At 39.1% G+C, this 276,762-nt stretch overlaps 3 protein-coding genes across 6 annotated transcripts; 1 reads left to right on the top strand and 2 right to left on the bottom strand.

Annotated features, from left to right (window-relative positions):
* Positions 1-8,741: 8,741 nt before the first annotated feature.
* On the bottom strand, positions 8,742-36,082 carry GPD1L (glycerol-3-phosphate dehydrogenase 1 like). 2 transcript variants are annotated; one of them, XM_075053127.1, is made up of 8 exons: positions 35,982-36,082; positions 30,211-30,388; positions 28,693-28,833; positions 24,678-24,816; positions 23,413-23,525; positions 15,513-15,746; positions 14,988-15,094; positions 8,742-11,715 (listed from the first exon to the last, which is right to left on the bottom strand). In XM_075053127.1, exons 2-8 carry the CDS (start codon positions 30,316-30,318, stop codon positions 11,619-11,621), a joined length of 939 nt encoding a protein of 312 aa, XP_074909228.1. In that variant the 5' UTR covers positions 30,319-30,388; positions 35,982-36,082; the 3' UTR covers positions 8,742-11,618. The 2 variants fall into 2 exon arrangements, with proteins under 2 accessions (XP_074909228.1, XP_074909219.1); XM_075053118.1 differs by lacking the exon at positions 35,982-36,082 and adding an exon at positions 35,842-35,979.
* Positions 36,083-63,348: 27,266 nt separating this feature from the next.
* OSBPL10 (oxysterol binding protein like 10) lies at positions 63,349-190,461 on the top strand. 2 transcript variants are annotated; one of them, XM_075053105.1, is made up of 12 exons: positions 63,349-63,991; positions 100,281-100,456; positions 102,210-102,289; positions 115,030-115,221; positions 136,225-136,435; positions 146,814-146,968; positions 166,356-166,502; positions 173,201-173,684; positions 183,013-183,199; positions 184,655-184,837; positions 186,367-186,520; positions 187,291-190,461. In XM_075053105.1, exons 1-12 carry the CDS (start codon positions 63,678-63,680, stop codon positions 187,333-187,335), a joined length of 2,328 nt encoding a protein of 775 aa, XP_074909206.1. In that variant the 5' UTR covers positions 63,349-63,677; the 3' UTR covers positions 187,336-190,461. The 2 variants fall into 2 exon arrangements, with proteins under 2 accessions (XP_074909206.1, XP_074909199.1); XM_075053098.1 differs by having other exon boundaries at positions 63,495-63,991; positions 146,817-146,968.
* Positions 190,462-192,596: 2,135 nt separating this feature from the next.
* On the bottom strand, positions 192,597-245,836 carry STT3B (STT3 oligosaccharyltransferase complex catalytic subunit B). Of its 2 annotated transcripts, XM_075053075.1 has the most exons (16): positions 245,350-245,836; positions 223,209-223,317; positions 221,148-221,435; positions 219,362-219,427; positions 215,794-215,893; positions 211,088-211,186; positions 209,428-209,574; positions 206,703-206,751; positions 204,915-205,069; positions 202,937-203,148; positions 201,968-202,155; positions 201,288-201,459; positions 198,689-198,862; positions 197,550-197,663; positions 196,278-196,490; positions 192,597-194,260 (listed from the first exon to the last, which is right to left on the bottom strand). In XM_075053075.1, exons 1-16 carry the CDS (start codon positions 245,628-245,630, stop codon positions 194,180-194,182), a joined length of 2,448 nt encoding a protein of 815 aa, XP_074909176.1. In that variant the 5' UTR covers positions 245,631-245,836; the 3' UTR covers positions 192,597-194,179. The 2 variants fall into 2 exon arrangements, with proteins under 2 accessions (XP_074909176.1, XP_074909186.1); XM_075053085.1 differs by lacking the exon at positions 221,148-221,435 and having other exon boundaries at positions 245,350-245,835.
* Positions 245,837-276,762: the final 30,926 nt, after the last annotated feature.

Below are 276,762 nucleotides of genomic sequence, written 5' to 3'. Positions count from 1 at the left end.
GGCTGTGTGAGAACGGTGCATGGTATCAGACTACAGAGCAGTCAGAGGATGGATGATGGGCTGAATTCTGAAGGGACTGGAATTTCCTCAGAACAAAGGTTTATCCTATTTATGACATGTCTTGAGAAAGCTTATCCTGTCAAGTCATTTATCACCCTCCTAACTAGCTACTGAGCACGTATAATGCTTCTTTGCTAGATCAGTGAGGGAAAAAAGAATTTCAGAAGAAAGGAAGGTTTTCATTTAGGGATTTTAGGAGATTTAAAGAAGAGCTGATAGGAGTTAGGCTAAGCTCTTTGAACCATGAGAAAAAAACATATCAAGAAGGATTTTACTAACTGCTCATAGTGCAGCTAAAATACAGCCTTTCTACTGAGGGCATCCTCATTACCTAGGTATTTAAATTATGTGAATTGGCACAGCCCTGTGGTTTACAGTATTAGATTTGGAGTAAGTAGAGGATGCTCTGATGTGGTTCTAATTACTAATATCGAGGTGAATTAAGTCCATCATATATTTATGAATGTCTAGCTTAATGCTAACTATGAGACAATTCTGACATGACATTTGTTATAACACAGATGTCCCCATAAGCCCCACAATTAAAAAGCTGCGTTTCCTATGAAATTTGAGGTTGGCTCACCTTAATGTTCAAGAAAGTTCAGACTCCATTGGAAGTACTTGCTGCAGTGGGGGTATTTGTAAGATCAATCTACTCCATGTAGCTTTTTTCTACTAAGAGGGTATCCTCAGTTAGCACATTTTCTTGGCATTTACAAGAATTTCACATCTTTTAGTACTCTTCTACTCTGTCATGTTCAGGTGGAATTGACCAATAGTTTAAAAGACTATGAAGGAAGATGAGGACAGGTAGTGCAATAGCTTAACCTTCATCTCAGCACATCAGAAAACTGGTTTTATATATATATATATATATATATATACACACACACACACACACACACACAGACATACCTATATAATTGAAAGAATGTCTCCTAGACTCAGACAATTGTTTTAAAAAAAAAAAAAAGTAGTCACTAAATATATAAAATATATGATCTTACAAAAGCAGTATGGTTCTCCAAGTATGCCAATCAAATAATTTCTTACTTGCGTTCCTCGCAAGGATTCAATCAGGAAACAAGCTGTATCAGTGTGTGCAAATGAAGGTCATGCATCAAACTGCTGTGCTTTCTTTTTAAGTGATATTATGATTACTATTTCAGTGAAGTACTAATACGGGATGTCATATTTTCATGATTCATTGTTCAAGCAGGCAGTAAAAGGAAAAACATCAAAGTTAGCAAGGATATATTCAAACCAGGTGTTACTTTGTTGAAATCTGAGATTATTTCTTGCATACAAGCGTCCCTCTTGTGCTAGAAGCTGACTTTTATGGGCTGTCTGAATTCACTAGTGAAGGATTTCTTGGTGTAATACACAAGTAAGAGAAAGATGAGTAAGGGGATTACTTAAGTTCATCAGTGCTGAAGTGCACGATTTAATAAATTATCTTAATAAATAGCAATGAATGACACAGATATTTTAAGGGGTATTTCAAGGTATCTATCTAACTGGAAGATGAGTTATAGGTGACATCCTGCAGCCCGCAAAATTACTCCCACGTGTAAGGCAACCAGCAAGAAGAAAAAAACACACACAGAAAAGGGGAAAAAAAAAGATGCTGGTGAAAGCATCTCTACTACAAAGACAAGTATTAAATCGTGTCTTCTTACAAAAGCACAGAAAGCGAGCCATGAAGATGCATGACAAATGCCTCTCTAGGAGAGGGGAATGGAGGAGTTGCAGATCCACAGTCTACCTCATCTGAGTGCGAGAGATACAGTTCAAGTTCACCTCCAAATATGGGGAAGTGAAGAAGTGGCAGGTCTAGAAGGACTACATCCCCCACATACTTGCTCTATATGTATCCCTGCCTTGAAAAAGAAACCATTATTTCACAGTATTCCATTAATGTGATTGAAAATAACTTTTAGCAAGCATCAGCTGTAAGATGAGGGACAGAGAGAGGCATAGTCTCTCCATTCGCACTACACAGAGAAGCTGTGTGTGTGTGGTAGTGAATTCCCTGACATAAGTTGTGCCAAAAAAAGCCACCAACGCAATATAATCAGTCAGCAATACTGGACTAAAGCAGATGCAGTAAGCTGTGTTTGCTCAAAGGCAGTATAGAAAATACAAAAAATTTGCCAACCCAAATCACCACCAACCCCAAACACTCCAAATCCATATCAAAATGCATATGAAGGTCAGCTGTTTCTTGAGATCTGCCTACTGGACTTCAATATATTTTACGAATCATCTCAAGCCAGATAATGCTTTTGAAAGCAAAATAATCTTTCCAAAACTCTATCTAGCTACATAAAGACTTGTGACTAGGTAAACCCAAGAAAACTGCATTGAACAGAGAGAAATTGTATGTTAACACTAATACTTCGCAACTGAAAGCAGACTTGGAAATCAAACATTTTCCCTGTTCAAGTGTTGTTTGTGTGCGTGCATGCATTTCCTTTTTTAAAATGTGAATTTAACACACAGAGGCAGGTAGGCAGCAAGCAGTCCTGGGGAATGAAGTCACCAATTCCTTAGGACATGTTCAGCACAGTCAGCAATCCCAGAAACTACCTTGTAACAGCCCAGCTGAAATGCTTTCATCCTGACTCAAGCAGGCTGCCTCAAATAGTTTAGGTTCCCTGCTTATTTACCCTATAACTTCCGTGACAATAAACCGCATTGTCATTTCTAGTGATGCATTCAAGAGGGAGTCATCCGAGGCTTGATTACCTGGTGCAGAGTTCCCAGTCACTGTAACATAGTGAGTTTTAAATCAGTCTAGTCCAACTCAGTAATTAAAACAAAGTACCTGGAGCTGTGCGTCTCAAATTTTCCCATACCAAGCCTTTCCACTCACTCTGCTTCCTAACATCCAGTCTGGGCCTAATTACTGTCCCAACATTAGAAGAACAGAGATGTTCAAACCTCCCAGTACCTGCTTACCACTTCTTGGATGCTCCTCTGACTCAGCCCGCGTGCTGACATGACAGGTTCTATCTAAATGCGATCAGTTCACAGAAGTGCTTCTTGTGCCCCCATCACCATAATATGGGATAATTCACAAATCATGTAACCAAGTCCCCTACTCTTCACTTTAGAATTGATTGCAGTAGCAAGGAGAAAACCAGTGATGCTGGCTTTGTGCTGGGGAGAGCTTGTATACAACACACAATTTCTCAGGTGGAAGGAACCAGCAAGAATTCCAGCTCATTTGTGGATAAGGACCTATTTTAGATGGACAAAAATGCACCAGGAGTCAGGAATGTCCCTGGAGTGTTCTTGCTCAATTTCTATCATTTAACCTCAACCTCTGGTAACACCAGGCCACAGCTGCTGGTAGCGTTATAATATTTGGTTGTTAAGATCACACAAAAACCTTAATAATAGGTTATGGGTACCTTGCTGTTACTAGGGCTCCCACTTCTAGCTCTGAATCTGCATTCACAAGAGAGAAGGAAGAAAATTCCCGCAGAATTTCAGGAAGAACATTTTGAGGAGCTTTGCTTTGAAGGCTTATCTCCGAGTACTTAGTCAGACCTAATCCTGCTTAGTTTAGCTCTGAGAAAAATCACGAACTCATGAAGAGGTAGCCAACGCTTCTCATTATTCCTCACTTGTTAAATGCAGCATGTGCAAGAAAGAATGGGGGTCTTTACCCCAAGGAGGTTACAGTTATTTCCCTTGCCAGCCTTTCTCATGACTATCTGCATTTTTCTGAACTCTTATAATCCTACTGCAAAGTGAGTAAACTGCATATTTCCTCTGTGTAAGCTGTCTAGAGTACATGAACAACATATTTTTCTCATCTGAAGAGTTTTCCATCTCTTGCTTGGAGAGTGATACATGGAAGGGAGGGGGAACTTCAACAGCAATTGATATATCTCAGTGCAATTTGATAATACCAAGTGTGCTTGTGAAATCTCTCTTCCACTTGAGCAACTGCTTAGTTCTCTGAGGAGACATTTCCCAGGTTTTTGTTTTGAAGAGAACATTGCTGCACTAAGCTGTTACTGTGAAGCTGTGCCTGGTACAGAATGACAGGCCAAAAGGGGCTCGAATCACTCCTCAACAGCTTTGACTTCACTCGTCCTGCATTTTAGTGCATGTTCTTGCATTACCAGCTCTCGCACTGGTTAAAACTGACTTGGTCTCACTCCCTATTTTCCAACAACTGCAATATTTTGAATTCTGTTCCCTCTCTTCTCCACACATAGTACATACAAGTCACACTTAAAACAATTTACCTGTAGGGTAGGCAGTCCAACCCCATTCCACTCTCTTCTCACATTTCTAATCTGATTGCTTTCAGAAAGCTAATTGTGCCTGCTAGGAAACACCTCTGCTGCTTGAGAATGCCCAGCACTGTCAAGAAAATCACATTGTATTTTGCAAGAAAAGCTACACCTAGAAATTGTCATACTGGGTAACTGCACATTCCTCTGCCAGATGGTTACAAGCACCCAAATTACAAGTTTCAGAATATATCTGTGAATAATGTATAGTCATGGATAAGTTGGAGACAAAATTTCTGAGGGGAAAAAAAAAAAGATTATTTAAATGAGTATTGTAACTAGGTACACTAAAGGTTAAGTGTAGGATACTATGGCTCTAGAGTAGGAATACATTAGAATCTACTTAAGCAGCTTTTGTTATAAAGTTTAAGCACTCTGGCTGGGTGAAGAAGATCATTGCTAGGTACCAAGATTGTGGTGTGATCACATATTCTAGAGACTTAAAGTGGCCTGAGCAACTGCACCAGGCAGTATCACTAAGAAAAAACTTGAGCTTCTGCTGTTTTAAAACAGTGAATAGATGAATAAAGACGTAAGTGGCAGAATGATTAAACCCAACAGCATGAAAGTTTGGAAGTCCTTATTCCACCCTTAACCTCTCTAATGGGCAACAAACATAAGACAGGGCTAAACACAGATGGCAATATGCTGATCTTTTTTTGCCATGCTGGCTAAAATTCTGGGAATAACAAAAGGTATTCCTTCTCTGTAGTAGCCTACAACCTGAAAAAAAGTGCAGATGAAGAAAACTGGAGGATAAGACTAAACACGGACAAGGGTAGACTGTCATGACTAAGTGCTACTGCAATTATGACCTAACTTAAAGCTTGGAGAAAATCATGCTGATGAAGGCTACATAAAAAAAAAAACAAAAAACAAAAACAACAAAAAAACCCACCCCACACCCCCCCCAATGAAGCATCTTTGTCACATTCAAATGCAACTCTGCACAGTAAGTTAAAATTAGAAAAATCCCCAAACTGGGTTTAAATACACCACTAAAAACATTTGTACAAAACCTGGGCTTTAATCCAAAGCACAGGCACAGCTGAGGCTGTTTCTGCTCAGCTATCACGATACAGAGCAGCTTGTTTTGAGCTCACTTTGCTAAAATGCTTTCAAGTCAGTATTTTGAGCCTTCAAAATCATGTATCACAATACATTTTGGTTTATCCTTGATGCAACAATAAAAAGTAGGTACCACAAAAAAGAATAGCATGTTAAAAATAAGGCTTACAGAAACTGGGATGTGATGCAAGTATTTTGTGTTTGAAGTTTGCATTTTAAATACTAACTAATGCTTCATAAATATCTCTATGTTACTATTTACATAGATCAGGAACCCAGCCAGTGCTTGCTAGCAGATTTGGCTCGCTTTCCAGTTCTCTGCAGCCTTCAAAAAGCAAAAAAGCAAACTAAAAATCCCCAAGGCTGTACTTCCTGAGCCCACCACATGCCTGTGCTCAGTAATCATCAAACTGAAAGATATTCACTAAGTCCTCAAAAGAAACTATTCAGAAAGAATCTATCACACTGAGAGCTGAAGCATGTTTCAGTGACAAGAATGTGATGCAGTAGTTTGCAATTTTTAAAATGGGGTTTATAATGAACCTGGATTTGGAGAAAGAAAGGGCAAACTAGTTCAATTAATGTCATTATTATTTTTACCTAAACATGGAATATACACTGTTTTTTACAAATGTGGCATTTCAGAGCTTCAGTGGCCAGTGGCATAGATGTGATAATATTCCCCTAAAATAGTAGCAATGTTTTCAATTAATCCAAGCTGACTTACTGCCATTCCAGAGATTGTAGGATGGTCTGGAAGAGATCTATGCCCTAGCTTCATAGCAAAACAGTTTTAAATGAATGGATGGACACAGCTGGTGCAAAGGCACCTGAACATCAGTCCTCCTGTCATCCTTGCTAAAAGCCTGTGCAAAATTCCCAGCCCCTTACAAGGCTTACTTGTGCACACAAACATTCAACAGAAGGTAGGTAAGGGTTTACCTGTATAGATGAGCATATGCATGTGCATATACACACAGCCACCTTTTGATATGAAGAACGCTTCTTAAGGTTCGCTACAAGATAGCACATACAGGTGCAGCTCCATAAAGAGGACAGGGAAGCTGGAATAGATACAAAGAAAAGCTGTAAGGTGAAAGACACTTAAATGACTCCCATCCAGGTAAGAAAATGAAACACAGTGTAGTGACAACAAGCAGCACTAACATCACAGAGTGCAATGTGGATTATACTGACCAGACTTTGGCAGTCGCCCCTACCTAAACAATTAAGACTGCTCACAGGTCAGAGCTGTGCTTTATTTATTACTCACTAATTTCTTCAGCATGAGTTACAAGAAGGACATGCATTTAAAAGCAGTAATTCATGCTGTTTCTAGTAACTTACTGAAATAATCAACATATGGTTCCCAGTGCTCCCTACAATTACCCTTCACAACATCTCTCTAAAACAGATACTGTAGGTAATGGGTAAATATAACAAATAGGTAAATTCAATTTATGCATGGGGAACTCTGACAGAAATACCATTCTGCTGGGCATCACCCTATTGTTCTCCTCCTAAAACCCAGTTCTGCAATTGCTTTCAATAAGAGCAGGACTAGGCTGATAGACTGAGAGTATCTGAAAGTCCCTACCCAAAGCATATGGACAGGAATCAGAAAGCAAGTCAGAACAGACTGATTAAGAGAACTAGGTTTCATTTAATCTGAATGCCAAACACCTCTCCTTTGCACGTGCTGGGACTGAAGGCAGATGCTCTTCTCATCCATTATTCAAAATAGAAGTGTTACCTTTTAGTGCTCAGATTTCTATCAGCTCATGGCAAATCACAAGAGAAAACTCCGTGCAGCCAGGAGGCAGGCAGAAGAGAAATAGTTTTACACTTTCTAATAATATGAAGTGCTACGTGTTCTGGGACAACATTTTATTTCAACATTAACCAGCCCCTGTGATATCTATGCACTTCATTCATACGACTCCAGCCTTACAATGAAGTCCCAGGTGGGAGCATTATGAAGCAGCATCAGCACAGGTCATTGGAAACTGCGTTCTTGTCTGCCGTGTTTCCTGTACCTCAGGGCCAGCCTGGGTGATATTTACAGTCAGACTATCAAAGACACCCAGCCTGTAAGCACTGATTTAGTGAGAAAGCACTACCCCTTCAGAAGATAATGCCCATATGAAAGAAATGTATCCATCCTAATTCTCTTGTGATGTTTTTTACTTCCCTGTTGACTCAGACTTACTAGAATTAAAGGCCCTTTGGATGCTATGTTTTAGATACCTACATATTTATTCTACTAGTTGTGTTCATGCACTCTTAAAATAAATACAATTTTGAGCTAAAAGTACAATGAGAAATGACCTAATGGCTGAAACTCTGGCTTAAAATTAGGAATAAAATGCACCCAGTCACAGGTTGGCTAGGCAATGACCTCCACCTGTTTCAGTATCCCTGTCCGTAAATGGGAAATTAGGACATTGCTCTCATTTTGTGAAAGGCTTTGAGGCTTTCAGGCAGACAGTGCGTTATTCTGTTCATCAAAACCCCGATACTTCTTTTACAATATGGTGCCCCACAACTAAATAGTAGACCTTCCTTTCCCTGGTTAAACACTTGTGACACCTCCCACCCCTCTAGCTGACGTAAAAACTGACAAAACTGAACACAATGTGCTCTTATCATTTTCCAGGCTCTTGCAGCTTCAAGACGCAACACCAACGAGCATTGCTGGACACACATTGCAGGAACCCAAGTGGTGCTGAAAGATCTCCCAGACCAGATCGTTCAAGAGCTGAGGTAGTGGCTGTTGCCCTGTACTGGGAGGGTGTTAGATGACAGGCAAGACATGGCCTTGGGCAGAGGTAGTAAGGTGCTGGGTGTTTTATAGCAAGCTCCTTCTCTCACTTCCAGTGGGTCTACAACACATGCATCTGGTGCTGAACTATAAGCATTTCCAAATACAAGGAACACAGTGTAAGACAGCTGCAGTCATACAGGAACCTAAGGAAATTCAGAAATAAATGGGAAGAAAAGTAACTGCGGGCAGGGGGAACTGGTCACTTACCCACCAGTGCCCTCCAGTGGCTCACACAGCAACTCAAGGAACTGAAGACGAGAACCTGTTTTCAGAGGTCAGACACCATAATTGTTTCACTAATGGACAGAAATGAAAAAGCTGACATCTGGATGCCAGATAGCTCTTTTTAAAATTTAAGGTCTTGCATGGCAATCTCATATCTGCTATCATTACATACGATATCCATATAAACCTGCATTCCATCAAGTGGGTAAAATACTAATGACAAGCCATGTAAAATGAGACAACAGAAACCAAAGTGATTCCAAAGACAAAAATGTTTATTTGTACTAACTCTTCAAATGGGTATACATTCACAATCTTTAAAGAAAATCAGTACACATCTAGGGCAAGTTGAGTATGTATCATTAGAAGATAATGCCTTCCTTAGTAATTAATGTTCATAAATCAAGAACTAGTTACACATTTATGACCCCTTTACACAGGGGATAATGTTTTCAGTAAGACTATCCCAGTACTAGGCAAAACAGAGTGTTTGTAGAACAGAATTCTAATCATTCAGTTCCAGTATCATATCACAGTCTTTTAACGAGCAGCAAATATTAGTGGGGGAAAAATATCTAGTGCCAAGCTGAATGTTCTCAAGCGCTGAAAAGCAAATACAAATGGTGAAGTATCTATAGAAATTTAAATAATTTATTTTAGTTACTGAAACTTCACTTTTTGTCTGAAAAGAACAAGAATATCATTACAGAGTGGAGGAAAGAATTCCATAAAAACCTTTTTTCTAGATTTGCCTTAGAATAGGCTTCCGTACAAAACAAGAACAATTAAGATTTTGGGGTTTCAGTGGTAGAAGTAGTATTGGAATAATAATCATCTTAAAATATATATTAATTTACCACATTTAGCTCATATAGCCCTTTATGTATCTTACAAAATGCTACTGTTCTACATACTGCATGTAAAAAAAAGTTTATTTTTATATATATATGTATATATACACATATAAAGGCAAAGCCAGTCAGCTTGGTATTAAAAAAAACAACACAAAGCATAAGCAGACACACTGAAAGTTATGCAGTAATGAGGAGTGTATGCTCCACGTGTGCGTTAGTGTAACAGTGCTTCCAATCTTAACACATCCTTTTGTCTAAGCAGAGTGCTTGCTCCAAGTCAGCTCTACCAGTGATTTCCTCAATTGACACAAACACCTGATGCTACTTAACTTCTAGCCATCTGTTATATTTAGCACTAAATCAGAAATAAGGCAAAATAACTTTTCTCATTGATGAATGTCTCGCGACATTCACAAGATCTTCCAAAAATTAATACAAAGCATTATAGGAGCACAAGAAATGGTACCTCTGAACTGAAGTGTCTTCCTGTCTATACAAAGCTGGCCCAATGCTCGCCTATTTCAGAGTAATCCAGGCTACTTAACTAAATACGACAATTATTCCCATGCATACCCTTTGTTTTAGTAAGTTTTGAATGACAACTTAAATCTTCAGGATGGGTTTGTGCTCATGATTTCTGGTCTAAAAACATCACTGAGAACAGTGAACAACAGTTCTGATACTGCTCGGAGGTTTGGAGTGGATATTCAGAGCGGATGGCCATTCTTGTTGAGCTCTGTAAATCTCAGTGCTAACCCTTGTCTCCAGCTGCAAGAATGAGTCCACTCTTTATGTACCCAGCATATATTTTACCAAAAAAATTACAGTTTAGTATACAAGAAAAGCAAGACAGATTTATCTATCTTCTCTTGCATCAACCTTCTTAAAAGAAGTCCCAAAGAACCCAACCAAGCCAACCCCACCCCCAAACTCCATAAAATCACAAATTTTCCAATAATAAATAAAATTAACCTCCTTGATAAAGGAAAGGTGCCTGAAAAAAAACAAGTTCAGATACCTGGGGAACAGAAGAGACAGATGCCTTTGAGAAGCTTTCTGGGAGCTTGGTCATAAAGGACTTGCTCCAGCACCCATTAAAGTTTTGTCCAGTGAAAAGAATAACTTCAGAATTCATCATTTCTCTGGAGAGGCTGGTTCAGGACTACAGTCCAGTTGACATGTCAGTCACTGGCAGGCACTGAAATGAATATGGTCAGTGTACTGGCACATAACACTTTTGACAACACAAGCATGATCTACCAGGGAATTCCCCAAACATTCCTTGAAGTCTTGCGTGGAGTGCAACACTTTGTAGCTGATGGTTAAGCTAGAAACACAGCATGACAATTTTGAGCAGTGGATACCCAAGAATATCCTTCCCCACCCACCAAACAATACCAGTGAAGAATGACCACAGGTACAACACTAAAATGAACCCTAGGCTCCAGGGTTCAGAATCCCCAGGTCAACATCTCCCACTTGTTTTGGGGAATGGGATTTTAGAAGAGCCTAGCACCTGGGAACAGCAAGAGAGAAACAGAGAAATACAAAAATGCAAGGATTAAAAAACAGAAGGGGAGGTAATGATCCTCCTCTAGCATATTCCCTTTAAAACAGTGTAATTAAAAACTTTAAATTCACTTAGAAATTGGTTTCAAAATAGTCTGACAGTTTTAAAGACTTTCAAAAATCAAAATATTTTTCACCAGAGTTCATTAAAATATCCCTGTAGCCCCCTGAATAACTGCTACCACTCATTTTGCATTAATATTGCTTAAATTAATATAATGTTAAGCATGCAAAATGTTAAAATATCATTGTGTATACGGAATAAAACCAAGTTCTAATAGAAAGACTCCTAATATTTCAAGGTTACAGGCTTGATTCAGTCTCCATCAAAACCAGTGGGATTCTTCCCACAGTGTCTGGTGGATTTTGGACTAGGCCTTAATAAGAGACAACCACACATTGTGTTTAATGGTGTAGGAACACACACAAAGTACACTTGTGTATATACACTAGGTATGTAGGACAACTTTTGCATTGCGTGTCTTAAACCAGCTATATTTTAGCCAGTAAAACAACAATCACCAAACCAACACTACATGCTATGTCAAACTAGGCTGTATAACAAAAAACAATACCCATTCAGAGACATTCATCTTGTTACTGTTGCCTAGTGAGCAGCTTTGAATGAAGCTTAATGATACATCCACTTGAACTCAGATATAAATTTGAAAGCCAGAAAGCTGCATTAGTAAGATGGCCTGATTGATTTTATATGTGCTCTGGATGACTTTGAAGGCAGGATATCATCTCTCTGACAGGCTTCCCTTCATAGCAGATTTGATACACAGCAGTGAATAGTGGAAACCTGAGGAAACAAGGTGGGGAAAGCAAACGCAGCATAAGTTTATTCTGTAACATTTTCTTAAATGAAAGAAATAAAGTGGGGTGAGGAGAGGGAGGGAAAAGAGAGAGACTGAAAAATCAATTTCTTTTAGTATTTGTCAAGTGCAAAAGCTGGGTTGAAAAGCACTGGATAAATACAGAACCTACACACATCTCTAAAATGAGTCACTCTCAGAAGCCTAGCTAGCTATAATGGAGCCTGCAACATTCATTATGTATGGCACAACCATTAAGTTATCTAAAATATTAAAAAATTAAAAATACTTGCATCTTTCCTTGACATTCTTATAGCAGTACTCATCTATGATTAAAAGGGATGACTGGCACATCTGTTATACATTATCTCTGAGCAATAATTTGATAATACAATTGCAGAACATGACACAAAGAGACTCAAGAAAAAACTGAAGGTCAAGTTTTTAATAAGAGACCAAAATCAAATGTGGATTTTGAAACACTAAATTCTATCTCTTCTTTTTTTCTTTTTTAAATTGGTCATGTTTCCAACAACCCCTAAATTATTCAGGCTTCTCTGATAATCTGCAGGCTTGTTACAGCCAAGACACTTTACGCAAATTCATATTTGCCTTCTGTCCATCCTGGACAGCAACAGCCAGACAAGTCCCATTTTCATACAGAGCCTAGTGAATTTTAGGGATTAATTGTCTGTTCACTAAAATAAATATTCCATTTCAGTGTGGCCTTTTATATTGATAAAATTTGACCAAACACACTACGTTATTTTGACTGAAATAAAAAATAAGGAGCATTGGAGATGTTGAAATAGTTAATTTCTGAGTGATTCAGAATACATCTGGACTAGGACTTTCTGCTCAGGAAAGTGGTCCCATCAGTCACTCTAAAGCTGTATCTGTAATGCACAAATGCAGCATTGAGCAGAACCCCCAACCAGTACTGAGCACCGTATGTGCTTGCCCATACACTCTGCTATAATGCGTTATACTGAAGTTATTCTGGTGTCGCCATGTAGCTCTGAACTAGACTCCTCAAAGTGAACCAGAGGTCACAAGAGAAGCCATGAGCCATTCAGGAGTACCATTACAGCATGGTGACTACTGCATTCTCAGGGGCAGATACAGGATTCGTACCTGGCTGAATGGAATACTTTGTGTTACTGGGGAAAAAAAGTGGGGGAACGGACATGCTTGTGAATTCACACCATTGTTTCTATGGCTTTTATTAGAAGTGCTTAATTCAAAATGTAGAATTTCATTTTTATCATCCGAAGCATTTTAATGTCTTGCTATGTAACGCATGTCCATTTCTTTTGATTTATTTCTGTGGACAACAAGAAAAAAATAGCAGCAATAACAAAATAGCTGCTCTTTTAAATCCAGTGCTACACTGTTTACGTTGCAAAATTCCTTACCAGGAAATATGCAGGAAAAAAAATTACACAAAGACTTTTGCATCTATTAACAAGCCTCAATTATCACTCACTTTGTAGAATATATTGGGCTGGGTGGGCTGAATTTGCTTTTACCATAAAAATTTAAACGTACGCACTAAAATAAAAACTGTAATGCCTATGTGAGATTTTATCAGAGGCAGCCACAAAACGTGAACCTTCTGAAGCAAAAGCAAGTTTCACACAGCTTTAGATACAGTACTGGCAGTTACTTCTCAGTGAAGAGTACCACGACTACAAACCACATCTTGATACATAAGTCTTGCTGTTTATCACAGAGAACATTACTCTGCTGTGCACAGGTCTGCTACGCTTCACATGGGGAAAGCAGAATCAAGGCTAACTGCAGGCTCAGGGCCAGCAAACTCCAAATGCATCTTATGTCTGAGCACATTAATAGGGGTAGTTCTACAACTGTTGAAATGAAAAAACGAATTGCACTGTAAATATCAATAGGCATCAACCCTGCCACCAAGGCTTTTCTACTGAACTTTGACTTTTGCATCTTTCTGTGTAGCCTTGGGACTCTTTTTGTAGGATAAGAGTATGAAATTTTACTCTTACTAGAGTCTTACCTCTTCACTTTGAAACCATGGCTGTTTTACTGTGTTTTGTGTTTTAAAGCAGTAGCAGGAGAGTTTTTGAAAAACACTTTGAAAGTTGCTTTCAAAAGTCTTGTTGAATGAGACCTTTTACGAAGAACTGACACATGTATGTTGGTATACCAAACAAATTAGCAACTCTCTGTTTTCACATTTTTCATTAAAAACACAACCAAAAGTCTTCTATAACATGCTCTATTTGTTGTAACATAGAACAGGGAAAAAAGCAGCCAACCAACCAACCAACAAAAAACCCCAAACACAGCATCCTGTCTCATTTAAGGAATCATAAACAGCAAAGACTGAAGCCAACATTTTAATTAATTTTTTTTCTGCAGTTAGCTGAATTACTGCACGCTGCAGAGATAGACTTAGGTGCCTTACATCCGAAGATAATGTTAAAAAATAAGTAATTTAATGCAGCTGATCCATTAAAACTAGACTTTTAAAACTGCTTTGGAAAAAAAGTAACAATGCTTGGTCTTCTGACTGGCAGTCATTTATTTCTGATTTTGCCCCCTCTACAAACAGGAACAGATAAATGCAATATCCTTAATCTCATAAGGAGACAATTGTGTGTGTGGCTTTAGGAATCATACATGTTCTGACTTGAATACAAATGAACAAGCCAGGACAACCTGCTTAATTTCATACCACAAAAAAACCCTGACCTACACAAACAAATGGCAGGTTTTATCCTCGACCAAACTGGAATTCACATTAGGAAACAGAGCTGCGGTATCTAAGCTAGAATCCATGTGGATAGAAGCAGCGACTCTATTCAGATGATCACCTATACAGATCCTTAATAACAAAGCTCCTCTCCTTGAAGATAAGTAATGAAGTTACTACCATGAAATGAGCTGTAGAACCTCTTCACAAGTCTCTATAGGAAGCTCAGCTTCTATTTTCACATATTTTATTCTTTTCACATGCTTTTCTGTGATAGCAGAAGGCAATAATATATTCTGCAAACAGAAGCGCATTCACAAATTTAACGTCACACTATTAGCTCTGTCTACAGCAGTAGCATTTTGAGGTTCTATTCACTTCTCTCTGTGATTTTAACTGGGGATTAAGCTACTCTCATTACAGTGATTTTCTTTTTGTCCATTACCTTCATGAAGATATCAAGACCAAATATGCAGAAAGAATTATGGAGATAAAAAAGGGGTATGCGGAACATGCTTCATCTGTTCTTACTTTTCCAGCATTCCTTTCTGCTTGAGGATGCGATACACTTCTGCAGAAGTCTGTGGCCCTTGCAGTTTCTGGCCATTCAACATCTCTTGCTCCAATTCTTCAATAGACTAAACAACAGAGGGGAAAAAAAATAAAGGAAGAAAAGCAGAGCTATGATAAAGTTTTCATAAGCCTGACAACACCATCTGGATGGAAAAAAAAAAGATGTTACCGAGGGTTTTTCCTTTCTCAAAAGCAACCTTGAGTGAGCATATATAATATTTTCCTATATTCTTGTTTGTAAATATTCTCCTTCTTAAATCTGCATCTCCCAACACCTTATCTCTCCAGTTTGTTTTTTTTAATCAGCCTTCCTTCTTAACACCTTTACACTCATTGTAGCCTTGCAACACTCTCAAAAATGAGAGGAAAGAGAAGGGTACTCACTCAGTACAGCTAGCATGTCTCAGATAACTGTACTATTACTCCAACCAACCAGGAGTGCTAGTACTTACAACAATGGATTTCACCCAGGGAATAAGGTACCTTTCCAGTTTTAACGAACGCTTCTGCTACACGTCGATTCCGGCCACCGTAACATGTTGTGATGAGATCAGCAACTCCACAGCTCTCCAGGAAAGTGGCAGTAGACACCTGTCCTTTGCAAAAAATTCTGGCAAATGCAATCATCTCCATTAGGCCAAGGCGAATAACAGCAGCTTTGGTATTGTCACCGCAGCAAAGGCCATCACAGAACCCAGCTCCTACTGCTACTATATTCTAATGAGAAGAGAAAAAACAAATGGGAAATGAGTCAATTATTGCTTACAGAATCCTAGGAGACACCAAAAGACAGAGTGTAGATGCCCTTAAGAACTGCAAACACTTTACTAGTGTAAGACTAGGTTGTTTTTTTGGGTTTTTTGGGTTTTTTTGGTTTTGGGATTTTGAGGTCTATGGGATAACCTTTAAAAAAGAAAAAAAAAAAAGATGACAGGCCTTACGTTACTAAGTATTTCCAATGACAAAAACATAGTTAAAACTCTGGAACAAGTTGCCCCAGAGGCTGTGAGGCTATTATTATTGACTATCTTTAAGAACAAATGGGTTACACTACACCCAAACAAGGTTTTATCTAGATTGAGCTGTTCCTGCCCTGAGGTAGGGGTAAAGTTAGACTGACATCCCACAGCCCCTTTATCCATTTATTTTCTTTATGATTAAATACTGAATGTAAGAAACATTTATTGACTTCAATGCTGATATGCTAAGGGACCAAATTCAGCCAAGCTAGTAGTATTCAGCCCTTTCAAGTATGCAGAGTTCCTATAACAGTAATAGTTAATCAAGGATTCCCAGAAGGTTCATTACACTGAAAGACCTTTCCTAAGCAAAAAATGTTGCGTTTTTTTTTTTTTCCTTAGACCTGGTGAGAGCCTTCTACAAAGAGTGTGCTGTTTCTTCACGAACAATCAGCCATACAGTCCCTTCTTTGGTTTACAAACATAGAGATTAGTTGAGAGACGACTGAGTGATGTGAGTATAAAAGCTATTTTCTGGCCTGGGACTCAGCGACTAGCCATGGTTAGTTTGCCCCTACCAAAAAAAACCCAATCCCTACCAAAACCCAAAACACTCCAAAAAAGTTAGCATTCTGATGTACTGATAAAGCAAACAAGGAAGCAATAGATGTAGTAATACTTTTCTGCATGCAACAATAGCAGCAGTGACCGCAACAGAAACCACAGGAGAACCAACATTATGGCACCTAATGTAGCACCCAATGCAGGGGAAAAAACCAAACAACCAAACCAACTTTAACTGTTGGTTAAGAAACAGCAACAGTCAGAAGCTGCTAGTTAAAGCAAGCTGATTAACTGCCAGTTTTGTTTTGCTTTTTGGACTGTAAGAACCAAAAACTGCAGGCAGCTCCAGTGCTATGTGGCCAGTCATGGCTACATGACTCTGAATCAAATGAGGTCAAAGGATGACTCATTGCTTTTTGAGCAGCTAGCTGAGGTCTAAAGGTGACCTTAAAAATTGCAGACAGATATCTCAACATCAGACCTGAAGCAGCAAAAGATGATCAGACTTTTAAAGCTGGTACTTTAGAGCACTTTGGCTTAAATCTTGGCTGTGGTGATTCAGTCAAGGTATGTTTTTATCAGATGCCTCTCCCAGAGCAACCTCCAATATTTATTCATTTGGTGGCAAAACAAGAGGAAGTCAAATAGGTGTTTAAGAAGTTTTCAGATGGGATAATCCATTTAAATGGAATTTACACATACATGAAGTCTGCAAGTGTTTAGTGCTCAGCTGAAAACTAAAACGTTTTTGAACAACCTCCGGGCTTTTTCCATATACTTCTTGAACACTCCAATACTAAAGCTTCCCCTTCCCTCCAACTTTGCCTGCTTTGACTTCCCACTTTGAAGCAGCTTACCTGATCATAATTTACAGTACAATTTGGCCTATGGTATTCTGTTGTCTACTGCTACCTTTTGCAATGTTTCTCTTCGGAGCAACAGAAATAATGTTTTAAGCAAGTCATACCAAGACTAGTTACTTCTGAGGAAATGTGGTAGGGAAGAAGGGAAGTTGTGAGTCTAACTCTGAAAGAGTAAGCTCCTCGTTTGTACAATGTCCCCATTGTATGTTCCTACACATAGTTTGCAAATAATGAGGAAACAAGACAACTGATTATGCTCTAGAACACACAGCCACGCCTAGGAGACTGTTATATCCTGGTCTGCATAACCCTCAGGCCACAACTATGAATTTACAAGGTCTACCATCTGGTTTCATTTAAGTCCGTGAAGAATCTATGACAACTTTCTCATCTCTAATACACTGCAGAGAACTGAATTATACCACACTGAAAGTTACACCTTACTGAAAGACGAGCCACTCCTTTTTAAAACAAAATAACAAAAAAATCTCACAAAACTTGAGACTGAGTCATCTTTCAGTCCAAAACAAGACCAAAACAGGCAGCTTTGTACTTGAAATCTCTGGGTGCAGGCACTAACTGAGCTGAGTTTGTTTCAGGAAGATGCATAAGCAAAACACGAATTAGCACACAAGAGCCTAACAGCACTAGCAGTATAGCAATCCTCTGAGAAGCAGACTGGGGGGTGAGAATCATGTATCTATCTGGCAAAAACATCTTTCTGTATCTGATATGGTTGATCCTGAACACTGCCACTGCCAAAGCCTACACCTGAAGTTACATGAGTTCCTGCAAATGCAATGGGCATACATTTGTGCAACAGGAGAGAGCCCATGTTTCCATGAGCTCAAAGACTGACTGTACTTGCATACACAACATGGGGGTCTGAGAGCCCAATAAGCAAGGACAACTTTAGCCTACAGACAAACCTGTTGTTCCAAATGTTCAAAAATACTGTCACAACAACCCCAAAATGACTGCAACACAATGGTCCTCTTGGCCTGAGGGATTCAGAGCTCTCAAAACCACTTCACACTTGAGCAAACACATTTCCCCCATCTTGGCATTAACAACTTTTTACATTAAAGCACGCATCCTGTAAGCAAGATGCACAGGGCGTTTTTATATTGCATACAGTTTTAAGCTACTAAAATACTTTGCACTAACAGGTGAATCTTTAGCTGGTCTGGTATCCAGAAGCTGGCGTTACTCCTAGTCCTAGTTATTCTAGAACATGAAGAAGGACTGGATTCAGTTATTTTATCACTGGGATAGTGAAGCTATGCTCCAGAAAAGAAATGTTGATGCCAGGCAGTGCTTACAGTATGTGTCAGAACAAATGAGAAAAAGTGTCTTTTACTTGCACATGACCTGCTGCAAACATTCCAGAGGTCACAAATGCAAGGTCAATAGATGACCAAGAAACCAAGGCTAACAAGTCTGCAGACTTTGCTGACAGATTGTTTTCTTACACAGTCAGTGCTCAGAAATATCCAATTTACAGTCCTACTCTGTTTACAGTAAGTTTGTGGAATGCTCATGAAGACAGCTTCAGAGGTCATTTCTGAGGCAACCATTACCTCTCCATAATTAAATGGATCATTAGAGAACTAAGCAGAAATGTTAATTTACCTGGGATGTCCAGACTTCCTTGAGGTACTGTCACAGCTCAGCACAGCCTGCTTTCCCTCCTGCTTACACATGAACTTGGAGAAGCTCCTTGCTTCACATCATGGCTGAGAGAGGTCAAATGAAGACTCAACAAATCAAAGACAGTATCAGCAGGACTGTCAGAGAGGTTAAGCATAAACTGCTTGCTTGCTTCTGGCAAACTTGAATGTAAATAATGGATTTCATTTCCACTTAATCTCAGGAAAGAGTAATTACCACAATCAACTTCTACAATACCTAGACTGACTATCCAACAGTGACTGCCATAAACACACTTTGCAAGACCACCTTTGTAAGTAATAATGCTGGGTTACATAACCTGGTAAACAATAAATCATCATTATACTTCTTACTTCTTTGCTTAAGGCTAAGCTGGAGCCATAAGATTTAGAGATGGGCCTGAAGCAACCTGAAAGGCAACCACAGCTGCTGCTCCTTCTCCTTCCTACAGTAACTGTCACATCTGTCTTGATCCTTGGCTGCTGCCACTTGAAGGTTTTTAACTCTCCAGATCCCTGAACATATACATCAGACAGCTGGAGCATGGCCATTTTGCCATATCCAGAGATTAGATTCTCACTTCCCCCGCCCGCCCCGCCCCTGCACTGGGTAAGTCATTCCAGTACAGTTTACATGCCAGAATGCAGCTACCAATGTCTATCTATATTGCCTCTCAAGTATGCTGCTAGGTTCATACACCAGCTCAACCCTGCCTCACATCTGTGCTGCTTGATTGTAAGACCACACACTGGCACAGGCACTAAGGTCTCTAAGGACACCTCAGAGGTGATAACCTTGGGTCTGTGCTACTCTGCAGTATCACATCCATCAGCAACTAGGAGCACATCCATATGTATGCATCGCTGCACGTACTACTCTGACCGTGGTGTCATAACCTTTAAGTGCTTCCTAGGAAGGCCCCTTCATCATCTGGCAAATGGCAGCTGGAACTTGTAGGTGGCCTTGGGTCAGGCTGCCTGTAAAGCCAACTGGACACCTTGAAACTGAACTATCTAAATTTGAAGTTTGTTTATTTCTGACCTCTAGCCTTAGAAAAGGTCAACAAATAAATGTGAAATGTGCTTCAGTCCTCAAAAGAAAAAAATCCTGATTGAGAAGAACAAGCCAAGCACTTTTTGTTCCTACAGCCAACAAGTTACTGTAGACAGCTGTTCTTCCTCAGTATCATCAGATTTTGTAAACTGACTGCCATTGCCTATTCAGCCAGTCTTCAAGCTGACACAAGACTGCAGTTTCACTGTGCTGATTTCTATACTTCAGTACATCTCCATCAGCCCATTGTCACAAAAAATAAATAGAGTAAATGAAGTGGATATTCAATATATATGCATATATATATGTATATGTACATAAATAGCAATCAAGCACATGTTCTTTCATGATCACCCAGCTGCAATACCTATTATTACAGTCTGAATGCAAATATGTATCAAAAAACAGATTTCAAACCTAAAATTATCATTATTGTAAGTGAAAGCTGTGCTCAGAGCACTCTCTGTTACCCTTCTGTGTTTTTTCCCAACCTTTAGGCAAGCATCCACATTGAAAATCCTCCCTCCTTACAAAGGCTTGCAGAAATAAAGTGCAAGGTTAAGTATAGACTTTTAACAAGATCTAGTCTGTTATGCCAGAAATACCAGAAAAGTCTCCTTTTCCCAAGCTGGTATTTATAGAAAAATGCAGAAACTGGGAGAATATACTACTTCTCATAGTGTACTATTTCTCATCCTTTAAATGCCAATACAGGAGTTGCTTTTACTATTTCCACATCCAAAAAGATAGTCTGGACTAGCATGTGTGCCTGCTTACTTCTGTCCTCTAAGCCATACTTCGCAGCGACGCTGCTGACATTTTGAATTGGCACTGCTATAGAAAGACAGTAGAACCTCTCTTTTTATACCTGTCTCTCCACACAACACGACACTGTCATCTTCTGAAATAGGAATTTCCTCCTTCCAGAAGGTTAAATAATGCTAATTTTTACTATTTTTTCATGAAGTAACTTTCCAAGTTTAATAAAGTAACTGTCAGCTGACAGAAGCTACACTTTAGGTCTTTCCCTAAAAACAATCACATGAAAAGATGCTTATTTTTCATACTTTTATTACAAAGATTATCAGATTAATCATAAAAAAGGAAAGTGCTTGTTGTTACCCTCAGCAAACAATTCTCCTAATAATAAGAATGTACAACTTCTAAGAAAAAAAGCTCAGGTTTACATTTCACTATTCACATCTGAACTTTGCATTTTGCTTTGCACAGGCAATAAAAACATACCCATCTGTTTAATTTTAGCTTCTTCATTTTCTTTCAGAGGCATACATGTTCCCAATGCATTAATAAAATTTTGCAATGTTTGAGTTAAAAACAGCTCAGGAAATTATTTACATGCTGTCAGTACAAATTTAGGATTAAACTAGAAAGGGTTTTATATCAAAAATTACTTCTAAAAATATTATTTTAATTAAATTTTCATTGAGATTAAGGAAGAGTTATATGTTTAAAAACCATCATCTGTATTAGTATGACTGATCTATGCCACTTTATACCAGTTCATGCCTTTTAATCAGGCAAGAAATCCATAGTAATTTTAAACAAGTTAATCTATCCTTAATTTGCTTTTTGTTTAGAGCTCATACCATGCATTTCTTTGGAAGTCTCAACTCAGTTAACAAATTATACTGCAATCAAAACCAAATGACCAGAGCACACAGAATATATATAGCTTTTTAGAAATGCAACTATAGAGTTCAGTCTGCAGGATATATGATGAATAATGAAGCAGGAGGGAAGAACAAAACAGAACTACAAAGAAAATAAGGAAGTTTCACGTCAGCATCTTTCCAGGTCAAGAACAACAATTTATTTAAATTCTTCTGCATTTCCAAAGAGATACTGGTATCTTGCCTGACGTGGACCTTTACAGTGGAGTTTGAGTGTCTGCTGACTAGCTGCTCAGTTTAATGGGTACACTCATCTCTAGTGCCCTTTCATGAGATTTATCTGGAATAAAAATTACCTGGGACAGAACTCGTCTATCAAGCAAGAATTTAAGCTAGCTAGAAAACTTCAGGCTGAGCAGAGTTCAAAGACAAAATAAATCTGTAAAACTTTTTGACTAATTTCATGGGTCTATACACAGGGATTTTTCTCCTGCTAACCTCCCACATCACCACAGCATTTTAAAGCAATGGTTGTGGAGCAAAATTATGAGCTCCACAATCTTGAGAAACTGCTATAAATACAGTAACTCCAAAGCATGTTACACCAAAGCGTGTCCCATTAGCCCAATGCACAGAACATGGCCTCCACCTTCTCAGGACTTCCAGTATGACAGCTCAAGACAAAATTATCAAGAAAACCAGTGTGCCAAAAATTATGTTATTATAGCTATCAATCTACTTCCCGCTGAGCAGGAATCAGAACTCCTTAGCTTAAAGGCATCATTCATTAGCATGGTAGCTTTGCAAGTGAATGGTGTAGTTTACAAATAATTTCAACAGAAAAAACAAAGCAATACAAAATAATTATCCAAAACATAAAAAATAAAAAAGCAAGCCAAATTACCTACTAAACCACTACACCCATCAGATCACCTATCTTCCATGACAGACATCAGATAACTAAAGTACTATTGGCCAAGGTGCCAAGCGACTAATGCCTTCCTTTCACAAATGGCCTGTAAATTAACCTGAAAAAAACAGCATTAAGAGTATGTTTAAGCTAGCCTTTGCTTCCTGTCAACATCAATTTTGTTACCAAAAAAAATTCCAGATGAGTAACTGTCCAAAATAACTTTTTTCTTATTCAGGTCATTTCTGTATGTGGTTATCCACATGAATCTTATGCAGCATATGTCCACAAAATACAAAACATAAGAATGCTCACATTGTGTAAGTCAATGAAGAAGGGAATAGTTTTGCCAACAGACACAAAGGATTAATGCCAACTTCTTTCTCCCTTTCTTTTTGTGAACACACTGTTGCAAAAAGAAAAAGGGATCTAAGATGGATTTAGAAATATGCTGACCAGTTAGATGAAATCAACACTTGTTTCATGACTGTGTGTAAGCTACATGAAAGGTGTAGAAAGAGAACTTGGGAGATGGTGAGACAAGAGTCTAAAAGCCAACTCTCAGAACATGCTGCTCCCTAAGTTCCCATCTGGTTCTTCCAGAAATGTTATGTAGCAGTTTTATATACTACATAAAGCACAGTAAACTTAATTCTTTAAACGAAAATACCCTCTTTCTTCTACAAGGATCACTGTTCCATCTGTGTACCAACTGCAGCCTGTTAATTTTACCTTCAGAGCACCACAAAGCTCAACCGTATCTGCATCATCTACTACAGTTATTCGGAAGTTTGGAGTCTGCAGGAGTTCTTTGAAAAGAAGGCCATTTTCCAAGATTTTGCTGCCTGTTGAGAGACAGAAAGGAAGGCTAAAAAATTAATAAATTATTTGGGTGTTATTTAGCCTTTTCTGTGCAAGCCAAAATACGTAAAAGCAGAGATACGGTTGTTCTATATTCATCCTAAACAGAGTCCTGTTTTAAGCGACTATGGACATGTCTTCATTGCACTTAAAAAGCTCTGCACTGAGTTACTCTAGACTTCTTCATAATTCATTGTCTGCTCAGCAACAGATTCTAAATAACGATTCCATTAATTCTCCACATTCTTTTTTTGATTATTCTCTTTAAAAAGAACAGTTTATAATAAAACAAAGGTGAATTAAAAATACAGCAGGTGCAATTCTACCAATTATTTTAAGGCCTGCGTTCCAGAAGAATACCCACTGATAAATGCATGTCAAGGAAGTTTTATTAATTGAGCATGCTGCCACTGACAGATGTTTCTAAGCACTAAGAGGCAATTCAGCCATTCAAAAATAAGTTCAATGCAAAAGCTGTTAATGAGAGTTTACAAAGCTAAAAATGCACAAAACTGTAAAAATTAACACTGAAAAAATAACATGAACTCTGTGCTATTACGTGTGCTATACACACACACGCCTATCTAGACACTGAAATCCAAGACTAGGCACATTTTTGTGCTGCAAAGGTATGCAGAGATCAACACAGAACTATGGCCATGTCTGGCTTTTGGGGGAACTAATTATTTTGAGAAATTAAAATAGGATATTGATACCTTAAAAAAACCCACAACCCAAACATGCATAAAGGTACTGTCTGTGACCATAACACCTGAGCTGGAGTACAGAATATATAATCATTTATCCATATAAAATCATGCAGACCCAAGAAAAATCTTAAGCACAGTAATAAAATAAAGCAGTTTGTCATGTGGAGGGTGACAGAAAGCATCCTTAGTATTTCACCTGCTAAGGTCACAACCCTAGTGAGACTAGGTAAAATCGCACTCCTCCCTCTCCCCCTATTCCTGGTATTGTCCTAGTACTTTTGGAAGTATAAACATTCTAGGAAATTGAACATTAGAATAAATAGAACCCAACAGTTTCTGATAAAAAATGATAAAATTTGAGCTATTTGGGATGCAACTGTGAGGACAGGAGCATGTTTTAAACATTATTATTACTTGGAACAGTACCTATTGTGGTTTCACAGAATTTCTCTGCTGCCACCTCATTGGCAATGTTAGCTCCCATCAGCACACTGATGTCTATTCCCATCTTCTCTCGAATAATGTCAGAGATCAGTTTGAGTCCCTCCGGGCCTTCATCTATTCCCTGCAGCCAACATTAAACAGAATTACTAAAAAGTCATTCATTAGATACAGTAGAGAAGCACATCACAATTAGTCTTGTTCACGGGTGAGAAGTGCAAGAAGGCCTATTCAGATAGAGACTAGAGATGACAGACTTGCTACTGGTGAAACTTCTGCTGTTGCTGTGACCTCTCCAAGCACTCGTCTTTTCATAGAAGGTAGCACCTAAAGAATTAGGACTAAACTCTAGGTGATGGTAACAGTTTTCATTCCATGCTCAAAGACCTGATTCTAAGAAGTGCTGAATATTCAGCTTTGTTAGTTCAGAATCTCAGCTGCTTATTATCAGTGTATCCTTGCTAAAACCAGTGAAGCATCACCAATCCATCAGTTGTGAATCAGGCCTGCACTTGGATTTGAAATTGCACCAAAACTCACAAAATGGCATCCCAATAACTTGTTTTGTGAAGAGGTATCTGAACTGAAATACCAGAGACAGATCCCCTTGTGTATAATACCAACAACAGTTTACTAGTAGAAACCCAGTTTAATCATTTTGAATACTGCTACAAATGGAACAGCTGTTCACAGATATGTAGAAAGCTGAACAACTGAGAATAATTTAACTTCTAAGGATATTTTTAATCTGTATTTATAACGCTCTCTTTACAAAGCGTGAAAGTAGGGGCAGAAATAGGACTTTAGAAAAGATCACCCCAGAGATTAATGCTGCAATGGAGAAGAGAGTCTGGTACCTGGAATTGCCTGAACCAAGAACTCCAAATGAAAGCACTTTCTTCTCACAAAACCCTTTTCTTCTCGCCTGCTAAATGCAGACTCCCTTTGAGTTTTTAGAACAGGGACATGGCAGACAAGCTACCGAAATGGTCTTTCTTTCCCACAGTATACCACCTTTTATACAGTACTACTTTTTAATGTTGGGGATTTGGTACTTTTGGGGATTGGTAATTTTGAATTATGACTTAAAGGCAAAAGGGCAGTGTGATCCTCTACTACTTCCAGATACACATACACACACACACACACACACACTTGTACGTTGCCAGTAGTGACATTTCAGGCAGGCAGTAATTTGCATTTCCACACATCAGAGGTGCTATTCCTTAAATAACATGGTGCAATCAAGAGACATGCAGAAATGCCTGTATAAAACCAGCCAATTAAACTAGTGCTTGTATTTCTGCATTATTTTTTCAATCTGTATCACTTAATGCACAGCTCTGCTTTCTCATCTTTAATGAGCCATACAGAAAGAATCTGAAAGCAAGCACACATGTACATGTTGTATTTTTCCCTCACAGTGTTAATAATGTCCCCACAAAATGACTGTAAGGCCCCTCCTCCTAAGTAAGCAATTAATAAACAGAAAAGCATGCACAGATTGCGAACAACTCCAAAAATGTGAACACAACAATTATTCATCCCAGTGAAAGGCGATCAGAGAGGTGTAGGTGCCGAATTCAGCTCCGCTATGAAACAGATGCAACTTCTGACAAAGTCAAGGAGAACTGCACCTGTTTCTTGTAGAGTTAAATCCGATACTGAATGATAGATGACAGGAGAAAAAACAAACACATCTCCCTCCCTCCAAAACCAAGGCTCCAACATATGGGAATTTCCACTGGGTAGCAATGATCCCCAGGCAATGCAAGTCCAATTTGGTGGTCTTACTGCTTACATCCTAACATGCCTGCCAGAGCAGTCCCTGGGGCCCATATATAGGTAGATGAAAATGAGATTGATGTTGAGGCTGCCTGAAGACTATTTTGAATGACCTCCACCTACTCTGCTTCCTGTGCTTGCTGCTGTACTACATCGTAAGTTGTATACAGTTCCTCCCCCACATCTACACAATGATTTGTTAGGTTTTCATAGACACCAGTGATCAGAACTTAGGTAAAGCAACACAGCGGCAAATGTTTCAATGGGAATGCAGATTTATCAGCAGAAAAATGTCTTCATTTCCCAAAGACTCAGTTTTATTATCAGACATAGGCTCTGCTTGAAGATTAGACTGGCAAAAAAAAAAAGAAAAAAAAAGACTAAAAGATAACAGAAACAAGACGTCCCACTAATGATATTTTGCAGAGCAGAACTGCACTTTTAACTGCCAAAGTTAACACAAGCCACTTTAATAGCATTAGTGTTGAGCATAATGAGACCACTAAAGATATGACTTTGATGAAAACAGCATGCATAAAGAAGCTGCAGAAGTAAAGAATGCATTCCTGCCTCTAGTACTTAGTTTCATTGTGGTGTTAAATCTCTGCCCTTTCTTCTTAAATGATAATTTTAATGATGCACAGTTACACTTTTTCATAAAAGCTAACATACACTTTGCATTCTGCTGCAAAAAAATTAAGAGGCCTCACACTATTTCTTTTGAAAGACTGCTTACTGAAGCAGTGTCACAATGTGACAGTGGGAAGCTGCCTAGTAATCAACACTGCTTTGCATGGCAAGTGTCACTATTTTACTTACACTACACTAAGGATGGGCTTTTTGCTTTCTTGGGGGTTTTTTTTGTTTATTCAGGGTTTGGATTTTTTTTTTTTTAAAGCTAAGTGTCAGTGTCCCCCCCCCCCTTTTTTTTTTAAACATATCCATTAATCAACACTCCATTAAAGCACTGGTAATCAATACCCAGAGCAGTAATCCCACAGCAATGTAGGCCCAGATTCTGACTTCAGATATGCTGACATAAATCTTCATTTACTGCACCGATTTCATTGGAGTTATTCCTATCACTAAGGACATAAAACACATTTAGCAAATTAAATGAGAATAAAGTTTATCTTGAGCTTACAGAAGAAAGAAGCATAAATGGACAACTTCAAAGCAATAAACTTACCGGCATCTAGGACAGTTGTGTGGTTTTGATGCTATGCATTCAGCTCTTTTAACACTGCCTTATTTTATCCTTCTACAATATGAAAAGTTTTTCTACAAAATGCAGCAAGTACACTTGCAAGCATTACTTTTTCATACATCTCAGCAATACATCAGGTCAGCACTGACAAAACAATACAGATTTGATGGGCTTAGTTAGCCAAACTAAAGAGACAAGCTCGCAGTAAGTAGTGATGGGGGGGGGTTTGTTCTTTTTGAGCACAGATCCATAAATGTATCATTTTCTAGAAATGACAGTGAACAAGGGAATGTGTGCTGAGAAAATGGCCTGCTTTCAACTAAGTACAAAGCAACGACAAACCAGAATCTTCCAAACCTTGTGGCAATAGCTTATTCTTGCAGCTAAACACACGGGGCAGGGGGCGGCAGGAAGAAGCTCATTCACATTTAAAAATTCTCCTGCCACCAAAACTACAAACACACCATGAAAACACTTCCTGCACCTCTGGCCTCTCCTATTTCCTATGCTCAAACTGTCCTTTTGGACCATGCTGAACAGACTCTCTTCTTGCAATGTAATACTTGACATGAACAAGAGCACTATCCTCTCAGTCACATGAAATTCTCTCAGCAGTTCTTAAAATGATCAACTCGGCGTGTGGGATGTGCGTTAACAATCAAAGCATTATGCTTGTGCTCTGTTCTTCATCTAATGATGCGTTTGGAAACAACAAATAAAAGATTGGAAAGCTCGGTGGTGCAAAACATATTCACTCCCTCTTTCTTTTTAAAAGTCTTATGAAAAGCCTCATTTTGCTCTTCCTGCAAGCGCTAGCCTAAAATAAAACACTTCATAACAATCCACTAATGACCAAGACAAATTCCAGTCTTACATCTAGAAAGGTTTAATGGAACAATCAAGTGAATAATGCAAAGAGACCTTTCATATCAAAATATCAAGCCATCTTGTTTTAGAAGATTCCATGACACATTCCTGGTTATTATTAATGCATAGTATTTATTATACCTTTATGAGAGTTATACCAAGCGCTTTCTTGGGTACTCGTCCTGTGATTTCATCGCAGACTTTATGAATGAACTGATGAGGAATGACAAAAACCAGCAAGTCTGCATCCTGTACAGCTTCATTAAGGTTTGGGACAGCAACCTGTGTAGTTACGGGAGAGAAAAGCCACATAACTTCTTAAAATTAACACTACACACAAGTGTTATCTGATAAGTAAAAGCACATTTTGGTCTTATACTGAATGCTACAGACTACTGTGCTTCATCATGGAAAATAAGCAGTAACAAACTTCCCAGAAAAGCAGAAGAATTTAAGCTTTCAAACAAGTTGGTTTATGTCTTGAAAGGGACATCTTCACAGCCACCAGCATGGTTAGTGCCACAAAAATTCAAAATGTTCCATAACATTCAAACAAGTACTTCGAGTAAGAAAACATAAAATAAGAAGCTGCCTTCTCTTTGACAAAATAATATCATTTTTATAAATTATTATAATTTAATAATATTATTTTATATAATATGTAATATGATAATAATATTATCATATTATTATCAAGGAGAGGATCCTCCTGGAGACTGCAAAGGCACATGGAAAATAACAAGGTGACTGGTGACAGCCAACATGGCTTCCCTAATGACAAATCGTGCCTGACAAATATGGTGGCCTACAATAGGGTTACAGCATTAGTGGATAAAGGAAGAGCAACAGACGCCATCTACCTGGACTTGTACAAAGCATTTGACTTGAATGAGCAGGTAGTGGACAGCAGAAATGCCACACTTGCTGAAGGCTAGGGAAATGGGATTTCAGTGTCATTGTTAAAGAGAAAACTGCAATGCATGGCGATTCATGTTTTTCCTAGACAAAAACTCGACTGAACTGTCAGCTTCTGCAGCCTCTTCCTATAATGTTTTTGGGGCCAGAGTCACAACCTGCGCACCCACCATCATGTTACTCTAACACAGAATAGATGTGGAGTCCCACTGTTTTGCCCTGGCAATGCCACATCTAATATGCTGATCTGACTGCACATAGTTGAAACACAACTGAGAACCAGATAAACTGCCAACGGCTTGCAGTTTGCTTGAGAAATACTCTAGTTCTCATCCTGTAATACTTTCTAAGAGTTTCAGAGTACTTAAAATCCCTTCAATTCTCACTGACCAGGCAGCTCCCTTCCAAAGTTGAGGCCAAATTCTTTTTTTAATGGGTATGGTCAGAGCTGTTAATCTAGCCCTCACTTTCACATTTGCTTCCTTATACAGAAGCTGAAGTAACATACGGACAATAATGAGACTGGGAAAAAAAAAAAAAAAGGGTACAGTGCGTTGGATTTACCTACCTGCATAACTGCATAATTTTACTTGTTCAAATCTCTGATCTCTCATCAGTAAAATAGCATGCAGTCTGAAATATTATAAACCCTAAAGGTGTTAACAAAACAAATTTCTACCTCCATTCACAGCATGAGCAATATTCCCTCTGCTCCATAACTAGAATTTAGCTTCTGAGCCTTACCACATTATCTGGCAGCTTGTATCCGGGGAGATATTTTACATTTTCATGTTCATTATTTATTATATCTGTCAGTTTTCTTCCATTAATATTCTCCTCGAAGACCCACATCTTCACTGTGGAAGCAAACTTCTGCAATTTTTTTACATTATTGCCTATTATTTTGGCAACCGCAGAACCCCTGCAGGAAAGAAAACAAATATTCTAAAAAAACGATGATTTTGCTCTAAAAGAAAGAGATTGTCTTTAAAATAAACAGTAATTCACAGGTTATTGGACCAGTTACTACGTAGCATTTTTGATCTACTAAAACAAGTGGAAAAATACACCAGTTATTCACACCTGCTGTTTTCTCTCAAATACATCTAGAGTAGGTTGGACTGAAGCATTTACTGAAAACATGACTGCTTATTGCCTATCCAGTGAGAGTTTAGGTTACCGTGTTTCCACAAATCAAATAGATTATATCTTCAAAGCAGTGGTAAAAGTGACATACTCAATTTTAAAAAATGGATCATTTTCACCTTTAAGAAACAGGAAGCTTTCTTTGCTAAGATGACTGACCCATCAACTACTGTACAATACGGATATGCATTTAAAGCCAAGAAGCATTTATATCTTGCTTAAGTTATAAGCTTTATGGTTATGCTGCCAACCTCACAGAATTTAACTGTTTCAACAGCATCCTCTGAATTTGCAGGCAGACAATTCCATTAGTTAGCCTCATTTTCTCCCCAGGAACAGCACACAGTGAAACCTGTAGGATGGTGATGAATTTTACTACTCAAATCTCTAAGCAACAATGAAATTAATCAGAATTACTGAAGCTACATACAAGAAGAGGAACAAATGTAACTTTCCCTTCCATTCCTAGCCTGAATGCTATATGGAAGAAAAAGATGCAATTTTATAAAAGCTGTTAACCTAACTTCCTTTCCTGGGACAAGAAGGCAGCTTCATAATTACTGATAACTTAGAAAACAGACAAAAAAGAAATTTAGAAAGATGTGATAAAAATATACAGAGTCACCGCTCTGAGGCTTACATGTGTGCGTGTGTGGAAACTGCACACTTTATTAGCAGGTAAGAACACTTGAACTTTTCAAATCTAGTTATACTCACATACTCCCCTAAATTTATTATGGACATTGCTTGTAATAAACTCACAGCTGGCAACTAAATCAGGTAGATTCGTTCTGCTTCAAGAGCTTTTAATATGGCACAACTCATTGTGCTATATTAAAGATGTGTGCTATCACAAGGCTAAAGTCACTTTCTACATAGTAGCAGAAAAAAATATAGTATCCTAAGTAAACCTTCTTCAGTTAAACCATTAAACTGTATATCTTAAAAGACTGGAATTTGTTTCTCTAACAGCACTTCACACACTACAAATTCCCCTGGGTTCAGGAGGTGATACAGAAGCCACAGTTGTCAGGCATCTCTTATAAAGTTCATATTCTAGATCTGCATGCACACAGAGTGTTTTCCGCTGCAATGGTAGACAATTCACCAGCTCAACCCCCAAATTTCAGATCCACAGAAACAGTATGAATCACATTCAACACAACACAGGTATGTGTTCCTCAGAAAGTGCTTTGAGTTCCTTGAACAAAAGCACATTTACTACTGCGGATTTACATACAAAGTCTGGATCCTGGCAAATCACTGTCTTCAGTTTTGAACTTCACTACACATTCTGTGTGCTTAGGGTTGATAGAGAAAGACAGAAATAACTGATTCAGCAACTGACCGACTGGGATTTTCAAACAGTTTGCCAGCATAAAGTTTGGCAGCATGTACTACTTGAGTGAGACATTAATTCCATTACTATTTAACACTTAAATGCTTTAGCTGTCTTTTTCTCAGCCTTTGAATGTTGTATGAAAAAAGTGAAGATTTGCTTAGTCTTAGTTCCTGAATTTAGGAAGATTCTCCTGACTGGCTTCTCTGGTTCCTCATTTCTGGTCATGTCGCAACAACTGTTGCAGGACTGAATTAAGCAAGGTCAAACAACCGACACTGAGTCTAGGACTGCTCTATGCAAGGTGAAATATCAGCTCCCCACACCTGTTAATCCAACAAGTAAGCTTATATTCTCTTCCGTGCCCTAATACTCCTCAGTGTGTACTCTGAAATAATTTACTGGAATGTCTGGCTTGTCTTGTATGCTCCTGACACATCACAACGCAAAGGAATGGGAATTCTTTCCAATTTATTCCTAGCCATAACAGTTCTGGTGCGAGGAAGGTTGCAAGACTTGGTGCCTGCAGCAGCTCAGTTACACAAGAAAAAACATAGTGAAAGATCCCCTCATAAACCTTAACCCTGACATGCGCCGAGGGATGGTTAATGCTATTCAAGTAATACAAGGTAGTTGCACGCTAAACAGCAGTTCTCTTCCTTGCAACGAATATCAAAGGTACACCCAAGTACAATCACATACACTTATTTAACACCTCTGAAAAACTGTATCTGATGGTCACTGAGCAAGACCACCCACTTTGTCTCCTGCCCTTTACTGTTACAGTATATCACAGTTGGTCTGCTTTCCCCTCATCACTTTAAAAGTAAAGCACAAAACCCAGAAACTGCTAAACTTGCCCTGATACCAGCATCAGTGGAGGTCACAACATGCAAGTGCAAACAATATCATTAACTCTAGCTCTACCACCTGTCCCTATAAAATCACCTCAGTTAAGCCACAAGTTTTACCTCCTATTTTTCTACAGCAAGTTCACAGCCATATAAACCCCTCTGTTCTGGTAACTTCCCATCTCTTACTGAACTCTACAGTTTCTGTTCAAGTTGGGCAATCAGATTAATTAACAACTGGTTCTAGCAAAACAGACAGGGATAAATTCCAGCCATGCACACCTTGTTCACCTGCCCTGCAAGTGTTATCAGAAGACCAGGCTATAGTACATGTCCAAGACAGCATTTGCAGTGCTTTCACTGAATCTGGGCACTGTCTTTGAATCCTGAGGCTCCAAAGCATATTCCCAAGGTATACGCTCTTCACATTCAAGAAAGCTTATTTTATCCCCTATCTTAAAGATCCTAATACAATCACTTATCCAGCAGCTGAGCAACCCTAAATGGGCAAGGCCAGCAAAAAGCACAGCTCCTGCTCTTCAGTGCCTTGCTAGCCATCTGTCCTGTCCCATGATCTTCCATCAGGTGTTGAGTGACCACTGCCAAGTCAACTTCATTGTTAGGGTGACCTTCCCCCTAGCAAACCGACCAAACAAGTCTGACTGGAAGTAGTTTATCATCCAAGGTGATTGGCTCAACCCTTCTAAACAGTCACTGTTGTGCCAAGCTCCTTTAGTGTTTTTTTTTACCCCAGATATAGGTGAAAGGGCTGTGAGAAGGCAAAGATGTCCATACAGTTACTGGGCACTTGTGGGACAGAATCATCTCGCACAGAACCCCAAAACCCCACAGTCTCCAAACTGCTAAAGATGTTAAACCCCACTCAGTTCAACTACTCACATGCTTACAATTCAGGCAACACCAGTCACACACTCCAGTAATCCAGGCTTCAAAAATATATAACCCCAAAATATCAATGACAAGATGTATATAAATGCTTCAATTTCTTTCTATTTACCTGCTTTTGAGCATTAAATGCTTCCATTTTAGGACCACAGGCCCCAGTTCAAAAAGGCACTTAAATGCACATAGGTACACAATTCAAATTAAGTCCTATTTAGTTCAGTGGTTGCATGTATTAGAACCACAGTGCTCTTTGTGGTCAGGATTTGGTGTTTGTCATCCCTTGGACTCTGAGGAAGAAATCATCTACCTCTCTAAGAATTATTGTTTTCAGAAACACTCAGGGTGGTGGGGGAGAGAGGGTTGGGGATGGGAGAACTGTTGCACATCAAATAATTTGCAATTTAATATTTTTTATTGCTTTGGTTTCTGCTTTCCTGCTACAAAAAAAATTGCCACACTGCTACTAAATATGAAATAAGCTACCAGTTATTTGAATACATTTATCCCCAAAAGAAAGAAAAAAAGCTGATGTCCGATAATAGCATTATCTGTTTCTCTCAGCATCACAGATATGGGCATTTTGCCACCCAAATATCCACCCTGTTAGGCAGGAGCTTTTCTTATTATTAAACTGATCCAATGAGGTGAAAACAAAATATATATGCATGTGGTTATTGCTAGTAGGTAATATCTACGTATCTTTTTGCTTCTGCAAGTGTGTTTCACAGTGAATCAAGTATAAATGCAGTCAAACTTCCTGCAAAACTTTTTGCTAGATTTCAAGCATGGAAGAATGGCAACAATACTCCTAAAAGATTGATATGTCTAACTACATCATTTCCGACATATTGCAAGGCACAGAATCTCCCGGTTCGTCTTACAAGCTAGTGCAAGGAAAGCAAGAGATGCTGCACTGAAATGTCAGCCATTCCCTGAACAAGCCATCACAAAGAAAAACACAACTTAGCAGCTGCTGATATTTTTAACTATGCAAAACAGCACCAAAAGCTAATTGCACAGAGGGGGCAGGGCGTGAGCAACAAGTATAAGATCACCTTGACAAAAGCCTGTTAAGTTTTGTTTAATAAACTGCGGTACCTTGCTCTACACCAAAGTCCTCTGAATTTAGATTTAGTCTTAAAAAACAAATAATCTATGCTTAGCATTAGTAATTAAAGTGACAAACTGTGAAGATACATTTATATAACACATTGTACTTAGCTTATTCATGGCAAATAGGGATCCAGGGTAAAAACAGTGATCAGGAATGGCAGAGAAATTGAACAAGCAAGCCAAAGGATTATTAACATGATGCTCCTCTTAGAGAAATTTTTAGTAAATCTATTGCTTTCAGTGGACACAACAGTAAGTTTATTATTTAAGTCTAATTATAAGTTAGTGATAGATGCAGCAATAAAACCTTGTCTCAAGCCTTCAGTATGCCTCAGCAGAATCAATTTGAAAAAGAGAAGGTATTTCAAATAACCTAGCGTCTTGCAACTCTTCTTTGAACTACCTTGGAAAACAGCTAACACGAACAACACTTTTGGAGAGAAGTGGACTTGTTACAGAAGCCCTACAGGCAGCGCTTAATTAGCAATGACCTCCTGAAAAAAAAGATAAAATGTTCAGTATCTTTAACGTCTATGCCACCTGACATCGGACACACCACACAACAAATACCAGGTTAAAAATAATCCCAAAATAACTTCTTCACAGAACAGACGGGTGCCTACAAGCACGCCAAAACGGGGTGCTCGACTCTGCCGCTTCCCCTCCGTTTACTTCAGGGCAGTACCTCTGCCTCCGAGGGAGACCGAGGGCTAGAGAAGCCCACCCGTACGGCACAAGCGCGCCCACAAGTCCCCCCCAGACCGAGCCCTGCTAGCAGCTGCCGGCGACACCGTGGTTCACCACCGGCACCGGGGCCGTCGCCTCCGGGGCACGGCTGCCCTCACCGCCGCCACCCCGAGGGGAGCGCGGCCACGGCGCGAAACCCTCCGGCTGCGGGCCGGGGGAAGGACAGCGCTGCGCGGGAAGCGACAGCAAGGCCCGGGCAGGAACAGCCTCAGGGAAGGTCAGGCCGCGGCCGCACTAGATGTCAGCCCTCTCAGGGGCTGCCGCCCCACTCACCAGTTCCCCGAGCCCACGATGCAGACCCTGAGGGGCGCCGCGGAGAGCGCCATGGCAGCGCCACCCGCGCCCTGCCAATGGCCGCGGCGAGGAGACCGCCTCACGCTCCCCCGCCTCCGCCGTCAGGGGATCGCTCTCACCTCCCTCCGCCCCTGCGGCTTGCCGGGAAGTGTAGTTCTGCACGGCGTCGCTCGTTCCCTCACCCTTGCCGGCTCTGTGGGGGGGTCGAGGGCTCCCGCCATGGAGGGCGAGGCTAACTGCAACGGCGCGTTGCCGTTAGCCTCGCCCTCCATGGCGGGAGCCCTCGACCAAAAGTGGCAGTGCTGCTGGCACTGTGCCATATCCTTACTGTCACTGTTTTCTACTCGACTAATACCACACATTTCAGTCATATATGTCACAACAAAACTCTTTTGCTCTCTTCTAGCGCCGGAGCAGCGCTGAATAGCTTTGGAGTAAGTCTGTGAAGCGCCCAGATGTGGAGGAACCGACGTATCAAGTAGTAAAGCAGGCCAGGCCTGGGGGGATCTTAACGAGAGAAATATGAGTGTTTTCAGATACTCCTTTCACCTCAGCCTTTAGCCAATATTATGTTGTTCTCCTTCCCCCATGCTTCTCCAGGGGAAAAAAAATGCAGATGAGCTGTTGGTTTGGTAAGATGGTTTTAAGTCATCTGTAATAAACTTTTTCATCAATGGTGTATTTCTACTGACACCTTTAGCTGTATTTAATAATAACCTGGAAGCACTCAAATACAATGCTCTTGTCTCTGCACAAAGATGGTGCTCCCCTTTCTTTATTATAAACCGTGTATCAAGACAATACCCTTTTGAGCTTTTCATTACGGGGAGCTGTGGCAGACTTCTTCTCTTGTACCTTTTCCAAGTGGCTTGCTAGGGACCTGATGGTGTTGGCTGTTCCTGAAATGCTCCTTCAGTGAGAGGCTACATGAAAGGAAAAGTTGGACCAGCTCAGTTGCCTTTTGGGTCATTGGAGCTGAAGCAGTGTGAACTGCTACCTGTTTTTCTCCTTTCTGTTTAAAGCGGGGTTTTCATTTACCTCAGTGCCGGTTTGCTATCAAATGAAATTAAACCACAAGGGAAAAAAAAAAAAAAAAACCAAACATGCCTAAATCCAATCTGCTTGCACTAGTATCTTCATTTCCACTGGCAGCATTTCCTAATGTGGAGAAAACCCTCATCTCATTATTATTTGAGTTCTGTGAGGGAGTGTTTTGCTTGCACTTGCCTTAAGCATCCAGAGACCAGAGTTGATAATATTCAGCCTAGCTTTTGAGGGATTGGGGAAGGGATAGTCCTATAAAATTGAACAACAAGCGACTGGAGTCTACATACTTAATGAAATGGGGGAATAAAAATGATGCAAAAAGTACATCCTTAATGTAAGCACTTCAGGATCATTTTGATGATCTGGACAGAAAAGATGAAAGTATTAAGCTAAGTGGGAAATATAAAAAATACAGACAAATTATAACTTCTATAGATTTTCTCATAAAGCTAACAATTATTCAGCAGTCTAGAAGGCTATGGTCCATCAGTCTGCAGCATTTTATGAGGTTGTGTGTACTTCTGTGTTTTACACAGAATTGTCATTGTCTTACTGGCAGCCTGCAACCTGAACTTTAACATACATCTTCACCATGAACTAAACTGCAGTCTAGTTAAACAGTTCAAGTTTATGAAAACTCTGTTAACAGCCAAAATATAGTGTAAACACATATTCATCTTGAAGAATCCTCAGATGCATTGCAGAAGTACGTTGCAGAGACCTACCCATACCATTCCAAATAGAGACTTTAGCCTATTAGAATAGGATAGAATAGACTGTTTCAGCTGGAATGAACCTACAGTGATCATCTAGTTCAACTGCCTGACCAATTCAGGGCTGACCAAATTAAAGCATGTTACTAAGGGCATTGTCCAAATGCTCTTAAAAGCTGACAAGCATGGGCCATCAACCACCTCTCTAGGAAGCCTGTTCCAGTGTTTAACCATCCTCTTAGGGAAATGCTTCCTAATGCCCAGTCTAAACCTCCCCTGGTGCAGCTTTGAGCCATTCCCATGCATCCTATCACTGGATACCAGGGAGAAGAGATCAGCACCTCCCTCTCCACTTCCCCTCCTCAGGAAGCTGTCAAGAGCAGTGACGTCGCCCCTCAGCCTCCTTCTCTCCAAACTAGACAAACCCAAAGTCCTGAGCTGCTCCTCGGAGGACATTCCTTCCAGCCCTTTCACCAGCTTTGTTGCTTTCCTCTGGATGCATTCAAGGACCTTCACATCCTTCTTAAACTGTGGGGCCCAGAACCGCACACAGTACTCCAGGTAAGGCCACACCAACACTGAATACAGCAGGATAATCACCTCTTTTGACTGGCTGGTTATACTGTGTTTAATGCACCCCAGGATGCGGTTTGCCCTCTTGGCTGCCAGGACAATTAATAGAGTATTGATTAATTCAAGCTGCATCTGAGGTAAGAAGTGGCAATCCTTTAAATAAAAACATTGCAGACAATGGAGATGAAAGAGCAAGAAAGAACCTTTCTACTGTTGAAACAAGTGCTACCAGATCATTAATGGTAGCAAGAACACAAAGACACTCTTATGCCCTGTCTGCAGACTCAGACAGATATGTTCAGGCAATCTAACTGTACTGATTGAAGATACTGGCCTCCCATCCTAGTGGGCTATACCGACCTCAGCTGGAGATTTTAATCTTTTTCTCAAGGTTGGCAGAAGAAATGACTTTTTGCATGTTAGTGGCTTGAGTTCAGAGTCTGGCATCTTACCTTTAATTGCTAATGAGATGGGTTAAGAGCAAAGGCAATCTGAAAGGTAATCTCAGGGAAATCAGAACAGCAGCCTCTTTCATAAAAGAGCACATTTTCATGGTGTAGCCATGAGAGTCCAGGTATAACCAATGAATTTAAGTCACAGATACTCAAGTGCATATTCCATTCTCCTGAACCTTATACAGCAAACAGCCAAAGGGAAGTGACAGACAGCTATGGGTCATAATAGATCAAGCTAAGCGACTGTTTGCCTGAATTATAGGTGTTAAGTCCTTCAGATTCTGGGGTTTGTATGGAAGCAGCTGAGGAAGAAGCACATGTTCCCTTATGCCAGCTTTGCTATGGCAGCAGTATGAGCTCCTCTGACAGGTGAAGCAGGCATCTGGGTTTATTAAACCACCACTAAGATTTGACAGATTTCATCTCCAACACCCCAAAAGACTAAGTCAATATGAAATTTATCTAGTGCATGTCAGAAAGCAGATAGTTTGGTACCTATAGTTCCATTACAGAAAAAAAAAAAAAAAAGAGGAAGATTGATAAAGAAAATAAAGATACAGTTTGGATGGGGGAGCAAGTAATACACAATGAGATCACTGTTCTTGTTTTCCAGTTTTCCTCTGTAGTTAAGTGCTTTGTTGATCCAATGTCAGTAGAGATAGATCCATATTTTTCTTCAGTGCTTCATTTGACTTTACATGTGCTGGTAAAAAAGACAGCATGGATTAAGCATCCATTAAGAAGAACAAAACCAACTTCTGTAAGGGCAGTATAAAGCTCTGAGATTCTTTAGTTGCATGTTCTAGACTACTTATATGCAGTCACTGCACTTACAGCTTAATCTAGTGATCTATTTTAGCTATTCTAGATATTGCTAGGATGCCTGTTCCTCTTTTTCTAGGAAGTTCTCTATTTGTCTGACATCCAAACATTTATCAAAACCTGACAAGCTCCTTTCAAAACTCAGTACCCAGAGATAATATGATATGTCAGTGCTAATCTACAACTGCAAAGAGTCCTGTACAAAGCAGAAACATCTGGCAACTAGAAAATACAGGCAAGCTACAATAGTATAAATATTTATCTTTAATTGCAAATTTCTGAAAACAGTCCTGATTACCTGCTTGGAAAATTTCCAGTTAATATGCTAATTTTCTCATTGAATAGATTATTATAAAAAATAGTTTTCTTAGGATACATTTGAAAGCATTACATTGCAGTTTCATTTTATTCTTACTGTTCTGTACAAAAGATAGGAATCTGATTTATATATAATTAGGTAATTATTGCACTGGAACACATTAGGGTCTTGAAACACATCTTTAGACATTCTAAATTCTGCTGATTTTGTAGGGATTTCTTTTACGTACATTCTGTTGTGTGAGTGTGGGGCTGGCAAAACTGTGTGACTTCTTTAGTAGAGTAAACTCTTTAGCCTAACTATGGGTAGGGATTAGGTAGCAGAGCTCAGCCTCTCTGAGTAGATGATGTCAAAGGGAAGACTAAGATATAATAATTAATAGTTTCATAAGACACCTCAGTTTCTAAAGCATCATAAAGACATATGAAGATGAGGTCCTCCCTAAATTAAACAAATGTAGATGTAACTGAATAATAGAATTAAGAAAGCGCTCTTCATGTCCCACTGTCTTTGACTTTTTTGAAGGTGTACAGAATGGGAAGGAGTTAGGTTTGGCTTTTAGTTTTTGGTTTTTTTATTCCCAGTGACCCCTGGGTAGCTTTAAAGTCCCCCAAAAACAAATGCGCATGAAGGCCAGGAAATGCTAAAAGGCACAAACATTTCACCTTCCTCTCACTCAGACTTCCTCCCCTTCAACTACACTCCCTATTCCTCCTCATCCTTTCTTCACATAACCTGTTTTCCTACCACTTATCTGTGCTTATTTTGTCAGCTCTCCACACCTTTATTGAAATGTTTCTTTTTTATGCCCATTCTCACCTCAGACTTCCCAGTCCTGCTCTATTTTGGCTGACTATTCTGCATTTTTGAGGATAAAAAGTTAATGAGGAATGGAAGGTGTTTTGAGGGTTTGTGCTGATTTTGGCTGGGATAGAGTTGATTTTCTTCACAGTAGCTAGTATGGGGCTGTGTTTTGGATGTGTGCTGAAAACAGTGTTGATAACACAGGGATGTTTTCATTAGTGCTGAGCAGGGCTCACACAGAGCCAAGGCCTTTTCTGCTCCTCACCCCACCCCACCAGCGAGGAGGCTGGGGGGGCACAAGGAGTTGGGAGGGGACACAGCCGGGACAGCTGACCCCCACTGACCATAGGGATGTTCCAGACCATATGACGTCATGCTCAGCAATAAAAAGCTGGGGGGAAGAAGAAGGAAGGGGGGACGTTCGGAGTGATGGCGTTTGTCTTCCCAAGTCACCGTTAGGTGTGATGGAGCCCTGCTTTCCTGGAGATGGCTGAACACCTGCCTGCTGGTGGGCAATAGTGAATGGATTCCTTGTTCTGCTTTGCTTGCACACTCAGCTTTTGCTTTGCCTATTAAACTGTCTTTACCTCAGCCCACGAGTTTTTTCACTTTTACCCTTCTGATTCTCTCTCCCAAACAAACCGGGGGGTAAGTGAGCGAACAGCTGTGTGGGGCTTAGTTGCTGGCTGGGGCTAAACTATGACAGTCCCTTTTGGTGCCTAACATGGGGCTCGAAGGATTTGAGATAACCACAGGTTTGACTGGAATGTGCTAGATCGAATTTATAGCTGTTATTGCTGTTTAGCTATTAATGGGCAGGATTCTGTGCTTGCCATGGGGCTTGCTTGCCTTACTGTATCTTAGAGTCTAGTGAAATATCTCAACCCATGAGTTTTCTCACTTTTACTCTTTTGTTTCTCTCCCCAGGGGAGTGAGCAGGTGGCTGTGTGGGGCTTAGTTGCTCAATGGGGTTAAACCACAACAGGGTTAAAAGCAATTTTACTCTTTCTTACATTGAAGCAAATGTACTTACTTTGTTTGTAGAGAACTTCCCACCTCACGCACAGTTGACAGGCTCCTTCAGAATAAGTCAGTCTTCCAAATAGATCACTTCTCTATTCTCAAAGAAGAAAGAATGTTTGCAGCTTTTCTTGGAGATCATGTTGCAGGCCTTACAAGATAAATACATTTTTAATCTAGCTGGGAACCTAGGTCAAGCACAAATTATGAAGCTTAATAGATAAGGAGAAATCTGGAAAATAAATGTTTCATTTTAACTTCATAAAGATTTTCTCTCTGTATCTTACAGATTCTGCTGGTACTGTTTTTTCCTCTGCCTGCCCAACACGGTGCACTTCTTTCAGGTAACCTATTACTGATGGTAATTTGTTACAAATTATTCCTTTAAGCTTTTGTGCTGCATCATTATTATTTAAGGTCATAGCATGATAAATCTTTTGGGTCAGTAAAAAGGCCATCCTCTCCCAGTTTCTCATTCCCCTTTCTGCACTTTCTTCCCCCACCTGGTGTTGACACACAAGTTTTTGTACGTGCAGTCCATGCAGACAATCAAATAGGAGAATTAGCTGTGTTTATCTGCTTTTTCTATGGTGAAGTGTTTGTTGAATGACTGTCTCGGTCCATAGCGTATGAAGTAAAATATCTGACTAAGCAATTTACTGCTATTAGATTTGTATTATGGAATACAGAGTGTGAATATAAAAGAGACAGAATTATGGGGGCTGAGGGCAATACACAAAACTGATTTTGGGCAATACACAAAACTGATTTGGGGCAATACAGGTGCCTGCCAGGTAAGCCTTTCTTGCCTACAATCTGTCATGATTTAACCCCAGCTGGCAACTAAGCACCATGCAGCTGCTCACTCACTCTTCCCCCATCCCACTGGGATGGGGAGGAGAATCAGAAAAAAAAGTAAAACTTGTGGGTTGAGATAAGAACGCTTAATAACTAAAGTAAAATAAAATATAATACTAACAATAATAATGATGATGATGATGATGATGATGATGGAAAGGAATATAAGAAAAAAAAAAACCAACAACCCCCAAACAAAGAAAAGACAAGTTATGCACAATGCAATTGCTCACCATCCACTGACAGATGCCCAAGCAGCAATCTGCCCCTCCTGGCCAACTCCCCCTGGTTTATATACTGAGCACGATGTTCTATGGTATGGAATATCCCTTTGGCTAGTTCAGGTCAGCTGTCCTGGCTATGCTCCCTCCCAGCTTCTTGTACACCTGCTCGCTGGCAGACCATGGGAGACTGAAAAATCCTTGACTTAGGGTAAGCACTACTTAGCAACAACTGAAAACATCAGTGTGCTATCAGCATTATTCTCATACTAAATCCAAAACACACTGTACCAGATACTAAGAAGAAAATTAACTCTATCCCAGCCAAAACCAGGACAAATCTTTAGGCAGTGGAGAACTATTTTTAGAATTGCTTGTCATTGCTCTGTCCTATATATAAACAGTATCCCTTACAAAAGAAAAAATAAAGGCAAGCTTTGCTCTACATATGTGGAATTTTTTTTGGTTTTTTTTTTGAAGTGCAGATGGCATCAAATCATTCCTTTCTTTTCTATCTTCCATTCTTATCTTCTTGAAATTGAACTAGTCTTCATCTCACCTTACTCACTGAACTGTTTTGATAGCATGCAGGGAATGCTTTCTTTCTAACCTTTCCTCCTCAGAGCAAACAATAACAAAGACCTTTGTCTTTGGAAGCTAGGAGAATGGTGATGGTGTAAGAATGTAGGCCTGGTTCCCTGCTGTTTAACAGTCAGCTTTGATAAAGTGTTCAATTTGCAAAGCATAGATCAGTATCTCTGATGTGACCCTTACAGCTGCTAGACACTAACTAGTGCCTCCACTCTGGTGCTTATTGCAGCTATGTCCTGCCCTCCTCACTGAATTCTGCTCTGTGGATTAACTCTTGCTTGCATGGTTGCTCTGCCTTCCAGACAGTGCAGTGACCAGATCTCTTACAAAACCCTAACGTGAACCTCCCACTACTGTGCAGCCCCAATCCCTGCAACTGTGTTCCTATAGCTACACAGGGCTATTGCCAAGCACATAGAGAGTATAACTGAGGTTTAGGAAGAGTGAATTGAAATTATTTACTGTTTATCCCTATTTCAGTGGAATGCTACATAAAATTTTGGCAAAGTTATTAGTCAAAAAAGGTTTGGATCATGTATCAACTTTTTCCTGCAGTCTGTTGACTGTAAGGGCATTATTGGGGGGGGGGGAAGTGCAATGAAATTAAAGTCTGGATCTTTAGATAAACTGCACTGGCTAGTGTCCATGTGACATAACTGTTCTCAGCTAGGAACAAAAAGAATACCAGGTCTCTCTCTGCATGTACCGTTATCCCATGGAATGCTGCAATTAGGAAAACTCTGCTTTAACTGGAGTGGAATGGTTTGTGCCTCTTTGTTTATGACTGTGATGCCACAGATGACTGCAGATCTGCTGCACATTCATTGGCATACTTGCCTCCACATTTTAACGTAAGAGAGTTTTGAGTGGTCTTGCAAGCTCTTGACAAGCAATAGTCAGGATTTTCTTAGTGTTGCTGTTTGCTATTACTGGTTTCTTGGATTGTTAGGTACAGTGCTGTGTGCTAGCATCATGCTGACACTGGGCAACTCTGAAGGGGTACTTGGCACTAATACAGCATTGTAGTGAAGGATCTGATAGTAAAGTGTCTGGACTTGAAGTGAAAATTATTTCTAGCTGGTCAAGATATAAAATGACTGACTGGTCAGTTGAATTCACATGATGAGAAGCTAAGTGACCACACAGTTCTCTCATCCATAATGGAATCTGATGTGCTGTCCAATGATCTGGAATCAAGATAGATCACTTATAGTCTCCCTCTGCTGCGCTCTGGTGACTTTTACTACATCTAGAATGAATTTTAACTGGCACACAGCTACAATTCCAGATGATTGAAAGTTTCTGGAAAGGCAGTCCCAGTGCTTTCACAAGTTTTCAGTAACACAAGATGTGCAGTTTGGGATTTCCAGAATAAGGATTGAGACAGTGAAGGCAGTTCCATTAACATAGTGAATGTTGACCTAGTTATGTATGTGTCTTCATTCCTCTCCATATATCAAGTGTTCAGTCTTATGCAGTCTGAAGAAAACATTCAGATAAAATTATTGTAGGAAAATGTATTGACTGATTTTTAGAAATAATTGTGCCCAGCAATTCCTGCTAGATCAATGATATGCTTAGCTGATGCTCTCAATAGTTGTGTTTGAAAGTCAGTTTGTTACTGTTTAATAGCTTTTATTGACATAGACTATGTGAAATTGTATGCAGTTCCATAATTGATTTTTTTGTTGCATTCAAATTTGATTATATGTCATTGTCATTTTTTTGGAACAAATTAGTGAACTGTCTTGTCTATCAAGAGAAACTGAACTGAGAACCATGGAACATGTTTTTCATAATGTAAACATTGTGAAACAATAAGCAATATAAATTCACTGTGAAACAATCAATCAGAAAGTAACTGTTGGTTCATTTTAAGCAAAATGAGAGCCTCGGTGTGTATGGGCTTGTGAACATTTGGTGTACCAAGGAGAGTAAGAAATATGAGAAGGCTACTCTGTTTTTAAATGGAAATGGATAGCTAAAAAGCTTTTACAAAACATTTTAACTTAGCTGCTATCAGGGTTCTCAGTGAGCCCACAGGCTACAGTTGCCTTGACCAGCCTGTAACTATCTTTTTCTGTAAGCCTCCTCTGGAACTCCTTCCCCATCTCCTAGGCTTTGGCTGCCTCTCTTCACAGGCAACTATGGTGTGGTGCAACTGTGTAAGGTTGGATCAGACTGCTCTAAGGACAGCTGGGTTGTGAGAAAGAGCTGTGAGAAGCCTCAGATGGGACCAGGATGCACATTTCCATCCATGCACACTCCACCCATTTGCTCAGGAGCTGCATTTCAGCTTAGGCATTGCTGTCCACTCCTGCCTGAACTGTGTTGCATGTGTGCAATGCCTGGCCTTGTACCTTGCCAGCCCTGATCCTGCCTTGCTGACTTGTCTCCCTGGGTTGACCTTGGACCTGCCAGGTGTCTGCAGAGCTGTCTGGCCATCAGTGGACTTTTGGCTGAACCTGGTTACTGTCACTGGACCTGCTTTGCCCTTCTTGCTCAGGTAGTGTGGGACTACACCCTTGTTAGGAAGGGCATTGCTCCCATCTGCTTGCCATCCTGGCTTATCCTCTTGGCTCACCTTCCTTTGCCGAGCAGATCATTCTTGCTCTTTCCTGACAGGTAAACCTAGAAATATTTTTCTACACTAGCTTTAAAAGCTATAATGATGCAGCCTTATCTAAGATTCACTTTTAGCACAGCAAATATGTAACCGTTTTCTTAGTTATGCACATGGACCTGTATCGATCCTTCATCGCTGAAAGTATGAGAAAGACTAACAACAGGACAAAGATCAGCTGCAGAGAAAGGCAATTTACTTGTGTTCGTGTCTGACTTCACTCATTTAGCAGCTGCAGAGCCAGTTTATTTGAGTAAAGTTATGCAGGATTAGGGACTAGGGCCATAAGAAGTAACAATCAATACATGACTCACTCATACAAGGAAGGTATAGACAAAAGCCAAATTATTCCAGATTACAAAACTAGTTAAGACTGGAAGTGGAAACATCTTCTTATTCCCTTGTTGTAGAACTGGAGCAAATCATTCTATTATGTGAGATCATATTAAAAATAAATCAGGTAGGATAAATTAAATCTTTATCTACATAGTATGTTATATCTTAAAAATACACTCTACGTGCCAAGCAAAATGAATATGGTATTTAGTAAAACGCAGCTTACTAACTCTTCATGCAAATTGTAAAAACTCCAGCAGCTATGCCAGCCAATGCTTCATTAGCCACAAAATACATAATTGACACAGAAACACTGCCTTAATAGATTTTTGGGAGACTTAAGAGAATCATGTTATCCCATTGCTCCACCTGGGCAGTCAGGCTGGTTACTTAGTTAAACGTCAGGTGACATTCTCATAATGGGTGGTTCTTTCTAGCAGGAAGGAAGTTTGCAAGCCTTTGAGCTGAGTACCAAGCCAAGCTGGTTGTTGATGAAGACCAGGTTGTGGGGTATCAGTTGTTTAAAGCCATACAATCTGCAGGAGTTCTACTATGTGGGACTCACAGGGTGTCAGTGATCCCAGGAAGAAAAAAAGTATAGGTTGCAGGAATAAGAAAGCCAAATTGTACTTGGTAGTTGCACTGGGATAGACATATCATTTCTTGGCCCCACTGTCTTCTCCCCTTCTATCTGCAGTGTAGAGATCCTAATTCTCTGTATGCTGACTTTGTGCTGTTTTAGCTTGTGCACTGTACAGAAGTCTGCCACGTTGCAACATACAGAGCCAAATCTTGCTGCTATGGATCTGCACAGGGCATGTATATGGCCCTGTGCTTGTCTGCTTTGTAAGTGGCCACCACATACACTACAGGAGGGGCAGCTTGTACCTCAGCTTCTGAACTTAAAACAGCAGAGCAGCTGGTTGTTTCCCGTGTTCATCCTTTTTCTAGATAGTAGGTCATAATAAGTGATCCTATAAAGGTTTAAAAACACATATTATTGGACATCAGATCATCATCTAAGTTTTAGAGCATTGTAACAGGAGTTTCTAGAGAAATCTTTTCTATAAACCCCATTTCCTATTCCTTTCCACCCATAGTGCTTAGTGTATCTGAAGGATGGAGGACAGGTCTAGCATTGCAGGCTAGTCGCCTCTCTGTGATGGAGGTAGGACAGCTTTCCTGCTGCCTCTGGTCACCTTTAATGAGATGCAATCTTACTTCTCACCAGCAGCGGGCTGGTTTTTTGCCTTTACCTCCGTGCTTTTCAATTGCTCTGCATCAGAAAACAATGCAAGCTGTGCAACCCTAATGTGTGCAAAGCGTCTCTACATCGAGTGTGACAATCTCAGTAACATTTGTGTACAGTATATGCAGTCCAACAGTACCAGCACATCCAAACCCTGTTATCAGCATACCAAGCCGGCATGCAATGTCCCTCGTGGAACTGATCTGCCGTAACTAGTTTGTAACTCAAGGGCGTAGGGCTTTATTTATCTTATCTGCAGAGCATAAAAACTCCCATGAGGGTGTTCCAACTTTCTGTTTTGTTATTCCATGGTAGAGCCTATGCATATTAACCTACTGAATATCGACACCTAGGACAAATATAGCATCCAGAGTAACTGTGACTGCTTTCAATGTTTTTGTTTAGTTGGAAATCATACACTTGCCATAGATTGTGAAAGGCCAGGGGGTTCTGAAACAGCTTTCAAAGATGGCATCTAGCCAGTTGATAGGTCCTGAGTATGTACACCAAAGCTTTTCAGTGTGCTTATGTTGTGGTTTAACCCCAGCCAGCAACTAAGCACCACACAGCCACCCACTCACTCCCCCCCCCACCCAGTGGGATGGTGGAGAAAATCAGGAAAAGAAGTAAAACTCGTGGGTTGAGATAAGAACGGTTTAATAGAACAGAAAAGAAGAAACTAATAATGATAATGATAATGATAACACTAATAAAATGATAACAGCAGTAATAAAAGGATTGGAATGTACAAATGATGTGCAGGGCAATTGCTCACCACCCACCGACCGACACCCAGCCAGTCCCGAGCAGCGATTCCCCGCCCCCACTTCCCAGTTCCTGTACTGAATGGGACGTCCCATGGTATGGAATACACCGTTGGCCAGTTTGGGTCAGCTGTCCTGGCTGTGTCCTGTGCCAACTTCTTGTGCCCCTCTAGCTTTCTCGCTGGCTGGGCATGAGCAGCTGAAATGAAAAATCCTTGACTTTAGTCTAAACACTACTTAGCAACAACTGAAAACATCAGTGTTATCAACATTCTTCTCATACTGAACTCAAAACATAGCACTGTACCAGCTACTAGGAAGACAGTTAACTCTATCCCAGCTGAAACCAAGACAGCTTAACATCATTTGTTTCAAAGAAAAAATCATCAATGACCAATAGCATCCTGATTTGCTAGCACAGAAATGTTTTTTTTCTATTAAATTTTAGTGCCTGTTAACACTTGTATTAGCAGGTACAACAAAGCCTGGTAACGGAAGAAAAGGCTCCTGAATGCAACTTTATAACAAGAACATGATATCCATCAGCAAAGAATGGCTTTCACTGGAGATAATTTAGTGTGCTGTGAAGGAGGAAGCTCCTTTGGCACTAGAGGGAGTTGCTGTTTCCCAACAATAAATCCTGTCCCATGCAGCTAAGGTTCAAACATAGGGGTACTTCATTGGTTTTAGAGAGTTTGTATGCAAGCTGACTGAGCAAAAGACCAAGACGGAGACAAAGCAGGCATTAGACTGAACATTTCTGAACAAGATATGGCACAAAGCAAAGTTTACAGCCAATTAACATGTCAATTTCTATTGTGATTCTTAAAATTAGTAAATTATTTGAATTAATCTCCCAGTTTGGACCTAATTTGAGTCTCCACCCTTTATGTTTAAGAATGACAGGGATGTTCTTCACAGCAAACCTAAAAATCTGTAGTTTATGGGTAGCTTCATTGGTTTTAGCAGCTAGCTTAGGTCCCTGCTCACAGAGGCATTTCCAAAAGAAGTCTGAGTTCCAAATTCCGGAGTGATGCCTCAGTTGGTAACTTGGGTGTGGGAGAAGGAACAGGAAAAAAAATAATCCCTGCAAGTTCTTAGAAAAATAATGTTGAACTGTGGTGATGTTAACAATTTCATCACTAGTTTTGATTTTCTTTAATTTTGGATAGAAAAACTTCATTGTTTGTAATGCTTATGTGTTTTAATGTGGTATTCAGACCCAAAATAATGTTCTAGAGCCTGAAGTATTCATCCCCAAAGCTCAACCACTTGGTTGCCGTGGATAGGGTTGTGGAGGCGTAAATGATGGGAGTGCAAGATGCAATCATGTTGATTAAGAAACAGGCTGAAGAAGGGTTGAGTTTTCGTCACTACTGACAGGAAAAAAATCCACTAAATATCAGTAGATAGATATCAATAGATATCACCAGATATCAGTAAATATCAGCAGATATCTCTAAGTAGTAGAGTTTTAGTTTTGAATATGCACAAGGGATAAATCCACTTTCATTTACATAAACCCACTCTGAGAGTCATCAGCATGCCACAAACTACTGTCTCAAAACAATATCTGTCTTTTTATGTAGAGAAGAGGCTCTGGCACTGTTTCACAGTGTCATAGTTTAAGCCCAGCAGGCAGCAAAGCACCATGAAGCCGCTTGCTCACTCCTCCCCTGCAGTGGGATGAGGAGGAGAAAATATAAAGAAAAGCTCCTGGGTCGAGACATGGACAGGGAGGGATCACTCACCACTTATGGTCACGGGCAAAAGACAGGCTCAACTTGGGGAAAAAACAAAATCAATTTAATTTACTACAAATCAAATCAAAACAAGGATAATGAGAAGTAAAACCCAAACCTTAGAACACCTTCCCTCCACCCCTCTTTCCTTCCTGGGCACAGCTTCGCTCCTGATTTTCTCTCCCTCCTCCCCCCGGCAGCGCAGGTGACAGGGAATGGGGGTTGGGGTCAGTTGCTCTGCCGCTTCTTCTTCCTCAGGGGCAGGACTCCTCACTCTTCCCCTGCTCCAGCGCGGGGTCCCTCCCCACAGTTCTCCATGAACTTCTCCGGCATGAGTCCTTCCCACGGGCTGCAGTTCTTCAGGCACAGACTGCTCCAGCGCAGGCTCTCCCACGGAGTCACGGCCATCCTGGGGGGCACCCCCTGCTCTGGCGTGGGGTCCTGCCTGGGCTGCAGGTGGGCATCTGCTCCCCCGCTCCCCTCCACGGGCTGCAGGGGCATCTCCTCCTCCGGCGCACCTCCTCCCTCTCCTTCTTCACTGACTTTGCTGTCTGCGCAGGGGTTTCTCTCACATTCCAATCTCCTCCCCTGCTGCAGCTTTCCCTTCTTAAATCTGTTCTCCCAGAGGCATCACCACTGTCGCTGATGGGCTCAGCCTTGGCCAGAGGGGGTCTGACTTGGAGCTGGGGAAGCTTCTAGCAGCTTCTCACAGGAGCCACCCCTGCAGCCCCTCCCCTGCTACCAGAACCCCACCAATCAAACCCAAAACAGATAGTCTAATTTGTATTCATTTGGTTAAAGAGGAAAATTCTTTACAGTTACTAGCACAAGGAGACTATCCTCCCTATAGTTATCCCCATATCTGCAAACTTGTCTCCTCTGCTCTGATATTCTAGTTTTTACCTAATATGTAAGAATGGATACCAGGATGGTGTAAAAAACATTTGGATTGAAGAATAAATTAACATAGTAGATAATGAAGCCGCTTCTCAACTGCTATAAAATTTGCTGCATCTTTTAGAAGAAATATTATCAGTTCTCTTGGAGATTCAGATCTTCATATTTGCTGCTAGTAGAGATGATGCATTGTCTTTCTTTGTGCACCCATAAACTCTACTGCATGACTAAATGATCTGCTGTAATAACAGTGAACTTAGTAATGTAGTTTATGGCTTAGCTTTCAAGTTTGCAAGAGGATTTATTTGGAAGTTTTTAATTGTTTAGTGTGTTGGCCTTGAAGGCACTAAAATGTGCGCAAACATGCATGCTCTGACCATTCAAAATTCATCATCAGTAATGTAATTAGAAGTCTTCTGAAGTGTGTGAGCTGTCCAAATTATAATGAAATGGAAAATTGACTTTGTAGTCATTAATTACAACATTAACTGGGCACTTTCTTGCACCTTTAAACCTTGGAGATTTTATTAGAATATTGGATTAAAGAAAAATATGATTTAGTCTTTTCTCAAAGGAAAAGTGAAATACATAGGCTTTTCAGGATAGGCTATTGCAGATGTGTCTGGAAGATTTTGAGAATGCATTCAGTGAAGAAAAATCCTTGGCATCAGACATGTTCCCTGAGTGTTCCTTCCCTTTGAGGAAATGGAACACGTTCCTTTTTTAAATATTTGCTGAATTCTTTGGAATCCATGCCTAAGTGGAATGTTTTTTCTATGATGTTTAAATGTGTTTGCTCTTTTGATTCTTCTGTTTGCTCTGTGAATCCCAAAATAATGCATTCAGGGTCTCTTCTTATGCTGTGTTAGGCCAAGGGGAACTTCAGTAGAGGCATGAAATGTGAAGTGCTTGAACTTCTGAAGTTCTTTTCTATACTCTGTGAGGAATTCTATATTCTGTAGGAAGATGTCTTCATAATAACCTGAATTATTTTGCTTTCCATTTGCCTCTGAGTGTGGCCTCCTTAGTAAGACCAAGGTCGTTAGTTACTTTTAATCCAAAAGTTGGGGCTTTTTTTCCTTTGACACTGTCATAATTTATAGAAATATAGCCTAATTAATATATTATGTCTGTGGGAAAAGCTAACCACTGTGAGATCTAAGTCCTATTGCTTGTCTTCTATTATTAGTGGCATTATATTAGAAACTGCAGTTCTGGCAATACATTAGTTTTAAGCTGGACACTGGTGCACAAAGCAATACATTTCCCATTTGCTTTCTAGCTGACAGTCCATTCATCTCCTGGTACAACTCCTGTGAGGAATTAATCGGACTTAATGAGGCCCTCATCATCTCCTTTTTGATGTTGTGCACTCTGCTGGTACACTCTTGCAAAATGACATCATGTTTTAGATTTTTTTGCTTCTCTTTATACATACATTTTGTGACATGTTTTCCTAGGTGGTTCTGGCTATACAGAATGTAAGGCTTCTTGTGTTATTTTGCTTGACTTTGATTTTGAGCTTTGTATGTTTATTCCTTATTACCATGTGGATGTGAACTTCATACTGAGTCGTCCTTTTTACTGGCATTTTGAATTTTCAGCCGTGTCTGCTGAATTAGACTGCCATTCATCTGCTACAAGCCTTGTTCTGGATCTAGCAGATCTTGAGCTAACTCTAAATAATGTGCCCAGATTTAATTCTAAATCTGCCAGTCTTTTAAGCGTTTTCTGAAGTTTTTTATTTGTGTCCTAGATTTCTATATTCTTTTTTCTTCATGAGAAAATAAATTTGATTCTTTAGTTTTCATTCAGCCACAGATACTTCTAATGTAATCTTGTACCCTAGATAAAACCACATTTTTGTGTTTCATTTTATGGCACAGCTATTGTACTTCTTACATTTCTGTGCTGCAGTTGCACTGCCTCCTTTGACCTATATTAATAGGAGATGCCTGAATGTACCATGTATTTCAGCACCAGCCACCATAAAAAGGCAACCTTCTCAATGTCATTTTTTCTTTTAATGATACCTATTGCTTTTGTGTATACCGTATAACAGCATTTGAACTTCCTTCCATTGTCTGCTGTATTTCTAGAGAGTTAGAGCTGTGATTGAGCCTTTAGGATATGTAGTTTAATTTTATTTCTGATGTTATGTGACATTAAGTAGACTCTGGGACACAGGATGCATAGCAGAGATCAACTACATTAAGTGCTTTGATTCCAGTTGGGCTTGAATTTCTTGATCTTCTCTATTCTATAGCACAAATTTCTCAGAGGCGTAGCTCTTCACAAAAGGTGCCACTAACGGTACAGAGAATGTAGGGGAAGTTCAGAAGCCAGTGAAACAGGAAGGTACACGCTTCCTGGTCAGTCCTTCCACGTGTGCATTCCTGGGTAGCTAAGAGCAGCATTAGTGCATGAGAAGAAAATAACTTTATTCTCCAAGGAAGAAACATCAATTGCATTGTGTTACAGATTGTAAATGAAAAATGTGCTGCCTTGGTTCTATGTTACAAATTGATATTAATTCCTTTTTTTGTAAACTGATAGTGTATACTGCTTGCTGTTTATTTCTACCTCCACAGTCCAGGTTGAAGCAAACTGCTCTTGGTCAAAGAAAAAGAAGGTCATAACCTTAGCTTTCTTGACTTGAACTAAAGTGGACAATTCTCCTGAGAAAGAGGGTGATGCAAGATTATTTTTCTACCTTTCCCTCACTTTTATTTTTTTCTTTTAGCAAGACTCAAGCCTGAGGACCTCTACTGCATTTAAACAACTTCATAGAATTTCTACTTTTGAGAACTGTGCTAATTATACAGTAGGGAAATGTTAGGAAAAAACTAAGTGGAAAGAAATTGCTTTATATATTTATTCCCATATTTATTAATTAATAAGCCTAATAGTACCTCTGAGTACATAAACACAGTTCCTCTATTAGTACCTCTGAATACATAAACACAGTTCCTATTGTCTGTGAAGAAAATTACTTGAGTGCAAGGAATGTGTCAGAAGTGTTATGCATAAAATTTGTGTAGATAGGAGCGGTATTTTCCCTCAAAACTACTAAGCTCAACAAAAATAATCTTAACACCTATGGCATCAGGGCATCAGTTTACTTTCATGCAAAGAAACCTTTTTTTTTCCCTTAAACCTTTCTCTTTTCTTGTGCATTGGCTTGGGTTGGCTTGCTTAGATCTGTTTCCCTTTGTAAAATTTTCCTAAGTTTCAAATTACCCTGAAATGCTTGGTTATCTCTGTCTGTGGTCGATAACCTCCGAATTATTTCTGGTGCACTGCATCATCAAACAACATCAGTTTTCCTTCTGAAGCTCCATGAGAGTGAGAAAACCCTGCGGTTATGTCAGGAGACTTGTCTTCTGTTTCTCCCTGGTTTTTAAACTTCCTGGCAGTTAACTGCCAGGATTTTGACACATGTGGTTTATGTGCAGCCTGTGAAGACTGCATCTAACCTAGCCTTTTTTGGCAAACTCTCCATTACACTCAGGCTGACACTGGAGCAGCTCCACCTCCACTGGGAATTCTAAAGTAGACCAGCCACTTGTGTTGCTATCAAAGTGTTGTCTAAACTTGGTTAGAACAGATCTCGCTGCCAAAATAAGGCGATAGCAACTGCCAAAGACCTTGCTGGTGCTCCGAATGTGGTGTCACAGTCCTCATTGTTAGCAAAGAAAAAATCTAAAACTCTTTCAAACTGACTGATTCTTGTCTTTGTTTCTGCCTATAAGCCCTATTTTTCCCTGTCAGCAATAGAATTCTATGCCCTTCTCTGCTAAAAGCATTATGAATTTGATTTCTGACATGAAGGAATCTGGCATCAGATTACATTAGTATATGGGCTTTGTTTTCCCATAATAAGACCCTATTCCAGTTTATGAAGCACATGCTATGTATGAGTTTATTTATAGCTTTTAGATGATGATTTTGTTCAAGCACTCTTCTAAAAAAACGAGGAGGTTCATGATCTTTTGAAGACCTTTCCTGTTCCATTTGATATTTATATTAAAACCTCAGCTCCTTTCTATTTGTTTTTCATGATGTGTTTTGAAAATTACGTGGAGAACTTACAGAACTTCTAAATCTGACACCAAATTAAGTTAAGCCTGATTTAGATGGGGACAGTTCTTATTGAGACACTTCAAAGCTTTGTAATATTGTTTAAACTTTTATTTCTGATGACAGTTTCAAATATCTGTGAGAAGTTTTTCTTTTTAGAGATCCAATGCCTGTCTTGTCAATTAGGGGTTGACCTCTCCTGATCAGGGTTTCAAGGTCCCCCAGAATTGGTACCTATTTTTCCCCAATAGGATAGTAAGATTAGACATTCCTTCTTCATTTCACACAAAGAGGATGTCAGAAAAATGAAAACAAATTTCTCCAGTCTCCTGTGTATCTTATAAAGAAGGAAGAAAATTCTGTGTGTGTGCAAACCCCTGGATTCTTCCTCTTATTGTCATTTCAAGTTGTTTGTGTCTGGAAACTGTTTTATCAACTTTCATAACTTTAATGCTATCTCAATTGCTGAAAGCATAGCCCTATTTTAGGCTGTAACACAGTATCACCATAGTAGGGGAAGTTTATGATTGATTGAAGTTGGCAGAGCTCAGAGTTTAGAATGTCTGGAATTGTGAACTGCAGCTAAGGAGTGCCAGTTCCAGGCATCCTCTATGGAAATGACCAAGGTTAGGAAAAGTTAAACTGAAAAATGGCAGCTTCCGGAATTTGTAGTTTGCTTATTCTAAAAAATTAACATTTGTTTCTACCTTTGAAATCATGGCAAATACTCTCATATCAAGCCATGTATGAATGCACATTCAATTTTGCAGAATAGGCTCTCAAAAGACAAAGATCAAAGCTGACAGCTGAGTTTCAGAAACCAGAGAGACGGAATCATAACTCAGCTCTTTGCATATTTGAGGTTATCTCCACTGGATACTCCTGTCAAGGCTGAGTGTGATATGAGAGAGCAAGCATTACAAGCAAATTCACTGGAGAAGAGGGAGAAAAAAATGTGGCTGTCTTCTTCTGTCCTGCAACCAGCAGAGGATTAGATAAATGACCTTGTCAGGCTTTTATAAACCTCAGTTTCTACTATTCTTCAGAATCAGTGAAGATAATAGTCAATTCTGTGCTGTGGGGTCCTGCTGAACATAATGTTGTCTATCTGTTATATCAGCATTAAACCTGCAGACCACAAAAGAATTAGCCCAGCATTTGCATGCATGAGGCAATATGCAGCACACTCCTGTTATTTTTTTTTTTTAAAAACCCTAATCTTATTTATTGTAATATGTAAGAAATTTTGGTTCACGCATTTTTCACAAGCTATTATAATTTGTCTGTTATCAGCCAAATTATAATCACTCAGTGGTGAACCCTGGCAAACAAAATGTCATCCCTAGCTTGGGATAATTGTACACATCACACATTCTAAAGTTAATCAAAGTATAACTCCCAAGACTATAAACACCCAAACTGTAAAAAAACCCCAAGTTTTACTGCCTTTTACACGCTTATTGATTGGTTTTATTGGTGAGAGCTAAAATTTAGAACTGAATGGCAAAATATATTTCAGTAGTTTATTGAATTTTCAAGAGATTTATTTTGATAGTAAAAACCAGTTAAAATATAGGTATCACAATTTGCTCTAAGTTTCTTGCATTTTGTGTTAACATTACTCATAAAAAACTAGGAAATTTCTATAATCTGCCCAGCTTCTAAAACATTGTCATGAAAAAGGGAGTGAACATTATGCTTGTTTTAATATGAGGTTCTGCAGTTTCAGAAAGTTTCAAATATACTCTGTCTTTTGTCACGTCTGTATATTTCAATCACACATATTGAAAGACCTACCAGTATTTTTTATGCAGATTTGTAGGTAAAAAAGGAGTCAGTCATGTTGCATTAGAAACTTGTATTTGTTTCAGTTAGGTTTCTGTAGATGAAACTGCTTGCAGAATGGAGTCTGAAATTAGTATCTGAAGTACTTTCTGCATAAGTAGTTGTTAGAAAGTTTTATTAACTGAATTTTTCTCCCTTTTGCAGTGCCAAAAAATCTTAAATGTTTGTGTTTTGTTTTTAATTTCTAGCGCATAGTTCTTTCCTTTTTTCTTAAACTGTCATCCCATTGTGTGGTGGATTCCCAAACTACCTAAATAGTATTTTTAAAGCTGATGTGAGTAAACTACACCTGTGCTGTGGGTGAATAAGCGTATTAGAGACTGGTCCAATTTGAATGAGACTAATTCTTAAGCTATAAGATACTGCATGCTATTATCAAACAACTATACAAATTGCTGTTGGTGGAGTATGAGGTCAGAGCTTAAGTGGCGTAAGCTAGCACTATATTATCAATAAATACACACTCTGCAGTATAAGTGCTCTATAGCAATACTTTTAGGATGTAAAAATGATTTTGCAAATTAGGCATAAGATTACAGGTGCGTAGATATTTAATTTAGAAAGTGGATGGACACTAAGCTGGGTGTTTTCACAGTGATACACAGCCTCATGCCTTATGAATAATAAATGTTGAAATCTGGCAGATTCCAGTAGAACCACTCAGCTCTCCAAAAAAGGGGGATAAAAGACAGCTTAAGCACTGGTTTGAGATATGATATAAGAGACTGGCACTGAGTAAACTCAGCCTGGTCTTGAATCTGAATTTCAGCCTTAGTGGGCTAGTGTACTTTTCAAATCTCTAAATGTTTAACTATGGAGCTAGAAAAACAGTGGGTAAAAATGCCTGCATGCTGTTAAGATTTGGTATATCGACATTTATCTGTAATTCCACATCAGACCAAAAAGGGTTACTGTTATCCAGCAGGTTATGCTAGATAATCTCAGTGTTTTCTTCTGGCCTCAGTGTACGAATGAATCTATTTTAAAGAACTGTATTTGTGACTACCTATAACAACTGTTCAAACATTATCTGGCACATAATAAGGCTGTTCCCACTAGCTAAAATACACAATATGTAGTGTTAGTGATATTTATGCTCACTTAGTTTCTTTATGCACTGGTTTCCTATTTGTTCCTAGTTGCAGTTCAAAGGGTTGATTGTAGCTATGTAGAAAATACCTTTCATCATGGTTGTCATACACATCACTTTCTCAGGCACATTTAATGACATCCAATGCAAATATATATCATACGCATAATATAAACTAGTATTCTCTCCAGCTAACCATCCCAAAGTTTGTATTCCAGAGGCTCAGACATTTTGATCAAGTTTTGTTTCAACTGGTCTAACCTGCAAATTACAGAGCAGTGCACTGCAGCAGAGTAAACAAGCTATGAGAGTCTAGCTGTGGCAGCACAAACCTCAGTCCAAATGAATTTGTAACGCCTCATGGTAGAGTAAATTACCCTGCATGCAAGTCTCTGTTTCCTTGGCTCATTTTCTTCTAGCAGCAAAGGTAGTTTGGGTACTTCTGCCATATGCTGCGTCTCTCTTGACTGTTTCCCTCTCACCAGCTTTAAGTTAAGTGAGGTTTAGAAGGATGGTTATGCTGGTGGAAGAGAAACCTGGATGAGAAGTTGCTGACAACAGGATTAAGTGTGGTGAAGAAGCATGTTTAGCATACATTGCAGGCTTACAGGAACCACAGAGGAAGAATAAGATGCATACTGATTCAGCAAAGCCAATGTTAAAGTTGGCAGACTGCAAAGTTAATGGTAGCTTCAACAAGTTCTTGAAATCCTCAGGTCAGAAGTGTTTTACTCATGGATGACATGCTGGTTAAATCTAAGTGAAACCATTATATGAGATAGAACATAGTATTGCAATCCTTGGACAGTGTTATGAAAAAGACCAGATTAGAGGGGTCACTGCTTCTTTTAGACCCTTCAAGTCCAGGAATCTGTGGAACTTGATCTGAGGAAGGACTGGAGGACATGCTGCTGTGCACTGTTCTGCCTGCTGCATTCACTCTCTGGCAGTAGACAATTGGGGAAGCATTAGTGAGAGCAGGCTTGGTGCAGGTGTGACTGTGGCATGAACTGAACGTTAGGGATCGTGTCTGAGTCATTACAGTGCTGATGTCTATAGACAGTGGTGATAGAGGCGCACAGTGGTATGTTTTTGCCCTAAGTACTTCCTGCAGTTTAGCGACAGATGGCTTTAGTTTCCAAAGCTCATGTGAAATGAGGCAGTGTCTCAGGAGAACTCTGTAGGGCAAGGAGGAGACAGTAAAACTTAGCAAGCCTTGGGGCATTTCCGTGGAATAGAGTCAATGCCTGAATGTTGACAGGGCAGAAGTAGTTTCTGTAGACCATATAGTTAAATTCCTCCATATGATTATGATGGTAAGAAGTTGTGTGGAAATCTGGTGGTGGGAGGAGGTGAAGAAAGAAACTGGAAAGCAATTCTAGAAAACTGTTTGCTATGGGAGCATTAAAAAGGTATAGAAACCCAAACCAAGATAACCAGGAAACAGAAATTGGACAAAGGATTATGAGCTGACCTTGTTCTAGAAGCTAAAACTGTGTAGCTTAGCAAAGGATGGAGAATCATTTCTGTTTCCTGATAAGGGCAAACAATATCGAATTTGTTACCTTACCGGATGTTTTGCTTTCTAAAAGGTGCGATAAACAATAAGTTACTTTGATTCTTTTGGGTACTTAAGGAAAGAGGCAAAATTTTGGTTTGATCAGAGAGTGAAAGTAACGTTCTAAAGGAGGACTGTAATGTAGTAGCTGTGTTACCTTGGGAACAGTGAGAACCTTCATTAGGCAGGTTGCTGTTAATAAATAGCTAATTAAGAATACTTGTAACAAAGCATACATCATGCAATACTGCATCAGACTAAGTCGGTGGGTATTACCCTGAAGTCTAGCTCTACTGGGACAGACCATTAGCTAGTAAAAGAAGATAAATACAGGTTCAGTCATTTTGAAGAACATTAATAACTTAAAATAAATGAGGGTAGGGGCTCACTGATATCAAGATTGCTATGAAAGGTTGTCCAGCTCTGTTAGATTGCAACAGTATGTACATACTAGGAAGGGAAAAGGGATGAGAAGAGTTACATACTCTTTCGCTTAAATACAATCTAAAAGCTGCATAGAATGCCAATGTCTGACTCAAAGGACCTTTGGTTAACCAAGGGGGAGGAATCCTTAGTATATGAAAAGCTGCACTATAGGTTAAACCAAAGGTCTATTTAGTCCAGTACTTTATTCCTTCCACTAGTAGGTGCTTAGAGAAAGACTCACGAACAGGGCAGGCATTATTTCATCAATAAAGTAAACAGTCTTCAAAGAGAAGTTTAGGGCCTTTCTGAACTTTGAATATGTCCAAAACACTTTGGTCAACCTTGTTTAAAGGTTCTTCAAAACCATCTGCTGTTTTAATCTTTCTAGACATTTGGCATCCAAACGCATCTCATAACAAGGAGTTTTACAAGTACAAATCATGAGAAAAAGTGTTGTGCGTGTTTTAAACCAGCTGCCGCACAGTTCTTGTTTCATGAGAGTGAAGAATCATTCCCATTAACCTGAATACCGTCTTGTACACTGGTTGTCTCTTCCAACTGAAAACCATGTTCGGTTAGCTCTCTCCTCATAGAAAAGCTGGGGTTTATGCCTCTTCTCTTTTTACTCTGTCCTTTTTGAAGGCATATTATAAATGCAGACTATACAGACACTGGCTGTACTATAGATTTATATAGCAGCATGCTGTTACTTCTGTTTTCCTTATGAGCTCATCACAGGTGTTTGCTTGATTACCCTTGAACAATGGAGATGGGGTTTTCAGAGGACTACTTAAAATGACTCGAAGATCTCTTTCCTAAGAAGCTATAGCTAATTTATAGATCATCTTTATGTGTACATAGTAAATGCTATTTTCTCTCCATGTGCTTTACTTTGGTTTTTAGCAACATTAAATTTCAGTTGCCATTTTTTCAGTGATTTAGTCACTACTGTGAGATCCTTCTACTATTTTTTGCACTTGATTCTAGTTTTAACTATGAGCAAATGAAGGGATTCTGATTTAAGTAGACACTGAATAACATAGATCCCAACTCAGAGTAGTGGTTTCCCTCTATTTGAAAAATAGCCATTTATTCCTATGTTTTGCTTCCTATCTACTCACTATTTTATAACCTGTAAGAGGACTTCCTATGTTATCACATCACAGTGATCCTTCTAGCAGCAGTGAAGAACGTTTTGGGATTTTGCAAAATTCTCCTGGAGACATAATGTCCTTACAGCCTGTTGTCCTTTTAATTTCAGAAACACCCTGATGAGCACACCACTTACTTGAGTTTTATTGTATAGAATGGTATGGAGAAGCTTCTCTATACCTGTGTAAGGCGGCTTCTTTCCTGACATAATTCTCTTCCAATAAACTCTGTGGAAGGCAGAAAAAATTACATTCATTACCTATAATGTAGAACATACATAGATAATGTGTTGCAGTGGCTGATGTGATTACACTCATTTCATTAAAGCATTTTATTCCACTGTTCTGGAATTGTAACTGATTATGAGGAGAAATGAAAGGGTCTTATCCTTATCACCAGCGAGCAGGGTCTGAGCTTCCTGAAGGAGCATGCCTTGTTCATTCCAATGCCTTCTGAAAACTGTGGTCATCAGAAGTAGTGGAGTTGAGCCTAAGAATGAGGATTTTCGGGTTGTAGTCACAGAGTTTCTTTCCACAGTAAACAATGATTGGGGAATTTTACAGGAACATCTTAAGAAATAGCTCTGACTTGGAAAAGTAGTTACTCTAAAATATTTTGTCTTAACAAATAACTGAGTTCATAATCTTCGTCTGTACCGCAAGAGATGTGCATTAAATGTTCCACCAATGAAATACTAAATTAAAATTCAATTTTCCAGACTGCAGTGCCTCAGTATTTAGCTACAACATGAGAAGTTTAACCACCCAAAATTCAGGATCAGGTTGCCCAACATTTCAGCTACCCAACCACAACACATATGGTAGGATTTTCCAGAGAGAAAACTGGGAGAATCTAAGTTAGGAGCTCTCCTCTCTATGCTGATTTATATGGGGAATGGAGACCTCTAACTGCAGATGGATTCAGATGGTTTGAGTATCTTCTGAGGTGCAGAACGCAGGGGGCACAGGACACTCGGTACACTCAAAAAATCTCTGGTAGACAGGACTGTAAAACTTTCCACAGGGTTGAAAGCACAGGAGCTAAGCTCAGTTCGTATTTTGTCATGGACTCTCTGAGCATCTCTGTATTTCAGGTCTCCAGTTAGAAAATGACAAGAATAACCACATCTCTGGTATGCTGTGAAGACACGTACTGTAACAAAACTGGGGCGCTTCACTAACGCAGCAAGGATGGCCACAGAAGTGATCTGAGGGTATGTAACCGCACAGCTTTGTACCGAGTTGACTGTACAAGGATCTGCTTAGTTTTTTACAGTGATCTTGAGGTTGGGTCAGGGTGGGTGACGTAACCCAGAATCATCCTATTTTTTGCAAAGTCTGGATGAATGACATGACCGATACGGTATGCCGGTACACGGAATGTTTTCAGGGTGGGTGACATAACCCAGAATCCTATTTTTTGCAAAGTCTGGATGAATGACATGACCGATACGGTATGCCGGTACACGGAATGTTTTCAGGGTGGGTGACATAACCCAGAATCCTATTTTTTGCAAAGTCTGGATGAATGACATGACCGATACGGTATGCCGGTACACGGAATGTTTTCAGGGTGGGTGACATAACCCAGAATCCTATTTTTTGCAAAGTCTGGATGAATGACATGACCGATACGGTATGCCGGTACACATTCCGTGCAGCAGCACGTGCTGTGTGTTGGGCACGACTGTTGTGCTCCTGACTGCTGGGCACGCCACCCACCCACCTCTTGATTCTTACCGAGCGCAGGCACCGCTCTGTGCTGCCGGTGTACCGTGTCACGGACAGTCGTCTCCTTGGTGTCACGCTCTGTGGTAACGGGCAGTGGAGTGCATCAGCCTGTGCCGAGAAACCCCCTCCCCGGCGCTACGCTTTGCGCTCTGGTGGGCACAGCTTTTGCGAGCACCACTCATACGCTTCGTAGCCCGGGCATCCTCCTCTCCGGTGGCGTTTCTGCGAGCACACCCTGCACGCAGCCGCTGCGTTCCTTGCTCCCCACGCGTGTGCGTGCCAGGCCTGCCGGGGGTGGGGGCGGGTGCCTGCCGGGCCCCGCGTGCCGGGCTCCCCCCTCTCCCTGCCCCAGGCAGGAGGGCCTGGCACTGCGGACGCGGGGCACCCTCCCCGCCCCATCAGCCCGGGCGCCTGTGTGGCTCCGCACCTCCGCCCCGCGCGCCGGGCCCCGTTTCCTCCGGGGTCACCCCTCTGCCTCGCACGGCACGCGCGGGCGTGTCTCAGGCCCGTGGGCCGCCTCGCCGCGCCGGCCGCTCCGCCTGCGGGTCGCGCCTTTCCCCCCTCGCCGCCCGTGTGCGTGGCACCCGCCCGCGCGCAGGGGCCTGCCGCCCGGCTCCCGCCGCCGCCGCGGCAGCGCCCCGGCCCCCGGCTCGGGCAGGCCCAGGGGGCGGCCCAGGGGCCGGCGGGAGGGAGCCCGGCGGACCGCGGGGCACCGAGCGCCGCCAACTCCCCTCGGCGCCTCGCGGGGAGGCGGCGCGGCGGTTCCCTCGCCCGGCGCGGCCCGGCCCCTTCTCCTGCGGGCGCCGCCCCCTCTCCGCGCCGCCTGTGAGTCAGGGCTTTGCCGGGCACGGGCGGCAGCCGCGGCCGGAGCGGGCTCGCAGCCTGCGCCGCGGGGCCCCCATGGAGAAGGCGGCAGCGGCGGCGAGCGAGGGCGGCGGCAGCAACAGCAGCAGCCGCAGCAGCAGCCGCCCCACGTCGGCGGGCTCGTCGCCCTCGTCCTCCTCCGCCAGCCGCGGGCTGCCGGGCCGGGCGGCGGCCGCGGGGAGGCTGGACGGAGGCGGGGGGGGGGCCGGCGGCGGCGGCAGCAGCCCCGGCTCGGCGGCGGCCAGCCCGGGGGGCGCGCAGGCGCCCGGTGGCAGCGGCAGGCGGCGGGAGCCGGTGCTGGAAGGGACGCTCAGCAAATACACCAACCTTCTGCAAGGCTGGCAGAGCAGGTAAACCGCCGGGCCGGCCCCCGGCGGCGCTGCGGGGCCGCGTCCTCCCCCAGCGGGCGCCGCTCCTCGCCCCCGGCCGCCCCCAAGATGGTGTCCGGGCAGCTGGCGCCGCCGCCCCGACACGACCCCTCCCCGGCCGCCGCGGGCAGGTAGGCCGGGCTGTGCCGCCGGCCCTGCCCGAGGCCAGGCTCCCTTCGCCCCCGCGCCCGCTTCCCTTCGTTTTGCGTTGCTTGTCCGTTTTCCCAAGCGAAGGAGCAGTCGGGCGTAAGGACGGGGCGGGCGGCCCGGTGTCGAGCCGGGGGGCGCAGGGCAGGGCGGCCGGAGCGGCGGCCCCCAGCGCCCCCGCCGCAGGTGCGGGCGGGGGCAGGGGAGGACTCGGGCTGCACATGCAGTTCTCCCGGCAGCCTTCCGTCTTTAGGCTGCGTTTCTGTCGGGCTAGTCTCCTTCTTCTGTGAAGTTACCTTGGATGACTGAAGAATGAAGAACTGGGTGAGATGCTCCCAAAAGAAATGGGGAGAACGCCATGCGTGTGATTATCATGGCTATTATTTTCTTGCTGCGGGGTGGGACAGCGGAAACAGTTACCTGTGTGTTCAGTAAGATCTCCTCTGCTGCTATGTCCTTCCTGTTAGACAAGTCGTAATTTGTGTTGATACGGTGACAGGCCCCGGTCCTGCAATTTGTTGGGTGTGGACCGGCTGACGTGCATCTGTGGGAGTCCCAAGGAAGGTCTGGTTTTGAATCTAGTGTCTCAGGGCAAAATTTCTTACAGAGTCGAAGCCAGACTGTGGAATTAATAATGCTGTATTGGGATCTTTTGAAATCAAGAGAGAAGATTTCTTATTAGTGTTTTACTTTCCGTTATTAAACTTTGTTCTCTCAGTGGATGGATGAAGATGAGTATCTATCTGAAGCTTGACTTTTAAATGTAAGGCATCACAGTGATGGTTTTGAAGAGGAGGACATTTACAGGACTAGTTACAAACCTCTGCATGAACCTTTAAAAACCAAAAAAACCCCAAACCTACCAAAACCTGCTGTTGCTTATATTAAGCGAGCCCAAGCAGTAAGGACATGGGAATGGCTGGGACCTTGATGTTCTGACAGTAATTTTAAAGCATTTATAAGTGACAGAGTTAAATTGCACAAATGCCAATGATGCTATGATGCTGACTGGTGTGGGGCTAAATCAGTGGTAGGAGTACTGTAGCAGTACTTCCTGAAAAGTTTCAGGAGCTGGTCTAATTCCATACACTGGAAGGCATACATAGGTGCACCAGCTGTGAGTGATAATGTCTGGTATGATTTGGATACACACTCATCTCCATAAAACTAGACTGCTTCAACGTAGACGTAGGGAAGGCCCTGTACTGTCACTTGGTGACTGCAGTTCTGTGCTAGATTCACATTAGACTTGTATATGTTGATCTATGCAGTCCTCCCGTAGTTTTGTTTAAAAACCAAATAAACACATTTTGATACCTAAAATGTAGGACTAAAATGCATGACTGAAAATTAAGAGCCCACCCTACCCCATTTTTTTCCCCCTGACACCTCCATCTCTTTTTGTAGAAATGGTAACTCTTTTTACTCTGAGTGATTTTAAGGGTCGTTTTCATGTAATCTGATGAAATTACAAAATACAGGTCATTGCTTATAAATCTTTGGGTCTAGAAGTGCCCGTTTGTTGTATTTGGGATCAGATTAAATCTTTGATAAGGCTGACAGCTTGAAATAGCATGTATAATCTGTGTATGTCCAAGAAACTTTTATCTGAAAACATCATGGGAAAAAGATAAATGTCAATTAAATAATTCTACTATAACACGTGGAAATTAATGTCTGTTTATTTTTAGCAGTCTTTTTTTAATGCTGCTTTATCATGCTTTGTCAATTACCAGTTTTATTTTCCATAAATTTGGCTGTTGAGCAAGCGGTTTATGATGACACTGAGCTTTTAGGCCAAGTAACTTTTTTAGTTTGTTTGCTTATTCTGTTCTGTCCATGTATGTATCTGTTTTTTGGGGTGGGGAATCTGATACAATTTCTAAACAGAAGAGTTGAAACTTGAGGCTTACAAAAGTTGGTCTTCTTACATAACGTCGAATAAATGAGTAGTGATCCATGGGTTCAAGTGTGGTTGTCTGTCTAGCCTTCTGAATATTTGTTATGGAGTGTGTTTTCTGTGAATTAGAGCTCAGTCTATAAGAGTTGGTAAGTGACTTCATAGCTGGCACCTGCAAATTAACCAAGAGTGTATGTGTTGCTGAACAATCATACAAATTAGTTTTGAATTTACTTTATCTGAAAAAACACAAGATTGTTTAACTGCATAATCAATACAGCCAGATGGCGTGAATATAAATAAAATGGAAAAATAAAGCAAAAACTGGCAGAGTTCAGTGATCATGGATTTGGAATGTTCTTCTTTAAAGCTCCTTATCCATTAGCCTAAATAATTTAAATGTATTTAATGTTAGCTATGCCACGTGGTGTTGAAGTTGAAAGGGTTTCCTAGGTTATCCAACACTTACTGTGCAGGGTAGCCTCTACAAGTCTAAAGAAATTATTGTAATTTGAATTATAATAAACTAGTGTCACTTTTTTTATCAGTTGTCCTTTAACAGGTGTATGTAAGGTAGTCTTATTTTGGTTAAGGCAACTGAGTATGAATACTGAAGCATAACACTGCATTTATAAGCATTAACTGAAGTAATTGAAGGCCTCAAATTCAGTCAATCTGGAGAGCTGCATTAGTCCTTAGTTTAAGAATTTCTGAGAGTTTGTTGTTTATTACTGAAGAAATCTGTTTGTTCTGCTCTAGCAGGTCAAGCACGACCTGATCTGGAAATGAGTGAGGTGGTTCTTCACCTTTATAACAAGCAGAAAGAAATGCTGTTTATTGTTTGGTTGCTTTGAGGCAGTTTGTTGTGTGATAAAGGTATCAAGGGGCCTGGGCATCTAGAGTGTCTCCACTGAAGTCTGTAACTTTCTGTGGAGTTACACAGGTATGAATGCAGAGAACAGAACTTAATCTAACACACAGACGCTTTGACACGAGAACACTTGTGTTTGGCCTGAGACATTGGGGCATCTGACTGTCTTTACTATGAAATTACAAGTAATTATGTTCTCAGAATTGAAGTACTGTTACAAAGCATTTCTGTTGGGATTTACTTGTTCTTGTGTGTATGGGAGGGTAGTAGCTTGTATTTTAAATGGGAGTTGTATGGGTTTGATGGACAAATATATCTCTGTAGAATCATCTCATGTCATGCAAAACCTATTTTGCATGAATTAAATTGATATTAATGAAATACTTATTGCCTGTGGCATTATCATCCTGTTTTTGAATAGATTGGTAAAACGTTGTAAAAAGTCTTAAAACTCCATTTGCCCAAGGTAGTGTGAAATTCACATGTGGTTGCCTCCCCCTCCTCACTTTTCCCTTTGAAGTGTTTTTAATACTTGTACTTGCAGGGTTTTGTCCTGCAAGCATGTATAAGCCCCTGGATCAGCTGCATTTGGGCTGGGGCTTAAATTTGGATTTGTAACAACAACAAATGGAGCCCCAGCTGATGGACGTTGTTGTTGCTTTTCTGAGCTGAACTGCTCTGTGTAAATTGTTTTGTAGCCCAGGTGTTTTCTAAAGCATTACTTTGGCCTGTTCCTGTTTACTCTCTCAGTTGAGAAATACATTGTGTTACCAGTCTGCATGAATCATGCCCGATGTACTTCTTGTGCTTGGGCACCGCTAGACTTCTTTTGGGGATTAGCTGCCTTCCTTGTATGTCAACAAAAAGTGTACTTTGGGGCAATTTGGGGATTTTTTTGCACTCAGTCTCTTTACTGGGCTTCACAATGCTGTGGTGTGGTCCCTTTACTTGTCTAGTTGCAGAGGACAGTTGCAGTCTGACTGCTGCCACCACAGAAAGACCCTTCCTTGCTTCCAGTGTCCCAAACAGCAGCTAGGATACCGCCAGAGGTTGTGCTGCTCTGACCGTAGGTGTTACAGGAGGGTCGTTTTCTCAGTATGTTGACAAATTATGTCAATGCTGTTTTGTGCTATAGCACCTACAAAAATCTGCATGTAACTTTTTTTTGTATTTTATTTTATATATATTCTGGAGAAAGCGATTGTGACCTCTTGCTAGTCCATCTTTTGCAGAATTTTGGGATCGACATATCTGCTTGGGGAGCTTTGGGGTAGTTAACACCTCTAGTAGTTGCATAATTCTTCAATGGTACCAGTCAAGTTGTTCTAGCAATGAATTGTGGTCGTCTTCCAGTGTAAAAAATGAGTAGATGGTTACTGAACAAACTATATGACTGTAGTTCTGTAAGTATACCAATATAGCTGCTGGGAGGGAAGTCTGTCCTAGAGAAATAAACTGTGTTTTTTAATACAGAATAAACCATACTGTCAGGATTCTAACAGTAGATGGTATCTGAGAAGGAGAAAATAACCATGTGCTTATTTAATGTTTGTGACGTTTGCCGAAATGGGAATTTGTTGTGTTCTTACTAGAATCAGATAAATGCCAACTCCTCCACTGCCTATCTTTTTTTGTCTTAGTGTGTTTCTGGCATATCTATACAGGGCTTTGTGTAGTGTTTTAATACCTTCCAGGACTTATTTGCAGTGGTTGGGAAGGGGGCAACTCCATTTTAAGGAGCTGGAGATGCAACCCTCTCTCTTTCTCCTGTTGTTGGAAATCTGCTCCTTAAATTTTGGAACCTTGATTATAATTTGTTAGGAGTTGTGGAAACTTTAAATTTTCAAGGCATTTTGATAATATTGGGCTAACATTCTACTAAAGATTTTAGTTGCAAAAGAGATTTTACTAGAAACTGTTGTCCCTTCACATGTAGATTCTGTTTGTAGTAGATCCAATGTGGAAAGGGAGAAAACTACTTAAAACCAACATGTTTTATTTCTGTTGAACAAATGAATAGGATATTTTCTGTGCTGAACACTCAGGAGTCGCATATATTACATTACTGAAATTAAGATGTCTGTCATCAGTTTAAAATAAACTTGGAATTTAAAATGTCAAAAAATCAGTTATTAATAAGTTCTGTTTTGGATTAAGGCACTAATCTTTTTTTCTTAATCCTGAAATCTATGTAGCAGAAATAATTACATGCAAATGTAAGCTTTCTTTTTTTTTTTCCTCTCCTTCTTTCACTTTTTGTGTTGAAACTTTCCCTGTAGTGTCATTAATGCTCACTTAAAAAAAAGTAAACAAAACAAAAAAGTGAAAAAAAAAAAAAGGTAATATCTTTAAAAGTATATCCCTAATTTCTTTGTGGAAAAATTAGAACTTTCACTTAACATGCACTTTGTCTTTGTTTCATTAATGGTTGATTAAACTTAACCGGTTTAATCATGAACTGGTTGATTTACTTTCAATAGCTTTTGCTGTTGCCTCTAAACTAGCTCTGTTGGGATAATGGAGAAGGCCGTTCAAACAGTGGAGTCAGAGAGAGAATTTTTACAGGGTAAGAGGGAGGCTGAGAAATCCATCATTCTCTGCCCTTCAGTGATGCTTACAAGAAACATTTGGAAAAAGACAACTTTGAATCTCAGGCTGAAATTGAAAAGATGGTCTTGTGGTTAAGGAATTGGTTTGCAGTGTGGAGATGTGCATTCTGGTTGGAGAACTGCTGTGGATATTTCTCTTGTCCCCAGGCAGGTAACCAAAGTTCTTTGTTCCTCAGCTGCTTGTGTCCCATGGTGTCAGGGCTGCTTATGCCTATGCAGAGGATAAATGCATATGATGCGTAACAATCTAATGCATAAGATGCTTGATGGTAAGGTAGAAAAAATCTGTTTAAAACAAATGAGACTCGGGCGTTTTCACTCAGGGCGTATATTTGGGATTTGCAAGTGCAATTCAGAGCTGAGCAGCAGTCTTGTACCAGAGGGAATGAAGTGACAGGCAAAATAGAGCGTGGTCTTCCTTTCACCCAGATGTCACACTTTCAGACAGTGAAAAGAAGTGGCAGTTGGCACTAACACTGAAGCACTTACCCTTATCTGGGTTTTGTTATTACTAGCTCGTTTTGCTGCTAGCTTTTTGAATGGTGATTTCTGTGCTTGGCATCACGATGATAAATGTGGTTCAAGGGAGCACACATGCACTTGCTGGCTCATTTAAAAAAACCCACCAGTTCATGAATATGGATTTTGTTCACGTAGGAGAAGTGACAGTAGGTTGTTAAACTAAGTAATGTGCCTGGAGTCTTTTTATGAGTGTGTAAGAAAAGTATTCAAAAGATTTCCCCAGTCATTTTATATTTAAAAACAGTTGTTTAATAAGAAGAATGTATTTGGGCTTTAGCTTCTCCTAATACTCTTGCTTTGTTCTTTATGATGTATTTAAAAGGCTGAACCTTCTAAGTGAAAAGGATGCTAAAATTGCCATAACTAGTGGTTTTTAATGTAAAATTGTATTTGTTAAATATATATTATAATGAATGATGAAACCAAAAAGTATTAAATTTGGATCAACTGAAAATGCTGAGTTTGTTTCTTTGGTCCTAATACACTTCCACAACTTTATTTTCAAGTATCTCGGTATTGTGCTTTAGATCTTGTAGGCTTTTGTGGATATCTTACTGAGATGTTTGATTACTTTTTGGAACCTAATCCAGGGAGGCAAAGTTTGCTTAGTATTTAACTGTTGCATATAAAAATGTTTCAGTAAACGCTGTCTAAATGCTACTGCATTCTCTTTTGAAGATGGTATTTAATTAGTAGGTAATTTAAAGTTGAAGAACGTAGGTCCTTAACTACCCAGTTGTGTAGCACAAGGCATAGAATTTGTCATGGTTTCTGTTACATCTAGACTTGTGTTTCTCTTTGGGTATCTATCTGAGAATTTATCTTCCAGCGATAGAGGATTCTTTACCATAGCTATGGGAACAATTTGCCCACCTTTAATCACTACTTAAAAAATTGCCTGTTGTTCTGAATACATGTCAGCCTTTGACTTTTCACTGAATCTGGTTATGTTGCTTGTGCATGAGACTGAAGATACCTCGTATCAAATTTAATTTCTGTGTGCAGTCTTTCTGGGCAGGCTAGGTTATCTTTTGTCTGTATTTGGAGTATCTAGAACAATGGAGTTTTCTTGCTGCAAGTCAGATCTCTGAGTAATTTTAATAATTTATGATAGTTCTGATTATTATTTGGTATTTCAATGTTTTTCTTCACATGTGGACACCAGAACTGTGTACAGTTTCAGTTGTGGTTGCACTGGGGGTCAAATACAGGGGTAATGCATCCCATTTTCTCCAACTCAACATTGCCTGCTTAAAAAGTTCAGAGACCATTAGCTTTTCAGGTCTTCATCATTATTTTTTGAAAGCTAGGTTGTTCATCTTGTCTTGTAAGTTTAACTGTTAGTCTAATTACACAAAACACTGAGACCTCATGTTCCCTGCTGCTGCCTGGGTTCTCCAGACAGGTATCTTCATACCCAGGCTCTTGTTATTTCCTACTTGCTTTGCTTAAGCTGTCAGTGGCGCAACACCCTGGTGCTTGTCACGCCGTTTTCTCCTGATATCCGGTATACTTCTTGATCCAGTGGCATATGGCATAGTACTACCAAAATGAGTGCCAGAAGTGTTGAAATGAAGAGTACCACTTAACTATCCTTTTTTGGATGGCAAGGTGATGAAAAGGAGTGCTGTGGGAGCTGTCTCCTCGCAGTATGCTCTCTCCATGGTTAGCATGTTTTTGCATATCCCCAGTGATACTTCTTGGGCTTTCTCGTGGTGTGTGCATGCCCTGGTTTTGAGGGGGTAAAAATAGTAGTTAATTATTTGTTTACAGAAGACAATAATTTTAAAATATAGTTGAGGAAACTGATTATTAGCTGGAAGAATTACTCGGACAAAATAATCAGTAGATTTTTCCTTACTCTGAATTTTTATGAGTCAGTGCTTTTCCAGGTAAATTCTCTATCTTGTAATTATGACTTTTTGTCACGAGATGTATGATTTTATTTTGACAGTATTGGAATGCGTGTTGTTTGCTGATGATAGCTTACTTTCATGTCATCAGCAATCTCTATGGAAATTTTTTTCCCCATCTAGGTCATTGCTAAACACTCCAAAGCCAAGAACTGATTGCCGAGGAACCCTATTAGAAATACATTCACTCAAAGATCCTCATTTAGTTATATTTTGAGGCTGGCTCCATCTCTTAACTGTTTTTCAATGCATTTAATGTGATTGTACTTAAAACTCAGCACTGCCTGCATTAGAACATTGCTTCAGTGCTGTTAGTATTATGAAGCAAACTTGTGATATCAGAAACCTAGCAGGTGTTCTGGAGGAAATTTGTTTTTAGTAAATGCATACTTGTTACTGTTAATTATCTTGCTTTAAATATCTTTTGTTTGTTTAAAAATGTACTGTATCAGCTGTTGCATTACTTTATTGAGCATTGGATTGGCTGAGAGGCATATGCAATTACCTAGGCTGTTGCATTTATACTTTTTAAAATATTTGCATAGTGTAGTTTCCTTCAGTTTGGGAACTTTCCCATTGGTTTTGGTGGAAAGGAGCTGGATGCACCAAGTATTGATGAACCTTAGCATTTTGAATCATTCACTACATGCTTGGTGAAACCTAACAATTTTGTTAGTAGTATCTTTCCGATAAAATTACAGTTTAAAATTTGGAGTATTATTCTTCAAAATAAAAGACAGGGCTACACTGATACGTAGTATTAATTGCTGTATACTTGGTGTTTGTTTCAGGACCCTTCTACAGGCTAAACGCAGTTGCTGTTGTGTATCTCTCAGTCCAGTGCACCCACTCAAGAGTGTTGTACAGTATTTGCAGGTGCCTTAAGGTATTTGACTGAAAAGACCTTAGGCTATCAGTTGGATGGTTGTAAGTTGAAATCCCTAACGTAATATTTTTCTGTGGTTTTGAATAAGTTACTACTACAAGTTCATTTATCAAGTACCTATTTCTCAGTGACCTAGGAAGTGGCTTTTCTTCAGTTACACAGCATTTTAGAGATTAACTGTTGCAGTATTAAGAGTTGCGCCTTATATGGTCTGCCTTTCATCAGGTTCCCAAGATTTTTTATAAAATAAGTCGATGATTATTTGATTTGGTTGAGAATGGACTTGGAGCACAGTTAAGAAGTGTGATGGGACAACTTGTCTTGGGTCATTCAACAGTATATTTGAAAGTTAGAGGAAGTGCGTAAATGTAAGTTGAGCGTCTGTGTCGATAAAGCTTCTGCATTTACCTTATATACAGAATTGTGAACCACGCTGCCACTTGCAGCTATATTGGTAGCTACATCTTCAATCAAGATAGGATGATGCTTTCATGTAAGGGACACATACGTGCTGTTGGAAAATCTACGCACTGGAGTCAGACTAGTATGTTTAACCTCACTAGGAGAGGGCTGTGTGTGTTTTTCTAGGTTTGGAATATGGAGAAAACCTTCCTGGTAAAAGGAGAATGGCTTAAGCTACTGCAGGCAAGACCAGGCATTCTGCTGCTATTCTCCTTAAATTTATAAAATTAAAAAAAATGGGGGAAGAGGGGAAATGGCCAACTTGTCTGTTCCCATTATTTGGAGGTGGCAGGGAATTGATTGGGTTTCTCCATACTGCTTTTATCATGATGATAAGAGGAAGATAATGAACTTGATCATGAAAAAGATACTGAAGTGTAGGCACAATGGAGAAGCAAAACGTGTTATTCATTGCTGCAAGCATTTGGGTATTTTGCAATGGCACAAAAACCTCTCTTGAAGGTGAGTGGGGTTTTTTTGGGGTGGGGTGGTGGTGTCTTACCACAGTAAGCTTTTTATAGAAGCTCCTGCTCTTGAAAATGGAATAAAGAGATTTCTTTTTTTATTTTTTTTATTTTTTTTTTTTTGCTGGACGGTTTGCTTTCTACACAGTAAGGTGTAGTGTGGGTTTTGTGTTTCCCATCTTTTTTTTCCCGTCTTTTTTCCCCTGGTTAGTAGGCTTTGATTTTTGTGACTGTTGGGTTCATGTATCAAACTTTATCTTATTTTTATTAATGCAAGTGCAAGGAAAGAGTAGTTTGGTAATAGAACATAGAACAAGGGAGGAATGAAGAGATCTAGAATGGTGGGAGAGATTTAGAAAAGGAGTTAAAGCCTCTGGAGGACGATGGAGGGAAAGGGAAGAAACAGAGGAGGGTAGGAAGTAGATACTGAACTGAAGACAGCAGAAGGATAGACCTTTACCACTTTTTAAAAAAATAAAAAAGAATGTCTGGAAATCATGTAACATGAATTCAGAATGAAGTCTTGGAAACCCAAGTGAGATAATTTACTCTTGTTTATTTTAATTCTGCCATTAAGAATGGCACACGAGAACTAGAGAGGAACTTAGTATTTTCTGAATTGCAGAATGTGTAACGCAGTGACAATTTTTCTGGTTTTGCTTTCTTTCCTCTGCCACCTTCTGTAGCAGAGCTCATTTCAAGCTAGTAGATGACTGATGTGAATAGCAGCCAGAGGTAGCTACTGACAGTGTCCACCTGGATATATATTAATGTGCCAGACTTACCTTTGCCCTTTTAAACACAGTATTTTGTTTATGTGGGAATTCAAGCATATGTGATGATGAAACTGTTTTCCTGTTAAAGACTATAAGTATTGTTTCTTTATTTTTAATTAAAACAATGAGGATCTGGATTTTTGTAGAACAACGTTTTTAGAAATATATATATAATGAAGCAGCAATCTAATGCTTAAAGGTCTTTGGAAGTAATTGTTGCTTGCAAATCTAAATATGCTTTCTTCAGAAGGATCGTGGGTAATACACTGCATATCTCACAACATATTGATGAAACCACCCTCTCATGGACTCTGTGGACTCTATACATATGTTTCTAAGAAACAGTGTTGACAAGATACTCTGTTGTGAAGATGGCTGCATATCAACTGTCAGGATAAAGACCAAACATAGAAACTTCTCATTTCTGTCAATGAATTGATAGACCTAAGAGTAAAGGCAAGGCAAACCCTATTGGACTGCAAAGTATTGGCATAGAAAGCTGATAAGTTCCAACTATTCCAAGATGATGTAGCATGTGAGAAAGGTCTGGTTTCTGCAGAGCTTTGTTTGAACTAGCTGGGGTGGAGAAGAGATGGAAATGAGCCAGCACGCTGATCTTGCAAGCAAGATCCTTACTTTGTATATCGTATTTTCTTCCATATGATGCGTGAAGAAAATACTGCATGGTCTTGGACATGTTCATTCTTTCCAACCAGGAACTTTTAGACTATGGATTAAAGAAAAAAATAATTTCAAAAGCTAGGAAGAACAAGCAGAAAGGAAGACATAAAATTGAGAATTCCAAAAATTCCCAAAGCAAGACCTTAACTTGCCTTTTGCATTTTTTTCTTCTATGTAAATATATATTAAAAATATATGCAGTTCACAAAAAATGGCATTAGTGGAACATAGCTGAGTTCTTAGCCCCCTGTATACGAGTGGAATGAATATTACTTGTCGAACAGGTTCTGTCAGTGAAATAATATTTTAGATGAAACTTGCAGTTGGGAGAAATGCCAACATTCATGTGGTTCAGTTTTGAGGACCTAGATGATAAATTATCTGCATTTTGAAAGTGAAAAAACACAGAACAAATTTAAAAACAGATGTTTTATTCTATCAACTTGCACAAAAATTACTGTCCAAACAGGTGTGTTCAGAAAGCATTTGCCTACTAGAAGGTATCTGGTAGTCCATGTATTCACTTAGAATATGTCATAATAATTTGTGTCTAGAACAGCTATAGAGAATATACCCTCAGTGAATTATATAAGTAGTACACAGTGTGGAATGAGGGAGGAATGAAGAATGAGTTTGAGGACAGCTGTCTCCTGGCATCATGTATATGTCTTTTTCTACCTGGAAATTACCTTTAAATTTTTGTTTTGTTTTTGCAGGTGGTAGTCAGCTCTTGTTATTATGTGTTTCTTCCACATAAATTGTATGAGTAATGTACATATATCCACAAGCCAAAAATAGCTAGATGAATGTGAGGCAGTTAGCAGAAAAAATTGGGAAGCCAGATTCTTGAATACAGAAGCTTTGTACTGGCATTCTGATGACCTAGATTGATGAAGATATGCACACTTCAGATGAAAAGGTGTTTTCAAACTGTTCTACTTGTCTGTTTTCTTAGAAATGTTATTAATACTTCAAACACACCATAATATATTAAAGAAAAAAAGTCATCAGTATTGCTTGCATCTTTGCCAGTATTGCAATACATTACTCAGTAAAAATAAAATACTTACTAAAACTAAGTTGTAGCACAACTGTTCTCCTTTTTAAACTTTTAATACCATATTTTATGGTGATAGTGTTTTCTTAAAAAAAAAAAAAAGCTTTATTTTTAATCTGAGAATACCATAGGTACTTCACAAAATTTGAACAAGCTGCAAATGTGATGCTTACACTACTGAGGTTAGAGGAAGAAGTGCTTGATCTCTAACTAAGCAAGTCTTTCCTCATTAAATCATTGCCAGGTGTAATGTATATGTTTTTCTTTTTTTGGTGTAAAACTGAGATCCACAAGTGTCTTTCATTGATTACAAGGTAGGTTTCAAATCTAAACGTTAATCTTTCAGTTTATAGGAAGGCTATTATATCTTGAGGTCCCTTACTCCTTGATGTTTTTAGCTGCAGACTAGAAAGTAAAACTGAAGAGTTGCTGGCTCCTGGCAATGATTCTTGCAGAGGACAGGGCATCGCAAACCAAGGATGAGCAAAGAAGTCAGTGAACTCTGATACAACCTCTATAAAACTTTGCTGACTCAAGGCAGCTAATTGAAAATTTATGCTATAATATCTATTGATGGGATGTGGTTATGCTTTGAACCTTATTGGATTGCATTATTGTAATACAGTACAGTCAGTACCTTTCTCTTGATATGTTCTTGTTATTAAAAAGTTGGCTTCAACAAAATAGCTTCTGAATATTGAAAAGATGTCAACTTGAAATCTAGTTGATCTAAAAATAAACTAGGAATAGTTTTGGATATGCTTGAAACTTTTTCTGCCATTTTTTAAACATACAATGATAATATGACCTACTTGTATTTGCCAGTCCTTAACATAATGTGTGCTGAGAAGAAAAACCCTCTTATGTAGTACGGTAACCTTTATTAATACAGTTACTTCCTATTATAGAAGATCTCTCTGTAAAAATTCCATGGATTTATTTTTAACTGACTGTGCAATCATGCTGTACTTCCCTTCCATCTCCACCCCTCCATTGTCAGTGCCTCTGTTCTCTTTGGTTTGTTCAAGATTTTTTGGACATCCTAAGGTATTTCTGTAATTCCATATTCTGTTTGTAAGAGCTACAGCTATAATTGATGCAAGTCCTGTCCAGTTAAGTGTTTGTATACGTTTTATTTAATGCTTACCAGGCTTCATACAGTATGCCTGCAATGGTTCCACACCCAGTAAGGAATGCCGTTTAGTGTGCCAAGTAAATTCATCATCAGGGAGATCGTGAAATGCAAGGGACCTGGAGGTTGCTGATAAAATATGTGGTTCATATTTTTGTTTTCCTTTTCTTCTTGTCTCTCTCTCTGTTTCTCTCTGGGAGGGCACTTTAATCTAAACATGCTTTTGAGGCTTATTTCAGAATATCCTCTTCTCCTCCCAAGCCCCAAATTGCACTGGTTAGGGGAAGGTTGGTAATTTGCCCCAGAAGTGAAAGCTGGGACACCTGATGTGGGGGTCATTCTGTCTAGCTGGGTCTCTTTGCTCCGGGATGAGAAAAACACAACCAGAGACTGGAATACCAGAAGCTTCTAATTCCTTGGTTTTCTTCTGTCATTAAATAACTTGCTAACAGGACTGCTAGTTTCCCCCCCAGTTGTTATATTTTAATAGTAGAAACCCTAGCGAAAATGTAATTATGCTGGAAAATAATGACTTCACTGGTACTCTTATCCTTCTTTTTTAATTAAGATACTAATTTAGACTTGATAGTCATAAGGATCTATGAGAACAGCCAGTATCTTGAAGCAAAGCTTTCAGGTGTCAGTACAAACATGAGAATCAGTTGCAGACAGTAAGCAATTGATAACCTGTCGATTATGACAGCCTTGTTCATCCCCTCTGTCCTTCCCAGGGAGTCAGAGGTTCAAATTGCAAGTTTCATTCTGCAGCTTTCTGGTAATCCAGTGCTTTTCCAGCCTTTATGTCCTCGTGCGCCCTGCGCTGCTTACAAGGCGTAGGCGGGTGATACCCGTGCTTTTGGGACACTCTAGGGTGTTGTGGTGGTTTCTGATGGCTGGCGTTGGCAGCTGCCCACAGCCCTGCTTTGGTGTGCTCAGCACTTCGTGGCTTGGAGTTCATCTGTGCCTGTGAGCTCAGACTGGTGTTAGTTTTTGAGCTATACTGAATTAATTCACAGGCCCTGGGCTCAACGGCAAAGGGTAGGTTGCAAGTATAGAATAGCTTGCTTCATTCAGTGCGGTGGTTTATATTTTGGCCAAAAGAAATCCTTAAGACGTACTGTGTTTTTGCTGTGCTGTGGTCTAAAGGCTGGCAGATCATTCAAACCTAGACAGAGCTCAGAGCTCCCCGTAGCACACATTGTGCTCCTCTCAAGTGTGGGAAGAATATTGGAAGTGTCTCCCTGTGCATTACCTTTTGTAGAGGGGTCAGATGGTGAGTGCTTCTTGGGCACGGGGCTTGTGGTGGGAGTACCTGAGTTGATGGATGAGCCGCGGGAAATAGCTGGGCCTTCTAAGCAGACTGTAGCAGCTTACGACTGTTAGCCTCATAACTTGGGTTCTTACTTTTTTTCTGTGCTAGTTTTTAAATGGAAGAATTAAAGCCTTGAGGAAGAGGGCTGAACAGATGCCAGATATAGTCGTGCTCCTTCTTGTGCTGAACAAACAGGTTGGCAGTTGAATATGAAGGTTTTCTGTAGGGTCAGGTGAATGGTATGAATCCACCTGTCCTCTTTCCCATGTTCTAAGGATCTCTGTCCTTTCCCATTTATTTGATCTTGCTTTTGATACTGTGACAGCACGTGTAGGGGGAGTAGTGCTGTAGGAGATGGACTGAAGAGAAGAAAACACTTGAAAGTAAGGAGGTCAGATACGAAAATGTTACATGTGCTAAAAATTAGAGATGGATGACTTGTGACCTCAGGTTCCGGAGAAGAGGCTAATGACATGAAGCCTTTTTGGGTTTTGTTCCCTTTGAGGTTAAAAATTGATTTTTCAAAAGTGGCATTTGAACAGATTGAACACAAGAGGTGTGGAATAGGTGTCTCAACTGAGGGAGCTGGAAAGCTTAACGGAACTGTCAGTAGTAATAGAGAAAGCAGCTGGTATAGGAAAAGATATAGTGCAGTTTCTCACAGATTGCTTATTGGAGATGGTGTCAGGACATCAGGAACAGATGTCTGAGAGGCTGAAAATACCTACTCTACTCATGTTGAGTTTTAACTTTAATTAAATAATTCCCTCAACTGGATTTAATTCTTGGAACACTGAATTACATGCTGTTTTAAAGGAAAATATCAGAATTATGAAACTGTAACTTAGTTATTGAAATGTGAAAACTACTGGATCTCTGCTCTCACAATTTATTATTATCTCCACTTGTTCTGTGCTTACATTTTTCATTTGTTTTTTTTTGGTCCTAATAGCATTGTCATCTATTAGGTGCTTGGATGAATTGTAATGGGTGTCTTCTGTTTTAAAGAGTATTTTACATTTATGAGTTGCTTTATTCTGCCCCCTTTCTGCATGCATTTGCCAACACTGGGTTCAGAGGTTCAGTTAAGTTGTGGCATGTTTATACTGCTGAAGGAAAAAATGACCACCTTATGTCTTTCCCTTCAGGGGAAAGAAGTTCTCTTTCTTGAAATCCCTGCCACTGAATTTCTTCCTGAAATTCTTCTCCTGCATTGTTTCCTGCTCTGTCATTGTTTCAGGGAATGCATAGTAGGCAAGCTGGCTATTGCAGTTCTAACAGCAAGCATGGTGTTTACTAGAGTTGTCTAAGGAAACACTTAAAATTATTGCTTGTGTTTTAGTCTGTTATTAAGGAGTTTTTCCTCCAAGTGTATTTAGGTTGTGTGTTTGGGTGGTTTTTTTTGTTGTTTTTTTTTTTTTTCCCGGTCCTTTTATCATACTGTCTGCTTGTCATTGCTCAGAATGAAATGAAATGCAGAGAGGGTGCCTTATCAAATGCTGCAGTGCAGGACCAGTGTGAGTACTGAGGAGTGTGGTGAAGGCAGGTAGTAGGGTACCAAAGAGCACTGCAGAGCAGGAGTGACCTTCAAATGTCAAATCTCTGTTAGAAAACAGGACTTAACAGTTTGTGTTCCCTAAAGTGAAGGAGAAATACTTCTTTATAATGTTTTCTTTTGAGAAACAGTAAGTTTTTAGGAATGGCTGTTAGAAAAAAATATGCATCTCTCTGTAGTTCCAGTTTTCAGTTGGGACTAATATTTCTTTTGGCATACCCGCCCCCCCGTTTTTTTTTTGCTTAAGCATTTCTGATTATAATTTGAGTGTCTCAGATACAATGAGTGAGGGGAGTTATTTTGTTGGGGAAGAGGGGGAATAATGGTATACATTCTGAAGCCCTCAAATCATATCTTGTCTGTTGGAGGTGCCAGGTAACAGCTAAGGAGCAGCATCTGTTAAGAGTGTTTGCAAAGAGTTGATAACATTTGGGACTAAAGTAAAAGAAAGCTACAAAAAAGTGGATAAATAGAGAAGTACTTAACACAGCATTGATTTTTATCATAATTAGGGACAAGGAGAAAAGCTAGAAGAAAGATTTTTTTTTTTTGAACTGCGCTTGAAGGAAAGACATTAAAATAAATTCTAAGTCATTACTGAAGAAAACTTAGTGCAGTAGAGTAATTTTGCTTGCTTCTGATTTATAAAGCTGAAGACTTCTGGTAACTGAAGGAAAACATATTGCTTATAACTGCTAATTGAGGAAATGGTTAAGCTGTAACAACTCAATCTTTCCTTTTCCCAAATCTCCCTGTAGCATTTAATTATTATGACTATGGATGTTCATGAGGATATTTATAATGTAGCCTAAATGTTGAGGCACTAAAAATAAGATTTGGGATTCTAGCTGGTGCTAGAACCATTACACTTCAAGTGTAACAGAAATCTCACAACTTGATGTTATCTCCCATCGTATGGAAAAAAGCCTGCTGTTTTGCTATAATATATTTAATGCTGGTTTTACCAAAGGGAGGAGAACGCAAACCTGACCTGAGTGAAACTATAAGAACCTGAAGTTGAACTAGAAGCAGACTCTACAAGATGTTTTATTTGTCTCATTAAGTTAATTCATTGTTCCATGGCTTGATCTTCTATAGCCAGGTGATTCTGCTTTATACCATTGATAAACAGTGACATTGTCAGCACCTGTGTACTAGTTTATTGCAAAAGTGAAGAACTTAAACTTCTATTTTGAAGCGGTTGGTTCATAGTTGTTCATAGCTCATAAGTTCATAATTTCAGTTATGGCAAAGGAGCTCTTTTTATTTGTGTGGGAGGGTAGATTAGATCAGCAATTTCTGAATTGCTTTTATAACTAGTGTGATTGTAACTGTAGAAATGACAACAGAAATTATGTTAAGCTTTTAAAAAGTTACTAGTGAGTTTGTGCCTTTTTGTAGAGCAGACTGATTGCTTTTGTATTAAGAATGATGCCAAATTTTATTTACAATTACCTACTTGCTAGCTGATCAGCCAATAAGACTCTTCTCGATAATTCAGTAAGATATAGCAAGGGATTTGACAGAAATGTATATAATGTAGGAGGCTCCTGAAAAATACCATTTTTCATAATTTTAAAATGGAAATTGATGTAGTACTGAGTGCAGTGGAAACTAATATGGCAGGACTGCTGGTGCTGAGTGGTGTGAATTGTTTGTACTGTTTTCGTTGACCATCCATCTAAGGTTTGTATTAGTAAAGTAGTTGTTAGCATGGGAGAGGCTGTGTTTTCAGCCTGGGAGAAGGTTTTTGCACGTAATTACACAAAAGCTTACTTTCCAGGAGTTCGGAGTAGTTGAAAGTTGATAATGGGGCAGCGAGTGAGCTTCTCTTTGCTGGACAAGCTGTCAGGTCAGGACTGCTATGTACGATGACTAATGAATGTGACCTTGTCATGGATGAATGGAATGCACCTCGCTCAAAGAGAGAAGCAGCAATATGTTTTATTGAGGCAAATAATAATTTGACAGAGTTCAATAAATTCGATGGAATTTAACAAAGTTTAACAATGGTTTAACAAGGTTCATAAGTTTGATGGCAAGGTTCACCTTATTAATTACTGCATGGAAGAAACATACAAAGGAAAATTGAGTTGGAATTGAGTTAGAATGATTGACGCACAGACTGGAGACGCAAAAAGTGAGGCAGACCCTCCTGTTGAGTCATGAGGTTCAGAGTGGACCCCTTGCTTTCTAAACACCTTATGGACCCTAGGTGCGGCTAGGTCCAATCTTAGACTTGGACAATGGTTTATGTCTAATGGAATTATCTATACAGTGTTTCTAAAAATATTGAGCGGCTACGTGGATTAGTAATGTTTCATTGGTATTAATTCAGCATGCTATCAGTCACTTACTGAGGATCTGTCACGGGTAAGGGATCTCCCCGCCTTGGGCAAGGAAGGATCTCTGAGTCTCAGGTAGGGGATGTCAGACCTTGAGAGGCGTCCCTGCTCAAGGGGAGATCACCTGGCATGCAGGCCAGCTGCGGCTGGGGAAGAGCTCCAGCTGGGCCCCTCCTGCTTGTAGTATTTGTAGAGTGAAGTAGTTGTCTGCTAGTCGATAGCACAGACAAGATAGGTGTCTTCATTTTAGCTGTGGTATCTTGTTCTGTACTTTGGTTATCTTGCATTTTTGGGTTTCAAAACCACCTTTCGAAATATTTTTCCGAGGCACCTTCACTCCTTGTATGTGAGCCAGGAGCTTTCCAGCTCACAGGTTCACCACGGGGTGTGAGGCTTGTTGCTCCTCAGCCAGCCTGAACCAAAGTATGGCTAGGGGTCAGGTGTATCCGTTGCAGACCTACGGCGGAAAATATTGGCCAGTGGTTTCCATACAACACTCACAGGTGCAGAGGAGATGGCTCTCTTTCCCGCTGGATGGATGACTCTGCAAAGTTCCTCTCCTGCCCAAAGACTGAGCTGGCTGCATTATTCTTTAGCTAGCTACCACTCTTATTATTGTATAGGCTATACTGGGATGCGGTGCTGACTACTGCTATTGGCCAGCGATGGGAACAAAGAAATGAAGATGGCAGAGCAGTAGTTCTGACGTGACACTGAATAGGGGAAGGCTAGTTCAGCTGAACTAGGTTTTTAGAGTCCAAATCAGCAATTTTTCCTTGCGGAGGGAAAGTGAGAAATTACAACTGATTTTCACTTGCACTTTCTAAGGGCAGTTTTTTTCACTTTGCCCAATTATGTTGATGTAACAATTACTGAGGTTTTGGGGGAACAATTCCTGTTTATTTTACACCATTGCTGTGGACTGTGGTGTAAATGTGCAAGACATTGTATTTCTATCTAAAAGTAAGTGATTTAGAGATTAAAGAACTCGTATCTGATGTTTAACTTTTTTTTTTTCATTTTAATTTACTGATCATAAATGAATTGTATGTATTGAGAAACACCAGAGCTACTTGACGTATTTTCTTCAAAAAAGTAGTTCTGGAATGGAATTGTTCACATAGAATGCAAACAATTATAAGAGGATGTCGGTCCTGATTTCCTATGTCTTCATCCATGGAAATACATAAAATGTAAATCAGGTTAAATATAATTTTTGGAAGGGTTTTAGCTTCCAGAGGAATGTCATGTTCTTTAGAGTCTCATATCAGTAACTTGCACAGAATTAAAATTTCTGACTTTCTTCCAAATAACAATGTTGGAAAAGCAGATTAGGAGAAGAAAATGTAAAAGTTATTTCATAGTTAAGAGGAAAAAATGAACATGGCTTATGTATCTTTGTAGGCTTTTATAATGATTTAGTAGTTATAAATTATTTTGCATATTCTGGTTGTTGTTTGCTGATATAATTAGCATGAATTTATTTTGTGGTTTGGGTTGAGCTGGTAAATGGTGTCTGAAACAACCTCCTTTGCTTTCATGGTAGCTTGTACCAACTGCTTTCATGAGACCAGAAGATGAGCCACTGTTTCACATTCTTGCTGCTGAATGGTAGAGACCCTCTCCCAACTGTCTGTTCCTTCTATATTTTTTTTTCCCCTGGTTTAGCAAATTGAGTTAGTTCCCACTGAGTTTGATGAGCACTAGAGAGGACCCAAGGGATGTGTTGTGACCGTGCAGCAGGGGAGGAAGGAGGGAAGAGGAGCGGTGGTGAGCCCTAAGTTTGGATGAGGTTTTACAACCAGCTGAGCTGTAGTCATGAGGTGAGGTGAGGTTAACTGCGCTGTGTTTTGTGAAGAAAATCTAAGATACGTAAGCGTAACCCACACTTAGCAGTAAGCCTAGCACACCAGTTTCTGAAGGAGAGGGAAGTGATCATTTGTCTCGGTTAATACTTACCTGAGGCCTGTTTCTGATCACTAGTTTACCACTCGCGCTTCTTCCTCACTCATTTAACCATTGTAGTAGAGGTTGTGACTCAGTGCCAACAGCACTGCTGTTCATAATGTGGCATAGTGATACATTATCATCTGCCATCAGTCTGTCAGTTTTAGTTTCACCGAGCACAGGACTTTGGTAGGGTTGGTTGTTTGCTGCTCTGCCGGGGTGATCATCTATGGCAGTGAAGTGGAGGGGAGCAGACAATGGGGAGACGTAATGGCTTCTCCTGCCACAGCATGCATTAATGGCACTTGTGATTTGGAGCCTGCAGGTATTCAGTAATAAATGTGACTTTTAATATTTTTAAATGGTACCTGTTGTAAGTTTTCCAAGATTTGGAATGCAGAAATATGTTCTGAGAAAGCATGCACAGATGATGGAATGCCTTTACAGACTCATTTAGATTCCTGTATACTTGAATATTTCCCTGCTTGCTCTACATGAATGATTTTTTGTTTATTTTTATTTATTTATTATCTTGTGGTAGTGTTTCTGGCACATTACTCTTCCACGTAGGCTAGGGAAAGCTGGAACTAATATCTTGAGGCTGATATGACCAGAGGAGAGCATCCTAGGTGTCTCTCATACAAATTGGAGGAACAAAGAGGGTGCTTTTTCTGCCTGCTGGTCACCCTTAAGCATAGCAGAAGTGATATAACTAGATCTGTACACAGCATGCCTGAGAGTGTTGAATGTACAAAATATGGTAGATTTGCATTTTCATTTGTAGGTGTTTATATTAGCAGGTGGTAAGATGGAAGTCAAGAATATGGTATAAGAGAGAAGTGAATGGAAAAAAAAAATAGTACCAAGGTTATTCCTCTGTAATTGAAAAATAAACCCCCAAACGTCAGACCATACACCATCACTTATGATACTTAGTAGTGTTGGAAATAGAAAAGACCAAATGAGAATAATGGAAGCAACAGAATTATTCTCTACAGCTTTATCCCTTCTGATAAATACAATAAAGCGCTATGCCATTGCAGTAGTCCTCAGAGGGTATGGTTTAATGGGTTTTCTTGAACTGAATTAAGAGCACGTTGTTAACGAAAGGGGCACAATTTCCTTGCATGCTGCTCACTGCTCCTCACTCCCTCTTACTTTGCTATGACTCTGATGCCCTGTTGATTGGATGGTAATGGAATTCAGCTCACTAAAATGGCAGAAAATTAACCTGGCCAAAAAAGATGAAAAAATCTTTAAGTAATATGGGGTCTTGGTATCTTTCTTGTTAAGTACTCCAGCTTCAAAGTACTCCAGTTACATCTTTGCTGCTTCCAGTATGTGCTTGCTTAGTCTATTGAAACTACGCAGCTATCAGGAGAAAGTGTAATACTCTATATAGCTCAAGAGAACGATATGAATGTACTGTCGAAGTGTGGTCTGGTGTTGGCTTTTCTGTCGGTCACCTAATAAGCCTTGGAAGAAGTAACCAACTAATTCTTTTCTTTAAGGGTATGTTCAAGAGGTTGGCAAACTAGTTTCGGTGAGAAGTAGGAAAAAACCCAGTCTTCACTAACCTAATAATTAACCTGTAGTACATATAGTCCAGTGCAGGAGAGTGTTTTGCTCTGGATGGTGATTGGAAGTCTAGCTAGTGGAGTGCTTTATTCTTGACTGTAGTGTCAAATGATTCTTCAGATTTCTGTTTACTTAGTTTTAGGTAAATTTGCTGAAAACCTTTTGGCATGCCCTGTTGCCAAACTGTTCTGCTTGTCTACTCCTTCATTCCTCCATTTCCTCTGTAAATTGTCCCTCACTTGTTGGCAGCAGAGTGGTCATAATAAAACTGAGGTTCTGTCTCCATAAACCATGACATGTGTGACTGCCCTAATTAATTTTCAGTAACATCTTTCTATTGAAAACTTCTAGGTTGGTGACATCTTTTTATTAAGAGAGTTTATGAATCCTATCTAACCTTTTATATTTCATGTTTAATAATTAAAAATGAGAGAAGACCTAAGTGATGGTGAAGACAGTTCAGTGATTTAGCTATTTTGTTCAACAATTACGATATACAAAATAGTGCAGATTTTATAGCATAGAATTTACAATTCAGTTGCATGACTTAAGATACCTTTCCTGTGACTTTGGGGTTTTTACAGTCTGTCTTAAAGCAACCTTGGTTTCCAGTAAGCAGTAAAAATGAATTGGAAAGAACTCCGATGGCCAGTTTGCTTGCATTGACATTTAGTCCTTTTTATTTATATTCAGGTCAACTCCCTGAAGTTCCCTGACTTACCACTACAGGCTGTTACTGTTGTGCATGGAATCATATTCACCTGTGAGGAGCAGACTCATTAGGGTTCACCTACATAGATAATTTCCCTGGCCTTTAACTTGGAAACATGCAGCCCAAATACTTCAGGCTGAGATAAGACTCCTTTTGTCTGTGTAATTGACTCAAGATATGACTTGAATGATATTCCTAACTTCGGTTCTCTCATTCTTAAATTGAGCAAAAAGCAGCACTTAAGGTAGCTGAACTACTCTACAGCTACTCTAATTGAAGCTAGAGCAGTCTTGTAATTTGAGCTACTTCTATTTGCGGTCTGTTTTGTGGTCTGATTACCTGAATAGTTTGCCTGATATTCCGACCTGGAGGTGTTTGGGCCATCCCTTGGTTTGTCATCCAGCAATTGTCTCTTCCTCGGCTTCCGCGTTCATGCTGTTGTTCAGGGTCACTCTCTGTGCCTTTGTTATTTGTTTCATTAATATTTCAGTCCCTGTAAGTATCTTATCTCCAGGTGAAATCCTAACTAACATCAGGTCTGGCATAAAAACTCAGGGTCATATTGGTTTTCTCATGGCTGAGTGCTTTTTCTGTATACAGTCGTAATTCTTGGCAGCAAAAGAGAGTTCTAAAAATTTGCTGTATGAAGTTGCCTCCCCTAGATGGGACATAATATCCAGTAACAGCAGTGCTGGGTTGAGTTAGGGTTAGTTCTTACTAGTGAGGAATACAAGTTGTTGGAGAAGAGAGAGGAAGAGTTTGGAGGCACAAGTTGGAGAAACATAAGCCAACTTTACTTCTGCAAATAAGGGTTTGATTCATCCTTGGTACACTGTAAGAGGGTTTAGGATGGGGCCAGTGGAAGATGCTGTGTAGTAGATGTGGGGGGTGTGTGTGCATGGGTTTACTGCTTTCTTCTTACGTTTTCTGTCCTTCTAGTAATAGTATCCATCTCTCTTAATGTAGTTCAGAGGGCAGGCTCTAGTTGCTGAAGGTGAAGGAGATGAGTGTGGGGATATTTCAATTGAATAGATGTGTTTCGTTCAGCGGCCTCTTTCGCGGGTATGTATGTTTGGGATTGCCAGAATTTCGTAGCTGTAAATGGTAGAGAATTTGGATTATGGATTATAGTATTTTGAGATAAAATTGTGATTTAGACCTGGCTGGCTCACGCAAATTCAATGGAATGTGGTTTTCTTTAAACTCTGTTGTGTAGTAGTACTGATACAAAACCAGCAATTCCAGGCTCCCTGTGAATGTGTGTTGTGGGAGCATTATATTACGTGACTGAATTTGCTACTTTCTCATTACGTTGCATGAGAACCAGGCCATCGAATGGATTTATTTGATTCATTTATGGATGTTGTAATAGCAAGTACCAGAAAGACCAAGCTAAGGTCACATTTTCCCTTTTCAGTCTGTGAGTCTCCTGCAGAATGTGGCAAGTAGCAGACAGAAATCTCTGTAAAATACTGCCCTTGGTCAAATCTCACTTCATTATTGATGTGTCTTCATATATGACCTTCCTGGAAATGTGTGTGTGTACATGTCCCTACTTAAAGCAGAGACTGTCGAAAGAATAATGTATAATAGTGTCAGTCACTGTTGGACTCATTAGCGCTCTGAGCAGCTGTGTTCACAGTGGCTGCATTCAGTGCTGCCTTCTTTTTAATTACTTTCCTTCAAATAGGTCTGTGGGATACTTATATTTTCTTAGTGTGTTTAATGTACATGGTAGAGCCTTTGGTTCAGCATTTCAGGCTTCCAGCTTGTTGGAGAGTTATATTTTTAGTATGTTAGGCCATCTTCTAAACTGTTTATTTCATACTGTATTTTTAAGTACTTTGTGGAAGATGAGTTGATGCTATGCACTAGGCAATTTTTGATGTGAAGTGTGCTTGCCAAACCTGTCAAATCTTATGGAATTTGTTGCAGAAAGTGTCAAGCAAAAAAGTACACATGTTTTTATGGAAGGTCAAATATTTCTATATCACAGTTATGGTGTGGTTTTTGTTACAGAAAAGAATAGGCAATAAGATTCCTGGTATGGCTGGCATAGTTTTGGGAGATGTTTAAAACTTTGTGGTGATGCAGCTGTTTGCTCAGCAGCAGTTTTGACAACTGCTAATGTGAGTAGAAAGAATTACAAATACTAATGTGGAAAAGCTGCTTTCACAAGCTAGATGTAATTGAATATCTCATTTTATATATATATATATATATTTTCTTTATTTTGGGGAAGGAACTTAGATTTTTTTTCCAATTTTTACTTGTATTCCTCCCCCACCAATGTTTAGGGGTTCTTTTGTAGGTGATTTGTTATAGTAATGAAAGCAAATGAGTCAGTTTTTTGCATTTATTTACTGCTTCTCACCTAGTTTGCTTATAGGTCCTCCTAGTGGTTGTTTCTCTGGATAGACTTAAGGTACTTTCCAACTAGGGTATTGCTTGACTAAGCAAAGTACATGCATTCTGCTTTACATCCTCTTGGGATGACTAGGTGAAATCTAAACATCTTAATGTAAAACCCACTTTAGCTAGATTTTGGGAAAACAGAAGAAAATGAAGAGCTTGATTTCTGATAGCTGCCTTGTTTATTGGTGTTTTTTTTTTTTTGCTAGTTGGGATAGACCAATACTATGCAAAGACTTGGAGCAGAGAAGCAGTTGTCCATACAGGCTCCAAAGTAGGTCTCTGTAATTTTACTTTCTCAAAGGAGCAAAGTCTTGCTCCTGGATAAGGTGGAAAGGTGGGACTGAGAGAGGGTAAGCCAGACGGCTTCCTTCATTTTGGTGCCCAAATGACTGCAAATGACTATCCTGTGGACCTGGCTTCAGCGAGAACCAATTTAGCAGCAGAGTCTTGTGTCATACAGAGCACTGCCTTCCCCTCAGGTGAGGAATGGAGTTGGTGTGTATAACTAGTTGTCTCTTGGACGTTTCCTGTGTCTTGTTTTAGAATCGCATAGAACTGTGTCTTTCTAAAGCTTAATGTCCTTTCATTACATGCAGATTATTAGAAGTGACATGGGAGTATTCTGTTCTTGTTTTGTTTTAGATCTTAGTTGTTCTTATGCAGGAAAATGTATTTTCCTATCTGGAAGCTCTGTTTTTAATCTGTGACCTGAATCGAGCTGGATAAAAACATTGCCAGAATTAAGATTGCAGCAGCCCATTTATTCTCCAATTACGTCACTGCTAGCCTTTTCTCTCTGATATGCAATACAAAAATTGGAGTCTGCTTAATTATTAAGTAGTACTGAATTTAGAGCAAATAAAAAGGAAGGTGGCAAGGACTACTAAATGACACAAAGTAGCATTGGGCAGCCAGCCAGTTTGGTGGGCTGTGCGCAGTAAGTGCTGCTTATGGTATCAACCTCAACTCTGTACCTTTTGTTTATGTTTGCCCCTAAATTGCAATTGTAACCCCTCAATGTGGGTGTGTTCTGCTAAAGCATAGATTAGTGTGATGAATGTACTTTTCCATAGGTCTGTACCTGATGGGTAAAAATGGATGCATTTTTTTAAAGCCTATTTTTCCTCCCTCAGTCCTAAAAAGCAACCCCTAAGCAACTATTTGAAATTAGAAAACTAATAGTAATATTTATCCTTAGTGTAGTATCTTTTTACTTAAATAAAATTCGGGCAGCATGTCTATTGCTGACTGTATAGAATTTCAGACTGTTGAAAGTAGTTGGCATGGCAAGCAGAAGTTCATGAATGGGTGAGCTGGTCAGTAGCAATTGTAGCTTCTGCAGATGCTGAGAAAGAAGTGATGTTTTGGTTCATAAAGCAGGCTTGCTTGTAAACTTAAAGATTGACTGGGACTTGAGAAAACAGAAAAAGAGATTTCTCTTAAGGTTTTATTTGTGTGAGATTTCTGTGGATGTTAAAATCACAAAGGGCATGATGATCAGAAACAAGGAGTCTATCTATTAGCTGTGGATAATACTTCCTCTATTTCTTATCTCCATTTTAGATATGGAAGACTTCTAAAAGTGTCCAGCAAATTGTAGTTCAGCTTGACTGATATGCAGTTGTAATAATGCAGAGAAATTACTGTTTTGAAAATCCATTTTTCATTGAGATGCTCAAAGTCAGTAAAGCTGCAGTTCTTACGTTTTCTTATGTTAGAAAATGATAAACTGAGGAACCTCAATGCATAAAGGATGTTAAACAGTTACTGACATGTAAACGTGTTCTCCCAACACCTGGCTTTAAATGACAACTTTAGAGATGATTTTTAATAATAAAGTCCTTAACTGTCAAATGTGTATGCTGTGCTTTATCTTTACTGGCATGAATAATTCCATTAATCTTATGGCTCAAGGTAGAAGGGAAAAAAGAATTAAGCAATTGCATAAATGTTGTCTCCAAGATGGCCTATAAGGTACAGTTTCCTAAAAATGATATATTTCTATGTGACATCTTGTTCAGTTACTGGAACCATAAACTTTGCTTTTCTTGACAGAGTCATTTACTTTCTATCCTATAATTCTTATCTAGTTTTTTTTTAACTGCATTTAAAAAAAAAAAAGGAAGAGAATTATAAAATAGTTTGATTCCTTCTTCTTGAAAATGTCATCTTTTTGAGGATTGTGGAATCACTGGCAGCGACTGGAGGAAAATTGGAATGGAGTGAAAGGAAAACGTGTTTGGAAACTCAGAAATGTCGAGAACAAAGTGGTAGAAGGAGAAGGCAGTGGAAATCTTCTGCTGGTGCGCTGCTTCTGTTCTTAAGCTAATTTGATGCTGAAGTGTGTAGTGGACCATAGTATCTGTCACACTGTCTGGAATAATAAATTCAGCAGTTTGAGAAGGGGAAATACATGGATTGTTACTTTTCTAATATGATAGGGAAGGTGATGTTGCCTATCAAGGTTGTAAATTAGGGTGAAGATTTCGTGCTGTTTCAAATCAATGTATTTTATCTGAAAAATTTGCATTTTTATGGTTAAAGCAAAATAAAAAGTAGGCCATAAAGTATGTATTGTGAGACTGGTTTAGAAGAAAAGGTGTCTGTGGAAGAGGTAAACTGGTGTTTAGAGAAGAAAGCTTCTCTGTTCATCAGTGAGAAAGTAACTGGGAAAAGATCTCCAAAGAGCTGAAACCAAGGCTAGCCTGCTGTAGAAACCCAGCATGCCTCTCCATCCAGAAGTAGTTGCTGTGCTACGTCATCATACAATGAAAACCATTTTATTGTTTGGAGATTATGGAAGATTTTGTCTTTAGTCAAAGGATTTGTCTATGCTACTGTGCAGTATTTGGCATCCATACCAATTTTAAACAGATGAGCTCTGGGATTGGACACAGTCCAACTATGAAGCATGGATTCCAATGTAGGCTAGTTTGTGAACCCAAGGAAGTAATTAATATAATGCTGCTTTCCAAAAGAGGTGAGTTTTTTAGCAGATTGAGTCCATAATTGAAGATTTGACTGGGATTGCAGTTGTCCAGTTGCAGAAGTCTTTATATAAAAAACCGCTATCACATTATGAATTCGAACTGGAGGTTGTACAAAATCTGGTCCAGAAGACTGACTTAACTGGGAAGAATTCAAATCACTAGGAATACATTACACAATGGAAAGATTTGGCAGCCCTACCTTGAAAACTTCTTGGGATTCTGAGTATTGAAAACTTACTTTCAGATGGTTGTTTTCTGAGATGTGTTCAGAATAAGAAGAGAATAGAAGGAAGTTCTTTTAAGGGGTGTTTTCTTTTGCTGGGAACGTACCTTTGGGTGCATTGCAGACTTGCATCCAAGTGACAGCTTCAGTGGGCGGTACACCATGTTATGGATGTACAATTGAATACTGAAATGCCTAAAAATGTGGTGTGGTTTTTCTTTTTTTTTTTTTTTAAAAAAAAGTGTGCATTTCCACTGGAGAATATGGAAATGCTTAATTTGACTGGAAATAGGAAAATGAAAATTCTTATATCCGGTGAGGTGAGTAAATTACATCAGAAATGTTCATATCATGTGCTTCTGATATTTTTTGGTGTCTTTTGTTTTTATTGCCTCAAACAGGGATAGTATTGGAAATCTCAAATTTTCTCATGGAAGACCTGTATAGCCGCTGTTCTCTGTTGACAGGCTCTGGTGGTAGACCATTTTCATCCCCTACTATACTACCAGCATTTTTTCGCTTTTTAAACCATAGTCATTGCTTTTTCTTAGTTTCTTCTTGAATGGGGAACTAATAATAAATGATTATAGTAGTATATAATTCTAACATTAATGTATTATAATCATTACTATAATAAATGCAATGCTCATATCAGTGAATATGAAATCCAGTTGAAATAGTTTATTGGTACAGTGTTTGAGTCTCTCTCTTCCCCTCCAAGAATTCATAAGGCAACATAGTTACGCTTCCTAGTATGTCATACTTGTTCTGCTTGATTATTATTTTTTTTTTAATGGCTGTCAAGGTGAATGGATAAAGGGGATAGGAATAAAACATGATGAGCATTTAATTAAGACAGATAGTTACAGAATTTATAAGACTTAGGATTTATTCTGAGAGAGTGCTGGTTTTGAAATATGGGAAATAAAATAGAAATAAAGTGTCATCCGGCCATATTGACAAACTCATGAGTAACTTAAAAAATTCTGGTAGTGTCATACTGTTTTGTGGTTGTGTTTTGTTTTGTTTTGTTTTAATTTGATAGAACAGCAATAAAGTTCTAGTTTGCTGAGTGTGGCTGAGTGTTTTATCTTGTAATTGATATCAGTTGGTAATGTGTCTGCATTTGGTTGGAATGGCAGAGGGGAGTATCCCAGTGAATCTAAGGGGCTTGAGGGAGGCTGCGCCAGAGGAGCAGGAAGCCTGTAGTCTCTGAACAGATTTGAGTTTAAAGTGAGAAATCCATTGGCCAAGCCTTTTCCTTTGTGAAATGGCCTGCTTTTTCTTGCCTGTAATTTTATGTGTCTACTCTGAACAGTGCTTAAGCAGTTAAAACTGCTGAAAATGTATTAAAGTGGTAATTTTCTATCTTACCATTAGATGGCCCCTTTTAATGAATATTAATTTAAAAAAAATATTATTTTGTCCAATTTTGGAATAACAGAAAAATTTAGCTGTCTTTTGGAAGTGTCTGTCAGTAACAGTTATTTCATCATTTCTGTATAGTACTAATTGTTTGTATGTCTGGTACAACATAACTTGTCTTTGCTACCTCCTACCTGACTGTTCTCTAAAGAGTATGTTAGTTTTCATCAGTGTTAATCTGTAAATTAATTACGGAAATACAACAGCATGGGTAAATGTGTGCTCTGTGAACAAAGCCAGTAGAAAAATACAGGATAAGGTGGCCAAGGTTAATCAGTTCTGGAGAGGTTAGTGCTGTTATTTCTGCAGTGTGCAGAACAAATGACTTTTGGAACTTAAGTTAAAAGATATCTCTGTCCTTTTGATACAGTTACATGGGGCTTCTAAAATGGGACATGTACCATTCTCTTACTTCTGTTCTGCTTCGTATATATAATCATTTTCCTTCCTCAGTTAATGAAAGAATCTGGTATCCATGTCTTCTGCGCTTTTACGATGCTCTGAACTGGGTCATCACTTGGTCTGTGATGGAAGAAAATGTTTTTGAAAGCTGCTTCTGTTTCTTCTATTTCTGTTCCTCCCCCCCACACCCCCCACCCCCAACGCTTTGTACAAAGTCTTGCACTGCCTGATTTGACATTTAATTCCTTATTCCTTCTCCTGGCTTTTCCTATCTTTTTAGCAGTTTTCAAAGTGCATTATCCCCCTGCTTCTGTTGTGAGAGTATAGTTGTCTGTGTGGTTTACTCCTGTCTATCTATTTCTGTGATACCACTGTGTGAAAGGTGAGGAGGGGAGTTGCACATCAAACCATAACTCTTTGTGGTGGGTTGACCCTGGCTGGACGCTAGGTGCCCACCAAAGTCACATTCTATCACTCCCGCTCCTCAGTTGGACAGGGGAGAGAAAATATAACAAAGAGCTTGTGGGTCGAGATAAAGACAGGAGAGATCACTCAGCAATTATCGTCACGGGCAGAACAGACTCAGCTTGGGGAAAATTAACTCAATTTATTACAAATCAACCAGAGTAGGGTAATGAGAAATAAAACCAAATCTCAGAACACCTTCCCTCCACCCCTCCCTTCTTCTTACCGGGCACAACTTCACTCCTGGATTTTCTACCACCCCCCCACCCCCCCAGTGGCACAGGGAGCCGGGGAATGGGTTTTTACGGTCAGTTCATCACACGTTATTTTCTGCCGCTTCATCCTCCTCAGCGGGAGGACTCATCACACTCTTCCCCTGCTCCAGTGTGGGGTCCCTCCCATGGGAGACAGTCCTCCACGAACTTCTCCAACGTGGGCCATTCCCATGGGCTGCAGTTCTTCATGAACTGCTCCAGCATGGGTCCTTTCCACGGTGTGCAGTCCTTCAGGAGCACACTGCTCCAGCGTGGGTCCCCCGTGGGGTCACAAGTCCTGCCAGAAAACCTGCTCCGTGGGCTCCTCTCTCCACAGATCCACAGGTCCTGCCAGGAGCCTGCTCCAGCATGGGCTTCCCACAGGGTCACAGCCTCCTTTGGGCACCCACCTGCTCCAGCATGGGGTCTTCCACGGGCTGCAGGTGGAGATCTGCTCCACCGTGGACCTCCCTGGGCTGCAGGGGGACAGCCTGCCTCACCAGGGTCTTCACCAGGGGCTGCAGGGGAATCTCCGCTCCGATGCTTGGAGCATCTCCTCCCCCTCCTTCTGCACTGACCTGGGGGGCTGCAGGGCTGTTTCTCTTACATGTTCTCATTCCTCTCTCCAGTTGCCGTTTTTCATCTGTCCCAACCTTCTTCCTTCTTAAAATTGTTACCACAGAGGCATTACCACTATCGCTGATTGGCTCGGCCTTGGCCTGTGGTGGGTCCGTCTTAGAGCCGGCTGGTATGGGCTCTGTCGGACATGGGGGAAGCTTCCAGCAGCTTCTTACAGAAGCCACCCCTGTAACCCCCCCCGCTACCAAAACCTTGCCACGCAAAGCCAATACACTCTTGAAAAGCAAATACTTGGTTTCGTGGGATATGGACAGTGTCACTGTCAGGATGCCTGTGAAAAGTTCCTGAGCTCTCCAAAGTCACAGGAAAGCTATTTTGTTGACACGACAAGCTTTTGTTGGGCAGTTGGAACTTACGTTTCTGTAGATAATTCTCTTTTCTCTTATGACTTTCAAAGTTGGCAGCCATAGAAACTGGTTCATCTGGGACAAGAAAGAAGGCAGGATACTTGAAGAGGGCAATGTGAAGGCTTGTGAGAACTGCTTACTTTTTTCTTAAGATTACTGCTTGAGTTGTACTGGAAACATGTTGCGTGCTTTTACAGGCAACTAAGACATCATCACAAGTACTGAAAACTGAAGGTACAAGGCCAATGCTAATGCTCTGTTTTTCTGAGACTGTACATAAAATAGGTTATGGTTAGCTAGAAGGTCAAGGTAACACTACTGCTGTAGCTATGATAACAAGGATGTGGAAGGATGCTGTCTCTGCATATGTGGATTTGCAGAAGTTGCTGCTCTCGGTTGTCATTATGCTGGTAAAGGTGTATTCTGTACTTGAATGGCTGTTTTCCTTCCCTGGGGTAGCGTTATGGCAATGCAAAGCCCATCTTTGTGGAGCTTACAGTCATTCTGGGAGTGCTTTGCTGGCCTAGCATGCAAAGGTTTCTGAGTTGAAGTGCTTGTAGTGTTTATGTAACTTAATAGATTCTGTTCTAACAGACTCAGAGGAACTTTTTTCCCGAAATTGTTTGATCTTGATAGCAGAAGGAAAGATGATTTTTCTTGCCTCTTTCCCCCCCACCTTTTTTTTAAACTGTTGTTCGTCCTTTTGGTAATGGTAGAGCTGTATTGCAGTAACCGCAATGATGACTTCCAAGGCAGTAATGGATAAAAGATGGCCTGATAACAAAGGCTGAAATAAATGATTTGTACCTGAACAATAAAAGCACAATGAAATTATAATCATGGCACAGGCTCAGAATGGATGTCACTGCATATAAAGCCTAGACTTGTTTGCTAAACCCGAAGAGATTGCTGAAAACTTGTCAGTTGGATGGAGAGAAGCACTAGCTCTACGGTCAAGCTACTGTGTCATTTTCTCAGGAGCATGGCATCACCTGCGTCTAGTGCTCTGCTTTTTCTCCTGAATATGTAACAGATATTCCTAAAATGGACAAGGAAAACTGAGAATGAGTGAAACTAAAATTTACTATGAAATGTGCAAATCTGACTTTTTTTTATTGTATATTTTCCAATTCTGCTGTTTTGACCTGCAGTTAAGTACTTCATCTTTCCCTGAAGAGGAAAAATGCATTGTAAGTGGGAGATCAGTATTGTAAAATCATTTAGAAGTCAAACAAAACAGGAAGGTTATGTACTGGTGTAATACAAGTCAATAAGGTAATCTTCTGAAATTTTGGCAATTTCCATTTAGGGCCTCCTCATTTTTAACAGTACTGTTGAAAACGTTGTGGTGGTTGGCATTCAGTTTGCCATTTCTGTAGTCCTTTTTCTTTTTTTTTGTGGTGAAGATAAACTGTGGAGGGAAGGTAAAGAGATGTGCTTCATGATTACAAAAGGGAGGCTTTCCATTTGTTTCGTGAGGGAAGGGATGCAGAGATGTGCTTTATGGGAGATGTGGGAGATGGAGTCAGGGCTGAAGTGAGGGGTGTAGTGGTGCAGTAGCTTAAAATTATTTGGAGCATGGGTTGTTAATCTGTAATAATTTAAAGAGAATTTGATCTTTGTTCTGGTGCGGTGGTGGCAGTAGAGAGTTATGCATAAATGTGGCAAAGGAAGGTTGCCCAAGCAAAATGTCTGAAGCTCTGTAAATCCTAGGCAATGATTGCTTGCATCATGTCCAGGCTTGTTGAGCTTGAATAAAGAGGTGAGCACAAGAACACCAATAACTTGAACGCGATGTGAAGACAATCCTGGAAATATGCTATGATGGGAAAGGTTAGAGGTGTTCTGCATATGGGGATATTGAAAAAGGGCTAAGAGAAAATGCGACTTTCAAAACAAAGTAGTGACTTGAGCAAATTTGGAGTGTACAAAGCTATAGAAGTCTGAATAATCCCAGTTTCTGAAATATTGTACACAACTTTATATGATTTATGCTATCTAGAGGAAAAGTAGCAAATAGTATGCATTCCAAATAACCATGTTAGTGGTATTAGCCAGATTGTTAGGGTTGTTTTTTTAGTAGAGGCTAAGGGGGTAACTTGCTGTGTATTGGGTTTGTGTGGCGGGGTTTTGGTAGCGGGGGAGTGGCTGCAGGGGCGGCTCCTGTGAGAAGCTGCTGGAAGCTTCCCCGGCTCCATGTCGGACCCGCCTCTGGCCCAGGCCGAGCCCATCAGCCACGGTGGTAGTGCCTCTGGGATAAAGGAAGGAAAACCTGCAGTGGAGAGGGGAGTGGGATGTTAGAGGAACCCCTCTGCAGACACCGAGGTCAGTGAAGAAGGAGGGGAGGAGGAGTGGGGGAGGAGGGGATGCCCCTGCAGCCCGTGGTGAGACGGCAGGCTGTCCCCCCCAGCCTGTGGAGGGGAGCGGGGGAGCAGATGCCCACCTGCAGCCTGGGAAGGACCCCACGCCGGAGCAGGTGAGGGCCTGAGGGAGGCTGTGACCCTGTGGAAAGCTTGTGTTGGAGCAGGCTCCTGGCAGGACCTGTGGCCCCGTGGAGAGAGGAGCCCACGCTGGAGCAGGTTTTCTGGCAGGACTTGTGACCCCGCAGGGGACCTATGCTGGAGCAGTCTGTGCCTGAAGGACTGCAGCCCGTGGAAGGACCCACGCTGGAGCAGTTTGTGAAGAACTGCAGCCCGTGGGAAGGATCCACGTTGGAGGGGAAGAGTGAGGAGTCCTCCCCCTGAGGAGGAAGGAGCAGCAGAGACAACGTGTGATGAACTGACCCCAACCCCCATTTCCCACCTGCACTGCTGGGGGGAAGGAGGTGGAGAAATAGGGAGTGGAGTTGAGCCAGGAGGGAGGGAGGGGTAGGGGGAAGGTGTTTTAAGGCTTGCTTTTACTTCCCATTATCCTTGTTTTGATTTGATTAGTAGTATATTAAATTACTTTTGTTTTTTCCCCAAGTTGAGCCTGTCTTTTGCCTGTGACCATAAGTGGTGAGTGATCCCTCCATGTCCTTGTCTTGACCCACAAGGTTTTCTTTATATTTTCTCCTCCTCATCCCACCAGGGCTGGGGGTGGGGAAGAGTGAGCGAGCAGCTTCCTGGTGCTTTGTTGCCAGCTGGGCTTAAACCATGACACTTGCATTCGTGTGATCTTCACTCTGGTCTGTTGCAAGTTGTAGCAAACTGTCCTTCATCTGAGCCAGGAGGTTGCTGTCCGTCCTCTCTTGGCAAAGAGTGTTAAATAGTTGTTCTGTGTAATAGCATAGATGATTTCCACAGGGAGGTGGAATTTAAGATCTCTGGTGTTGTGAAATATAGATTTATATGGGGGGAGAAATTATGTTTCCAACTCTTGAGACCGACATACTAACATCAAAACATCTTCGCTTTCATTTAGTGCACTTGGACAATGCAATTAGTTTATCTTTGTTTGTATGATCTTGCAGTCCTAGCAGTTGGTTTATCGTGGCATGGCTTGTCTTCGTCAAAATTTTTTTTTTTTTTTTTTTAAATTTTTGTGGATTTTACTTACTTGATTTTCACTGGCTGACTATTTCCTGATCCTAAATGTATGATCAGCAGTAAAAATGTTTTTTCCTTGTTAGAATTTGTTAGCAGAATGACCAAATAGAATTTAGACTTTACTTATCTCTCCTCCTGATTGTTTTCTTATACATGGGTGTCCATACTTCCTACCTATTACTTATTGGGAACTGAATGCCCAATTCCCTTGGCCGGTTTTCAAAATTACATTCAACATCTGTATGTGAAATATTATCACAAAGATGAAAATACCTTTGTGTCTTTAATTGTGCTTATGCCTCTGCAAAAACAGTGTCATCTTTTCGAAAGACTAGTTGTGGGGAATTAGCATGTCTTTCAAGGTTATAAATGGTAAAAAAACGGGAGGGACCAAAACCCCCCAGAAGAAGCAGTCTCATACTTCTTCAGTGGAACCTCTTAAATTAAAAACTCCTTTCCTTGCTTTCATGTCTTGTATGTGGACCTCACCATTAATCTGAGAAACATGAGTAAAAGAACAGCTCACACGTACCCTTGAAAGCCAAACCTAATGATCAAAAGAACAGGACCTTATAAAATTAGGGTATTACAGAAATGACTTTAATCTTATTTGTTTATTTATGATCTTGATTTAAGATCAGTCTGTGCTCTTCTTTGAGTAAATGCGTGAAGAACTCTAACAGAAATACTATACAATTGCATTTTCTTTGAACAGGTACTTTGTGCTGGACTTTGAGACGGGGATACTGCAGTATTTCGTGAATGAACAAAGTAAAAACCAGAAGCCACGTGGAACCTTGTCTTTAGCTGGAGCTATAATATCACCCAGTGACGAAGTGCCACACATGTTGGTGGTCTACTCTGCTAATGGAGAGATGTATAAGTTGAGAGGTACAGTGTTGTTTGAAGTGCCACCTGAGTCATTCTTCTCTCCTATTCCTGCTTCTGCATCTCTTCTCTCATATCTCGTTTCTCTTCTGCTTCCCTATACTGTCAGAAAGTAGTGGTTATACAGCTATCTTGTTACATGCTGTATTATAAAACACACTGGAAGAGCAATCTGGAGTTAAATATGTGTGAATTTACAATATATAGACTTTCAGGGCTGGAAGATACCTCAAGATGCCTTCTATAAGTTGTTACTGTGGCATTTTGCTTGAACAGTATCTCTTGTTTGCTTCCAAAGGTAGAAAAAGCAGCTTTTGTTGCTGTCCACAGCATAGCATTTGACTTCTAATATTGTTCTCCCCTGCCACCATCCTGCAGATAATGTGCAGTAATGAATCTGCTGATGGGTCAGAGAAGGGAAAAATGCCAGTGGAAGGCTGTTAAGATAATATGTTCTTGTCAGTCTTGGAGTAATAGAATGCACCATTAACATAAAATTTTGCCTTTCCTTTCTTAAGAAAGACAATATAAGGTATATAAGAGTTACTTTGGAATAATTAAAAAAAAAGAAAAAAAAAAAGGCAGTATTCTGATTCTAAGGTATTTTCAGTATGCTTGATTGATCAGGATACTTTAATATCAAACTATTTTATTAAAAAAAAAATAAAAAAAAGTGACGTGGTGTAACAAAAGTTTAAAATTATGTTAGTTTTATTCTGACCACAGTTTATCAGTTATCTGGCAAGACAAGAGTATGCAGGAGTCCTCCCCTGTGGTACAGTGTGTTGCTGTTCTATATGTAGAACTGAAACACAAGAACAACCAGGGAGAGTTTCTGTTAAAATGTTTCGGAATTTGCACAGCTAGAAATCATGAACACTTGTGGTTTCATTATCATGCTTTTCCAGTCACTTGAGATTATCAAATACTTACAATATGCTGCTTTTAATTTAATGAGATCTATGAATTTTATTAAAATTAGTAAATAATTTTTATGCTGAGTCAATAACCATTGAGATACTTAATAGTAGAGGAAGTAAGAGAAAATGTTTGCTGAAATTACCCACTCTGTATTGGTATTCTTAATTACAATTACTGTAGTAGTGGTTTGTTTAAAACAAAACCAAACCTCTCTCCTAAATAGACTTACTAATATTACACAGGAGCCACCTGTGTGGCTGCAGATAATCTTTTCAATAATTTTTAAAGCTGTTTTTTAAAAATGTGAGGGGGAAATTGTGGTTTTCGTCCTTGTGTATTTAAGTTGCATGCAAATGATACACATGTTTAAAGAGAGATTTAGTTGAACTACATTGAAACAGAAGTACTTAAATTTCTGGGGAACTGGTAGCTTGTCTGGTAGTTGATTGACAGCCTGAGTGCAGAGGCTTTACTGATGTAAGTGATTTGATGTGGCCCTTGTCCCTCACAAAGAGAGACAAGTAAAACAAAAGTGAATTAAAAATGAAAAAAAGTCACCTTGAGGTAATTCTGCTTTTAATAACACTTGGAGATAACTATGAAGAAGACTCAAGCTTATCTCTTCCAGCTGGCCATGACATCGTAAGTTGAGGTTTAGATGTGTTGTACTGAAGAACTTACACATACTTAAATTAAGTAGTGTGAATTAGAATTTATAGTGCATCCTAACCAATAAATAATCACCCTGCCCCGCTCTGGCCCATCACCTTCTCTTATGCAAAAAAAGAGTATCGATTTATGTGTGAGTCCCTGCATTTTCTTGTTTCTGTTCTAGCTGCTGATGCAAAGGAGAAACAGTACTGGATAACTCAGCTTCGATCCTGTGCCAAACATCACAAGGAAGGTAATTCTAAGGTAAATAATTAAGAGGGAGAAGTAACTATTATTTTGTAAGTGGTGTAGGTGAAGAACAGCATGACCTGGATGATAGACTGGCTGCTGCGGTTAGTGGGTTGATGTTTAGAGGTTTATGAATAAAAGCAGCAACTTGTCATTTGTCACTAACTGGAGCAGGCTTAAGTCAATTGGGCAATCTTAATAAATAAACATTATCCTATTTATGAGAAATTAATTAAGTGCATTTGGATGCTATCAATACGTGGTTAACTGAGTGGCTGGATAAACAGTTTATTAATAAATACCTGTGTGATGTCCTGATTAGTATTTAAAAGTGTTAGTTGATATTAGTTTTATTTAATTTTATAAGATTTAATGGCCTTTATTATAAAAGTTTCAGGTAGGTGTTAGCAGTGGTCAGTCTTCAACTTCTTTACCAAATCTGAAAGAGGTCATCATATGAAGATTTATATTATTTATTTCTCTTTGGAAGTGATATCAGAATTTTTGTCCTCAAACAGATAAATATTTTTGACAGGTAAAACGTTTGGACTTCAAAAATTGCAGAATGATGGGTTGAGGGTGTCACCTGTGTCCAAGTAGAAATGACATGAATCTGTTTAAATTAGAACGCACTTTGAAAGTGGGAGATACTAAAAACAAACAAACAAAAATCCCTATTAGAAATAAATTATTATTGTATTTATTTTATTTATGCTTTTGGTGTTTATACTAAGTCACTTAAAAAAAAAAGTTCTGCTCTTATCTTCAGTCTTTTAAGCACTTCTATTGATACCTTTACAAGAATGAAAAAGGTTGCTTTCCTCATGACTGATTGTTTGCTATATTAAAAAAATGCATATAACTGCAAGCAGAAAGGATTCCTCCCTGCCCCAAGATGTTGAGAGTATCAGTCTTATGTTAACTGCAAAGTCATGATCCTGGCTATCTTTGAAAGTTAGACTTTGAAAAGATGGATGGTATTTTGAGGAGACTGGCATTCATTGAAGTGTGTGAAATAAAATAAAACCAACTTTCTGTTCTTTGTGAGTGATGTGGAATTGGCAATAAGCACTTATGGTATAATTACAGCCCTTTTTGAAGGAGAATAAGTAACTTCAGTATTTCGGTACTTTTTCAATTCTTACACATGGCAGTTAAATACGATCTTTATACAGCTGTGGCCCAGTACTGTTCAGAAAGGTGCAACTCTGCTTGATCAGGATACTCTCACAGTTGCTGTTGGTTTGCAGCTCAGGGACTTCCTGTGCTAGCTAGAGATGGTAACTTTTTATACTCAATTGCCATCAATGAATTATTCCTCAACAAGTTTTCTGGTTGCTTCTCGAACCTATTTAAAAGTTTAGCATCTACAGTGTACTGTGATGAGGTAGTAGAACTGTTGTTCAGTATATATATCAGAGGCTTGTGCAATGGCATAGTGATTCTTATACTTCTACTCTCTATTTGTTTGCTATTATTTCTTAATACTGGCTTTGTTTTTCTCCTTTTGCCTGCTCCTGATAAATAATTCTGTAGAGGTGTCTCTTTTTAATACCAAAATCTCATTCCAGAGCGGCAGTAATTGAGTTGAAGCTGATCTTTGTGTAAGTGAAGTTTGGATCATTTTTCCTCCTTAAGTAAAAACTGTTGTACTTAGTAATAATTTATGTTCAGAATTTTTCATACTGCCTCTCCATGTCGAGCTCCCGCAGTAGTAGTGTCTACATATTTTGATAGGCTCTGAATTAATTAGTATGTCAAGAGAAAAATCTTGGTGTTACAACATTGAAAATGTCCAGCAATTAGTAGTGGTCCAAAAAAAAGCAAATAGAATTTTAGGAATTACCAGGAAAGGAGCAGGGAACAGAAGGGAAAATACTGAGACTGCTCTAACTCTGTCAAATGCTTGTCTCAAATACTTTTATCAGTCCCTTTCCATTTCTGAAATGGAAGCATTGGAGTGGGGGAAAGTACTTTTCATCACTTTTGTTAGTCTTCTGTACAGAATGAACTCTGTGTACTGGAACTTGGCTACACTGGAGTCTTCTTCTGATGATGGGGAGGGAAAGGGCAAATCAGGGAAATATAGTGTTAATAAGTGCTGTGGAGTGGCTGAATAGGAGGTATTTGCTAGTTGTTAATATCGGTATGGGGGACCCTCAAAGAAAACGAGGTGAAAACTCAAAATAAAAGGAGGTGAATGAAAACTGGAGATTATTATGGGATGTGTTGGATGTCAAAAGTGTATATAGATTTGAAAAGTATTTGAAAGGCAAAATGTTGTTAGAAAGCCTTGACTAAGTGAGTGGGAGGCTATAAAATAGAAAGATGGTGACTGTCACAGAAGATCTAACATGCAACTTCTAGAAACAGGCAGGGCTTAGAATGGGGAGCATCTCTCTAGACTTGTTCTTGTACTCTTGCATAGTGACATACCAATGCTGTGGCTTTCTTCTGGTTCCTAGGCTCATTGTGCAAGAAAACAAAAGGATTTCCTTGACTGAGGGGTGGTAGGCATGCGTAACTGAGGAACCAAACAAAAGATTGTTTCAAACAGCAGAAGGAGGTTTCTTGCATTTTTTCTTAGAAGACTGATGAGTTACAGAAACTTGGCATAGGATGCTGGAGTATAGATGCATTTTGGTTTGTACAGCCAATCATACATTTTAATTAGCTCGGATCCTTTTAGTATGAAATAGAACTGCTGAAGAAAACTAAAATATTTTTCTTAGTTCTGTGTTACAAGTCTACATCTAAAATCAGACTAGGTCACTTTTCACTTCATATGTTTGTTAGTGAAGCACTCTTAATTGTCCACTTTCGTAAGCCACAGAGCAAATAGGGGTTTATGTCTTCTGTATTTTTAAGCTTAACAGTCTAGAAAGTAAAATGTTGGGAATTTATGTGCTTCAGATGAGACCACTGATGACTCTGCTTCTTACTTCAGAAGCGTACTGTACTTGAAGCAATGTCGTGCTTACCTGTTTCTAGGAACCTTTCTTTTGACAAGATTTGTCTCTTATTGTTTTTCAATATACTTTTTTCCTTCTTCCCCTCCTATCTTCTCAGGGTTGTAGTATTATCTGAGAGGCAGATTTTCCCTGACTTTAGCATTGCATGTAGTGCTAACTAGGATTTTATCTACAAGTAAGTTTTAAAGCTTCTCTCTGCTTTTCTCTAGAAAAGCAAGCGATCAAAGGCTTTTATGTTACAATGATTAGATTTTGGAGATCAGATACTGGTTACAAGGGAGTGATGCTTCACAGAGGTTCCGGAAACTAGAAAAAAAGTATTTTTTTCTTTTCCTCAAAGTTTCTTACTTCAGAACTGCTGCCTGATAGGAGGTAAGGGAAGCAAGAACTGCTGCATTTCTTTGTGATTTGTTTTTTTTTTTTTTCTTGTAGTTGAAGGTACTTTTATATAATAATATAATAATTATTAGCATGGGGGTGGAAACATGCTGTTTAAAATATTTTAAATTTACATAAAATAGCATGTTGCTATTTTAGCCACCTTACTGTTGCTTTTGTGTTGGGGTTAGGGGCTGGAATTACATACAAAGGTCTGTAATGACACAGAGAAGGGTACATGTTTGACTTCTTTTGCAGAATTGAGGACAAAAATATGTATTTTTTGATTTTGTTAAAATAGCCCTACCATTGATAGGTCTCTCATGATGTGATTTGTTGTTCTAATGGCAGCAGGGCTCTTTCCCCCCTTCCTCATACTTTGAGGGCTGTGGTAAGTGATAACCACAAGTTGTCTGTCTCTGATAGCGCTGTCACGAACAGGCAGATAGATACTCACGTGTTGTAAGCTTCTGGAGTTTGAACAGAATCCAAACTCTGTCTCTGCTGGGGACAGGCATGTTTCTGCATTGGGAAAGCTGGAGCCTGAGTGGTTGCTCCCAGCTTCTTCTACAGCTTAAACTCACCTTTTTCACGGGAAGAACGAGAGGCAGAAATTTCTAGCTATTTTTTAGGAGTCATACACTTGAGAAGGAGGTGCAATGGGAAGTGTAAAATATGGAGTGAGGGATATGTTGTATCTTATGCAAGTGGGATATAGGTTAACTGGGGAAAAATAATGGGATAACCAGGCAAACCTTGGGAAGGTTTCCAAGAATACCAGTGAAGCAACTCTTAGCTACAGGTCTTTCATATTGGAGAGAGAACACGTTTTTAAAATCTTGAACAGATATTGTTGGAAAGAGATTCGTAGGAAAACATGAGAATTTGGAGAATGTTTTTCAAAGCTGAAGCTGTGTCACTATTTCTGTGAAATATTCATAGGAGAGCATTCTTTCTTCCTGCACTGGATCCAGATCAGCACTGGTTTCCTTCCTTGTTCAGAGCTACTGCCTACTTCAAAATGCCACTGTATGGCTTGCTGTCCTTGCTGTCTTTAAAGCTTCAGCTGGGGGCTTGGAGTGGTGGAGGAAATGAAGCAGAGCAGTGATTATAAAAAAAAAAAAAAAAAAAAAAAAAGTTGTATACTAATGACTAAATTTAGTTGCATCCTAATGAATGGTCTGAAGGTGAGCTATACAGCTAACAAGTGGATGTAACACAAGCTGTCTGTCACTTTGTTTTAATTAAATTTTACATCTTAATGATAAAAAAAGCAGTAAAAGGATAATGTTCTCTGGCAAATAATTCCCATGTTGTAACATAGTCTTAATGTTCTTGGTATTCCCATACAAGTCTCATCTTGCTTAATTACAGATTGCTCAATCTCCACAGAGTGCCAAATCACACTGCAATGGAAGAAGTCTTCTATGTCTGGATAGGATTTGCTGTTTTTTTAGACTATTCTAAGTGAATATTATTGTACAAGTTTTAATTAAAGCATTAGTCAAATTGGAATTCAGTGATATAAAATGCTTCCAAGAAGAAGTAGGCTTATGCATAATTTTTGTGGTAACTTCCAAGAACAATTTTATATCCATAAATTGTCACAAGCTTGTTAGTTCTTCTATTTCATACCCCTTTTTTTCTTGACTGTTTAATGGTGGTGGCTGTAAAAGCACTACTAAAACCAAACATGGGGTTTTATATTAGTTCTTAATTCCAACATGTGGATGAGTTGCTGGATTGGCATACAACCCTTGTATTTCTCAGTGTTTATCAGGAATGTGGCAGGGAACAGAAACCTTTATCCTGTTGAAGTAGCTTCTGTCTTAAATTGTGCTCAAATGGTAACTTTCGGCTTAGGTCTGTGCTAGAATAAGGAGGTAGACTCCCCCTTGTTCCAGCATCTGGTTCAGAGCTGCACAGTGAGCTGCCGAAAACTGAATGGTGTGGATTTATGTTTCAGCTGAACTCAGCTGCTAATTCCCTTCAGCTGTAAATGGCAGTCCAGTTCCCTTCCTTCTGCTGCCACCCTTTGTGTGGGCTCTGTTGTGTTTCTGGTTCTGTGTTAGCTTGGGCATCAGAAACAGAAGAAACGACATCCTACTAAAAAGGACTTAGCTTTCTGACCAGCTCACTGAAGAATCGGATGAGCACTAACGTAGGAGAAACTGGACTGCTTCCAGCAGCCCCTGATGGTAAAGCTCTGTTCTCTTGTTCCTCCTGGATGGAGGATGGCTGAAATGGATCTGCCCAAAACCTAACCTTTCTCTGGTTTAGTCTGAGGCTTCATATTTAAAACTGAGCCACCCTGATGACTGCATGCCTCCGTGAGGTGCCATCCTGCTCTCTTTCCCCTCAAGCAGTGCTCCTGGTGCCTGTTATAACCATCATCCAGCCCTCTGGAAAGGCAGCTTGGGGAGCTGAATCCACAGAAAATCTGTATGTGTGTCTACATCTCTGTTTCTTTTCTGGTTTAACTCCCCGGAATGGCTATCCATGAGGTCAAAATGGGCCTCAGAGCCAGCATGGAGAGCTGGTGGAGAAACAAGTCCAAACCTGCCCTTTTTGGTGGCAACTGCAGTAGCAGTTTAGCTGTCATGTGAAACAGCACCTGTAGTAATGCCTGGAAGTTTGAGGTCAACACTTTTATCAAATCCCTATGAGGCAGATGTGTAATTTTTCTCCACAGCTGAAAGAATGGCTATCATAGATCTTTGGTTTTATCAGGTTTCTTCTTGCCTTATTAATGAATGTCCACGGAGATACCTTTAAATTTCAAATGGATTATTCACTGGGTATTTTTAATGTCTGCATGATAACTGCTTCCATAAAGCAAGTTTAGTGAAAGTTTCAAGTCTTCGTGAGTGTTGTTTTGGGTCTTTTACGCACATCAAGCCTCTTCTCCTTTTGGGCAAGTTCACTATTTCCTCTTTTGGTATGCCTGTCTGCTTCTTCCTCTCATCCCTGACCTAGAGAAGTCAATTAAAGAATGGTGCTTCTAATTAAAACATGCTTTGGAAATCCTTACAGTGGTGATGCTGAGAAGGAAGCAGTGCTTGGCTGTAGTTATGTGTGTGTTTGACACCTTTTTTCCTCGCTTTGGAAGCTGCATGAAGATTAGAGTTGCTCACAGCTCTCTGCTTTCAGTTTCTACAGAAATGGAAAAGAATTCCGTTTAGGACTGAACATGAGCTTGCTCAAATGATTTTTGACAAAGAAAAGATATTATGATGGAATGATTATCATAGTCTCTTGCTTGAAAGCAGATGCATATATTGCCTTACTGAAAATAATTAAGCACTATAATATTCTGTCAGAAAAGTTAGTACCATAGATGGTGCTTTACACAAATGTGCAAAGCATATCGTAAGCTTTTCCCTTTGCAGTGCTGAAGTTTGGATGTTATGTAGATTCAGTCATTTACATTTTAATATTTGTAAATGATTATAATGTAAATGAAACAGATCTCTGTCTGTATTTTTCTTTTATCAGTGTTTGTTTACTTAGGATGCATTGGAAAAGAAGTAGATGGGAATTAAAATACTGAATGGTGGTGTCTCAAAATTGTAATTACTTCTGATAGCGTGTGACTTCTCATTGCTCTAAAGCAGCATGCAGGGATTGGTTCTGTGGTATATATGCAGAGGAGTAAAGGAATGCCATTTCAGTATGTGTTATTCTGTAGAAAACATCTGTGGCACAGTGCCTGTGAAAATGATGATTATCAGCCATAAACAGATATGACAATTCACTTCAGAAATTAGTTTACTGATTTCTGGAACATTGCATTTACTTTTCAAAATAAACAAAACTGCTTCTGGTAAATGGTGAAAAACACTTAAGCTTCTTTGTGAGCAGGAAGGGCAATCTCCAGGGAGAATGAGTCATGAAAACATTAGTATAGTTGGAACTTACTGTTCTACAATTATGTTATTTTAATTGTTAGGATTTTTGATATCCAAATGGAAGCATTCATTATACTGCCTTTTTATCTTGGAGATGGACAGTCTACTAAGATAAAAATCTTAACCCAAATCTTTGTTAGCTAAGCATACTTTAACTAGCTTTAGGTCATAAAACCAAGATGAACACAAGTTACAAATTAATCTTTTATTAGCTGCTTTATTATTCTTTTATTAGTTTCATTTTATTAGCAGGAAAACTGTTGGAGCAATGGTAAAATGTAGCCTCAGGAAAGAATATTTGTAATCCTTTTGGGATGCTTCAGCCTGTGGATTTCTTGACTCATTATTGGCACTATGCATTACTAATTGTTGAAGAGCTTATGTCTTCCTTTCATCAGAATTTCACTATCTATTTATTTATTTATTTGCAAACCAGAAAGCAGTAGGTCCAAAGAAAACAAGATATGATGAAAGTTAAGAGGGGCAGATCAGTCATACCAGCAGCGCTAGGGAGAAGAGCAGGGGTTAAGTAATAAAGATCCATGAGTTACTGTCATTGCTTTGATTTCCTGGGAGAGTGACTTTAATGACTGTTGTAGTATGATGTGTAATTAGAGTGTTTTTAGCTGTAGAAAACATCACATAGGTTTTAACATTTTAACAAAAATGGAAAATTTTTATTTTTGCACAGCTGTGTATCAGTGCAAAAGAGATGCTTGTCACTCCCCGTGTTTAATCTGAAGAAGTTCTGCAAAAGAGGAGTCAAGTATTTGGCTGGGACATAGGTGTTGACAATGTGTTGTGAAATTCAAACGTGCCTAAGGGGCTAAGTGTGTAGTTCGTGGAGAGGCTTCTTCTGGCAGTGGCAGGAAGAAACTGTCAGAAGGAATTAGCTGCTGCCCCTGTCTCCTTGGATGGAGCAGGCACAGTGCTCTGCTGCTGTTCTCTGTGGCATTGAGGAGTGGAACCCCACTTCAAAAGGTTTTGGGGGCTTGTAGAAACTGCCTCCTGCAGACATTCACCTGCACTTTGTCTGTGACTGCTTTTGCAAGTTGTAAGTTGGAATTCTTTATTTATCATGAGGCCTTGCCTAAGGGTAGTTTCATGGGTAGCCAGAGGTCCTGGTGCTGAGCTCATTTAGGGTTTGCATGTTACAGACGTCCTCTAAAGAATAATCCCTAATTAGATGCTACAGGATTTCTGTCCTGGGCTGGTGGAGTTTTCTGGCACGTTGGTCGGAAACGTTGGCTAGCTAGATGGATGAAGAGTATAAAGGGACAGAAAATGAAAAGGTGAGGAAAACTTGCTTATAGACCTGTAGGAGCTGTTCAAACCAATGTATTTGCCTCTGATATTTGGCACAGACCATGGCTGTACGTGCTAATTCAAGATTGCCAATCTTCCTGGCTCAGTGAGCTGCATAGGATTGGTATACTGTGCTGAGAGGGGAAGGAGAGGACTCTAGAAGAGGCTCACTGGCAGAGGTTATCACTCCCTAGAGATCACATAGCACTATTGTAGGGCAAGGCATGCAGCTGAATGTCAGGCACACCAGGCAGCGTGATATGGTCAGCCCTTGCCAGGCTGTGAACTTGTGTATGTAGAGATTTGAGCTTACCTAGCGTCCCTGTGTCGTGGATGGAGTGATGCTCTTCACTTGTAAGAGAGAAGTAGCAATATGCTTATTGATACAAAACAGCAGTTTAACAGTGTTTGATAGTAAATGCAACTGTGGTTTAACAAGATTTGATGGCGAGGTTCACTTGATACTTACTGCATAGAGGACAGGGTCAGACAAAACTGTTGGGGAGACCCTCCTGTTGAGTCATGAAGTTCAGAATGGATCCCCTTGCTTTCTAAACTCCTTCTCAGAGGGAAGTTTAGGCGCAGCTGGATCCAGACTTGGTCAACAGTTTATGTCTAAAGGATTATATATGCGCAATCAATCCTTTCCATCACTTAGCTCAGATTTCAAAGTTTAGCATGCTATTTATCACTTACTGAGAATCTGTTGCAGCAAGGACTCTCTCGACCTTGAGGAATAATCTTGAGAGGTGTCCCTACTCAAGGCGAGATCCTGGCATGCAGCGCGCTACCATGCAGGAGAGCTCAACGGGCCCTGGGCTGTCCACTATTTATGGAGTAAGATAATTGACTCATATTTACTTACTGACTACAGGTGTTATTTTCTTCCAAATTTGGCTTGAGTCAGACATTGACGAGCGCTGTGGTTAGGCAGGTGCGTTGTTCAAATTAGCCCTCGGCTATTGTATTGTTATCTGTCTCCCCTGAGTCCACATTGAGCCGGATGCAGCCATCACGACCAGACACATCCATCACGACTGCCACTGGTGGTTATCGCTTGAGCAGGGTTACGGGAAATACAGGTCAGGTTGGGGGGCGGGAGGGGAGAGCACACCGCCGCACCCTGTAGCAGGACAGCCTTCTTGAGCACCACCTGCCACTGAAACTACAGGTGGGCTGTTCTTCCTGATTTTCTCTCCTGCTCCACTGATTCCCAAACTCCACGCCCTAAATGACTGTCCACCAACAGTTGCTGTGAGCTGCCACAGGCCTTTGCAAAACTTAACGAAAAGCCATCTTAAATGCGTTGTGGTCCCAACGCATTTGGTCTTTATTCTGCCTCAAGTCACAGTTTAGGAGTGTAGTTGATGTAGCCCAGTGAGTTGTGTTATGAAACAGAGCAAATCTTGCACAGAAAAAATCTAATCTGGATTGAGAGACTCCTAAAATGATGGGCATATCTGTTTCTTGGAAATGTGTTCATTACTTATTTGTGATACAAAGCCAGTTAAAAAAATCACAGCTAGCTAGCAGCTTTTATGACTCCCAGTATAAGTGGGGTTTGGTAAAAGGTGTACTATGTTAGGTAACGTGATGAGAGAAAATGTGAGGTGTGAGCTGCAATCAAGGTGTGTGTTGTGATCCAAGGGTCAGCTGCAGATAGTCCACTGCAGTTTGAAACAGTCTTGAGGAAAAATAGCATTGAAATGCCAAATAATATCAGTGATACAGATATTAACTTAGAATGTACATGCATTTCAATTTATGAACATACTTCTCAAAGTGTGCTGGTTAAATGAGATTATTTTGGCAGTTGGTTTTCTGAAAGCCAACTCTCTCCTAGAATTCCTTCCTGATTCTGTATTTAAACAGAAACAGTGCATGGATTTTTACATATTTGTTTTATGTTACTTTTGTTATTTGCAGATCTATAACTTCCCCCACCCCTAAGAAAATCAAACATAATAAAACTTCCCTTCTCACAGAATGTTGTTTTCTTTGAAGCAAAACTAATGGCTAAACTCACTGTTTTACATTGCTGCTGTTTATCTGAGTTTTAGGATCAGTTTAGCTATATGAAAGTAGCAGTCATGTATTTTTAATATTGTGATTGCATGATACTAGAGTGTCAGTCATTCTCAGAAAACTTCATTCTAAAAACAAAATAAGTTTTATTAAACTGGAAGATAAGTTCATTTTATGCTAAAAAAAAAGAAATTACCTTGTTCTTCTTCTGCACTCTAAATTTAGTTTAGAAGTATTCTGATGCTAGTCAGTTTAAAAAAGAAACATCAGTAAGTATATTCTGCTATTATATACTAGGGGTAGCCTTTTTCTGTGAAACTTCTATTTAAAAAAGGAAATCCAATTGCACCCAGTTTCCCTCATCCCCTTCCTTCTCCCAAATACCTTTTCCTCTGGCTCTTATTTAATTGTAGTTATGTCTAAGCAATGCTTTTTCAAATGGAAGATGAGTTAAAAACCTGGCAACCTTTTGTGCCCTTCTGACAAATTCCACTCACCATGCTTTTCATGCCTTTTTTTTTTTTCCTTAGAGTCAAATCCAGTTTTAGTGCAATTTTGAATTATCAGCAGGATGGATAGTTTTTGAATGTCTGATTTTACAGATGCTTATTATTATAATCTTACTAGTCATGGTAGTAGAGAATATATTCATTGCAAAAACAGAGTCAGTCCATCATTCTTGGAAGTATTTGTAAATGTAAGTCCAGACCCATGGAATAATGCTAATTTCTATGAGTATAGCAGCTCTTTGCACACTGGGAATGTGATAACCCATTTTTTAGACCTTCAAATGCCTCAAAAAGTCTGAAGTCTAGTTTTGTGTGGGGGTGGCAGAGAGATCATGTAATTTATTTCACTCTTCCTTCTTGGCAGTGCCAGATAATCTGCCTTGTCATTTACAGGCAGTGTAGGTAACATGATGCCTGACTTTAATTCCAGTGCTAGGTAGAACCTGTCCACATTGGATTTTAAGTCTTCTAATGAAATTACCCCAGGATTGCAAAGTTTGACCTGTAAGGGATAAGAAGAGAGATTGCACCCAAGTAATACTTTTGTGCACTTGCCAGCAGACTCATGAGTGGTACCTCAATGTTGATGGTAACTGTATTAGCAATGTTGAAGGCAGCCATCATTAGTTGTGCAGGGTTTGTAGGAGAGGTGAAATGGTATTTCACCCGTAGGGCTGTATATATATACCTCACCTTAAGAAAGTGCTATTAAATGTCACTCTCTGAAGTGGTTTCTGTTTCCTGAGGTAAGAGTTACTCTGTTTCAGCTGTAACCTTACAGATGCAATCAACAGTTCAAATAGAAAGGAACAGCTCTTTTATATTGCACTTCTATATATGATGTCCCATGGTGCTCTAGTGCACATCTGAGCTTGATTGAGAATTGCTGTCCTAAAGACCTCCAAGAAAACTTGGGTTTGAGGGCTGCAGAAAACAAACCAAGATGGCAACACTGACAAATGGTTAGATAAGAACAGAGAAAGTTCTTGAATGTTCAGACTGATTTTATAGTTTGTATGTTATGAGCATTCACACTGCAGCTACTGTTGGAGATTTATTTCTGGCGCTTTTGTATTTAGGGTTTATCCCAAGCTTAGTCCAAAACATGTTGACTCTTTAAGGCATGCTTTGTTTTAAATGTTAATGTTTAATTGGTGTGTGGATTGGCCTTCCCAAAATTGCAGGTCCTCTGAAGTTGAAAACAGCACTGCACTGTTTCAGAATTTCATTAGGTGAAAGCATTAACATTTTTTTTTCTTGCTGTTCATACCAGTTTGGTGAACTATAGGTCAATGGCTTCATAAAAAATGTTTGTGTTGGTGTTGTCATTACTCTGTCTGCAAAATCCTTTCTAATCTTTCATAAAAAGTATGGTTGTAAGAACTTAGCAGCATGTTAATAGGTAAGAGTTTGTGAAGATTTTTGTTAAGGCCAATTTCAGACAAGCCAAGACACAAAGGCAGTAGCCACAATGTTTCCAAGGAGATCCCTGCTGAGCAATGCAGATGGTTCAGAAGGAATAAATCAGTCCTGAGCACAGTTACACCTCCAGATTTAGGTTTGTGAGGAAAGTAGAGCAGCACAAATCTGTAGCCTGAATTGTAAATTATTTACTTGTGTAAAGGTTGCTAATATCAACATCCCATTGGTTGTTCTAGAGCATTTCATCCTCACGAAGTAGAAGCTCATCTCTTCTGCCGCCTGGGACAGTTAATTCTGCATCTCCTAGTGGCCAGAAACATATGAATCAAAGTGGGCCAACTGTTGTAACCATTACACATCACAAATCACCTGCAGCTGCTCGAAGAGCGAAGAGCCAGCGTTCTGGTCAACTCCATGAAGTCAGAGAGGTAAGAAAGAAAAATCTGCTGTTTTGCTATAACGTCTAAATGCTTGTTTTCCTTTAGAATAAGCAATCAAGTCTGACAAGTTAACAATTCTCTTTGTTTCCTACTTTATGTTTGACTGCTTTGTTTTGATCCCCTTGCTGAGCAAAAGGTGATCTTTAGTTCTGGTTCAGCTTAAAGTCTGGTGTATACAGGCTTTTTTATGCTGATGTTAAAATTAGCGTGTCCACGTGCTTAAAAGAGGAAGTAGTTTGGCCACAGCTCCCAGACTTTGCAGTGGTGCTGCAGTGCTGGAGGAACATCTCTTTTAAGCTGCATGCAGCAAAACCTTTTAGATTGGAAAGAGGGTCCTGAAGCATTTAAATATAACTAGAAAAAAACCCCTAACTTGAATGTCTGTTGAATGAATGTGAAAGAAGGCACAGCCCTCCCCACTCAGCAGCTTGTTTCTTTATGGCTATAGTCTTAACTTTGTTAAGTTTATGTTGGTGGCGTTGTGATGGAAGAATGCTTTGTCCATGTTAAACACATGAAAAGCAAACAAGAAAGTATGTTTCTTTCAAAGCATGTTTACCAGGTTTTAAGAAGTATAACTTATACACCAATTTTAATCTGTCTTCCAGACAACAAAGATAGTACAGAGTTTTAAGCCTAAATAGTATGGCAGACTTTCACAGAACTCACTTTTACCTTTCTTTCATCCCTTGTTATTTTTGCTTTGTCTGAATTTCTTGCTATTCTCTAATAGTGCCTTTGTAGGTTCCCCTCCCACCCCTTCTACCAAAGAAACTGTTGGCAGCCTAGCTGCTTTAAAGCATTCTTTTATCACATGGGTTTAAAATATCTACCCATATAAAATAACTAAAATATCAAGATGCAATCTCCAGAGTCTGCTTTTAAGTTTACACTCCCTAAATGTTTTATAAATGGAGACCTTTCATATTAAGAGTTTGAATAAATTCTTAGTGTGTGCTCACAATGAAGACTCAAATTACGCTTCCTGATGAAGAATGCTTGTTTTTGTTCTAGTAATATTAAAAGTAAAAACTTCCCTTGTATCCTCTATTGTATTACGATAATCTTTCCTTGCTCTGAAGAGCATGCTGTCTGAAGGTCACCCATGTTTTCTTTACATTATAGAAAACACACATCTGTTTGTTTTTCATGAGAATGTCTTGTCTTTGCCTACCAGTCGTGTCCCCCAAGTTGTTTCTACCTTACTAAATGTATTTGCTCTCATAGGTTGAATTCAGAGTACACCTTAAACCTATTAATAAAATACACAGTGGGAGCTGTTGCAGTTTAGTCAAATGAAGCTGGGTAGGGCTGAAAAGAATTTAAAAGAGAGACGTAGTATATGTGCTGATCATAATAAGTTGGGAAGGGAAAAAGTCAACAGATGCAAAAAACTACACTTGGGAAGGAAGAAATAAAGACTAGCCTATAGTAAAACAGAGAATAAGTGGCTAGGTATCATCCCTGCAGAAAAGGCCTGGGCATTGCTGACTCATTTGTTTGCAGTCTATTGCAATGTAATGTCAGTCCAAAAAGGTAAATATTACAGGACTTTAATCTGTAATCATGGACGATGATTATTTTGCTATGTTTGATGTGAGTGACACCTCAGCTGCAACACCAAAACCTGTGAGAACAACTTAGAGGGCTGCAATAAAAAAAATCTTAGATGTTGAACATGTGGTAATGATTGAAGGTTAAAAGAAATTAGTGTTTTTCAGGGAGGGAAAATGGTACCAAGATAAACAATGCATAAGAAAATTTTATAAGGAAGTATGTGAACTTTACCTTTTTGTGTATTGGATTTTTGTGTGTGGGTGCTGCTTCTTAAAGAGCCTATCAGTGTAAAAATAGTCCTTCTGCCCTCTTTCCCAGTCTCATGTAAAAAGTGGCTGCTTGACTGATCTTGTTTCCATCTTGTGAAAGGATAAATCTGTTTTTCCAGATTAAGGAAGCAGATTTCATTTCAATGGCATGCTCTGTGCATTTCCTTCTCCCCCCTTTTCCAGAGTGAATACATTAACTTGGGTATATGCTGCCTGTTTTTTTCAGGGAATATTCTTGTTCCCTATATGAGTCAATGGTGACTGTTGGATCTTACCCTCCCTTGTTAAATTTATGAATAAAGAGATGGGTCCAGAGGCCTTCACAAAAGTGCACTTAAATCTGTTCTAGTCTTTTTTTTTTTTTTTTTTTAATCTGAAGTGAGGAGAAATAGGAACTAAAAGCACAATAAGAGAGAATTAATCCCCTCCTCAACACCCAAATCTTTGCTTTTGTTTGGAAGTTGTTTGGTATGATTTGGATGAAGGGAACAGACTGCAAAGGGATTATAGATCTGTGTTCCCCTTATAAAATGAAGTCATTGAAGCTTTGACATGCAAATAAACTTTTTGTTGTCGTTGTACTGTAAAGACTACATGAACTAATTTTACATCTTGTAAAATACTGTAGTCGAATCAATGGAAAGAGTCAATATGCTTCTGGAAAATGAGAAGTGTGTATTTTTTAAATTTTAGAACTATTTTATGGTAATACTACAATATTATATAGAGAGATCTGTGAAAAACAGGAATGCTGCAAAAGGGGTATCCTTCACGTGGGACATATGGCCTTCACTAGCTTGGACAATGTCCCTGGGAAGTGCTGAACTTGAAATTGCTACTCAATTCTGGATGAGTTTTTCTTGATTTGGCCATGTTATTTGGAAACAGTTAAGTGTATCTCCATCCTGCAAATAGGACAAAATGTACTCCTATATTTGACATAATGCAATGATATTTGGTAATACTTGGTTGTTCTTTTTCCCCTTTTTTCCTTTCATAGTAAGAATAAACAAAATGTTGTTTCCTTCTGTTGTTTGTTATGGCTGATTTATTTATTTTTTTGACAGCATAGAGAATTTTAGTGTAAAACAGATTATAGCAAAGAGGTCTATTTAGCACCAAACTGACATGCAAAATTCTGTGAAGGTAGTAAAAGCAACTGTGTAGGTCTCCAAAGTGACCCATGTAATAAGTGTTTCTGTTGTGAAATTACAACTTCACCTTTTTTCAAAATTTTGGTAAGTTAAAATTGAACATGAAGATGGAGCTTTTGACTGCTATAAAAACTTTACATTTAATACTCCAGTTACTTTTGTATAGCATTGAATTGAAAAGGAGCTCAGGAGTATTACTTTTCATCATAATGTAATTTTTTGTTTAAAATAATATTGTTCTGTTAAATCAGATTTTTGCTTATATTAACTTGATGTTAATAGTCCAGTCTGTACTGATTTATGAAATGTTACATCAAAACTAAAATTCACCATACGTTAATTTAGGAGAGCTGATCTGCTATGTGTTGGATTTTATGCAGAATTATTCAAGATCCTACCTCTCTATTTGGGCCATAACTTAGATTAAAGAGATGTTTTCAACTTATTTTTTTTTTTGTAAGTGATTTTATGGTAACCTAAGTGTGTGTGTCCTGAAATTGAATAATGTTTTTTAAACTACACATACTATTATCCTCTTAGCAATTTGTGATAAGAGTTATGCTTGCAGAATTCTTTACTGCAGGCGATTAAAATTAACTGGAACATAAAGCCAAGTGGCCACATCACACTTCATATGAAATTTTAGCTGTCACTGAGCTAAATAATAGTGGCACACTTCATCTTGGAATGGTGTTTATTTTGGCTGAGAACGTCTGACTATTGTATGAACTCTGCCAGTGTTACCATTGTTGTTAAAGAGGCAAGAATTGCAGTATGTGAACATTTTGTAGTAACTTACATTGATTATTTACAGAAGTTTAGAGAAATTAAATGGAGTTTAACCAAAAGAAGTCTAGAGAAATATTTTTTTCCATAGTTTTAAAAAGTCGGTAGAGGAATTTCTGATCCCTTAGAAATGTGGTGTTTGTTACAACTTTTGATACTCTACAGTGGACTAGTCATCAGCATGTGTTTCTAAACATCTGGTACAGTGAGATCCAGATTTCATGGGGCCTCTGCCAGTGTGACATCTATTTTATGTGCCAGTGGGCAGTTCCAGAAATTGGAAAGGACTGCTTTTTGGTAAGATGACAGTCCTACTGCTTCTTGCATGTCCTTTGCCGTATATAAACGTGGTTACTGTTTGATTCCTGCCAGAATTATGCAACTAGCTGATAGTTCTTTGCTTTCTCCCTTACAATATAGGAAAATCTAGGATTTGCACCTAGGGCTTCATGAAGTGAGGTTTACCTGCAATTTTGTGGGGCTGCAATTGTCCAATTTTATGTGGTTACTAGGAGAAAAAGATTATTTTAAAGCACTTGGGGGATTTTTCAAGTGAGAAGTGAATGTTTTCAGGTCACTGTAATATTTGGATAGCAAAATTAGGAACTGTGACTAGCTACTGTTAGCGAAAAAGTATGCTGTTGTCCGTGGAGAACTGTTTGTTCTGTTATAGAATTATAGCACTGCACAGGCAGCATTGTAGGTGAAAAGCAGATGCAGTACTTAAACCACTCAGGGAAGCATTCAAACTTGCAGGACTTTCATATGTGCAAACACACAAAAACATACACTAAGCTGTGAATATGTTGATGGTAAAATTTCATAACTGGTATTTAAGCTGGAAGTATGGGGAAAAACTGATGACTTTTGTTCCATGCCAAATTTTACTTTTCAGCTTTCAAAAAGTCAAGTTTTGCTTTTTACTTAATTTTTTTAATCCTGCTTTTGTTTCCTTTTGTTGTATGTACATAAAACAGTCAATGGATAAGATCAATCTAATACCAGTTCTAGCAAAAAGAATGCTGTAGCTCTTAGTATTTGGCACAGCATTGAGGTTATGCGAGGTTGTGTGATAAGGGCTCATGTAAAAAAATTGATTCAGATCCTTGAACAGGACATAATACATAAGGAGTGTGAAATATGCACAAAGAACGTTTAAAGAAATCCTACTAATAATTGAGGTGTTTGAAAGTAGGTGTATAATTTTGATTAGTTTGATAAACTTCTGTGTAAGCAGGGAGAAGTGCTATACATTAGATCTGTTGCTGTTACTGACAGTTCTCATCTTGATTTTGGAGTGTGGGAAGATGAGAGCTAGTTTTGTGACAAAGATGACCTTCAGCACTGCATGGCTAATAAGTCAAATATTTGCTTTTAGAAGATGGAGATGGCCTCATCATATTGACCTAACAAAAAGGCGTCAATGTAGGATGGACTGCTAAACTGTTCTAAGGTCAGTCTTTCTGGCCTAGTAATGTAGGTGCTTTATCAGGGAGAGGCCTGATAACAATGGACTGTAGCTGCAATAGGACGGCTGAAGTCTGTGCTGCTGTGCCTTTGCTAGGCACATTTAAAACTAGTTATGTAAAATCCCGTCTATTTTTCCTTCTAGACATGTTTTAGTATAAAAGGTGGCTTTGTGGTGTTTTCTTTGGGCAGTTTGTGGTTGATTCTTTTAACTAGAGTCTTCCTACACTTCAAAACTAGTGTAGTAAATACACTCTATAGATTTCCCAGTTGGACTGATGGGGGAGTTTCATCTTGGTAGTTTATAGATACTGCAGAAAGTGTTTATTGCGTTTCACTTCTGAAATCTAAGTATCCTGTTTTCTGTTTATTTGGACAAATAATATTGTGGTACAGTGAGTGGCAATTTTGGAAAGAGAAGGAAAAGAACACAGAGGAGGAACCTTTGTTAGTTATAGATCTCCAGTTTTTCCTGGGCTTGTGTTTAAAATATCTTCCTCCCACCCTCCACTATACATAATAAATTAAAGGTAAAGGGTCATCCTTTTGATCATTTTTAATCAAGTGCATCATATCATATGCAAAATAGGTAATCTGTTACTATAGATGGATGCTGGTCAGAAAATGAGGTATGTTACTTAAAAGGTTACATCTTAATACCACTATATCTATACTTTATATGTGTTGTATGTATTACACATCCATTTGTTGGCAAACTCGTTGTCACAGATTTTTCATTTTAATTAGCAGGGTGTGGAAAACAGTGACTAATGCCTCCACTCTAAAACAGATAATGAAAAAGTGCTTGCAAAAAACCCCAACCCAAAACCATAGCTGTTTCTCAGAAAGCAATGATTTCTTCTTGGCTAGTGGTAGTGAAGAAGAGACAGCAGAAAACCTTTGGGTCGGTTCTGTGTCTGCTGAAGTCAATAGAAAGTGAATGAGGCCTTAAGTCTTAATTCAGCTGTTGATATTTATTTGGCATAGAACATGCTTGTGTAAGTTATACTACAGCTGCTGCTATTTAACTGTGCTTAGAAACACTTTTTGAATTGAGAAGTATTGCGATACAAATTTGTGTTGCAGGTATGTTTAACAGCTTAATTGCAGCTGAGCTGGCTGATATTGAAAGGGTTGCTCCCAGCTGTGTTTTAACAGGAACCATTATAATTTGTTTAGGGGCATTAAACCTGTAACAGTATATACCAGTTTCAAACCTAACACGAGAGCTGAGAGGCGCGGCTGCAGATGTTATTGTTGCACTTTCTTCTGAATTGATATTAATCCCAATTCTAGGAATGTGTGTGCCTCATACAGAGTGAAAATACCTGTGCAAGCATGCAGAAATGTTCTGGCTAACTGTGATTGGCTATCCATATCCTTACAGACAAAAAGCAAATTTAGAGCATATGGAACAGATGAAATTATTTGGTATCTTCTGTGGCAGTTTCTTTGGAGGCCATTTAACTTGTCTGTAGAAGTCTCATCTCCTACGTCTGGTTATTTTACCTGAAGTTAGTACTGTGAAGATCAATAAAAACAGGTCTCCTCAGGGGATAAATGGGATGCTTAAATCTCTGGGAGTGTCAGTCTAGTTACTTCCTAAGTAGTAAAAATGCATGTGCTTATAAAAATTATTCAGTAAGTAGCATTAACTGTCTCACTTTGGGGATGAGGAAAAGTAAATTATTCTAATACTATAAACCAATAATTATTATATCACATAAACATGAGTTGAATACTCTTGTTTTCTCTGAATCTTTGCCTTGCCTTTGCAGTATCTTTGAGGTCACTAAGAGTGCATATAAGTTACACCTTCCTAAACTATACCTTGTTCTGTGCATTTGATTTGTATTCACGCAAAGGTTGAGTCATCCAGATACCCGGGCAGGGAGAATTAAGGTTGTTATGGGAATCATAGAGCAAATGTTCTACTGAAATTACACCATTTGTCCATGCGGGTTATGCCAAGAGTGAACCTGGTTCATGATTTCTGATTATTTTTTTTCCCCTCCAAATCTGAAAAATATAAATGATGCAAACGTGGCTTCTTTTTGTTAATTTTTTTTTTGGCCTGTAGTTTAGTACTAATTAAGCATGTGCAAAGACAATAATTTTCAATCATTTAATAAATGGCAATTTATGAATTAGGGATAATACAGTGCCTATGATAGCTACATTCAGAGACTGCTGCAGCATTCATTTTCTTAAGCAATTGCAGAGAAGCTAAGATTACTCTTTACAGTTATTAAAATATTTCATTACGTTTTAAGTAAATGGTAGGCTCCCAAAGGAGCTTGAAAGAAGTCAGATTTGAAGGGAATTCAGTCTCCAGCTTTTGTATGTCTTCAAAACTGTCACTTAATTTTGTACGTAAAACAGAATTCAACTGTTCTGTTTTATATATGTATATAAACCAGCATAGCATGTCATACACTTACCTACGTTTTTTTTAAGCTACAAGGGTGTTTTCTTTCATAATTAAAGCACAAATACCGCAGTGGTTTCAATTTGGAGTTGACAGGTTGAAAATGAAGCTTTAAAGAAAGCATACTTTAGTATATCTTGTTTCAGATGAGGGTGTCGCATCTCACGGCTGCTTGTTCAGTGGTCTTGGCTTCAGTGCGGTTTCTGGGTGGCTGGTTGGTGCAGCAGTGATCTTCATAGCAAACCCTGCATGCGACAAGGTGCAGTTACCTTCTGCAACTCTGTTTATAATGCAAATTACTGCTTCCAAGATACATAGGCTATTTTGTTAACCCACACTTAAATGCTATTTTTATTAAATTAAGTAGAAGATATTTTTGAATGTTCTCAGTGGTAATAGATGACAATGTAATATTAAGTGGGTAGCCAAGTTCCAAATATTAAGTACAGAAAGTACTTACATAAATGCCCTCCAGGAGAAAGTAACCATAGAAATGGCTTGTATATTTTAAGTGGTTTTGGTTTATATTATTATGTGTGTATATAATATATATACATATATAATATAAACATATTTTCAGTTTACATTATTATACACTTTTATCGAGGGACTTACTATAATCTTGAACTCCTTGTGTAACACCCAAGGTGCTGCATGCTACACTAAGAAATACAAGCAACATTTTGATTTTACAACAAATGGGAATAGTGAACACTATAGCTCTCATTAGTTATTTAACAAAGACCTGATCTCTAGCAGCTTTTGCTACATGTTCTTGTTGTGATCTCCATCACTAATGCTTGGCTTGCAGGTTTTGAATGCTTTAGAAACTGTGTGTGTGTTACACAGATGCTTTTAAACAGCTGCTTACCTGCTTCTTGGTTGCAATTCTGGTTTCTGACAATATGCTTTTAAAATACGGCTAATAACATGACGGCTAGCAACATTTCATCCAACAAGCTAAACTTAACTATATCTGCCTGAATTTGACATATACTTTAAAGTAGCTTTGTATTATAGGTACTAGATGTATACCTGTAATTGATTAATTATTTCTGATTTTTATTATGGTTCATGTATTTGTCTCTGGCTCAGAAGCATAGTCTTAATGTTCTTGCACATACTGCTTACCATGTTCTTCTGGTGATATCTACTGTGTTCTGGGATGACTGCTTGCACTTTTTCTCACAGAGATCCCTGGTTATCCAATTGCAGTTTTATTGGTAGGTCTAGGCCAGCATACACAAAACACATGAATTTGTGGAAAAGTTGCTGTATAAATGCAATTCAGCCATGTTACAGTATGTCATAAGTTGGCTACTCAAAATCATGGTACTGTATGTTGAATCACTTCAGTGCTGTGAAGTTTATGATGTCAACTTAAACCAGTTGACAGTCAGCTTTGGGACATGAGAAGAAGTCAATGGGGTGGATTTGGAATGCTTTGTCACAAGTCATAGAGGTACACTTTATTCAAGGCTCAGGAATGGCAAGATTAGATAGCCTTGACAGTAACAGTTCACTTGCTTTTCAGAATATGAGGTGAATTGACTGTCAGATGGGGAAGCCATATCTACTTTGATTAAAATTGAAGGTTATTCTGGTGTATGCTACACACCTGAGAATTGTTTAAATGACAGAAATAAAATTTTATTTTATGCTTGGACACTACAAGCTAGGTGGCTACCAGGGAGTGGGGTGAAAGGAAGTATAAGCAGTGTTGTGAAAGGGAAGAATCACTGGAAGTGTCCATCAGAAATTTGGGTACGTACTATATGGCATATTGGACTACTCTGAATGGCTCTGTGTGTGTTTATATATTCCCAGGTGTAATGGAATCATTTTTAAAAAACAAATTAGAAAAGATTCAGAGTTACATTATCTAGCACCATGTGTTCTGAGAGAAACCTCATCCTTGAAGCTACACATACTGAAATGTGTAATTCATGTTCCAGTGCAATATGGCCTTTTCTCTTCTGAAGACTCATTTCACTCAAAGTACAAACCCCAGGTTTTATCAATACTATGCTGTATCACAGTTAACTAATAGAATTTTCCTATGATTGCTAATGTTGACTTAATGACTAGCAGCAACCTTTTAGGTGCTCTTTTGAATGCTTAAAATTCACAAATGTGCCTTAATTGCTGATAATCAAAATATGCTTTCAAGCTCTGTGCTATAGCTATTAACTTCACCAAAGTGATCCTTCTGAAACATGTACGAAAAACTGCAACTCAGAAGAGCCCATACAATAACATCTGCTTATGAACAATGTTTAATCACTAAAACTAATTACTTTCCTTGCAGATTTTGAGGTAATTTTTATAGTAAAATTGTGTAAGAATAATTTCCTGCAAGGTGTTTTTTATAAGCTGTGTTTTCAAAGCTGCATTCTGTGGTTTAAAATATCAACAGTGTGCTTCCTGCTTGGCTAGATGGCAGCCAGTTGCTGTCCAAGATTTACTTGAACTTGCAAGCTCCTTCCTTTTGTGTCTATAATTTTTGGTTCTGGATCACTGGAAGCAGCTCGGGGTAGGGGAAACAACCTTGGCAGACACTGTCTGCTTTTTCTTTTCTCTGTGGTTTTACCTCAAGATCCCAAAACCCTGCTCCCCTTGAGTCGTCTTTGATAGTAAATGGTAAGTGTCAGTAGGTGACTGTTAGTAGGATATGGTTAATATAGCAGGTAGATTAGCAAATGCTCAAGAAAAGAGCTCATGGTGGAGGAACCCTAGCACTTACTACTTGTGGTTTTGTACAAACCTTACACTGGTAGCAGATGTCATGCATTACCTACAGGTGTGGAGTATCCACAGGGAGCTCCAATGTAACAGGCAAAAGAGAAAATCTGTAGTGTCTCTTGCAATAGACACTGATCCCCAGACATCTCCCTCCAGTGTCCAAGTAACCAGTGCTAGACTGATACTGATAATTTTGCAGAAAATGTGTAGCCCATTCACTCTGATTTGTGGGGAAAAGTAGTGCTCATTCATACAGTTTGTCTGAATCATGCTCTTTCACTTGAGTATTATGGCAGCCAGCTCTTACTGAAAAGCTTTAACTTCTCACCTAAAGACTTGTGGAGTAGCTCCATGAAACATTCAAGGTAGCTGACACTGTCAGAGGGATTTTGTTTTCCTCCAGTGTTTTAGTACTCTGGTTTGTTTGTAAATCTTTCTCTTCCACAGGTAAAAGAACCTGAAGTTTATATTGGTTTGGAAGGGAGAAGTGTTCTCTTCAAATCTTCAGCAAGAAGGGATTCTCAGAATAACTACCAAATTTTGGGAGGGTGACAGGAAAAGCTTTTTCTTCTTTTTTTTTTTTTTTTTTTTTTTTAATACAGCCATAAAATATGAAGCCATTCAAGGGAAAATGAATATCTCAGGGTATTAAAAGCATTCTCTAGTTTAGAAAATCCAAGATTGTCTGTGAAAACATTCATTCTCTGGCAAGATTTGAACTTTTTGTCCTAGTCCATCTGCATGGACACAAGGTCTTTTCTGTAATTGATCTTACCCCCCGCCAGTTTCCTTTCTGTCATTCAGAAACTAATTTCTCATGTGAGGAGAAGGACAGATTGAGTACAGAAAGCAAGAATTTAACCTTAAGTCTGGAACTGTGGTCATAAAGAGGTGTGATAAGAAGTCTGACTGAGGTAGCAAAGGGAAGCACCTGATTTGTTTTGGCCTGAAGTAGGTGAGCTGTTTTGCTGAGATTTCTGGAGGCACTCTCGGGGATCCTGCCAGAACTGCTAGATCCTTTCTACTAACTAGCATATGTGTTGCAAGGGCTGTGAACCTCTCTCTGGTGTCTCTCTCTTTGCCCAGTGTAAGAAGCAGGGTTCTGTAGAAACTCACAGTGGACAGTCAAGTTGTCCTTGGGAGTGTTTTGCATCCGAATAAAGCATCTGCATGAAGTCCTAGAGAATGCTGACAATTACAGATTTCATAAGCTCTCAGGTATTTGAAGATAGATCTGTTAAGTATATCCTGTCTTTTGTTCTTCTGAACAGAGAGATGCTTTTGTAAAACAGGTAGTTAGGTCAGCTCCTTTTCTTGCTGAGCTTCTGCCTGTTTTAAAGCATTGAAGGAAAGGATGAGCTTCACCCTGTATACCTGAGTTGCAACAGACTGAGAATTTCTTGGGAAGGTAGATTACTTTTCCTCCTCTGGTACTGGAAGGAATGTTTAAGGCTTCCAGACCCATCAACAAAAAAGGCCCTTATCCCCTTTTTCCTCCCTCAAATCCAACAACCTTATGGGCTAAAGCAATAGTGTGCAGACCTACAAAATACAAAGTCTGATTATTGTAGCTGTACAACTAACAGCAAGGGAGCTTGGAGGTGTGACTAATAAGCTACTGGATAGTAGACCAATGAGTAAGAAGTCTGTAGTCCCATCAAATGATTAATGAATGTTGTCTTCACAAAACAGAATGATATTATGTTGTAAAGATATGCAGCAAGTGTCCAAGTTACAGAATTAAAAGATATAAAATAGGAATAGAATGTGTAAAGAACAGAGCATAGGATCATGTCTAGTATATGAATAAATTAACTAACCAATTTAAAAAGTGCATGACAGGAGTTGGTAAATAACAGCTGCTCCCTGGAGTGTAAATACTGTGCTGAAGTCCTTGGAGAGCTCATAGTCCCTGGAGGTGCTGATGGCGACTAGTGGAACAGCAGCAGCGTCAATGGAAGCAGCAAATTGGAAAGAATAGCTAAGAACAGGAAACAACCGAGACAGACTGCCTTCTCCACACCTTGTTTTCTCCTGGTTGTCTTAGGCTTGGCTTTTAGAATCAGTCCTGATGACATTTGCTCTCTGTTCTGTAAGGTTTTCTTCACAAGGAACCACCCTGCAGAGCACGCAATGAGAAGGCTGAGCAAAAAAAGCCAAAACAAACCCCCAAAGTAAATGATGTTTTGTTAGCTGAGACAATGAAGATATGTAGCAACTGGCTTTTCAGTTGTTCCCTTAACAGAGATTATGTGGATTCCTGGTTAGGGAAAAGAGAACAAAATGTGGATGGGGTGAGGGGAGCTTGTTTTCATTCTCCTCCGAGGGAGGAAATAGAATTGCGAAAGCAGAGGCAAGGATGGAAAAGAAATGTGCCCTGGTGACTAGCTGCCATCCTGATTGTCAGAGGTATAGTTCTGTTTGGTCCGTAACTTTTTGTTATGTCTCAGCAAATTAAACGCCAAGTGAAAATTAACTTGCTCCTTTGAAGCTTCATTGATATAATGTATGTGTCTAAGCCTTAATAACTATTATATAACAAATCATTCTAATTTTACTTTTCATTGTTTGCTTCTTTAAAATAATTGAGGTCGAGGCAGCTGCTACCATGAGGTGACAATAATGGAGAATTATGTGCTTTTTCTCTGTAATGGGAGGGAAGCAGTAATCAAGAAGGGAAAATTGATGCAGATGGCATTATCTTGTTCCATCTTTCCAAGATGCTTTCAGAATATCTCACTTGGTGTTCCAGGATCCCTTCTTAAAATATTTTTTCTCATTAGCATAGTAATGTTCACAGAGGCTACTGTGGGTCTTCATCTAGATTGAAGCTTTGTGGATAGAATTCCCTTCTGTTCACAGCTCAAGGAGGTTCTTTTTGGTCAAAAGCTCAGGTTTTATTGTAAGCAAAGTGTACAGGTATGTTACTTGTGGAACTTAAGCATCTTTGTGGTCATCTGGTCTTGTACATGTTTCCACTCTAGACACTTCTAAAGCTGAAATGCAAAATTCTCTTTATAAGAGATTTGCATTATATACTGCAGTACTTCTAGCAGCAACCTCTGCGTATAGCTCTTTCACTTTAGTTATATATTAAGCTGTAATTTTGCTTTCCTGGCTTGCATGTTATTGATGAAATCCCATTAAAAGATCTGTGGACGTGACTTTACTGAAGAAAAGAGAGAAGTCTATAAATCCTTATCAGAAAATGTCTTTGGTCAAGTGACCTTGAGTATTTTGAGAACGCTTTTCAGAATTTAAGCCGAGGCAAAAGTTCTCTTGCCCTGCAGTGGTTAGGTATAAATGCTTAACTCAAATAAAAAATGTTTTAAATTGGAGAAAAAAAAAATTATCGCTTTTACTGCAGTTGTAGAAGTTACCTTAATTTGTCAGAGCTCTCAATTGGAGAAGTATATCTCTTGAGCTGGTGATTAACAGTGTTTACAATAGTCTTTTTGCATGTGTGTTTATGCTCTTTCCTTTCTCAGAATAAGTAGTTGAAAGTTGGAAAGTTTCATGGAAATATTAAGTGGGAATGATCTGAATTGGTATCTAGTGTCTCAAATTAATGACTGGTATGATTGCTGTAGCAACATTGGAGTTCCAGGTATCTATATCTTCTATTTTGATATATACTTGGTACATTGTGTGTGTGTGTGTGTGTGAATATATATATATATATTATACTTTTACATATATTTGTTGTCTGTTTTAACTTTTAATTTTTACAATATGACAGTTTGTGGTGGTGTTGATGAAATACAGGTCAAGATTGCAAGAGGAGTCCTTGCTCAAGGTCAGATTTGATGATCATATTAGGTTTACATGTCAACCCAATGTACTGGGTTTACAATGACTTGGAAGGTTTTTATTTTTTGTGTGTGGTCTTTCTTCTCTTCTATCACTCATCTGCTTTTGCTTTTAAGAAAAGCAGTGTTTTATATTAAAGAAAAGAAAAAAAGCCCTGTGGTATATGCTTGTTTAACAATGACAGCTAAGATCCTGACTCATCACTTACGACCTATTATAGGGTGTTTTGAAAAGCTGGTCTCTCCTCGTGTCCTTTCCCAATGTCTTCTGAAATGTTTTTCTTTTGGTACTATTGTCTAAAAGCAGGAAACTAATATTTCCAGAAAGTGTATATGTGTGTGTGATTAAGAGATATATATACCATGTTGTCATATAACACTATATTTTTAAAAAACCAAAACCAACCAACCAAAAAAAAAACCAACCCCAAAGTGAAGAAGCAAACTGGCTATTTCCCAGCCTTTGAAGGCAGTAAACTTCTCACAAGGGCAACTTGACTTAGAATTGGTAAGAAAGTGACCTGTGTTGCATTTCTGTTACTATTTAAAGGTCTAAAGCTTTTCCCACACAACTGTTTAGTTTTACAGTTGCTCTGTTTTTTATCTAAGCACTGTGTTGTTTATTTTCCCATGTTTTTAATAGTTGTTTTCAACTTGCATACAGTCAGTAATGGAAGGGATTTTAAAATAAAAATCACTGCATTAAATCATTCAGAGGAATTGCCTAGAGATAAGTAGGCAAAAAATGTGCTGCTGGTGGTGGTGCGCAGAGAATACTGCAGTAGAGAAAAAGCATTATTAACTGATGGAGCCCAATGTCTCCTTGATGAATGATTTCTAGCATGTCACAGAGTAGTGTGACGATATAGAATTTGTGTGGGTTCTCAGCATGAAAAGAATATTTTCCTTTTTCTCTGGAGTGTTTTGGGTTTTTTCATACACATGGGTAAGTGTATCTTAATACCTACTATAAAGGGTTTCAATATGTGTGAAGATCAATACCAAAATAGGAAAAAGTCATATGTTAAAATTTAAATTGTTCATGTGTGTATCAGATTGAGGCTGGCAAGGTCTGAAGAATCTTCCTCAGGTTTTATATTCCAGAAGAAGGGTAGGAGGATCTGAAGTATTTAAATTGCTATATAGAAGGACAGGATTGGTGACACTACTTACTTTTTGGCCAGCTCCACTTGGCCTGTATGACAAAAGGAGGGTGTCTGCTTGCCCTTTGAGGTAATATGGCTGATGTAATTCCTCCTTTGCTTCAGGGAGCTTGAAATCACTGCATCTTGGGAGATGCCCCTGAGACAGCTGTGGATCAGGTAGTTTTGTAGATGGCTTAAAGTTGCTGTTTGCTTTAGGTTGGTGTGATGTGCTGTATTAGTTGTGTGAAATCCTGTAGGATCACTAATTCTAGAAAGAAAAATGTTCTGATTTTCATAATACCCATCTGGGCTGGACAAACAGACTTAGGCCTGGTAGTCCTGGAGTCTGAGTAACGAGTATTTCCACTGTAAATAAAATCATGTCAAAAGCAGTCATATGATCTTCCATTTAGGTGTGACTATTCAGTTTTCTTCCTTTGAAGTTTCTATTTATCCTTGGTTTAGGATGTGAGGAAAAATCTTTAACAGAGAGTTTATTATTATACTTAATACTTGGGAATCTCTCTTTCTAGTTTCAGAAACAAATTGAAGCCTTAAATCAAAAATGACATTCAGGTTTTGTAAGATGATTTCTCTTCCTGGGAAAGATTAATATATCATCTACTATTTCAACAAAATATTGACTTACTGTAATATTTTTCTTTTAGCAGAGAAAATAGCACCTTATTTTTTGCATTATTATTTCTTAAATTAATTAACAGCTAATTTTAGCTTATTTACTATATGAAAGAATGTTCTTTCTTCTTACTATATCTGAAATACATTTCTTTGCAATCCTAGGGTATCTCATAGCTTTTTCTGCCTCTCTCACATACTGTGGGGGTGACCCCAAGAACAGAGTCATTTCTACTTACCCGTTTGTTTGGTATCTTGTCACCTAACCGTTTGGTCCCGTACATCATGGTTGGCAGTGTGTTTATAATAGGGAGATCCAGGAGGTGCAGTTCCAGCTGTGAAGGAGTAGTGAGCAGTTGCTGTGCCTGGGCTAAATAGGGAAAGCAATCACACTGGATTTTAAGACCAGCCAGGGAGAGGAGGAGGCAGGCAGCAACAGAAGCTGTGAAGTGGCTCTTTTGGAGCAAGCGGTAGAGAGCAGACGACCTACTGAGGAAGACATCAGAGATGATTCCTGTTGCATTCAGTCTTCTATGAGGCTGTCATTGGGTGGCAGATTTCTCTGAGGGTAGTGTTATTCAGAAAAATTGTATTGGGTTTGTGTAGCAAGGTTTTGGTCGTGGGGAGACTGTAGGGGTGGCTTCAGTGAGAAGCTGCTGGAAGCTTCCCCTGTGTCCAATAGAGCCAATGCCAGCCAGCTCCAAGATGGACCTGCTGCTGGCCAAGGCCAAGGCCAAGCCCATGCCCATCAGTGTCGGTGGTAGCACCTCTGGGATACCATATATAAGAAAGGGGAAAAGAAACCCTGCACAATTGCAGCTGGGGAGAGGAGTGAGAATATGTGAGAGAAACAACTCTACAACACCCAGGTCAGTGCAGAAGGAGGGGGAGGAGATGCTCCAGGTGCTGGAGCAGAGATTCCCCTGCAGCCCATGGGGAAGACCATGGTGAGGCAGGCTGACCCCTGCAGCACGTGGAGGTCCACGGTGGAGCAGATCTCCACCTGCAGCCCATGGAAGACCCCACGCCAGAGCAGGTGGGTGCCTGAAGGAGGCTGCGACCCTGTGGGATGCCCACGCTGGAGCAGGCTTCTGGCAGGACCTGTGGCCCCGTGGAGAGAGGAGCCCACGCTGGAGAAGGTTTTCTGGCAGGACTTGTGACCCTGCAGGGGACCCACCCTGGAGCAGTCTGTTCCTGAAGGACTGCAGCCTGTGGAAGGGACCCACACTGGAGCAGTTTGTGAAGGACTGTAGCCCATGGGAAGGACTCATGTTGGAGGAGTTTGTGAAGGACTGTCTCCCATGGGAGCGACCTCGTGCTGGAGCAGGGGAAGAGTGAGGAGTCCATCCCCTGAGGAGGAAGGAGCAGCAGAGACAACATGTGATGAACTGACTGCAACCCCCATTCCCCGTCCCCTGCGCAGCTGGAGGGGAGGAGGTGGAGAATTTGAGATTGAAGTTAAGCCTGGGAAGAAGGGAGGGGTGGGAGGAAGGTGTTTTTAAGGTTTGGTTTTCTTTCTCATTATCCTGCTCTGATTTGATTGGTAATAAATTAAACTAATTTCCCTGAGTTGAGTCTGTTTTGCCTGTGACAGTAATTGGTGAGTGATCTCTTCCTGTCCTTATCTTGACCCATAAGCCTTTTGTTGTATTTCTTCTCCCCCTGCCTGGTTGAGGAGGGGCAGTGACAGAGCGGCTTTGGTGGGCACCTGGCATCCAGCCAGGGTCAACCCACCTCAAGAATATGGACAATACCTGAGAATTTCTGGCAGGCTAAAAGGTCTGAATCTCCTTCAGTATTCAGGAACAGCTGTTAATAGGGAACACATAACGTGGTCTGCTTGTTCTCCTGCTGCAAGGTGAAGGTGGAGAAAGGAGCAAGCCATGCATATGAGCTGGTCTCTTCCTAGCCTGAGGCTTCTCCTTACTGAATGTTTTGCAGTTAGGTAAATGAAGGGCTACTAATGTTAGATACATGCACGCATATAATTCCTTTTAATACATGTAGTCCTGAAAGTTCTTTTAATTTTTCTATTTTATATTTAGCATAGAGTTGTATTTCTGAAGTTTGAGTGCATTTGTGGGAATATGCGGTTTCTTTTCCATATTATGAGATGCTATTTGTAGTGAAGAGGGTGTGCCAAAGCTAAAACGAGTGGAAAGAGAAGTGGCTTGAGACTTGATGAGGAGATGGGGACGAATAGTCTTTGGTGTTTTTAAAAAGTAAAGAACTACGACTTTGAGCTGTCTCTATTTGCAAATGGGGAGGATGGAGAGCTGTAAGGTACTAAAATAACCCTGTGTAAGAGCAAAGTCATTCAAAATTAAGGAAGTTATTTCACTTTGCAAAACAAAAGTTACAATTTAACTTTCTCAAAGTCAAAGCTTTTCATTCTGGTTTTGAAACCAGCTTAGAGTGCTGATAAATCAAGCCTCTGCCTCCCCTCGCCCCAAGATAGCAAAAAGCAGACCCACAAGTAAGGTAGAGGAGAATGCTATAGCTGCATGGCCTAGTGTCTGTCCTATTAAGGGTTAATGTGTTATTTAATGAGTTTTGTCTAGCATGGTTTGGTGTTTTTGTATTGGCTCCTCTTTGATATATTCTTTTTTTAGATCAACCACACTTGAACTCTTTTAATATCTTTTGTTAATGACTTAAAAAACCCCAACAATTGGCAAGCATGTAAAAAAAATTCAGTTATTTCAATAATATACGTTAATTCCTTCCCCTTTTGCCACAGAGTTGTTCTATGACTCTAGAATAGGGGAGGTTCTTCCTTTTTGTTCTGTTCATTCAGCACCTTAAACAGAGTGGTTTTGATTAGTGCTCAAGCAGCAAATGTTCAGCAAGTTCTAATACTTTGAATCCTACACAGAAGCTGCTGCTCCTGGTGTCTCTGCTCTGTCAGGTCTGTAGAATGGCTGCTGGTATCTCAACTATAATGTGAAGCTAGGTAGTGCAGAAAGGATGAATAAAAAAGGCTTCTTTAAAACTATCTTACTTCAGCTAGAGAATACTAAGACTCAGCAATACCTTGTTTTGGATGAAGGGAGAATAAATCATTGATTTTATTTAAATTTCTCCTAATCTAGGAAGAATATAGTTGATAAAAGCCTGTAAAGCTTTGGGCTAGGTGATAACTGTAAACATTCAGTTAATTTTCCAAATGTTTCCTAAGCTGTCTGGTCAATTTATCTTACACTTCTTTCTTAGCTGCAGAAGAAGGGGGAGGGGAAAATGGAAACGTTTGAGTTTTTCAGAGTTTTATTTTGGATTTTATTTCCTATGGAAGCAAATCTTCAGGACTGTAAGTTTTCTCTCAAAAAAAAAAAAAGACAGGAGAACTAGTCACTTAGAAATTAAAATAGAACATTTCTGTTGCTGTGAAGCATGAGAACGTCAGGTTTTCAATGTCACACTCTTATGCAGGTTGGGAAAAGGAGGGGAGCAGTTTTCCATACAATTATATTGTCTTCCAGCGAGAAGATGATCTTTTTTCTCCTAGCTGTTCCTTCAGATTGCTTCCCTGAGCTCTCTTCCTGAGGGAGGAGTATTTGCATGAATGTGTGTCCGTGGTGCTTTTGGTTTTGTTTTAGCTTTGAAGCAACCCTCTGTGCTGTGGAGCTCAGTTACATGGTGTGTGAATTCTCAAAGCAGAGCACTGCCTGGGCTTCTAGCAGTTCCCAGAAGCTGCGTATCGTGGGGGTCTGTGTCACCTTCTGACTGATCTTCTTTTCTGTCAAAGGGAATTAGAATTGACTGTGGCTTCTACTGATGCTTTGGCCTATGTTTTAAATGTTGACTATCAAAATGTCATTATTGTAACTTTCAGCAACCTTGGCTAAATTTCTTTACAAGCCTTGCAACAACAGCTTTTCACTTAATTCTACTCTGACTTGTTTGCAAGGATGGTTATTTGCATCTTTGAGTTCAGTTTCCTTTCTTGCTTTTCAGTGCACTCAAGGTATACTGCTTTAATCAGTCTATTTACCACAGTGTAGGCTACAGGAAGCACACCATACTTTGAAAATATGATAATGGTAATACAAAAGTCATGAAGTTCATAATAATACGTTTTTACAGTGTAGTAGCTTGGACAAATGGAGCTTGAATCTTTGTTGCTTACAAAGTCTTCAGATATTTTTTTCTGAAAGCTTTGGATACCTCAAGTATGAACCTCTAAGTTTTTGCATTAAGTTCTTTGCAAGGTAAGTGTAGGAAAAGAGGCTTCTTATGTGCATGTATAATTTCCTACAGGCTATAAAAATGGAGAGAGAAGTTTTAAACATCTCCTTTTTCTTTTGGCTTTCAGAAGGATTTTGGAAGCTTGCCAATTTGTTTAAAGAACAGCCTGCTCAAATAATGTTTTTATCTGCTATACAAGCATGCATTTTGTCTTCATCTGGATGGTCCAAATCTAGAAACAGATTAACTTTCTCCCTGACAGCTGGTATTCATATCTGATAGTAAATAAGTACTCTAAGTTGCATCCTATGCTAATGTCTGTAAACTCACAAGTTACCTTATTTTTTATAAAAAAATCCTTACTGATGCTTGAGAAATGAAAAATGTCTGTTCTTAAACTGTGATTAGCTATTTTATGTAGGAAAGAAGGAGGAGGGACAGTATAGCTTCCTCTAGTGTCTCAGATCACATATAAAGGAAAGAAAATCTAAGCCTAAATTAGTGATAGAGAAGGAAGTAGAATTTTCATACTTTTCCTTATGAAGACTTTGAGAAAGTATGAGTCACACTTTTAAACCTACTATGAACCTACTATTTAAGAGAATTTTCTCTAACATAGTCTTGACATTTTTACAGGCCTTTGGTAGTCTCAAGCTCTTCGTTTTTGTAGGTAAGTATATGGTATGTTTGGATCAGAACATTAACATCCATTTGTGGTAGTTCTTCACATTTAGTCACTCTATCAACCCATAAGAATTTAACAGCTACATAGTGATATTTCCTATGACAGCAGATGTTTTTGGACCTTTACAGATCATGAGCCAAGTTGAGGGACAACAGAAGAATCTTGTACAAGCCATTGAAGCTCTCCCAAGTTCTGGGCCACTTTCTGCCTTGGATCAGGACTTGCTGCTTTTAAAAGCTACCTCTGCTGCCACCCTGAGCTGCCTTGGAGAATGTTTGACTCTGTTACAGCAAAGCATGCATCAAGTGGGCCAGCATCATAACAGGACACTGTCATCAGGTGAGCACAAGCTCTCTTGGGTGTTACTTTATGTGCCTTGGGGTTTTTTATGATGATACTGAAGCAGGCAAAATTAATCATTCCTGAGAGAGGTACGTCGGGGTGAGCAGCTTGTAAGCTTTCGCAGCCTCAAGTATCATAATTTTTTTCTTTGCCTAAAAAAAAAAGATGCAAAATCTGTTGAAATCAGAAGAGAGGAGGAAAAGAGGCTGTCCTAAGTCTTCTGAGGGAAATCAGGTTCTGAAGACAGCACCCCCCCCCAAAAAAAACCAAGGGGGGCGTGGAGAACAGGTAGATAAGCCTATATTCTTAATGACAGTGCAGAACCTGCTTGGTTGTTCTGTTTTGTTTTGCTTGGTTTTTTTTTAGATTGAAATCACAATACAGATTTGTTTGATAAAAGTATATGTAATATTATGCAATGCCACAGTGAAAATTATATTTCTAGTTTTCTACATGGAAGGATGCTGTTGAGGCACATTTATTCCAGTCTGTGGTTTTCTTTAAATCTGGAAAGAGTTCTCCATGCTGCTATTAAAAAAAAAAAAAAAAAAAAATAAATCTGTGGCAAATTTTTATGAGCTGAAAATGTCAAACAGTGTGATTCTGCATTGAGCTCTGCAGGCATGAACCTTTCAGTCCCCATGTAGCTCAATTTTTTCAGTTCACCCAGTTCTACATCTCTGTCAATAATGTTGGAAGTTGGACCTTTAGCTTTCTAGAAGGGTGGTCAGTGTTTTTCCATACACAGACTGCACTGCCTAGTCTAAAAGCAGGAGCAGGACTTGATATAAGATGAACAGCAGCAACAGAACTCTGGGTATGAGGTGGCTTTTTATGTTTTTTTCAGGTGCTTCAACAACATTCCCCCTCAACCTGTCCTTACATACAGTAGGTTTACTACAGGGCAGCATATGCCCTCAGGGCTGCTGAGAGCTAGGTAGGAAGCCCTCTGAAGAATTCCCATTGTGAGGAGAACAGAAATATGAGAGGGTCAGCTGAGAAGTAGGCAAATGATGTAAAAAGGGTTCTAGGAAAAAACAGCGTAAAAACTTTGACACCTATACCGTGGTATATCATGACTTTCCCACATCCAGATTCTGATGTATTTCATAAAGGAACATAAATAAACAAAAAATTTTCTTATTTTCTGTATTTTGGTTTTCTTGTAAAAAATGCAAAAAGGCCTTGCACATATCTAAATGGTAATGATAAAGTGCATTTAATTGAATTCTTTAATATAATTTGATTTCAAAAGAGAATGGTTTAGAAGAAAGATGAAAAGCATCCTTCGAAGAAAGTCACTTTCTAGTTTCAAAGTCCCTGAAGGTTGTTTTTCATGTTCCTGTGATCTAAGTGAACTGTCAGAGATAGGTGACTTGAGTTGTACATGTCCTTGAATGTGTCCGAATAATCTTCTGTTAAATCAGTGTCTGTATTTTGACCTGACAGACTTGACAACGATTTTTGAGGATCTGCACACAAGAACAGAGAAAAGCAAGCATAACATTAGTAATTGCTGAAAGGGAATCCCATATTTTTTGGAAAAAAAAATAATATTGGAAAGCCATGACTATAAAGTACTTAATAAAATTTAATAATTGTTTTTGTTTGTTCCTCCTAAGACTTTAAACTTGTACAAGAATCCTTTCAGGAATTAAAATTCTGTAGCACTGGCTCATGCCAGCATCTTTGGCAGAACTGTGAGAACTTGAATTCAAACAGTTAATTCTTCAGTGTGTACATGTGCTAATTCTTTGGTATGTAATTTAAAAAAAAAAAAAAAGGAAAGAAGTAAAAGCTGCTGAAGTATTTAGTCTCTTCTCCCAGACTGAAAGAGTCCGTGAAATGATTTTTTTTTTTTTTTCCTTTTCTTTTCCCCAGGCCTTGTTATGCAACAGTTGCCTGAAAGAACCTGGCCTACAAGTCTTGATTACTGATTTTCCTACACACTTAATCTTGTTCAGGCATACTTTGATAGACTTAACATTTCTGCTGAGTCGGTAGAGTTTCAGAGTCATCAAAGCTGCATAAACTCATCTTAATGAGCCTAATGCCTTTAAGTAATCCTTTAGCAAACTCTAATTCTGAGATACGATATATTTAATTTCAGTTCTGTGTCCTCCAGGTGAATTTTCTTAATTTCATACACAGAAGGTGCAACCAAAAGATGATGATCTTTACTATCACCTGTTGATACTGTCAGATGAAAATGACTCTTGTTAGGCTAAAAGCCATATATTCCTCTGACAGGAAGTCTCAAACTCCTTTCCTATGAGATGTGATGGCCCTGTGCAATTTACTGACAAATGTTTCCATCCCAGTGCTCTCTCGTTACCTGTTCCATAGTGTCCAAGATGCTACTGGGCATTGTGGGGCAGGATCCATAGGATTTTGTAGAGAGAGACAAGACAGGAATTTGATAACTTGTTTTCTTGCTTCTAGCCCACAGTTCATGAAAGCAGTCCAGTCCAGCAAAGTGGCACAGTCCTGCTCATGTGAAGTGTGAGAAATAATCAACGGCTTAGCTTTGGTGATTTGAACTTACCCTTAAGTTTACCTTCCTTCAGCATCAAAACTGGTCACTAATATGCCATAAAGAGATAGAACTGCCTGAAAAGTAGATAGATGCCTACTTTCTCTGCTTTCTCTGTACCTTTGCTCTGCTTGTGTCCTTGAAGTCTTTATGGCCGATTTATGCAAGGATTGCTGTCGTCTTCTCTGTCCACTGCAGGTCTTGCAATCTTACCGATTCTAAAGCAAGGACTTAAAGTAGCTGAGAGTTTCTGACCTAGTACTTACAGAATGCACTCATGAAGATTATAATTAAATAGTAGCTATTTTAAACAGATTTACAGACCTTTACAGCTTTAAACAGAAAAAAATGTCTCCTTTCTTTTGATGTAAATATTGTTATTGCTTTGGTTTCCAGTAACGTGAGTAGAAAGAAAGCAGCTTGGCATTCAGTTTAGTGGAATCTTATCCAGAATCTAGGATTGTGTAGGTCCTGACTTTATATTTTTTTGTGGCATTCTTTGTCATGCAATAGTTTAAAGATTACATGATTTTTTTCCTCTTAATTTTCATGTTTCTCTTGAGTTGTCAGTCCTAGACCTCAAGCCTACAAGCAGACAGGAAGATTAAACTAAAGTCTTCAATCTTGTCTTGAAGGATAGTCAATACATGTTTTATTTCCCCTCTAAAGCTTCAAGGAAGGGTTTTTGTGATTGTCTTTTTTGTTAGTGCTTGATTTTGGAAGTGCATCAACATGAACAGTCAGTGGAGCAAAATCCCATGTTTCTACTCTTGAGTCAAAATAATGTCAAATAATGTCAAATTCATTTCTAGCTGTTGTTATTAAAGGTATGTACATTGATCACTAGCTAAATTAGTTGTGATTTTGTTTTTCTTTCATTGAAAGATATGCTGGAGAAGGATATTATCAGCTGAAAGTGTTGGTTATGTGTAATGTGAGTTGAGGATAAGAGATTGCATCTATTCAAGCTTCTTTGGTTTGGGAATTTTGCTCGTTTTGTAGGAGGGAGAAAAATGTCAAGGATTTTCTTATTGGCCAAAAATGTCACCACTTAGGAACATGGAAGGTATTTGTTAATTAGCATTAAGGGCCTTGTGACAAGCTTGAGTTCATTTAGCATGCAGGCAGGAAACAGGTGCCTTTTAAAATAAAAATGTGTAGAAGAAACCTTTGTCTTTGCTTCAAATTTTAAAATTTTTAGTGTTATTTTTTCCACCTGTGTAGCCTTTGGCAGAAGAGTATCTCTAGAGCCTATTGACTGCTGTGATTAACATCTGTCCTGCTTTCAGCTGGGATAGAGTTAATTTTCTTTCTAGTAGCTAGCATAGTGTTATGTTTTGGATTTAGTATGAGAATAATGTTGATAACACACTGATGTTCTCAGTTGTTGCTAAGTAGTCTTTATAATAAGTGCTGGTTGACAGCCGGCTGAATATGAGCCAGCAGTGTGCCCAGGTGGCCAAGAAGGCCAATGTCATCCTGGCCTGTATCAGAAATAGTGTGGCCAGCAGGAGCAGGGAGGTGACTGTTCCCCTGTACTGGGCACTGGTGAGGCCACACCTCGAGTCCTGTGTTCAGTTTTGGGCCCCCAATACAGGAAAGACATTGAGGTGCTGGAACGTGTCCAGAGAAGGGCAACAAAGCTGGTGAAGGGTCTAGAGAACAAGTGTTACGAGGAGCATCTGAGGGAACTGGGGTTGTTTAGCCTGGAGAAAAAGAGGCTGAGGGGAGACCTTATCTCTCTCTACAACTATCTGAAAGGAGGTTGTAGTGAGGTGGGTGTTGGTCTCTTCTGTCAGGTGGCTGGAGAGAGGACGAGAGGAAACGGCCTCAAGTTGTGGCTTGGGAGGTTTAGGTTGGATATGAGGAAAAATTTCTTTACTGAGAGGGTTGTCAGGCATTGGAACAGGCTGCCCGGGGAAGTGGTTGAGTCACCATCCCTGGAGGTATTCAAAAAGCGCATAGACAAGGCACTTCAGAACATGGTTTAGTGGGCATGGATGATGGTTGGACTCGATGATCTTGAAGGTCTTTTCCAACCTAAATGATCTATGATTCTAAGTCAAGGATTTTTCAGCTTCTCGTGCCCAGCCAGTGAGAAGGCTGGAGGGGCACAAGAAGTTGGGAGGGGACACAGCCAGGGCAGCTGACCCAAACTGGCCAAAGAGATATTCCGTACCATGTGACGTCATGCCCAGTATATAAACTGGGGGGAGTTGGCCTGGGGGGTGGGGATCACTGCTCAGGAACTAACTGAGCATTGGTTGGCGAGTGGTGAGAATTGGCATTGTGTATCACTTGTTTTGTATATTACAATTCTTTTATTATTATTATTGTCATTTTATTATTATTATTATCATTATTATTCTCTTCCTTTCTGTCCTATTCTTGTCTCAACCCACGAGTTTTACTCCCTGCCCCCCCCGATTCTCTCCCCCATCCCACTGGGTGGGGGGGAGTGCACAAATGGCTGTGTGGTGCTTAGTTGCTGGCTGCAGTTAAACCATGACAACATCCTTCCCTCCCACACTGCAAGCAAAGCAAACTTGAATATTTGTTTTAAAGTAGCAGCTTATGTTGTGTTTTAAGTCTGGTTTTTTTTATTTTAGTGTTTTGGCAGACAGGATCCTGTCTTGTAGTAGCAGCCTGCACAGATAAATCCGTTCTTTTAGTCTGTGTTCCACATTAGTCATTCATTTACTGAATAAAGCATCTCCTTGACAGGAATCCCCTCCTATATTTTTCTGTTTCTTGCCCACTTTTCCAAAGTGTAAAATAGAGTGTTTCTTTTTTTCTGAGGATTTTTTTAAAACAAAACCCAAACCCACCCTCACCATGGATTTTCTGAAGTTCATTTGAATGTGCAAGTGCTGCTTATTTTGCCTCCCATGGCAGCAAAGGGATTGAAGATGATTCAGGAGTTCGGGGGATTGTATTTGAACTTTGTTTTAGCAGATTCTCTGTTGCCTCCTTTTTGGAGAGAATAAGTGGACAGGAAAGACAAAATCTAGATGCTTTCAATTTGGTAAAAAATGACAACTAGGGATTCTCCTGCAGGCGAGATGGCAGGAGAGAAAAATGAACAGAGTCCTCCTCTTTCTTGCTTAACCTTCCCTGCCAAATGCTTGTGGTCAGGGAAGAGTAAGGAAAGAAGACAGGGGAGAACATATTGTTTGTTACTGGTGTAATTTCCTAAATTTGACATGGTCAGCCAGGTCTCCCTTAAATACATCATTGCTAAACTTGCTTCTGTCGAGAATAACAAAAACAATTTGCTGTTCTATCTAAATGCTAATACATTATTCCATATATGTTGTTCTTTCTTTGAAAGATTACGTTATTTTCTAGTCCTGCACAGCCTTAGCAAATACCACGTCGTCCTTCTAATCTGAAAAGCGCATGTGCAGCTGCCACTTGCTGTTGCTGGTTCAGCCTGCTGTAGAATTCAGAGGAGAGACAAAACTGTCGCATCCATCCCTGGCAGGGGAGGGAATCCAGATCTAATCTTTGCCTCTCCTTGAGGCCTACCATTGCATTGTTAAGGGGATATTTGTTAGAATGTAGTTACAGTATATCGTAAGAGGTTTTTTTTATGAATAGATGTTAGCTTACAGTTGTGCCAGGAAAAACGTAATTGTTTTTTTAGTCTATAAACCAAGACCAGAAGACTTAAAAATGGAAGGGTTTTTATAATAGGATTGAGGTACATGTTAGGCATATTGCATGCATCAATTATCATGTAGAAACATAGTTTGAAGGTACATCAGGTACCTAGAAAATCAGAAGCAACAAAAGAAAATTATCAACCTTGCTTAACTGAAAAATCTCCAGTAAACCTCTTTTGGGAAGATTTTCCTCCCTCCAGCTGTGTGCACCTGTGAGAGGGAAACATGTTTCTCCTGAGGGCATTTGTGTGGGATACAGCCTATTGTGCCATCTGAAATAGATGGGGTTTTGTGGACTGTAGCATTGCTATAGGGAAAGGAGAGGAGGTTGTCTCTGGATGCTGTACTTTTCTTATGTGGAAGCATTCTCCTGTGCCTTGGTGGATTTGTCTGCTGCATGTTCATCACAGTGGAAATTGGTGTTGAGGAGAAGCAGGAAAGAAGCTCTTTTTGGGGTATTTTCTGTAAGAGCTGTCATTTTGTGTGTACATAGGCACTGAACTTCCAGAGGAATCAGGCTTGAGTTTTCAATCCTGGAATGACAGAACCAACACTGTGCAGATAGAAGAGATCTGGCTGATTTTTCTAGTTGTGGATTTGTTATGTCCTTTCTAATTTTTGCATTGTTTACTGCAGAAACAGATGCTTTGTTTTAATTAATGTAGTGCTTTGCATAGTCTTAAAGCAAATAATAAAGTAGCTGTGTAGCTGTGAATGCTTTTGTATCATTTGTGACTGCTTTTCTTAAGAATTTCTTTAGAATTATGAAGTGTATCAAAATAAGAATTGAATTTACCTTTCTGTCAGCTGCCTTTGGCTATGACTGAGAACAGAGCAAAAAGCTGGCTTAAAAACAGAACAGAGACAGCAGTTTCTTCCTATTAGTAGCCAGCTCTGAAGATAAACTTTCTTTCTCATAATATGTTTAGTTTTCTTATCTTTTTTTTTCTTCTTGAAGTCTTTAAAAGAACAGGAATTGAAGTAGTGATAGAAAATTTTAAGTGCCATAAGGTGGCAAAGATGGCAACTCCATTAGAGTGGATCAAGTTATTTACAGGTAGCAACTTAGTCTGTGGAGAGTAAATTCCAATAAAATAATTTTATCTGATATAGGACAGAGAACAACTACGCTGTACTATTTCGTGGTAAGAATAATTTCTACTAGTGCAGATGAGAATGTTTTGGATGTACAACTGATAACGTGAGTGAAGTAGGAGCCATGTTGTTGTGTCCTTTCACTTAATATATAGAGATTGTATTCTGATCTTAGTTGATTTTAAGATTATTTCTGATGAATTCTCTCTTCATACTTTGCTTTTGCCTGAAAAGTAGGCTGCTACATTTGGTATATGGCAACTCCCTTGGGATAATATGAGAATGCTGACATCTCAGAGTAAGATTTGTAGCTTAAAGATCACCAAAGGTTCCCTGATGGCACTTTGAAACTAGGCATGCAATTTTTTTCAACTTGTTCAGAGAGCTGACTTTTTATTTATTTAGGTTTCTGTGGCGTATGACTAATATCTTTTACTGCATATGTCTCTTCTGCAAAGTAGTCAAGTTCCAGGCACACAGAATTTATCAAAACAATTTTTCTCATATGCAGAGGTGTTGAGGAAACAGATGTGCTTATCCTTTGGACCTTAACTCTTGGCATCCTATTGGTGTTGGCTAGGTCGTAATGTATTGTTAAGATCTGTTTAAAAATTGATTGAGCTGACAAGACTTGTTGTTTTGTGAGGGTAGCATTGCCCTTGGGACAGGTGGAAAAACATGCTCGCATATTCTAACATTTTCTATTTCTGTAAGAGAGTCTCTAAAATGTGTGGAGAAAGATGAAGTAAATAGTCTTCTTATGATGTGTTTGTACTCAAAAGGAAAACTAGTATAGTGTTTTTAAAAATATATAACTGATGGTGAAGTAAATGTTCACACTTAAAAATTTCCCCTGAAGTGAGGTATTTATTCAAGTGGGAGCTTCTTGTTGTGCTTAGTTACAGAAATTAGATTTTTAAAAAATATACTGATTAAAAAAAAAAATTGTTTACAGTGAAGGCCAAATAGATTGTGTGTGCACAGAGAAATAGATAGCCCAAGGAAATGATCAGATGACTTATTTTCAAAGATTGGCATAAAGAGAAGTCAGTTCAATTTTTAAATTTTTTTTAAATAGGAAAATAGCAGCAATAATCCAATATTCAGCTGTTTGACAGGGAGAAACAGAAAAATAGTTTGAGATTTGTTACTGCAAAGTAACGAAGAGCAAGAAGCATAGGCACGCACCATAAAACTCTTTGTGGCTATTCTAAAATGAAACAAGTTTATTTTAACTTCTTGCCTTTTTTTTTTTTCTTTGAAATTAGTACGAATTAACATCAAAAAAAGTAAAAAATTGTTGATGGTTTACAGACGAGAATTCCCTCCAAGGAATCAACATTATTATTTGAAATTTTCCAATTTAGTTTTATTGTTCATGCTGACGGTATGCTTCCTTCCTCCCATGCAGCGAGAGTTCATTTTGGATCTGCCAAAACAATCTTTAGATTATCCTCTGAATCAGTTTGTTTTGAGGGATCTGGGGTTATCCTTTGTTCCTAGCAGCAAGTTGCTCAAGATACTATGACTACAGTCACCGTGCTCTTCATTACTTACCATGTATACCAACATTGTGTGTTGATTTATCTACATCTTTGGAATGGGGACAGATGTTAGCTTCCTGATGTGTAGGATCAATGTGTAGAGCCAATCCAAGAAAATGACCCTTTGTTTGATACTTGCATTTTCTCTCACATGGTTCACATAACTTGACCAGGTCTTATAACATCTACTGACATAGTCCTCAAAGTCATTGAAACCCAAAAAGCTTTGCAGTATGTGGCCTGACAGCAGAGCCACAGAGATGCTCTTCCTTTGGCAATAAGAAATTTGAGTCATTGTGTGAAACAAACATTAAAAAAAAAAGGCTGGATTCTTTTAGCTGTTGGTAACTCAGTTCTCTGAAAATAATTTTATGCTTAACTATTTGCTTATGCTTTCTTCAGCAAAAGATGGTGCCACAAAATCATGCTAACCAAGTAGACCTGAAGTTTTGTCATGTCATCATAACTTAGTGCCATTTTAGATGAGAGGAATGTTCTCTAATTGTTTTATCTTTAGAATTTGGTAAGAGGTCAGCTGTAGGATTCGTGGCCCATTTTTTAATAATATAAGTATTAATACAATAGTACACAGCATTACCTCACCAGATCAGACCATTTACTTTAATTAGGATGCAACCTCTGGTAACCCCTGGTGATATGGAGAAGGTAAATTGCATGTTCTTTAATGTACTTTGTGTTGATTTGGGTCATCTTAAAAAGTTGTCAGTGATGAGAGAAGCAGATCCTCCTTGTAGCACTAATTGTATTTTCATATACAAATTATGGTAATGACTGAAGAGCTGCAATTTTCTTATCCATATCTGCATTTTATAGCAGCGTGTAATTAATAGCTGAAATTTAAGCCCTATGCTGAGGGCTGCTGATTTGAATGTTGATACTATATTTTAGAGCAGTAAGGGAGGAATAACTGTGCAGTCACCTTAGCTGATTGTTCTTTCTGTCTTGGCATCCTTAAATACTGGCCCATCATGGAAATCAGGTGCCCCCAGAAATAAGGGTTGTTCTGATGTCTAATTCTGTTTGATTCATATTTAATGTGTATCCTTCTAATGAGACCTCTTCTAAACTGTGGTCTTGGGACCAGTAAAGCATTTTAGCACTTAATTTAGAAAGAGCTTTTAATAGTGCAGACAGAAATAAAATACAGCTGCTAGGCTTAACACTGATTTCAGGCAGAAGAAATGAAGGGTTTACTTGGATAACTTCATAACTATGAAAACAGTGGATAGAGAATACTTGCTTAATTACCAAGGTGTGCCAGGTTGTATAATCTTTATGTAGAATTCTGTCTGGTGGTAGGAGTAATGTTTTAAAATGTTTCTTTGTTGACTTTAAAAAAAAAATGCTTATCACTGATAAATCGGCACAGAAGATGCTAGAGTATTTTTGTTACTAAAGTAAAACTGTGCATGGAAGCAGAGAAGAGATAGCAGTTCATTTATATTAGTAGAATGATGAGATGAATGGAAGAAATCTGTAATCTGTCTTGTGTAAGTTGACACTCATTTCTGCTTCAGAAGGTATCCTGGGATGGCCTGGGCCCAAGTCACACTCCACAGAGCAACTGAAAAATGGTGCCCTCAGCTCCTTATCATCTGCTAGTGCCAACATTACATGGGCAATAGTACCATCTGCAGCCCAGGATGGACAGGCATTACAGCCAAATACAGAGGTAAGCATGGTAGGTCTCTATAGGTGCTTTCTGTTGTATCTGAGACTTGACATTGGTTAGATGCAAACTATGTACGATGGTGGATGCTTTTATTAATTATTTATTGTGCTTTTTTCTTTATGGTATCCTCTTTGAAATTAGTTGTGAAAATGCTAAGTTTCATGCGAAAGTGCACTCTAAAAACTAGAAAAATATGTTGATATTGCTGTTTGCTTTTGCTTCTCTGAGGTACTTTGGACAGCAGAGTATGGCAAGCGTACAGTCTCTTTTGTAGTTGTAAAAACAATTAACAGACTGTCAGTACACATTTCTCTCTCTGGTGACAGAAAAAGCTGTTTGTTTTTTTTTTATGCTGGTTTGAGATAGACAGGAGACACTAAGACCACAACATTTACTTGCTGCTGCTTCTTCCATGTTGCTGTTTGCTCTTGGGTGTCTCTTGAGTATAGCTGACTATTCTTTGAGTTGGAAAAATATATTGTTTTCTGACTCCTTTTCCTGTTAAGTGATTATGGGCAGAACTTGTCCGCATCATCCTGCACCAGCCTGTTGATTTGTGCTTTTGTGGCATTTACTTGGTAAAGGGCAGTTCTGAAGCATCGGCTCTTTGAGGAGGCTCACAGCTGCGTATCAGGCATCTCATGCACTGAAAGTCTCTCACCATGCCAAACATCTCCAGCTTCTACTGTCTGCTTCGGTTACCAGTGCTGCCCACCAGGAAAACACTTCACTCTGAGACCCCACAGATTGTAGGGCACCTGGAGCACATGAGACCTGGAGAACTGGGAAGAACGTTTTAAGAGAGCTGAAGAAACCCTTTTCTACTAGTGAATGCTCTTTGGCAATTGGAATGGCTTAAATTAAATTATATCACCTTTAACAAAATGTGTAATGGCTGGGGGTGTCAATAAAGCTGTTTGTTTTTCTGGTTCTTTTGTAGTATCTTGAATTGAGTATAGTTAAAAAAATCCAAGGATAAACCAGATTTTTTTTTTTTTTTTTTAAATGTTACATGTTACTTTGGTCCTCTTCCAGATCTGTCCTTAGAAAGTAATTTCAAATTCAGTTACTTCTAGTGTCCATTAATCACAATGTTTAAATTACTTGTAATTGCTTTTTATTAGGAAGTTGTGTAATTTCTTTTTCAGATAAGCCAACTGCAGTTCTTATAGTATGCTCTTAAGACAGGCTATTTAAGAATATTGTTTTGGGAGTTACTAATTTACTCACTGATACACTGCAATTTGTTTCATTAAGTTTTTTTAGATGTTTTTATTCCTGACCACCTGGTAAACCCAATTAGGATGTGGAAGCATGGGCTTTGCAGCAAGAACATAAAGAGCAGCAGCTGATTTAACTCATCTCAGGGTACCATTTTGCAGTTGACTTGAGCCATTTATGACTTGTTTTAAATGACAGTTTTTTAAAAAGTCCAGTTTCCTCCCCTTCACTTGCTGATGAGAGTTACTGAGTTGTGTGTGTGGCTTGAGGTACTGCTTTGCGTGTGGAACTCATGATGTATTGAGAAGGGAGTACCCTTGAAGAGATGGATATAAACGGGGGAGCATAACACTGTTTGCAGTACAGAATCCTCAGTGCTTTGTGGGCAATCTTCCTAAAAGCAGCAGCCTGCATTTGAAGGCCCTGGGGCACTAGCCCTTAAAAAAGAAGAAAAAAGGGAGGGGAAAAAAAGAATAAATTAGATTTTTAAGTTATAAAAAGCTCAGCTGAAGATGGTGTTTTTGGCAGAAGCAGTAAGTGGAAGTTTGTGGATTGGTGGAGCAACAAGAAGCAGCTGGACTCATGCTTGTAATTTTTGTTATGTGTCACGTACCAATTTCTTAGGACGACGACTCAGGTTTGTTGATTCCCAGGTCAGGATTCAGGTGAAACAACATCAGGGATCCTTTAACTCACAAAACTCAGACTTTTATTTGCTCACAACAAGAATGGGCATGCTTGCAACAAGAATTGGCACGAAACTATGTCAGTAAACTGTGTAACATGCTAACCATATGTCACCAAACATATACTACAGGCCTCGCTTATTTGGGGATCAGTTCAGGGAAGACAATAAGGAGAGCCCTTCCATTAAGTCACGAGGTTCAGAGTCGACCTCCTTGCTTTCTAGACTCCTTCTCCGAGAGAAGCCTAGGGGCGGCTGGATCCACTCCTAGTCCCAGACTTGGTCAGCGGTTTATGTCTAAAGGGGTGAGGTGTAGGGATTACGGGAAAAAGAGAGAGGGGGAGACAGAGAGAGAAAAGAGAAAGATTTCACTGGTTCTGGGTCCAGCGTTGGTCCAGTCAGTCTAAAGGTCCAGTTCCAGTGGGCTTCAGTTTGTGTCCTTTTATCATCCTTTCCCCTCCTTCGGGTGGGCACTCAAACTCATTAGGCTAATTAAATGTCATGCCAGTTTGTGCTTTCAGAACTTTTGGGAAATGGGTCAGTGGGCTTGGGGGGTCATCTGGGGAGTAACTTCTCCTTCCCTGCAGACACGACCATTGTTTGATCTTTGGCCATGCATGGTGAGCTGCCCTGCTCAGCGTATCAGAACACAGAGCTGCGCACCCTCTGGCATGCCCTCCCTGTCCTGTTGCTGATGTCCTGTGCTGATGGGCTTCTTTTCACCTCTTGTTCCTTGCTGTGCAGGGTTCGTGGTTATGTAGAGTTCATTGTTGGGCAGAACTTGCCCCACCACAACGTTAGAGACATTAACTCCTTCAGTCTCTCACATTATGGTAGTACAGTTTATTGAGGAGAAATTTGCTTTTGCCCCAAGAAAGTGGTCTGAATCAGGATTCATTCCTGGAAGCTCTTTCCAAACCTGCATCTTCCGTTCCACTGAGTCCTTGTGTGCTTCATGTTATCCGAGATGGATACTGTTGGCTCGCAATTTAAGGTGCTCTTTTAAATGTAGCTGATATATTTTTCAGTTTTGATCATTGTGATCAAGATATCAGTGCCCCATTGGAAGGCCAAAGCACAAAACCTGAATTGTGGAAGAGGTGAACAGTTGCATCTAACATAAGTTGGAGCTTTTGTATTTTCATATTCATCTTCAGATCAAGCAACTTGTCATGCCCTGTTACAGAGGCTACACGTCTTGGCTGCTGTGGCAAGATCTTTTTCTGGGAGAGGAGGTGAAGTTTTCCTAGAGTGCTACAGGTTCTGCCCAGCTGTCCAAGCTGAGCGAAGTGTCAAACAGGATGCTGGAGCTTCTTCTTGTTGCAACTAGTGTGACTAGAGAAAGGATGGTGAGAGAACAGGCTTTGAAGAAAAGAAAAAAATCTTTTGAGCAACATAACTGTTACCCTGCTAAGGATGCTACCTGAGCCAGGTAGTCATCCTGGAGATGATGTCTGATACCCCCCCCCAAAGTTAACAAAGGTGTTTGACTTAACACACTTTAACAATTCTGTGTGCTGGATTTCAGCTTATTTTAAAATATATTCTGGCCTGTTGTGTGTTCAAGGCAGGAGCCTAGATTTGGCACTGGGTAGCCAGTTCATTTTCAAAGATATAAAAGCACTGACTGTGCTAATTACTTAGTATGTGTAATTGTATATAAAAGCCACTGCAAATCATCACACTCCACTTCTTTTTGTAGTCCAGATACATTGTCATTAGTAACTGTGGTGGCATCAGCAGAGATTGAGAAAATCCATCTAGACATCATTGTTCGACAAATTTTTGACATTGAAGACCCTGATTTCTTTTTTTTATTTATCTGGTAGCTTCTTTTAGATGTAGGAGAAAAGGAGGAATCCACAAGTGTAATTCAAATGAAGCTTATTTCTCTTAATGATTTTCTTTTAAAAAACTCAAACTAGGCATTTGGATGATCCTCATTTATGAAGAAGTTGGTAGTGTATTAATGGGGTTCAGCTTTCAAAATATACCTGCCAAAAGAAGAGAGCCTTGCTTTTACAGAAGTTATGAGAAGAGAGTGCTGGTTCCTCTATCAGTGCTATCAAAATTAACTCCAATTTCTTCTTTGACTGGGCCTAGATTTTTATTTTTAAAAAGTCTGTACTTTTTATGATATAACCTCTATCTCTTAGTCAGAAGCTGTAGGAATGGGTGAGAGCTTTTTGGCTAACACTCAGCGTAATATAGTACGTGTACCAACCAAACAAATTGTGAATTGACCTGTAGTCTAGAATAGAAAAAGCCATTAAATTATTACCCTTGAGGAACAACTGACTCAGCTGCTTATATTATAGAATGTTATTTATAAGGAAAAGATAATTTTAGGTATGTGGATCAGCAGTGATTTTAAAAAGATGTTTGTTATGTTGGGGTGGGGGGTGAGGGGGTGATGGTGTGTGACTGCTGAGGAGTCTTTCCCATATAGCAGGCTGCCAGTGGCAGCAGTTTCCTGGCAACATGACCAAGCGGCTGAATGTGTTTAGTGATAGCTGTGTTAATTCTCAGCACAGCATGTAGACACTTTGCAGCAGTGCATTAAGCAACATCATTAACAAACCAATGACTTGTTCTCTGCTGTGTTTTTTATATGTTTGTGAAGAAGCATGGATCTTTATAATTCTCCTCTGCAATAACAAGGCTCATCTGATGCCATTTTTTTTGAATACTTAAGCATTCTTGAGGGATATAGTAAGTTCTGGAGTTGAGTTTTGATGTGGTAGATAACTGAATTAAAACCTTTCTTTTTGGTCTGTCGCACTGTCAGGGTTTCAGGAATGCAGAGTTTCTCCCCTGTGAAATAACAGAGCAGCTAAAGATTCTTTAGATAAAACACTGTGTTGGTGTTTACTTGCTTTTGTTACTTAGGGTGTTTCTTGCTTTGAAATGCAGGGATATCATTTGAGATACTGCTTAAACTAGTTCAGAAAATATAAGATTTTGTAGCAGAGATTATTATCTTGTGTATTCCTTGCTTCTTTTAGCATTTTCTTTCTTGATGTTGCTGTTTCATCTTCCCAGATGAGTTTTCTTTCAGGGTTGTGATATATGGCAGCATGAAGTTAAAGCCTGTTATCTTCACTGAAAGAAGTAACCCCTGACAGTGAAATGCCTGATCAAGCATCTTTGTCTTTTTTTTTCCCCATACTCTTTTTTTTTGGTATAAGCCTCCAAGTTTTACTTAGTTTACTTTTTTGGATTTTTTTTGGTCTGTCCACCTGAAACATCAGGTGGAAGCAGGGATAAGGGCTTAGTGAAACAGAACTATTGTCCATCTGCTGTGAGTTGATGTAAAATACTTCTGTGCGTGTGACATGAACTTGGTCTGTGTCCAGTCTGCAGTAAATGTGACCCTACTTCTTTCATTTAAGGGTTTGTAATTTTGAAATTCCTTTCAATAAATGCTGAAATTGATTAGTTTTAAAATATTGAGTCCATAGTAAATTCAGTTGTAATAAACTTGGTGCCTAACTAGAATAAAGATGTGAATCACTTCCATGTGTGAGCTACTATTCCAGTTCAAGTTATTGTCATTTTGGGTGTCAGAATTCCCCTTCTGAGCTGACAAAATATAACTGCAGGCCAAATGCCTCCCCTGGCAGCCAAATACAAATGGGAAACAGGCTGTTCTTATCTGGGACCTGAGAGGGAAGGAATAATTTTCTTCTGATCTAACAGTTTAGTTAAGAATTATTAAAAAAATCATGCTGAAGCTACATCTGTGATTTAGCTCTCTTTATGTGATTTTTATGCCTTAAAATGCCATGCCAGCTGATTCTTTCCATCCTGTGGGTCTAGTATCTATGCAGTCTCCTCTGCTTTCCTGTCCCTAACTTTCCCTTGCTTGTGTGCATGAGAAACTGTACACATGCTCCATATTGAAGTGTCTTTTTAATAGGATTGAAGTTTTAGCTCTGTAGGATTGAGGCTTTAGCTCTGATTATCTAACTGCTAAACCAGGTTTTAATTGTGATAGTGATTGCAAGGGCAGTCAAGTCCAGGTTATTAAAGATATTTTGGTCGCCTGGATGATCTGAACCTTGATGTTTTCAACTCTAAGAAGGAACTGCGCTATTTACAGGAGGTACTGAATTGTTTAGTTCTTCATTTTAAAAGATTATGTGTTTTTGTCCAATCTCTTCAAGCTAAAGTTCTTTTCTATCTGTAGGCTAGTATACCTCCTAGTATGATGATACTTCATCCTTTACAGAGGGTGTAATAGCCTTTAGAGCTATTACAGAATGCGTTAGAGATGCTAAGAAATAATTTTAAAAGTGCTCCTGCAATTTTAGAAACTAAGCTAGGTATAACAAATTATTTCTAATTCAATATTACCTTTTCTTTATATATCTGTGTCTCAGCAGACTTGCCCAGGACTGTGGATTGTTTGCTAGTGTAAATAGTACCTACTGTTTCCTAGTTCCTTTTTGTACTTGACATAAACCTGTGTAATTGATGTTGGGAGATCAGCTTAGTCATGAACATACAGTGCTAGCCACAAGTGCAGTAATGGAGAGAGAACAGATCAGGGTGGGAAAGTAACATTTGCAGTATTACAGAGAGTCCCTTTTCACTGTTTAGTACAGACATTACAGGATTTCTGAATGTGCTCTGCTTTTTGCCTTCTGCTTGATTAAGTACTTTTTGGGCCGAAGAGCACAGTAAATGGCCCCTAATGACTTGGATAGATAAATTAATCTCTAGACAAAGATGGTACCAGTTAATCCATTCACTAGCAGACCATCTAAAAAATGAAATCTGAGATAATCAATTGAAGGTATATTTAAGGATAATCAAGGGAAGGTACATTTAAGGATTAAATGTACAATTACACTAAAGTAGAATTAAATGACCCTAAGCCTGGTGCAGCAGCACTGACAATGACTAAGATAATCTAGCTAATTTTGATTTTATTTTTCTGCTAGCTTTCTGGAATAGTTACTGTGTCAGCAAACAATCTCTGGTAAAACTGTTTATGCAAATAATTAATAAAAATTGAGCTCCAGTCAAAGCCATTGCATTGTGTTGAGTCACTCCCACCTCCAAAATGCATGTGTTTGAGCTGCTATCTATATAATATATTTGAGAGTAATATTCTACTTAAAATAAAATTATGAAGCTTTCATACAAAATTTGCATCTGATTTGAATAAACATGAGCCTCTGATTCATGTGGTATTCCATAATTACTAGTGATATTCAGTGAAAACTAATCATTGGAATGTAAAGAACTCAGGTTCCCTTGCAGTAAGGCTTAAAAATTGAGTTAAAATGGATCAATTGCTTACTCTGTTCATAATAAAACCTGTGCCCTCTGCAAAATGAACTCTGAAGCCAATGTTAATATTAATTCAGGATTGTGTGCTAATTGATGTGTTGTGCGGCTATTGATTTGCTTTGTGCTGTCAGTTTTATTTCTTAGTGTGTTTATATATGTGGATTTGGCAATGCTGCTCATTAGTAGGCTTACCCATCTCATTAAGACTGTCAATAACTTAGCTAGACTTCAGTGAGTTGGGCTGAACTCTTCTATGATGAGTATTTGTCTCAGGTTGGAATTGCTTTATCTTGCTCAGTGAAGCATCATCCAAACTGGCTTCAGCTGTTCCATCTGGTCTTGCTAGAAAAAAATGGGGTTTTCTGCTTGTGGTGATGAATTCTAGTGATTCTTTATTGAAAAGCCCTGAATATGGAAACCTGGGATGAAAGTATTTCATTATAAAGCTTTGTCTCAGAGGAGGAGTTGGAAGGAGAAGATGAAAGAGGCAGGACTTTTCTACATTATAGTGTAGAAAGACCGCACAGTGGTCTTCACAGTCTGAGGTGGGCCAAGTGATTCATCAGTCTGAGAACAAATTTTAGAAGCTTTTGAAGTAGAGAGTTCCACTGACCTCAAGAACTTAGCTGCATAAAAGATGACAATCTTCCAGGTTCAATGTTTCACATATGCATTGAATGTTCTCATGGTATGGTTTATAATGATTTATTTTTCTTTTGAAAGACTTGAGCCTGTCTTTAGTTGTGGGGTCTTTTTTAGTTATTTTGTGTGTGTGTGGCAGCAATGAGTATGTGTATAATGGATGGGACAAGAAATTGCAGGAAGAGTCAGGATGGTTTACTAAGCATGTTCCCTTGAGGAAAGATTGTTAATACTGCTTGTATTAACATGTCTTTACCATTTTTCTTCTCTTATAAATATGCTGGCATGTGCTATTGCATATAAGAAATAGCACTGCGAGAACTGGATTTACATATAGATTAGTATTGCAAGACCAGATGATTGTAAAGGTTAAATTTGTAGTTGTCCACCTTTTTGTTCCCTCTTTCTGCATGTGAATTGTATGATTATTGACTAACATGGTAGCATTTTTCTGCCATAAATTTGCTTCACAAGCATACAAAGTGACATAAAAGAGAATAGAATTACAGCTGACTGAATGACTTCAGTTCTGTTACTTCCTAACTTTAGTTACTGGGCTTTGCAAGCAGAATCATTATGGAATCAAAGAGTACTCCAGGTTGGAAGGGACCTCTGGAGGTCCTGCAGCTTAACACTCTGCTCAAAGCAGAGCTAATCAGGTCAGCTTGCTCAGTCATGTCCAGTCAAGTCTTGAACACCTCCAATAGCAGAGGTCCCACAACCTCTTTGCACAAACTGTTGCAGTTTCTCTAGGGATTTTATCAGCAGGAGCAAAGGTTCGTTAGAGTATGATGCCTTTCCTTACCAGTGTGCTCTACTGTCTGGTGGGCAACTAAAATCACCTGCTGGGTCCCTTACCAAAAAGTGTTTGTCTTTCCCTTCTTTGTGGGAGTATGGGGCAAGTTGCTCCTAGTTCTTCAAGTTTCTCCCCAAGGATGTCATTCTAGAGAGGGTCTCTTTTAATACAGGGGGATAGAGTATAGCCTTCTGCCATACTTTCCTCCATGTTAGTCTCCCTCATGAACTTGTAGCTCAGTGCAGTCTTTTGTCTTAGCTCCCCAAAAGTTACAAGCATATGACTTTCAGACCCCTCACAATCTCTGAAGTCCTGCCTGGCCAGTGATGGGAATCTGTCCTGCTGCACTGTGTGGTTTGTGAGCTTGTAAATTCTGAGTAACTTATTTTGGGTAGCGTCAGGTGCTGTATTTATAGCCATTTTCCTTCTAAAAAATTTGATTCTCAAAACAAAACTGAGTATCTTTCAGGAAATTGTTCTTCACTAGTATCTGTATTGCATTAGGAATAGGTTTTGTTAAAATTGTTTATGATGTGATACTGTATTTCTTGTGATTTTAGGTTAGCATAAATCTTACTGTTGTGATTTATGCTAGCCTTCAAGGTTTTTTGCTTCAATTTAGGACAAGTCCATGGGGCTTTTCTCTATCATTTTTTTGTAGTCTCATGTTGCTGTTCCTTTCTGATGATACTAGTGATGAAAAATATTTATTCCCAGTTCTTACTGAATTTATGCAATACTGCAAAGTCCTCTTGTGTTTTAGGATTCAGATTAAACAGTGCTGTACTTCAGTAGCCCTCATTTCATGAAAGATGCTCACAAGATGTGTGGACTGGTGCTGATACTTAATCTTTTCCTGTGGAGTCTGTGCTTGGGAATTAGCTGCTTTTCAGTTGATTTTCAGAACTGGCTACCTTAGGTTTGTGAAAATGAAAATTTGCAAGAGGAATTGTCTTAAGAAGATATGAACACATAGGGAAAAAGTGGTTCAACAAACATTAATTGGTGTGTAACAGGATTACAATGCTGTAGGTAACCCAAATGAAGATCTCTGTTTAAAAGGTTATTAAGTAACTGATTGATTCTTTATTCTTAAACATAATCATTTTAGTGATTAGTTTCTAATATTTTTTCTGAAGGCTTACAGTCTATACTGCAACATAAACATAGATGGCCTTTGTTTCATGTTACATGCATTTTTTTTCTATTCTTTAAACAACAAATCAACCCTTTTACTTCTTAAATCTCTTGTTATCTGGTCCTTGTCACTGCTGTATTGTTATTTTTACCCCTAAATATGGTCACAGGTCAGAGTTTCCAAGCACATCTGCAGTGTAGGAAAAGGAAGCTTTCTGAGCTTGTTCTTTAAGAATGAAGAGACTTATGTTCCCATAGATACTACTGCAAAACAAAAAAAGTAAAGCTCTCAAAATAGTGAATATCCAGATAATGTACCTGCCTCCAGATGCCTGGCAGATTGGTTTTGTTGGGAAGGAAAAAGATTGCAGATCTATTTGTCACCTAAGATACAGGTTTTGTGATTATTTTCTTTGCTTGCATCATCTGTATGTCAGCCTGTCTATCTTTATGAAGTATTAGTATCAAGGTGCATTTCTACTTTGCTTGCTTGCTTCGCAGTGAAGTAAGAATCTCCTAAAGAGAACTAGGTGTTACTTGGTTCAGTAGATGACTCTGCTATTACGTGTTGTATCCAATTAATCTTGTGTGATAGACAGATTGCTTACATTGCCACACTTTGATCCTTGCACTTGTACTTAGCTGGACGGATTTTCTGAACATCCAGTGTGTTTAGCATATTCAATTAAAAAACCCCAAACAACAAACCACAAAATATATATAAATTATCCATACACAAAAAAAAGGAGATGTTTTAATCATTGATAGTCCTAGTTTGAAGATTTTTATTTTCTCTGGAGACCTGAATGACCAAACACAAATAACAAATTTGATAAGAAATTAATTTCTGGGCACTTTGTAGACATTCTTTCCTGATCCAAGCTTCTTCTACCAAGTATCCTATGGTTTGACCTATCAATGATGAATGGTGTATCCAGGATTACATAAAAGCTTTGACCCCCCACTCTCTCACACCCCAAACCCAGATGCAGTAGTTACTTATCTATCCAGATAGATATGCCTGGATTATTTTTCTTGGTATACATAGTTTACAGTAGTAGAATCTGCCTGTTATGCCATTTTTCCCTCATCAAGTTGTATGAAAAAGCTAACTGTCTTGCCGATAGGATCTGTATGTAGTTTACAGTAGCAAAGCAAAAAGGAAGTGGTATTTTTGCTTGCCATAGAGTTGTTGTAAGTTAGTATGCTCACTTTTTAATTGTAAAATCCTTCTTATTTGATTGTCATCCTCTGTTACTTGCTTTGATATTTTAAAAGTTAACTTTAATTTTGGTTCATCATTGTTATATCTAAGCTGTAATGATTGAATGCTAGGAAAACTGGGACTAGGGGTGTGTGTGGTTTGGGGTTTTGGGGGGTGGGGTGGGCTTCCCCTTTGAGGTGGTAGATGTTTTGCATATTAATACTATGGCAAAAATTTTCCCAGCAATTAAAGCAAAAGCTACTGACAAAGGCAGTAGAGGAGACAGCTCCTATGAAATACTCAGAGTAAATGAACAAAATCAGCTGAGCTGAGCCACATGTTTTGCTACCTTTAAGAGACCTTTTTCAGGATGAGATTGAGATGTATGGGCTGTAATAAGTTTGCTTTCTACATTCTCCATTTAAGCTCTGCTTTGGTTCTGAGCTCACTAAGTCTTAAAAAAAATCGACCCTTGAACACTGGGGAACCTTAAGTCTCTTTGAAAGTCACTGGAACTTCAGTATCCAAGTGCCTACATTACAGTGGGTATATGGGATGTTGGTGTGTTTGAGGTTTTATCTTTGATCTACTCTTTCTTTGCAATGATCAGTCACAGGGCTACCGGGACCAAAGCATAAATAAGACTACAGTAAGATGGAGGCCAGGGCTCAAGCAATGACCCGAGTTCACTCCACCACTGCTTTTCAAACCCTCCTTTTTCCCTTCCTCTGCTTATATTGTGTAATGGTGTGGTGGTAAATGTTGGGAAAAGTATGTTCCATTTTGTTTTATTTGAACTGTTCTTGAAGAGTTGTAAAGCTATGTAAAGCTATATAAATCCAATGGGAGCTTGTTGGATTTAAAAAAACCTGTTGCTACTTTATAGTTAAGCTTGAAGTTGCTAATCTGTAAATGACTATGAATTTGGAAGTTAGAGAAGTGCATGGATGATGATGATTTCAGTCTTTACAGTGAGACTGAAGTAGATGTGTTTGAATTTTTGTTTTGTTTCAAGATTTAGGTTGAAGTAAACTGAATTTTTCTATTTAATTTCTACTATATTCATTTCAATTTTCTGTATGGGATTATGTCTCCTTTCACAGTTGTGTTGAGTTTGCATGGCAAGGTTTTGGTCGTGGGGAGACTGTAGGGGTGGCTTCAGTGAGAAGCTGCTGGGAGCTTCCCCTGTGTCCGATAGAGCCAATGCCAGCCAGCTCCAAGATGGACCTGCTGCTGGCCAAGGCCAAGCCCATGCCCATCAGTGTCGGTGGTAGCACCTCTGGGATACCATATATAAGAAAGGGGAAAAGAAACCCTGCACAATTGCAGCTGGGGAGAGGAGTGAGAATATGTGAGAGAAACAACTCTACAACACCCAGGTCAGTGCAGAAGGAGGGGGAGGAGATGCTCCAGGTGCTGGAGCAGAGATTCCCCTGCAGCCCATGGGGAAGACCATGGTGAGGCAGGCTGACCCCTGCAGCACGTGGAGGTCCACGGTGGAGCAGATCTCCACCTGCAGCCCATGGAAGACCCCACGCCAGAGCAGGTGGGTGCCTGAAGGAGGCTGCGACCCTGTGGGATGCCCACGCTGGAGCAGGCTTCTGGCAGGACCTGTGGCCCCGTGGAGAGAGGAGCCCACGCTGGAGAAGGTTTTCTGGCAGGACTTGTGACCCTGCAGGGGACCCACCCTGGAGCAGTCTGTTCCTGAAGGACTGCAGCCTGTGGAAGGACCCATGCTGGAGCAGTTTGTGAAGAACTGCAGCCTATGGGAAGGATTCACGTTGGAGGAGTTTGTGGAGGACTGTCTTCCATGGGAGGGACCCCATGCTGGAGCAGGGGAAGAGTGAGGAGTCCATCCCCTGAGGAGGAAGGAGCAGCAGAGACAACGTGTGATGAACTGACTGCAACCCCCATTCCCCATCCCCTGCGCAGCTGGAGGGGAGGAGGTGGAGAATTTGAGATTGAAGTTAAGCCTGGGAAGAAGGGAGGGGTGGGAGGAAGGTGTTTTTAAGGTTTGGTTTTCTTTCTCATTATCCTGCTCTGATTTGATTGGTAATAAATTAAACTAATTTCCCTGAGTTGAGTCTGTTTTGTCCATGACGGTAAAAGTGATCTCTTCCTGTCCTTATCTTGACCCATGAGCCTTTTGTTGTATTTCTTCTCCCCCTGCCTGGTTGAGGAGGGGCAGTGACAGAGCAGCTTTGATGGGCACCTGGCATCCAGCCAGGGTCAACCCACCACAAAAGCATGCTAATATGCTAGTCTGTATATAAAATAGTTTAATAAGTACAACTTACTTGACAAGCTACATTTGAGATTGAAATCACTGCTAATAAGGGATGGGTGTAGTAAGCTTGCATGTTTTTCTATCAGGTGCATGCCACAACTGGTAGTAAATGCAATTAAATATTTTGAAAGTGTACATGCTGGAAGAAGAGAAGACAAGTGACGCATGCAAGTTAGTGTAGTTTTGTTGATTCTGATACAGTGACAAGTCCTGCAAGAAGCAAACAGCTCATTATATATTACTACTTTTGGGGTATTCTTACTGTATCTACTTTAGAAAGAGAATTCTAACTTTGGTATTGAGACTGGTGAAAATCTTATGGGGCCATTTTGTCACATTACTGTAAATGTGCTAAAGCTCTCTGACCTTACAGAGTTATATTTATTCTTACACCCACAGAAAACCTGTTTGCAAGCTCTCAAGTTACCCAGGTGCAAGTGTAAGTGATTGTCATGGTTTAACCCCAACTGGCAACTAAGCACCACCCAGCTGCTCGCTCACTCTTCCCCCCCAGTGGGTTGGGGAGAGAATTGGAAAAAAAAAAAGCATAACTCCTGGGTTGAGATAAGAACAGGTTTTAATAACTAAAATAAAATATAATGATAATTGTAATGACAAGTAAGATAATAAAAAGATAAATAAAACCCAAGAAATACAAGTGATACACAGTGCAATTGCTCACCACCTGCTGACCGATGCCCGAGCAGTGACCCGTGTCTCCTGGCCAACTCCCCCCAGTTTACATACTGAGCATGAGTTCTATGGTATGGAATATCCCTTTGGCTAGTTCAGGTCAGCTGTCCTGGCTATGTTCCCTCCCACCTTCTTGTGCACCTGCTCACTTGCAGAGCATGGGAAACTGAAAAATCCTTGATTTAGGATTAGCACTACTTAACAACAACTAAAACATCAGTTTTAACCAGCATGATAGCCCTCTACAATGAAGTGACTAGCTTGATGCCCCTGGGGAGAGCAGTGGATGATGTTTGCTTTGACCTTGGTAAGGTTTTTACCCTGTCTTCTGTAACATCCTCGTAGACAAGCTGACAGGGTATGGATTAGATAAGTGGGCTGTGAGGTGGATTAAAAACTGTCTGATACTAGCAACTACTGTGCCACAACCACTTCCTGCAGAAACTGATTAGCATCAAGGCTACCTGAAATCTGACTTTCAGAGGAATAATGAAAAATGAGAAGAGGTGCAGCAGGGTTGTGATCAGTGGTACAAGGTCCAGTTGGAGGCCAGTCACTAGTGGCATACCCCAGGGGTCAATACTGGGGCCAGTGCTGTTCAACATCTTCATTAATGACCTGGATGACGGGGCAGAGTGCACCCTCGGCAAGTTTGTAGATGATAAAAAAACTGGAAGGAGTGGCTGATGAGCCAGAGGGTTGTGCTGCCGTGGAGAGGGACCCCGACAGGCTGGACAGAGAGGAATCTCATCAAGTGCAACACAGGGAAATGCAAAGTCCTGCATCTGGGGATATCTGACGGTATCTGCACCCGTACAGGCTGGAGGCCAACTGGCTGGAAAGCAGTTCCGCAGAGAAGACCTTGGGATCTTGGTGGACAACAAGCTGACCATGAGCTAGCAATGCACTCTTGTGGCAAAGGCGGCCAACAACAGCACCCTGGGCCGCATTAGGAAGAGTGTTGCTGGTGGGTGGAGGGAGGTGATCCTTCCCTTCTACTTGGCACAGGCAAGGCCACATCTGCGGTGCTGTGTGCGGTTCTGGGCTCCCCAGTGCACGAGAGACATGGACTTACTGGAGTGAGTCTGGCACAGGTCCACAAAGATGATGAAGGTTCTGGAGCATCCTCCACGTGAGGAGAGGCTGAGAGCTGGGACTGTTCAGCCTGGAGAAGAGAAGGTTCAGGGGAGCCCACCAACATGTATAAATACCTGATGGGAGGGAGTGAAGAACAGGGAGCCAGAGTCTTCTCAATAGTGCCCAGTGACAGGACAAGAGGCAAAGGGCACATGAAAGTCAATCTGAACATCAGAAAACGCTTTTTTCTCTGTGAAGGTGGTCTAACACTGGTACAGGTTGCCTAGAGAGGTTGTGGAGTCTGCATCCTTGGAGATAATAAAACCCTAGCTGGACTGGGTCCTCGGGAACTGGTTCTAGGTGTCCCTGCTTGAACAGGGTGTGGGACAAGTTGATCTCAAGAGGTCCATTCCAACCTAAATGATACTGTGATTGTGTATATTTCTTTCTCCCCCTTCCCCCAATAAACAAGATGAGATCCAAGTCATGCTTGACAGTACTGTTGCATGATATGGTTTGTGAAGTATGTTGGAAAACCAAGCTCTGAGTCTTATAACTGAACTAATTATCTGAAAATTAATTTCCAACAAAGCAGTTTGAAAAATCAACTTGTGGAAGAGGTTTTGGAAGAGCAGAGGCAGGTTTGCTCTTTGACAGAAGTGTAGCTTTTAACTCTGTGATTCTGTCCCAGGCTTGTCGAAGTGTCATTTTCCTGAAGACATTTTTTTAAAATGCAGAATGTTTCCTTCAGAAACAATTTCATTTCCTTACAGGTTTCATCTGTTAAAAAATAATCAGGATGTTTTCTGATGAAGACTGCTGACTAGAACATCCGTTTCATATCTCAGCAGATGACCTCCCCAAATTAATTGATCCCAGTTCTAATGAAGTGACCTGTTTAAAATAGCTCTCTGCTGGCATGTGTTTTCATGTCTTTGGCCTTTAAACTCTGAAGTGAATGCCTTCATGGGATTTCTAGAAATGATCTGTTGTTTTCCATTCAGATTTTTCTGAAAAATCCTGGTGCTTCAACCCAGTGTTGGAAATTCATTTTGATTAATATTATTTTAAATATAAGCACCTTTTTGGTGCTTGTTTGTAACTGGTTCAGTATTTGATTCTCTTGATTCTCAGTGTTAGCACCGAAGCCTAGCTGTGCTGTTCATTCCCAGGCTGAGCTGCGCACAGCTCAATAGCTTTTACATTATGCTCTGACCACACAGGAATGGAGCAAATCACTGCTTTCCTAGTTCAGCTTTGCAATTATATTTTATGGGGCAGCGGGGAATGTATGTCTGTGTCTGATAATTCAGAAAAGCTGCCATTAAAGGATAATCACTCAACATAATCTTTTGCATTCTGCTGAATGCTTATGCATCAGTTACTACTAAACTGCATACTATTTCTGTGGAAAGAAAAAGAATTACAAACCTAAAAACCAGTAGTTTTCTATTTTGTAGCTGTATGTCCACACACCCTGTGTTGTGCTTACGTGGTTGTTTTTTAAAAAAAAAATATGAGTTAGTTAAAAGAGAAGTGTCTGTTTTCTATGCTCTCAAAAAGTAATTCAGTAATTACCTAGAACAACTAATGAGAAGAGAGGGAAATACAGAAAGGATATTACTTACTGAAGTTCACTACTGTTCAGTTGCTGTGACATAAATTGTAAACAGCTACTTAAGTTCTTATTTTCTTGGAAAGAGAAAAGGTGCAGACAACTGATGCCATTCTACATGCACTGAAGGTCACTAGTATGTTGATAACTCGGACTTGTGGGATTTTTGGTACCCTTGCACATGTTCTTAAAATAGGGGATAGTTAAGATAATTAAAATTACAGTCCTTATTGCAGAATGGTCATTAAACACGCTTGATCCTAATGTTACATTGTACTTACCCTCCCTGATGAGCAAAAAGTCTTTCATTTAAAGTGATACAAACGCTACTTTCCTGAGCACCTAAACTGTTTATAGGGTTGCTTGCCCCCACCGTGCATGTTTTGTTGAGTAGCAACAAGAGGCAGTTGCTATTTGGTTCGTGATACTTTGAAAGGCATGGAAAACTAATACCTATTTTAGCAGGTGAGAGAGAAGGATTTCTGTCCCTGGCTGAATGTGCGGTCTTCAGGAGGAAAAGAAAATTCTTAATATATGATTTAGTCTGCAAACTTGTCAATGTGGAATTTGTTTATTTTCTGATGCTGTTAACAGCTAAAGGTTATGCAGCTGTTTTATGTTCACTTGAAAGCATGTTACCCGCTAGCATGTTCTCACTCTCTCACACTTGTGCACACTTGCACACAGTTGTGCCCCCTCCCTCCTGCCCCCCACCTGGAGAACAGCCCACCAGGATATCCTTTGGGAAGCAGCAGCACCATTCCCCAGTTGGAGCTGTGCGCAGTTAAGCTCACTGATCTCAATGCCATGTGACTAGAAACGCAAGGAGCAGATTGGCATCCGGTGCACGCTCTCCGACTTGTGGGATAGCCAGGGGAAAAAAAAAAAAAAAAAAAGAGGGGGTGGGAGTGAGGAGGGGAGGTTCCCTTGCTTTTTTTCTAGCACTGTTAATTCCTGCTGGAGCTTGTTTGCGGGCGAGCTTGGTTCATGGCAGTCACAGAACCAGCAGTGCTTATTCGGTAGCTCAGTGCTCTCAATGAGGTCAAGCTGGATCAAAGGGAAACCTTCTGTGGAAGCATCTACTGTAAGTTCTGATACTGCTTTTTCCACGCTCCCTCGAAACGAATCGTAGCCTATGCAGCTGAGCCAGGCTTCAGTGCTTTATGTCTCCCCGACTGATAATTTGTACGAGGTTGTCAGGTTTTATGTTAATTGAACTTGTCAGTAAGGCATCAGTTGGATAATAATGCTGTGCGTTTTGGGAGGAAAGGGCTTATCATTCTTTCCTTTTATTTTCTGAGGGAGTGGGAAGAAGAAAGTGTGGCTTTGTCCTTTTGAAAAGCTGCAAGCTGTTGAGGTTATAGCTCACCAGATTCTGTTTTATATAATCTACATATTCTACTTTCTAAATGAAGTAATTGTAAAGTGTCTTTCAAATGTCCTTGGATTTCACCAAATAGCTATTCTTTTGGGAATAGCTACCTAAACATTTATTTAATTAAAAAAAAAAGAGGGAGAGAAAACATCTTGGAAACATCTGTAGTAACTAAATTTCAGAGACACTCTCCTCACACAAGCTGCTGTTCACCTGAGGGGTCTCTAATGTGATCATTCAGAAATATTATTTGAAATGTAATTCTGAATATCAGCTGGTTGTAATGAAACCTTTCAGTTGCAAAGACTTTCACAGTGACATGAAAAATTTCTCATTTTATGTAACAAACTAGCTCTTTCTGCAGACATGCTATTTAGAGTGAAGGAATGCTAACTTTTGCAGGTAGTGTTGTCTCATTTACAGCATGGAATCCTTGGAGAAAAATGAAACGCTGGGCTGTAAATTTTTCAGCTACATAACCCAACTTTTTTTTTTTTAAGTACAAAAAGCTTACCTGAATACCTATTTGGAAGGCTTGCAGAGTGGTTTCAATGGATTGAACGAAATAACTACCACCTGTTTGGATTGTTGTTAGCAATATATTGTAAACCCTGAGGAGAAATAAAATATCACAAATCATTATCCCTTTCTGCTCTAAAGTTCCTTTTGAAGGGCAATGGCATGATGCCTCTCTCTTGATCCTCAGCTTGCATGTCTGGAAACTGGGCAGTATTGGCATTGTTGTGCGGTGAAGTATTGTAGGGTTGCAAATGTCATAAGGACTCATGGCATTGCCTAACCCCTCAAAATCTAATGTCTTTGATTTTTTTTCAGAGGTGTGTACTTTAATTACAGTTGTCTTTTTATCTCCTTCAGTTAATAGTCTTGACTTTCTTAGATATATAACTTGAAAGTTGGATAGAGGAAAGGAAAAAAAAATAGTGTGAAATCAGGTCATGTAACATCTAGGTATGAAGTATGAATATTTGCTGGAGAGATTTATGAAACAAACTCTTGAAGACTCATTTTCAACTGCGTACTTCTATTTAATAAATAGAAGACCTGTTACTTTAATATGCTATGGTTTTTGTCTGGCATCACTGCAATATATATATATGAGAACATAATGTGTAAATTAGCATCTTATATTTACCAGTCTTGTTCTGAGGATGATAGGATCAAAATGCATTATGAACCCATTACTGGATTTTTAAAATTTTGAATTTGTGTCTTTTCTTAGTTTTAACAGAGGCTGTCTTTGGTTCCATTGAGACAGCTCCATTTTTAAACATATATAGCGGGGAAAAAACCATACTGTATCTTTTTGTCCAGATGGTGATGTTTCTTTTCATTTCAGCATTCAGCTTCTGAGTTGATCCTAGTTGAAGATGAAATGACAGATACTGAAGATAATGAAGAGGAGGATTTAGGAGTCATGGATGATCAACGTAGTGTAATTCTCCATCTCATCTCTCAGCTTAAACTTGGCATGGACCTAACCAGGGTACGGACACTGTATCTCTTTTATAATTGTTCATTATTTTTAGTTCTTCTCATCCTTCTGTGTGTGTGTATGTCCATGTGCACACATGTGACTCCTGTGAGCATGTTTTGCCCCTGTGGACAGGGAAGTTTGCCTCTGTAAAGGTGCGGTTCCAGAGAGCTATGGAGTGCTGTCTCCTGCTAGGCAAGCTTTCACATGAAGTGACCACATCACATATTTTAGGGATGAAGGGATGGAGTGGGGGAAGGGGAAGGAAAAAAAAGAAGAAGAAAAAGCCCCCCAAACTCTTCCTTATTTTTTTGTAAGTATGTCAAAGCAACCGTATGTTATGTATGTATCCCACACGTATGTTAAGTCAGGGTGCACTGAGTGTTTGAGGAACAATAACGTCAATTGTATAGATGAAGGAGGTATGTACTCAAGTTACTGCTTTGTGGATTGGATTCTATTTAATTACTTGGCAGCTTAAAAACCCCATGAAGCTAAAGAAATTATAGTCTTCAGTGTGTCACTGTTCTTGTCTGTGCTAAGCAGCTCACCACTTTAACCTTCTGTGCATCCTTCTGGTCTTGGTACCATTATTGTTATGAGCTTATCTATACTGTTATGATCAGGGAAGTTATGGTGTCTGAGAGATTTCCCGTAAGTCCTTAGAGTTTTGGAAGTGAGGTAGATGTTCTGGAAGCATGGAATGCCTCTTTTTTAATAGTCCTACATTCCAGTGAAACCTTCTCATGGGGCTTAATAAATAATCAAATGGATTTTTGTAGAGATACAGAATACCCTTTCCTTCTGGAAAGGTTTTCTACTTAAAAAAACCCAAATAAAATCCCTATAACCCACTTTCCACAACTAAGAAGGGCTCATTCTGACAAACCCTCCACAAATAAAAAAAAGATTGGAATGACCAGAGAATTTCCGCTGTGCATGAAGTAGCTTTGCAGGAGATTCTTCTCATGGGCATTTTGATATTCTAAAGAGTTCATCTGCTTTCCTTTTGATCTTACATATTAATAAAAATCTTTTTACTATCGCTTTCTTACAAGGCTTTCTCAATATAGTCTTTTCTGCTTCCTCTGGACCAATTGACAGTATTTAAAAATACTTATATTTTTAAGACTGAGCAATCCTGTGATCTGTTGCTAAGTATAGCTATTGAATAGCTATTGAATAGCTTCACAGAAGTTAATATTCTGTTCTAAATAGATCAAAAGTTTCATAATTTCATTTGTGAATAATTTATACCTGTCACTTCTCAGTATGTCTGGGGTTATGTACAGTTCATTTTTTATTTTGTTTTTCTTACATTCCTCAATTTTTTGTAGCTCTTCCTCTTTTCTGTGTTGGTTTGCTAAGGCTGCCTGAGTCCATAATGTTTAAACTAGACTAAGATCTTATCTGTTGTGTCTTCAAAACATTTTGTCTTTGATAATGAACAAGATTTTTCTTCCCGGATTTCCAGTGTCATCTTTTTGTCATGGCAGAGGAGGCAAAACCCCAAAGAAACACAATTAATGTAAATAAGAGAAAATCCTGTAAATAAGAGAAGTGTAGACGCTTATAAGAAAAGTAGAAAGGTAAATATATATGATAACCTCTTTCTTACACAGTGTCTTAGAGCACAGTTTTTGAGGATAGCGATGAATATTATCAGATCTATAGTATGGCAAATTATTAGCATGCATGAATGTGTGTATATAATATCCACAGTCTCAAAAGAGGAACAGACATATGGCAGATTTAGATCTCTCTCTAGTCTGTGTGATGCACGAATACACATATGATGAGTATTAATGAGACATGCCACATGTGCGCATCACTTTTCTGACCATTTTGAGGATTTAAAAAAAATAAATTACAAGACAGCTGGCTGTTTTTTTTATTAATTTTGCTTACTGACATGAGGCCCTTAGGGCCACAGATGTGTGACAATAAAGCTTGGTTTGTTGGCTGCACCTCTTCTCATTTTTCATTATTCCTCTCAAAGTCAGATTTCAGGTAGCCTTGATGGTAGTCAGCTTCTGCTGGAAGTGGTTGTGGCACAGTAGTTGCTAATATCAGAGAATGTTTTACATGTTTCCATTTTCCTGTGTCTTCTTCCCTAGGGTTGTTTCTTTGATTAATTTTCTGAGTAATGGATTGTAATGTGATGCACACATGAACAAACAGCTTTTCTGAGCCCTTGGTGGCTTTGGGTTCTGGATGCTTAATCATTACCTTCATGTACCATATCAGAGGAAACAGCATCATTTCCTTTTCCTATGGCGTGATTGCTTATGTTAGTCTTGGCCTTGCCTGTGCTGACATCAATTTCCCACTGTGATGATAGCCACATTTAATGTTGCAGAGGTGCTTCACTTTTGAAATGTGTCATGCTGCCATGCCTTTTAATGAGGAGTTAAACGGTAAAAATCTACTGTGAAGAAAAACACATGCAAGGAAGTATTAAGTCTGCATGGGGATTTGCTAGAACAGGCTAGACTCTGTGGTGGCCAAATAGACTTCAATGGCTGCTAGAGAAAGTTGGGTGGGGGAGCAGTTCACAGCAGCAGAACATAGTACAAAACTGATGCCTTGGGCTGGGCTAGGACTTTAAACCTCATTTAAAATTGGAATTGCTAGGGAAAAAATAAGTTTCTAAATTGTTTATTCTTTGGACTTTTAAAAAATGAAAAATAGCACCCCAAACCACTGACAGCCTGATAAACTTGTTGGCAAATGGCATCTAACGGAGGGCAATTAATGCTAACAGTTTGTACAGATGGGTGATCACTCCCTTGCATTCCCTCAGCTTCCCTACGCAGTTAATATGTGCTAAAAATAAAGGGCTGCCATTCTGTGTAAAAGGGCTGCCAGTGATTCTGCAGAATATCAACCTGTTGTAAATTAACATTGTAGTATGTTCATAATTTCGCAAGTTTTTAATTTGCCTGACAATATACTTTTACCTTGTAATTTTAAAATAAGTGGGATGAAAATAGCTTGTTTTATTCCCACAGTGACACAGATGACAGTGGAAAACTTTTGTATCTCTAAGAGAAGGACATCTATGTATGGGGTACCTTGGTCAGATTTCTGAAAAAAAAAGGGAATGGTGCTGACACCCATGTTTTGCCTCACAGTAAATAGTAGTGGGGGTAAATATCTCTGTTCTTAAGAAGTCATGCTCTTACTATTCTCAGCTGCATTCAGATCTAAATAAGTACAGGTGAATTCAAACCTAGGAGATTATGATCAAGCTTTGAACCAATATCCTCTTTTTAACCTCAATGAAAATGGAAGAATGCCTGTTAAATTGCTTCCTTTTCACCTGAGCCTGAGAAGGAATAAGAACAGAGATTATTCTAACATTTTAGAATGTAATCAGGAGATATTTTCTTCAGACTTCAGCAACTTGGTATTTATTCTACAGAGATTCTTTTGTCCATTTGGTTGTCGTGCTGGCTTTTTCTTAGAAGAAAAAAATAAGGCAGTTTTCACTTTTTATGCAATTACAAAAAAAAAAAATTGTTGTAGTCCAATCCAAAACCAATATAAAGAATATAAGTCCTAAGTGTATTTTTCTGGACAATCCGTTCACAACAGAAGGGTTGAAAACCTCATTGCTTTGGAAGCTAGAGTACTACCACAAGTGCCTAACAGTCCAACGCTGGCAAGAAGAATGCCGTACACTTCCAAATTTGTTTATTTCTGTTTTGCTTATTTGTGCAAAAATCAAGGTCGCACCAATTAAAGAAAAAATTGACTGGTGTGATTTTTCTTTCTTTTATTTTTTTTTTTACTATGTTAGTGTGTGGTGGTGTAGCATATCGAAACTTGGAGGCTGTGAGATTATTTAGTAAAAGGCAATATTTTCTAGACATATTTTGTAATACTAGAGTTGTGTAAGCTTTAAAACTCAAATATTTTTCATACGTAGTTCTGCCTCCTTTTGTGGAAAGAATTCAATTATTCTGCATTTTGCAGTGGATCCTTTCCTGCTACAATTAAAGATGTAGTTTCCATTTTAGTTTGCCTTTTAAAGCAAGATCATTTGAGCTGGAGTTCAAGCTTTAGTCAGCTTTTAAATTGATTCTTGAAATGGAATAATAAGGATCCAGTGGTTCGTAACATCTCATTTAGTGGCTGTGTTGGTGTAGCTGTGTTAAGTATGTAGCTGCAAAGCACACAGCTGGTGCTTGAGAGAGTAGATATGAGGACTGTATGATCAAGTTAACAGGATGAAAACACAGCAGTCTTAATGTTGTACCATAAAATTTGCATCATCTTAAGTATGGTCTGTAGTTTTCTTCTCCTCCATTTGTGCTAATAAAGGTCACTCTTCAGAGAGAGACACTTGGACATAACAAGATGCAGAGTGCTGTTTATTCAGATGAGTTTCTTTGCCCTTTCAAGTCTGCAGTGCACTCATGATAGTCACTACCAGTATTTCTAGACAGAATGTTTTTCTATGTTTTGCTGTCAGTTTCCCCTTTGATAACCTGATCTTTGAGCGTGCAATTTATATTAAAATGAGATCCTGTATTGAGGGTCAGTAATGCTGAATTGCATTTTTTTAAGATTATATCGGATAATGACTATGTGGTCAGAATAAGAATGCTGCACATAAGACGGAATTGTTTAAAGAGCTAAAAATACCTACTAAAAATCTACTGCCTTTCCATTTTGCCTTCCAAAGTTTTAGATTTCACTTTTAAAAACCAATCTCCTCAGCCCCTCACTATCACACCACCATGGGGACTGTAGGCTGTCTTTAGCACTCAGTAGTTTGCCACGCGTAGTGTAAAATTAAGGTCCTGCATCTTTTGGGGCCTCATTAGGTTGGTAACGGAGACCGTGTAGTCCTCCAGGCTTACAAGAGTAGAGTGAGAGGAATATTACGGATGGGACTTTGCTTGATTTGTATCTAAACTTATAAAAATTATTAGCCTATAAAAGACTATATATGTGTAAATAATATACAGGAGGAGAGAGTGAGTGAGCACGTATGTTACCAAACGGAGCGGTTATCTTTTTTTGCAGTTGTGGTATGTTGACTTCGTGTGTAGCTCTTCAGACTGTGTTTGAGTGGTTGTGACTGGAATTTTTTTTCATGTTTACAAGTTTTCTTTGAAAAGAACTAAGTAATTAATAAAAGTTTGACAGCTTCTATTTCATTATCCATGGGATCCAAAAGGACTGAACTGTGGTTTGGTCCCACTTAGAATAGCAAGCTGGAGCAGCAGGGGGGAAAGCAAATGTGCTTATGATTGAAGGATGGCTCCCTGCCTGCTGTAAATAGCCCTTGGTTTTGGGAAAGGGAAAAAGTAAATGCAATGAAGAATTAAAGAGGAAAGCGGAAGAATTGCTTTAATAGAGGACAGCTCTTGGTCTGCATCTGGCATCATTGAGCCACTTTGATTCTAGACAATTTGGTGTGTGCCAGAAGTTCTTACTGGCCTTGCAGGAGTGACCTCTGAGCCCCCCAGGACAGTCCTGCACAAGGTGTGGAGCGTGGGGGAGAAGGAAGGGAGAGAAATAAATTATTTTAGGTCCTGTAGCCCTTGTCTGTCTTGCAGTGCACTCCAGGATGTTTCACTGAATACTGTTAACAAGGTGTTATTCCTAAGAGGGTGACTTAGGCAACATCTGCGTTGCTAGATGGGAGCCACTGGAGACTGCACCCAAACCACTGGGGGCTGGCTCCCTCCAGTGCAGACTGCCTAGTGCTCAGTTCCAGATTTTTTCTGGGCTCCCTGGAGCCTCTCTAGTCCCAGGACTGTAATGTAACACTTTGTGCGGTTTTTGTTTGTTTCAGCTTGTCTGAAATAAGGTGAAGGCGTGCAGGGGCCCACCACCGTAGTATGGTACGATCTCAAACTGAGGGGACATGCCGTGTGCCTGGGGGTGACAGGAGAGCGTCAGGGTGGCAAGGGATTTGTCTGGGGAGGCGGGAGGGGACATGACACGTACGATGACAGGGTAGGGCAGAGGGAGTCATACGGGGAGCATTTTCTTGCCTATAGCCTCTTGGGAAGGGTCCTTGGCATGGTTTTATCCTTGGAAACACACCTGAGATTTGGGTTTGGTTGGATCTACTTGGCTTGGTTTGTTGGAGGCTGGAAGGGACCTAATACGTATGCAGCGGGTGGTGTCAAGGGCCCAGGAGTGAAATTGGGAGCCCAGATGTTTGTCAGAACGGGTAGATGTACCCCTTACACTCTCCACCACTTACAGGGTGGTGATGTGTATGATCATATAAAATACTTATCTTCTAGTGGTTTGGGAGGGTGTGCTCCTCCCTTTTAAGAGGGTTATGATTAGTTGGGTTTGTTGATGTTTGATGTAAATTAATTTACATCAAAGTGTGTTTTTATGTCCTGTAAACAAGGAGAACAATGGTTGGTTTGTTAACTGAGAGGAGAAGAAAGGGCAGATTTCCACGTCAGCGAACAGCCCATCCCTGTTGTGTGAGCTGCTGTTGAGAATCATCATGAAATAGGAAGCAGCCTGCATGGCTACCAAGGCTGCTGCTTTTTCCTTTGTTTATTATTTACACTGCAAAGAAAATGAAATTGCTGTGGCAGGGCAGGAAAATACTCTGTCCTGAAACTTGGCAGGGCCAGAATTGCAGCTGTCTTAACTGTTCTCCCCCCCCTTCTCCCGTGGTAGTATGATCATGGGGAAATCATATCTGCCTTTGTCTGCTTTGCATACAGGTAGTGCTTCCAACATTTATTTTGGAGAAAAGATCCCTGCTGGAGATGTATGCAAATTTCATGGCCCATCCAGACCTGTTTTTGTCAATTGCAGCTGGAGCCACTCCCGAGGAAAGAATTATCTGCTTTGTGGAGTATTATCTAACAGCTTTTCACGAAGGCCGAAAGGGAGCGGTTGCCAAGAAGCCCTATAACCCTATAATTGGTGAAACGTTTCATTGCTCGTGGGATGTGCCTAAAGATAAAGTGAAAGCATTCAGAACTAACGGTGCCTCCACGGTTCCTAAGGACCCAACCAAGGAGTTTGGCCAGGACCAGTCCACGTGCTACAAGCTGAGGTTTGTAGCTGAACAAGTATCCCATCATCCACCGGTATCTTGCTTTTACTGTGAGTGCAAAGAGAAGAAAATGTGTGTGAACGCTCACGTATGGACCAAAAGCAAGTTTATGGGCATGTCAATAGGTGTTTCTATGGTAGGTGAAGGTAAGAAATGTGCTTTTATTTTGGTTTTTTTGAGCTAATGTTGTGGGTATCAGCACAACAGAAATCCAGATATTTTCCTGCTTGCTCTCCCTCTGACCTTTCATTTGAACCTTGTGGCTATTTGCTTTAGTGAAGTTTGGAATTAAAACTGTAGGGTTCATACAACTTTTTTCTGTCTGGACAGAATGCGAGGCACACATTACGTATATAAATGTGTGCTTATATTTATGTGAGTCTGTTAACATACGACTGTACTTCAGATACAATTAAGTTGTAGTAGCAAATGGCTACTGACAGCATATTCCGTAAGAACATTTTTATTTGTCTTGCTCACTTAAAGTAATATGCAATTCGATATGGGACAGTTTCACAACTGGAACAAAGCAATAGGAAAAACCACATTTTTACTTAAGTCCAACATTCTTTTTTCATAGTTTCTGCAAAGAGTCATGGTTTCTGTAGTGTTTACAAAGTTAGTGTGTTATCTCAAGCTTTATAGAAAGTAATGTAGTCACGGTATAAATTGTGATTTGCTCTATTGTACATATACAGTCTGCCTTGTGATAAGTCATTGCTCAACACAAATACAGAAATACAGGAAATCATAACAAATTCTTAATGGATGATCTGAACTGATAAACACACCTGTACCAGTGTTGTTGCTGACTGCTAATGTATTGATTCAATGTTTCTAAGCAATTTAGTCAGTCCTTTTTGCCATTTGAGGGTAATTTCCTGTGTACGGTTTTTAGTGTTTTATCTTAAAATAGCTTTTAGATTGTAGTCTCAGAAATACCAGGACAACTTACAGTAAATGCTTCTTTTTGTCATCATTATGTTAAATACTATGATATTAAAGGTAGTAAAAAAGTAGAGTGGGAAATGTAGTGATTTGGTTTTGCTTATTAATAACAGCAAAACAATTATGGTGAGAACATACAGATATGTTCTGCTATTTCTGCTAGCTAGAACTAATGAACAAACTCAAACAGTAGAAAGAGCTGCAGTAGCTTCTTTCCTGATGGCAATATGTTCCCTTTTTTGTAGAAGAGCCATGAAATTTCCTTACAACTGGATTTTATATTGTCGTGATAGTTAAAGTCTGTAATAGCACAGTTGTTTTCTTCTTCCTATGATGTAGGTATTTAGCTTTTAATGAGGAGTTAAGGAACTTGGGAAGGGAGTGTCAGAAGGGAAATTGGTCTTTCTGTCTGTCTCCTGACTGTACTACTGCCAGCCTGAGTCATTGGTTTACCTTGCTGCTTTTTTCCGGTACATATTCATTCCTAGTACTCTTTTTCTCAGTAAAGGATGCTATTTAATGGAAATAAAACTAAACACAAAGTCAGTCACTTATGATTGTGTAGGAGTAGGGAAATTTATTTTTCTTGCTGTTAGCGCACACAGTTCCCTGGGATTGGGGGTGTCTACTGTGGGGATTATTTAAGACTTCAAAGTCCTGATGTGTCCCAGTTTTGAGAGAGAAAGGGTCTAGGAATTAACCACTTCCTTATGCCAAAGATTGTTTAATATGTGTTTGTGAGAATAAGTTCTCCCCTATCCCCTTTTTTTTCCATGATCCTGGAGATATCCTGAGCGTGGAGACAGGCTTTGGGGAACATCTGCAATGCTGAACTCTTTTACTGCAAGGTTTCCTGCTGTCTTTAGGGGCATTTTGGGAGGAAGTTTGGGTTTACCAATTCATGGTTACCATTTATCTTTTTTGTTCATGTAAGCAGTGCAAAAGCATGCAGCTTCACGGTGACAGCATTACTGGGAAGTGATGGAGAAACTCCAGTGCAGCCCAAGCATTTCTGTTGCATGTTGAGGACTGGCAATAGGCAGCAAGAAGTTGTACTACTGAAGCTTTTCTATCATCTGAAAACAGCCAGCCTAAACCTGAAAGCCTCAGTTTAAAATGTTTGCTTCGCAGTGTGGTTTCTTTTTTCAAAACCACCCTTTTTTCAAATTTTTAAAAATTTATTTTAGTCCCAGGGAAGTCTTCCTGATTAAGTTGGTGTGTAGATTTGTCAGGCTCTGCAAAAATTAGCATCTACTGCAGACATTTCTTTCTCGTGTGCTGCATTAAGTATAAATTCTGTATTAGATTGAGGTCAGGATGAGTACTGGGGAATAGATTGCTGAACCAAAAAAAAAGTAGCCGCTGGACTTACAATGTGGAAAAACTATATTTGTATTTACACGTCTGGTAATGCAAAGCATAGTAATTTTTTGATTGGAGAGTTTTCTTTGTATTGGAGAATTTTCTTTGTATTTAAGGACGTTTTATGCATTGTAGCATTTCAAATGGCATGAGTTAGTCTAGCAAAGAGTAGATTGTGGAAAGACACTGTTAGTCAGAAAGTATTTGAAGGTAGTTAAGATAGGTAGAAACTTAAGTTAGCTACTAGGAGAAGCTTTCTGACAACAAGGTTGGCTGGTAAGGTGGTAGAATCTTATTTTAAACTGTTAAAACCAGATTAAGCAAATTTCTCAGGAATGATTGTAGTATGACTGATCCTGCTTTTGATAAGAGACAGAGTGTCATCTTATGAATCATAGAAATCCCTGGGTTTTGTTTGTTTGGTTTTTTTGCTACTGTGCATTGGATAACCAAACTAATCATGTGTTATTGTTGGTTTTTTTGTATTGTCCCTTCCTCCTCTTTTTTTCCACTATGAGCATTCAGCCCCTTTTTTTGGCTGTTGCTGGAGTTTACTTACATACATGTGGGTGCCTTTGACTTTTTGTTTGATCAGTAAGGATTTTACATTCTGCATGATGTTACTTGAAAAGCAGTGTCCTTGATATCTCTAATATACCTGTGTCTGTTCTGAGACTTGATTTAAATCATTCTGGTGTAAGAATAGTTGTATCATTATACTGTGCATTCATTCAGTACTATTTGATTTATGTAGGAAAAAAAAGTTCCTTCCAAACAGAGCATTAGAGAGCTGCAATTAGTGTTTTGGATAATTCAGTGGTAGGGAGTGACCGTCTTGTTCTAGTTCAGATATTTATCAGAACAGTTTTGTTTGACTTGTAACTTTGTTGTGACCTTAGTGTTGAATACAAACAACTGTGATGTGTTTTGAAACTTTGCTCTCTGCTGAATAGTTTTGTGTGTCTCCTTCAAACAGTTCAATGAAGCTTTTTCTGCTGCAGTTGGCTATATATGCAAATAAAGTAGTACTGAATTTTTGGACCTACATCATGTAAGGAATACGCTGGTAATGTTTCTGTGGTGCTTTTGAAGCATGTTTTTTTAACTTGTCACAATGGCCTTAGATGTATAGAGCATGTTGCTTTTTATGCTTTGTTGTTAGAAGCAGCAGTGGATATGCTGAAATAGAATGTCATGGAAGTACAAAGGCTTCTATAAGAATTTAAAGAATGAGAGGATTTGAGGACAGCATGGTCCTGTCATACAGGAGGTACAGCTCAGTATCTTAATTGTACAATTTTTAGTATATGTTGCACCTCAAAGTAGCTAAGATTTTTTTTTTCCTGTCTGTGATTTTTGTTTGTTGATTCAAAGTATCAGTTGCAGTGATGCAGAGCCAGTAGGAAAGCATAGCTGGAAATCTGTGTGAGAAGCTGTTTTATATGCTAGCCCTTCATCTGTGGTTATGAGGGGTCTAAATCTGGCTTGCTAATGAAATGTCTTAACTTTTTCTTTGCTATATAACAAAAACCCCATTCTTCAGAGTTGTCAGCATTGAGTTGCCTCATGAAAAAGCTACCCTGAATAGAAAAGAGGATATTTTCCGTAAAAGAATTCATGTTGTATGTGCAGTCCCTAATTCTGGTTAATGTTAATTATGTACTAATGAGAGAGTGAGGGAGAAGAGAGTGTAATGAATAGGATTCCATTAAGTTTTAAATTAGCAAGGGATGGGAGAGTCAATGTAAATATTTCAATAGTCAAATGTTTTTTAAGTGGTCCAAAGAATCTTCAGATACTGGTTGTAGGATAAGAATACTTTAGTGGAAAAGGCTGTGGTCAGCACACCTCACTGTGGGCTGTGTGTGTTCCTTTTCTGCTCTTGAGTTTTGTTCCAAAGCAGCAAAATCCAACAAAAAGTGTCACCTTTGATTCATGGGTTAATTTTTGCGGAGAGCATAAAGTATGTTTAAGTGGGTTGCTCTGTATTATCAAGTGGCTAGTTATGTCTTGTGTTTTCACTCCTGCTATTTTAAGTGTTTCAAAAATTAGTGAGGTATAGGCTTCCAAAAATTATGTTTTAAATTGAAATCAACCTTGAAAAGATTTGATAGGTAGGGAAAAGGTTCAGTGCTTTTTACGGGATAAAGCTAAATGAAAGCAATGAATGTTTTTTCCCTTGGTTTTTTCTGTTCAAATATGTGTATGTGTTTATAGATGTACAGGTCTATAATTTCTATTCCTGAGGCATTAGTGACTTTTTAATTTACCAGTCCCAAAGATTGACTGCTCCATGCAACTAGAGCTACCTAAATATTTCCCTAGTACTAATTTTTATATTAATATTTTTTAGCCCAGTGGTTTCAGAACAGTTTCCGTATGGCATGGCACTCATTACTTAATTTGGCAAATGGCTCCAGTCTTTGGAAAATGAGCAGTGCAGTGCAGCTCACTGGAATGTTTATGAGACGATAAGAGGCTGGTTCTGGCATCTCACGTTTTCCTGTGTGAATCTGCACGGCTGGTGATGCACTACACTCGTGTGGGGTTCATCCCATACGTAACTTACTCCTATCTGCATTATTTGTAACACAACACAGACAGAGTGAAGAGCCTGTTAATTTAGGAAACTGCCCTAGGCCGTTTGTGTCCCACGTACCATTTGTTGTTCAGATTGATCTCCATACAGTCGGTGGGAAGCATTAAATTTCACATGCCTCTTCTGCAGCTTATTGATCCGGAGCCGCCTCTGGGTATTTCGTCAATATGTGTTACTGGAAAATCAATTCACAAAGCTGCAGCATCAGTGATGGACATGTAATAGTCAAATGGGGAGAATTACATGCTGTGAACATCACTTCCTTTAATGCAGGCTGAGGAATCGTGGAAAGGAGCATGACTGTGAATACATTGCCTTAGTCAAAAGCAGGAGTAAATGGTCTTGAGGACATTTCAAGGGGGAATTTCAAAATTCTGCACTTGTTTACAAAAAATTCACCCTTCTCTGTGGGATTTTTTCTAATAGACTAGATTACTAAATCCACTGTTCCTCCCAGAGTACTTGTCTGGTGCGTTCTTCCAAGCATAATAGCTGCCTATAAATACTTAAGATTTTTTTAAAAGGAATTTGCAGTTCTGAAATACTTCTTTGATGTGAGAGGAGGAAGCATTACTGAAAATGGAAGAATCTATATTTACTTATAGCCATTCTTAAACTAAAAATTAGTAATCCCTTATAGTAGAGAAGCAAGGGAAGAAAAATAGCCTGTGTATTTTCCAGCAGATATTTTTAAAGATCAGTCACAATGTAATGATACTTATAAGCAGATGTTAAAAGTACACAACACTTTCAAAAAAATTGTTAGATTTTAGGTGTTCTGCCTTTAATTTTCAAGATTTAAACTCGGCAGGGTAGGGCATGAATTCAAATTGTGGTAGCAGTTACAAGTGTGGACTCTCAATGTCATTTTGGCTTCTACTTCCCTGAGAGCATGGGTCTCAGTTCAGACATAGTGTTGTAGCTACAGTCTTCATGGTGCTTCAGTTAAACGAGGTTTTGCATATGGAGACTGCAAATGATGGAATGCAAAACTAACAGTCACATTAGTACTAAAAATAATATCAAGTTGTGGGTATTTCAAGTCTTCCCTTTATTCTTTTTTGGATTATAATTAATGAGCTGGAGTCATATTTCAAGTGAGAGAGCACTTCATTAAAAATGTATTTATTCAGATGTTTAAGGAATTCAAAGAATATGCTACCAGGTGCTAAAAATACTACCAAGAGACCTGGGTTCAGTTTTTAACCTCTAACCTGCTGTGGTGGTTAAATATTTACATTGAAGGTCACTGCTGTTATTTGCTGTTCACTTTTCAGTGTGCTTGGCAGCATTCATTAGAGCTCTGCATCCCTCCCACTCGAGTATGGAGGAAAAAAGCTATTGATCCCATCATAGAGACAAAAGCAAACCTATACTAACCCAGAAGGAAATTGTGTTTATCATGGCAGTTTCCTCTCATGTGGGGACATGCAGTGACGGTCAGAGGAGGATGGCTGGGCCTGGGGAAGTAGGAGGCTCTGGAGAAGTTCACATGAAGGTTTGGTTCATAAATACAGTGATGTTCTCTCCCAGTAGTGAGCATCACACCTGCCCACTGTACTGCTATTAGACCTTTTGTGTCTTGTCACGCTGCGGGGGTGGGGGTTAACAGAACCCTCAAAACTGTCGTGTTGGAAGCTGATGCCTTCAGGTGGACTGTGTTTTTTGACTGTGTGAGGATTGTGTCTATGCTTAGACCATTAAGACTGAGGAAACGTGACCTCATGGGTAGCACTACAGGCCATTTAGAGCAGCTGGTTGCTGCTACATGTCTGTTGTCCGTGACTGTAATGAAGAAGGTGGAGAATAAATGGGGAGAGGAGGAGAAGGGAAAGCAGACAGACTTGAGTCTAAAACCTGTTGTAGTTCTCTGTGTGGAAAATGCCCAACTGCAGCCTGTGAGGTTTCCTTTCTGCATTTAATCAGTACCCATTAGCTTTTGTTGATCCTTTTTGAGTATTATCATCTAGTTAAAAGGCTTCTTGATTGTTCTGTATTACTTTCGCATTATTACAGCATCCATTTAATGCATTTAATAAGCAGAGTTGTCTTTTTGAGTACGAGTTCTTCCTGGTTGCGTGTCCTGGGTGAGTTGGGTAGTTCAGCCTTCCTGCAATGTGTTCAGCTTGGTTTTACCTGCAGGTATGGAGCCGAGGAAGCTTGAGGCAAAATATTGAGTGTGTTCCAACTGTGTCCTGGCTGTTCCCTGCTGGTGCGGGTTCAGCAGATGACACGAGGAACTTGTGACTTGCCGAGGCAAAATGATGAAAGGTCCTTTTAAGACATTGCTTTTCTGTGTTTGTGTTTTTTGCACTCTCCAGCTCATTTGTGTCAAACTTGCTGGAGTAGAAGTGCTGGCTGTGTTGTTGCCAGCAGGCTGAGGTTGCAGAAGTCCTGGGAACAACTGCATAAAACTATTCCGTTTTGCAAAAGATGTTTTCCTGTGGAACAGTTTCAGAAGGCAGAAGTGACAAGGTGCAGAGCTTCCTGTGCCTGTGTTTAGTTCTATTAATTGGAGCCAGTATTTAAGATGATGATTCTTGTTAGAGCTCTGTGCTTTTAAATTTTTTATCTTTTTTTAGGTTTGTGTTTTTGTACAGCAGTAAGGGCATATTTTTATATTGGCAGTAGTAATGCCTTGTTCCTATTTAGTACTTTTTCATCATTGCATGTCAGATCACTTTGCAAAATTAGTGTCATTATTCCCTTAAACAGATAGATGAACTAATCAATACCATTACCAGTGTGTTCTTCCCCTATCTGCCCCAGGGTGAAGGCAAATTGAATCAAGCTCATCTTGTTTCTAAATAGATATGTCAAGATAATTTTCCTGATTTTTCTCAAATATTTCTGGGTTCTAAGTGCTTCCTGTGATGGGTTATTTTCAATCCCTGTTGTGAAAAATTATTTCAAAGCTGTAATTTTTGCCTTTAGGCAGTTATTAATGGGACACAAAAGACTAAAACTCTAATCAAATATATATTACAGGTATTTGGCATGATCTAATTCTGTGTGCAAGGTTTAAGGTACTCTTTACCTGGTCTTATGTCCTGTTCTTTGTCATCCTGAAGACCAAACTACAGCTATGGTGGGGGCAGAGCTCTATCCTTAACCCAAAGGAAAGCTAAGATCTGATCAGACATGCAGCTTCCTTTGTAGTTACAAATAATCTTGAAAAATTACTGCTGCTGCTTGTTGTTGTTTTTAGTTACAGCCCCATAATGCTTAGGTTAGATGTCATGGTTTAACCCCAGCTGGCAACTAAGAACCACACAGCTGCTCTCTCACTCCCCCCCAGTTTGGCTGGGGGAGGGAATTGGAAGAGTAAAAGTGAGGAAACTCGTGGGTTGAGGTGAAGACAGTTTAATAGGTAAAGCAAAAGCCGAGTGTGCAAGCAAAGCAGAACAAGGAATCCATTCACCACTTCCCACGGTCAGGCAGGTGTTCAGCCATCTCCAGGAAAGCAGGGCTCCATCACACCTAACGGTGACTTGGGAAGACAAACGCCATCACTCTGAACGTCCCCCCTTCCTTCTTCTTCCCCCAGCTGTTTATTGCTGAGCATGACGTCATACAGTTTGGAACATCCCTGTGGTCAGTGGGGGTCAGCTGTCCCGGCTGTGTCCCCTCCCAACTCCTTGTGCCCCCCCAGCCTCCTCGCTGGTGGGGTGGGGTGAGGAGCAGAAAAGGCCTTGGCTCTGTGTGAGCCCTGCTCAGCAGCAACGAAAACATCCCTGTGTCATCAACACTGTTTTCAGCACAAATCCAAAACACAGCCCCATACTAGCAACTGTGAAGAAAATCAACTCTATCCCAGCCAAAACCAGCATAGTGGAGGAACCTTTACTGAATGAAGTGGAATTGCCAGTAATTTTCTCTGCATGGTAGAGACATTGGTCTTGGTGGTAATAGAGCAGTGGCCCTCGTGGCCCCTCGTTGATTATGCAAGACTTTTGCAAAGGCTGTGTGGGAAACCAGGCATTTGGAAATGAAGGAGCAAACTTAGAGGAAATTTCTGGATGGCTTCCTCAAGCATGTTTCCTAGTTGCACCCAGGCAGACCTAGGGAGAGCCTTTCACTCCCACCAACAAACGCTTCGGTAAGAAATTAGCAGAGAGGACCTGGTCATGTCTCATTGAATGGATAACTGAGGGGTCCTTTCGCCATGCCCATATTTTTTCTACAGAGAGATTGTGATATGACACTGAGTGGGCATCTGAATATTCACTGGCTTTTTGCAAGCAATTTTTTTTTTTCCAGTTTAACAGTTTATTGCTTGTCAGTAACACAAAATAAGTAATCCAGTCAGATTTTCTAATAAGCCGTTTGGTACCATGAAGGACCCCAGGGTACACATTCAAATTGTGTGCTTTTGAAAATGTTTCTTTGAAGAAATTTGTTCCAGGGGGCAGACTTTTTTTCTTAGCAGACAGCACCCTCCTTCAAGGCGAGTTGCACATTGTGCTCTCTGTGGAAGTACATTCTGATGACAGTAATTGGTCAGTGACTGCCAGGTCTTATCGGTGAACTTTTATCATTTCACTTTCAACCTTCTTCCTATGTAGGTGTTCTTTACTTGATGGAACATGAAGAAGAGTATGTTTTCACCCTGCCCAGTGCCTATGCTCGCTCGATACTTACCATCCCATGGGTGGAGCTTGGAGGGAAAGTCAACATCAGTTGTGCCAGAACGGGCTATTCTGCTACGGTCACATTCCATACCAAGCCATTCTACGGAGGAAAGGTCCACAGGTACGGGAATTACTGTCTTATTCTTGTTTACCTGCTACTGGATTTCAATGGAAAGACTCTTGGGCATCTGTTCAGTTCTTCTGCTGGATTATTTTATAGACAGATATCTGAATTTATTTTCCTATTAGTGTCTGAGATGACTTACAGCTTTAGAGCACAGTTTATTGTAATTATACACTTTATATTGTTTAACTGAATTGGATATATTTCTCTCATTAAACTAAAGTGAATGTATTCTTCCAGGCTCTGTTGCTTGTAAAAATTGCTCTAAGTGCAGGATCAGAAAAATGTACACAGAAAAGGCAATATTTCTGCTACACCAGCTGCTGCTTCTGTGTGAGTCTTGTAGATGAACTGGCGTTCCAGGTGGAGGTCCTGTAAGGAGGAGAGAAGCAAAAGCATCACTGCCTATAGTGGTAGCTGCCTACTGGGGACTCCCACTTCTGCACTGAAATTTCCAGATGATGAAAATACTATTTATGTGCCTTTGGTTCCCCTTTATTAAGGGTGTGAAGAGGCACTGTGCAAGATAGCTTCCTGTTTTACTTCTGTGCTCAAGTTGATGACACAGTCATTAACGTACACAGACCCTTTTCTTGTTCTGCTGCCAACTGTAGCAGTGTCCATGAGAAGACTGTGCTTTTGCATGGTTACCTCTTTTCTATTTCAGTTGTTCTAATTATTCTTCCATATGTGTGTCAACTGTCTCAATATTGTGTTCAGGCAAATACCAACATGGGCTCTTTTGACAGGTTTTTTTTTTTCTGAAATATGTAGATTATTAACTGGTGTCATTAGGGAAAATTGGGGAAGGCTGTGCTGTATTAGTTTAATAATTTAAAAACCTATATGAGTTTACAGATTAGTTGACATGGCTTGGTGAAGCACATGTGTGCATGTTCATAGAGACACACACACACGCATGAAACTTCTCCCTGCATTTTGGTTTTCCAGTCCTATCTATCTATTTTGCTGACTCTCAGACCAGTTCTTGGACCACTGACGTAGCTTTAGTCATTGCCTCTCAGCAGCTGAGAAAGGAAGTAGCAGAGCTAAGGAAGAAAATAAAGGTACCTGAAGTCTTTGACATAGGTATCTGACAGCATTATGTTCAGGTGTGAAAATACCATGTACTGAAAATGTCACATGAATGTCAGGAGTTGTTTTTCAGGCTGATGAGGTAAACAGTTCTGGGTTAGAGCTGAGTGTCAGAGTTTTTTAAGTTGGGTTACTGCTGTACTTTGGGAGAATGTTGTCCAAAAGCTATTGCTGTATTAGCAGAGTTTTCTCAGGGTGAGTCTTTCTTTTTGGAGACAGTGTCAATACATTGCTTGAAAAATTACTTTGTAGATGTAGAAAGCTGCTTGTAGCCTTAGCTGTGGTAATGCTTTCATATGGTCATAATAAATGGTACCAGTTATTTCTGTGGTCTTTTTTTCTTCCCTCTTGAATTAGGGTTACAGCTGAAGTGAAACACAATCCCACTAACACCATTGTATGCAAGGCACAGGGAGAATGGAACGGTACTCTGGAATTTACTTACAGCAATGGAGAAACCAAAGTGATTGACACTAACAAACTGCCTGTTATCAGGAAAAAGATTAGGCCGATAGCAAAGCAAGGCCCACTGGAATCAAGGTAAGGGCAGAGGCGTTACAGTATTCTGCCTCTGAACCTCGGATGGGAACAGAACAGGGAAGCAAACTGCAGTGATGAATGGTGTGGTTCAAAAACACCTCACTTCATACAGTATGTTAATCTAGGCACAAATAGTTGGAGCTGTGTATTGGTTCTTTGAAACATAAATTATAGTGACGTATACATCAATTTTCTAGAGGGGGAAAATGCTTGTATGTGTTCTAATGAGCATTTGGAAAATGGTAATGCAGTGTTTTCACCTGCTTTTCTTAGTGATTTTAAAATGGTAATCAAATTAATTTGTCGCAAGTAATGTTGCATCTTATAATTTACACTGGAATTTCATGTTTTATATATTTTAGAATATATATATATATGTAAAATGTGATGCAATATGAGATATAAATACACACACAGACACACGTGATTTTAAGGCTCTCAGCACCCATGTCATATGCCTAATTCTGACTAGGTACATTAGAAAAAAACTTGTTCTGTTATTCACTGTCAATAACTGTTGACGCTTATCTTCAGAAAAATCAATATTTTTATTGAATTTAGGAACATTTTATTGGAGGATTTAAAAACAGGCTTCATTTTATTATCTGTAAATAGTACAAAGGTGTGTCTTGAGTCATTGTGCAGGGTCAGATACCATTTTCCTACTTTCTAGACATGCTTGCTTATCACAAACTCATTTTCCCCCTATAGTTTTGGAATAGAAAGGTAGGGGTAAATAAGGAAACCAGTAGCTCTGCAGTGTATTTATTATATTTCTTAGGTATTAGTAAGCAAATTACAACTCTCCAGTGTTTCTGTAGGATATGCAGTTTATCAGATTGTAAACAGAAACTCATTTAAACACCCCTGGAAGTATGTGCAGGCTGCAGTTGGTTTCTTCTGAGTATTTTTCTGAGCAAAGTTTCTGCTAGGCTAATACAGTGTCAGAAGGCTTTGTATCTGAATGCAGTCAGTAGTGTGAAAAACAAGTTTGGTTATATACTGATAATTATTGTTAACTGGGAATATAGAGCACAGACCTAGAAGGGCTCCTAGAATCAGTGCATCAATTCCTCTGTTAGTAACCTGGTGGGAAGAGTCAGTGTCCCAATTTAATGTACAATTGGCTCTTGGCTAACATTCATTTATAATTCAAAAATTTAACTGCAAATGAATGTGTATCATTTGGGTGTGGATCATCAGTAAAGAACGTGAACAGGAAATGATAAAAATAAATCCATCTGCTTTGAGAAGAAAGCTTAGGTTGTGAAGAGTCAGGAACAGGAACAAAAGCTATTGAGAAAGTTAACCTGCATGGCAAAATACTGGGAGTTGAGCAAATCTGAAAATCTGGTCCACAAATGCAATGAATATCCTAGGAGAGCGATGGTTCACAAGCTGCATGACTTGCAGAAATGGCATGGAGAACATGGCATCAGTCTGCCTCTCACCATACTGTTGTCTAGCCAGGCACTCGGCCACGGCAGAAGTGTTCTCACTGTCGCTTGTGCTCCTCCTCCATCACACAGGCACCTTTGGCAACATGTCACCAATTCTCTGAAAGAAGGTAATATTGATGCAGCAACAGAACACAAGCACCGCCTTGAAGAGAGACAGCGAGCAGAAGAGAGGCAACGTGTGGCTCTTACAATGCCGTGGAAACCAAAATATTTTGCCAAAGAGGTACTTTCATTGTCATATTTTAAAGACCCTATAGCATGTTTCTGCATACAGGAGGATGCTAGTACAAATGAATTTGTCTGTGGTTTTTACCATGGGTTAGTGTTGTTACATACCACTGAGTGTTTTAAATTCTATTTTTGCCAGAGTTTGGCTCTTAAAGAAGAGGAATGGATTTTTCTATCTCCATATTGCAAACTTGTTCACTTTCCTTCAGTTAGATTTATTTTAACCTGAATTTTTGGTACCTCATGTTAGGCACTTAAAGCTATGTTTTTTATCTTAAAATCCACACCTTAATTTGCAAATGCTATGTACTTACATCCCCTACTAATCTTAATCCCAGCATACTAAAGTGAACGTGATCTAGGGATATTTGTCCAATGTAAGTAAGCGTGGACATCTTAAACAGAGTCTTGGGTTTCATCTGCTTGAAATGAAACATTTTACTAAGTTTGTCTTTGCCCTTTCTTAAAGGGGGAAGGGAAATAAGACTGACTGAGGGAATTATTATGTGACTGTGTTGTTATGTTAGCCAGTATGTGCAGCTATTTAAATCAGCAGTTCATCTGTTGCATGTTCCCATTGCTTCTCTTCCGCCTTGTAATTTTTTCCCTCCCACCCAGATTACCTGTAAATTCATCAAGCACAGCATTTCAGATGACAGGGATGGTTTCTTGTGTTGATTAGTGTTACTTTAGCCTTTATGTGGACATACACATATCCAGTATGTGGAAGTCTTGTTTGTAAACTCTCCCCTAATTTTCTTGCAGGGTGATGGTTGGCTATACTTGAATCCTCTCTGGAAGACTCACTGACGGGACAGAGCAGTTGCCTCATAACTTTACCTTAAAGGCATTAAAATGATACAGTATATAACTTCAAGATGTCATTGATAGGTCCTGTTATCAGAAGATACAAATGAGAAGCTATGTACTGTGAATGATGCATCTCAAAATAACCACAAGCTCAAGTTTATTCAGGAGCCATTTTGTGTGTATGGATACACAAACACACACGCACACGTCCATATATACACACATATATACATGCAGTGTGTATGTGTTTGTGTGTGTATTATTTACACTACATGTAAACAAGTATAAACACTAACAGTGATTTAAAGACCTTTTCCTCTAAGTGTTAGGGCATAGAACTCTGGCTGGACTCAGCTGGGGTTCCCCGAGTTGTGTGCTTGCAGGATCAGGCCCTTTGCTAGTATTTAAGAAAATACTTTTTTATTAGTACCAGTTAAGGTTTTTCTATTTTTCACTTTTGCCAAAAATGTTTTGCACTTCAAATGTGATGTGTCACTTAATGGCAGTCATTCTGTCTAAACAGTCATTGAGTAACTCACTTTGACCTAAGAATGATACACTGACAGCGCACTCGCTCTTCGGGATGCTAATTTAAGAGCATGTTTCCTGTCACTTATAAGATGGCAGACAATTCCCACTCATAAGAAGTAGCAATACCTTCTCAAGAAGATTGTTCGCACTAACCCGTTGTGTCCTCACTTTTTGTTTGTTCATACTTCCAGCTGTTTAATAGATCTCTGGTCACCAGTGAGCCAGCTGCTCTGGTAATTTTGATCTTGCTGTGTCATGTTCTCTGGCTACTGTCATGCCAATGCTTTTGGGTTATGTGTTCCGCTAAATCCCTTCTGGCAGGTGTAGCTGTGGCCGTCCAGCTCACTCTTGCCTCAGCTTTCCACCCTGACGTAAGCGAGGCCCGGCCTGGCCGTTGGGCTGTGTCACAGCCTTGCCTTCCAAGTTAAACCACTGCTGATGCGTTCCTGCTGAAATAAATGCCAGGCTGTGCATTGGGGCGGGTGAGGCTGGGTAGGAGTCCTGTCCTGGTGTGCTGCTGTGACGGGCGTCAGCCTTCCCCACCCGCCGGGAGGTGGGTTCTGAACACTGCTCTGGGAAAGGAGACGGAGCTCGTCTGGTCAGAGCCCTTAATTCCATATTAAGGCTCCAAGCAGACCTGTATTTTGATTTCTTTTGCTTTTGACCCAGTTGATTGCTTCAGGATGTGAAATACTTGGATGAATAGAGATGATGTAACTAGCCTTCTCAGATGAATGATTTTCTGATGTAAAAGTAACAATTTAGTAAATTATTACACTGAGACAATAACTTCATTAATGAAACAAAATGGGATATAATTTGTTTTGTAAAGTAAAAAAAAGTAAGTAAACAATCCTGTAGCTTGATCTTGTTTTGTCATGTAACCACTGTGACATTAAGAAAGTGGATTCTAAACGTGTGTTAAGGCTTTGTTGCGTTTTAGTTCATATTTGTTGAAAGTGAAGATGTTTTTTGAGAGAAGTGGCAACAAAAGGCAAACGTAAAATGTGCTGACTGCTGCTCAGTGCTTCTTTCTACAGTGCCCTGTAAAGAAACCACTATATTTCTAACATACAGTAGCATGGATGCCTACCTTTCTGTAGTACTGATTAATTTTGTGCCTTTTGTCTGCTTTCTTAATACAATAACTTAGGCTTTATAGATACTACACAAATATATTTAGGTCAAAGCACTGCGCTTATATCTGTTCTTGTGCGTCCTGCATTTTATAATTATTTTTTTGGTAGATGTTAAAATATCTGGAGCAACTCAGAAGGCTAAATGGAGGTGTGTACACAAGGAAACATGCCAGTAGTTGTTCATTTGGACATAATATTTAATAGATCTTTACGTTTGAACTTCAGATCCCTATTTAATGAAGGTGTGGCTCCTTTTTTCCTCCTAAATGCTATTTTGTCTGCTTGTGTGTCCTTTTTTTGCACATTAGAAAGATTCATGTATACATGATTTAAATCCTATTTAAAAAAAAAAAAAGTGGAGTGTATGAGCTTGGTTTTGTAACTGACACTTTTTTTTTAAAGGAAAAAAAATCTTATTTTTAGAAATAGTTCATGTTTTTCTGTAACAAAACCAAAATGATGCTGTCATAGTAATCACCGAACTACTACCACGTATCATCAGGAAAATGTCTTTATCACCTGCAAGAATTAACTTTATAATGGATCCACTCTCATTCTAGATGTTAGTCTGATAAGTAACTAGAAGTATTCATACAGTTTATAATATCATCACAAAGAAAAATCGAAAATACAGAATTAAACACGTGGAATATCCTCCCAGAACTCTTGACTTTCACACACCAAAGAACAAGCCACATACATACTCACTAAAAATAGCCATTGAAAACCAGTCTCTGTCAGGCATACAGGCCCGCCCTCCTGAAAGAGTAGACCTCTTTCAGCTTTGATGGTATGACTGTCGAGGCTACAAAGATGCTGTAGCCATTCTTTTAAGGAGAAGTTTGAATAATTTTATGCTTGTAATTTACTGAAGATTTTTTCTGTCTGCATGGTTGGTTGTTTCTGCATGCCAAGAACATTCCACTTGTGCTCTGACAAATGTTTTGTTTTGTTCTGATGCTGTGAATAATCCCCTGATATCTTTACCACTGTTTCTCTTCCAAAGTAACTTGGGAGAGGCAAACATAAAAATAGTCCTTTCTGAAAAGATGCCATCAGCGAGAGATTCCAGAACAAGATTCACAAGTGTCATTTTATTTTTCTGATAGTTATGTGTTCAGTATATTTTACAGGGCTGAAAAGTAAATATTCATAAGCCTTATTCTGTAGGTTGTTCCAGTAACTGTCTTGGATTTGCAAGTAAATATTTTCCTTTTCAAGTAGCCAATGTACACTCTGAATTGTAATGTAAAAACCTCCATGTAGTTCAGTTTTTTTGTGCACACCTGTAGAAAGCCTATGCAACCTTTTTCTTTCTTAGAGATGTTCAGAAAGAAAATTTATACCTTTATCATTTAAAAGATGCTCTGGCAGTCTCTTCTGATTTGCCTTCCTTTCATAATTTGTGAATTTACAACGACAATGCTCATGAATAAAAGATTTGTTTCATTTAGTAGTGGGATGCCCTTTCTCTTTCCATGGAAGCATTAGTTAACTGCTATAAGTTACTCAGATGTCCAGGAGCGGTGTATCAGGGTGCCTGTGAGCTGTTTGCATGGTTCTGATAGAAGTGACTTGTCAGCTGAATCTGGGTTTCTTGTGGGGTTTTTCTGCCCTGTTCACACTGCCAGACACAGTATAGGTAAGTTTTTTGTTTAAACTGGACAGCACTACACAGGGAAGGCAGGGCTGGGCAGCATCACAGCTGTAGGAAAGGCTGGGGAGCATATGCCTTATTTTGACAAATAAAAAGGAAATAGGTTAAGGTGTTCTCTTGTTTCTGAAAATTGTATTTCATTTAATCTTTGTCATTAACAGATTCTTGATTAGATACCTCTTAAAATACAATGCTAACTTATTGCAGTATTGGACATTTGCACGTGGAGGAAAAATGTGCTTAAAGGCATCATGGGTCCTGGTCAGCATTTTTCAAGTGTTAGATAATGCAGCTGTGGTTTACTTTAAACATTCCTCCATAGTGTTAGAAACTGTCATGCCAGAACACTTTGTTTTTACGCAAAACAGAAAACAACACTGGCTGTGACTAGGACAGGAAACGCTACCCAGTCATGTTCCTTGCCTTCTGTTGCATTGCTTCAAGGCCATGTTGTGGAGCAGTTTATACATTTGGTTTAAAGACATTACTGAGTTTGTTTTAGTCATAGCCAAATACAACTTTTGGTTTTTTACTTGTAGCGGGATTGATATGTACAGAGAGCTGAGTCAAAGCATTTAACTGGTTTTTCAAGACTAAACCTATCAAGATAGATATTTAACTAATGACTTCTCCCCCTCTGTTATGGAATTAGTTCCACAAGTCAAAATGTTTCTTCTGGGATTACCAGTCGTACTGTTTGCCCTCACTGCTTTCAAGAGTAATGATTAAGTGATACTGGAACTTACACAATAGTGGCTTCTAGACACTTGCAGTTTTAGTTCCTTAGCAACTGATGACCAGAGTCTGGCTTAACCTTTTTTTTTTTTTTTTTTTTTTTTTACTTCAGATTCTACTGTTTTGTGGCAGTTATGCTTCAAAATTTGACCTAGTAGAACAACAAAAGGATGGCTGTAGCTAAGGAAATAAACTAGTATGGAAGGTATGTTTGATAATGATGCAAGATGTATTCTTTGCTGGTACAAGCGTGGTTCAGCTCTCAGAAGAGATACAAGTTAGTTTAGCTGAGTAATTCTAGGATGCAGGTGGAGAACAAGGTAACCTACGTGGTGTGCGGGGTCCTGAGGAACCAAGGAAGGTGATACAATGCCTGCCAGTTCTTCTTTGTAATTTTGTGTTTTCTAAATAGCTGCCTTAATGACTCCAACTTTTCATTTCATTTTAAATGCAGAAAATTGGCAGAAACCTTGAAGTCACATTAGATTTAAGAAAGCTCAGGTAAGTGGTAGGCAACTTTACGCCCAGACTGGCCAAGATTCCTGTAGTTAGGTTATTTTTCTTTTACGTAGCTTTAAAAATGCTATAAATGGTGACAGGATTCACTTATTCTGCTCTGTTAAAGAGAACACTGTCAGCTAAGGCAGAAAACAACTGACAGAACTGTAAAGCTACCTAAAGATGGGAAGGCAGCTTTTTATTTCCTTTTTTAAAACAAAGCTGAGTTAGTGCCAAGCCACAGACTGACCAGCAGCATCTGTTCTGCTGCCTTTCAGATGTTCTTCCAAATGTTAGATCACTTACTTCTTACCAGTGGTGAGGGGGCAGGATGCAGATTTGCTTGGAAGAAGCAAGATACTACAAATCATGCATCACATAATCACCCCTTCTCGTTGTGGGTAAGCAACTGAAACGGCTTGAGCTTCTGCAGATGCTGCAAGGATTCACTGCAACATGTGTGTTTGAGAAAGATGGTTGCTGTTCTTTATTACAGCCACCCTAATTTCATCACAGCAGAGGCCCTACGTTTGGCTTAATAAATTGAAACTGGAAGGATGTTGAGTAGCTGCTGTGGCTTCATTACAGCAACTTCATGAGGTCAGCAGATTTGCATTACAGAGTTCGAATGACTTAATTTATCACTAGGACTATAAGCAACATGTTACCAAGTTAATCACAACAAAACTGACACAACACCCTTAACACAAAACTTGAATTAACTTTATTTTCCCCTACCGTCAACAACTGGTCTGAATTGAGCTTTAAAGCAACAAAATAAAATCAAATCTCCAAACGACAGGGGGCCAGAAATCCAGATTTAATTACCTTTGTGAAAATGTTGCAGCTGTAGTATTGGTCTGTATAAACCACCGGAGTCAAAAATGAGTTCATAAATCAAAAAAATATTCTACACCTTGGGAAAGAAGTCAGCAGTAACATTCTCACAGAACACTGTAAATTTACATTTTCTTCATGAAAGGTACATACTATTCTGCATTTTACATCAAATTATTGATGCGAGTTTTGTTTCTATAAAAAGTTACAACCTGTGGCAGGAAAACAAACTGCAAAACCCTTTCATTTTAATTAAATTTTCAAGTCTGTATAAAGTTTTCCTATAGCTGGAAAGTGAACATGTTCAGTCTCCATTTATATTTTAGTGCATTTAATCTGACAGTTTTCACCACTTTAAAAAAAAAAACCAAAACCAAACCCAGTATAAAAGACAGACAAAGCAAATAGCACTATAGCAGGATTTTCTTCAATTGATTTAAGCACTCTAAATAAAAATGCAGAGAAACAGATTTCCAGAAAAACTTCTACCCTCACAAGAAAGGCAGTGAGGGGGTAGAGGTTGGCAAATCCTCTACCTCTGATAGCCACAGAAAAGGGGTTTTGTATACCTGTCAACCCCCCCCCCCCCAATTAATCAGGCTATACTTGTTTTACCAATGTAAACATTTACCTAAAATAGTTTCTGTTCTGAAGCACCAGCCACTACCTGGTGCTCAGGTGTACGTTACTATAGCATTCATTACTGTCGTTTCAGATTTTTCAGGAGGATACAAATTTAGCCCTTTTATCTATGGTGTGCAAGATTTGCCTTGTCTACCTTATGAAACGACAGCATAAGGCAGCAACACTGCAATCCCCTGTTAAACAAAAGCAGCTCATCCACCTAAACTAGCATCCAATTAATCTGCCCTGTCATCTCTTGTGAAAACTGCAGCTTTGCTTCTTGCACTCCACGTCAAAACCAGCCTGCAGCAAGAGTAAAAGGACATTGAAAGAAACCATTGAAAAATAATCATGGGAGTAACTTATTTTGAAAGTTTAATTTCAGAGAGCTCTGCTTCCTTTAATTGTTGAAAACCAGTAATTTTTAGATTTCACCATTCCAGTTTACATACTGTTGCTATTCAGCTGAACAGTGTTTTCCAAAAAAGATTGACAAGTATGCATGTGCCAAGGACCAAATTACAGGGTTCTTTGGTGCAGTCAGTCCAAATTCTCAACAGATTTGAAGGATAATATGTACCAATAAAAAAAATGCTGCTAGACTTGGATAGCAGCTCTGTCTTGCTTCACATTACAAATCTAAAACAGCTGTTCTCAATAAGCCAATATTTTTAATCAGACATTGCCTGAAAATTTTGTACAATAATCTGGACCAATGATGGTTCTGTACCCTCATGTTGCTGTGAAACATGACTTGAGCTAAAGGCAAAGACTGGTTATCTCAAGGACAACTGCTTCGTATTAGCAATCAAAAACAGTGTATTTAAACTGTCTTCCTGTTGGGTCTCTTGCCTTTCTTTAAAATTAGTTTATTCTTAATGTAGCCACGCTTCCTTTTGGAGGTCTAAAAAGAAAAACAGAATAAAATGTATTAGTTAATGATTTAGTCTTGACCGCGGTTTAACGATGTGCATTTCAATGCCTGATCTTTAGATTGATTTTAAAGAGCTTAAATGGTAAACCCTCAACTAGGTATTATCCAGTTATTATTTTTAAAGTTGGGGTTGTTAATTCATGCCCAACATTTGCTTTTGCACAAGATGTACTTTTGCAAGCCCCATCCACCAGATCTGTAGAATTGTTTTCAAAGCTTGTGCTGAGGCAGAATTAATAATTCACCAACATGATAAAGCTCTAATATGCCCAAAGAGCAGAAGTGGTGTAGAGTGTTAGTTTTATTTGGAGGTATCTTCTTGCATCTTTTGCACTATTTGATTCTTTTAGAAGTTAGAAAAATGATTGAAATATTTGCTCAAAGCAACATTTTTCAAAGGTAAAAGAAAAACCGAATAATCACATTTTAGTCTTTAGTCCTCTGCTATTGGTCGGTAGGCTAGTTAGTGCTTTCTGCTCATGTGTCTTTATCAGCATATTTTAGATTTTATTTTTTTTAAGGTAGTAATGGGGGAAACATTAATGTTAGTCAAAATTGTATACATAGGGTTAGTTCGTGGCAGGTAGAACTGTACATTCAACATGCCTGCCACAACAAATTAGACAGTAGGCCGCTCCCACACTTGCTGCACTTTGCTGTGCTTACCAGCAGGCTCTATTGTATCAATTAAGTAGAACTTTTCTCTTTTTAATAGTAACAACGTTATCATTATAAAGTGAGATAGATACAAACTAATATGGAATACTCTGACATGTTGCATCTCTGAGCTTGAGCAATGTAATTCCTAACATGGAAGAGTGGTAGGAGATGGACTGAATTTCCAGTAAGGAAGCAACTGCTGAAAACCTGTGGCTACTAAGGAGCCCTCAGAATGCATTCTAAGAAATCCTACTTTAGACATTGCTCCATGCTCTTTGCTGGTTCTCTGATTTCTTGATGGGAAGTAGAGCCTGTTTGTACTGCAAGAGTTGGTGATGGATCAGAATTTGCATTGACTTTTATCCTGTCTTTAGACAGACAACTGACACATCCACAGCTTAAGTGGGGTCAATGCATCTATCATTTATAAATATAGCCTTGCTTGTCACTTAAGATCAAAAGTTACACTAAGTGAATGATAGTCACAGTACAGCTTATAATTTCCTTTCCAGATACGTCTAGCTTCAGTGGCAACTCCCAAATAACCTTATTTTATGAATTTCCATCAGATCACAAAAAGAAGCATCTTTACCTTCTAACATTCTTCACTTGTATTTCCATGACACAGTGTAAATTTACTACCTAGACTAATTTAGTTTGTTACACATTTGTTTCTGACAGGATTCTGGAATTCCTTTTGCAACATATATTTGAATATATAGAAAATAGATGTTGTGAAGGAGAGGGCGGCTAAAAATCTCCCCAACTCCCCTGGTAACACACCTTTCTTAATAGGCTGAAGTAGCACACCACAACTAACACTTTTAAAACCGTCAAGATGACTTGAAACAGTAAGCAGCCAGACACTAAAGTTCCGTCAACAAAAGTTTCATATTTAATTTATTTCATACAAAATTGCCATTTTTAAACTTCTAGGCATCACTACTTTCAAACAAAGTCAGAAATCAACTTCCACATTATTTACTTAGTGAGCCATAGTTACTGAAACATGAACTGATGTACTTTAGAGATTATACTTCCAGTTATATGAAGACTTAAGAGTTGTAACAGCCAGTGACACACTCTGTTTCCAGTTAGCATTCTGCCTAAAAAAAAATCTAGCCTTGTGTCTTCACATGCTTTTAAATTAAGCAGACAGTAAATGAACAATTATTACCAGCAGGCAGGTCTGATATTGGACACTAACATTAACAGTATCCATAACATTCTAGCTAGTGGAAATACATAATTCACCAGCTATGTGATTCACTGTTAAAAATAAACTGCCATCTCCTGACCCCTTTTAGTTACTTCACTGGAAACCCACCTTCTTTGACAAATACTTCTGTTTCGGTACAATGTTGGTTACTCTAGGTTTATGATCCAACGTCTCTCTGTTGTCTAGTTGTTTCACCTTGTATATTCTAACAAGCCAGTGCTCTGAGGTAAAGGCTTCCTCCAGATGTTTAAATTTAATGTCTTTGTTGCCTATCTCAGCATTGCGTGTACGATCAAATCCTGGGGGTGTCCGAAAATCCAGCTATAAAATTAAAGTTGCATATTAGTTTAAGACAAAAACCCAAACCACCCATCACTGCAAACTGTGGTACTTTGTACCACAAGGCAATGCTTTCAGCTGGTCTAGTCAAAGGACAACACTTCTCTTGCATTGGTTATTACTACACAGAAAACACTCTCCATTCCTTTCTACAGTTGAAGAAGAGACAAATTCATTCTTACTCCTACAGATGTCGTAGGAGACAGCACTTAATGTCTCAACAGAAATATCATGTCTACATTCAGAGATGAAACTACTCAAGTGAAAGCCTGAGGTGCAGCAGCCTGTGGTGGCTTTTCAGCATAGCTGCTCCCTTGTGCTCTCTCTTCTATAGTGCAGTAATTTGCACTTTCATGGTTTTCCATACAAGTCAGAAATAGTTCATGTTTATCAGTTAAATTTGACACCTCCGTGTTACAAGTAAGATCCACTGGCCTCAGTGTTAGCCGAATAAAGCATTCTTGTGCTAACACATCAGAACGAAGGCCCTTTGGCCAGGGTGGGGGAAACAGGAAAGAAAAAAGCAAACAAGGCAGACTTAGCTACACACATGTACTTGATGATCCCAAAGAGGAGTGACAGCTCTCTCTGAGAATTATGCCCTTATTATATAAGTGTAGTGTTGTTTAATACACTGATGTGACTTCGATAGAAATCAGGTAGTTTCTGACAGATACTAAGTAGTCAAATTAACAGTTCCACTTCTGTGTTGCTATTACAAAAAACAAATCTAAAGCTCTCCACAACATAACAGTTAATGCTTTAGCAAGCACACTGCATAGAGGAATTAAGATGCTCATCTGGGACAATGTGACACACAGCAGAAAGCCAAGTACAAGTGTGGGTTAGCAGCAGAAATGGTTTTTTCTAAGAGTTATATACAGTAGACCATGCCTAGATGTGTTTTAATTTGTAAAGCTGACTCTTACCTCCAATTCTGCTACTACAAGCAACACTCAGTCTAAAAGATGGAAAATACATCAAAATAACATTTGTTTTCTCACATTTCAATTAAGATTCAGTAGAAGTTGTAGCACTAACCTGCATCTCTCCAAATCTGTAATAGGACATTTTATACATGAGGCAGTTCAGCAAAGTTGGAGAACCTGCCTTGTCTACCCGGAACTCTCCCTGAGGGGTAAAGTAATCACTTTCCTTTAAAAAGAAGATGCAAAGAGTCAGTATAAACTAAACCCCTATTTAAGGTAATTTCTCATTCTCTTCTCCACGAAAAAACTTCACAAAGAATATAAGCTGACTTTTACAGTTTAAAAGCTGATTTCAGCTAGTCTTAAAATAGAAAATGATGGTGCTCATTAAAGGTAAAATAGTTACAAACTACCTGCTTGCAACTCAGACCCCAACCAATCTTCCTAAATCCATATTATTGTGCTGGTATAAGTTTTGTCACTTCACAGTCACCAGTTACTGGAAAACTGATCTTAAAATGTAGAAGTTAGTTGGGCATCTATCAAAATTATTCTTCAGAAAGGTGAAAAGCACTGTATTGTTAATATACAAGGTCTGCAATGTTACCATAAACTTCATCTGTGCACAGTGTTTAAACAAAAAATTTCTGCCATTTTCACCTCCAGTACAAGATGAAACTACACACATGGGCTACTCCCTTAAGCCTGTGCTCAATATCTAGAAGGTTTTGTCAGGCTTAAGAAAATATTGCTATAAACTTCTGTAATCTCTGAGATGTTTGAGTAACTTAAACTCTACATGTCAATATTAACACTTTAACTTGTCTCCTACTATAACAGAGTTTGAAGAAATTTGTAATGCCAACTATTTAAACAGTCTGAACACTCCTACTTTTAAGTGTGATGGTACACAGTGAGACACACAAGAATTACAAAAGATATCCTATACTTTTAGTATCATGCAAAAAAAGTGAAAAGCTTTTGAGGTTACTGACCTTTCAAAACCATAAATACTGAAAGAAACTGGGCTACAGGCCTCTGCACTCCTACTGTTCTAGGAAAACAACCCATAACATGGTTTTCAAATAAAATTGCAGTAAGTAGTAGAGATTTCCCTCCACTGTAATGAGCATTACCAGAAAAGCAATAATATGAATAAAGGTTTAAAAAAAAAAAAAAGAAAGAAAGAGATGAACATCCAGAAATACAGTATTCAGCTGTTGCAGTTTTCCTGTGTATGTTTCCACTTACCCGAATATCTTTGGGATGCTCCCCCTCTGCTATTCTCACCATCCACAAGAACTTATTAATATCATCACCAGAGTAGCCAATCACACCACCAAAAATAATCAAAACATAATCCACATCCAGGCTTCTCATGATCTCGTATGCTGCCGACTCATTTGATGACATTGCCTTTCCCACCTGTATCAGAGCAAAAATACCTTAATTACCTGCATAGCTGCCTATCGAACAGATCCGCAGATCAATACCTGACAGATGAAAACCCAAGAATACATATTTGCCAACCAAAGCCCACATTTTAATTCCAGATAAAGAAAACCCATGTGAATATTTAGAAACTCAAAAGCCCAACCTAAACTGAAATATTTTCTCCTCTCTAAGAGGAGTGTTGCCTGTTGAAACAAGTGTTTTGAGTATAAAATGTAGGAATAAGGGTTTTCCTTTTGTGGAACCTATGGATTTTTCAAGTCATGGCTGTATTGCCAAAAACATAGTGTTGCAGAGAATACCTAATTACAAATTATTTTCAAAGCTTTAGATACAGCCCAAAGTGAATAAATTATTTGAAATGTTAGTAATTGCTTGGTTTTTTTCTCCTTGAGCTCTGTCCTTCACAGACCAGAGAACGTGTCCTTCACAGCCATGCTGCATTGTATTCAGTAGCATACAGGCACCCTCAGCATTGAATTCCCAGTAAATTTATGCAGAAAAAATGTGAGAATAGAGACTTCCTTGAGTTAAAAGCGTAATATAGTTTTGGCCTTGAAAAAGTCTTTAAAGCTGTATCCAGAACCTCTTCCATACTGGTCACTTCCCACACTTAAAGAATTCACTTAGGTCAGTAACTGGCATTCAGTTCAGTAGTTTTGTTTGCTATTGAAGCTCTTGTACTTAAGGCATAATAATGCATCGCTGTAGTAAAAGGGAGTAACTACAATATAAATAATATTGCATCCAAATAGATAGGATTCAGTTACGAATGTATTTTGAAAACACTAAGCTTAGGCTGCAATCTGTTAAAGAGACAGAGAACCTCAGCTTCATGGCCGTTATCCTAATTGATGTGAAATTATCTGGCAGATTTCCATTTCTGTGCAGGAGGAAGTCATCTGGACATGCCTCCGGGGCATGCCTCATTTAGAGCACAAGTTCAGGTATTTGCCGCAACACACATTTATTGCTTGGGTCCCCCTTTATGGAGTATTCATTCTGAAATGGAACCTGACAGCACCAGCAGTCATACTACAGAGAATCTTTATTAAAAACCATAATTGCTAATTGCTGTAATGTGCATGGTTACTGTGCTTGTGCAATACAGATGACTTCCACAGTCTCTCTATTCACATGATACACCTTGTCCTGCACGGATCTGTTGGTTTAGATGCAGTATCTGCACTTCTACCTCTTGTAGAAGAGGGAGGCACATAAAGCTATCAGAGTTGAATGGCCATGAAGACACACTAACACTGTCAGGTCAACAACCAAAAGAAGAGAAAAGTGCCTTAGAGTACATGGGAAGGCTTGTTGACTGATATTAAGACCAACAATACAATTTCCCAAGCTTGCTTTCAGCTGATGTGAGTTCTCCGCCCCTGACAAAAGCACGTACATGTGATCCCTCCCTCCCCACCACACAGTTTTTCAGGACTTTGTAGGCTCAAAGTACAGCTTGATTAATTTGTTGATTTTGAACACTGCTTGTCTGCAGATCTGGTCCAACTGCTGTACTAGCTACTGACAGAAGGCAAGAAACTATCCTAATACATTCCTCAAGCCCTTCCCCCATTCTCCCCATGTAGCATGACATAGGTCTTCTGGGAAGAAACAGCTGCTGAGTGATGACTGATGTCATCACTGAGTGATGAGTAGTCATTATACAGCACCTGGAAAGACTGCAACCCAGGTACAATACAGAGCATTCATTTGTTTCTGAAAAATTTTTAAGTTGCCCAGGGTGGTGCCCCTGTAACCACAGGCAATGCTAACACCCTGCTTTTAAGCATACGCACAAAGCTTAAACTTACTCTTCAGAAGTGAAAGGAATTAAATGTACAGATGTTTTGTCTAACTGCAAATTTGAGAAGACAGAATTGCATCAGATCTGCAACACTTCCATTGCTATTCATAAACTTTCTCTAACTTCCATGATGCCTGAGAATTTGTTGTTTCATGTGATCAGTTTTTACGTGCCATTCAAAAATCCAGTCAGCAAAGACACTGCTCAACTGAAATGATCCCTATTTGTATAGTGCCAATAAAGTAGTGGTACCAAGTAGGCTATCATAGCACTAATCCCAAGGGGAATGGTTACATTAGATTTTGTCTATCCTCCCACAAAGAAGAGAAACTGAAGTGCAAGTGAAGTTTTGGAAGCTCCAAGTAAACAAATCGGAAACTCCAAAGCAAAATTGATCCCTTCCAGCCCCCAAACTCTTGATACTTGTGTTCTAATAAACGCAAAGAGTATGTTCTTTCCACCTCTGTGTTTCCCACTCTATGGAATTTTTCCTTAGTATCATACTATCAACAGACATTTACAATTTCATGCTTGACTGCAACGTAAACATTTTGGTGTTTCTGCTCCATAGGAAACTGCCACCCTTACCAGGGCTATATGGCTGTTGTTCCAAGTATTGTTATCAACCAAGGTTGTCCGGTTAGCCATTCCTGCTATCTGATAACCATAATCCCACCATGACATCACTCTGGCGTGCTCATCTGTGTTTTGTCTCAGCCAGTAGTAGGCTTCTCTGAAGTCATCTAGAATATTCCGAGTGCTGGAAAACAGAGTTCATTTTATTCACATTGGAAGAAATACTAGCAAGAAATTAACTGCACCATGATAAATCTGGGCTCACAAATAACAGTTTTCTTATGCTTTCAGCTCCCTTTGAGGGATTCAGTCACCAGCAGTCATAAGTTTGAACCCACTGACAGCTGAACAGCCAGAAGCTGAACTGCTTTTGAAGATGCGACTAAATGCATTTCCAGTCGAATATCTATTCCTAAACAAGTTTTCCCAATTGACTCAAAAGCTTTCTTTTTTTTTAACCATCACCTTTATTGGCTTTAGATAGGATTATTTTTATGCATTTACATTAACTATTTCACAAAATGTTGTGTCTTTTTGAAAATTAGAGTATATTAAGGATTTTTTATTCAGGTGACAATTCTGCCTTAATATAACAAGAAGTAATTAAAAGAAAGTAAAGCAAATTGCTAGTGCAAAGGAAGTAGAAAGGCTTTTGCCCTTTAATTATTTTAAGGCCTGTAGACCTTACTTACCCATCATGGTTATAGGAAGCGAGAACAACACTAGGGCTGGAGTATGCATTGCTAGTTACCCAGGTACAGTGAACAGCAAACATCATCAACAACATCAGCATCAGCATAGTAACAATGTTTTTGATATTGGGACCCAGTCCTTCTTCTGTTTTTTCCTGTTCAGATACATGTTTTCTCACTTTGCCTGCCTAAACAAACACAAATATATCTGTTATGGCAACTTTTATCACCCTTGACAATGGAACCCATGCCTTTTTCTTCACCACATGCACCCTATAAATGCTACGGGATACTATAAAGCTAGACCAAGTGCGGCATAAATTAACTAAGTATGCACAAGAATGTTTTGACAATCCAGCAACTTATAAAAAATGGATGATTCCTTGAAAGTTTTTTTTCTTCTGAAAGAGGCTATTACATGAGGGTGAATGCATGACTTCCTTGGTTTGGCACAGTATGATGATGCCCTTGTATAAGGCAGGGTAGAAAAAAGAAAGGCACAGGTATTTACTGTGAGAAAAAGGGGGAAACCCAAGGCTCATGCATTGTCAGGGTCAGTATAACAAAACCTAAGATATAAAAAAAATTAGCACCTAACAGCATTTTCTTCATGATGAAGAGAGTATGCAAGTTTATGAATAGAAATACTTTTTCATAAAATATATTATTCTTAAATTTCACCATGTCTTAGAGGAAATACAAGGAAATACAATTCAGTGACACAGAACTGCTATATAACTAGTTAAGAAGAGCGAGCAACTGTCTGCTATCGCTCCTACTGACACTGGTTTTGGTTTTTTTTAGGACATCAGTTACACCTTATTGAAGAACATCAACACTGGTTCTAAATTTAAATGCTAGTGATTCAGACCTCTGGTGGCATTTAAAATATTCTGACCAAAAAAAAAAAAAAAAAAAAAAGTAAAAATAAGCTGTTTTCTGACCTTATCTTTTGCTCCCTCTACTCACCTTATCATACAGGTTGCCAGGGTTCCTTTTGTCATCCTCATCACTGCTGTCCTCTATTGGTGGATTTTCCCTCTTCATATCATCACCCAAATAACGCTCAAAGACATTGGAGAAAGCAATTGCAGACAGCATACAGACCACTGGAGTCAAAGTGAGCATCAGCCGAACCATCACACCAGCAAAGTAAACGGCGCTGATTGCATACAGAGCAACTGCAAAGAAACAAATCTACTGATGACATTTAGAAAATAACACTCACTCTGACTGCACACATACATGCTCTCCATAAAACTACTTCTGGAAGTGGGTTGAGCATCTGTGTGTATAAAGACTTAAGTATGCATTGTATTTCATTGCTTTTTAATTTACAGAGATACAGTTCAATTAACATTTATCCCTTTTAAGCCTCAAACCCTTCCTGAAGTTTATCTTGACAACTGTTAACAATAACACAACCCCATTTTTATATTCATTAATAATGTGTCAGAAGATACATTATTAGTGAAATCTAATATCACACACCAAAAATACTACTGGAATAATAGGTAGCTTCATTTGATTAAAAAGGTCAAACAGCCCTAGACCAAACAAGTTACTGAAACTGAAAAAGCAAAAGAAAGCGTTAGAATTTCATGTAAATATCAAATTTTAATTTAACTTAGAGATATCTGTGGACAAATTGGGGGCTTGTCTACATTATAATTCCATACAAATGATATGATATTGTAAGCCCTATTCTGAAGCAAGTTTTCCTGAACAGTATTATCTCCACTCCTCAATGCTCCCCCCCCACGCCCACTTCTCCCCCACCCAAAAAAGCAAAAAACCAAACCAAGATTTTCAGAATAGCAAGGAATATTCAGAAAACTTTTCTTAGAAGGAACAAAACCCCCAAACAATCCTGTATACACTGGTTAGGAACATCTGTTCTTTAAGTAATAGTGTTTATTCCTTGTCTGTTGCAGTTTAACAATACAATTCTATGAAAGATTTGCCACAGAAATCATGAAGGGACACTGGTTTATGAGATTACATTACATAAATATTTTCTACTCTGTAGCAAAGTAGTATGGCTCTCCATTCTCACTCACAGGTCTCTACACCGACTTAAATGGATGATGCAGCAGTAGGAGGCTGAAAGCGAATTGCCCAGCACTGTACAAGGACTCATTGTGAGCCACAGAGCACAGAATACCCCAGAGTCACTGGATTTAACACAGTAAATGTTCCACTGCCCACATAGCTCTTAGGTAATCCTAAGAGGCAGCTATATTAGTCTGGAGCTTCCTATCCCTGTAAAAGCCCAAGACCCGAGTGATCTTCACTGCTCCATATGGGCTACAACTTCATATTACATCCCTACAATCCTCATTCATAATCTTAGAAGTCTGCTTTCACAGCACAGCTTCATACAAATAAACACTGTCACTGACACAGGGAGACCCCACACCTCCGCTTGGGCTTGTGTCTTATCTAGCATTTGTTCCACAGCAAGTGATTCAGTTCACCAAATAGCAGAAAATCTGGAAAGAAAAGGCATTTTGAATCATCATCTGTGATGGGATGAGTGCCAGACACCCAGGGAAGGGTCTGTTGCCTTGCAGACTGTGTACAGTAGGGACCTTCTGAGCTGTTCATCTGGCTGAACTGTACTGTGGGACTGCACCCCAATGCGTGGTTTGCAAGATCAGCATGTGGCAGAGCATGCAACTCCAGCCACAGAACAGAACCATACTGACAAATATTTTAATACCACCTCTTGGGATGACACTCCATCACCATTTCACCTATCTCTGCATTTTTATAAAAGGTTTTAAATACTGCTGGGTGCAGGCAACTTTTAATAATCATCTTTAAACACATCGCTTTTAAACCTTTTTTTAGAACAACAATATACCAGCTTTGAGCAAACAAAACCAAAACAGAACCAAGTTGAAGGCAAGGTTTTTTAAAACAATTTTTAAATATTTTCTCTTACCAAAGACTCTTTCATCATTGATGTTTTTGATACAGAACCACAGCCCTGCTGGGAAAGTACACACGAGAATATGGAGATCAAAAAAGAAGGAAACCCATGTTGTAGGCTGATGCTCAGACACAGAGGCAATGATCGGGATGTGAATTTTCGCATACCTTTTTTAAAAAAAATTCAGTTCAAATTATTTTGAAAAGATAAAATTATTAAAACTTGTAAACATCAGGAATTCTGAAATTCATTTCAAAGGAAGCATTTCAATTTAAAATGGCAAGTGCTCCATTCAGCAGAAATCTGATGAAACTTCTATACCAAAACAGTCCTCAGGTCTTACTGTATTTAAGAAGTATTTGGTGTATAGAGTTATTTAAAACACCAATATAAAGGATTATTGTCATACTAATTAAAGGAATGAAAATTACAGAAGTTTTGTTTTATTATGGCTAGATATGAAGCCATATTCACCAAAATGAAAACACACAGCTATGGAAGCCCCACCATTACATTCTGAAGAGATAATCATCCATGCCAGTAAGTCTCCTAGGTTTTCAACACTGTATTTTGAAAACTCTGCTCTACATAGAATACCTTTATTTTCTCAGTACAGAAAGTTACAGTATTAACTACCAGACCAGTCACTGGTGTCCCCCATGTTCTTTTAGATGCTGAAAAAATCAGGCCTTGTCTACACTTGGAAATATATGTCAACTAAACAACGTCAAACACTCAGTGCAGACAAGGACAAAACTGTGTTCTATATTAAAGACAGCTATACATATGAACCTAATCTGAGGTGCTATATGACCAAATGGTGAGGTATCAAACATATGTCCTTTTCTTCACTGAGATCTAGTTCTCATTAAAAACTGGATTGTGTCTTTTAACACAACATGATTTTCTAATGTAGACAAGCCCTCAAAAGTTTAATGCTTTGTGTATATATATACCACTTCATCTATAGGCAAAGAACAACACCTGTATGTTCTTCAGACAAATCTGAGGCTTCTCTACTGACATCTACATTTATTACAGAGTTGGTGCAGAATCCTGTATAAGTTGGACTTTGGTGCCTGAAAAAACCTGAACTGCAAAAGTTCGAAGTTCTCCTATCCCTGCTTTTAATCTTTAAAAAAAAAAAAAAAAAAAAAAAAAAATCTACCAATTCAATTTCACCTTAAATACATTTATCTTAGAAAAATATCTTCAGTTTCATTCTTATTCTCCTGGCTGGCTAAAGAATCCAACACTGGATTTTTAAAGGTTAACTAAAACAAAAGATTAACTAACACGGGTTTTTACCTGTGAAAACACACACAAATAAACCAGAATTGTTCAGAGTAAACATCTGTATACAAAAACAGATGTATGAACATAATGAACAGGCAACATGCAAGATCATATGTGCAACATCTTTGTTACTTTGTGTAATGTTGCGCAATGAAAATAATCTAAGTTTAAGGCTCTTAGTATGTTTTTCTATATGAAATTGTAGTGCTTCTCAGCATAAATAACCAAAAGCTGTACCAACACTTGAGGACACACTTAAAAATTACTATTACATATTCAAAGATTTCCAAAGAAGCGAGAAATTTAATAGACAAATTAGTGAAATGGTTGCAAATATCATGAAACAGTTACTACAGATGCTCTCTTTACATAACTGATTAAAACCCACTATATTATCCTTGACTGAAATATTAAATGGATTTGATGATGAGGAGAGCAAAAGATTTAAGTTTTCAGTAGAATGCTATTGATATCTAAATCCTCGTATCTTTTATCCTTACTTACCCAGTGTCCCACAATGAATAGAATCTGCCACTCCAAGGAGCAATATAACCTGAAAAAGAGAAGGGGGGAAAAAACCCTTTTGCTGCCTAGATATTTAAAGGCAATAATTTTTCTACTCCCTCAAATTGTAGCACAAAACCAAAGAAATTTCATTGAACTTGTAATATATGTGAACCAGACCTACTGCATTAGGCAGGCTATAAAGTCTACCAACCATGAAGCTAGTTTTAGAAGAACACACTTACAGGATCACATTGTACTTATCAACTATAAAGACACGCACACCTCCAAAAGTCAAAGCAATGCAATAATATAAAATATTTCTCAAAGAATATGACAGCTAGAGACTCTGTAAAGAAGTATAAGAAAAAGAAAACATAATTGATGAGAAAGTATTTAATTTTTCTGAAATGCCTAAGCAGGAAACTGGGAGCGATCTATAGCCAAAACACTAACACTTAATGAAACACTGGTTTCCTGTTGTTTCTCTACTGATGGATCTACATGTAACATGGAATATAAAAGCTGCTACTAGACATGCTGATCAGCTTTATATATATTTTTTTAAAAACAAAGCCTTTAGATACTTGACTATCATAAGATAAAAAGAAACAGTATCATTATCAGATGAGAGAGAAAAATTGTTTTTAGAAGTTATTAGTAAGATTCTTCTTAAATTTTATTTCCACTTTCCCCGCAACCATTTCAGCTCTCTCCGAAGACACATACAGACAAGCTGAAATAAGAGAAAGTTAAATCCTTTTATTTATTACTCAAGTCTTCATGCATGAGACAGCAACTCTTCCCTTTATCTGGTATTTAAAATTAGTATAATCTGACTGAAGGTTTTAGTTTCCTACCTAGTTTAGACATTTAAATATTGTGGTTAATGTTCTACGACAAGATATATTTTTTCCTTCAGTCTTTGGAAGCAAAGCATGCTCCCAAACCACTGCATGCACAAGAAGAAGGAGCTGCCAGCAGATGGAGAACTACCGGTTATGGTGTTCTCTGGATGTATCCAAAACATGAGATCAGACAGCATCACCTGAGGGTGCTGAAAAAGTTGGCCAATATGATAACTACCCACCATCATCAGGGCGGTAAGGGAGGCCCCTGGTGCCTGGAAATTGGCTAATGCTACACTTCTAGGAAAGGCAAGAAGGAATATGCAGGAAACTACAGGCCAGTAACCCAAGTTCCTGAAAAGATCACGGAGCACAGCCTCCTGAAATACACTATTAAATGCTTTGAACCATTTTCCTCACTTCTCATTTATAAGCTGAAAAAGAAAGGGCTGGACAAACAGACTGTTTGATAGGTTGAATATTGGCTGTCCTGACAAGCTCAAAGTAGTACTCAGCGGATCGGGTCCAGCTGGTGGCTAGTAAAAAGCAAAAATATCCCAGAGGCCAAAACACTGAACCATGCTAAACTGAGAAGAGTTGCTGACATGCCTTATGGCAGGCAGGACTTCAATCCAGAACCTCAACCCACTTCTTCCAGATGTTGCACCTGGGATACAGGGTCCAGATGTGGGCACCTTTCTGCATAAGGATTATTAAGAAAATAGAGAGGGATCAGAGTGCTGCGAGATGGTCAGGAGCCCAGATCCACAGCATACCAGAAGCTGAGGGAACAAGGTTTGTTCCACCTGGTAAAGCAGTGATACTGATCAGTGAATTTCAGAAGTTTAAATCAACACTTCCTAAGAACTGTAACAGAAGACATATTTTGCTGCACACTGAGATTAGCAGCTGAATTTTGTTTTGATAGGCCAGTCTGAAAATTTTTGCTAAGTATTAGTAGGAACTGCTCATACATACTGAAAAGCAAATCATAAACCACCAAGTTTTAGAAAAACTTTCAAACAAATAGAGATGCTATTTTTTTAAAATAATGGTATCATAATTAACAAAAATAAAACTGCTATTATTAAACAGTCCAAAATGTTAAACAATTGATACCAAAAAATTTACGCCAGAAACATCGTTAAAAAGAAGTACAAGAAAGAAGTCAGTTAAAATAAAAAAAGTTATGTCTCGGGAAAGTGTTTTTTCCCAAAATAAAACTCTGACAAAACAGAACTGTATTTGAGGTATAATATTAAGATCATGCAATTTAAACCAAGCAGAAGTCAATTTTTGCATGGGTAACATATATTTAGCTAGGAAAATAAGACTGCTTTTTCTTCATCAGGGGAAGGAAGTATGGTATTACATCACCAAGGAAGTATATCATGGAATGAGAAGATGGCAGTGAGGCATCTAGGGACAGCAACCAAGCAGACAAGCTTGTTCTTGTGAGATTAGGTAGAACTGCCTTGAAGACTGGAAGCTGAACCACAGAAGTAAAGTAGAACTTCAGATTAATTCCAGTCATACAGAAATCAGATTCAAGTATTTCTGAAAGTAAGCAATCTGACCTTAACCTGTCAATGCTATTCAGAACGGATCAGCTATATGTATCTTCCTAACACGCTTTGGCTATAGTTATGCTCCTCACCCAATCTGACTTCTTACATCATTATGTGGATTGTGGATAAACCTGAAATATTGGAATGATGCTATAAAGTAGGTTTTTTCTGCAGCCCAGAAAGCACAATGAATTCCAACACATGGGCACAGGTTTGCTGTGGCATTGCCAACAACTACTTTAGACTAAATCAAATGTTGATCATCTGGTTTACCTGCTCTAAAGGTAAACTAGTTTCACATTTATTTACCTGTGTATGTCAAATAGATGACACTCAGGAATACAATACCAGCAGCTAGTGAGACACCCAAGAAGAACAATGTCTGAAATTCTTGCTTTGTTAATCTGTCTCTCAGATATTGCAAAAATGCATACGCCTGCAGCAGTGCAAAAACACCTAAAGAAAGAGGAAAGTTTTTGTTTAAATGCTCAGAAGCAGTAACAGCTGTTAAAGCAATTGGCATACTTTGGCTATATTTGAATTAGAAAACTAAATGTAAGGTACATCCTTACACCTAACAACTAGTATATAAGCACTTTCTGACAAATAGCCTTTAATACTTAACAGGGATGATACTTTCTTGCAATGACAGAAACTTGCAATGAGAGAAAATACTGTCCAAAACATTCTTTGCTTATTATATCAAAAGCTGCAATACCCACTGCCTCTTTGCTCCCAAATTAAACTGGGGTAAGGGAGAGAATCACCTGAAAACTAGATTGTACAGATAATGGCAAAAACACAGGTTAACATACCTAGACCTGGTGAAAAATTAAGACACAGACCCCAGGCAGCACACAAACAAGACTAATATAGAAATATATGGAAATTAAGTTACTAAAACCCCCAGGATTTAATGAAAGAGAAAAAAAACCCATATAAAACTAGTGTTGCAACACCAGAATTCACTGGGTAAGCACCCCACACCCTCAAATAGGCTGTTCAGAGTTCAGCATAAAACCAGAACTTGGACACGATCCAATGATTAGTCCATTCAAAATTGCGAATTCACTGGTAGCTGGCAGAAGTAGAAAATAAAACTCAAATGTATGGTGCACAATGTTGAAATTCACTAGTTCTGAACTCCTAGAGAAAGAGACAAACTCTATTCACTAAATAAATGTAAAATACTTCAGATGCAAAATATGGTTTGATAAATCCTTACTCTTTCCATTTTATTCAGATTGCTGAAAAAAATCTCTATTTTTAAAAGTATTTTTCTAGTAAATTTTAATGATATTCCAATTGCTGTCCCAAATACTTTTTGATAAGTCACTACACATAATAAAAAAATCTGAGCAATCTAACAAACTAAACTATATCACACAGTGTACACAGTTAAACATAAACCTATCAGTTTTAGTAGAGGTTATTGCTGTCAAGAAATCAACATGTCTGACTTAACAACTATTGAAAAATCAACTTAAAGAAATAAAAAGAATCAAACAAGATTGAAATCAGTTATTTAAAAATCAGCCTCCTGATTAGTAATTTAAGTCATTTGTACTTAAGCCACTTTGAAAAATTACAGAAAACTATCAACTCCAAAACCAAATCGCTCAGTAAAAACTATGTTTACCAATAAGGAATGTTTCAATTGTACAATGCTTGAAGGCAACATTATATTGCAGAACAGTAGAGATTATCAATGTGTAAAATAACTGCTTGTCAGAATGCGTAACTGATGCAGTGTTATGGAGGCATTTTACCTCCATTAGCTCACACAAAGGAGGATAATGTGTCAATTGGAAAGAAAACTTCCCTACAGACACAAAATTGTACCTCTTTTTCTTTAACAATTTGGTTTGTTAGTATGTGCTCTTTCCAATGCAAGGAAACAAAGCTGCAAGGGTTTGAGGTTTTCTTGTGCTAAGCAGGCTCTTTGGAAGCAGACATTTAATTTTCTTACCTGCAGCTGCCATGTGTTCGCTTGTTCTAATTGGCTGAAATCCCACAAAAGGTATCTGCATCGATAATATTAACCCCACAATGTAGAAAGTGCTATATGCTAGGAAAAAAAGAGGGAGAGGGGAGGAAGAGAAAGATGGGAAGAAAATGAACACACATATTTCTAAAAGCATTGGTTCCATAATAGAGTCCATCCTCCCTCCAACTTCAGTGACACTGAAACAGAACCGTATGATTCCCAGTACTTCAGCCACCCTAATGATTTTTTCCTCCTTTGACCAGAATAAACCTGCCTACTCCATCCAGATTTAGAGAAAGTAGCAAAGTATTGTTGTTCCTAATTGGACTGTTTTTTCTCCTCCTAGGGTAATAAACTACGTACCTAAGATGCCCTAGCTTGGAAATAGTTTTCTCAGGCCACGGATGGGGGAAGAGCTCTCAGATAGCAAGTGACAAAAGCAGCTTTCTATATGAGGAGAAACTGAAGGGACCAGACCTCAAAGAAGCAAAACACTTAAAGAGTCCACTACCTATTTAGAAAATCCAAAGAGGTACGTTTGTTCTTTTTTTAACACAAGAGCAGAAGCATGCCAAGAAACTGAAAAGCAATAGAATTAAAAATTAATATTAAGCATATGTATTAATGGCTCTATATCAACTATGGGGACTCATAACCCCCAGAAAGTAGAGGCCAAGAACATCATTAATATTAGTTTTAGTACTAATAACATGAATTAATATTACGTATGCACCAAGATTCATATACTTTATTTTGACAGCATTTTGGTCCTCAGTATTCCAGGTGAAGAAGAGAGGGGAGGGGAAGAGAGAAGTACCAACTCTGAATAGCCGTGAATCTGATTACATTTAAAGTAACCAACCAACTTAAAGGCCAAATGAAGTTTTGTTCCTTCAGTGGCAAACAGCAATAATCCACCTCCCAGATTTTTAAACACTCCTACAAATCATAAACCACTGTCTTTGTTACAGCCTTGATCTTATGAAGAGATCCCTGTTCTCATACAATGCTTTGCTAACCTCCATGAGAAAAAGTTTGGGGAGTGCATCATTTACCAGTGGTATTGTTCCCTTAGCACCTGTGTGATCTCACTGGGGGGTTGTTCTGTTCCCAGGGTACTACTGTCTGGTTTCCAAAAGTCATGGAAGTAACTGTGATGATGCTTCCAACCAACCACTCGCTGTCTTCTCTGGTGTATTCTTTCAAGCATCTGTATTGCACCACTTGGCCTACCTACTGATCTATGCCCTCTTATGTGACCGAAATACATTTTTGGAGAAGGAAGCTCAATTTTTGAAGAATTCACTACAGCATAAATCATTTACTGTACCATGAAAGTGTTACAACACTGCCATCCTGTGGAAGTTCAACGATTGGCATAAATCACTACATTTCACATTTGTTAGACCATTGTAAATCATCATTTTTAAGCCTAGTCCTGCAACTGTTACCCTTTCCATGCCCACTTCCAGTCCCCTCCCCCCATATGCCTTACTCCTGATTCTTCCAAACAGCTATCACATATGTCTGCCTCGGATTGAGAAAAACCTGGCAATTTACACAGCAACACAATTTTTCTAGGCACTTAGATACATCAAGGCGATATATCATCACAAACTTTCCATGTTCCTTTACATTCTACTGTTTGCACAGTCTTTGCAAAAACAAGAAGTTAATTTTGATTCCTGCAAGCTACTCTGATGGTTATAACTTTGATTAGGTCAAGAAAAAAAACCAACATTCTGACCTATCATGGATAAACTCATTTTGCAAACATTTTTAGTTGCTGTATACTGCATGAACACAGGAAAAAACCTACTGAAAAACTTCTCCAGAAAGTACAATCAAATACTTGACCACATACATTCAACTAGTGGATTATAATCACCAGAAATAAACACTCATCATCTGAAGTTTTAGAATACTGAAGCAGTTGATACAAATACATGCCTGCTCACTATTCAAATGATAAAATCCAATACATAGATCAAGGAATTATTGAAATGAAGTTTTAAATTCTGGAAGATCCTTAAGTGTTTTGTTATTAAATATTCTGAAAAGTATACAGAACTTTAAAAAATTGTACAGGAAAAAAAAAATCAAATTGAAGTGAAAATTACCAAGTCTCTTAAGTGTGCAAGGATGACATATCTATATTGGTACCTTTCCAAATGTAAACCCATTTATTTTTTATAAATATGATAAACAAGAGAAACTACAAGTACAATAATAGAAAATAGTATCAATGGTTCCTGTATCTGAATAAAGAGGTTATTTACCTATGCAAGTGCTGCTAATACACTGAAATTGTACGCACTTGTTCTTCATTATTAAGCTAATAAGATCTGAATGAAAGAACAAAAAACAAAAGAGCACAGCTTAAGCTTTCAAATGTAGGTAGCATGACCATCATTGTTGCCAAGTGGGTCAGAAGCTATCTGGCTGATAAATTCATCTGCCTGCAAGTCATAAAATATTTTAAAATTGGCAAAAAGTTCACATTCTGGAAATTTTTACTCATTAAATGATTCTGAGTTACACTGCCAGGCATATCAGATCATGTCCTGTTAACCTTTTCTGTGGTGTATGAATACGCAGATGAAAAATATGTATCAGGAAACCATCACTATTTTTAAAAACTTGGTGCTGCCAAATACTGTCATCTACATTTATGTTATTATGTTAGACTAAACATTCATCTGTTACAAAAGTTAGGTTTGTGCTAGTTTAAAATAAAATGCAGCAACTGATCTAGAGATTAAAAACCCCCAAATTCTTGGTAATAGTAAAATGGATGCAGATTTTACTAGCTACTGTCAGCTGACAATAGTTTACAGAAGTTTTACCTGCACATTGGTAGTTTTTTGAGAATTATGAGACTGCTGCAGGCACACTAGCTATTGCATATCACAGAAACTCCAAAAATATCTTTATTCTCCCTATTTCAATGAGCTTTTGTAAACTCTTCTCCCTGTCTGAATAGTTTGGAAGTGAAGCACACTTCAATTTCCTCTCAGAAGTGCTTGAGCATTCTTACCTGGTTTACAAAAACATCCTGTTAAACAAACCTAGAAATCATATACTAATGTGAGACATACAGACTTCTCTGTGTGTAAGGCTTCCCATGAAAGCTTAAATTAAGCCAGCAGTTGCAATGAAACAGCAGAGCAGCAATCACATTTTCATTCTGACAATTCTGCTGAAGTACATCTCCCTCACAGCTGAAGGGCAATAACATCTCAAAACACTGTAGCTATTTGCAAAACAAACGTCTGCCAAAACGTTTAATTCATATGAACCTGCAGCACTATTTTCCCCAGATGAGTTCAAACACTAGTTCATTGAAAGCTGAAAAAGCAAGAATACTTATTCTTTATTGTTTCTGGTTACCGCTCTGCTTCAGGATTTTATAATTAGCAGATTTAATTTTCTCTTGACTAACTCATAGAAATTGGAAAACAAAAATATTCAATAAAACAATTTTAAAAGCAAAACAAGATAAATTACTTCCCCCTTAAGTTATGAAGAAGTAGTTAATGACAAAGTTAAGTAATACTAACAAAAATTAAAGATGGGTTAGAGCTTTTTTTTCCTTTTTTTAAAGGAATTTCTGTTTATTAATTACATAAATAGATTAACAAAGAAGCATAAAACCAATATTTATAGCTTTGGTAACAAAAATACAACATTGAACTTGATTAAATTGAGTAATTATTATAGTATATAAAGGTTCAAATATGTATGTAAATACAGTAATTTCTCTAGCAGGCACCACAAAAAGGCATTAAAATAATTAAAAATACAAAGATAAAACTATTAAAATGGGTAACAAAAATATATTTACAAATATGAAGTATCCTGTGGTATTACACTTCAACTCATATTATGTTCTCGAACTATATCTATTGTAAAGATTTCACATTAGGAAGTCAAAAATGTTCTAGCTAACTTGCAAACCTTTGTATACCTGAATTGCTTATTACTTATTTCATTCACACACCTACACCATGGCCAACTGATTTAACTGGTGAAGTTTCTGTAAGAACAGTTTACAGAGTATTTAAATGTCAGGCAAATCAATGAAAAAGTTAGTTTCCTAAGATCACTATTCATACATTCCTGAAACTGGAAGGAAGTTTGACCCATTAACCCAATCAAATCTTAAGGATTCACATGGAGCGGACAGATTCTTACACTACATTTTAGTCTAATTTATATAAAACGCACATGGCTGCTTAAAATTCCCTATGTCTTTTCTTATATATGTCACAATGTATTATACGTTTGCACAATTTCTACCGCACAACTTTTTAAAAATAGCAATTGTTTAACATAATAGAAAAAATCAAAAATATGAAACATTATTACAGACACACACATAATATATATATAAAATATATTAAAAGGATTCTATAAATATCAAACTATCAAATTTTTTTCTTCAGTGCAGTACAAAGGAGAAAATTAATTAGCAGCTACATATATGAAATTTTGGAAGTGTGAGTATGTTTTAACTCCTTATTTCCATGTTGTAGAGAATAACTGACTATAATCAGTAATCAAATTAATAAAATGCAACCTGATATGCAATTACTTAATTCCCACTTAATACAAAGCACATCAGTATAATTAATTTCCTATCTCATGATTAAGCATTTGAGAATGACTGTTCAATGAACAGAACTTACCAATGTAGACTCTCCTGCTGTATCTCTGCATCAGCAACAGAACAAACACATGCAGTGGAATAAGGTTGATGATGAAAACATAACCACCCCATGCAGAGACCTATGAGAAGTAGAACAGGAAATTAGATCTGAAAATATCTGCAGATTTTTAGGATAGCCAATGCTGGATTTATACATCCTGATGGTCTAACAAGAAGACACAACTCCATCTAGACAAGCAGTCAGAACTACTAGTAAAGCTACCAGAATCTTTCTCAATATTTATTATCAAAAAAGAAAAGAAACCAACAAAACCCCCACAAGACACTTGAATGGCCTGGTGGATTTTCAGGGCTATCCTTCCTGTATCTCTTCCTTCTCCCAAACTAATCTGGTCATGCTGGCAAGCAAGAATGGGGGCTTTTCCCCATGGTGAAGGCTGCAGCACAAGGCAGCGGTATGACTCCCATGTAGGATCCAAAATTTTCCTTTAGCATACAAATTTAGCACCATGCTCTGCACTTTTTGCTGGGGTCAGGGAACAGTATCTCCAGGCAGAGGAGAAAGGGAACAAGGTACACCTTCAGGAGCAAAACTGCTGGAGCAGAGCAGCCAATGCAGGTTACAGTGTAAGGAAAGAAACAAAAGGAAGGTAGATGCACAGGGAAGCAGGGCTGAGCACTGTGGAATGCTGTACAATACCATGGATATTGCAAACCTGTAGTAACAGCACTGGTATGATGTACTTAGAACTGAAACACTACAATGTTATCAATATATGACTGATTGCTGGTTTGGATAATGATTTAATGAGCTATCATTACAATGTGCTATCTAAATTTGTAACATATTTAGAAGGGCTAATGTTGTCTAGACAATCTGTATTTTAACACATGTCCTCTTGTCAAATTACAGTCTAGACTTCTCCCGTACGTACCATGCCTAACCTAGATCTTCATTTTTAGAATGCAGTAGCTAATGTGGTTTTCACTTTAACTGTACTTTAGGGCTTAGAATCATGTAGATATTTTTAAAGCCCTAGAATCCAAAAAGAAACCCAAATGACTATGTTCTATAGAACAGATTCTAAAATAAGGATGAGGCCAAGTACTACTTGTTTTTTTGATACTAATACTACAAAACCCGGCATTGCAAAATTTGGGGTAACTGATTCAGACAATGTGAAACAAGTAGACTAGAAATCTTCTAAGTTTTCTAGAAACTCATTTCAGATTATCGTGATCCTATTGCCAAATTACTAGCATGAAGTATCATGGTTTACAGAGGCAAGTTTATTTAATGGGAGAAAATACTATATGAAGACAGGTAAGACAGAACAGAATAAGAACAAATGTGCTCTAATTATCAAAATATTAAACCAAATCTAAGCACTGAAGATTGTACTGAACTGAAGATGCACTTTGGAACTTTACAAAGAAAACTGAGGCATCCTCATAGATTCGCAAAAAGAGTGGAAACATGCTATCACTCCACAGGGATTGCTTCAATGTAAAACTTAGCTTTTAATGACAAAGAAGTGAAATAAAACAATCCAAAGCAGAAGCTGCTGAAGTCAAACAAATGCTAGAAATATAAATGCAAGGAAAAAACACTTCTCCTTATGGAATGCAATGCAATGCTACGAGTCAAACTACCACAGTGAGTTAGGTATATATTTTAAGCAGATTTAGTTAAAGAAAGATTTTGGTCAGTCCATGCAATATCCATTCATCTTTCAAGGAACTGTTCCCCAAACTCCCCACACAAGGACTGACTCTTACTACCTCAAAATTGTGATTTGATTTAATTTTCAACTTGCACTGAAAACATAAAACTAATTCCATCACAGAAAAACAAATAAATACTATATAATGAATAGTACAATTATGCCTTGTCCTAAAAATTTACCTAAGCAAAACGTCTAGAAGGGTATCTTAACAAAACTCTTTCTCAAAGTGAAATAGAATATATGGAAAGCCACCACCAGGGACAAAGTTGGTACACTCTGTAAGCAATAAAATTCTGTCATCTAATCACTGAGGTTAAGCTATGGACAAATCTTAACCTTTCACTAGCTGACATCACTTGAAAGGAAAATAAAAGAAAAAAAAATAGTTTACATTCAAGGACTGGATGTCATGATGATGACATTGATTCCGTAAGTTCTGTCACCATGCACACTCTAGATCACATTCCCTACCTCCCATATAATCCCACAGACCAACACACTAGTCAGACTAAGATGGAAAGAACTTGTTATTGTGCAATTTTTCAGCAGTAAAACTGTAAAAGTATTGTATTTGTTACCTACATATTTATGAAGAGCACTTTCAGAGGATCTTGCCAATAAATTGGCACAATATAAAAAAAGACTATGGTATATAGATATAACAACTAAAAAACTTACTTGCCTGATTTTGCACTGCACGTAAGTGTGTACCAAGCCTACAGGATCGCTTCACTGTAATGCTATATAAATAGCAATGCTGTGTATAAAGTGGTTGTTTATTTATTGACTTGGCAAAAAGGAGGAGAAATAGGGGAGGAAATATACGTACTCTTAATAGGAGATAGCTATCCTCTTTGGCAACATATACAGGGCTATTATTTACTATATTAACAGCAAAAATCTCTCAGAAAACCCAATGAACATTAAAGCCAGAGGAAATCTAGGCAGCATCCAGATAACCTCTAAATCAACCTTGTACCTTAATTTAAGGCATGCAAAACAGCTCAGAAGTTCCTTCTTCTTGCAAGCCTAGTTACCTGACTGTGGAAAAGCAATATATGAGACCTCAATCTTAACCAACACCAAGCAATTAGCCTGACTGTCCCACCACTGGCTATTTTGAGGCTAACTTATTTTTCATACAGCTACAAAAAAAAAAAAAAAAAAGTTTATCAGTTAGGGGGAAAAAAGGACTTTTGACTGATTCATACAGGAAAATTCTTCAAGTCTAAGGTTTCAGAAGAGGGAGGAGGGGGGAAACCAATTCCGTCCATTTTGCTATTAGTTTTATCTCCTCAATTTTACTACTGTTTTTCCCCTCTGTTAGCCCTCTAGGAACATCTCTGCAATAGCCTCCATTTTCATAGATCAAGAATGAAAAGGGGCTTTATGATCGTTTAATATGACATTGAATTCATTCAGTAGTTCTGGTGGTAAGCTTTACTTTATGGCATAATTATACCCAAAGAAATCGCTTTCAGAGTGATACAAGTGTAACTTTGTCCATAAATTTTAAACACTATTATTGCATTTTAGTAATAATGACACATACACATGAATAGCAAAATTCCACCTCAATTCACCTCCACCAAAAAAAAAATCCCACTGAATCAGAGTACCTATTCACAGCATAGGATCAATTTATAAGTAAAAGTTATTATAATTATAGTTTTTCCAAAAATTGTTTTCACTGCATTTAAATCATAAATGTTTTGAAATTTAAAGTATGGTTTTTTACTCATATATTTGTAATATGAAGAAACAAAGATTAAAATCTCCTCCTTCTGTTCTTCATCAACATATGGATTATGTAAGCCCTACTCAAATAGTTTAGCTATTATATATATGTAAAAGGCTTACCATGTAAAAGTAGGATAGACAGCAGCAGATTGTCCAAAAGACCGACCCAGTTTTCACAGACTTCACCTTAAAAAATAACCAAGTATTTATGAATAACAAACACTGGACAACATTCCAAAATTTCATTCCAAAACAACTGTCAAAAGAACTTCTTTAGCACGTATCAAGTTATATTTGTACGCTCCTGAACTGATGTCCATAAAAGCAAACCACAAGCTCAATTCATTTACACACAAAACAGCTTATACCTATCTCTCTAGTTAAAGCAGAGGCAGGATGTAATGCAACTCTCTGCTTCATGATCTGAGGTAGAAAAGTAGTTGCAACACCTCTGTGCTACTTTCTCTGAGACATTTGACCACTTCATAATTCTAAGTGTAGACTATCCATGGCTCACTTTGGCTGGCATCAGACACAACTCTGCAATTACAGATAAAAGAGCTATTCTGTAATTTTCAAAAACTCACTTAAGGTTAATGAGAACATCCAGATACTACTAAAAGTTTAGCATGATCCATAAACTGGCCCAGTATATGATTTTGTCTAAAACCGATGGTGGTGATTGTGGTGTGGGAAAATACGAATGAAAAAAACAACATTAAAGCTAGAAAGTTATCTATAAAATATATTTGATTCACACATAATTCTACAGGAGTTTATGCAAACATTATTGTACTATGCAGTTTAGTTAAATACGAGTTCCATAATAACAGATAACTACTATGTCTCAGTTGTTATAAAGTAACAACATAGATTGATTCTATTATTATCACAGTATACCTTTACAGCTGCAGTTTAGTCTAAGTCCAGATTTTAAAAAACTGCATTTAAGTAACACCAGCCACTCAATCATGAACCACACGAATTCCCTTCCATTATACTCCTACCAACAATATCCTAGAGTTTGAAATATTCTAAAGCTAAAAAACTTGTTAGTATGCATCTGCTTATGAAAAGTGGAACTCTTGACAAAATCGTGAGAAAAGCTGTAGTGACCATGTACATACATGGAGACACTCAAAATGAAAAGTATGTGCATTCAAGGAACGCACAAGGGACAGTACCATACAGTGTCTAGGCTGAATTAACAATATTGTTATGCTATTTGTGATATTTCCAAAATAGATGCAACAGTCTAGAAAAACTCCAGCTTGCCTAAACTCCTTCATACAAAACTGCACTACAGATGCAATTCTACATACAGATTAAGGAGTGACAGACAAGTGCACTAGCAAGTAGGCTAATTAAAAGATGTCAGGCTATTTTTTTTTTTTAAAGCATGCCAGCAATATTAGTATCTGGCTCTGAACATCTTTGAGTATTTAATTTGGGTGCTTAAGCCAAAGCCCAGACCCTCCATACAGCTGAAAGTTTCTCCAGAAGACAATTCAAAGCACTTTATATTCAGAGTCTACTGCTTTTCACCAGCTAAATAAGGAGGCTAAAAGTTTGATGCTCACATAATACTAACAACTCCAAACTGAAAAACAGAAACAACCCTCCCGTTTGCTTTAAATTTATAGACTTACCATGATTATTATTACTGCTCCTACTACAGGACACACATACTTCAGCTGAACAGTACTTTTACATAGCAAACTAAAGAGCATGATTACAGAGTTGTTCAGATCATGTGACTTCTCATACTTGCCTGATCAAGAGCCAAGGGGAAGAGGGATGAGAGGGAGGAAGATAAGAATTCAATGGATTCTAAGAAAAATCAGTCATTTGGTTGGAGGAGGAAACAAAAAACCTTTCCAAAGCAGAAGACTCGGCAATTACTTACCCATAAATAGTATGTGAACTGCAGTGCAAAAATAGCTATGCCTTCATTGTCAAATGATCCTGCTACTGATCGGGATATGTAACCTGGAACTATGGCAATAAAACAGGCAGCTAAAAGCCCTGCTCCCTGGTTCCACAGTTCTCTGGTGAGCAGGAAAGTAGAAATAGCTGTAAGGCCGCTAAAAACTGGTGCTAGGAACACACATACATCTCTTATGTGGACTGTCACGTTAAGCATATTTAAAATCCAATGTATAAGGCCTGCTGTCACCATCAGTCCTGGGTATACCTAAAAGGAGGGAAAAAACAAAACAAAACAAACCCAACCCACTAGGTTATTGCAGAAAATGATCATGGTAGGTTTAGGTAGGCTTATTAGCATATAATTCACAATGAAACAGTCATTTTTTTAAGCTGATATGAGCAGTGAGCAGGTAAAGCTAATAGAATTATTTTAATACTACTTTAATCATGTTTTGACGACACTGCTGAATACCAGAGGTTCTTCAAATTTTACCAAATGCTAACAATTACATATAATCCATTTTGTAAATGAATAAGCAGCATACAGATAATATCCTATCTTGCCTGACATTTATCATATAATGAGAAGAATTTGTTGTTAAGGTATGGAAGCAGAAGCTAAAGTTTGCAAGAGGATTTCAAGCCAGCTAACAGCTTTAAGAAAAAAACAAACCCAAAACCTGTAAGACAACAAGAAGAAACTCAGCAACATTTCCCAGCCCTATCCATTTTCCACCAAAATACACCATGCCATTCTTTTACTTCTTGTTACCCATGGAGAAAGAAAGTGTGCATCAACGAGATTAATTTTTTTAAGCTGAAAAGCTGACAAGACAGTCAGTTGAGTATTATATATTTGCAAGACATCTGTAGACATCTTTGGATATGAAGGATTAAAATAAAGTCCTATAAAATTGAATTAAGATGTCCTCCAGGAAAGGTAGCATAGACTTATACAAATCTATTGAACCCACTATAGAATATTGGAGAACTTCAAAATATTCTTAATAGGAATTCTACCCTCCCACATTTATCAACATTAGAAAAATCAATATGTACTACAAAAGTTAATATGTACTTCACCTGCCTTAGTTTCTTTCAAAAGCTAAGAAGGGCATTGTACTAAATTAAATTAACAGACAACAGAACGTTTCCCTGCCTATATCCTTGAGACACAGTTTTCAAGACAAACTATTAAAACATTATATACCATATGACTTGCAAAATAATGTATGAAATCAACATTTCAATTCTATTTCCTATGGGTTTTTACTTCATATAAGACAAGTACACAAAAACCACCTATATATGTCACATAAAAACGGTCTCAAGTATCTCTAAGGTACTACAACAAATAGTGATCTAGTTTTTACAAAAAACTTTGTAAATGCATTTAAATAGTATGTACTATAATTAAGAAGTTTAATGCACTTTCACACATTAAGTAACATGTGGCTCAGTGTTACTAAAGCTATTCTACCAATTAACGATATTTGTATTCCGATTGTTTCATACACCTTTCCTGTCTTGTAACTTGCATCGATGCCAATCTTACCTACTCCTGATGCTTCATACAGGTGCCCCACTGATTTAATTTCAAAAGGTCTTTTCCCAGTAAAAACCTAACATTTTCCATACACACACGAAGTCCACTCAACATATACCACTGGATTAAAACTTGTGCCTTATGAGATTCAGATAACTTTAAAAAAAAAAAATTTTTTTCATTTCATGTACCAGAATTACAGGAGTCATACTACACTTATTTATTACTATTAGAAGTTAATATGTAAGGAAGTAAAACTCAGTTCTGTATTTCTTGTTCACAGCATGCTGTTGGATAAAGACTAAAGCATGCTGACTTACTGTCTTAGCTCCTGCAGCAAAAAATTAAAAACATCTTGCTATTCCCTCTGCAGCAATTTGACAATTAAAAGCATATTTTATCAAGATTCTCCTTTTATCAATGTCAAATTTGTATTGAAAGTTCAAAAAACCTACTGCAAAGTCATCTTTAAGTTATTATTACAATACTTACAGTTCCACCTACTATTCTTCCCAGTGGATACCATGCTCTTTCATCAAACCAGTTTAAAAATTCATAAAACCCATGGGATGCAAGATGATGTGTTGATCTATAGTTAAACCTAGAAAGAAATAGAGGAAAAGAAGGGAGGGGGAAGATAAATATCAAGAACCTAAATTTTAGGCATACCTTAAGTCATCTGTTTTCTAAGACCTAGAAAATAATTAAACTTCAGCATCTCATTTAGTATATAAGTACAATGGCCCTCTCTAAATCTATTAAGTTTTAAAGTAAATTACTAAGCCTTCAGTTACTAACCACTAAATTTTTTTCATTTCTACAGCTAGTGCATATACACAGATGAAATGTTACAGTTTTGGGTGGGTTTTTTAAAACATTAAAGTTTTCTGTCACTCTAACAAACACTCCTAGCATTTTCTGCATTCCTTTTTAAAGCTAGTTTTCAAATATAGTCTATCAACCTATTATTTTCCACATCCAGAATACCACTTAAGCAGAATCAAGATCAGGGAAGAATCAATGCAAGACTCCCATTCTGAGACAGGACAGCTACCCAGTACATCTGCTGCTGCTCTATTTCATGAACATTGAGAGGTGACATAATGTAATAATATGCAAAAAAGGGAATCAGTCTATTTGTTCACACTATCAAACTAATGGCCTTGACATATTCCTTTCTTTCAATCAATAAGAACCTATACAACGTAGAATCTATGTAGATGAAGTTTCACCTTCAAAGTTTGTACATTCTCTGCTGCAGAAAATTACTTGTACAGCAAAAGCCCTCCCATGCATGCCTTCAGTTCAGGCTTCCACATTGCCCATAAACCATTAAAAACCACCGACAGATTGCCACCAAGGCATTAATATTCCACTTTTCTGACACGTAATTTTTCCAACTTCTCAAACTTCAGATAGCAAAACCTTTCAAGTATTACAAAGTCCATTAATTCTTCAAATTAGGTATCAGACTGCTGTGAGAAGAACTGCAGTGCATGTTACCCCAAACTGCAACTCTTTCATGATCATTTGAAAACCAAACAAGGCTGCAGGTATTGATGCTGTAAAGTTTTGTAAAAAACGTTTAGGCTTAGAAAAGCCTCAGTGAACACCACTTCTGAAACCAGCAACATCCACAAACCCAACCCTCCTAATAGATATTCTAATTGGAATTTAGATAACAACATGAAATTCATTAGTTAAAGAAGTATTAAAGATTGTATTCATTAGTTAAGAAGTTCAGATGACTAAATTGAATACCATAACAGACAACAGGTTAGATGAGCAAACCACCATGAAAGACTTCCAAAGACAGTTAGTATTCAAGACTAGAAAAGCTTATGCGTGATTTTCATTTTGTCTATTTTATGAAAGTATGCACTTATATCACTAACATGCATCACTTCTAACACCAATTTTAAAACTACATCAAATTCTTTCATATATCTAGGATTCCCAAAATATCACAGGTTTACTTTGAACTAATTCATTTTACCAGAAAAAAGCTAATGTAATTCAAGACTATAAGACCCATCAAGTTCCTACTTGTTTAATCAGTACAAGTCCAGTATCTGAAGTACAACCACACAGAGGTTATGAGCAGATTTCTTCATCTACACAGTGAAAGAAGAAAAATAATTGAAATTCAGGTCCAGATGTCAGCAAACTTGCATGTTTCCAGACGTAACTATCATAGCATCAGTCAAGTAACATTAAAAATAAGTAAATAAAAAAAAATAGAGCGCCATATTTTCAGGAACACTCTCTCACATGTTAAATAAGCAGTTATATAGGATACACTAACTGATAAAACTGTAGACTTTCAAAAGTAATTAGTCATGTTTATATAAGAAAATTCACACAAACATCAATCATTCTGACCTAGAAATCTTTGTATCAAACAGCAATGTGACATTTGTTTCTAATAAGCCTGCAACTATTCCCATTTGACTAGATTTCTAAATATTAATTAATTCTCCAGTTCTGAACTGTCAAGTATAATGTGATTTATGAAATGCTGTACCTGTAAAATTAGCCTCTTATCTTAGTATAGCAAGGTCTACTGTTAATTTGTTTAGTGCCAAATGCCTGCAGTATGGTACGAGACAAAGCAGGAGTTCCATGTTGCACAGGATGCATACAATCCAGCCAGCTATGGACCGGACTTAAAATGCACTGAAAACCCAGTCAATGTTGTTATCCTAGAACTTTAAAAAGGAAACAAGAAAGATATTTACTAACATGAGTTACTTTCAACTTTTTAAATCATGACTCAAACTCACAGAGGCTACAAAAGTGTGACTAATGTTTACTTTTAGAGTATTAAAAGATTAGTTAAACAAATTAAATAGGCAAGAAGAATACATATTGACATTCTCCTCATGTTTTGAACTAGTAAAGCTTCATAACTGACTTCAGAAGGATGCGAACAACTGTCTTGTGCTTCGGCAACATCCCATTAAGTCTTTAATAACAATGAATTACCACAGAAAATTGAAATGCAACTTAACAGCATTCTACTTCTACCACTTAAGAGGTAAGAATTTAATCTTCCCTCCTAATATACCTCTGGATAGATACAAATCTATTAACCCCTTCTTTCAAAAAGCAATTGATTCTTTTGCCACAAATGAAAGCATGCAGAGACAGCTGGGCATGTCTTTACAGCAGAAATTATTAGCAATACTATAGGTACATTAATTTTTCACTGCAAGAAGACCTATAGGTGAGAATGAGAAAAAACATTCTGACCACAGAAACCTAAGAAAAATATTTAGAAGCTTAACTACAGCACCTCAATTTGACTTCAGGGGAGGGGGAAAAAAAAAAAAAAAAGTGCTCACTTCACCTCCCACTAAGTAACCTGCAAACAAAAATAAGTTAAAATGTAAATGTAAACATATGCATACATAAGGAGAAGCTTGATGAGTAACGCTGCATATCAAAGCCAGCTTCAGGCACTGACAAAGTGGCAACAACGGGCAGTTCATGAGACAACAGTATGGTCTAGCAATCGTATGATGCCAGTATTACACCCTGATACCACTTACCCAATTCATAGCACTCTACTCCTTTAGGGACAAGCCTGAACCTTGTAAAACTGTTTCCCTTTTGGCCAGAATGGAGAGAGGCAAGAGTCCCTTTGACTGGAGTTCACACTGGAGTTCCAGCCTGTCCAGTACAGCAGCACAGAAACAGCAGCGATGCCCTGGCCATCTGCCAGCCCAGGCACATCGCCATTGCTCTTAGCAAAATGTTCCCAGGCACCGCAGAGTAAGGTGATAAGCAGTACAGCAGCACAGCAAGCAGTGAAAACAGAAATCAGCCACTAATGAGCACTAGACTCTAAGATACAGTGAGGCAAGCAAGCCCCATGGCAAGCACAGAATCCTGCCCATTAATAGCTAAACAGCAATAACAGCTATAAATTCGACCTAGCACATTCCGGTCAAACCTGTTGTTATCTTGAACCCTTCGAGCCCCATGTTGGGTGCCAAAAGGACTGTCGTGGTTTAACCCCAGCCAGCAACTAAGCCCCACACAGCCGCTCACTCACTCCCCCCCGGTTTGGTTGTGGGAGAGAATCAGAAGGGTAAAAGTGAAAAAACTCGTGAGCTGAGATAAAAGACAGTAAAGCAAAAGCCACATGCACAAGCAAAGCAGAACAAGGAATCCATTCACCACTTCCCACGGTCAGGCAGGTGTTCAGCCATCTCCAGGAAAGCAGGGCTCCATCACGCCTAACGGTGACTTGGGAAGACAAACGCCATCACTCCAAACCTCCCCCCAGATTTATATGCTGAGCATGACATCATATGGTCTGGAATATCTGTTTGGTCAGTTGGGATCGCCTGTCCCAGCTGTGTCCCCTCCCAACTCCTTGTGCCCCCCAGCCTCCTCGCTGGTGGGGTGGGGTGAGGAGCAGAAAAGGCCTTGGCTCCCTGTAAGCCCTGCTCAGCAGTAACGAAAACATCCCTGTGTTATCAACACTGTTTTCAGCACAAATCCAAAACACAGCCCCATACTAGCTACTGTGAAGAAAATGAACACTATCCCAGCCAAAACCAGCACATCCAGAATGGAGAGCACTGCTAACAAACAGCAAGTATCACAAGCCATAGTCACACAACCTTCTTACTCTCTTGGTACTTTTCAAACTATGTTTGAAACACAGCACAGTGGTATTGTATTTCTTCAGCAGTACTGTCATGGTATCTACAACTATCTATAGGTTTCATAGGCGTGTAAAACAGCCCTAGGAAATATCAGAAAAAGTGCTGCCTTTGCTTATGCCCGCATCCTGGAGATTTAGGGGCTGCAGCTGAGGGAGGAATCAGAATGGAGACAAGAACAGCCAGTACTGGGTAGGGGTTGCATTTCAGGCTTGGGCATCACTGACTTCCCCGGTTCTTCCATCTCCAGCAGCAGCAAGCATAGGTGATATTTAGTGTTTTTATCCAACCCTCTTTCTGACTAGCTAGACATTAGCCAAGGAGACACAGGAACTGGAGTATGCTGCTGGTTACAGTGATTAAATAGGGTGCAGTACTATGTTGCAGAACCAGACTGAAGGAAAGGATCCCTCTTCTCCCACCCATCTGATCTTGAGGTATGGGAACTGCTCACCCATCTCCTAAGATTCCCTCTCATCCCTCTGAGGCAAGCCAATTTGAGACAGACCTGAGAAGAATAAAGAACAAAATTATGTGAAGCACATGCCTAATTAAGAACTTAGCTTGAAAGACTCAGTCCATGTTGTAAAGATGATACGCACTTGCTAACATTCAGCAGAGAAGAGCTCTTAAGGACCTGACTGACTAACACCAGTAAGCGTTGACTTTTCTTATTTTAGCTGATGTTCTAGGAGGAAAAGTGATACTCTGCTGTTCTCCTTGCCTCTTTCTGTCAGGCCTGTAGTTTGAACTGTCTCCTCCTCTGAGCTAAGCTTTAAAGGAATCATCAAACAATCCTAAGTCTTTGTACATTTCAGAATTCAAAGCCCCAACCACCAAATTATGCTGGTATTGTAGTTTGAACGTTTTGGGGGATGCTCTAATTATCACAAAAGCACTCTATGTATGGTACCATTAATTTTGTGGCACTATTGGAGATACCCATATTATAGTTGGTTCAGCAGACAACTTAAGGTGAGTTAATAAAGATATGGTTCTCATTTTCAAACCATATTTCAATTTCAGCATAGAACAGAACACAAGCAGCAACAGGAAAATAACTGAGCAGAGGCATAGTTTTTTTTTTAGTAGCAACATTAATTTGGAAAGCTTAACTAGGCAACTTGCAAAATAAAGCCTGTAAAGTTTTCAGTTGTATGTTATGTACTGTTAATATATAATCTTAACTATCTTTTCATGCTTGGGTTTGATTTTTATTCCACCCTATGAACTGCTTTTTTGATGACACAAGGTAATGCTGTAGGATGATTAGTTAATGCTAGTCACAGTGATCACTGGCTCTATCCAGGAGCTATACAGTTCTCCAGCACCTCACAGCAACAATTACTGCTATATTTATAAGGAGACATCTTTGGCTTTGACTTTCCTAAGTTCAGTATTTCCTTGACAAAAGTACTATTTAAGATGAACATTCCAATAAAATTCAGCCTACTGAGAAAGTAAGAACATACAGGAAAAGAGCACACGTAAAGTAATGCAGTTACTTCATCTAGATCTTAACAACATTTAAGGCAAATTATACTGACAGCAATGGAATTCATTTGACCCTCCCATTACAACAGAGCTCAAGATCAGAGTGTTGCTTGTTGTGGGAATGTTGACTGTCTAAAACCCTATCAATTTCATGCTACTATTGCCCCATCACCTAGACTTTTTATCTGGCATTTTATAGCCATCTGAGAATATGTAATCTCCTTACTAGCACAATCTGTTGAAAATTTTCTAAGCCTGCAATTATAAAGGCTTCTCTGCTCTAAAAGTCTTCAGCTGCAGATGCACAAAATTTTCACATCTGCAAACTCGGAAAAATGACATGATACAAACTAACTGTGAACATTACAAGCTATCCGAGCAATTCCAGGAGTCAGTTTTTAATGCAAATGTAGATTACAGAATGAATTCTGCCATACAGTATCTAATTAGAGATGGCAAGTCTAGATTCTTGAAAAAGATAGTTGCAGATTGACTCCATATCCGACATATTCTTTGCATCCAAAGGAAGAATTTATTCAGTGCAACACTTTTATGGCAAATTTAATGAGAAAGTTCAGTAACTTCCACTGAAACAAAGAAATATATATACAGTATTCCATATTAAATTTCAAAACACCTGCTTGCCTACATATTATACTACAAGCACAACATCCTGAAAGTCTTATTCTGAAGTCTGCATCTACAAATAAGCAATTACCACAATGATTTTTGCATATGGTTTTTAAAATGGAAGTATAGTACCCCATCAATCACATAATGAATTCGAGGCACTACAGCAGTATTTCTCATCATGAAAATGCTTGCTTGTGTTGAGTTTATAACCTTGGAAAGTGTGTATGGACATTTAAGCCAGTTTCAACTAATCAAGATCAGAATTCTGCACAGCAATACCTGTAGGCAGAAGTACTTATGACAGGTGAAGAGCCTTTCCTACTGCCCACAACCTAAACCCAAGGTGTTACAGACCTCACAGTAAGAATGGAGAGGCCCAACTGATCTTTAGGGGTTTTGTTGCAAGTAGGGCCATTTGAAAAGAGAAATACACATCCTGCAAGTTGACTGTCAACCAGAAGTCTAATGTTTGATAAGAGAATTGGCAGCAGTACTATCATTCTGAGTTTCCACAGATTCAATATTGGTCATGATCCTGCTTTTGATTTCAGATTTCCTAATTCTGAACAAACACACTCACTCAGAAAAATGTGGCGAAGACTCCTTTGTTATAGGAAGAATAGTTAGTACACTGAAGTAATAAAAATGGCAGGAGGTTCTGCAGTGATGTGGCCACCTAAATTCAGAAAACATGGAAATTCTGAGTCAAAGGAGGAAGAATTTTCTGTTCCTGGAATCCAGCCGAGCAACAAAACTCCTCCTGTTTGTAATACCATTAGAATAATCCCTGATGGGGAAGAACCGTAGAAAGTCCAGGCAGAAAAAAAAGCTGGATGGCACAACCTGAAGGGAACCTATTTTTTCAGATCCAACATTCAACTGTGTTCAATAGAAATCCTGAAGAATACCAGAACGGTTATAGAATAACCATTAAGAATATCAGAATGTCCCCAATGTGTTTAAGAAGGATTACAGCATTCATACTCCACTACTTGGCATGGTATTTTCACTGCCTGCAATAAGATGTCACGCTTAGCAAGTGCTAAAATCAAGAACTGCATGCTGCCAGTTTCTTAATGATATGAAATTCTACAGGGAGCATACAGTTACTCTAACTTCTTCAGAGCGCCCAGGGCATCTTCAATATTTTTGCTGAAGAGCTGCAAGCTTTTTAAAGCATTCCATGACCACAGCTTATAGTTTTCACACAATATATTACATCTGAAGCCACAATATACTTCCCATCACCACTGTAGTGGGCGTATATCTGCCTATAGTTTCAGACACTTCCTATGGTGCCTATTAGGCTTTTTCATGACTTTTTTCTGTCTTTTGAACTATTCCATGTCTCAAGGCAAATTATTAAGAAAAGCATTAGTTTTACCAATACTAAAAGACATACTTCACCAGTGAAGTGTGCCATTCATAAAATATAACAACATTTTAGACCTAAGAAGAAACTGATGATGACATTTTTTCTTGGGACAGTCAAAATTCTGAAGAGTTTTCAACGGCGAGGGGAAAATTGAATGCTCGTTCTCTGCTCTACTGGATATACACTTCACTGCAGATACTACGCTACGACTGGCATCAATACTGATGGCAATACTAGTTCCATATCCTTTGACAGCATCAGCTTCTTAAGAGGCATCTCTTCTCTGCTCAACACAGTATTAACTACCACAAACTCAAAAGGCTCTATAGTGTTATGTCTGTTTCTTTCTGAGTGCTATTGGGCTACTCTGTAGCACATTAGCCTTGCATCTTGCAACTCTGAAGGCTTTGCATGGAATTCAAGAATATGTTCAAGAAGGATGTTTCTTTTGGATGAAACAGATTCATGCTGTACTTGTTTTTAACATGATGGAGGCAGCTTAACTTCAGAACCTTCTAAGTTAAAGGCTGGTACATGAAGATTTGGTTGGCAGAAAGGAATTCAAAAGGCAATTAGCTAAATAATATATTTTAAGAAGCAAAATATTCTTTCTGTGAGAAATGTGATACTAGAAATCAATGGGCTGAACATGACTGCTTCACAAGAGGTCACTGGGAACAGAGGATGGCTAGCTCCCAAGTCACTTCTTTTGTGGTCTTCTACTATAGAACAAAGCAACATGTAACACCTAAACAACTATAGTGGACTCTTACTAAACTGATCTCAAACATACTACCTGCTATCCTGTAGCAAGATCCAATACATACCCAGAAAAGAATACTAATTTTTTTAATAGTCTGAAATACAGAGCAAAATAAAGGATATTTCTCATTCATTGCAGGTACTTATATTTTAACTATTTGGGAGTATGTGGCACAGTTATCATCTCTATTACATAATAAAAGTCACCTATATGCTACAGTGCAGTGGCAACTATGGAAGTAGTAGCTACACCAAAACACAGTTGAACCAACTTCACAATCACTTCCCTTTAAGTGAAATTTAAGAAATCAGTCTGGATGCAAGGTGGCCTGGCAGACTATTTCTACCCTGTAAAATACAAGACAAGGTAAAAAGTAAACAGGACCGTTAGAAAAGCTCTAGATCCCCAACATCCCATGTAATATTTAAGCAATGACAATCTCATTTCTGGCAGAACATTTAAACAGTTACAGCACCATAGAAGAGCTTTAGCAGAAACTATTGTGTTCACCCCTCTATAACCAACAGCCTGTTGCTTGAACTTCTGTGTAACATGAGAAAGAGTAGGACCAGCCAGAATCGGACATTACATATCACACCACTCTGTACAGATTACATCAACATAGTTTTTTGTTAGCTCACAGAAATTAAAAGCATCTACAGTACTGTGGTTGCATGTCAGCAGTCTAAGTCAGTTTAGCAAGTTAAAATAAGGTAGTGTTTCATCCAATATTCCTTAAATATTTGCTCTTTAGTACATCTCTTAATGCACCTGCTATTCTTCCTCCTGCAACTAGCTCTCAGTTACCTGAATTCTCTGACTATGCTTTCTTTCAGTTGTCCTTTCTGTGTGTAGATTATGTTTAGTCCAAGAAGCTGGACCTCCCATATTGCACCTGTTCAGCTCCATCTGTTGCAATATTGACTTACTGACTTTTTACTACAATGAATGCTGAAAAACTAAAAATTAGTGTTTCAGAGTGGATAACACAAAGCATCACCAGAGCAGAACCAGACAGTCTATCTAACTTGAACAATTTCTGTCCAGTGATTGAGGCTGGGTTAGAGACCTAATTTTATCTAATTTAAATGTGTCTGCTCAAATTCTGCTTACCCCTTCAGTAATCTGGCATAAATAGACATAAATATTGCATTCATCAGGCATGTAGCAGGGACCAGGCAATTTTCCACAGTAGGTATGTACATATATAGCTATACATATATAGCTATCTGTAGAACAAACCAAACAATACACCTAAGGTTTGCAGAAACCTAGAGATAGATCTAATCATGCCCTAATCAAATAAAGCTGAAAAGAAAAAGGCATGAATACAGCCCAAAGTGCAAAAGAATAAAGGGCGGGGGGGGGGGGGGGGGGGTGAGAATCACAACTCCAGGATGGATGCCTTGTACTCAATTATACACTCACTCAAATTTAACTGTGGCAGTTACCCTTCGGCTGACCTTTGCTAGTTAAGAGGAGTGCAGAAGCACTCATAATCCACTTTTGCACCCAGATCAGACAAATTAGCTTGAATTACAGCTAAAAAGCAAACCACTCTAAAGATTATCTAAACTATTTCACCTTATTTTTCTCTGAAGCAGATTAGGAGTACTCACATGATCTATTAATACAGTCCAACAGAAGAGATGGTAGCCTCCAGCTGAGGGCAGAAAGTCTTCCAGCTGTTTGCAAAGTGACTGCATATTCTCACACTGGAGGAAATTGATGTGGGAATAGGATGTCACCAATAGAATAAACAAAGACCAGGAAAGAAGATGACAGCAGAAAGTGGTCTTCATCCTTCCCTACAATACACAGACTTGAGTTTATCTTTCTAACCATATTTTGCATTCTTGATCCACTTTCAATGCCTGATTTATTCTGAAATAAGTATGGCAAGCAGAATTTAAAATCAGTTATCCACTACATTCATTTTATCTTTCATACTGTTTCTAATAAGTCTAAATAAATTCTTTAAAAAAGCAAGTTTTCACTGAATTTAATTCAACCTGTTACCAATGTTTCTTTAAAAACTACGCACAAGAAACACAAAAGTGTAATAACAAAACATTATTTGCTTTTTATTAGGTATCCTCACAGAAACACTACAGATTAAGTGTACTGCAGTGACTCAGTGCTCAGCACTGAAGACAGTATTTGTAATTAATATTAAATTCCTGCCATGTACAATGTGAAATTAAAGTTACATTGTTTTTTTCTCATTATGTGATGGAATTTCTAGTATTGCTTAGTCTTACTATATTGTAGCTATCAAACTACTTCACTGTGCTCCCACCACTTTAGTAAAATCCAATTCATGTTTAGAAGTGATCTTAAAGGGGCTTTTAAAAAAAAATAAAATAAAATAAAAACATGGAGGTGGGGAAACATCATTAAGATGAGCTAGACTTAATATTACACACACATATGTTCTGAAGCTGTGATGCCTTTCTGCCACAAATGCTATTCCGGAAATATTCACAGACTACACCCACCATTGGCTCATCTTTCTTATGTCCAGGAGCATGTCCTTTCCAAAACACATCACCTCCTTGACCAGCTGGCTACATTAGTATACAGTTTGGTAGCTACAGCCCTTCTGTCTTACATTAATGAAGAGTAAAAGGGATTAGTTTAATTTCTAATGCCATTTTATTTATTAAATAACAAGAACGGACTTGAGGTACCATGCCTTTCCCTTCTCCCCCACTGCCACATGAAATGCAGTAAGGCATCTTGTTGCCTATGAAAAAGAATGGGGAAAGAAGGATACTAAAGCAAGACAATCAGCTGCAGTTCAGGCAGGGTTGAAAAGAGGTGTATTGCAGGGGATACATGAGAGTTGTTGGAAGGACCTAGCAGAAGTTCTCAAGGGATAGTTCTTAGGTCACATAATCCTAAATCTTCTCTCTCCGCACTCTCCAGATGTGAATTTTTAATTGGTCTATTCCAGGACCTTTCACACTTCAATCCCCACCAGACTATATGCCCCCTCAACTCTCTCTCTCCACAAATGTGCATTTAAATTAGAAACTCAGAGTTAGCCTTCCTGATTCAGAAAAGGGATTTGGCTCTAGATCCCCAACATCCCATATAACCATTTAAGCAATGACAATCTTATTTCTGGCAGAACTTTTAAACAGTTACAGCACAGCAGAAGAGCGTTAGCAGAAACTATTGGTATGTTCACCCCTCAATAGCCCAAGACCTGTTGGTCACAGAACTCATGGATGCTTGAGATCAGATCAGGGTACAAGATGTGCCAATACAGTAGCTCACTGCCACTGGAAAAGGGGAGTTTCCCCTCTCCCTGCATCCAGATGGAGATCCTGACACCTGTGCTTCTCAGATTTCTGCGAGTTGCCTTAACTTGTTAACACAGCAGAAAACTATCCCAGGAAACGTCCAACAGATGATGGGAAATTCAAGAGAACTGCTCCACTTGATTAGATGCAAATAAGGTCAATTTATACCAGCAAAGACAAGCTTAGCAGCACCTTGTTATATTGTAGATACTCAGACTCAGGCTTTACTCAACACACTCTGTACTGCCTTCTTATCAGCCACAGCAGCTTCCTGGAGGTTCTCGAAAGAACCTTTGGAATCATCTTCCATGTGTTTTTCAATGCGCAAATGATATCCACAGGTACTCCAGCACAGCATATTAGATATTGAGATAGAAGACAACACTACTTAACTTCCCAGGTAAAAGTACCATTCAACTAACATTTTAAGCTGTTCTGTGGCTTTTTCTCCTTGAAGGTAGCCCTGAAAGAAGACAGCAGATTGCACTGTATGGAACATACTATCACAAAGCAAAACCATAATGCACATAGGTAAGAATGCTGTGTTGAAACTAGAGTATGATGGAGGCATAAGGAAAAAGGGACCCTGAAGTTGACTTACTAAAGCAAAAGCTAGAAAATAAAATTCAGTGATGAAACAATTACACAAGAGATATCATCCAGTCTTCTCCCAAGCAAAAACTGGGCTTAACTGTGGGAGGGTGGGGCAAGTGTGGTGAAGCAGTGGTGGATTACAAAATTAAAGCACTAAAGATTCCTTGGCTCCTGAACGTGTTTAGCCATAGGAGAAAAATTACATTTGTCATCACTAGCTGACCCAAGACATCACAAATTAAGATACTGTTGCAAATGTTTAAGGTAGTCTCTCCAATGTCAAAATCCATTTTCTATTTGGCAAATGAAAGATTAAAATTGTTACAGAGTAAAATGAATTGTGAGACATATGCAACAGTTTTTCAAATATTACTTCAGACATCTGACATTAGATAAATCATTCTAGTCAGCTGTATAAGATAAAACAGTCAAAACAGTAGCATTACACAACTTCTTGGAGAACTCAAACACTGCACTGGCTTTCATGACTCTTGTTCTACAATAAAGTAAGCCAAAGAGACACCCATTTACTTCTGTTGTTAACATCAATATAATAATGCCAAAGCTCCAATTTTGTTTCACTGACTTTCTAAATTAGAAGAATAGCACTTTTAAGACACTTTATCTATTGCCAGAGAAAGAATTAAAGGTGTTTTAAAGGCCTTTAATACCCAAATGATAAACTCTAAATATTTCAACGTGAAGATGAAACTTTTTCAAGATATACATTCCAAACAATATTTATGAAAATCTAAGTTATTCAACTGAACTTCCAAATACTGCTTGGGGTAAGTTTAGAATAGGAATGAAGCACATTTGACATATGTAATACACTACAGAAAAAAAAAAAGCTGGATAAATGTAAAGAAAAGTATTCAGGACAAGTAGGCTTGTTTTGTTACATTTTGCTTCCGCATCAAGGAAATGCATTGCTGTATTTTCAAATCCTCTAGCTATACCACACAAGTATTCTGTTCCACATGTGGTCTTCCCAGTCAGCTGCATTATCAAACAGGTACTTTCCATACCTAGATTTCCTTAAAATATCCATCTATTGGGAAGATTGGAATCAAAATAAATAAAATCACACTCCATGGATTTAAAGAAGTTGACTACCATTTATAGGATAACAATCGCAAAAAATGAACGCAGAGACTGAAAAAAATAAAGCAAAGAACTCACAAAATGTAGGCTGCCCAGCCACGTGTGCTGGAACAGTTTAAAATTACATAACGACATGCTATTTTTCCCTTCTGCAAAATCCATTTACTATTCAACAAACAGGATAGATGGTGCCCATCCATACAGTGAGCCACTCTTTTCAAATAAATGTAAATACTGTGGAAAAGAGTCTAGAAGATAATAGCAATCCCATTAAGAACACCACCAAAAATCAATAATCAAACCAAACTCACACCCTCAGTTGTAATGTAGTTTCCCAAGGGTTTTTGTTTGTTTTAAGAGAGGGAAGTTTTGAAAAGGTGTTTTGCAATTCTATCTTCACGGATTATGAGCTGAGCAGAACTCCAACATGCTCTTTACCTAACAAACTAACATAACCCATATAAATCAACTGACATAGAAAATGATATCATAAGCATTGTAACACCCGGAATTAATTATCATTACCGTCCACATACACCAGTCATTTATATTAGATGGGCTCTTTAAAAAGAAGCATATGATACTGGACTTGGGTCTCCCATAGCAGACAGACATTTTAAATACTGTTTCCTGCTCTTAGAAGCGCTCATGTACAAACACTCAGTTATTCCTTTTTTAAAATAGACCATTTCTTTTTCTAAAGCGCAGGGATATTGCCTCACTTAATAGCAAGAACTTTTGAAGTATAGGAAGCATTTAATTCTCTATATGCCAAAGGAGCTTGTACCCTGGGAAAGTAGCAGTAAGTTGAGAAATACAGAAGCTGATCTATTTGGTTTGTATCTATGTCCTTAAATTCATTCCTCGGGCTGCTTCAACTTATGTAAGGTGTGGTGCAGCATTAGGGTCAATTTCATGGTACCTCTCAAGCCCAGACCTACCAGCTACCCACATTAAAAATACCTCAGCTTGATTCCCAGCAACAGCTCAGATAAAGATCACAAGCTCTGCCCAGCTACAGGGCCAGAAATTAAGTGTATCCATTGGACCTACTACAAAATTTACTGCAGATGTGAAGCACAGAAAGACTATAACAATACTGAACCTAATACTTGTCCTAAGTTCACTTTGTTCTCTAAGCAAGTGGTAAGACTGATGGTTAGAAGTTTTACTAAATGAGTTAGGAAAAACATCTGCGCATGCCCTGCTACAGGGTGCAGGCTCCACAGCTCCGAAAGCAGCAGCTTTAATGGCTCTGCTAAGTAGAAAGAAGCCCTCAGGATTAGCCCTAAATGTCAGTACAAATGTACCTCAAAGGGCTTGCAAGAATGGAATTTTCAAAAATTAATGCACAGATAGACATTAAATGGGAAATAACCTGACTGAATCAGAAGAGATCCTTGTGGAACAGCAAAGACACCTGCCTAAACCCAGACTACTCCCAACCCATTTACATACTATTAGTACCTATAGGATTTTGAATTTTCCTGTTAGCTTTACTGTCCAGAATTTTTATTCTCCCCTTCCCCCACCAGTTCAACATGAGACAGATATAAAAACATGAGTATTAGGATTACAAGCTGCCAAAACCAGAGACTATTAGAGAGAGAATTGTGATAGGAAGCATAAGTAACCTTTATAAACCACCCTAACCCTATGTAATCACATCAAATTTCTGTTTAAAATACAGAACATATTAAGCTGCTCAAATAATAGGATATATGCCAAGAAAAGTCCATTCAAGGATTTTCATCACAGCATTTGCTCTAGCTAGTCAAGTGTTTGAGTATTTGCTGAAGATCGTTTAAAAAAAAAAATCACGGCATTAAAAGCTAAACTGCTGGTTTAGTTCAACCTAGTCTACATAAAACATTCCGATACATTTTCCTTTTCAAGTTTCATTCTGCTACCCACAAATCAATAAAAGGGTCAACACTTTGCAAGCATTCTGTCTTACCTCCTATGTTTTCCAAAAGAAGACTGTAGGGATAGTTTCTGTACTCAACCATACTCTGCACATGTTTTTTGAACACTGCCCCTCCTACACTCTCATGCATAACCCCATTACTGCACCCACATGAAGTCTGATGAAGTTTTCACCCCAATTAAAAGTTGTGCAAGTGAGGAAAGAAACGCTACCTGCTAAGTAAAGATGGGAGAAAATAACAGTAGAGATGGAGCAGAGGTTTGATTCTTACATGAATGTTATTTTATGAGGCCACACGGTGAACCGCTTTTCAGCTGCATCAGCCTAACTGATCAAATCTAGCCTGAGGTCTCCTCACTCACAAAGCATGGTCTCTGCTATGCCTTCAACTCTGTCCAATGTTCTTTTTTCAGATTGTCCTCCTTCCATTAAATTTCTAATATTTACCTATTTCCGCAATTACCTAAGCAGTAGAGAAGTTCAGTACAGTCAACTGCACATCTTCTTGAGTGTTAACACCATATCAACCTTCTAGAAAAGTTTACTTAGCTTCAAAACACCACCTTCCAAGTACCTAAACAAGGAAATGCTGTTCAAGTCCCTGGACATACAGGACTTATTATCTTATAATCTAGAAAGCTCCAAAAGCCAAAGACTAGCCTGTGCTAACAGAGTTTCTCAACCCATGTAACATTGCAATAGAAGTGATCAAAAAAGATGCCTAATCTGGATCATCCTCATTAAAAAGGGGGGAAGGGGAAGATACTGGCAGGCTATTCTCCAAGAACATAAAAATCTCTAAACTTGCCGTTCATGAACATACAGGCCTCGCTAAATCAGATTCAGAGGCTATGCTAGAATATTTTTCTTACTATAATAAAATGGCAGATATGAGTTTGAGCTACCTGGCTACCTGAAATCCTGCTAAGATTATTAGTATTACTAGAATATAAACAACTTTTATCATTCAAATGTACTACGTCTGTATCTTACATTTAGAAAAAAGTCACAAAATACTTAATTGTGTACTTACTGTTAATGAACAGTTCAATCTTTTAAAATATATTCCTATAAAATAGAAATAGAGTACTTCTCATTTCATAGAATCAAAAATCTTGTGCATGAAGATATTGTAGTAAGTTTTCAACATAAATCTCATGACATTTGCAACATCTCAAAATCAATCCAAAGTGATTATATTCAAACTGGATTGGAATCAAATGCCTTCCCAAGGTCTGGAAATTGTCAAAGATCATAAATAAAAAGAAATGTTTGGGAAAAGAATCCTAAAGCGAGTGGGAAATGTTTCCTAAACAGATCCACATTCATGTAGTCACCTTCAACAAGATTATGTGATGGGCTGAAAGCCTCCAGAAAGATAGCCGTTTGGAGATGACAGTGGCTGCCACCTCTCAAGAACACATTTACTACGCAATCTGCTGTCTGTCTGCCCAGCAAGAAGTCACTAGCAGGTAAGCAAGCAATGGCCAGATGAATTATCTGGGCAGGCCACATCTGGCCATAGCCTACAGATTGAGCATTGTTAATTGAGATTATCAACACTATCATCCTCTTTACATGATTTTTTTTTTTCTCCTTATGAACACCAGCTTAAGGCACTCTCATTCACTGCTACATACCCCTTCTTTTGTCACTCCTGTTGCTCCAGTGTCCTAACATGGTCTGTTTTTATATGTATACATGTCTCGTCCTTATCACTCAATCCCAGTTTACCCTCTAAAAATCAGCTGCCATTTACATTCCCTCCCAATATTCATATTCTGCCTCAAAAATAAGAAATTAAACTGCAATATAAAAACTGATGGTGGGCAGGCTCGGGGAACAAAAATATTACAGTATTTTGACAATTTACCTAATTGAATCAACTCACCATGATTGCTTTACAGCAAGCACAAAGAAAAAAGCAGAACTGCACAGTGGGTGAGGAGAGAACTCCTACTCCAAAAGGCAACCATTGGATCAGCTAACTACAACACAAACCCACAACCTTACTCTCTCCCAACGAAATCAATACATTTACACAACCTCCAGTGTTTGATCAATTCCATACACCACTTCTAATGTTCACCTGAGTCACACTTTCTATTTTAATGAAGATTTCATATCATATTTATAGGTGTTAATTTATGTTTTCATTAATGAAAAAAGTTCATAACAGCTCAAGAATCCATCTAGCAAACATGATTTGAGCTTAGCAAAACCTGTCCTTTTGGCTGTGTCCAACGTAAAGTCCTAACTTCCTTTAACTCGTCTGCCTCCAAAATGCAAGCAGTGACACCAACCTTATGTTTATTTTCACCAGTTCATCCCCATTCACCAAAGTCCACTAATAGTAGATGATGGTATCAGTGACAAGAAAGCGGATTGCTATCCATAAACCACACTCCCCACTAGCACAATTACATTACCTCAGTGAGGTATGATAAACAATGGTCACCCTGATGACAGTTAAAAGCTGGTGGTTTGAGCAATCAGTGATGTTGGTTTGGAAGAGGCAAAGATGTATGTGAGATTGTGGTAGTGCTGTTCAGTACCAGGAATGGGCAGGACAGTAGGAGACAACATTCCTGGGAGTAGCAGGTGGGCAAATCTAACTGACAAAAGACCACACTGGTGCTCCATCCTGTATGTGCAAACTGGTATGGAGAGGGTCTCATGCTCAGACACATAAGCTTCTGCATTCCAGCTTAAACCAGCTTTCACTCCTAAAGTAACGTGTTAATCTGATGTTTAGCAAACTTAAAATTCTCAGGGCAAGACAAAAGTTTGATCTAATGTCATGGGATATGATTCAGATACAGTTCTCACAGGTGTGACTTAATGGTAAGAACTGTGCAAACACAATGAATGTTACTATTTTGATAGCACTCCCTGAAGACTACTGATGTAGCAAAGGTTGTTACCGTTTTAGTTAGTAGCAGTATCAGGATGCAACGATCTTGCTAGATATATCTACATTATATGTATACATACACACACACACGTATATAGATTATTATGTGTATATATATGATACGAATGGCCAAATGAAACGGCATACGGGCATGCTGGAGCTGTACTTTAAACAAACCAGTGCATAGAAATTAGTCCCTGTTCAAGTACTCCATAATTTTGGTTGCCTTGGTTCAGTAGCCATCCTGGCATTTAAGGCAACATCTGACAGACAGAATGATGTTGCTTGACAACCGAGTTAAACATGCTGTTGTACTTTCATGAAAAGCTTTCACTGCGCACTTGTGTGTACGTAGCATGGAAATTATGCTCCTGGTCCACCCAGCTGCCACACCAGCCAACAGATGAACCAAATTTCAGACGTGAAACCTGTCCATCCCAGTGTACCATCACTGTCCATGTTTCAAGTTCTTGGCCTGATAATGAAATCCTGAAAAATGCTGGAGGCCTGTCCATAGTACAGCTTAAAGTCAATGCTGACTGACTTCATGTATCAGCTCACCTGACCTAGGAGCCGCCAAAAAGTACACACATTTTTCAAAGTCTCTAGACCAGCTCAAGTATGGAAAGTAAACAAGACATGAGAAATAAATCAAAATAAAGTGGCAATACTATACAAAAGAGTGTGGAAAAACCCCCAGTAATCCTAGTAATGATGAACAGGTTACAAGTTCGTGACAGTATGGTGACTGCAAAACACCAGTTTGGTTTTTTCCTCACACAGGCATTGAGACCAAAAGCAAAAGCTGTCCTCTCTCTACTGCCTTGCCCTATTATACTACATTTGGGTCATTTCTGGAAGAAATGCCAGCTGGAGTAAGTCTCAGAGGGTAATTTCAGAAAACAAGCAAACTTTCCCTCCCTGGAAATCAAACCCAAACTTTACTGTCAGAAATGCAACTTGAAAGGGATGTTAGAAAAAAGTGGTATTTGATTCAATTAATATGTACAAAACCCAAGGCAAATCTCCCTTTCTTCCTACCCCAGATCTCCTAAGTTTCTTATGTCCATACCAGAAAACTGGATTATTAAGTAAATGAGAAAGCTTTCTACACCTCAGAGGCAACAGTATTTTTCCATTCAAAAGAATAACTAATTTGCCTAATGCTCCTCATTTTATCAAATATACCTCAGCTTCCTCTCTTGATCACAAAACGAACACTAGAGAATAGGTGACTTATCAACACATTGCAAGACATCCTATGCAAGCTTGACAGAAAAAGCCAAAGGAATGGAGAAAACTATGGAACTGTTCCACCAGCAAAGACTATGGCTGCTATCCTGAAGGGAAAAAAAAAAAAGAAAATTCAGTTTACCTGGACAAGCTGCTAAAGAAGTGGTTAAAAAAAATAAAAATAGAGCACTGCTTCTAATCTCTTTTCATAAGCTCCTTTACCACATTAGATTCAGACTTGTAAGACCCTTACAACTGTGAAAAACCATTCCTACCTAGCTACTCAACAGCATTTAGGACCAACATAACTTTTTACTCTTTCCACCAATATTGCTGGTGCAATAAAAGCACTTTTGTTTTTCCTCACTTCTACCATTTTAGGTTCTATTCCCTACTAATTAACTTAAGTGCATTTGCCTCTACTATTTCTGGCATGCAGCAACATGATACTGGCATGATTCTTGACATTTCAACTTCTTCTCATAGCCCTGCATTAAAATCAATGAGTTTTGTCATCTTCGTCTATTCTCTAATTAGCAAAGGCACATACAGCAGCATAGGCAGCAATGCCTTCTGTTTGCATACTCAGGAAGATGACTTTGCATCAACTTACACATTGCTTAAACCAGAAGTCTACCTTTACAAACATACCACGACTATGAACTTAACTCCCACAGCACCTTTTTTAATGTCCTTCAAGGCTTAATAACAGATTTATGCAACTCAACACTGTAAAGTTTCCATTTATCCAACAAGGATGGGCCTTGATTATAAAAATCAGATAAAGTTGTACAAAAAACGTAGGTTGTATGCTTAAAAAAAAAAGTTTCCTCCATGATAGAAAGGAAAGTCTTTTTGCTTAGATTTAGATTAGAAGAGCCTGAGAACTACTCCATAGGATCCAACCCCAGGTTCATAGTCTCACTGCAGATGTGTTTAACTATGCTTCCCCCATTGTTAACTTTATTAATTGAAAGTTTGCATTCCTTCCATTCATTTGTGTGTGCAGAAAAACACTTAAATTAAGGGCAATTACTCGATGTTTTGAAGATATTTTGAGATATTTGGCTTTCACATCACAAAGCGTGTATTACTTCAGACAGTATTTAAAAACAAAGCAATTCCTTGTTTGCAATCCACTATTCTGAGCCATGATTTGTGAATGGGTTACGGGGGGGGGGAGGGGGAAAAAACCAACCAGAAAAGAGGAAGTTGTGCTTTTGAAACTATCAGAGTGGAGTGCATGCTTTGCAGATAAGTACAATTTCAGTAACAATTTTAGATTAACACAGAGTGTTTACCATGCATTTCAAAACGAAGCATCTCCTTCCTTCGTGCGATTAACAGTAAGACCCGAGACACAAAATTTTAAATTAAAACCAGAGAATTTATTATTCTAAAGTCATCTGCCGCCTACCCTGCTTAAAGCTCTAAAAACCCCCACGGATTCCCAGAATGAAGTGGCCACTAATACAAAAATTTATTGTCACATTTTTGCGTTAAAAAACCTGCCCCACAAGTCCCGTCATCTTTCACTTCGCCTTGCTGCAAGGAACGAGCGCAGCATTTCTTGATCTTACACATAAAATGGTTTCAGTCCCCTCCAACAGGGAAAAGAACAGACAGCTTCTACAGGAGGGAAAGCAATCTTTAGAAAAATCAAGATGCGTGGGAAACAGCAAAAGTCCTTGGGCTCAGAAACGCCGCTTTGAAACACCTGGCAGTAAATCAATGTCACCCGTTTCACTGTAATCCCTCAAGTCACTTTTATGAAGATTACTTCCTGCAGCGCATTCCTCACCCTCCTCCCTCCCCGGCCGACAAGGGCTCTCGGAAAGACCACTCCGAGAAGCCGCACCGCGCATCTGGAGACCAACGCCGCGGCAGAAGGACCCGGACCACCTTCGCTACGAGCGCTCCGTTACGACGGCGGCCGCCGGAGCCCCCGGTTCCTGCCCGGCGGCCCCCCGCCACCCTGCCAGAGCCACAGCTCTCCCCGTGCCCCTCGGCAGGGCGGCGGAGAGTCCTGCCGCAACTCCACCGCCTCCAGCCGGCACAGCTCCGCCGGATCCGGGGCGACAGCCGCCTCCCCGTCCCCGAAGTCTCCGCCACCGCGCTCCCTCCTCCCTCCCGCCCTGCGGGGACACCTAAGCGCCCGGCACCGCCGCTCGCTCCCGGCGCTCCCCTCTCCCCGCCGCCCGCCCGCCGGCCGGCCCCAGCCCCAGCCCCAGCCCCAGCCCCGCGGCGGCCCCTCGCGCCTGTCGCCGCGACCCCTCGGGCTCCCTCCGACCTGCCACGGCGCGTCCCGTCCGCGCCGCCTCCCTCTCCCCTCCCCGGGCGGCCGCGGCTCTCGGCTCCCTCCGCCCGGCGGCCGGGGGAACAGGCAGGGCGCAAGTTCGCCAAGTGGCGGAGCGGGGCAGGCGGCGGGGGCCTGCCGCCGTCCCCGCGGCCGCGGCGGGGGAAGCCTGCGGGGCGTCGTCCGTCCCCCCTCCGCCGCCCCCCCCCAACCTCTGCCGCCGGGGCTCACGGCGCGGCGCCCGCCTGAGGCGCGCCCGGAGAGAGGGCGGCTTTCCCGCCTCCCCGTCCCGTCCCGTCCGGCAGCGGCGGGGACTCACCAGGGGTCGAACTCGTGGATGATGCTCTCGAAGCGGATGACGGCGAAGAGCCGGGAGCTGAAGCCGGCCAGCCAGGCCAGGAAGAGGATGGTGAAGGAGAGGAGCGACTGCCAGCCCGCCGGCTGCGACAGGCCCCCCGACAGGCCGCCTCCGCCCGCCGGGGGGCCGCCGGCAGCCGCCGCCGCCGCGCCGCCGCCGCCCGCCCCGGCGCGGCTGTTGAGCAGCGCCACGGAGTTGGCGGCGGGCTTGTGCTTGCTATCGGGGGCCGAGTGCTCCGCCATGTTGTACCCGGGGCTCCCTCGCAGCCTCTCCGCCTGGCGCGTGCGGGGAGGAGGCGGAGGAGGGGTGGGGGAGGGAGCGGGAGGAAGGGCAGGGGGAGGGAGGCTCGGCAGGGGAGGGGCGGAGCCCGCCCGCTCCCTCAGCGGGCCTCACTGACTCCCCGCCGCCGCCGCCGCCTCCTCGCTCGGCCGGGCTCTGCCTCCCGCCGCCGCCGTCACCGTCCCAGTGCGGCGCGGGGCGGGGCGGAGGAGGGGGCCGCTTGCGGCGGGCGAGCCCGGGGGGGCGGGGCCGGTGACGGAGAGGGGGAGGGGCCGAGAGGCCGAGGGCGGGGCTCGAGGCGGGGGGGAGGGGCCGGCAGCCGCGCGCGCGCAGGTTGAGGGCAGAGCGCGGGAGCCACAGGCGCGCGGCCGGCGCTGGGGATGGGCCGCGGCCGCCGCGCGCGCGCGAAGACCCCAGCCCCCCACCCCCCCGGCGTGAGGGGGCGGGCGGACGCGCGCTGGCGCGGGCCGGCGAGTCGGGTCCTCCCGAGCGAGCGGTTTGACATTGCCGCCCTCCAGCGCGGGAGGAGCTACGGGGGCAGGGGCGGGGCTCCGAGGAGAAGGCGAGGATGGCGGGGGGGAGGGACCAATCCCCGCGGTAGCCCTTCCGACAGGAACTCCGTGACGACCTGTCACAGAGCGACAGGTATTTAAAAGGGGCGGGGCGAGCCCAGGCGGCCAATCGGAGCGGCGGAGGTGAAGGCGTGGCAGCACGCGTAGGGGAGGTTGTTTTCTCCCCGCAGCCATTGGGGGGGGGGGGGGCTAAAAAAAAGAGGCAGCGGTGACTGGCGGCCGTTTATTCCAATTGGAGCGAGGCGTGCGAGTCACGTGGGCGCCCTTAGGAACGGCGAACACGCCCGGCGCCGTGCCAGGGCGCTGCAGTGCGTGTGGGCTGGCGGGGCGGCACCGCTCCCGGCGTGCTCTGCGCGGAGGCGCGCGGAGCCGAGCCGAGCCTGCCGGGAGTCGTAGTCTGCGGGGTGGAGGCGTGCCCGAGCCCTCGGGCGCGCGAGGGGCCGCTCCAACGGTTGTAACGGCTCCATCGTCCCTTGCCTTTCGGGGGGGCCGCGGGTGGCAGCAGCGGCGCCAGCCGCCCCCAGAGAGGTCTGGGGGCTCATCTCCCTCCCCTGAGGGGGGCCCTGGGCCGGCGTTAAGCGCTGGCCAGCCGCCTCCGAGCCCTGGAGCCTGCTGTTGTTTGTCCTTCACGGTATGAGCTTGCTCCCCGGTGCCCTGCCTCCTTGGGGCTCACGTACCTTTGATCGTTTGTTTCAAGTGTTTAATTACCCCCGTGGAAGTCGTGTTGGGCGCAGTAAGCGTTGTGCCAGAGCTTGACCCTCGGGCAGCTAGGAGCAGTAGCTGGAGGTGAGGCCTGGCCGAAGTCTGGGAGAGCCTGCAGCCCTCGCCCTGGTGCAGCCACCTGCAGGGTGTCTGGGCCCACCTGCCTCTCCTGGGAGCACTTCCAGTCTTGGTGCTGACACTGGCAAATGGAAACCTTGGCTTTTTTTAAGTGACTTCTGGTTTAGGAGTCTTCATAATGAAATGGTATTTGGGAGTCTTGTAACTTCCTCAAGTGTTTTGTGAAACCTGCAGTTACAAGGAGAAAGTGAAGAAAACTGAAAGCTACTGAGGTTTTGCAGGCATGCTTTTTGAATGTTCGTGCTGACCTTCATTCTACTCTGAGGTGGCAGGAGACTGCTTTTAGAAGAAGTATGATAACTAAGCACAGGCAAAATAAAAAATAAATGGTTGTCTGCACTGTTTACACCAACAGCTCATTTTGTGACTTTCACGTAGGGCTGTATTTTTGACATTAAATAGCTTAGGTTTTGTTGTCTGAGCTCCAGACATTCTCTTTGATACACAAACATGGCTTTTTGGACGTCCTAAAGATTTGGAGTTCATTTTCACTAATATTGATGGGCACTATACTGGGGCTTTAGCTGACTAATATTCTAATTAGTCCTTGCTATTGTCTCTGTTTTTATTTTATTTGCCAGAGGAGGAAAACAGTATGTTTCTCTGAAAGCAGAGTGTAGTAAGCCTTTCTGTTAAAGTTGTTCTTTTAGTGGAAAGCTCTGTTTAACAATCTGTAGAGAATGTAACTTTTTTTCCTCAATCCTTGCATTAATTGACAGCTGTGAGTTGGTCACTGTATTTGAAAGCAAGAGTTACTGTATTGTAAGATGTGTGTAGGTTTTAAGATGAGCACTTTTCTATACTGTTGCTCCTAAAGGACTCCATTTTACATACTCTTTTAGAATAAGGCTTAGGAAAACTTCCAGAAAATTCCAAGGTTCAGTTTTGCTGAATCTGGCTCTTAAAAGGCTATGGTTTTTGTTTGGTGGGTTTTTTGTTTCTTTGTTTTTTGAATACCATTTTCTTTCTTATTCTTGTTTAAATAGGCCAATAATATGTTCAAGATAAACTGAGTTAGGCATTTGCCCCTTTTCTAGTGTTGTCACTGAGGCTTTTTTAATGAGCTGACCAACTGGCATTTCAAGTGAAGGATTTTTTTTTTTAATTGGCTCACGAACAAAGAGCAAATGTGACTAGAAATCTGCAACTATCAAGTGTTTTCTAAAAGGCATTGACTGGTTTTACAACAGGCTCAGTCCTGGTGTACTTTTCTGAAATTACAATTTCCATCCTCGCAGTTGGGATCCTGTCTTTTGGTAACAGCAGTTCAAGCTTAACGATGCAGCAGAGGAGCTGCTTTAAATGGTAGTGTTGTACATATAATACTTTTGTCTTCCCCCACCTCCAGTCATTCTTCTAGATGTTAAGGAGCCAAAAAAGGGCTGATGATGCATATCAGCTGGGAAAAAAATGTGTATATTAGAACTTCTTTTTATGTAAAATTTAGTATCAGTGTTAACTTTCCTTGATTGGGAATCTGGCTTATTTAAAAATTATTGCAGATCATGGTGTGGATAAAGGTTATACGGTGTTGACTTTATATTTCAGTGCTATAACTTTTACATCCAACAGGGAGGCTGTATCATTCTGACTACATTGACAGAGTTAAATTAGACATTTTTTAGAGCATAGGCAAGCCCAGTCAATGTGATTTATTTGAATGCTGACTATTGGTAAAGTGTTTCTTTGTTGTTGGTAGCAAATGATATTGTTGCCTATTCATTTTCAAACCGTTCAAAAGTCTGTACTGTTGAATACCTCAGAGCTTGGGCAATGAAATTTAGTGGCAGCAAAAGCACAGTTCTAGTACAAGCTTTTATTAATGTTTCTGTAAATATGTTTGAATTTTTGTATGAAATCAAGTTTAGTTGTCTTACAATAAAATTGATCAAACAAATGCACACAGATGGAAATTCATAGACTCCCACAGTTAGATGGAAGGACAGTGATTTGGATACTATACTGCCATGACAGCAATGGAGAGTACATTTCTGTAGAGGAGATGCAAAACATGTCTAATGAAAACTGCATTCAACACATACTAACAGCTTGATGGGGAAAGAGGTTTTTAATATTTTTTTTTAACTCCCCCCCCCATCCTCTTGCGTTCTTCCATTTGTTTTAAGGTAATTTGGTTTGATCTCTTCCACTGTGTGTGGTGGTGTTTTCTTTGAACACAAAAAAAATCCACAAAAATGTCCACATTAGTGACTGAGGAGTTGGCTTTGCATAGTGATTATGAACCATTTGGCATATAGAAAATCAGTTTCCTATTCTGAGCATGCAAAATAATAGCCAAATGCCTTAAGGAAAAAACAAACAAACAAAAAACATTTCCAAGCTTCCTTAATAATGGGAGTTATTCAGGGAATAATGCCAAGTGCAGAATTCATGTTATGGTTGTTACAAACCAGAGCACCTTGAAAGTTGTGGAGCTGCATACAGGAAAATGTCAGATGAGAGCTCCTTATTCCTCAACACAGCTACCATGTGTTGCTGATGTTCAGTCTGCTATTGAAAGAAAGGCAAACAACATTTGTGCAGAAAAAACTGCACATGGACACATCCAGGTAATAAATTATTAATCAGAAGTACAAACTCATGGATGGTGGGAACAATTCATACCTTTCACCAAACTTTGTTGGTAACAATTCAGCAGCATTTATTAATGGGAGTAGGTACCTTAGTTTAGAAAGCCATTTGAAGAGCAGTTCAGGTTTGAGGTGAATAAACAAGTATTTTAAACAGTCCTTCCAGCTTTGTGGTCCTGCAGATGAACAAGTTAATAAGTTTGATGTTAAGATTTTTTTGAGGATGGCTTTAGAAATTAAGGATACAATACTTCCTGAACTGAAAAATATTACCATGTAAGTAGCACAGCTGAGCCTAACTTGATGTCATGGAGGATGCTTGATTTCAGCTATGTGCTCAGATGATTATTGTTTAAAAATGCATGACTGTTTAAATGAGAGAAAACATAATACTATTGCACATAATTATCCTTGAGAATCTGAAGTTTAATGCATTTAAAAAATAACTATTAATCTACATATAGACAAAATGGCATGAGTTTAAAATAATTTTTAGATCAGTTTAATTAAGCAGGTGCAACCCTTTGTGGATACGTGTAAATCACTTAAGCCAGTTGTAAACCGATACAAGATTGTCTGCGAAGAGCTTTGCACCTGTATAACTATAATGAGGTTTGTAATTGATTTGAATTAAAATGGTGCAACTGTTGTGTTTAGACAAGACCTTCATTTGATAACAGTAGAAACTTGACTTACTCCTGACTGTGTTCTACTGGTGATTTCTCCTCTTCCTTTCCAATAATTTAAACAGATGTTGATGTGCCTACTCTGCTTCTCTGGTCTTAATTATCCTACTTAATTTCCCTTTCCCATGACCTGCACAGTAGTAAAAATCACTCTGGTTTGCACACACAGACCTGCCAGGAATCACAATGCTTTTTGCTTTCCCTAGCCAACCCCTGGCGTGTTCTTCTGCTGCCAGCACCTTTTGTATCAACCTCGTCTTCGCTTCTTGTGAAGAAATGGGGCTTTTCCCTCTGGTGGCCTGGTACCAGCTCTGCAAAGTCCCCATCCCTTGTTAGAAAAAATGAGGGAGAGGCACACACTGGGACTTTAAATAAATTTAAAAAATACCATACTCAACATTATACACGCGTATATTCTTACCACACGTGTAAGTGCTGTCCAACATTTAAAACCTGTGGACCTCTGAAGAAGTACTTTTCTTGAAGTGTTGTGTTTTGTCACCTCTAGTGTTTGCAAGCACCTTAACCAGAAGTTGTTTTTTCTTGGCAAATGCTGCAGCCAAGTGTTTTTTCAAAACTTTATTTTATTCCTTCTGGTAAGAAGGAATGTGCTGCCTTGGAGATGATCAGGAAAAAAATAAAATTAAAAAAAAAGGCCATTTTCTTCAGGGGCATCACTAAATGGCCCATCAAATAGCTGAAGAGTAACGTTTAACATGTAAATGCTAAGTCCCCAGAAGTTGTAGGTGCTGGGTCTTATTAAAATACTATGCTGGAACAGCAAAGCTGCTAAGGGAACCAGCTGGAGGGTAAAGCTAACTTCTGGGGGGTGGAGTGAGAGATATATCCATTTTAAATATATGGGATCAGTTACTGCTTAGTTGCAATTAAAATGAATTTTGTCACTAGATTGAGGTGAGAAGGGAGAGCAGAATACAGGAGAGAGACATTCTGCTGTTAGCTATAACACCAGCTGCATGTTACAGCATCCGAGTAAGACGTGTGGAAACAGCAAGGGACAGAGGGGAAGGAAAATTCTTTTTCTGTTGTTGTTTAAAGCCTGTTGAAATTGATGGGAGCTTTTTGTTGGTAGGATTTTGATCACCCTTGAGTTGTATTCTTCTTCATTGCCTCCCTCACCAGAACATTCCACACAGTTCCTGGTAGCAACTGAATGTAGGGGAAGGGGCTATTGTTTGCACGTTGTCTGTAAGCTATTAGCATAGTTTATCAAAACTTAACTCGTCTGATTTAGTTTGGCTGATAAATTTGAGCAAGTTGTTTAAGTTGGAAAATTCTTCTACAGTATCAAAGATACTTCAGTGCATTAGATAATTCAGTAAGAAAAAATTTGAAGATCTTGTAGTATAGTATCACCAAAGAATTCCCCGTGCCTGAAAATTTCTCTGTAAGTATTGTGCAGTATTTTTCCATAATTGGGTTTGTAGTCTAAATGTGCATAGCCTTGAGGAAAGAGAAGTTTACAAAGGATTGTTTCCAGTGCTTTTCTGTTGCTAGCAATTCAGACTAATTGTCTCCTTGCTGTTTTCTAGACTACTTGTAGATATTCTAGTCAACTGCTGCATTAATAACTGCATCAGAATTGCAAAAGAATTTAAGTCATTTTGTTGTGGAATGAACTGTGCCAAAAGGCACAATGCAATACAAAACAGGAGCTTATGGGTGCTCTGGGATAGTGTGATTTCAACCCATCCTCATACAGATCTGAAGTAAGGACTCCATCACTGTCGAGAAGAGAATTCAGCAATGACTACTTTATGACTTTATATGACTTGAATTTTTTTGGCTGCTGCAGTGGCATCAAATGATTAGAGGCTTCAGAAGTGGAAAAACTGCTGTATTGCAGAAAAGTTACTAAGGGGCTTTTAATGACTTCTGTCCACATGTGAACTGAGACACCATGTTCTGTGATACCTAATCTGTAGGTCATCAGTTCTTACCACAGGAATCTCTTTTTCTAAATGACTGTAGCACTTGAATCCCAGATCTATTGTTATCCAATTGAATTTCTGGCATGTGTTTCTGATTCTTTTTTTTTTCTTTATCATAGCTGTATCTGGAACAATGAATCTTAATGTTTAAAATCCTATCCTGAGGAAACGGATCCCACAATAATTAATCCTTACTGCTAAACTCTTTTTATGCATCCCTCCTTTAAATATTTGTTCCACTTTTATAGGTCTTAGGACACTGAAATCCCTATTGATACTTTATGCCATTTACTGATATGTGCTCCCAGACTTAAAAGCCCAGTTAGTATGTCAAATTAATTTCCTAAAAGAGAATTTCTAATTGTTAAAGGAAAGCAGTCACCTAAATCTGACGCAAAAATAAAGATGCTTTACTTGACTATATAAGAAGTGCTGCTGCAAAAACAAGACCAGAGGATAGACTCTCCTGCAAAAGCATCCGAGCCACTGTTCAAGGCAGACACTTGCAGGACATATTGAGTGACTATTACATGCCCTGTTTTCCTTCCTTGATGTGGCATTCAGCCAGAGTAATATAACCTACTGTAACAAGCCATCTCGTAACTTTAAAAGTCTCTTTGTTGTTTTCTGGTGTGAATTCTGTCCTCTAGAACTTGCTCTTGTTTTTTCCTCTTATGCTCTCTGTACTTCTGTATTTAAAAACACATTTGGGGGGGTTGCATGAAATTGTCTATAACATGAAGATAGAATTGCCTTGCAAATGCTGATTTAGTAACTCTACTCCCCTGGCACACATGTACAGCCTGCCTACCCCCCCCTTCCTCCACCTTGCTGATACTGTGCCTCGCTTTTGCATGGATCCAGTGTTGCCTGAGACCATCGAAAGTTGCTGAGAGCTGTGTGATAACTCTAATCTCAATATTGTTCTTTTCTGAGCTAGAACAGAGGCACATTTGTTTTGCACAAAGGACTATGTTCAGCGTTGCTTTAGCTTCTTTGTGCCATGGACATTGCACAGAAGGAATAGCCAAACTGTTGACCTTCAAAATCATAGGGGTGAGAGATGGACAAATCTTCCAATTGTTCCCTGTACTGATGCCTAAAGTGTGGACCATTATGTACAGCATTCAAGATTCATCCTTAGAGCCTTTTCAGTCCTGTAACCTACCGTGTCAGACATGCATTGTTAATGGATGGGGTGGACATGTCAGGATAGCAGTGGCATCCAAACTGCATGGCAGCTTCCATGCCTGCTCTCATCCTCTGTCATCTAACAGATACACAATGTCATAAAGAGCTTATCAATGTTAATTTGAGAGAGATGTATTTTGTGAGTGAAGTTGCGGTTCTTTGAAGTGCGTGGTATAAACTTAGTGTCTCATGGGCCGCAGGGAGCATTTGTCATGGAGTACTTCCTCCCCTTCCTCCTCCTCTGACCTTGGTGTTCCCTCTGTTTCTCTTTTTGTTACCTCCTCCTCTCTCTAGCTGGTGTTTTCCTCTCTTTCTTAGATAAGTTTTCATAAAAGTGCCACCAACTTGGCTGATAGGCTCAGCTTTGACATGCAGTTGGTCCATTGCAAAGCCATCTAGCACCATTTGTGTCCAGCATAGGGCAGCCCCTGACCTCTCCCACAGAGGCTGCCCCTGCAGTCTCCCCACAACCAAAATCTGGCTACGTACACCCAATACAGGTTTCCAAGTCCACATGGGCAAGCTGGATAGGAAATGTGATCAAGCTATCTGCATCAGCATATCTTTTTGCTGGTTACCAGGATTTTTTTACTTTACTCAAAAGTCTTTTTATTACATACTGTTCTTCTTTATACAACATCACATGTTCAATATTACGTTTGGGGGCTGTACATATTTATGGAGTCACACTAATTTTTCTTTTGAGAGGATCTTATTTATTAATATCAATAAATACCAATAAATTTCTAAGATAATGGGCCTCTTTTTTAGAGAAAATACCCTCTTTATCTTGACATACAAGGTTCTTAAATTTGCTGAATTGGTTCTACTTACATCTCCTTCATGTGACTTCCACTTGAAACAGAGATACACTCCATGGTTTTTATTGCAGGCAGATGGTAAGATTTGTGTGGAATTCCTAGACAATTTTTATTGGGCTGTTAATTACTGGCACTTGAATTATTAGGCATGGTAATCTTATTTCTGCAACAATTATCCTTCTTCTGGAGAGAAACGTGACTTGTATTAGTCTGTGACTTGCTTGTTTTCTTCATTAACTCACTGTGTTAGGTAACAACAAGGAGAAGACAGTGTTCAAATGCTCTTTTAACAGCATTAGAGTAATTTTGTCAGGCTTGGGAAAAATGCAGTGTCATTTCATTGTAGTCCCTCCACCCTACTGTGGCCTGTAGTTTAGTGTGCACTGTCCTAACCTGAACTGTCAAGTAAAAGTTTTATGTGGTTTCTTCTAATGTGATAGGAGAAAATTTTTATTAATACAATCACCACTGGTTCTCACAGCTAGAAACTAGGAAAGCTGTGAATATTAAGTACAAAGACTGACCATCTTTTACTTAATTCTCTATTTTAGTTGAGATAGAGGTATGCTTCTGAACAGCCAGATCCTCCAGAGTATTATAAGCACTGTCTGTCAGCATAACACAATTATGTTTTGGAGTACTATAGAGGCTCCTAAAAATTTGGAAATGCAAGGTCAAACCCTGAGTGCTTTTAGGTGTGTAATCCTGAATCATACTAATTTATGACAGCAAAGAGTTTTCTCTGTCTGTCACATATCAGAACAATCTGAAGAATGACAGATCCCCAGTAGGATTAAAAAACAAAATATCAATATTTTATTTCCTCTGTCTCCATATGGTATTATTATCCTTTTACTCACACAGCCAACATCATGGCACCTAGTTTCTTGATAAGGAAGCAGAAGCCTTTAGCTTCCTAAGCACTAGTGCAATGTAGGTCTCTAAGAAATGTATACAGTAAGCTTTCCTTTCCTCCAGGATGAGATATAATCATAACTTGTTCCGCCCACCCTTGCTTGAGAAACGAGTACCTCTCAGTGCAGGTTTTTAATTTGGTAATTAGACATTCTTGTCCTTTATCTTAAGTTCATTTTGGAAGCAGTACTCTCATCATTCCTACCATTGCTTTTTATTAACTGTTGGGAAGCCACCCTTTTGTGTATTGGGAGATTAACTGTAATTAGATTCCATCTCACTAAGGCACTGCTATGTAAACCACTTCACCTCTTGTTTAATTGAGAAACTGAATGTGGAGAGGCTTTATGTTAACAAGGAAAGAATGAATATTTAAATTGTCCAGAATGGTATTATGGCTCTTCTGAGCCTCTTAGTAGATAGTTATTGGCATTGCCTTCTTTCCTATGCTTATGTAGTCCTTATTTTCAGGCATCTGCAAGGCTTGAGAAATGCTCTGGAGTTGTAAATAATACACCGATAGCAGAGTTAAGATGTTAAGTGTTCAAAACAAGCTCATCAGTGTATATATGTCATGAGCAAACAAACACTGTGTTTCTACCCATGTATCTAGTCAACTCCAAATTTTTTGAAAAATACAGTTTCTTAGGCCTAACTTATACGTGGCAGAGCTTTTTCCCACTGGAGGAATAGAATCAGAGGGGCCAGTCCTTTTGGTAACAATGCTGCTTACAGATTTCAAGTTGTGGTCAGTAGATCCCCATCATGGCTGCCTGTAAGGAGTTTGCAAAAGGAAGCCCAATACCAATGACTTTAGATTGACTATGGAGAAATACGTCTTCATTGGAAAACTTTTTGGGGTATAAAAATAGAAAAAGACTGAGAACAGTTCTTCTGTTGCAATGTTTGCTCTCTTGGTCTATTGCAGGGTCTCCTACTGTGAGCAAGGAGCTACCCTAGTCCTGTCTGCTGACAAATAGAGTTTACACATAGAGTAAAAGAACTGTAAGGATGCGATAGTGTATTTTACTTTTTAGACTCTATTTTGAATGCCTGTCCCTAAAACTAATAAAATCTAGGTTTCTTAGGACTCTGAAGAAGAGTACTGCAGATTGGCAGATGTCTTGGTTTGATGGGAAATGAACTTCTATCCTTAAACCGTTAATACTAAATAGTCCTAAATTTCCTGCACTTCACCTGTGTTGCAAGGGTATTGACTGTGATACCTGAAGCAGAAAGAAAGAAACTATGATAGTAGTTGTGGAAGACTTTACTTAGCTGTAGAGAAATGTAAGAAGTATTTTTAATCCAAAACTTCTATCCTGTGACTCTGGTAAAAGGAAAAGAAAAATGCCTGTGCCTTAAGGAACACTTATAAAATCCTAATCAGCAGGAGCATTCTTGGTGCTTAGCTACCTGGTTAATCTAAGCAACTTGCCTACAGTAATAGAGTTAAGCATTTTTTGCTCTGAGTTTTCAAGTTCTTTTGAAGATAGATTCTGACTGGGCTGAATCCATGGGAGAAGAACAGTGACTATGAGAGGAGAAAAATCTGTAGATTTTCCTGTGGAGGTTTCCATCTAGGTGAGCTGAAGTGCTGCCAGAGCAGACTTATGGTGACATACATGTTAGACTTGTGTCTTTTATGTCATGGCCTTCCTAGAAGGCAGGAGGATGCTGCTGCTGACTATTAATCAGGATCAGAGTGATAATTTCTTGCAGAAGGACTTTGGTTTAGGATCAAGAAAGCATCTTTCTTGACAGTTTTCTAGGTATGTTGTTTCAAATCTCATTTTTTCTAGGAATATTAACAGAAGAGTTGTGATTTAAAATAAAATTTAAAAAAAGTTGCTGTGCTCCCTCTAGAGATCAGGTTGACTTGGACATTTGTAGTTTGGTTATATGTCTGGATATAACAGAAGAGACAGATTTGATGATTCTCTCTAGCAATGGATGAGGTGAGGACATTCCTGCAGATTCTGAGTGATGGCAGAAAAGTTGCTTGCAAGTTGGGAATATTTTTATAAGATCCATTTTTATAAAATCTATTTTGGCATGTTTTATTTGAAGACTGTAATTTTAAAATTGTTGAAATGGCTAAGCCTTAGGTTGAGCACTTAAGCTAGTATTTCTTTGTAAGCATGTGAATAGCCCCATTAAAGTGCATAGAGCTAATCTTACACTGAAGTGTTTTGCTGAATCAAGTCCCTAGAGAATTTAATGTGTGCAAAGAAAAATATATCTAAATATATAAGCATTGTTCCCAGGTTTGGTGGAAATATTTTTGCTTTGTGTATGTACTTCTTAGTATATGTTTGCCTTGAATGCAGTTTGAATATAATTCTGTAGTTCAGCAACTCAGATGCAAGAAGCATGCCATAAATATCTTTCCCTTCCCTCCCTCCCCCAAAGTTGCATTTGGTAAGTGTATCATGCTATATATTGATGTTACTATTTTATTAAGAATTTATAAAATGGTGGACAGTAATAAGATAGTTTTCAACTACCTAAGGGCTGGATTTGTGCACTGTTCCATACTATTGCGTAAGTACAGAGAAAGTGGAAGACATCACCTGCCCTCCTACTCCAATCCAGTATAATACTCATCATTGTGCTCAAGAAACTCTATTATCAGTCTGCAGACAGGATTAAGCCACTGTTGTCAGTAAGAGTTATTCATAATATGTTTTGGAAGAATCAGCCCACAGAAGTGGATCTCAGGTCTTTATTTTTGGTGACGGGGGTGTATATGCTCTCAAGAAGGTGCATGGGATGTATCTTGAGGGAGGTAAGCGTGTGAGGAAAGTTACTCAAGGCTCACCGAACTGTGATAAAGAGTAGATGATGGGCACAGCCAGTGCACAGCCCAGTTACTACTCTTTCTGTCCTATAGGAAACTCTGTACGGTTCCAGCATATAACCCTTCTATTCCCTGTGGAGAGGAGAAAGCAATAGCTGGGGCTGCATACTGCTACAGGGTCAGCTGAGGCTCTCTGCTGCAGTCGGTGAGTAGCTGGGCTCAAGCGGAGCATTATCTGCTAACGTTTCCAAGGAAGGATTTGCAATTGGGCTCCCAGGGGTGTCTCAGACTGCATTCCTTGTTGGGGCAGGGTTCAATAACTGAGGCTCCCTGTTCGGTCTCTTTTTTTTGGATTGTAGGTGGCGTGAATCACGTAGCAGAGCAGCTTTCTCGTAAGTGGCTGTAGGTGGAGCTCAAGGTGACAATGTGAATTTTAGGCGTTTTGGTAAATATCCCAAGTGAGGCTGGGAAGACTCCAGGCCACTGTGTTGTTTCAGGAATTCTCACTGATGTGATCAATCATTTATTGCTCTAACTTGACTAGTAGATTTACAGCTCAAATTGGGCTTAAATACTTATTGTGTACCCTTTGTTCACCTGTATGACTTTGCTGTTTCGCTTTGCTCTGGGCACACAGCAAGTTGTGTTGGACCATGATCAAATGTAAACATGTCAGAAGGTGTAATGTTTTACAAGTGTAAGTATGATACAGTGCTTGTGAAATGGTACTTAAATCTAAATAATTTATTTTATTATGTTGCAATTTTAGAACCATTAGTGGACTTGTCAGACTTCTCAACCTTATTATCTCCCAGAATAATGAAGGACAAAATTTTCATGAGATGCTGGTTTTCATTTTATTGGTTGAAAAAAAAAAAGTCATTGGTCATCTTCATGTACTATATGAATCACAGAATGTAGAGATAGGGAAGACCTGTTGGTTACATAGTCTATTGCCTTACCCCTGCAAAATGGTTCTCTACCATAAACTTTTCTAGTGCTTTATGCAATTTAGTTTTAAATATCTCTGCAGATAACAGGATTTTGACTGCTTCCCTAGGGAAGTTGTTGAACACCTTTTCCAAAACTAATTATATTTTACTTTATATTTAGTGTATATAGATAGGTAGATGGATATAGATAGATTTTAAAGGACAGCAATTTAGTATCTGATCTTTTCTGGGCTAGGTATAGAGAAAAAAATTTAAAGTATTTTCCAGTCCAGTGCTATATATACCCAAGTGCCTTAGCAAATGTTGAGGTTTTGCAATATATATTTTCATATATGTATATATTAAAAAGATATATATGTAAATATATATTTACATATATATATTTATAAAAATATAAATATATAAAAATATATATTTCATATATTTTGTTGCAGTAGGGGGCCCACCTGAAGAGCGAGAGAGGATATACTATTGAAAACAAATTCTTTCAAATACGTACTGACAAAAAAAAAAAAAGCTTCTTCTATTACCATGACTTCTTATCACAGCCATTTAATGTAGTGCTAATTGCAATGACAGGTGAACAAAAGAATAAGCAAAATGAGATTTGTAAATTATATCTCTTTATTTTAAATTCATGATTACATGTCTTTGCTGCTGTCCTTAATAATTCTTGCTGCCAAGCACTGCAGATCTTTATAGCATTGCTTCTGAACTAGCAATGTTATTAATGAAACAAATTGCACAGGTATTGTTCTTTTAATTTCTCTGAAAGATTAAAGATCAAGTAAAGAACAACATTATAGAGGCACAAAAAGCTAACATTCACTTTAATTTTGTTTTGCCCTTTAATGAAACTATTACTGTTCCTCTTACAAGGTGCAACAGAAATAATTTCTAGTGTCTTTAAAATATTGTAGCACATCTATTTGCCCATAAATACAATGATTTGTCACCTCTTTGGGACAACTTATGTGGTAAAAGCAACTTGCTGTGTAACAGTGTGCAATGAGAGGATGATTAATAGAAATCTCAGAACTGAAAACAGGTCAGCTGAAGTAAATAAGCCTAAAAATATAGCTTGCTAAAGCAGTTCATATGAAACTAAAGATCATATTCTCTCTAATTTAAAAATTATATATGTACCTTTAATATTTAAAGTTTTATTTTAAAACTTTTATTCATTTTCTGAGTAGCTAGAATCCCAATAGATAAAGGTCTTCAATACTTCTAGTCTTAGTAATAGAATCATTCATGGTACAATTTGGTGGGCTTAAGTTCCTTAATGAATTGCATCTTAATGAAATAACATGATTGCCTATGTATCTGTAGATCAGTTCATGACCAAAAAAGGGATTTGAAACTCCTATGGCCTTCATCCTTTATTTAAACATAGTAAGTTGCCCTCTATAATGATAAAGGACTTAAGAAACAGACTTGCTCCCCTCCCTTCCCCAAAATAGTGATGGGACTTATGCCCTGGCTAAAATGTTTTAAGTACTTAATGACTTTTAAAATAAGTTGGATTGGAGATTTGTCTACATTCTTTACTAAGGACTTTAGTTTTATACATAGGATGCCTGTGGGGATATTTTGTTTAAAGAAAGTAAAACGTGAAGTGAGGTAAAAATGAATCCATAAGAAAGTAGTGCTCCCATCTGAGGAGGCTTTTACTATTGCTTGTTGAAGTTGCTCAGCAAAATAAGTAAATGAGCAAGCTTGTTGCCCAGGAAGCTAAAAATAGAAATCTTCAAAATCTGTGGCATTCCTGAGAAGAACCTGTTGGACCGCGATCAGTTTCTTTTGAGAAATCTTCCCACTAAAGCTTCAGATGACTGAGGAAACATCATGTATTTCACTAGTTAGGAATTTACTGGATAACCAGCACTGGTGGGAGCCAAAACCACCCTAGGCAAATGTGATCAGATGCTAAAAACATTACTAAATTTTCATTAATCAGGCTTTATGTCCAAATGGCAATTTCCAGAAAGTAAAATCTTATTTCCTTTAAAAATTTATCTTTGTCTCTTTCCTGCTCTTATCCTGAGCAATTTTTAATTTTAAAAACTGATTAATATCTACAGTCGTCTCTCATCATACACCTACACTGCAGTCTAACAATGCAGCTATAGTTCCTCATGATACACCTGAGCTGGCTTTAAAAGAGCTAGCTTGGGTACCAAGCATAGCTTAGCTGGACAGGGGCCTGGAGTTTCGTTTTGGCTGTTTGATATATTTAGGCTTTGACAGTCTTTACTGAGACTCATCCTGCTTTGGGATGGACTTTTGTCAGTCACCAAACAGGTTAGTTAAGTCAGCTTGGCTATGTACACCCAAGCTACACTGCCTCGTTGCAAACCAGCATATTCTTTATTCCACTCAAAATTGCATAGGGTAAAGAAAGGTCAGTGTGTCCAGGCTCTTGTGGAGGCAGTAAAGAGATTAGCAACATCTAAGTGGTCTGTGGTGGCTTCAAACTGAAAAAAATTACAATACAGGAGTTACATCAGTGCCTTGAGAGTTTATAATATTTGATTTCTCTCCCCAACAGACACATAAATGACCAAATTCTGACAGAGCAATGGATTTGGAGAAATCAACCTTAACAAAGAGTCTTAATGACAGTCTAGAGTATTCAGTCCAATCCCCAAGTCATTTAGCATAAAAGCAATCAAGCAAACCAATGCGTTTCTTATATCACTCATGCCCTCCTTAGATTATTTATCTGAGATTTATTTTTACAAGTTTCCATTTTTATAGTATATTTTTATTACCATTGACAGAAAAAGATATTTTTTCAAGCAGGATGTAACAATATTACAGCGTGCTGCCCTTTGTTCAATACTATATTTTATTGTTTTTTCTTAGTAGTAGTAACAACAATAATATTTAACACTTTTATAGTACCCCATGTGTTGAAAAGAGCTTTGCTGCCAACAACGTGGTATCTTCTGTGGGCTAGCTAGATATTGTATCTCTGTTTTAGAGATAAGCTGAGACAGAAGACCTTTGACAGCTAGCCTTTGGAAAGTATCCATAATTGTTGGCCTTTGAATTCTTTGTTGTCCAACTCTAATTTCCGAAGGTTTGTGGCACACCTGCCTCTTCTGTTACCTTCAACAGGGAATCAATTATTACTCTGAAAATAGGAACTGTGGAGGATAATTGACAGGCTGTCTGCATTTGAGTAAGATGGCATTTCCTCCTGTGCATTCTGTCCTTCGGACTCCAGCTGTTTCATACCATACCCAGCATATGCGCCACCCACCTTGCAGCCACAGTCCCAGTGCTGCAGAGCTCAGTAGGCAAACCTCAGTCTCCAGAGACTCTAGAGAGTCTCTAGCCACTCTTCTTTTCCTTCTTGCTTTTCATCCATGAATCATCTCTATATTCCTGCTTGTTATCTGCTGAATTATCCATGCTTTCTCTCTAATTGTAGTCCCTTCCTACCATTCTTCTATTCTTACATTCCTATTCTTGCTTGCAAGTGGCTGAAGAATCTTAGTGGTATAAATGTGATGTATTTACCAGTCCAAAAGAATGTTAAAATTAAGTTAAAAGCTGTGTTCCATCATATGTTCCACCCCCCACTTGCTGCCACATCTTTTGTATGCAGGAGTTCACATTTGGTTCTGCTTTCCTTCCCTCCTACACTTTCATTTCCTCCACACACACACATCTGTTTTCCTTTCTCCAATCAATGGTAAGATTTAGCTGCTTAAATAAAACCACAGTAAAAATCTACCTGTGTATTTGTGGGTGTGTAAATGTAACATTCAGAGTGAAAATACCATCAATTTTATCCATTTATGATAAATTTTGTAAAAGAACCTGTCATGAGAGTATTTCTAGTACTGGAAAAGAGCAGAAGGCAGGATGAAAGACTGTTGTGTGGGACCTTGTGGTACCTGTACCTATACCTGTATTATTTCACAGTGGAAGGCTGATAAGTTTGGTGTGTGATATTTGATATGCATTGAAAGATGCTTGTATTTTTAGGATTTCTGTAGATGCTGCTTATATATCAATTTATTACGTAGGATAGCATATGAGGGGTTTTATCACCGAGTTTTAATCAAAACTAGGTAGAAAATAAAATTGGATAATCCTCTTTTTCATTTGGGGGGATTTTTTTTTTTAAATAGTTCATCTCTTCCAATGTTGGTTTAAGCAAAAAAATCTGATCTGAAATGGGCTTTTGAACAAAGGTCTAATTTAAATATAGATAGAAGAGGGCAACATTTTTTCTTTACTGCGTTTTAGTGCATTCCACCAAAGTCTGCCAGCATGTGTTGATAATTATTTACAGAAAATTCCAGACAAATTTCTGTACCTCTGCACCCAAATATTTTGTAGTGCATCATGAGAATATAGTCTTCCGTGGCAGTTTCACGGTTAAAGTTGTAAAACATTTTTTATTAAAAGCTGTTAATGTTGAATTTCATAGAGGAAAACTTCTCTCTTTTAAATTTTGGAGTGTGATGTGTAGTCAAAAGAAGGTACTTGGAAAGGACCCAAGTTTAACTGGATGAGCTGTTTTTTGAAAAGCCATACAAAAATGTCTTGCTTGGAGACTTAATACTGCTGACTAGCATGAGAAAGCATCAGGGTTATTATTAAGTAGGTAGGACTTTCCCTATAAGACAGTGTTCAGTGCACTGGAGCTACTAGAAATACTTGAACAACAATTAAAAAAAAAAGTTTTGCTAAATCTTGCAAGATTTAACAGCTCTTTTTACACATTTAGCAGAACTGTGCCCCTGGGAAACAAGGGAAAAGAAGAAGGCAGAGAGGCCTGCCTATTTTCAGACATCATACTTGGGTCTGTAAACCTGCGAAGAGTTGAGATCTCTGAGCGCATTTAATAGTTTGCTACTGCTGAAAAGAGGATTTCAGGTTCTGTTCTCCCCTGCTTCCTCTTCTGCCCTCCCTTACTTCTGCCCCACGGTCCAACCTCTTTTATTACAGGCACTGTTACTTGTTCAACCACTCATGAGCTGATTCAGCTCATTAACTCAGCAGAAAGCAGGGTGGGTTTTTTGCTGAATTAGGCAGGGTTTTGCAATTTTACTTGTTATATTTGTCATGGAAGAGTCTGTACAAAAGTAACAAAAAGACAATCACAGTCCTGAAAAACATATGGTATTTTAGAAATCAGAAGGATTTAGATATGTGCTTGAGCCATTACTAGTTCAGGGCCCAAAAAAGAAACCATTAATTTATCTTTTCCAGTGGGAAATAAAATCAGGATATTCCGATGGGCAACAGCATACCAGAATTGCAGAACCATGCTCTCTGAAGTTCTGCAGTCCCTGTCAGCCCAGAATAATTGAGAAGCAGGGTTGTTTTTTTCATTTAAAGGTCTGCTTGAATGCTAGGATTTCACAAACACTGAGAAAGTCAAGGTTAAATTGGCTTCCTCTTCATTTTTAAAGCTGGCAAACTTTCCTCCCCTTAACCTCTCTGGTTTTAGCCTCTTGTGTTTTCCAGAAAGTTCAGAGACAGATTGCATTCTCTACCTTCTTCATAAATGCAACCCCCTCCCACTTTTGTTGGTTTGTTCAGTGCTCTGAAATAGGCAGGTTATATTTCCTTTCTATTGAAAATGATGATGTTATGGGTAAAGCATCAGGAATTATTAACCAAAATGCTGAAGTCTTCATTCCATAATGGAAAAAGATAAAGGTGCTAAGCTAAGCTCTACAACAACTTTTTAGTTTTTCTGCTCCTTTAACAACTCTGATAGGACAGATGTTGTTTCAGACTATAATTAATAACAATAATGAAGTGGCTTTGGGTTTTGGTACAAAGTATCTTTTATTGTTTTAAGTGAGGAGAAAGTACCATATCAATCTTCATTTTTGAAACGTGGTTGTTACTGAATCAACATGTTGTACTTTATTTCTGCAACTATACTAAGACATCAGTAAAATATGATGTGAAAATAGTAAGTCTCCCAAAAGGCCTAAATTAGACATAGCATCCTTGTAGGTGCATGTGTTCAAGAGTAGGATATTTTAAGACCTGCATTTTAATCTAAACATGTGTTTGCTATTAGCAACAGAGGTCAGGCCTCCACAGATTATCCTGTGCCCAAGGAAAATCTTTGAGTTTGCTTCTTTTGAAGCATAATATGGATGCTTTTACCCTTAGCTACTGGCATTGGTGAAGACAAAAGGGATCGAGCCAATGGTTCACCAGCTTTTAGCCTAGTTCCAGTCTTTTTTTCACCTCTCAGTACAGAGATACTCCCTGAACAGCAGTAACTACAACCCATCTACAGTGATATGATGCTTATTACTGCACATGTCAAGAGAAGGACTTGAGAAACTATCTCTTTGTAAGGAAAACCTATTTTATATTACACCTCTTAAGGAAAAGGAAACCTTGTATGAGGGAATGAAGTCTTATGCACACCCCAAATATAAGTTTCTGTAATAGCATTTGTTCCACAGACAAGTAAAAGCACAGAAGGACCTCTAGATGCACAATAGAAAGATGACAATGGTAAACTAGCTGAATTTACGACAAATGAACTGGTGCATAATTAGACTCAAATATCAATAATATTATAGAGCCATGTAGTTCCTTCCCCTCTGGAAATAGGTTATTGAACATCCATAAAGCAGAAAGGTCAGTAATGCTATTTGTCCCATTGGCTTTCTAATACCATAGAAAAACTAGATTGGGTAGAGGTTGTCAACCATGGATTATGTAGATTACAGAAATGGAAAAAAAGAAAGGGGAGTTTTGAGTTTTGTTTTGTTCTTTTTGCCTCCAGCATTTGAACTTGGAATGAAAAAAAGAGAAAAGAAAGCTGCTTTCTTGACATGTCACTAGTTTACAGCTCTTTAATTATAAATCTTAACCTTGGCCTAAATGCCTTCCAAAATGGTTGGAGTTTCCTGAAATCTTGGTGTAAAACTAGCTAAACAACAATTAACAGAGCAAGTGGTTTTCAATGTGAGAAGTATATAAGGAGCCTCACTTGGGCATTGTGACAAGAAGGCTTATTTGAGAGTCTGTTACTAAATCTTGTCCTTCAGTATGCAGATCCAGACTCATTGTGGTTACTTAACTGTTGCCTTTGCAGATGAACAAGCTGTGTTGGAACTGTTTTTAGAAATGTTTTGTTGTCGTTAATCTAGCAGTCACTTTTCTTTTTGTGGGATTTCCTCATTTCAGAACTTGAGACTTATCTACATGGAGGAATTCATGAAAATTAATGTGAGTCAACCAAAGATGTGACTTACAAATAGATCAGTTAAACGTCATTAAAACCTCCAAGGACCTTCTTATCCAGAATTCAAGTGGTCCTAATTTAATTTAATTTACTTCTACAGTGAAGTTAGATCATTCAAGTGTAATTCTAAAGGAGAACATCCACATTAGGGTTTAATGCAGTTTTACAGCTTCTCTTTAAAGTAACATTTTTAGTTAATTCACTTTCATGATTGTCCCCATATAAATAAACCCCTAATCCCACAAGTGTTTTTAGTTCTGGCTAATCCTTGACAATTCTTAATAAGGGACTGCATAATCCAGATAGTGTCTATACCAATTGTTGAGCTGGAAAACATCCAATTTCCAGTCTCTGCTACATCTGGTAAGACTTGGTCTCTGACTATTCAGCTTTACCAGCAAACTATAGGGCAGTTGTAAAACAGGCTAAACCTCAGGCAATAGAATTTTGCTCCCCAAATCGATTAGCTGATACTAATACAGTCAGACTCTCATCTGAAGCTGAAAAGCTTTTAAGCTGATCTGCAGGGGATATCTTTAGCATCTTCATCCAAACTTTCCCGGAGGGGTGAACCATTTTCAGTTAAATGTCATGTATGAGAGAATGCTTGAACCTTGCTGTAATGCCAAGGTGTAATTACTGGATGGAGAGCCTGAAAAGTCTGTGTAGGGGGAGATTTAAATTCCACACTGGATTTCTTGGGTGCTAGTCAGCAAAGGCTGCCTAGAGTATGTATAGGATCTGTATATGTTTCAGGAGGCAGATCAGTACCTCAAGCATTTAGTTAATTTTAGGTGCTTTGTGTAGATTATGCCATTATATATTTCTCCAAGAGGTATTAATGCTGATAGGAGCTTACACCATTTGAGCTGTGGTGTTAAACCAAATCTGAGCTGTTATGCTTCTGGTTTGTTTGCTTTTAAGTGGAGCTTTGAAGTAAAGACACAGAGATGAAGTACAGATGCAGATAGTGATGACACTGGAAGTAGTGTGTCCCTTAGGGTATGTTAGAGACGTGAATTTCAGCCTTGTGACAAAACTGTATGATTGATCCTGCTATGCGTGGGTCCTTGGTCATTTAGGTTCAGGAATCAAAAGTAATGAAGTGGGTTGACAGACACGTCATTCATTTGTATAAAATTGGCCACAGAAACAGTGCTCTTAACCATGCTGGCCTTATGAGCTGCCAAATTCAGAACAGACTTTTGACCTGAATTGCTTTTGGATTCTATCAGCTATATTGATTAGATTGCCACTAACTACAGTGGGAGTGTGGACATCTAGCTCACATGTAGAACCCTATCTTTAGATGTCTTAATCTAGAGGTAAGTCCCATCCTTATAACTTTTTACTGAGCATCAAATGGGTTTGTTTGATCTTTGGATCTGTGTACAAGCTATAAAATGATGATACAGTAAATCTAACATTAGAGCTCTTAGTCTTGGATGGAAACCACTCTGGCCACAGGACAAAACAACCCCACTCACATGGCTAGCTTAGACTTCTCTGAAAATTTTTGGTGGGCTAGCTTTGCTGCTGCTGACTTTATGCCAGACAGGTATGGATGATCTGTATCACTCCAATTTTAGGGGGAAGCAGGTGTTTCTGTAGTGACATACAGTTGTCTCAAAACCATGAAACCAGTATAAGCTCCAGGCTGTGTCATCTAGCAAATTCAATAGAACTATGGTTACGTGCCCACAGTTAAGCCAGAAGAAAGGTTTACTGCTATGTGACCTGGCAGTATGTAGAACTACAGCCTCATACCCTACTGAAATAAGGGTATAGGCATTTTGTCTTGAGGGGGAAAAAAAAAAAAATCTTTTGAAAGGTTTCTGCTAATTACACTTCTATTTTAGATCTCAGTCAAAAGAAGGCAATTTCAGTGGCTAGGTACCTACTACCCTTGTTCTGAGTTTATAGTAGTGCAATAGTATCATTATCACTTCTTCGTTCAGCACCAAGTTTTCCATAAAGGTTTCCTATTCAGGTATTTAAAAAGACCCTCAAACCTTAGCTTCTGAGCTCTGATAAATCATAGCCTAAGGTGATCTGGTTGGGAAATGAGAAGCCACTGAATAAAAAAAATCCTGAAATTTCACTCTCCATAGGGATTACCAGTTTCATTAGCCTCAGTGAAAACCACATTTCACTAAATTTAGAGCTGCAGCAGAGCTCAATACAGATAATGCATTTAATGTATGCTCTGGGCAGTGAAGTTGAAACTATTTTCAGGTAATTTTCTTCAGTGTTGGATGCAGCCATCCTGTAAGTTTCCTGATAACTTAGAATTTTTCTTTCTCAGAACAGCAAGTGATACTCTTCCAAAGCAGCCAAAATTCTCCATGACAAAGGTGTATCATCATTTCACATAGTATCATGTTTTATCACAACCTGGTAATATAATGTCACAGTATGATAGCACATGAACTTCAAAGATATGTTTTTTCCTAGTTCTGTACTGTCAAACACTGTTGAATAATGTAGAGGCTTTTGATTTTTTTTTCCACATGCATCTTAACTCTACCAAACTAAAGACAGTTCAAACTTGATGGGAAGGCAAAAAACCCCAGATGTTTTCTCCTTAGAAAAATGAGGATGTAGATATTGTGTATTTATACAAGGCAACAAAAGTATACAAACAAGACAGGAAGTGAAGATATGGGATACAAAGCAAAATTCTATGGCAGATATGGTTTGTTTTCTTTATAGTATTGTTAACTGCAGAAGTATGGCACTGAATTACACTGTATTATGGGCGGACACCAGACATTTGTCTCACTTTTGATGACATCAAGTGTTCAGTTTTCTGCCCTGAAACCTTTGACAATTACCTTTCACAATGTACAAGTAAGCTCAATTACATAGTAAATATTAATTTTTGAATAGTTAAGGTGATGTGGCTTCATGGTCCATGACTGTGGCTCTTGGTGACAACAGTGATCAAACAATAGTAAAAGTAAACAGAAGTTTACCTGAATGTTTGTCTGCTTTGGAAAGATTATTTTTAGCAATGTGTTTTAGACTTCTTCCAGATTGCTGGGACAAAATATTAGAGACAAATAGGTTTTTGGCTATATGTTTTAATCAATTTGTCTGTATGGTAGTATACCAATATTTAAGAATTTGGATATTTGAAAAAATTCTTTAACGCAGAGCACCTTGTACTATTACAAAGAGGATGTTATATGTCCCATCAGTACTGGATGGCCACCTTACCTACTCTTTTTTTTAAATTAAAATAAGTGTAAATGTGCAGGGATAAGATGTAGGCGAGTCTGGCCAGACAGAGTTAAATATCTGGTGATAGACTTAATATGAGGTGATAGAATTAATGTCTGGTGAAAAGATGACTGTTTTAAGTGTTATGTGATACATTCTACATGGCTAGCTAGTAACTAAACACTTCAAGCCTCCTGCACACTGTTTCTTTAAAGATCACATTTGTTACAGAGACTTACCTTTCTTAGCAGGACTTGTGTTCCTTGGGATTGATACAACAGGAAATTGCAGTCCTTCCCACATTACTGAACAGGTAGGAGCATTGCACAGAATAGAGATCTACTATAGAAAAGATTAACTGATCTACTGTATTTTGCTTTCTTTCTAGGGTGCAGTTGATTTTGCAAGGCTCAAGGGTGGCTAGAATTAAAGATCTTAGAAATAAATGTTTTTGGCATTGTTGTTCGCTTAAACAGTGGGATTATCTGGAAATTGCACTGATGAGGTCCGTACCAGTTTTTTTCAGCTTTTTCCTTTTTTTTCTTGTTGTGAAGGAAATGGTATCCAAGAAATTCAATTATACTAGAAGGGTTGCCATAAAACATATCATAAAAGCAGTATGGAAGTCTGTGGTCTGCTAGGAATCAGATGATACAGATAAGCATTCATTAACAGTTCTGTCTCAAACCCTGTCATTTATCATTCACAGGAATTCTGGTCCAAATAAGCAACAACTGGGGCACTGTTCTGTATTTAAATTCTTGCCTAAATTCAGAGGGATGAATTTTAATGTGGAGTCTGACTGTAGGGGTGGTGAAGAGCTGTCTAAGAGATAGTAGGTCTTTTAGGGTGACAGATGCAATCACTATTTCCATGAGGCCTAAACACTGAGGAGTGCAGTGGCTCACTGCTGGGGATGGTTTGGTTTTGTAAGTTGATTAAAACTGTAGATTTAGTGGCTGAAACAGTGTTTTTCAGATAATTGCTGGAATTGAGCCAATGCAGTGTCTACTGTGAGCTCCATATGGTAGATTATAGATTCTACTAGCAATGGATGCAAAGTGAAGGTGTTGCTTAAAGGATTTTGGAAGAGGAGCTCTGTATTCTGCTCTAGTGAATTGCACAGCAGAGAGTTTTTCTTGCATTCCTTGACCTCTGTAGAAGAATAATGACATAAGGGAAAGAAATACACTTCTTAATACAGACAGGTGGACCTCAGCTGTCTTCCACTAGCTGGGAGCTAAGTAGAGCCTTCTCTCATTTAGCAGTTGTGGGAAAAGCAAACCCCAGTCTGTAGTGTAGAGAATTACCTGTTGTCTACTAAATTTCCTTGTAGCTTCAGTTAGATGCTTCTTTATTTTGTCCCCTAAATTGTGGTGAAATGTTACTCGTTGTGCAACAGATGCCATATTCCCCACTAGAACTAACTTTGTAGTGCAGCGCAGGGTTGTCATATCTGTGGTCTGCTTCCCAAGGTGGTTGGCAGTCTCTATAAATGTCAGTGAACCATCTTTACCTCCGGGTCTTGTCCCTCCCAACTGTGTGAGCTTTCCACATTCTGTTCTATCAAACCGTACTTCCTCCAAGGTTTTCCTGCCCCTTATTTTCCCCTCACTGCTTCCTTCCAGTCAGCCTACTTACCTTTACCCTTCCCTCTATAACTCTGATATGCAGCGTCCTCCAGGTGTGAACTTGCAAGGATGAGGACACAGGAGATTAATGTTCTTGGCGGCAACAGAAATAATTTGTGCATGTTTTTTCCCCCTTTGGTGTTTCCTCAGAGGCATCCCCACTTTGGCAATGCTTTGCTTTTGAATTCCCTGGCTGAAAGGGACTACAAAACACAACTTTCACAAAGTGCTGTGAGGTGCAGGTGAGATGGAAAAATTTATATGAAGAGCCAAGTGTTATTAGTAGAAATAGTTAACTACCCTTTTTTAAAAATAGCACTCGTTATTCTTCTGTGTAATGCACTTGATTGTGTCTCTCAGGAAAGAGAGGCAATAAGCTAATATCCTAACATCTTTCTTAGGAAGCCAGTTTAAGGAGTTGTTTTCAGTATGACTCCACTGTGTGGAGTTGACTACAAATTAGTATGTTTTCTCCCTGAAATAGACGTATTTTCTATTATTATTCTGTCACATCAGAGCCTGTCACTTGCTGTGATGCTGCTAATATTGTGGCACCTTCATTCCACTGCTCTGTGGAAGCAGTTACCTCTTGTTTACAGTGTTAAGATCAGAACACGTAGAGTGGTATTTGGCCATGTGACCTACTTGTTATTTATATATATAATTTAGCAGGTAGATACAAAGATATCTCAACTGTTAATAGCCTCTGGCCATACCTACACACTGTATGTGAGCTGTGTGGCCCCAAAATGCTTTGAAACTTTGAAACTGTACATCTGTTACAATGAGTTTTCCATGAGCTGGAGCTGGAGCTCACATAAACCATTTGGCTTTGCAGTGGGACTTGGTGAGGCCTTCCTGGAAGAACCTTCAGCCATCTCATTTTGCTGACCTTCATGACATGATGCCATCCTGAGGGCAAATCAGTCACAGTATCTGGCAGTGCATCCATGTAGCAAGTAAGCATAACCTCATGTGCTTTCAAAAGTGCATGGGGCTTCTCTACTAGGTGCGGTAGTTGGGTTGCTGTAGAGCTGACCCTTGAATAGGTCAAATTCAAGTCAAGTGACAAATTCAGCTTGAGCCTGGGCTTTAGGCTATTTCTACACAGTTACCTATATACAGCTAGTAAACTCAGCTAGCCACTTGTTTAGATGATACCAGTTAGTTGACAACTAATTATCAGCACCAAGCTGTAAGTGAAACAATCATTTTAAGGTTCATAGTTTCTTAAACCTTCTGACTCCTCACACCATATATTTTTTGGCATCCCATTTTATCTGTTCTGCTCAATAATATTCTATTCTATAATGTTATTGTTCTGTACTTTGCTCGTCCTGTTTACTCTAGCTGTGCTCAACAAACCCCTTGCAATGACAGTTCATATTAATGTTAGAAACTGACTTCCAAAAACCTGATATTTTAAAAATGACTGTTTATTATAAATGACCCTGCCTCATTTATAATTTAGAAATCAATTTCCCAATAATATTATGAACATTCTAGAAGACAAAAAGAAGGTCTATCCATAGAGCTGATGGAAGCCAATATCAGTGAGAAAAAAATTACCTGTCCAATTGAATATATATGGATGTTGATAATAATTACATGATATGGCCTGCTTAAAACTGGTCATACTTGATCACTCTCACGACAAAAGAAAACCACTATGATCAGCATCAGAGATGATGGAGTTCTATTGCAAAACATTTATTTATTTTTGAAGAACAAGTATTCATTTTTTTATATAAATTTGTGTGAACAGCACACATTTTAGGATTATGCTAAACAAACAACCCCAAGTTCTCCATGAATTTTAATTTTTCCTTCAGTTGTTCACAGATTGAATGTTTGTTCATTCACTCAGTCTGGGTGACTAGGAAGGTATTTTTCCTTGTCTTCCATTCACTGGCCAGTGAAGGGCTAAATATAGTCACTGTGTGATATGCCTATTCAGTGTGGAACATCCTGTCACAGTGTCCCTATGAAAAACATGTATGTTCTGTACAGGGCTGTACCCAGTTCAAATGAGGTAAACTGCAAGCTATGGAGCTGCTGAATATAATGCATCATAGATCATTCTTTAAGAAGATACAATTTGAACTATATTCCAAATCTTTATGCTTTTTATTATGTTTCTAATTGGCTATCTCAAAACCTAAATCTCTTAAATTTCCCTTTTACTATTTAGGCAATTTTGTTGCCTGCTATTAGGTATCTATAATGGAAAGAGTTGACATTTATATGCTTGCTGGGGATGGACAAGTGAAAGGAATCCAATGTTTTAAAACCATTCAGCAGTGATAAAATCAGATCCACAATAACTTATGATGTGTATAGATTTCATGTTCTAGACGTCATGCTGGTGTTCTGTTGTTAAGCTGTTTATAACTATATAGCTATCATTTTAGCAAACACCTCTTCAATTGTATAAGCTATTGGGCAGGAAAGCTAATCTGGCAGAAAGCTTGGAAGCATTTGCATCAATAACCATCTTTATAAAAATGTTTATCATTGGAGCTGAGAAGCTTACCCATTTGTCTACGGTTAAGAGTTGTAAAAAGTTTCTCTCTCCTGAGAGAGGGAAATGGCACAAGGTCATTACTGCTCTTCACAGAAACACTGTGGGGAAAATACTTACCCTTAATATTTCTTGACTCAAGCTCTAAAAGTAGTTTTACAGAAATATGTATTCTGGTCATGTATCTCCAGTAAATTAAAATCCCAGAAAAATGCTAGAAAATAGAAACTGCAAGTGTGCAGTGTGCAGTGCACACTTCAGTGTGTTCTTAGTTACCACTTTTTACGACCTGAGGTAATCTGAGTGAATTTCAGATCAGGGTATATGAAATGAGATGAATAAAGGTCTGTTCTTGGAAGCTGTTATTCATCAATCAATTAACTCAGGAAATTTTTAAAAATTCTAATCTTCCTGCTTCAGCTATATTGAATTAAACTGTGACACCCAGGCAGTTAAATTTTCTCCTTGAAATATATACTTTGATACAGTATTTGAACATCCATCTGCTTTCTGAGGTGAGCAGATGTGGCCACTTCTACTGCAGTGTGAAGTAAGAAAACATATTCTGTCTCTCTTCCTGAAAAAATGCAATATGCCTCTACTTGTATATTAATTTTAAAGTAAGACTGAATGTATTTGGGTGAATGAAAATTAGCTGGATTTTCTTAAAGGCAATATAATCTTCATTTTGTAATTGATGCCATATCTTGTATTTATAGATGTTTGTTTAATTTTTAAATGTGAACTGAATTTTTCATTGCTAGTTTACACTAAAGAACACAATGCTTTAAGCATAAGGTCTGAACTGCCATTTCTTTCTCAGATTTACCTGAATTATTACGGGATGTTTCTAGATTAACACAGGACTTATTGACTAAAGACCCCTCCACAGTAGATACCATATTTTAATGGTCATGTTTTAATGTCCTAACAAAATATTGCGATATATTTTGCCATGTTTAGCTGCTTGAGTCAAAAACTACAGGAAGAGCTTAGAGTTTATTTTAGTAGCTAATGTATTTTTAGAACATGTCTCCATACATTAGAATTTAGAAATAGTAATGTTTAAATATTTAAGCTAAAGTAATTCTAAATGTGCCTTTTATCCTTATCTTGGCAATACCATCATAGTCTATGATCAAAGAGTAAATTTGAGTATGTTAAAGGTTTTTCTATCAGCATAATACACTGCTTAATTAGGCACAGACTTTTCAGACTCCTATATGGGTGACGCAGTCCAAGTGAGATAAGGTGTACAAGACCAGTTATGGATTTAAGAAAAGCTCATCAGTACTCAAAATCAGTAATTTTATCTTCATATGCCTCTATTATATGTGCAACATGAGCACAAAATTTTGAAAATTTGCTTTCCTAGTAAATACATAAAGTTGCCAGAGCTAATACTTAAAATTCCCTTTTTTGAGAGGAATTCTGTTTAACATAGATTCAGTCTTGCTTAAGTGAGTACCTAAATATAAAGTCAAGCTGGAAAAGACAGATTTATTGCAATAACAGCTGCCACCACTACTGATAAGAGCTTAGCATCTGACTTCTCTAGCTGCTGTTAAATCACGTACAATTCCTTAGGCTGTGAAAGTAAATAAAGATAATGCAGTACAGCAATCTGTGTGAAAACAGGGAGAAGAACATAGGTTGCAGGGAGATCTGAAAGACCACATGTAAACTAATCTGCATGCACATCGCTTCAGTGTTAATTGCAGTCTCAGCATATGTGTAAATAGTTTGCTTATTAAAAACCCAGGTTAGTGTTATAAACATGGAGTCTTCTTGTAATATTGTCCAGTACATGATGCAGAAACATGTCAGCAGCAATAATTCCAGAGAGACACACCTCCCCCTTCAAATATGATTAACTAGAAAATAAAGCTAAGAGTAAAGTAAACAGATGACCTGGAGGAACTTTTAAAAATGTGATGGTGGAATTCCAGACAAAATAACCTACACAAACAAAGAAGAGGTTAAAGAAGTGATTGAGTATATGCACAAAGGAATAAAGGTGAGAAAATGACAGTAAAGGGTTTTTTACTATCCTTTTGGGAAAAGATGGAACAGAAGCGAATAAGGCGCTGTTGTACCTGAAACACTGGGAAGACTGATAAAAGTAATTAATGAGTAACGTGACCCCACAGAGGGAGATCATGGACAAGAGGCTGTTGTGCTGTTTTTGTTATTTTCTACTTAAAGCCAAGCAGAAGAGGAAATAATTATACCAAGAGCTGACAACTCTTGTAGCCCCATGAAACTCTGGAAACATTAAAGATTCCTTGTTAATGACAGATTTGTATGTGGCAGACAATTTTCTCACAGGAAAGACTGTCAAGAGACATACATCCAGCGCAACAGCATAGCTTCCAATAACCAAGACTGTTGCACTATGCAGGGAAACTATCAAAGCAATAGTGGATGCTAGGAAAAAAACCTCAAAGCAATCTACTGGCTCAAATTAAAGAAAACCAGGAGATGTTGAGGCTGATACCATGATCTAGGGCAGACATCAGAAAGCAGTATGAAAAGCACACACAGACAAAAAAAAAATGCCCATTCTGTGGGCAGGGATGAGGACTAGAAATATGTCTTATCCCCAAATTGAAACTACCATAGGAGTGGTAAGCAGCAGTGTGGGTAACGAAGGAAACCTATAGAAGAGATGTCTGCCACATGTGAGCGATCCCAAAGCTAGTGTGTGTATATATATATATACACACACATATATTCATGTCAAATAATGTCTGAAGCTATGTTATTAGACTGGCAACCAATTAAATTCCAGCTGCATTATAATTCCAGCTGATAAATAAGACTGATAAATGGTTAGATTTAAGAAGGGTGTCTACCAAGTGATGAAAGACAGTAAACCTTTCTGAAGTCAGTGGGCTGAATACATACTGTCCATAAGCACCTCTCCTCCCCAAATGATGTTATCTGTTAGAACTTCCTGTAGTCCAAATGTGGGTGTAACTGCCACTGTTGAACAGCAATGGAGTCCTTGATAGAAAAGAGAAATGAAAACTCTAGCAGCATCCAGATAGGAGCCAATGATCTATAAGGATGAATAACTGTCCTCCTAGATACTGCATGCTCTTAGAAATAGCCTGTGAGAGAGGTTTTAACACATAGTGATGCAACATAAGAAGAG

Source organism: Buteo buteo, chromosome 2 (assembly GCF_964188355.1).
Source record: "Buteo buteo chromosome 2, bButBut1.hap1.1, whole genome shotgun sequence".
In the NCBI taxonomy this organism is placed as follows: domain Eukaryota; kingdom Metazoa; phylum Chordata; class Aves; order Accipitriformes; family Accipitridae; genus Buteo; species Buteo buteo.
This window is presented reverse-complemented; position numbering and strand designations above follow the sequence as displayed.

Coding starts and splice junctions, on each gene's coding strand:
- GPD1L (XM_075053118.1), bottom strand. CDS start 35,894: ATGGCGCTCTCCGCGGCGCCCCTCAGGGTCTGCATCGTGGGCTCGGGG. Junction 24,817..28,692: donor TTGGTATAACTCTCATAAAG/GTATAATAAATA, acceptor TGTTGGCTGCAG/GGAATAGATGAAGGCCCGGA. Junction 11,716..14,987: donor CAGAAAGGAATGCTGGAAAA/GTAAGAACAGAT, acceptor TTGTTTCCTCAG/GTTTCCACTATTCACTGCTG.
- OSBPL10 (XM_075053105.1), top strand. CDS start 63,678: ATGGAGAAGGCGGCAGCGGCGGCGAGCGAGGGCGGCGGCAGCAACAGC. Junction 102,290..115,029: donor ACAAGGAAGGTAATTCTAAG/GTAAATAATTAA, acceptor TGGTTGTTCTAG/AGCATTTCATCCTCACGAAG. Junction 173,685..183,012: donor TGTTTCTATGGTAGGTGAAG/GTAAGAAATGTG, acceptor CTTCCTATGTAG/GTGTTCTTTACTTGATGGAA.
- STT3B (XM_075053075.1), bottom strand. CDS start 245,630: ATGGCGGAGCACTCGGCCCCCGATAGCAAGCACAAGCCCGCCGCCAAC. Junction 201,460..201,967: donor GCTTCCTATAACCATGATGG/GTAAGTAAGGTC, acceptor TCTGTTTTCCAG/CACTCGGAATATTCTAGATG. Junction 198,863..201,287: donor ACAACAGCCATATAGCCCTG/GTAAGGGTGGCA, acceptor GCTCTGATACAG/GTGGGAAAGGCAATGTCATC.